Below are 223,332 nucleotides of genomic sequence, written 5' to 3' on the forward strand. Positions count from 1 at the left end.
CATCGTAGGTATCAAAAGGCGGCGTCGCGACGGTGACGGATGCATAATTCGTGCTCGTATGCGGATAGGTCCCTGTCGCGTCTGCGTCAGGCGCGCGGGGTTCCTCAGGAATGTCGAACGCCTCGGTCACAGGGTTAATGCCTGGGTTGGCCGGCTCACGTGCCTCCAGGCTTTTCTCTCCGGTTGTATCTCATTTGTAAAGATTCCGGGACAAAGGAGCCCAGCCGGAATCGTCTTTATGGATCTGAGGCCGCGCTTGACCCGTGCTAGCCCCCCCGAGCTCCTGGACAGACAGAAGCGCGAGTCTGTCAAGTGGCGCGATTCTAATCTGACAGGGACGTATCGGCCGGTGGGGGCCCACCACCGTGGGTCCCGTGGCAATCGGGAATACGCTTCGAGACCGAAGCATTACGATGCACCGAGCGTCGGGCATTTCCATGTGTTTCCGTGCGACGAATTGCATTAACGCCGTCGATCGACAGCCGCCCGATCTTTCGTCAGATTTTCTACGTCCCCTTTTGCTGTTACGTCGCCCCCTTCTTTTACATTCGGTGGGATCCCAGACGTGATTTTTAACCCTCCGCAGGAAACGGATCCGTGCGAGGGAAATCTCCACAGTTTTGTAACGCCAACGATTCACGAATAGGGAAATCGAAACTACGAAAAGGGAGATGGGTTTCTAGATTCGATTCGAGGACATCTAGGGTAAAGTACGTTATCTACTTTTATCGCAAACACGCGTGGTTGAATTTAATCGAATCGCCCGGATCGAGAATGATAAATCGGAGATCCAGTTTCTTTCGAGCATCGGATCGATTTCGTGTTTCGAATCGTATTTAAAGTACCATTATTACTCGTCAATTTTTGTTTCTCCTCGAGTGGATTGCGACCGTTCGGATTCCTTTGGTAAATTTATATTTTATACCCGCGAATGAATAATCGTCGATTGGCTCATCGAAACGGAGCCCCGCTAATGAACTTCAAAAGTAACAAATTTCGATCGTCGAGCGAGTCGCGAAAACGAAAAAAAAAAAAAGAAAGAAGAGAAGAGGGGACCGCGCGCATTACGAGAAAGTTCGGATTAATTCGAAGCCGAAATCGCTTCCGAACGAAACAAGCTGTTTCGTTAATCAACTTGGAATATCTCGCGCTCGGATCGCTGGTATACCTGATTCGCGCGACTTCTTTCTTTTGTTTCAACAAGTACCGTGAAATATCGTGGGACCGTTTCAGGTATCGACGAACACGGCGGACTTCCGTCCCGTCCCTCGACAGAAGTTCGTGTAACAAATAATTGTCGTTGATTATTCACCGCGACGGTTCCATCCCTACGGCGTCGCTTGTACGCTAATGTCGCCTATTACTTACCGGGTGAGTTCCAACGATGGCGACTGAGGACCCTCGGAAATCCTGGACGATCTCTGGACCAACGACCGTCTTCGAAAAAGAAAAGTCAAGGGTGGGCGGGGTGAACACGGCGAAACCGATGAAATTATTTATCACTCGGGCGTCGACGAACTTTATCTCCGATCTTTTCGTTCCCGATCGCGTAGCGACTCTTACGACGCGGTTTCGCTTTGAAACGCGCGATTCCCTCCTGGTCAAAATTTTGAACACTCGTGGAACACCCGGAGACCAGTGGAAATGAATTTTAAAAGGATGTATTTCTGAAATTATTTTACAAATTCTACCGAGGAAATCTACCTTCGAACCCCTTTCAGTACTTACGATTAATAGAGAAACAATAATCGACAAAGAAGGGATAAATCTCGAGTATTCGATTTACAAATTTATCGCGAACACCGGGACCAAGATTCGCGGATCTTTTCATCGAGAAGTTATAATTATCTACTCTTGGATCCTCTGTGGTACTCGCGATCGAAATAATGGTGAAAAAAGTTACAAATTTTCAAGTCCGTTACCGACGCGAGAGATTCCAAGCTTCCATCGGGGCACGGTGGTGGTTTATCGCGAGTTCGACGAAACTTGGGACCGATTCTTAACGAAAGAGTTGTCCGAACGAACGCTGAACGGAGGTCGAACGAGGTACGAAACGCGTTAACCGACACCGCTCACCGTGCAAGTACACGCACCGGGTTTACGGTATAACGTAGGCGTGGCTGGTTTGATATCAACGATGGCCACCTTTCGACTGTAAATCAATCGATATCGCGGCAGCGGGAGGGGCTTTTCATGGGGTTTGCACGAGCCTGAAATACGGCGTTGGGGGTGGAAGCATGCGCCAAATGCTGAATGCGAATCGACCCGCCCCGTACCTTTTATCCCGACACCGATCGTCTCGCTCGTCTTTCTCTCTCTCTCTCTCTCTCTCTTTTGGTTTCCTCGCGCTGGGCAACTCTCCTCGCGTCGCCGATGCGTTTCGATAAACATCTGGCTCGATTGATTTCGTCGGGCCGCGTTAATTACCGCGCGTCTAGCACCGCTTTCACGGCGCCGATTGGTCGACCGCGTTCGACGACTCGATTGCTTCGTTTTACCTCTTCGGAGCGGGATTCGCGTACGAACGGGAGCCAGAGTTACGCGCCGTGTGGAAACGGGCCTGAATATTTTTAACAGTAACGCGATAACACGATTACGGGGGTAATCGAACGCGCGACTATCGGGGTGACCCCGTTTCCGTCAACGTATCTCGTCCGTGATCGCGCGACGACTGATCTTTGCTAAGAACAGTTCGTTTTCATTCGAAAATTCGACACTCGGTTCTTCGATCAGGTTCGTTTCTTCAATTTTGATAAAAATTAACCCCTTTTTCGACATTCTGAATTTCATTCGGAGAATATTGAGGAAAATTCTCGGTGATTTTATCCCGGGGATCCTCTTTCGTGAACGTTCGCGAAATACACCGAATCACGAATCGGTCTTGCGGTGAAACGATCGGATAACCACGATCGGGCATCGAATCGCGCGAATCCTCGCGAAAAGGGAAAAATCGTGGCTGGTTAGTCGGCGGTGAACAGGACCGGCGTTAATTACCGGGATAATTATTTAATCGGGTTTTTATCTGTCGACGGTGTCGTCGTCGGTGCGTTTGCGTCGGTTGGTACGAAAAAGTACGAACCGAGTCGATGAACCGAGCCGGTGGACGATTCGTACGGACCGTGGGGGACGGGGAAGATTGGTTTGAAGAGAAAACAAGTCTTGTGATACGTGGCTCGCGATAGTGGGAATATTTAATTCGTTTTTTTTAAATAATCCTTACAAGGTATAAGTACTCGATATCGTATCGAGGGTTTCGCAATAGCATAGGTAAATAAATAACTAAGTTACTTTTAAACAGTCTATCGAGACGACGTTCTCGCTAAGTTGCGCTTTATTTACACGACGATTTTATCAATTTCGTATGTACCTATACATAGGCTCGTTCGCTATTATTTCTCTCCATTTGTGTATATATATATATATATATTTATATGTATATGTATACATATAATATATATATATATAAGTTCTATTGCACATCGCAATTGTACGATATCTTACATTTTTACAATAAATTAACGGAATAAAATTAGCTTCTCATCCTCCCCTTACACGTTCTTCGTAAAATTCTCTTTTCTAAATACTGGATCGTTCCAGAGAAATGACGATGACTGTTTCCGCGACCTGACGTCCTCGCGATAACTGTACAAATGGCACTGTACAAACCATTCCGCGCTCGTCGAAATGGTACCTTTTTCTTCTTTTTTTTTTTCTTTTTCTACTACCTTCGTCCTCCGTTTTAAATATCGAATTATGAATTGCTAGGAACGTGCGTGCTAAGTCTTTTCTCGCGAACGACCGACGCGTGGAACGATAATCATCGTCGTCGGTAACGATGATCATCGTTCGCGCGTATCTTGACTCACGGTAACTCACCAAGCTTACCACATGCTGTTCGTCGACGCGTACGAGTTCTCATCGGTCGGTTGGTATCAAACAGGAAGCCCTGACACAACGAATCGTCCGGAATTCGTTCTGCGGTCGTACAGGCGTTCTGCGATCGTGGGCAAAATCAATTGGCCGCTCGAGGCTACCGAAGACACGTCCCCACCTTGTCGTTCGCGATCCCCCGACCAATTGACTCGCGCCTGCGCGCTCCGTTCCTCGATCGGAGCAGACGCGCGACGAAGCGTCGCGTCTCGCGCAATTACTGGTGGGGAGGGAAATGGCTCCGAGCGGTCAGGTGACTTCGATCCGACCGTAGTCAGTGGCACTAGTATCCTTACGTAATAAATACCCCAGTCTACCGTACGAGGACGAAACAACGGACTACGTAGTTTCGTTCGGAGCTTTCTCGAAATCATTTGGCGCGATCCGACGATCGATTCATCGGAGCTTGTGTGTATGTGTGTGTGTATGCGTGTGTGTGTCTATTTTGACGATGAAACGACGGAAAACGTTTGATCTTTGGATTGTGTATCGCCGTGACTTTTTTCCGTGGAATGTGAAGGAGGAACGTTGCAACAACGGGTACAATGAATCGGATATTCGCGAGCCGAACAGGACTCTCGTTTCCGCTTCGCGATTATCGTCGAACGTCTCGATTAACGTTCCTTCGGGACTACCGATCGGTCACGTTCCTCCTCCTTTCTCTACCGATCGAGACTCAAAACGACAAATGTTCCACGTTCGAACTCTCGCGGATCGTTGACGGATCCAAGACTGAAACGGTTGGGCCGATCTTATCGTCATCATTTCGCTTGAAGTTCCGCGGCCTGCTCCTCTTCCTCCTTGGTCAGGGGTACCGTCGAGTGGTTGTAGAGTCCCTGGGCCATCAGCTGCAGAGCCAGGGGGTTCTTCTGGCCGCTGGCCTTCTTGATCTTCGCCCTCTTGTTCTGGAACCAAATCTTGATCTGCGCCTCGTTCAAGCCCAGGTCCCTCGAGAGCTGCTGCCTCCTTCGTTCCGTGAGGTATCGGTTCTCCGCGAACTCCCGCTTCAACCTTGCCAATTGCTCCCCGCTGAACGCCGTTCTGGGTCGCTTCTCTTCGGGGGTGCCGGTTGTACCGCGACTGTCCGATCTTTTCACCCTTCTCGTGCGTGGACCTGAAACACGTGATGATCCTAACGTTAGCTGCTATCTGCCGATATGTTTGACGAAACGCGAGGACCGTTTCGTTCTCCGCCGGATGAATCGTGTAGATTCATCCAGGGAAAATAGGGACGATAACAACGAACGGGAAGTCCTGCAAAATATTATCCAACCGCAACGATGTTTACATATTCGTACAAGGAAGAAACTTTGGTCCGTATACTCGTTCAGCAGAGGCCACGAATAATATTTACACTCTGTAGTCCTACCATGGGGATTTGACTCGAAACGATAAACATCGTGTTAGAACCGTACAGAACGGGTGTAAAGGCCTTCGGACACTTCAGCGGTTACTAGTATGTTTACTCTTGGATGATTTCTGTTGCTGCGATATAATTTCATCGAAAATTAGCGAGTGTTCCTATTGTATACGTTATCTTCCCCCATTTCTTACACATTTTTCGGAAATGAATCTTACATATTTTTCACGAAAAGTAAAACGGTCCACGGTTCCCCCAATTGAAAACATCTCTAGAAACGAGCAAGAAGATCGCGTTTTCGTTACCCAAGTCCTCGATAGCGTGCACTGTCGATGAATTTCGCGGACAACCCTAATTAACTCGTATTAGACGATCGGGCATCTTCGACGACGGAAACGAACACACGCATCTCCTGTTTCAGAACCGATCGATCGATCTCCCCGACGCGACGGTGCCCTCGTGCATCCCTGAAATCGTCTATTCTCGGATCAGAGTCCGATGTGCGAACCGAGCGCGAGATTAGCCTTACATAACGACGCATAATGCTCTTCCGTGGCCCCGGGACATTGATTCAACGAGTTTACGCGCCGATAAATCTGTGAAATTAACGAACCGCCGCGCCCGCTCGCGCGCGCCAACAGTGACAAGCTTTACGACAACTTTTATTGTCTAGCCGGCCTTAAGCGTTTTCCTCCAGGACCGTTCCAGCACGCTGTGTACCCCACCACGTAACAAGGGAGCCTAGGTTGGAAGGAGTCGAACGGCCCAGGGAACTTCCAACGGGACGAAATAAACGTCTCCCTAGGACGAGGGATGATCCCGGGAGTCCTTCATCCTTGCGTTTATCGTTCCGCGAAGCTGCCAGTAGTCCCTCGGACTTGGCAGCGACAACTTAATCGTAAATCAAACGCGTTATTGCTACAGGTTCCAGCACCGCGAACGTTGGAAATCATCTTTGTCTTTCGTACGTCGAGGAAACTCGCAGAAAAGCGAACACTATGGAAGATTATCAATTGTCTCTACCTTTGGGTTCGAGTATCGGTTGGAACACAGGAGTTTGTATTTGGGGAGAGGGAAAAATCGGTTAAGGGGAACAAGGTGAGTAATTTTTGACAAGTTTCACCGAGGCCGACTTGTTCTGCCTCGTGATTTTTTACGAGAAAAATGTAAAATTTCTTTTTATTCCCGTGGTACAATTCCCAGAGCGTAGCTTCGATCGCCCACCGAGCGGGGCACTGTGAATCGTTCGTACGTTCCCTGTCTTGCGACGTTAATAACAATTATTCTCGAAGGTTCGATCAGACGGTTCTCGAAAAGCTTCGTGCGGTCTCGTGGCGAAAGACGTGGTATTATGTGTACACGGATTGAAAAACGAAGTATCGAGGAAAGATTTGCGATCGGGCACGATTTACGCGATACAAATTGCTACAGTTTATCGATCTATCCGAAGGCGGTGATTCTCGGTCTTTTAATTCCAGCGTAGAAACCAACAAACGGACGCTGATTATTACTTTCTTCGCTCCTGGCTAGTACTACGATATTCGAGATAAACCGTGGAACGATTCGAGATAACAGATTTAAGAGGACGCGACGAGAGAGCCTGTCCCGAGGTATCGCCCGGGTTCCCCGTATCGATCTTCTTTAATTCCTGACTTCGTTTTCGCACTTTGGTCCGCGACTCGATCGACTCGAGCCATCGAGGTACCACGACGAAGCTGCTAAAATAATTTCCATACACGGTGTGTGTAATTTTAATCCGGTTCCACACCGAATATACAGAGACGTTGTTCTCGCGCGTACGATCGCGACAAAGGAAAACTTCTTTCGCGGATCGTTCTTGTTTCCCGTACGAACGGTTGCGAACCGGCTCCAGAGAGTTTGTCGGCTATCTCGAACGTTTTCAGGAACGAAAGGAACCCCAATGATCCCGGATTCCCTCACGCTTGGACCTGGACTCGAGGCACGTCGACGTCAATAATTCACCGCGTAAACGCGATGCACCGTACCGCGCCGCCGCGAGGGTCACTTCGTAAACGGCGAACGCGGCCGTAATTGCAAATAAATCAAATCGTAACGATCAACAACGGTGTTATCGGCCACGATGATCTGGCGGGGTTGGACATTACGCGGAAATCCCGCGTCCGGCCGTTTAACACCGTCCTCCATCATACGCGGCGGATCCACCATCCGCGAGGTTTCTATCCGCGCGAATCGTTGGTCCGGACACCGCGAAATATGCCTGGTATTAATGTTGCTGGTGAGTAGAGTACGATATACGGGTAACGTGTCTCCGCGAAGCGATTATCCGCCGGCTTTGCGTCTTCCACGCTCCGCGACAAAACGATAGGACACCTGCGCTCGTATCCAGCCTCTCGCAAAGCGTACCCGCGAAGCAACGATTTCCTTAGAAAGTTTGCGAAGAAAATTGCGAAAATTGTCTCGCGGGAATCGATCGGGAAATAGATGAACAAAATTGAGAAAAATTTCGAGACACGACCGTAGGTTAGAATAATATAATTCTCTCTATGCGAGATAAATGTAGTTTTCGAGGAATCGGTACGAGAGTCGTAAAGAATGTATCAAATGTTTCCATCGGTAACAGCGCGATGAACGTTCTCTGTTATGTTACAACGATAAAGATACTCGGAGTGTATTGTAAAAAGGACACACGGGGAATAAGAAGCGCGTTAATAGCGAATTAATAACGAATGGGCTCTGGAATTATTTTACGCGTTTGAGGTACTTCCATTAATGAGATCCCCGCGCGGAGAATATTTTCTCGACTAATCAGGTCGATTTATCGCCGTTGAAGCGAGACAATTATCGAGGATCCTGTTGCCTGGAACCTGGAACCTGTCGAAGGAAGTATAAATTAAGCTTGCAGAAAATCCGCGCGGATCGTAAATTAGCGCGCCGCGTAGATCGCCGCGAAAGTCATTTTGCCCGGACGCGATCATTCGGAGAGCGAGGATCGTCGAACGGGGGAAGGATGGTGGCTTTTAAATAATATTATCGGAAAAGCAGTTTGTTCCGCACGATCGAGCGTCGACGGGGAGCCCAGGTCCCGAAGTAGTTAGTTTCTCGCCTCTGATTGGCTGCTTTAAAGGCGTTAACATCGATTCTCGGACGCTTAGGCGGGGAAACGTTCGAAAAGGATGCGCCTAACGTCTAATCCTGGAAACTGTTGCGGACTATTTCACGGGATTATGAAGCTGCACACGTCGCTCGAAAGCGACGATTTATTAAGGAAACTGTAAACGAACCATAGTCGTCGATAGATCGACGATCGTAAATCTCATCCGAACTCGGTTCTCGGAAGCGTTACCGTACGACGATTTGCCACTCTGTAGTTCCAATTTCCTTTCGGTGGGTATCGCAAAAAATTTAGATCTATTTTCCAAGTTTGTATACACTTTTGGCGAGTTTATCGACAGAACGAAACCTATCGCGAACAAAAGAGAATAATTCGAATAAATCTTCTAAAGAGTTGTCCTTTGCGATTAAATTGCAATTAACGATCACGATGCACTTCGGTGCATCGAAGTGTTCGCTCGCCAACGAGAAACTAGGATTCTGATCGTCGATTCGAAATAAAAATTGGTCCAGTTCCAACGCGACGCGAGAAAAAAAAATATTCCGAATGGATATTCGGTGCATCGACGAGTAAAGCAGCTGCTCGGTCAGTTTCTCGTTCTCTTCAGAAATGACTGAGGTAACGAACGGTCGGCAGTCTAATTACTTAAGCGAAGTAGTCTCGTTGTCGGTGGTAGGAAAGAGGCATTCGGAAACTCGGTTCTCGCTCTCTCGAGATCTCCGGCTTGTTCCACGGTTTCCATTTAAGGAGCAACCCCTCCCACGGGGAGTCTCGAGGGTAAAACCAATAACGCTAAGACGCCCTCTCGCCTCGAGAGAGACTACATCCCCGAAAGTACCTCGCATACCGAGGATGCGCGGCCGCCGTGGAACACTAATTTCCTCTCAACCTATCCTTGAGTTAGACGTCAGCCACACCGGCTGGCTAACGTTTGTTCCGTCGTTTCTCTTTAACGCGCCGCCCTTGATTAACGCAGCGAGTGACTGTCAGTTACCGCGACCAGTCCCCCTCTGGATCCTCGTCTCGGCCGCGTCCTTGGCAGGAATCCTCTCGACGAGTTTTGCATTTTTATTCGCGAGCGACTCGAAACGCGTTCAAACGGGGGACAACGTCAGCGTCTTGCCAGGGGGATGTTGGTTCCGAGAGCGAGCCATGTCACCGGGAAGCTTCCGTCCGTGGATCACCAACGGCGTCGTACATTTAACACAACTCCGCGAGGATGACTACCTTCGTAATTTATCCGTTCCGTATCGGGCGAAGAACTTTTACAAAGCTTCTATACACTGGACGGAAGGAATTACGGGACTCGATACTCTTTACAACCATCTGTCCGTACAGCTACCGGACGATTTAAACGGTGGTTCCGTTTCGAAGCATCTCATCTGGCTATCGATCCACGACCGCTGACAAACGGTAACGTCGAGTCTTGCCAGGGGGATGTTGGTCCCTCGTCGTAAATTGACGCGGATGAGTTCTTGGATACAGCTAACTTCGTAATTGATACACTCCAGATTGGACGAAGTAATTTTGAAAAGTTTCCGTGCCCGACGATAGGAATCGCGTTGTTCATCCGTCGCGTATAAAAAGCTCAAGATTCGAAAGGTTCTCTTACGAGACCCGCCATTACCATTCCGAAGCGATGAAAACGGATGTACACCGGCGAGAGAGACGATAAACGAGTCTAGTTGGAAAAAGTAGAGACAATTCGCGCAGATGTTTCAACAGAGGGCAAAACAGAGCGAGGGGCGTTTTTCGTCTCGTTTTGCGGAAAGACGTTCCGAACGGTCGCTAATTATTTCTTGCGGCGGATTTGATCGATGTAATTCAATTGACGGAAAAACTGGTCGTATCGGGAACAATTAAACTGCTTCATCATTGTCCTGTCATCTCGGCGACAATCCAGAGTGCATTTTGTCGCCGAAGGACGCGTCGCGTCGTTTCGTACGAGCGGCGACGACGACGACGACGACGGCGGCGTCTTCTCGTTCTATCCTTGAGCGGGACGGTGCGGTGGCCGCGTACACACAGCTCATCCCCCTCGCCCCCCCCCCCCGTTCCCAACGTTTATCCCCCTTAACGCCGTGGCGAGCCTTTGCGTAACGAATCGTAGAAACGTTGTCTCGGTTCGCTCGTACAGTTTTGCTGCTTGGATCGCTCGTCACGTTGCTTTTAATTGCACTGGTATCGGCGGGGACGGAAGGGAGACCACTTCCACGGCTGGAATTGGTTAGAAACGATCGCTGGATCGTCGCGAGATTCCGGCGATTGGCGGAAAAAGAGAGAGCGAATCGGTCTCGGCCGCGCAACGAGTCGCGAGCGATCTAGCGAAATCATCTTCCCTTTGGGAAAAAAAACCTTTCCAATTCGCTCGACAGGCCTTTGGCTCTCTATCGCGATCGAAATTTATCGCGAACGGTTTCTTTTGCGACGGTTCACCGTCTATTAACTCCCGTAGAACAAAAAGAAGTCCTCGCGGACAGATGTTTCGAAATGTGCACCGCGCTGCACCGCGCTGCACCGCGCTGCACCGCCGTGAGTTTCGGTTGGCATTCACGTATTCGCGTGACACAATCGGAAATACTGGGAAAATTACTGAACGTCTTCGACAGTCCCTGGGACGTCGAGGCTCAACCTGCCAAGGAAGGAGATCATTTCCAATAGATTCCTTGAAGCCCGAGTAAGAGGAACGCATCGACTCCGGTATCGGAGTCCTCATAAATTTGCCAGGCGTTCTTGCAAAACGCCGCGCGGAGTCACTCGGACTCGGGAGGACAGAGTTTCTGTACTTTGTCTTTTTTTTTCTTTCTTTTTTTTTTTGTTTATCTCCTTCTCCTTCGGCCCGAAGGTAAACCGAATCGCGATACCAAAGACGATCGATCGTTTCGCGTGCACGATGAACCGCGTTCAGAAACATCGTATCGTCACCGATAGAAATCTAATTCTTCCCTAAAGTACGGAGACAATTAGAGGAAAACGAGTCGGGAAACTTCTTGCTCTAACTTCTCTTTCGAAGATCTATTCGATCTCCAAGAGAAGAGAGTCGAGGATTCTCGAAGAAAAATACGCGTCTAAATTGTTCTACATCCCTTAAAAAAAGTTCTCGTAAGAACGTGGACAATCGATGGAAGAAAAGTATCGATTTTTCAAATCACTCTACCACTCCTAACAAATGGGGGTCAAGTATCGAAAACCCCGATTCCTCGGATAATGCAACCGGAAGAAGTGCGCGTAAAAATTTGTCCGCGTCTCTGGAAAAGAAAAACACGTCGGTAAGAAGTCCTCGTTAAATTGTGCAACGCTCGTAAAGGGGGTCCAGCCCGTATACATGAAATTCTAAGGACGTTACATGCCAGCGAAGACCTAATACGATCCCGCATCGAATTACACGAGCGTCGTAAGTACGATCGCCGTAGATGCGAGATCGACGTCTCGGTACCCTGGCCGAATACGCGGACACGAATCGATCCCTCGATCTCGATGGTGCTCGGTGCTCGCGCGAAGTAAGTCGTACGACTATGAATTGCGTCGTGGCGCGTACGTGCAACGATCTGGCCTGTTCTTAAAGCGCCACTAAACTTGCGCGTCACGTTCCTTTTAATTACGTCTGCCAGCATCGCGTCGACGACTACGAAACGGCGGAATAGCCGACCGTCGGAGGGGTGGGGTCGGGGGAGACGTTAAGAATTCATTAACGATACTCCGCGAGCAACTGGAACTGCCCGAACTGGGACAGGTGCTGGATCATACTCGAGAAGACGGAGAGGAAAATTGTCGAAGACCACGACCCGATAGAGAGACCCACGTATTATCGCGAACGCGCAGGTGTACGTGGAGTTGGAATGTTCGTTCGCCGCTGTTGTAACGCACCGAGTCCGATTCTACGCGCCGATTCTCGCCTGGAAACACCGCGTTCCTCCACCGTGAACACCGTGTTCCAGTCTCCTAATTCAGTCCGTTACCGCGGGATCGTCCTCCGATTGGGCGGCAATTAGCTCGCGCAGGTCGTAACACGTGTCGTTGCCTGGTCTTTTCACGGTGGGACGAGTTCGTTCGCGCCGAATACCGACCGTCGTCAATTTCGAAATATGTTCCACGATTTGGACGAGAAATCGACGAACGATAAGCGTTCTCGAAGTGCGAGCGAAAAGTTTCTTCCGTGATCGATTCTCTTTTTTGGAATACAATCGGGACGAAGAATCGAGACAGTACGTGTTGCGATTCTATCGACAACCGATCTTTCTTTCTACGATACGTACTCCAATTCCTGAAGGGACGAATTTAGGGAACGTTCCAGAGCATTTAACGCGCTGTACTCCCGAACTGTTGTTTCGAATCCTCGACGAGATTGGTAAGATCTTCGAAGTACTCCAGCGTCGAGTACGGGCCTATGAGCTTAGACGGTGACATCCGACACTGCTTAGAAGAAGATTACGGGTGGATGACAAGGACCGATGTCGAGTCCAGGGATCTTATCCGACTCGTCGAGCCACACTCGGTGGACCGGTGTTTCCGCGCGAACCTTTCGAACTCCACGGGGATATAAATTTTGTTAAAAGTCTGTCTCGAGTGTAATACCGTTGTCGTTGCCGGGGGATTAGTAACGAACGTATACGTAGATCGATCGAGCTACGCTCGTTCGACCAGTGTCTCCGCGCGAACCTTTGGAACTCCACGGGGATATAAATTTTGTTAAAAGTCTATCTCGAGTATAATATCAGCGGCTGTCGTTGCTCGGAGGTTAGGAGCGAAGTCGGGCGCGCACGTAGATCAATTGAGCTATCCAGAACGCGAAATAATATTCGAAACGCCAAACGCCCACGGTGTTCGGGACTGCTTTTAACCCTCTTCTCGCAGGAATCGATTAAGACGCGGGAAAAATTGATCACGGGTACGGACAACGTTCCGTAGCAACAGTTTCTCAATTCCGTCGAGTGGAAGGCTTTACACAGTCCGTGCCCCGTGTCGCGAGCGTCGATCGCAATTATCGATTCTAATTAATGGCCATCGGGTACCCGGTGCCGCGGGTTTCATTATTGTTTTCAATTACCGGTCGTACGAGCCGTTTCTCTAAATCACGGTTAATGAAATTATACGTCGCGCGGCGACGCGAGAAAATCGATCCCGTGTATCGAGGGAGCTCTCGTATTTATTTTCCAACGATTCGTAATCGCGAGAAGTCAGAAACTCACCCTTCCGGAGGGAAGGAGGAGGAGTCCCGAGGAACTAATTACAAAGTATCTACTGTGTTATTTTCCAACGCGCACCAAGTAAGTTCAACGAATCGATTAAACAATAGATACTTTGTGATCGTTGTCGCGACGATTCGGTCGAATTTCGACGAAACTCGCGTTGCTCGAGGAACAGACCCGAGGAACGCGACAAAGTAAATTCCCTTCGGTTCGACGAACGAACGATGTTCTATCTTCGTAATGGCAAAGGGTAATCGGAAACTTTGCAATGGAAACACCACCGCGAACGAGTCCGCGAACACGCGAAACCTCGCAGGGAGGGAAAGATTGAAACGTCAGCGTAAAAAAGGATAAAAAACGAAAGGAAAAAAATAACAACACCGAGATACGGACAAAGAGAACGGTGCTCCCTCCGTCATACGATCCAACCGTTTCATCGGTGGAGTGGACCGATCGAAAAAGCGCGTTCTCATCGGAGCTTGCCGGTAGAACGATCGAAAACCGATATCGAGTCTCGTCCGTCCGGTCGTCGGTGCGCGTCGATCGTACGGTGAGATCGAAACGCGCGTCGTCGTCGTCGTTTCCGTGAATCCGATCTATCCGGTACGGTCGGGGCCGCGGTCGTGTAAGCGTCGCGTACAGCAAGCAGAAATGACTCCCGAGTCGCGGTTGAGTTATGACTGCGGCCATTACGCGGGACAAACGAGGCTAAGCGTGTCGACACGGCCGACCGAGCGACCGAGCGGCCTTCCACGACGTCTCACCGAGTCATTCTCGTTTCCACGAGGAATTACGAGGAGCTCTCCGCGATAGGTTGCCTTCGAGCGAGTTCGATACCGCGCGATTGACAGTTTTAAGGCTGCGCCGGACGCGTCGTCGTCGTCGTCGTCGTCGTCGTCGTCGTCGTCCGCTCGGCCCTCGTTATCCGGGACGAGGGAATATCGTCGATGGTATCCTCGCGACCATGAGTTTCCACGGTTGATGTACAACCGACTCACGGATCCCCCGTGACCCACATTTTAACGCGATTCGCGAGCGGGAGAACGCGCGAGCGAGCGCGCGCGCCAACCGGCCCGTTCCTCGTTCGTTCCTCTCTCGTTGTTTTTCGCGCGGTCGATCTGGTTCCGACGCGCGATGCTTTCGCGGAAACGAACGGGAAACGCGACCGGCTAACGAGTGAAATTTCATTCGGGGAATTTATTCATTGTACCTCCTCCGATACCTGAACGGGAGGAGACACCGTAGGAAGCGAACAATGTGCTTCAATTGCCCAACGAACTTCGTTCGACTTTTTCGTTCGCTTTTGACGACGACTGCACGGTTCTTTCTCTCGCGTAGAATTCTATTTGGGATCTCTGGGAAATATTTAAAAAAAAGTATATCGGTAAAACGATTTTATCGGAAGTGACTATCGTTGCTCGCGGTTCGATTTTCACTCCTCGACGTCTGCAACGAAATTCCCCTTTTTTCGTAACTCGAGAGGCAACGGACGAGCGCGGAGACACACGGAGGAACGATTACGGTCGATTGGAAAAGAATAGATGAAAAAAAAGTCAGTCACGATTTGCAGGTGCACATCGAACGGCCCCCGCGATTATCATTGTTCTTTGCGTTGGTTTTTTGCCACGATTGGAAACACCGTGGGAAAAAGCGGCTCCGTATTTAAGAATTTGCGAGTCGATCGGGTGATTCCTGTCCCGATGTGAACGCGGCGTGTCGCGTTCGTTAGCGTTCGAAGCTAATGGGTGAAATCCACCGCGCGTTGCAGCCTCGAATACCTGCGAGTGGAAGGACCGATGGTGAAGTATGGCACTAATGGGGAGCTAGGTACGCGCGAAGCAGGTGTCGTTCGCGCGATCGGATCGACGAAAGCCTCCGTTGGTGAACTGGTTCGCGTCGAGGTACTCGCGGTTCAGAAATTTCACTTCGCGTATCGGTACGCGTTTTCGTAATGGTGGTCGCGGGTCGATCGATGATCGTCGAGAAAGAAAATTACAACGTCTCCCGTTCGAGACTCTGTAACTCGCAAAAGTTTCTCGATGAGAAATACCTGCACGGAAGGAACGGTGCAGGAATTACGAAAACTCCTTAAGATCTTTAAGGTCTTTGCGTTTGCATCCTGGCGCGGGGCTCTTCGTCGAGCATCGCTAAGAGAGGTAAACAACTGGTGGCAATGTACTGAAATAAAATCGTTAACGAATCCGCAACACGGATAAGTAGTAATGGCCTCGGAAAAGCTCACGTTCTCTGATGCCATTTCGTCATTAGTCTCGCCTAGCTCTCTTTCTCTTTCTCTCTCTTTCTCTCTTTCTCTCTCGATTGTACGGCCTGTAACTGTCGTGGGTCGTTACTTACTTCGTCCTGAGAACAAAAAAGAAAAAACACACCGGTTAAAAAGCATGATTGTTGACAAGGATTTCATTAATAATAATCAATTATCCCGTTCTCGCGTGCGTCGTTCGCCTCGCGACAAAACGCCGGAAAAAAGAGCGACTTATCGCGCCTTTCCCATCGGCCCTAACGTCAATTAATGTAACGACGATAATGATTTACGATTCGCGGTGCGTTCGACTGGTCGCGTTTTCCGCGTCGTTTCTGCGTCTAAATGAAAACGGACACCGCGCTTCCTATTTTCGAGAAGCGGCAGCGGGTGTAACGCGACGCTCGTGTGCTCGAGATCGATCGAACGATCGAAAGAAATTCGAATAAAAAATTTCTCGAACACCGTTACTCGACGGTTCGGTAGCTCGAGTTTTTGTTTCGCGTTACAATTGACTCTCCTGTCACTGGCTCGCTCGCTCGCTCGCTCGTTTGTACATCTCGTCGCAATTATCGCCCTGTAAATCGAGGTTTACGAATATTCCCCCGAGACACCGGTGCAAGAGTCTTGGAAACGGTTCGAGAACTAATTACGTAATTACGTGTCGAACGACCGAGAGAAATTGCCACTTCCGTATCGAAAAGGGCCGATCGTAATGTCCTAAAAAGGACACAGGACGGTACGAACCGACGGTCGATCGCTTTTAGATAGTCGGATGCCTTTCTCCGGGCAGCGAAACATCCGGGCGACTTCTGGATCCATCGAAATTCCAGGACAAAAAGCGCGAGCAGCGCGTTCCTCGCGACAATAACGCGCTCGAGCGGATCGAGCCACCGTGTGACCGTGGGACAACCGTCGTGGCACCCGCGAGAGACACGCTGGCTACGAGTTGTCAGTGCGAGCGAGAGAAACGTGCGAGCGAGCGAGCCAGCGAGCGGATCGGCACCGCGCGAGTTCGGTACGCTTTTGCGCGCTCGCTGATTACGAGCGCCGCTCACATTTTTCCAGGCCACTCGTTAAGGTGTTTCTCGGGGGTCTACAGAATCGTACGAAAAGTAGCCATGGCCTGTAGCCATACCCATAACCATAAATAATGACCATTGATTGGTCACTCGTCGATCGTTACCCGCGAGTACGTGACTGCGTTTACGTTTCCACGGGTCGTTAGCTCGTTTCCATTAAGGCGCGGTTCTTGCCCGTATCTCTATCTCTGTCGCTCCCTTTGCCCCGCCGATCGTTTCTCTCGTTTCATCTCTCTCCTCGCGTTTTATCCGGACCACCGGTCAACGGTGGGGACAGATTCGATGTAACGCGGCCGTTTCGACAGAAACGGGAGAGTTTTGAAGCCGAGACGCCGCGATCAACGACCACGTTTTCGACGCCTCTGGGTGTCTCGAACGTTGCCTCGCTCGATACGGTTTCTCGAACTTCTCGGAAGAAAGTTTCGAACGGAACGTCGCTGAACACCGAGATCTCGAATCGTTCGGTTGAGTATCGCGCGGTCGTAAACCGAATCTTTAAGATACTCGGTGGATCCGTTCCCCTTTAATTCGAGCAAGTTTGAATGCGTTCGAACAAGTTTTTAAGAGCAAACGAATCGAGAAACGACGCATCGATGAGCAATCTTATCGTACGTTCGCGATTCGGGCAAGTTTGAACGAGTTTGAAGAAGTTTGCGGGAGTTGCAACAAGTGTGCACTTTGCGAGTAGCACTTCTTTCTACTTTTCTTTCTTCCTCTTCAACGAGTGGAAAAAGATCCTTTGTCCTCGCATTTCGAACACTTTGTTTTCTCGTGTACGCTACTTTGGTACTGAAAACGATTATTTTACAACGTTCCGCGATTTTATCGGATTTTCAATGAGAGATTCCGTTTCGAACCCGCGGTACAACCGGTCCAATCGTCAGGACGCGGTAATTTTCGGTTAGATCCGAGGAAATTATGATCGACTTTTCGCCCGATTCGAACGGTTCGATCGTTGTTGCACACGCGAGGCTACAAATTCGCGTCGCGGTTCGAAACGCGTCGTAATTATATCCTCGTACACCGAGGTTGCCAATTTCACCGCGAAGGCAATAACGCTCGCGGAACGATCCGTTCTGTAAAAGACGATTTCAATCGCACCAAGCTGGAAACGATTCCGCTCTTAAACGTGGGCAGGTTGCCTCGCGACGCGCGGCGCATTAAGAATAATGAGAAATGGAAATTCGCAAATAATATATTGCTCGAAAAGACGATTAATGACTTCATTCCCGTTTCTGCTCCCACCACGGAGCACCACCGGTTCTTCCGGTGTGCCTCCTCGCCACCGACGTTGCCCTTCTCCTCGGTCCTCCGTGTTTACGACTTTTTCTGCTCGTCTAAACCGCGAGCGGAGCGATTAAACGCGTATTCAACGGGAGCAGAATTTCGCGTCACGTGCGTGCTTCGTTGACACGAACTGGACGCGCGAGGATTTTCGTATGGGAGGGGGAATTGTCGTTTGCAAATCGTGGGAAAGTGTTCCGCTTTGCGAGAATGCTGTCGCGTTCGAAGTACCGATTCTGAAGTAAGTAAAATATAATAGTGAAAAATAAACGGTACAAAGACGTCTTCTCTTTTCTGTGCGGAGCAAAATTAATCAAAAGCGTGAAATAGTCTGATTTTTCTACCACAGAACTAGCATCGAGAATTTTTTAACGCAATTTTTTAATTCAATTCGAAAGTACAAGAATTCGTTAAAATTGTTTTCTCCTAAATCTCACCCTTTCCACGTCACGATCGGTGATCGTTTCAAACGAGTAGTTTCCAAAGTTAACGGTTGATTATGTTCCTTTCTTCGATTTATAAATTTTCATCCCCCGTAAATGGGTAACGATACAGCTCCGATCGGCCAGCTGCTTATTAACGATAGTCGGGACTCGAGTCCGTGTTCGATCCACAAAAAAAGAAAAATAAGTCACGGTGGAAAAGGACTCTGAATTGTCGTTACAGATGGCCAGTTCAGGGGATCACGGGGTTAATAAACAAGCGAGAACGGTCGCCCTTATCGTCGTTTGCTACAACGCTGTTTAATCGTGCACGTTGTTACAGAACGGTCGCGTTAAAAATAGACGGTATCATTGGAATCGATTGGCCCGCGGTCGTGCAATTCAGACCGTTGATCTTTCGTCGCCGGTTTGCGATATTCATCGCTCCCGTGGCGAGATAACAAAGATACCAGATAAGCGGAACAACCGTGGTATCTGGTGCCCGTAGCGAGCGTAATTCACGGTGTAACGCGTTCGATGTTGTACACGGTTTCGGCTGCACCGAACTGGCCTCCGCAGTCATTGTTGTTATTAATTATTACATTAACCCGCGATGGTATCGGTACCGATCGTCGATCGATACCGATATCGACGTCGTCGTTCCCCTATCTCCCGCGTCGGATCTTCCAACGAAGATGCCAGACACAAACCAAACTCGCGTTTCCAACATCGAGATCGCGTCTCAATAAAGCGTCGAACCACGTTCGTTCGAGAGCTACCGGTACTTATTCTAATTACAATCTGGTCGGTAACAACCGAGATTACTTTCGATTTATCGGTACACTTTTAATACGAATGCAATATGGCTGCACTCGCGCTCGTCAGGACGCACGTCCACCGTCGTGTTTCTTGCGTGAGTTTTACGTGGGATAAATCGCAAGGTCGTTAACGACGGGGTTATCTAGATATACTGTATTTTCGAGAACGTGTTCATTTCCTCGAGATTCTTCATCGTATTTCTTACAGTTTCGTATCTCGCGAGGGTATCAAAAATGTATAAATAATCCTACCACTCTTTCCATTTCCAACAGCATTCGTTATAACGTTTTTCCGATACCATCGATCGTTCCTCGGATAAAACACCCTTTACGGTTTCGAATCGTTACGCCTGGATGTGTTCGTTCACGTGATTCGTTCGGTGCATCGTAACGCGTAGTTGTAAAATGGATTCAATGCTGGAAATCGGGGTCAAATTTCGTCCAAGTTCGATCGAAGTATCGTGGGGAAAAAAAAAAGAAAAACTCGAATCGCATCGACCCGGTTTTCCAGCAAAGAAACCTTTAAGGTAGCGAAACCTTCCCCTTTTCTGCGCAGAGTGGCGGTTGCTCGATGTTGCATTGTTCCGCGAACGAGGCAGCGTTCAATTATCGAAATTTTCTTATTGTTTTACGCGATCGGGCCGATCTTAAATGGTACTCGAGTCCCATGGTGCGGCCCGATCTCTCTCTAAATCATAATGCGTATCGTGCGGATATCGTCGATCACGTAGTTGGAGTTACCCAGGCCAGATATTAATAACCATCATTGATAGCGATTACGGCTCTCCATGAACGATGAATAACTGTCCGGTCCACCTCGGCTGATAGTTGTTCCCACGATGGCGTAAGCGTTGTTTTCAGCGAACTCGAGGGTTGCAGGCTTCGACACAAGAAAGTGCTCCGATTCGGGTGAACGTACCTAGACGTTTGAAATTTAAACGCGGCGGATTAAAAATAAATCCGCCCGACGTGAACGCACGCGGATGACAACTGGATCGATGTTCGTTCGAAAGTTATGTTTCAAATCCGGAGGATAGATCCGATCGGAGTTCTACCTTCTTTGGACGTGCTCCTTAGATCCTCTAGAGGTAGTCCGAGACCCGTGGTCTACCTTCTTCGGGCATATACTTCGTAGTCTCGAGACACATCTGTCCAATTTGGGTTCGATTCTTCGGATCTTTCGTACCCGTTTCGATAAGTATCGTCGTATTGTTCAATTCGTGAACGAAACTCTCGACGATTTTCATTCCTGTTGAATTTCATTGGTCCCCACCGTGCGCGGTAACACGTTCAGACACCTAGACGGAGATCCCGATCGCAATTCGCGCGGCACAAAGCGAGCGACTTAAGGATTCGCCGAGACGGCACAAAAGCCTGCACTTTTTTTTGCGGATAATTGTTGCACGGTAATTGCGGCCTTTTAAAGACAAAACTAGCCTTAATAAGCGCTGCTAATGATTAATTCATTTGCGCGCGTCGGCGCGGGGATTTAGAGTGGTTACCCGGCCAGGAGGTAATCTGCAAGCTGTTATTATGATAATTGACACGGATGAAATTGCGCGCTGTCCATCGTAATGAGAACAGGCACGAAGATGTCCACTTTTTCGCTCGACAAATGCGATTCCGCCGTACGGCGTTAATTACAGATCGATCAATCGGACGCGTCGAACGCGATGCGAGCCCGGTCCCGTGCGTTTGTTCGCGACGTTTACACGTGTCGTACGGATCGTTTACAATCGCGGGGCCTCGATCGTTTCCGCGCGTTTACAATTACAAATCCGTGAGCGGACGCGAGCTTCGAGTCCTCCTCGTCGTTGTCGTCGTCGCCAAGTTTCCGCGAATCTGCGTTTACTCGCGCACGTGCGAGCCGACCCGTTATGCGATATGGGACAACGATGAAATATACGAGCGTAGGGGCAGCGATATTCGGTAACCTTTTCTCGCTCGGTATAAATCAACGTCGACCAGCAACAATGTCCGCGCTGTGCTCGCGCGTTAAACAGCCGCACGATTGAAAGCGGTTGCTCGACTCCAACGGCGGATCTTTGACCCAGAAAACGAATCGGTAAAGCAATGGCCACCGAGAGCCTCGATTTTAACGAAATTTGCAACTCCGTGGGTTTCGCACCGTGGCTTTTTTTCAATAACGTTGAAACAGTACAGGAAGAGATAAAAATTTCCAAAGGAAATCGCCATTAATCGAGAACGATACGTGGACGACGAAACAGACTTTTCGAAGTTGGAATTTGATTCACTGAGAGTATATTCTGGATTATTTCTCGTGGATCGCGTTCGGTTTGTTTTACGAGATTGTGTATGTGTATTTGTTAGAAGTGGATCGTGGGAAATAACGGAATCGAAATATTGGGGACGATCGTACGAGCCAATTAAGTAGAATTGAAATTTGTTGTTCATCGAACATCCGGATACGATTGTCGACTTCTGGAATCGATCGTTCGGTCTTCGATTGAAATATAAAAAACCATTTGTCAAACCCGCGAGACAGTTCGTAGCCACGCCCGATTGCAAGGTGCAATCAGTAGAATCGCACCGGGAACTCGCCACTAGTCAGACACGTTCCACTCGCGAATAGTATCGGTCATCTCGCGGTTGATACCTATTTCCAGATATCCTCGAAAAAAGGAACACAATTGTTAACCAGAGGATACTCGTCGACTTTCTCTAAGTAGGATGTAACCAACGTTCACAATGACGCAAGAAAGAGGTTCCACGGAAGATGTATCGGTACACGCACCGGAGACGTGAAAAATTTCACCTCGTTCGAATGGACAAAACTTTTATTTATCCATTACGGTGTATTTCATTCGGCGATTCAAACTCTAATTTTCTACATCGGACAAATGCGTTTAGAAAGTTACATCCGCGTAAAACTTGCGCCCCACTACGACACGTGCCGTTTAAAGGTGACAGCGAGTGAAACGTGAATTACTTTTCAGGGCACTGGTAATTACCGATGTGAATTATTTCGTACGTTTCCCAGATCCTCGATCGTGCAATTGGCCGTGCATCGATGTACAATGGACAAGTTCAACTACGTATCTTTCTGGATAAAATTCATTCCCCTTGGAACCTTACGTGATACCAAATTTGACTAGGTTTTCAAAGTTGCGTTTCAAGAGTTCGGTGCATCCGTTCGTTAAACGCCTCGACTTTTTTAGAAGAACTTCCCAATTCCTATCTTGAGTATTTTGTTTCCTTTTCTATTTTTTCTTTCACACGTATCGTCCTCGTAATATTCAAAGTGTCTTACCAACCCGCGAACAAAGGAACGATAACGATAATAAATCGGTGCAAATCCCGTGTAACGCGCGTCGCGTGTTCACGGTGCATCCTCGTTCGAGTACGTAACGTCGAACGTTCAAAGCGCCGGCTACGTGGCAGGCCTTATTGGGAGCACGAGGTAACGAGTGCTCGGACGAGATGTATACGCGATTCACGCTTTCCACGCCAGCTGGATCGTATTTAACGTCGAGATTTCGAAAATCGACGCGATCGTCTTTCACGTCGGTTTCGCGGCGCGAGGAAAATCATCCGCCGGTGTTTTCGCGCACGCGCCTCTTTCCTCCCCTATCGGCCAGAAGACGTCGGCGTTATCTGTCTGTAATTACGCGGCCATCCCGATGAGTGGAACGACGAACGAGTCGAGATGGTTTCGCGCGATTCTTTCGAACGTTTTCATTAAAACGTCTGCGCGGTGCCGTGGCAGCGGCCTCGCGTGAAACGAACGCGATTTATCGCGCTGCACGCGAATCGGCGCTCCTATTAGTGGTACCGGTTAATTAGCAAGGCTGGGAAATTAGGAATTCCTTTATCTGGTAGGGAAAAAACCGTTTAATTCCGTAGGCGGTTCTTTCGTTCGCTCTGTTGCCGCTTCGACCATCGAGTACACCGAATTCACTTACGGGGACACTGTTTGGGGTATCTGTACAGATCGAAGATGTTTCTTAATTTTGTTCTGTAAATCGTATCGAAGAGAATCTCAAATTTGAAAATTTTCAATGGGTAACACGAAGTGTCTCGCGCGACGAGGCAATGGTAAAATGTACGTTTCTCTGGGAAAAAATTGTCTTCTTATTTTCGGAAACGTTCAATGTGTACGATAAACGAGAAGTGGTCGAGACACTCTGTACGAATCCGATACAATTGTACAAGTACGACGTCGATACTTTCCAATCGGGAATTCGGAGGGTCTTTCGTCGGTTTCTCTCGAAGCGATATTTTCGAATCGATTTTAGACAGCTCGCGAAGGTACAATGTCTCTCCGGGAGAATCGATCGCGTACTTTCGCAATTTGTACAGACGCGCGCCCGCGCGCGCATAAATAACGCAACCGCGAGCGAATAACGATTATACAAGAGAAAATGATCGACTTTAAAATATCATGTACCGTCATATGTCACCGTCAGGTTCGAAAAGGTTTAATGCGGTACCGAATTAACGTCGACGTTAATTTTCCGATAGCCAGCATCGCCCGCGGAATTAAACCGCTCTTTGTATTCGTGTCCGCGTCCGAAGTAATTACATTCTAGACGTTTCGCTCCGCGGACGTCGATCTGTCGGCGACGCTCGATCCATAGATCTTTCAGTCATTGCTACGGTCATTCCACGGCACGGTCGTGCAAGCGTTTTCGTCGAATCTCGCGGAATATATCGCGCTGGGTTTCACTTTCCCTCGGCCAGAGGCTGGGCTTATCTGATCCTCCGTCCGGGTCAATACTATGGGAATGCGGTGCAATTAGTATCTCATTAGACAGTGCGACTGTTCTAATTCCTCAGTTTCGCATTAGAAACGTCATCCTGTCTTGGAACGTAACGCGACATTCCCCTTTCGACTTCTCCGCTTCTCCCTGTTCGTTTGCCCCTCACGTTCCCTAGCTCGCGTCTCACGAAATTTTCGCAAGCCTCGAACCGAGGAGAGCTCCGCGAGCGACCGAATTGCGCTTTCCAGAGGATGATGTTGGAACGAATGCAACAACGATCTTAAGGGTGCCAAATGTCGATGTCGGTTTTAAGTACTGTCTCCGTATCGGCGCGGAAGGGTCGTCCGCCACGCGGTCAACGGTTTGGCCGCTTTTCCTTTTGGTTTTTCTTTTTAGTCGAGTTCCAAGTCCAGAGTCAGAAAGACCACACGACACTGTCGTCGTTCGCATCAAGACACTGTATACGCATTTGTTCGAACTTTATATTCTTATATATACAATAATTGTACTACCAGATACGCGAGATCCCTGCATATTATGATAAACTAGATATTATAATCTTTACAACAGATTACATTCCGACCGGGCGTTGAAGAAACCCTTTCGTCGTGGACCGACGAGGGAAGAAAATTTTTCAAATTTTCGGATGGAGAGCTGGCAAATTTTTTTATTTCGACGAACGCGATGTAAGAGCACGTAGACCGTATGTAAAAAAATTGATACTTGACGAAAGTATTCATTCCTGAATCTTCGAAACGATTATTGATCGGTCTTCGATGTTCCACGCGCTCGGCGACGTTTACTCGATCGAACCGTATTCGCGATCCCGACCTTAAGTTCGTCCAAATCGCGCGACTCGTACGAACGCAGAACGGTGCACGACACCGTAAAAAGTAGTCCAATGGGGTCGTATAATGGGAACAAGGTGGCGATGCGATTGATTCGATCTAACGATCCGCTTGTTTGGAAGTCGCGTCGAGGCTCGCGCGACGGGACGGAATAACTTCTTATCGGTTCACTACGGTGGGTAGAAGAAACGACGAGAGATTACAAAGTTCGTAGCTTCGGGGAGAAATAATTTTCGAGGTACCAGCTCTCTCGATTTCTCAGCCGCGAGGCGAAAATTTTCACTCGCTGCGTACTCGAGAGCGATCTCAAAAATACCAACGTCGGCTCTCCGTGGTCTTCCGCTGGCATAACATCGGGCCGGGAACCGCGAGAAAGAGACACTCGCGTGTTTCTCGAAGCGTGTGGCGAGGAAGTCGGTCCACGCGGCAAAGTAAACCACTCCTGGTTGTGTACAGAAGCCCGACGCGGCCGAGACGAATTAGCGGAGCGTTGGTACGCTGAAAACTCGCGAGCCGGATAGACGGAGGCGAACGAGCGCGCGGAAAAAGAGCCCAGAAAACCGGAATGAGACGTGACGGGGCGAATACGGGAATGGAAACAAATACGGGGGCTTTCGTTTTACCGATGGATAAATATAGAAGTTTCGTTGGAACAACAAACGATCCACGAGCGTCGCGTCGCGTCGCGGCAAGAAGAGACACCTGGAAAGGGGGACGCTCGCGAAAACGCTTCTTACACCCCTCGCCCCTCGGGGCGGTGAACAATTTGCGGTTTCTTGCACGCGGAGCGTTTCCCGCGAAACGTCGAGTTAGACAAGTGAGAAAACGCATGAACAAATTGGCATAAAAGACGCGCCGGTTTTTGCGCTCGTTAAGTCCTTCATTCAAACGACTCCCTTTAAGAACGGGGCTGGGGGAAAAGAACGCTCGGGGAACGAACGGAAGGGAAGGAGGCTTTGGAACTGGAGCCGAACGATGCTCGAACCTGAATCTCGTTTCTCGCAGCACACCTCGCTGCTCGTCTCGTAAGCGTTTCCGTGTTCCGTAATCGCGTGGACAGGGAATATTAATCGTACACGGAACGGCCATCTTCTTGCGCGATTTCTTTCCCGTAGGTATTTTATCGATGCTCGTGCATCGCAAAAGTGGATACCCGGTTCGTTGGAGGAAAGATACGGAGCGTTGGACGAGATCGAAAGAGATCATCGAGTATCGTTCGATTTCCGTGTACGTGCAGGTGCAGGTGACGCGTGAACGCTTTCTTTCGCGATGAGTTGCAAAGGTGCGCGCAATCAGTGACTGTTTTCGTTGCGTCAACGACGTTGCGATTTCACGGCGCGTACGAAACGAAAGGAACAATATTTCGAGGCGTCGTTCTTCCCACCGTGACGATCCGATGTCACCGCGTCACGGATCAACGATGTTACGCAACGATATCGCGTCGACGTCGTATCATCGTGGAAAGACAAAAACGCGTGCGCGAACGCGAGCACCGGATCGCGTGTGTGCGCGCGCGGAAGAACGAGAGCGGGCAGCGAACGAGCGAGCGAGCGAGCAACGCGGAGAGCGAACGTAGGAACGAGGAGGATACTCGCGCGAGCAAAGACGAAAAGAGAGGCGAGACGACCAGGGGGAGAAGGAGAGGGCAGAGCGAACGACGGGTGCAGGAGAGAAGGAGATAACCGCGGGGTCGGACCGGGTGGTTGAAATTAATGTTGCCCGCTTAATTGGAGCCACCGAGGAGTGTGCGTGTGGTCAAAGCGGTTCTCAACCGTTCGTTTTTCGTGCCGCGCCGATGGAAACACGTTTTCGACCAAGTTTCGAATCTCTCGCAAGCCGAAACTTCGCGACGGTGCACGATCTACGAGCGGTGCCAGTTGGAAGCCTCGGTTCGAGCGAACTCGGGGCCAAATTGTCGAGCAAACGGTCGAAGCCAACGGATGATTCCCGGGAGGATCAACTGCGGGCAGGTGCATTAGCCGGCTGCATCGAGTAGACGCGACGAGTACGCTTCAAACCACGACACGATAATTCCTGGACCTGGATTGCCTACCGATCGCGAGCGTTCACTCGCGCGAAAACCGAGCAACGAATCTCGCCGGGAGCGTGTCCGAGACCACGGGCAGTGGATTCACGATTAAAACCGAATTTACAATCGGTCGTAGGAATACTTCTCGCCTCGATACCGAGGCCCGTACTCGCTCAATTAACAGAGCGATCTCGAGTATCGTTTCCACCCGCTTCGTTCGAACGATTCTCGAAACGGAATCCGTGAGACATCGCGGAGAGCTTTTCACGCGGATAACACGGGGAAAGGATACACGTTCCGCGCGAAAATTCGAATTTTATCGAATGTTACACCGATTTGTTGCGCGGATCTTGGAACACTCGTCTGAAATCGAAACCAGAGTGTTCGATCGCGTAACGGAACGAGAAGCCTCGTGGAAATACGGGAGCACCTGTTGTAATGGCTGCCGTTGTAAAAAAATCAAAGAACGTGTATTAATTTGTTTACACGCGTGGTCGGTACAGTAACCGATACAATTAACGTCGCGCAGAAACGAACGGAACGCAAATCTCGAGAACACGGAGCGGTTACGCGGAGCAGGTGGCTGGTAATAGTTGGAGTACTTAGGAAAAGAATTTAAGCGACCGAACGAGAAGCGGTAATGGCACCCCCCGGTGTGCAGAATTTACAGCCGTTCAATTCGACTGAAAAATTCCAACCGTGGCACTCGTAAGACGGTCATTCCTCGCGGTAACGCCAGGTGGAGCACCCTGTACATTAGTCCATACCGAACAATTCCACCTTATCCCGCATCGGGCCTACCACTTGCGCTGGAACGACGGTCTACGGTACATGCGTCATCATTTGTTCGTGCCAGAACTGAAAACGACGTACCGCGCCGGCTCGTGAATAATTCAATTTGCATGCGTTCGAGTATAATGCGAGTGCAATTTCTCCGAGGACGAATTAACCGGGTAACTCGAGAGGGTTCCGAGGTTTCGATCCCCCGGGTACCGTGTCGGAGTCACTTTTGACTCGTTGAGAATCGCACTGTACCGAGTCTGTATCGTCGACGACGATAATTCTACCTGGACAGTCTACGAACGTTTCAACTTCAACTTATCGATGTAATGTGCGCGAGGAGCTCGAGTCTCGAACGTGTGTGTTCGTATCGGTGAAATGTCGGTGCGAGTCGGAAATGACTCCAGCACAGGACTACGAGTCGTCACAGTACGAGAGTGTCTACAAACGAATCGCAATTAAGCATTGCGTCGATGGAAGAAATGTCCCTCGCGTTTCGTAACGCAATTACCAACTAACAGGAATACACAGGGATATAGTACTCCGTTCAGCGGAACGTTCGATCAGTGGTTGCATCGGTGCAATCGTTGCACCGAAGAGGTTGTTCTTAAGTGAGCGATTTGCACCGGGGCGTTAACTTCCATTGAAATTTCGTCGAGTCGTATATTTTCCGCGAGCTCTCGAGAATCGATCGTCTCTCCGGGCTCGATATTCCTCATCTCGAAAGGAAAAGTGGCCGGTTGCGTGGCACGACGCGTGTCGTTCGTACGGAGGAACGAGGAACGGAAAGCAAGTGCGTACACCGTTCCAACCCTCCCTCGAGACTGGCCACCCCCTCTCTCCTCTCCGATCCTCATCTCGCGATCGTCGAGAGGGGGCCACGGCCCTTACTTATTGTTACTTACGGCTTACGGGGTTTTGGCACGCGAGCGAACCTAATGTGTTAATATAACGTATGGGGGACTGCCGGGCACGTATCCGCGCCTACGTATCCCGGTGTACACGCATCGTGTATTGGTCGACGGCTGAAAATCGACCCACCCGATCGCCACCATTCCCGTGCACGAATTCGACCCCCGTATTCGCGGGGGTTAATCGTTCCCCGCCCGTTTCGAAAGCGTGTCTCGTAGCGAGCAACCGAACGTACGCAACTCTCGCGAACTGAGAGACACTGGACTCGCGTACGAGCCGAACGGTAAAATTGTCGGGGAAAGAAATTTAATTATTTCCCCGCGAGAAATTATTCCTCGTCGGTGGATACTTCTCGATTCGTTCGTTTTCCTAGAATGATCTATCCTCGCGCGGAGAAAGTCCCGAATATAATTTCGAAGCTGCCGAAATACTACGCAGCTGTCCGGGAACGTGAACGCGAGAAGTGTTAAAGCGGAAAGTTTAATTACCGTATATTTTCGTGCGGTGCGGTCTTGGGTGTCCCAAAGCGTAAATAATTAAGCGGCGATGGCAATTACGTTTCGCGGAATACGCGGTCTAATTAAACAATCAGAAGGAAACTCGGGCCCCGGTTGGACCGAGGCGGCACGTTTACTTCCAGTTCGCTTCTGCGTCGCTTTTAAATTCGCCGTGTTATTTATGGTTTCTTTGTGGCCGGGCGAGCGACGAGGACACCGCGTCACGCGACGATTGGTCACGGAGCACGGAGATAAAAAATGAGAATAAAAGCGGCGATCGAGGGCTCGCGGCGTCTCGGGGCCGTGACGTAGGACGGGGCCCCTCTAAATTCGTCCGCTCTTAAATCCGTCACGAAGCATCACGCTGATCGCCCTATTAATCGCGATCCTCCGCCGCGTGACACGCGTACGCTACGTGCAAAAATCACGGCGCGAATTGGACGATGACACGTGCACTTCTCGCTCCGGGACGGCGAGAGGTTTCCGGTTGTTAGACCAAGAGACTCCGGGGCTGTCCCGCGCGTTTATTTTTAAGCGAGAAACCGCTCGCGTCCCAGAGCGTTACAATTTCGGTGAAAATTCACACCGAGCCGCGATCTTGGTACAGGGAAAAAATAAACGGGGAATTTTCCGGGGAGAATTCTTCCCTTGCGAGTTCGAATTTTCAAACGGTGAGAATCGTTCTCCGCGAGAAATAAAAAAAAACTCTCCGTTAAAATTTCTTTCTCGCGCAATCGTGATCACAAACGGGATTTAAATATTCCAACGAGTACCGTGTAATTCAATTCTTCGCGTTATCGATTTATGAAAATTCTCTCGACGAATGGTAATTTAACCGCGGCACGGGTTTGTACAGTGGGGGCGAGAAATTAATGGAGAACGGTTTGGGAAGCGAAAATCACAGAACACCGACGCGCTCGTCCCGAGCACGGGGGACGACGTTTTAAAGAGTTTGCCGAACAATCGAATAGGCCAGGAATGGGTGTGTTCGGGCCTCGGACGGGTGGGCCCGAACGCGGAGGCGGAAAGCCGCGTAGGCGTCGCGACGGATGCAAATTACCCGCACCAGATTTCGACGATACATCTTAATTCCGCGCGCTGCCAAAAGCGCCGCCTCGTGTCGCGTAGATTCGCGGCTGAATTCTCGGCCAACGAGCCGATTAGATAGTTCTCCATGGGCCCGATAATATCGCCCGTGGGAAACGATTCTTCCTCCCGTTAATCGACTTTCTAATTCGAGGGAAACGTCTATATCTCGAGCGTTTCTCGTTTCGACTTTATTACGTCCACGGAACCAGTATTTTTCGGCCGACTTAATCGACCCAGTCCCGTATACATCGAATTAATTACCGAATCTGCCATCAAGACAAATATCTTGCTCTGGAAGTGATTTCGAGTCGGAAGATTTCGGCGAGACGAATCGAACAAAAAATTTCGTCGACCAACCGGCAGGTAGAGAAACCCCTTTTTGGAAACACGCGTATCCCTCTCCTCCCCTCGGGGGAGGAGGGGGCGGTGAAGTCTATAAAGTGGACAGTTGCCGAGCTCTAAACGCACGTCGCCGGCGGTCGCGTGAGAAATGACTTCCTGATAGCTCGAAATTAAGCTATTAATTATCCTTGCCAGCCTCGGGCTACCGTCGCGCTTTTCCCTCATGAATCCTAGTCGCGGGAATTACGCACGCCGTTCGGATGATTCTTCTTTCGTTACGTTTTCGGTTCGGTTTCGCTTTCACCGCGTAATACGCTCCGAACACGCCTTGAACATTGTCGCGTTTCGTTGCGACCAAGTGTACACGGGGTCTCGAAATCAATTTCAAACCGCAATGTTTAGAATCTTCTGGAAGATACTTTTTCCAACCGGCGAAAACGAAACGAACCTCTGTCAAAATCTATAATGACACGTTTCTCTCGCACGAAGATCGTCCAACCGGGAAAATAAAAAGGGTAATCGGTGTTTCTCGATAGATGGTGATCTGTTGTTCCACGTTATCCCGAAACGTGGTCCCCCGAATATTTCGGAGCAGCTTCGAGCGCTTGCGAAGAAAAGAAAAAGAAGAAAAAAAAAATCCTACAAAGGAGGTCTCTCGCGCAAAAATTGTACTTGTCGGCGAGCAAACGCGAGCATCCTCGACACGTGTCATCGGTATGTTTCTCGTTTCCGCGTGTAAGGCGCCTGGTGACGAGCGAATCCCACGATTCGCGTATACGGGAGCGGCTTCCATGGGAGCGGCTCCGGGAACACGGTTTCCTAGAACGGACTCTTCCCCTGAGCGGCTGCATAAGTGGCCCCCCGAGTTTCTGGGGGCCCGGGGTCTTCTAAAAGCGACCACCAATTACGAAACGTTTTGCCATCGGGCCGACGATATCGTCGTGGAGAAGCAAACGCCATCGAACACGGCTCCGGAACAGATGTACATCTGCGAATGCTCCTCGTGTCCCGACACGGCAATCGCCGTTCCACGATGGTGTCCTTCTCGGTAATTTCAACCGAGTTAATTAGCGACGCAACCGTCTCACCGGTATTTGGTAAACTGGGTCGTTACGTGTTCGCGCGAACGCCGTGGATCGCCGCGTCGATTAGTCATCGTAATATTGCGCAATTGGAACCGGCCACGGTTGGCAAATTGCGTCGAGCCGATTATCGCGCCTCTGGATTCGTTCGATCGAGCCCTGTAAACGCGGAATTGTCCAACCACGGTGTAACGTGCGACTCGGAACCGAATCTATCGGCCGTTCAAGGTCATCCCCACCACCGCGAGTACCGCGCAGCTTTCGTCGATTCGATCCGTTCCGTACACACCGAGTACACTTCGGAGATCGTTTATCGACCGATAAAGCTCACACCCCCGTGAACAACGCTCCGTTTGTTCGTGTATCTCGGAACTTTCGTTAATTCACTCCGTATACACGGAGTATATTTTAGAGACGATTTATCGACCGATAAAGATCACTCCCCTCCACCGTGAATCACGCCACGCTCCGTTTGTTAATCTTACACCGTATTTCCGTACACATCGAGTACACCTCGGAGGAGGAGGAGTGATCGTCGTAAAGTTTGCAACGTCGAAGGTAAATCTATCGATCGCTCAAGGCCGTTCCCCCTCCACTACGAGTTACGTCGAGCAACGTCGGTTAATTTCGTGACCAATTTCGTACACGTGTACCCAAGGAGGAGGTTCCTTCGAGATCTTCACCCATCGGGGAAGACCGTGTCGCAGAGTTTCTGGTGTCGGTACGCGGGAGGGGTCCCGTTTCCCTTAACGTCCACGTCGATACGTCTTAGGCAAATGGCCCCGACCGCGGTGGTCGGTGAGATTAAGTTTAATTGGCCGGTGGACCCGGGCTGAATTGAGATTTATGAAGTAAATTCATTGTTTCGTTTGCAGCGACGGTGGACCACCGGCACAGATACGACCGTACGCGCGGCTCCGCTATCAAATAATGTCCCCCGCGAGGAGGGGGCGCGGGAACATCCGACAGTCGGGCTACTGTCGGCCCCTTCGAATAAAAAGGAAAGCACTAACGGGTTGCCTCTATATCATCTTTATTCCTGTTACACGGCACACTTGCGCCGGGGAGACTTTTTTGTACATCCCCCTCGGAGCCCTCCCTCGGGCCAGGTTCTCGATCGAGCATCTTCATTTCGAGCGGGGCTTACCGAGCGGGGACCAACCCCTCGAATCGAGCCGAACAACGAAATATATTGCGGGCCGTAATGTTCGAACGGTATATACGATACCCCGAATCTACTATACGCGCGGTTTCGCGAACGATACGCGCGAGAATTAATCGCGTCGATTAGGAGGCTCGATTCGGGGAACGTGTTCGAAAATTAAAAGATTATACCCGCGGTGGCAGCGCCCGGGCCACGGTTATCGCCTCGTCGGTTCGATTATTGTTTTATGCAATTTTACGGGGGACCGACACGCGTATATCCGAAAGAAGAATAAATTTCTACGGAATCGTTTCTTAAGGTATATATTCGTGCCGGTGCGCGACGATATTAACTTTTACGAGCCCGGGTAATTGGGGAGACACTCCGTATACGTTTTCTATAAATTTCTATGGGACGCGTGGTATGCGAAACCGTAGAAATAAAGTGGTCGAACCGAACGTTCACCGTAAAGAATATTCCATTTCTTCGGTGGGGAATAAATCGCGAAAAATTACAGAAGCTCTCGACCCGTTTGTACACCGATGCGAGAGATCGTAATTAATAGCTATTGTAAATAATTAGCTGGCCGTTGTACGGCTTTAAAATCGCAACGGTGTATATCGGCAAAAAATATAATTGAACTTGGAAAATATCGATACGAGAATATTCGGGGTCGCGCGGGGTTATTATAGAATAATGTAATATTATGTCCAATGTTTCTCTTCGCCCGAAACGATTCCAAATGAGGTTGAGTACTTTTCGATTCTATTTCGGGTTCTCCCCAAGGGGAGATTTCAATGATTTTCCTCGAGAAAGAAAATCGTATTCCCGGAGAACGATCCTCGATGGTTTTTTCCTCGCAACGTCGTAGACATCGTAGATCGTTTCGATTTCCAGAGTTACCCGGTAGTCGAAGAAGAAGAATAGGAAGATCCTCGACGCGTCGCGTCTACTCGTTCCGCTTTTCCTCTCGGAATCGGGCCGAGGACGAAGAGACGGAAATGTTGCACGCTGTCGCGCCGAATTAATTCGGAATTAATAATCCCGGCGGTGCTCGCTTAATTGAAGCGCGTTGCGCGCGAGCACCGGGGCCCTGGGCCACGCGAAGTCGCTTAATTTCGTGGCTCATATGAGGCCACGGTGAATTTAATATACGCGGAGATCCGCGGAGCTGGCTCGACGATTGCCGGCTCGTCGGCTCGCAGAAGCGGGAAACCCGGTGTCTCGAGGAACAGAAACGGTCCGAGTGGAACGCGTACGAGGCAACGCATACGAAGACGAGACGCCACCTTGCAAGATTTATCGCCAACGTTCGCGAAGTTATCGTCGTGTATTTTGAAACGCCGCGGCGACTTATCGTCGAGCGTTTCGAAACGTTCGCGAACACGTGACCATTTAGAGAAAAGATATTCCATTAGATGGAAAGCGGTGCGCGCGGTTCATCCGACGCGAGGCCCTTTGTTGCGAAGATGGCGGCACGATCGGGAAAAGAAACGAAAAATTTCATTCCGCGTTTAACGTTTCAATCCCCCTGCCTCGTAGAACCTGTTTTCTATCCGAGATAGAATACGCAACCGATTTAATGCTCCTATTCAGGGTCAGTCATTTTATCGCCGTAGCCGCTCCACCTGTCTTTAAAGAAGGTGCTATTAATAATTGTTCGTACGCACCGAGTCTGATAAGCTGGAACGGATCGAAATGATTCATTGGCCATTGTGAAAGATACAACTGTAAATATCCGAGTGGAATTACGTTATACGAGTGTCTACTTTTTCACGAAAGGACGCGACGCTAAAATCATTTCGCGCGCGATATTTAAATATTTGTCCAGACGGTAAACTCGACCGGCGAGAAGACTCCGTGGAATCTTGATTTCCGAGAATACTTTCAACGATTCGAAAAACAAACCGGTGCATTTACGTAGTGCAAACAATATTTATCGCTTTTCATTGCGATGCGCGCTCGCGCGGAGTAGGTGCTTCCTGTATTCCGTGAACATTGCAAATACGCTTCGAACCTTTATCGTACATTCCTCGGTATTTACTATCGTCGCCGAGTGGAAGACTGAAAGCGCGACTCCGCGACGATCGTTCGCAAACACCGAACCAGAGGACGTTTCGGGACCCACGAAGTTGAAAGCAACGATGAAAATTCGAGAAAGTCGCACGGTGCTCGCGACAACGGCACGCGAAAAGAAAATCGCGCGCCGCGTTGACTTCGCATGCCGGATAACATTATATCGCGTGTCGACGGAAGCGCAGTGTGTGTGCGGCGCGGGCCTCAAATTGGAGCAGCCTCGGTTACGAGCAGAGACACGCATGAACGCACAAACGCACGGCGCCACACGCCGCTTGGTACCACACGCACGCCGCCACGCAAATGCGTTTCCACCGGCACGGCGCGGCGCGTTCTCTTTTTTTCCTCGTTCCGCGATTAGGACGCAGGATGCACCGCAACCGAGTGCAACTTGCAACGCGTTTACCCTATTCCGGGCAATTTCCATCGTACACCATTACGTCGATCGTAAACATCACCCATCGACCAATTACGCGCCGTTCCCGCAAGAGTATCTCTTTCGATCGTATTCGAATTTCCTCGAAATAATTTTTCGAAATAATTCGCACACGTGCGAAGACGATCGTCCAGCTTCTCCTCGAAGAAAAGAAAAAACAGTGTCTATCCGCGCGTTACTTCAACGCGAATATTTTCCAAAGTGGCACGGAGAGTTTCGGAGTTCTCGCGATACAAATTCCACGTGAACTTTTTCGCGTTTTCGTCGAGTACAATTTGAAAAAACTATCGAAGAAAAAAAGAATTCGTAACGCGAGAACTTTTATCGCGTACAATTTCGACCTACGGGAAGCTTCCATAATCGTTTCGATCCCTGTTATTTGGTTCGATAACCCCGGCTACTTAATTCGTGCACACGTCCCGGCATCTCTTCGCTCGTCGCGTCTACTTAACGTTGATCTCCCAACGGGCGTTGTATCTTCTTCGGGAATATTTCTAATTCCTCGGAGCATTAAGGAGAGAAAAGAAAAGAGGACCGTAGATGGGCCCAGCGTGTAACCAAAGAAGCTCCGATCGGACTGGTTACACTTTCTTACGGGACCTCTACCCCGCCCTCGGCGTGGAACGCGTCCAAGAACGAACGAGTCCCGACGATAATTCCAGATCGCACGGAGCAAAAATATTGTGCCCGATCGTGTGACGCGGCTACCAATTCAAAGGCAGCGTCTAATCTTCTTTCGTCGATCGTACACCGACGCTGCCGGATTAGCCGAGTATTAGGTGACCGGTCGCGCCTGGAATTCCCATGGAATTTCGGGGGTTCCTGCGGCCACGGGACGCCTCGAAGAATTTGCTACAGCAAGGCTCACCGAGGAACTTTTATGGCTGCGTCCAGAATTCATCGATTCGTTCGATCGGATCTACGTCGAGAAGTCGTAGACGTGGAGACGAATCGAGCATCGTAGATTCGTGGAACTTTGTAAAAGACTCGTATGAAAGTCACGTGATGGGCCATCCAAGACATTGTCTACAATTGCACTTGTCAAAGAGATGAAATAACGTATAAGTATAGTCGAGTAAGAACAGATGTTTGAATTGAACTTGCAAGAGACGGAGCTTGAAGTTCCAAAGCAGAGAGCTTCCGGAGTAAAGAATTCGTGCGTTTAAAGGACAGAGGAGGTGGTAGTTTACGGCTTGGAAAATTCGATACGGGTGTAACACGGTAAATAGAAGGGTGGAAGTTATTTCTACGCGTTACAGGTAGCTACGTGACTCCGAAAGAGCACCGGGACGATACACCCAACGGTGGAATGCGCGACGCGATTTAGAATCCCCCGGTCGATGGAAAACAGGCATCTCGAAAGTTCTTCCAAACCGCTCGGACAAATCGTCGCGTTTGATGCGGTTCACGGTGAACACGTTTCTCGTCTTAGTAGCTGCGAGTTCCGTCGAGTGCAAGGCAAATTCTTGCGACAGTAGCCCGCGAACGGTAGCCTCTTAACTCATCCGCGCGAGCAAACAAAGGGACGTCGCGAACGACGTGTCGAAGTTAAGACGTCCCCGGGTCGTCGGTTGACAGGGCTGCACCGACCTCGACGAAATAAATTCTTTTCTCGCTGAGAGCGCAAGAGGGGGAGAAGAGTTCCTCGCTGACCCGAGACTCGGCGGGGTCGTCGAGTGGCTCGTAGATCCTCGAAACGCGCGCCCGAGGATCTCGGGCTACGGATACGCAAAGTGGCTCGTAACGCGCGGTGAAACGAGCTCGGGAAACGACGTAACCCCCCCGTCACCGAAAAGAGCTGTCGTCGCAACGGGGGAGGAGAACACCGCTTACACCGACACCGGGCCCGAATAACTCTTCTCGCCCCCGTTCGACTCCTCTTTCGAACTCGACTGGTAACGACCGCGAACAACGAACAGGACCGCGTTCTCGGAGGTCATCCTCGCGATAATATCTTCCACGACTCCGTTCGAACGCAATCTCCATAAAGCTGCTTCCGCGAGAGTCCGCATGCGATATTTGAGTTAGGTCCACCCGTGCACCCCGTCTCTCCGGATACCCCTTTATCTTGCGTTTTACGCTCGCCCTCTGCGCTTTGGAAAAATCTTCGCGTCCGACGAACCCTCGCCAGTGGATCCCTCGGTGGAAAATTGACCGAGTCAACCCCGCTCCGGAGGAATCGATTTCGTGGATTTCGAAGTTATTGGCTTCGCGAGCAGGCGCGAGAGACCGCGTCACGCTTCGGGAATCTTAGGATTCACGAACCAGGAGTTTGACGAACGTCGAAATCCCGGAGTTCCACCGAACCGTTTCCTTCCTTTTCTCACTTTTTTTTTCCACCACTGTTCCTCGAACCTCTTTTGTCCCGAGTCCCCTTTACGAGTCTCGGCGCTGGCCCACGCTAACGAACAAAGCACCGAAGTACTTCGAGGGCCCAGGGTTCGATCGCGCGACATCAATAAAACGCGCGTCCTTTAAACGGCCAGCCTTTGTGCATCTCGAGGACCACCTAACCATCGGACCTCGCCAAGTGGAGCGTTTTATTCGTGGTCCCCCGGGTCTCGATTTTCGCGGTTTCGACACCTTCGCGACTATCCTTTGTTCCCCGAGGTCGCATCAAAGAGCGGGGAACCAACGTGGAATTGTAAGAGATCGAGAGTCGTCGACCGGTTGGAATTGTGCGTTAAACTGGCGAAAATTGCTCGGAGGGTATCCTCGCTACCAGAGTCGAGGATCCGCCCTTTTCTCAACGATTACGATGCAAGAGGATTTCGACAGCGTTGAACACCAGAAGATGGATACGATGGTTTGCGATCTCGGATCAATGGAATCGTACGCGAGAGCATCGGTACCAAAGTTTCATCCCAGGGCCCTATTTGGTCGTCAAATGTTCGACGCGTAGCACTCGCGAGTATCCAGGCGTCTTTAACTCCGATCGTCCAGTGATCGTCCAATCGGAGTCGAGAACGTCTAGGAGAGAGGTCAGAGTTTGGTCTCGGGCGATTGCGAGAACTTTTGGTAAATTTTTGCCGTAGCGTCTCGCCGTGGCAATCCCACTCGAAGCGAATGCTTCTCGATCGCGTCGAGAACGGAGGAACCATTGGGAATCCAGGGATAAGTCACGATCGTACGATTATTCCGTCGTAAATCACGGGTCTGGTAACGAGAGGTAGCCTCCGCAGCGAATTAAGCCTCGTCATTCGTTAATTCTACGAATCAATCTGAATCTGTTTACCCTCGAGCAACATTGTACGCGTCCGGACCACGGACGTCCAAAGGATCCGTCTTATCGTGGCACGCGAAAGATCGACGCTCACCTCTAATTATCAACGTTCCCATGATTGCCGATAATTAGCGCGGTATTAGCATCGGGGGTTGTTGGCGGTAGCGATGCGAGCCGGCGCGCATACAATAAAACGCTCGATTCATAATAGATCCCATAAATCATCGGCGTACGAGTTCACCCACCGACGTAACCTTTACGATCCGCGGAGCATTACCATTTAATTGCAGCCCCGTACGAGTGTAGGTGCATTACTTAGGAGCATTCCTCGACGATCCCCGTGCGAGCGCGCTTGTACTACCAGCAATTACCTCGGTCGAGTCTCAATGGGCGAGCGTATTAATACGTTTAACGTATCAATTATCCGGGTGATTCCTGGTCGGAAGAGTCGGAGCGCGCAAAACACCGAGACTCGGACGAGGAGAGAGGGGAGAGAGAGAGAGAGAGAAAGAGAGAGGAAAGAAAAATCCAAGCGCGCGTTAAGAGATCATTAGCGTCCTCGTGGTTGCGAATCGGCCCCCGGTGCTCGCGGATAAACAGTTTCCTCGATCGCCGGACGATCTCGTTAAGGGGCCGCGGAGGCAGACGAGCATTTATCCGGGGTACCGTGGTGGATGGGCCTTCTGGCATCGATTAACGGATGCACGCCCCGTCTTGGGTCTTTCCCGTACGAAAGAAACGAGTCGACGATCTCCCGCGAAATTGCGATTTCAGCCCGAAAAAAGACGGAACCCTGCTCCGCGGGATGTGCCATTACCGGCGTGCTATGGAATTATTCGCGAGCTGCTCCGATTAGCGCGACCCGAAGCTACTCCGAAAAGCGAATAGGAAGAGAGCGAATACGATACGGGTTGTGTTCCACCGGATGGATCGAGGAGAACTTTCGAACGAAAGAGATTCGAAAGTATCCTGTGGATACACACCTTCTGGATATCCGTGATAATTGGAAGGAAACATATCGCGGGAAACTGAATACAAATATCGCGTTAGAGAACGAAACGTCGGCCATCGTCGAGCCGTGATTCGCTTTCGTGCGATCTCTGTGCACCGTCCACGGAGTTCGTCCATCTATCGATTTTACGCGATAGAAAAACTCAATTTTTCTCCGTGGATCGGTGCAACACTTCGTACGATCCGAAGAGAAAAATTGAAATGGTTCGAAGCGGCGCAAAAAGGTACGCGGGGCGTACGAGCGTGCAAATCACGTTTACCTCCGTAGGTGGGGGAGCCGATTTGTCCCTGTCGCGTATTCCGGAGGATGCATCGGCGCAAGGTCGTTGCACCGCGGACCCGTTCGCTCGGTCGTTAACTTCCGACGTCGAAGTTAAAGCCGAAAATCCTCCTATTACGGAATTAGCGAGATGATAGACCCGTCAATAACGGAGCCGGTCGGCTTAGCCCCTTCGTCCTTCGGGGAACGCGAGAGATCCACGGAGGAGGAAAGAAGCGGCGAAACGACGTGCGTGCGCGAGTATGTGGGTATGTGCGTGTGTGGGTGTGTGCGTGCACAAGAGAGAGAGAGAGAGAGAGAGAGAGAGAGAGAGAGAGAGAGAGAGAGAGGGGTACGGGTGCCGGATCTCGTGCGGGGACCAACCAGCGCGAGAGAGACGCACGGGGGACCCGAGAGCCGAAAAAAAGACGAGACCAAGGCTGACCCATAAAAACGTCAAACTTCCCCTAACCTAGAGAAACGTCTTCATTACGAGGCACGGCTTCCATCGTGTAGGTCCGTGGGTTATACGAACGATGAATAGCGACTATGTATAGTCGTGAAAAAGGAGCAACGCGAGAGGCCGGACGAACTTGTTCTCCACGAAAGGTTTCTAGTGGGACCTTTACCATCGAGTGCCCTCCACGATGTTTTCTCCGCTCGGCAAACAGACCGAGTGGAATCGTCCGTTTTCGAGCGAGTACGTTCACCGTGATCGGTGAATCCCGAAAAGCTCTACGGTAACGGTTTTCGATTCTTCCCGATCGTACACGCGATCGTTCATCCAATCCGAGTGTCTCGCGACCGATTCCTGGAAAGCAGAACGTAATTTCTCCCTTCGCAGACAAATTTCGAACAACCGGGGAAAAAAGATACAGCGTTCCAAAGTTCTAGCGTTGCCTCGTCGAACGGAAAGAAAATGTTTCTTGTTAGATCAAAAGCGTATTCTACGTAAAAAATTGTACTAGTCGACTTTCTCTTCGGGTATCGAAACCAAGACTCTTTCTTCTAGGAATTTTCACCGTGGTCTCGAAAACACCCATCGCAACGGTTGAAAAATCGTTCGCTCGGCCGTGTTCGCGAATTTCTCGAAAAAAGAAAAAAAAAATCGCCCGCATCCCCGCGATCTCGCGTCGCGACGACGACGACGCTTATCAAGATGAGCGCGAGGAAATTTTTGCGGGTCCTGGTTCCCCCTTATCTCTCGCTAAAAATCGCGTTTACCACTTGGGTACGACGTTCGTAAAAAAAAAGAGAAAAAAAGAAAATGAAGCCACGCGGGCGACGTATCTCGATCTAAAAAAATTAGAACGTCTCGACGGAGGTCCGTGAGCGTCATTTTCGGGGAAGATAGCGCGATAACGCGCCGAGCGTGTCTTTCTTCGTTCGCGCGTGCACGGAAGAAAAGAAGGAAGAAGGGACGCGTCCGAGGTTCCGTTAATAAAGAAGTCGACGTTTTAATACCGTGGCACGACAGGGCCTCGGTGAATGCTTCTCTCTCTCTTTCTCTCGTTCGTTCTCTCTTTCCCTATAATCTCTCTTTCTCTCTATCTTCTCCCATACACACTCTCCAAGTCTCTCTCGTACGGTCTCTCTTTTTCCAGCGTCTCTCGCACATTCTACGGTCTTTCTTTCTCTATCGTTTTTCGCACACACTATAGTCTCCCTCTCTGTATCGACTGTCGCACACACGATCGTCTCCCGCTCGCTCTCTCCGCGTCGTACGAAGCGGTTCGAGTCGGCCCGAGGAGACCGAGGGAGACGGTTATAATTAAATCGTGCAATCAACTGGCTAATTTGTCCTCAAGCGTATTAATAAAACCCAGCCCAGTTATCTCCGTCCCCGTCGTTCCCCGTTTCCCTCTCTATCCGTCCCGAACGAGCCGCTCGCTCGTCTCGTTTCTTTCGTGCCGCGACCTACGCCCGCGAAAACTATTCTTACCGTTTCGCACTTGGTCGTTTCTGCCCACCCGTCGCTAATTTTTCTTACCACGGCGCACGCGACGCTATTTCTGGATTTTCCATTAACGGGAGGTAGAGGGGGAGAGCCCCGGTATCCGTGATCCATCGAACCGTTTCTTTTCGTGCAACGATGGGTGGAACGATCGCTCGGCGCGGAGCGACGTGCCTCGAGCGTTCGGTTTCGCGAAGCTCGGACGAAATCGGGGAACGTCGTGCACGGGACGATTTGCCGTCGACGTCGGCCCAAAAAGAACTCGAACCTTGCGTAATTCACAGCGTCGCGACGAACGAAGAACACGGAGACGAAGAGGGTTACGTCGAAGAGGGTTACGTCGAAGAGTTGCCGACCGAGGGATATTGGCACCGATAACCAAAATAAAAACGAGCCGAACGTTGTGTAATTCGACGAGACCAAGTAACCGGGAAACTCGTAGACGTACGAGTACGATTCGATGTACGAAAGAGTCGTGTGTCATCGGCGAAGAGGAGATAATTCCGATCGTCGACGATATTTGCACCGATGTTGAAATTCAAAGAAATCGAGCGTCCTGCGATTCCCCGAGACTCGAGAAACGATCGAGGAGGACGCAATTAATCGAATGTTCCGTCGTGAGAACACCAGGAGGGAGGAAAAATCCAACCGGTCGGTTTCTCGGTGAAAATACGAGGGAATCGAGTAATATCGAGCTCGAAAGGGCCAACAAATTAGTCAAAGCAGCAGCCGCGGCAACAGCGTGACACTCGGCTGTCGTCCTGCCGGACCGAAACTCGGGGACCGGTTTGAGACCGTTCGCTCAATTGAGCGATACACCGCCGACCACACGTGCGCCTCCACCTCCATCTTCAGCAACCCTTCCAGTGCTTCTTTCTCTCCCCGAGTGGCCGATACGAAGAGTATACGGTAGGCGAGTGAGTATGTTGCACACCGCCGGTAAGTAGAGGGCCGTGTAAGACTCTCCTAAGCTTTAGCGCGCGTTTAATCTGCGCTCGCGCTCGCGCACACGCGCATGGAAAGCTACGCGCCAGAGACCCACGAAGCGAGTAAACGCGTAACCACGGATCTCTACGGGGTAATGTATGTTTCTCTGCCCGGTATATCGGCTTCGTGGATTATCTTCGCTTCTTTCGATACGAACGTGCGATTTCTCCGCGGAAAACGCAACACCGACGAATCGTGGAGACCATTTCGCGCGAAGCGATACACCGAAACGGTGGAGAGAAATTTTCCCGTTTTTGGGCACTTTTGAAAAGGGTTTCGGAGCACGATCGAGCGGGAACTTGCGCAACGTGTCCGATTGCTCGTTAGATCTACACGCGGTGGTAAACACGGCACGGTGTTACGCGTTTCGAGCGGTTCGAACCAGTTGGAGCAGATATCGAGCACCGAGACAAGTAGAAATAATGAGTAATGAACGGACGCGTCGAGCGGTATTTCGTGAATATTCAAAATCGATTTTCTCGCGGTGGTAGAGGAAAGAAAAAAAGTAAGAGAAAAGAAACGAAACAGACGCGAAGAAACTCTCGCAGTTACCGTAACGGAAAATTTCGCGTTCCTCGATCGATCTTTTCACCGATAGAACGAGCTACGTGCAACTCGCGCGTTCTCGGCAATTATATTTCCATCTCCCCATGGGTTCTCTCTGTGCTCGAACGTCTGAAGAAAAATGTATACTTTCCACGCTACGAACGAATTCTCGTCCGTTCTCGCGATTCGTTCGCTACCGTCGTTTAAATTCCTCTTCTGTTCTCGCGTTGAACACAGAACGCAGAAATAGCCGTATTCATACCCAAAACGACGGTTCTACCGAACGTTCACGCTTCACGGATATCGGCAGAGAATGCGGAGACCGGGGTCGTTGATACGCGGACCGCGTACGAATATCCAGACGAATCGGAAAACGTCTCGAAACCCGGCTGCACGGTGTCTCTCGGGCCAGATACACGAACGGTCTAAGCGTTGGTTAACGATCGAAAACAAATACCGAGATAACGAGGGCGGGGCCAGCGGAGAGGGAACGTGAATGCATCGCGCGCACAATGCGTACGCGTGGAAACGACGTTTCCGCGTACGGGTTGCGGTTATTCCGTAATATGGAAAGCACTCTCACGTCTGTGTTTATTCGCCAACGATCGACGCGCGTGTCGCGGTGTGCACGTGCCGTGAATATGGGCGATACGCGGCCCATCGGAGTCGTTGGACCAATGGCGTAACAACGGATTCGCGTCGAAGCCAGACCTCGTCGCGAAGAGGAACTCTGAAAATTATCGACCTCTACGACGATCGAGAAAAAAAAACGAGGGAAAGTAATCTAAAATTATCGTTTCTAACTCCAAATTTCCAAATTTTCGAATCCCATTAACGTATCTTTACCGAAGATTTTGTATAATCGAAGCTGTGTTAAATATACAAGTTCCCTATGTTGGAAATATTTTTAATCGTCCAAAGAACTCGAGTGTACAAGGAAAAGAAAATTCTCGTCTTAAATATCGATAAATCCGCACAAGTCCGGAAAATGGTAGTCGGAGGCAAACGAACGTGTAAAGAGATCGCAGAGAACTCGGCTCGTTGGAAAATTAGTCGAAATTGGAAAAGCGACGGGCGCGATGACGAATAGAGGGAAAGGGAACGGGCGAGGGACAACGAGCGCGAGAGAGAAAGGGTATATAGTGCACATAGCAGTGCCCGTAGCATAGGGGAGTGCCTTGGCAAGAGAACGTGGACCACCCACACGGTGCCGCGAGACCACCGTGCTAGCCCACTGGCATACATTAGGCTCCACGGCTCCCCGAAAACTATACCGTGGCCCTTCTCTACCGATCGGCCTGCAGTCCTCGACGCTGGCCCCAGCCGTTAGGTATTTTGATACAGTCGACACCCGTTTAATTAGCATTCGATACGGACACCGCGAGAGGAACTGCCGGGCACGCCACGACTATTCGCCTCGTTTTCTTCTTTGGCCCTGACACGCTCCGCGCTCGATTTTCGTCTTCCTGGCGCGTCTCTGCAATCGTTCCTGTTGGAATTTTCGTCGCGAGAACGCTTCGTTCGGCTCCGTTGAACATCGGAAGGCGATCCGCGTGCCAATGCATCGAAAAGATAAATTCTTCGTCGAGAAGCGCGGATTCGCGCAACGCGTTGCGAAAAATTCACCGATGGTGTTCTCGCACCGCTTTTCTTCCAACGTGTAAATAATCACCGGTGGTGTTCTCGCACCGTACTTTTTCCAACGTGTAAATATTCATCGGTACTGTTCTTACACGGTACTTTTTCCAACGTGTAAATATTCACCGATGGATATCCGAACGAACCCAGCGACGCGATGGAAACGATTTGAAAGCTGCGGGCGGAAGGCGCGGCGAATTTCGTGAGAAATTTCTCTCGACGTCGATTTATCGGAGAACGCGGTACTGTTCGCCTATCGAACGAACGGCGATCGTAGATCACCGGGAGCGCCTATCGATTCGATACACGAGGCGCGTCAAAACACCGCCAGGCCCCTGTACCGCGAGATTATCGTTCTGGACGGGAGAAAAGAAATTACGAGCGGACGCGCGGGCGCGAGCGCGAACGCGAACGCGAGCTCTCGTGCAACCGTGGAGTAGTCAGTTTCGGCCCTCGGGACCGTGAGTCACGATCCACACGGCGATGCCTTTACGAATAGATCGAAAATGGGGCCCCTCGCGCGGACACCGGCTGACGTCATCCGCGTTTGAGGTCAGTAGAACGAGATGAATTGACTCGTCAGCGTCGGTGCCACTTTTTTTCCTTCGTTTTTTCTTCTTTCTTTCTTTCTTTCCATCTTCTCCTCCTCCTCCTCCTTCTTCTTCTTCTTCGTCGTCTTCTTCTTCTTCTTCTTCTCCTCGCGTCGATGAAATCACGAGGGTGCCGCGATCCTTCTACGCGGTGGCCCCCCCTCTCCCCCCCTTGTCTCTACACACCACACCGGCGACCAGCATGCGCGATCGAGGATCGCTCTCGACGTCCATATTTTTCCCGACTCTGGCGTCCGGTGAGTATCTTTTTAGAGGACCGATCGACGCGGCGACGAATAAATTTCGAATTCTCGTTTTTCGGCTCGCTCGGGAGAGGCTTGATTCGCGATCGAACGTTTTTCTCCAGCCCCCTCCCTTCACCCGCCGGAAGTCCTCCACCCGTATTTCATCCTAATCGCGAGCCTGGAAGGTTCTTGCCTCGACTTTCGTTATTAAATGGATGGATCCACCGAGAGCGAAGGATCTCTCTAGGACGATTTTTTGAATCTTTGGTCAACCGAACGGCCACGGTAATATCCACGTACGATGGTGAATCAATCCAGTCTGGCCACGGAACGGAAGAACGAATATCGTTTTCATCGTGGATGATATTTCACGGGTAAGTTTTCAAGATCTTCGATCATTTCGCGCACTAACGCTATTAACGTCATCCAATTGTAAGTAAAAGGACGCACGGAGTATCAAAGGTTATCGAACGGAAGAAAAATTGAGTTTCTTTCGATATATGGAAATAAAATTACGCGTTAACGTCCTTTGAACACCCCTCGACGTTGTATCGCGATAAAGGAAAGTTTCGATTCGTCCAGCAGCCGCGTGAAAAATGTCGGTGGTCCATCCTGTACAGCAATTACTACCTCACGGTATAAATTTCAATTCTCGGCGAAGATTCTCCTGTGTAACTGGCCCGCGAGGAACGACGCCCGTGCAGAGATTCGCAGAAAAAGCTGGAAGGGTGATATTTCGCAATCATGGCCGGAATTAAGCGGCGTATTCGACGAGTTCGCGTATTTACGCGGGGCCCTAATGCGTCGCGTACTGGTTGCGATCGTTACTCAGGATCCTCGGGGTGGCCCGTAGGAGCTCCAGGTTTCCGCCTTAATGATGATTAACCTGACCATCGGTCGCGGTTCGCCCTTTCAACCTTTCGCAAGGACACACTAAATCTCGCTAACGTTTCTCCCCGCCCCGAGAATTATTCCCGAACCTTTGAACCGGCTACCCAAACCTTAATAAGATACGACGAGTTTATTTCGGTCGCGTTACCGTCCAAACAAGATTTCAAACGCTCCGAGGAACGGAATTAATAATTCCCTGAAAGCATATCGCGAGAAAAAATAGAAACCAAAGCGAAGAAAAATTTAAGTGAATAGTTCCAACGAACGAACCTTTAACGAACGGTGCGATACTGTACGTTCGATTGGAAAAATTACGAAGGAATTCGGTGAACGTATTTACGATAAATTGTGCGGTACGAATTGCAACGCCCATTGATGCACAGAAACAGGTGCACTTCTTACGACAATTTCGTTTTCCCCTTTAAATACAACGAAGTCGATTTCCCTCTCGATGCATTGTTCTCGGCAAGTGGAGCGTGGGGGTTCTTTTATTTAACGACTACCGATATCGCAGCCGCGTAAGTTCGCAAAGACGCCGGCATAATTAACCAGCGGGTAATTAAGAACGTACACGACCGCGTCTTCGCGCCGTGCACGATACCGAATGCAATTGGTTTAACGACGTGCAACATTGTTATGGCCGGAACGCACGGTTACCCGTTTATGGTCCACTGAACAATTTAACTCGTCGACGGGAAACACCAAATCGCTCCGGAGAACACGAAAGGCTCTGGCCGCGGCAGTCCTTCATTTTTGCGCGAATTCCAGCAACTTTCTAAACCTATTTACTCGGCAAACTAAAATAACTTGTCCTTTAACGAGTATTCAATTACGTACTCTCTCGACTCTGCGATAATATCGGGCTCGCGATAATAATTGGAGCAAACGGCAACTATAACCGTAACAGAGACAATGTAAAAGTATTTATCGAAATTCGAAACAATTTTTCGTAACGAATTTTCGAAATGCGAGAATACGGGATGGTGGTCCGAAATGCTTTTCAAACGGTCTCGAAGGAATAAGTTTCCTTTTCTAAACACGAAATCGAGAAATAAATTTCTCTCGACTCACTCGTACGAGTGAGTATATTTATTATCGGTATTTAAATAAAATCCTGCCTCTCCAACGATCGTGTATCTCGCGGTTGTTCCGACTAAGTAAGACCTTTCGTGAAAAAAAATTATGGTTACCGCGATGGCGGTAACGTGCACCGATTCCGAGTCGACCGATCCGAACCACCGTTGCTTCCATTAGGGGCCACAAACCGGAAGTTGCCCTGTTTTCAGCGGCAACCACGATTAATTACGCGGACGTTGACTTGGTATTAATAGGCACGTTAAATTTAGGCCGCGTTATCGCGATCGTACGACTGTACACGGTATTGTGCAATGTTTTTTTCGTTATCACGTTGTTATTACAAATCGCTCGCGACCGTTGCCGCGACGCGGGAACGGAATAACGAAAGTTTGCAAAATTCTCGGGCAACTCGAGCTCCGTTACCACTTATTATTCGGTAGCGATGGAAATTGAAAAAAAAAAACAGGGTTTCCACTCGACGAGCTTTTACGCGGATAAAATTTAAGATAAACGCCTGTGGGATACGGTACATATACTTTTATTACGCATAATACACGAGACATTACCGTGTAACAACTTGTCGGCGAAAAACACCCTGACGGAGTTGCACGTTACCCTGGAGAGTATTTATCAAATAATAATGCTTGTCGGTTAAGTGACTTTTCGTAGAAACAATATCGTTTCACCCCTTATATAGTACTCAACTGCCTGGAAACTTAATCGCGTAACATAGTTGCGGTACGACCTCTTGCGTGTCTCGTTAGTGGAATTTTCTATTCACGAACGGACAGTGAAGTCATCGTTCGATGCATATTATACGTTCCACGGTGCGAAAAGTCACCGAAAAGTGTCCATACTCCGTTGGAAAGTAAAATCAATTCTACGAAGCTTGTGGATGCTAGAAAAATTTCTCTTAAATTTCTCCAAATTCTTCGATTAATATCTCAGATCGTTTATATATTTTTTCGTGAGTATCGCGATACTCTTACGCTCTTACGATACTCTTCTTTCCGAAGAGAGTCGCGATAAAGTGTATCCAACTTGCGATAATTTATATATCAATCGTCGTTTCTCCCAAAATTTTCACCAGCTCTGTTTCCAAAAACCCGTCTCTTCTCGATCACGGACACGTTTCGCCTCCTCCGGTCCCATAAGCGAGAAAAAAGAACTCCCCTGATAACTCACTCGACACTGGCAGTGTTCCTCGCGCGTTTAATCCCCCCGTTGAAACTCGAATTTATTTAGTATCGAGTATAATGTACAAAGAGCACTCGCGGCGGCGGCGTAACGTATTTTATAATTATCCCCGCGAAATTGCCGTCTCGGTGTAGGGAGAGGGTGCGCATGCACATGCACCGCGCGGCACGCATGATGCACGCGGCGCATTAACGTGGAAGACGTACGGCGGCCGTAGAGGCGAAGTTATGCGAGTCGCCGACTATGTCGGACCATAAGTGAAGAGAGGCAATTGCCTTTTACACATCTCCTCGTTCCCATTTTCCCCCCCGCGCGCGCCACGCAGCTAGAGAGAAAGAGAGGGAGTAAGAGAGAAAGAGAGAGAGAGAGAGAGAGAGAGAGAAAAAGAGAGAAAGAGAAAGAGAGTAAGAGAGAGATAAAGAGGGGTGGAGAGGAGAACGGGTGCCATTACGTCTCCTAAGAATCGCTTCTCGCTTTTCTGTCCACGGTTGTGTTCGTGAGGCCGATTGTTAGCGTACGTACTTACATACGTGCCGCGTCCCAGCTCGCGGATATCGATCGACAGTGCAATACCGCTTCTTCAGGAATGCCGGGCACACTCAAGGAGAGCCGACGTAAAAACGGCTAACTGTTAATCGCGATGCGCTACCGAGTGACAATATAATTCAATTCCGAGAACCGTGGACGAGTCGAATTTGCGGGAATCGTAGTCGTAGCCGAGGCGTGCTCGTCGCCTTCGAGACTTTTCTCGCGTTCGACGCGATCCGTTCCTCGAGTACCATTTTCGTTATCGCGATACCAGCCACGATTCCACGTCCTTTCCTCGAGCATCGATTTATCCAGCTTTCGCGCAAAGATGGACACGAACGGTAGCGCGATCCTTCGCGCGTGTTTTTCGAACCGTTATCCACGCGTTGTATATTTTTTTTCTTCTTTTTTTTCCCAAAGAGCGAACCCATTACGACAAATGCGATCGCTTCGGCACCGTTGCGTCGTATCATTTTTCTGTAATCGAAGTCGTTACAACGGATCGACCGATACGACCTTGTTCGTCTCGATACGTTTCACAGTTGGAAACCCGAGTTCCGTACATTCGGGACATTTTTGCCCCGGAGACTTCGCGCGTACAGTCGAACGGAAGAATGCTGCACGATTAATCGAGCGAATAATTCTGTATTCGAGCACCGTCGTCCATGTGAAGGAAAATTGTATAAAATGGTAACTCGGGTACTTTTTGCTACGGGTGTGTACAATGATGCAGAGTCAAGGTGTAAATTCTTCGATCCGTGAACGCGGTAATTGTATTCATTTATTACGACGCTCGAGGGCAGAAATCGACATTGTAGGACAATTGTCGAGAAAGCGAATAAACGAAACACGCGTTCCCGTATCTTTCTTTCCCAAGCTTTGAAAATACATTTCGATGTATTCCGTCGCGTTCGAAGGTTCTCGATCGATTTATTAATAAATCGTGAAACCTCCACGTTCGTTGTGTACCGTTTGCAACGTCAGCGGTGCACACTCGACGTCCAATTGCAGCGCTGCGTTTCTCGCAATGCGACATCTGGAGTGATCGCGAGGGAAAGCGATACCGCGGCTATGGACCGACGCCGCTTATTAAACTCGATACCTCGAATTTCCTTTTGAACGCGGCTAGGCAGTTATTTATGAAGCCAGATGTAACCTTTGAAACGGGATATCGGTCATTAATAAAAGACACGCGCGTACGAGGAAGTTGAATTTCACTTAACGCGTTAAACGCCAAGACCATTCTGTTTACCTTTTTGTTTACGCCGCGCGGTACCGTAGACTCGAGCAAGCTTGAACGTTGCGTCACGGACGTTGCAAAATAAAAAGAAAAAAAAAAAGAAAAAGAAAATGTAGACCGATATCGAAAGTTGGAAAATTTCGTAGAACTACATTTCGTAGGCTACATTCTTCTCCTCTCGCGATCATAGAACTTTGATTTCATTTCACCGTCCGTTGCTCCGATATTGCGTACAGAAATTTTCAAAGGAATCGACCCTTTGGTTATCTGAATTTTAACGATCTCTCGACCCCTTCGTCTCGTATTTAAACTCGTCATAGTAACCCGAGTATTCTACCATTCGAAAAGCGTCCTCGAACTGTATTTTAACTTTACACGTCCGATCGTGTCCACGATAGCTTTGATCGTAGAAAAATAATTGTTTGATCGAAAAACACCGATCGTGGTATGCACCAGAGTCGGGGCCCGGTAAGGTTTTAATTCCAGCTTGTTTCGTTCCGCAAAAACGATCGTTCATCGACGAATTATTATCGTTCGTCGGCAAGGCTTATGCTAATCCGTTGCCTCGTAACACGCGAATCGTTCCAACGGACGTTTCACCGGGAACGTGTCCCGCCGCCGATGAAGTTTCACGTTTCTTTGCTTCCTCGACGACTCGTTCCGAAAACGATCGCCGTCTACCCCGTAATGGTCAACCGATCGAGAGAAATTCCAGTCGTACCGGGAATCGAAGCCGGAGTCATTAACACTTCTACGTTTGATCGGAGTGTAACGAGAGAAAATGGGCGAGACGTGGAAGGAACCATAAGTAGGAACGTCGTGCTCGAGGAAGTGCGGTGACAGGAGGCGGGGTACGAAAGGGGGGCAACGAGTTTAATTAAACACACTTAATTAACTCTAATGTATGACAGCGAACACGTACCGACTCCTCTCTCTCTCTCTCTTTCTCTATTTCTCTCTCTCTCTCTCTCTCTCTCCGTTGGTCTCTCGTTTCCTCTCCGCGTGGCGCACGTAAGACACGCGTGTCTACAGCTGTACGTCGTGTAGAAACGGGCATAAATGGCTCGACGGTACACGTGCTGGGTTCATGAGAACCGGTCAAATAGGCGATCATCGATAGGCATGCGATACTCGTCGAATCGTTATTACACCGTAAGGGGAGGAAAAACCGTGCTCGGACGTTGGACGTGGTTTCCACGTAAATTCACCGCGCGTAACAGCCACGGGCTCTCTTAACGGATGCTTTGTAATTTTATTTCTTCCTCCCGTTCGATGGTTTCGCTCTTACTTTCAACTTTGACATACAACGCGAACGGTGGAATTCCTCAACGAAAGACCTACCGGGCCCCCCGGTTGGACGATATTTTATCCAGCCTTCCCTCTGTCTGTTTCGAAAAGACGGCTTTATTGTTCGAACAATTCGCGGGGTAGCGAGTAAGCGTTGCCACGGCGCTGTTCGTTTCGTGGGAGTGTCTCTCGAACGTAAGAATAATTGCAAAAGTTAGCGAGTACGCGTTCGCTCAATGAATCTCGAGGCTGGCATACGCGCTCGTGTAATAGTAAAACGTGGCGCACGGTTGCACGGGCGAGCCTCGTAGAAATCAAATAGCGATCGTAGGTTGTGTAAATCGGTCGCAAACGGGTCTGACCTACAGGTGCTTGATTCATGAGAGCCGTCCGTATCGGTAATCATCGATCCGACCGGTGCGGTGCAATTCTCCTTCGAGAAACGCTTCTCGGAAACGAAGGATATCTCGGAGTGGTTACCGACGCGCCGCGAACGGTGCACCGGGCAGACTTCGTTCGTGGAACTTTCCGCGAAACGAAGGGAGAAATTTTTAGTCACCGCGAAGAAGTAAAAAAAAAAAGGACCGTTGAACGGTGAGCCGGTCGAATAAAGCTGGAATTGCACGGCTCGAGGGGCAACGATTCCTCTCGTGGAAAACTTACGGGCAATTGCTCCCGAAAAGTAATTAAGAGAAAAACAACTATCGATTTCGATATTTTCCGGTAATGCGTGAAAAATGTGAAGGATAAACTTTATTTTTTATCCAGGACTCTACGAGTGTCGATAACGTGTCGATAATTACTCTCGCGATTAGTTTCACCTCGTTTATGGTTAAAAGATTCCTTCGAGGCGAGGGACAACACGATCTCCGAGGGAAAGCTGTTCACCGTGCTCCGCGAAGGGAGACGCAGTCTACTTGCGATCTGGCAAAATTCGAATTATCTGTCGACATTCTTAACAATAATAACCACGGATGTCTAGTTTCTTTTCATTCGTGGATTCGACCAAATTCAAACACTTGGTCGATATTTCTACAGAACACGAAACTTCTTTCATCTCCGTTGGAGGAAAGATATCGTCGCCTCCGATCCACCGAAGGTTGCGTTCGACGAAACAACGAACACCGGTAAGAGATTCTCAAGATCCCTCGATTTTCAATTCGAAATTACAACGATTTTCCACCGTCGAGTCCCTCTTTCGGACAGTTTCGTTCCATATTAACGACCGTCGATCGAACGAGGAAGTCGCGGGGAACATTATATCCGGTCGTTTGTTAAATGGGACGAGGCCTGCGAACAGTCAACATATGGAAACGCGTCTCGGTCCCGCCACGAGTTTCCACGGCTCTCCTTTTCCACTCGGGTCGGTCGACAGTTCGTTTCGTCGGAACGAGTCGGCCATTGACCGCCAGCCGCACTAATATCGGGAACCACTTAAGGACAATTGCTACCTAGTGGAGATAACTCGGGGAGCCAGAACCTTTTCCACGAAACAGGTGCTTCGACATTTTTCTCCAAACAAGACGTGTATTTATATACGTTCGGGCGGACGATAGACGCGAGTAATAAGGTCCGTTTAAGCGGGGAACGAGCCCCCCTCCCCAACGGGATCCCGTGGACGCCGGATGGAATGGTGGCGCACCGAGAATCAATTTTCCCTCGAATTGCACTCGCCCCAGGCACTATGATTTACCGCGTACGATGATTAGCCGTCATTTGTACGGTGAATCCATAAATTCATCGTTGCGCGTTCCGCGGCCGTGAAAGGATTCGCGGCGATGGTGCGCGAATCGGGTGTCTCACGGTTGAGGACCGTGGGAGTGGTCGCAGAACCATTGGAAATTTACGATACACGGTAGCGCGAAGCCACCATGGACGTGGATTTCGGTAAACGATTTCGCGCGACGAGGACGGTGTCTCGAGGACCTACGATTTCGTTCTCCATCGCAGCGATGGTGTGGTGCAGCTTTGGTTACGAACGAGGAAATTTATTTATGCGAACGAATCGCGACGAGGATAAAAAATATTGTAAAAGAAGAGCCGAGAGAACGGTTGGGATTACAGTTTCGCGCAATTGTATATTGTAAAGTCCCCGCTGTAGGGTAAAGTACGAGATCGCTCGGATCGGCGAATCCGTTCGACGACTCGAAAACATCCATCAGCCTCGCGTCCCGAGCGATCCGTAGCGGATTCGATCCAGCTCGCGGAGGAGATCGTAAATTCACCTTTAGAAATCAACCTGGCTTATTTCTTCGAACGATAAAAGAACCGTCGCGAGACGACCGGGGCCAAGGGGGACCGGAGAAAAGAAAAAGGGGGCGAAAGAAACGGGAAGGGAAGAAGCGGAGAGATTTAAAGGCGGCCGGCACCACGGTGTATCCGAAGTCAAGGTGCCACGACGGAAATAGGTGGCTGAAAATCGAGGAGCACGATGAGGCGCACTTCGAACTCGAACGTGGAACGGGGGAGGGGGATGGGGCCAAAGGAGCCAGGAAGAAGCGAGGGAAAAGAAGAGAAGGACGACTCAAAGAGCAGAAGAGTCGAAGGAGGACGGGTCTCGGTGTGGCTCGTCGTAACTCAAGTCTAGTTAAGGGAGCCATAATTCAGAGGATAGCACCAGGTCCTCAAACGGCCCATAAATTATGGGCTTTTAATTTCGCGATATTAACGGGACGATCGGGGCGAATGGCAAACCGAGCGCCCGAGTCTCTTTCGGGACCCCTTTTGCATCCCCTCCCCCCTTCTCGCGCTACAACTCCTCTTCCGGCGGTACTCGCGGATTTGCTCCGAAACTGTTTTATAAACGTCGTCCCTACCCGTGAATAAATTCTTCAGTGCGCGTGCAAAGTTACGGGGCATTAACTGACTCCTCGGTTAGCTCAGGCTAGGCGACAGCTTCTCGTCGCCTCCTTGCGCCAGGAGGGGGCCAACTTCCGCCTTCTTTTTCCGCCAACATCCACGGAAGTTTCATCGACGTGCCGATCCGAAACCGAGACGTCCGATTCGAGGATTTACGAGGGGATAAATCTCGAGATTTATCACGGAATCTCGCGAAGAATTATGGATTGTAAATATCGGTAGATTAACGACGATCATCCCGAACCGCGTCCAAGCTGGTTTGCCACCAGCGCGGACCGTCGAGGTTCTTCCTGGACGCGTTCGACGTTTCCTGAACTCACGGGGAAGAACCAACGAAGGTAATCGCGATACTTCGGGTCGCGTTGAAATCGAGACTCGATGCAAATTTATCGATTCGATCCTATTCTTCGATGACTGGGCCTTTGGTTTAAAAAATACGACTGCACGTTGGAACTCGTGTCTTTGATATTACGATGAAACCGTGGAAATGCAGAAGCATTCCTCGCGGTAGTTTCGATCATATGAATATCCGTAGATATCGACGCATCTTTAGCCGTGGTGCACAGATGGCGGCATCGACGCCAATCGTCTCTGTTCTCCAACCTATAGGAAGATTGTATATCCGTTGAAAAGTGAAACTTCCGAGGTTCGATCGTTCTTCGACACCCCGTTGCGCACCTAAACGGTAGCGCGTTCGACGTCGTCGGTGTCGCGGTTCCTTCGTTTCCGATCGCAACTGGGCCCCTCCGACGAATATTACCATTTTTTTTTTTCACCACGCGCGATAATCACGTAACGCTGCTCTCTCGAACGAGTTTATTACCCCGAACTTCTTGCCCCGCGATTACACACGGTTGCGCGATCCGCTCGGTGTTCGCGAGCGAAAATTGCGCAAAATTAGCCGCGATTGACATTTCGTTGGACGCTCTCGCCGGTAAATCAACGACTTGATAAAGAAATCCTGAAAGTGCGAGTGTGACCTCGGTTCCCCTGACGGCGTCCCTCGCCGTCGACCCCGTCGCCGCCACCGCCAGCCCCCTGCCCCCTTCGCGCGATGGAAACACGAAAACACGCGAGCCACGAATACTTTGTCATCGTCCCGCGGCAAACGCGTTTCTCATTCGTGGCGGGCTTTCAGTTTTTTAACAAGCAAACCGGATTTATACGGTCGCCGGGGGAACGCGCGCGTCAAGCAGATTCCCAGCTCTTAATTATTCATGCGGACGTATCCACGTGGAGGAGTGAAGGAGGCCCGAGGAAAATTCGGAGTGGCTCTAAACACCGTTGAAAGCCAACTTGTCGCTTGCCTCGTGGACTCCCACGACGCGCATTCTTCGTCGGTTACGAGCGACGCGAACTTTTCCAACCCGTCTACCGCTTCTATTTCTTTTCTTTTGCCACCGAGCGCCCCCCGTCCCCCGATGCTTCGACTCCTTTGAAAAGTTGTCCGGTGCGCGGGAGTCGTTGACACCGTCTGCCCGGCAGCCGTTGTAACGAGAAACTTTTTATCGCGTCGCCGTCAACTTTTCCCCGGGACGTGCACTTTTCCACGACGAGGAACGACGACGTGTTACTTCGCTCGCTAGGTGTAGTATAACGCGCGCGAGAGCTCTACGTGGCGTGTTTTATTCGGCTCGCGTGGTCGGTCACGTTTGGGGGCCGGGGGGCGCGGCTTTTTCCTTGCAGATGACGCTCACGGTTTCGTGCAACGAGCCACACCGGTTCGTCCCATTGGTCGTCGTCGGTATACCTCTTTTACGTGGAACTCCGCGCCGTTGAATTCCGCTCGGTGTGCTCGCAAATGCGTACGCGTAATTCAATCGCGGCGGTTATATTTTATTTAACGCCGTCATCCTTCGATTTTTTAAAGAAACTATAAAGACTCGATTCGATTTTGGTTCGCGATCGATTTCCCCTCGTCGGTGAAACGGGCGAGAACGAATCTCGAGTAACGACAGTGGCACGAATATCGAGATTCGTCGATACCGTGAACGTTTCCACAAATTGGCGAACGTTTCGCGTTCGTTTCGAAGCGGTAACGAACAAGCGCGCAGCGGTTGCGACGCGAGTGGCAAATATCAACGCGTAGGAATCTACAAACACGAACAATAAATTATTGCAATCCGTACGTCACTTACAATTTATACACCGTTCGCGTACGAATTAATGACGGCAATAACAATTAATAATACATGCCGGCAGTCGTAAAAGTGTCTGTTCCCTCGTCGGTAATTGATAACGTATGATAATCTCATCAAACCGCTGCCGAAGTCCAGCCTGCGCGCGAAACTACCGCTTTTATGAATGGCGTAAACCAAGCGCGTTGAAAAAAATTCGCTACGAGTCTATCGACGAACCGACAACGATCCGATCGTCGTACGAAATTTACGAATACCGAAAACACGTTCGATTTCTCGATATCACGAATATCGTTCGTGTGGCTTCGTTCGATTCGTCGATTTTTCCACGAATTAAAAAGTTACGGTTTCTTTTCACCTTTTCTTTCTTTTTTTTTCTTCTTCTTTTTGCGGGACAAAGTAGTCCGTGAAACGATCGCGAGTAGCATCGAAAAATCGAGTCGAGTCCGGATAACACGGATTCACGAATACGATCGTTAAGCGGAGTAACGTTCTTCGAGGTAAAATTAAGACCGGTTTTAATTGCCCCGGAGGCATTTTCGGGCAATCGAAAGTTCGTAATGAAGTGTTCGTCGCAGTCCGCTCGCGGCCGCTTTGTCGGTAGTTGGGCTTATCTTGCCGACCGCGAGATAATAAAACCGTTCCCCGCTACGACAATCATTTAATGGCTCATTATCGCGAGGACGTTCTCGCCTCGTCCCCGCCCTGAGCATCGTCGGGAGCGGTTTCGCGAGTCCGATCCACCGACGAAATTCACATAATTAACTCGAGCACGAGAATTCGTTAAACCGACGCAGCGGAGACCCACTCGAGATTGCGTTAACTCGATACTCTTTGTCGGCGTAATCAACGATTATCGAATGCCGAATGTCGCGGGATAATAAGACCGGCTAACAAGTCACTCTATGCATAAACGAGCCACGGTGCTCCCCGCGAACGAATTATGACATCGAAGATTTCATTCGAGTGAACGATTACGTCACGGGAATACCTCGAACGAAAGCAATTCTCCATTCGGTATTGTAACCGTGTCGTAGGGGCCACCGTACGATACGTAAACAGAGACACGCTTACCTCTACACCTCTGGCTGTGTGACGGTCACGAGAACAGTACGCATTCGACAACGGGCCGGTGAACGCGTCGGACGGGTAACGTTACGAATTGTTTCGTTATTTTTGCCTCGCGTTAAATCGTTCGAACGGTCGATATTCACCGATTTCACGCGTCTCGTCGCTAAGTCTCGAACACCGAATCGACGCAGCCTCTCGAACACACCGATTCGACGCAGCCCCGGCCACGATGTTGGCGAAATAGAAAGCAACGCTCGACTAACCTATCTCGTGGAGAAAACTCGTTTCGATTCGCGCGTCGGGATCGGGTCAAAGTACAAGAAAATGATTCGTAAGCGATCCACGTCCAGGGATCCGAGCAACGCGAAAACCTGTTGCTCGCCGTAATGCTTTGTAATCTTCGAACAACACTGTCCCCGTAAATCATCGCACGGTATAGAGGATACACGGTCTCGGTTCATCGGGACTGCATCGAGCGTTGCGTTCCAGCGTTGGCGGCGATGCGTTGGTTGACGTAAAAATGACCATTTTTTCTTTCTCGCGTAAATCAACGTCGATGTCTCGTTGTCGAGCGCACGGTCGACGATCGTCGTTGCGTTCACTTGTGCGATGTTATTCGAAAGTTTCGAGCGCGAACGATCTCGTCGTGGCGGAGAGGAGAGCGCGAGAGGACCGAAGCAGAGGACGAAAACGGAGAACGAAAGGAAATGGAATCGGAAGCGGACAGTATGGTAAGTGAAATTTTCTCGTAGCGCGAATACTCGTACTCGATTTGTATCTGACGCATTCGTGGAGATTGAGAACAATTCAGTTCTCGGAGGGATGAAGTTACATATATATCGATTTTTCGTATTGAAGTACCAGCCGTTCGCAATTGCTTCGCTTTCGAAACCTCGCGAAAAGTTTAATCAAGATGTTCGCAATCTCCGTGGATACAGTTCTGTATCGTTCGTTCGTAATTGCTACGCTTTCGAAAACGAAACAGTCGAAAAGTTCGATGAAAACGTTTGGAATCTCGATCGATATCGATCGAAGATCCAAAAGCATGGAAATTCACTTTCGCCTGGTTGCTCGAACGATCGTTGCGCAAACTCACGGTTTCAATATCGTACGTGCTATATCGTTGGCTATCCAATTACACTGGTTTAAAGGATGCTGCTCCCCGTCGAACTCAGACACGGAAATTATCTCGCGCCTTTGGGATAATCTAATCAATTTACACCGGTCAATCACAGTGCCGACGATAAAGTATTCCTGTTTAAACTTCCTTTTACCGTGGTTTCACGGCCTTCCCGCTCGCGTTACTCGTTTTAACCGCGGCCATGGCACAAGATGAAGTCGTAAGGTGTGTACCAGGTGCAAAATTGCCGGTATCTACGCCCGATACTTATCACGTCTATTTCAAACCATCGCTGGGCTCTAATAAAATGCGCTCCGCTCGACCGATTATTATCTAAATATTGACAATTGACGCGAGACACGCGAGAGGTCTAATTCGCGCAAACGGAATTCGTGCCGGCTTCGCGTGTCAGGAACCTTTTCCTCGCAAGTTGTTTATTGCCCCACCGAGGAGAGAATAAAACATACGAGTCAGCGGAAGAAAATAAATAATTGTTCGGCAGCCAGGAACGAAAGGTTATACGCCATTACGCCATTAATGATTTCGATAGGTGGTGCTTTAACGAGATATACTCGATAAGATTATCGATCGCGTTAACGTTCCGTCGTTTCGAAAAAAATATTTTTCCACCGTTACTCGAATCGATCCGAATACTCCGTTTTCGAGATACAAGGTGTATCGCGAATACGAAAATAATTTACTCGATTTCTCTGCTCCGAGATACCTCGATCGATAGAACTAATCGTATCCAGCTGTTACCTACTCCTTGGGAGGGCAGTGTTCGTTCCGCTTGTAGGTGAACTCGAACAAAATATCGAACGCCGGATGTAAAATATAAATACGAACGTACGAAAAGAAACAACGATTTCGTACCCAACGAGCGTCTCTAACTCGCAGCCGTACTCGTTGGTTCGAAATACCGTGAAACGGTGCACAGCATCCGCGAACGAACGCGTATTTTCACCCAGGAATAGTAGTAACACGTGTCGCTGATTAAAATCGGTCGAACCAAGACGAAATTGCCGCCGGCGCTAATTGCAAAGATTTAACGTCCGGAAAAACCTTTCTGTGCGCGGGTTTTATTGCGAAACCGGCGTCCCGTGGGGAAAATTTATTAACGACGCGAAACAAACGCGACAACGAGCTCCGCGGCACGGAGATTAGAATATCCTCGAGTCGAGCGGTAGGAAAAATTGAACGCGTTACGAATAACGTACCCTCGTAAAACCTCGTATGGTCCTCGAGTTAATAACCGACGTCGGTCGATGCCAACCGTAGATAACGACGAAACGTCCGAACGGATCGTCGTCGAACAGATTAGAAATCGTCGACGTAAGTTGATTCGTAACGAGTTGTTCCTTCGTTCGTTCGTTCGTTGGTTGGTTGGTTCGTTGGTTCGGTTCATCTGTATTCATCCCCGCGCGAGCCTGAATACTTTGTCCCCGCGCGTCATTACCGTTAATAATCGAGTCGAGCCCGAGAGAGTCGAACGCTCGACTCTATTCCGTTTAATCGTCGAATCGCCTCAAGATGAAGCCATAAAGATTATAATAGGTGTACGACTACCAGCCGCGTATACCTATCTACTCTCGACCGCCTCCTCTTACCACAGCTCGAGTCCCGGTACTACCTACCGGCTTGTATGCAGTCCTCGCCGATGAACTTCGCGGTACACGTGCATCGGTTTGTCGTGCTCGGTCCGCCGCGCTGCTTTGGAATCGCCGCCACTCATTTTCATATTCATTAAGCCGGGGCCCCGAGATTAGCATGCTAATTGCAATAATGAGCGGCAGCTTTCCGTGTCCGGGGTTCCCTTGTTGGCCCCGTTCCCCGTCCGGTGCCACTTCGTCTCTCGCCTTTTCCCCCTTTGTTTATTCGGTGTAGATCACCTGCGTTCTTACGCGGTCCCGCTTTGTCAACGACAAACCCGCCGCGTACTCTTCGGCTCCCCGTGTTACCCACCGCGCGGATGCCCCCATCGTGAGCTAGCCGTTTCGAGTAGCGAACCGGCCTTTATCTTGTCGTTCGCGTACGACACAGAACACGAAGCAACCTGGGGACCAACTTCTACGAAATAATCGTTACACCTGTTCGGGGCGCGATACGAGCCTCGAATCGCCATTTTTGAAACCATGAGAAGGGGGAACGAAAGTGGGCGCGAACGCACTCGAAAGAAATGAACAGGCGGGAATCGTGAAATGAAAATTTGTCTTTTGGAAATCGAGCGGGACGTTTATCCCGTATTCGTCCGGATTATTTCACGATACTATGAAAAAGGTAGCAGTGTGTTGATATTCACGGTGGAATTTTAAATGAAATTCCACGCTCTGAGAAACGAAGCGGGGAATGCCGAAAAATTAGTAATAAGGTTGTTCGTTCTCGTGGACGGTGTTTCGAGGTTCGAACGAAAATTTCGCGCGGCACGCGACGCGCTATTATCGTCGGTTAATTTTTTGACACGCGTTCGGAGGAAGGTTCGCCGCCCCTGCCCTAGATCATACGGATTCATAACCCGATGATGATGTCACCGTCTACACCGAGGACAGTCGGGTCCCTAAATAGGAAATAAAGAACGCGTAGGAAAAAAGGAGTTAAAAACGTGGGAAGACCGGGGCGAGCGACCGGCCCATCGGGGCACCTAATCCCCGAAGATACGTCCGATGTGTCTGGAGCGCCGATAGGACGCACGATTAGTCGGAGCACCGGACTTCTGATTAGACGAAGTTGTCGCGGCCTCGAGAGCCATCTCGACACGACCGTGCGTCCTGGAAAGGATTCGTCGGGCCCCAGCGACGCCCGTGCACGACGTCGGCCCATCACCGACCTCCGGCGTCGAGGGTCAAGGGGTCACCTGTGTAAAACCCGTACGTTACTACCGGCAGGGTGCGCGGTGCCTCGAACGTTATAAAGTCGCGTAACACCTGTTAAGTCCGGTACTCTGCGAGACAGCACGAAATTTCCATTCGACCGCTAATGATTTACCGGCCGGTGGTCGTCGGTACGGTTCCGAGAAAGCGGTCGTTGGACTCTAGAAATGACTTTCCACCCGTAAACGTCCGCGTATTAAGACGCGAGAGAACCTCCAGGCGATTCCTCGACGTTCTACGTGTTCATTTCGTAGCTTCGAGTGTTCGCGGCGGAGACGATCGGTAGGCGTTCAGATTTTACGAAGGAAAAACCTCCGTTCGTCGATTACCGCGCGGACCAGATCGAAATATCGTGGCTAGAAGGTCTACTCGGTATCGTTTATCGGGATCGCTCGAGGCCGGAACATCCGAGCTCTACATACCACCGACACACGTACGGTGGATGCACTGGAATAGAACGTTTCGCTAGATCACTCTGAATCATTTAGACACCGGCTCGCTACCGTATACAGAGTGTCCCAGTAATTCGCGTCGCGATGGCGACCACGGGGTGGTTCGATCGTCCGGGACGAAGGTACGCATAAATCTGTAAACGTGGAATACGATTCGTGTTTACGAGCCTCGTTGTCGCGGACGAGAAGCGCGAGCTCGAGTAATTGCGAGTCTCGTGTTTCCCCTTCGATAAAATTAATTCTACAATTATTATTACCGAGCTTCTCGAACCCATCTAAGAACATTTAACGATCTTCGGGCTAATGGTGTTTCGACAAAAAATAGTATAGACTCTTGTCGTTGTTCTCCGGGTAATAGGCACGTGTTCGAAACGTCGGGATTCATTTCGCTTTGAATTCTTTCCAAACTGTGGCTGCTTTTTATTTTTATCGTATAATTTACGATTACACACTGGCTTCTTTCAATATTGGCGTCTCAATTCCGATTTGCAACTTTTCAGAGTGGAACAATACGAATTGTTCGACTTTGTCGTCCCGTTTCGTCGGTCGGTCGCCTTGTTCGTGAAAATGTCGGTACGAAAAAGACGGAAACGCGAAACACGGGTTGCGAGCGATAAATCGTCCGTACAATCCAACGACCGGACAAAGGAAAAAAATTTAATTACATTTAATTCCCGTTATTTCCAGTAATCCGACAAGCGCTCCGGTGGCACGCATGCGCACGCTGCCGCTTAAAAATTTCGTGCACTCTCCGATCTTTGAAACAAACGAACCTTTTTCACCGTTCGTGCGCAACCATTTCGTCGAAAATTTCGCCGGTAATCCGACAGCACCTCGACCACATTACGACACACACGGCCGCTCGAAAGATTCGAGTACTTTACACGTTTGAAAATAAATCAACCTTCGTTTCGTTTGCACGCAAACTGAAACTTTTCACCGAGAGTACTCCCGCGCGTAATTCGATACGAAAACTGCAATTGCGCTCGGATTTCAGCCATCTCCTCGAACATCGAACTCGGTCAAATCTGGTCAAACTTTGCCCATCTTCGATCCTACACCCTACTCATCGAACTATCAGATTACCGCTCTGTAAAGACAAACGCAAGATCCAAAACCGATGGTACAAAATTTAACTTAAACTCTTCTCGACTCGCTCGATAATTTCGAGCACCGTGCACCGGGTGAACGGTTCGCGATCGACTCGCATCCGTATCGAAGTAAATCGAACGGAAGACACCCGGCACCGTGGTATTCCAACGTTTTCGCGGGAACACGAGTCGGTGAGACGCGCGTTTCCTCGTAACACAAAGGGGCCCGATGTTCGTCGCACGGTGAACGACGGTGTACGATCGAAGGTATATATCGGTTCATTCATAAGTGGCAGCGAGTTGGTTTCCACGCGGAGAGAGTCGTCGAGTTCTCCGTAACGAAGGCTAGACGAGACGCGCGTGCACGTGAGCCGGGGCGCTCGTGCGTGCCGGTTCGGTGTGTAGGTGTAGCGCGGGCCCGTAGGTGACGGTGTAGGTGCGCGCACACGGGCCCGTGTCGTGTGTATGGTCGGCGTAAGCCGGTCTACTTGGGTGGTCCGTCGAAGAAGGGACCGCACGCAGAGGCCTATCCCCACCAGAAAAACCCTCTCTCTCTCGGTCTCTCTCTCGCCTCCTCTCGTTCCCTCGCGCTGACTATCGCTCCAGCAGCCGTCGCGCACACACGCGAGCGTTCACGTAGATACGCGCTGACCGCGGCGCCTGTGTGCGCGGATGGCCGGAATATCTCTCAATCTAGCCGGCTGAATTCCGCCCGGTACTTACCGACGGCCAGGACTACTCTCTAAACACGACTGAGTAGCGTTTTAACGTTATTTGTGTCCGCGTTAGAATAAATTTCGAGCGGCGGCCACTTCGCTGGAGGTCGATGCCGGTGGCATTTCGCGACGATGACCGACGACGACGTTACCCGGGACAAACCGCGCGATTCCGCCCGGCAACCGCGATATTATTTTATTTCCCCCCGCGCCGGTTCGTTCGCTCGCTCGCTCGCTCGCTCGTTCGCGCACGCGCGTGTACACCATTGGCTTCGGGCACCGCCGCTACCTGTCTCTCGATTCCCGCGCGGTGAATTATCTCCTAGTTTTATTAACGCGGTCGCTACCACCGTTCGGCTGGAAAACCGTCCGCCACCGGTCGCTCGTTCGTTTCGTTCGATGGCAGCGCGTGTTTCTGTCCGACGAATAAAACGTATCTGACCCGGCGAACCGAGTATCTCGAGCAACGCGCGCGTAGAGTGCGTACGAACAACGGTTAAGTATTTGCTTTTCGACCAAAGGGGATTCTTTTTCATTTTCTCTCTCCGAGCAACTCGACCGACAGCACCGCCGGATACGGGGGTCGCTCCGATGCGAGTCGATGATACGTTAAATAGGCAAATGGAATATCTCGAGTAGCGCGTGTAGCGGTGCGCGTTCGCATAACGGAAACAGTTTCTTTCCAACGAGGAGAGGAGATTTCATTTCGTACGTAAGGTTGATGCGCCGTTAATACGAATCGGTGGAGTACCGAGCGCAAATAAAATATATTAAACGGACAAGCTGAATACCCTCGAGTAGCGTGTTACGTGCACACGGTGGCTTTTCAATAGCGGAAATATTCTCTCGCCATTGAAAAGAGACCGTTCGCGTATTCTATGGCGCAAGGTAGATCTCGCCGTTAATACGAATCGGTGGAGAACTACGGCTAAACGAAATCTACTGTGGGCAAAATGTTGGGTAACGTGTCGCGCGTACAACGTGTCCCGATACCAGAATGGAAATATTTTCTTTTCCGATGAAAGGAGATTTTATTTCGTTCTCGGCGGCGCAAGTTGGACACGGTGCTAATGCAAACCGGTAGATATAGATCGTTTCGTTGATTCACTGCACTTGGAAATATCGCGCGCGGTTGTCCCCGTGGCGAGCCACGGTAGCGAACGCGTTAAGGAAATAATGATATATAAGGAAGACAGCGAGACGAAGATCGCGCGTACAGGGTGATTTATCACCAACGTGGAAAAACATCGACGATCGAAGCGAACCTACCGAGGATTTAACCGGCGTGTAAACGCGGCTTCGGTTATTTCGTATTCAGCGCGTTCGATCGAAGTTTTCGTCGTTGGACGACCGATTCGATTTACACGTTTTTCACGCGTGGTTCGCGTAGCGCTCGGATTTCCGAGCCGAAGCCACCGGGGACCACCCTCTAAGCCCGTGCGTCGGATATCATCGGCTCTTTGGCCTCATTAATCATGCGGTATCGCGTAATTCTTCGTGGCAGGGTATCACTTTTCCTCGCTCGCTCCAATTATCGTCCGTTTAATTGATTAGGAGCGGTTTCGATCGGTGCGCGCGTTCGACGTGCGGGCAGGTGTTGCAAGGATTGTGCGCGCGTGATGATGCAACGTCATTAGCGGGAAACATTATCCATTATAGCTAACAAGGCACGAGGAACGTTGGAAAATCCTCGGTTTCGAAGCGTTCGGAGCGATACTTTGATACCGTTCGCGCAGAGATTTGAAATATAGTTCGCGCGTTACACTCCGGGCTGGACCGCGTCGTACGAGCTGATTAAATACCGCGTCACGAGGGTACGCGCGAACGTGCACACGAGGCTGCGCGTTACCCGCGAGCGTGTGCGAGCGTGCACGAGCGTGTGCGTGGGACATGCCGCTTTATTACGCGGCGCGGAGTCTGGAATGCCAAGCTTCGTCGCGATCTAATGACGCTCGCTATTAGTCAGCCGAGAGTTTGGCGAATCTGCCTAATCGAGTTGACAGTGCACACGTGCGTGAGAGCACGCGCGAGCGCAACAGACTCGGCTACATCGGTGTGGTGTCGAGCCAGTTCTCTCGCGCGGAGGTGGAATTGATCGACCGATCGGTATGCCGAGCCTAAACGCGTACGCGTATGCGTGTCGCGGTGTAATTAAACGGAATGTTTGTTTCGTTGGGCCCCGATTTGCCAAGTAATCGAGCTTCGATTTTTTTGCACGAGGATCCTTGATAACGATGGTCTCTTTTCTCCCGTAGGGAGCTCACGTAGAGGGTGTTTTCCATCGTCGGGCCACTCTTCAGGAACGAATGGAAGCGAGAGGAACAATCAAACGGTAGGTATCGTAATTATCGATACTCGATTTTCCAATTTGCCGAGCGCTTATTTAATTTTCTTTCCACGATAGTCGTCGATGTAGACACTCTCCTTTTCTCCCGAGAGGACACTGACGTAGGTGTTCCATTGTTGGATCATCCTTTAATGAGGAATACACGATCGATGAATGATTGAACGCAGTTATCATCACCTCGATTCGCGAAAATGATGACATCAACGGCGCAGTAATTCGGAAAATGCGTAGAGCCACGTCTCTCAGAAAGATTAAATACGTATGTAAGTTAGATGTTTACACGTACTCTTTTAACAATGTTTAAATGTTACCGCTTCCTAAAGCGTGACCAGCGAGGAGAGAACCCGCGTATCGGCCTCGGGATCTAAATCGTTCGTGTAATTAAAAAAACTGCTCGCAGAAATGGGATAAACGAACCGTAGTAGCTAGTTCACGTGACTGCTAACAGTAGTAATCGCGTTTAATTGGATTAACGTTTTCATTACCCACATCGCACCGACTACTGGCTAAGATTCTTTTATGCAACGTGCAATCGCTTAAACGGTATCGCGATGCAAGCTTCGCAGACGGTTAACGGTTTCACAAACACAGTGTCGTTCTCGTTGGTCCGGGGAGCGTTACGAAAAATGGAAATTGGAGTCGGACTTCGAGCAGGCTTGTTTTTCGATTCGTTCTTTGCGATAAAAACATCTTCAACTACAATCCATGAACCGTTCCTACGTATCGTTCAAACTATTATTCGTTCCACGATACTAAAATTCTCCTCGTCGAAATTCTCCTTAATTTTCTCCCTCGAAGTACCAGATCGTCCAATAACTTTGTCGTTTCTTCCATTGTAAAAAAAATACCGCGACATTTTGAACCCTTGAACAAACATAAATCTTCACGAAATCTACACGAAACAGTGGTAGAAATTCATCGAACAGTGGTAAAATTTTTAGAAAAATAAAACAACGAACCCGGTATCTTCGTTTCTTATCGACCCACAAAACTTATCGTAGCAACCTATCATTCTGTACCTTTTCGACCAATTTTCGATCGATAGATCGGCGAACGGAACGCGTCGCGATAATTCGTAGAAATTCCTCTCTGATCGGTGAATCCTTCTCGTACATTACGCGAGCCGGCAAAGCGTCGAGACGATCTCTAATGAAATCTTAGATCGCGTCGAAAGTCACCCTGTGTCAAAGTGCACACGCAACGGGTCGTAGATTTAACCTTCTCGGGCGAGACCGACCACCGTCGTTGGAATGTCGCCGGGTGTAAACGTATTAAACGCGCCGATAAGAACGGCTTAACGTTTAGTTTCACTTGACGCGTTTTATAGAACGCCCGGCTCGCGCCCGCGCCCGCGCCGGCGCTCACGCTCGCGAAACAGCGTACCTGTATGCAAATCCACGGCCGCGCGGACTACGGGGCCGTATTTTCGCTCTTATTGCTTACAATTGACTCGTCTGTCATATTAGTACGAGAGGATTTACTCCGGCTCGTTGTTTCTCCTACGACGTCGGGAGTACTCTCCGCGAGCGGGCACCGCGGAACCTGTTTCCACCGCTAGCAATAATTTATGCGAGCTACAATGACATTAAACCAGTTATTTTGTGTATAAATCCGCGCTGTTTATGCGAGCTATTAATAGCACGGGGCCGGACGATAATGACACGAGTTGAGGATCCGAGGAAAAGTTCCCTCGGTTGTAGAAAATTTATCGCCTCTCTCTCTCTCTCGCCCTGTAACGCTCGTCTCGCGACCAAACGGTGCACCTTCTTTTCCACGTGAGTTCGATCGCGGTAAACCGGTCAGGGGATCATTCATAAATCCATATCGGCGTTATCGATATCGTAGACCATGGCGTTTGGGAATTTTTCTTTTTTTTTTCTTTTTTTCATTCTTTTCTCTCCACCTCCTCCCTTCCTCCGTCGGATGACGGAGATTGTTTCCCTCCGCCTTAACGGTCGCTTTCTCTTTCTCCGATGGGAACCGGTTTTTGTTTAAATTACGCCTTCGATCGTCGGGTCAAAGTGTTTTCAATGGCTTTGCATAGGCAATTAATGGGTACTCGGTAGCGTTAAATTTGACCAGAAACACGGCCCCGGAGCTCCGTCGCTTTAAAACCGAACCACGCGAGATTAATATCGTCGAAGACTGTACGGGGGAAATTAAGCATAACCGAACGTTATTAGAACGGTCTAGAAAATATTGCGCAATCCTGGTCCACTTCCTGGTACGTATTTCGAAACCCTCCATCGAAATTTAGTATACCCGCGCGTGGACCCTAACACGTTCCTCGCTCGTTCTTACCTGTAATTTTGTCCCCAATTAAAACTACGGATCCGATTCGAATTGCCCCGTGTTCCGTCGCGAGATTGAAAACACCGGTTCGAGTAATCGAAAGAACGCCTCGAGATTGATCGATTTCTCGCCCCTTTGAACGAAACTACGACTGGTTCGAGTCTCGTCGTCTATCGCCCGTTCGGGACAATGGCGCATTTTTCGTGGCAAGACGTCGTTTCGTGGATGACGTCAAACGCGGACGAGCCGAGTTTTTTGCATACAAAGAACTCGTGCCCGCGCGGAGGAATTGGTTTCGAAACGACGCGATGGGGCCCGAGCCATGGATCATCGTGCTCGAAATTATTTCGCGGTTACGACCGAATAAATTCTCGAGCCTCGAAACCCGTTGGTATTCGACCGGACACCCGTGTACCTCACGGTGGTATCCATCGCGTAGAAAACACTCGTTCCGGTAATTCACCGGCGTGCACCGCGGAGCGTACGAGTATTAATGAAGAAGCTCGAGGCTCGTTTAAAGAGAATGGGATTATTTACCGGGTAATCGTCCTCGTTTCACTGTTTTCCTCCCGACGATCGAACACGAATCCACCGTGTTCGTTCCCCGAGGAGTGACTACGAAGAAGACCCCCGGGGGTGATACTTGGCTTAATCGCCAGCTCGCGGTCCTTTATTGCCGACGGTTACTTTGGTTAAGCACCAGGGTCATTGAGAAAATTGTGGGTCTGTTTGCACTGTCAGCCAGTGGACTGGTTTCATTCGGTTAAGTCGACGGACAGCCTATACTTGAACCGAGCACCGGACAAAATCGCTCTATCAGCCCCGGCCGAGACACGCGGAATGTGGATTCAACGACGTCCCAGAAGGAATCTCAAAGTACCTTGGAATTACCTTCGGCTTGATTTTATTTCAATTAAATCCCCTCGTAAGCCCGTAGAACCCGACCATCGGTTTACTATTTCGCGCAATTCTAGTACTTCCGTACGGGAGGAATCCGCGCGCGTTTCCAGCCGCGGGTTTCTCCGATTCATGGATATCACGTTCGCGGGTTCTACCGTCCGCGAAACGATCCTCTCGAACACGATCTTTACCGGTCTCTACCGGACGCGACGAAAGGGAAAATTCGATGAATTTTCCAGGAGAAGAAGCGGAGACTTTTCTAGGTTCACATTCTTTCGTCGGTTTGGAATCCAAGAGCAGAGGTCTGGAAAAAATGACCTCGGATTCGAGAAACTTTTGTTATGGAACACGAAGCTGAAAGTGTTGAAAAACGACGACGACGAGAGGGAAAAATCTCGATATTCAGCGTAAACGAGCGCGAGGATCTTTCGAGACGTCTCACGGTCGTATTCAAGGACACTAGTATCCATTCTCCGCGGTCTACACCGCGGCTACGAGTATTTAGCGATCGAGAAGGTCGGCCAGGGTAGAGGGGATCGAAAGGTCTCGGTAAAAATGTCGTTTCTTCTCCGCGTAGCGATTTTTCGATGCACGGTGAACGACGAACGTCGCGTATTCTTTCCGCTCGATCCAACGGATTAGAAACGTACCCCGGTCGATCGCTGGTCGCGTCTCGATTTTCCTTGGTCGGACAGGAAACCCGTTCACCGTGACCGAACGGGGATCGAAGGCAAGAGTGACAGAGGGACAGTCTCTCGTTTCACGGGGATAAAAAGCGCCGTCGTAGGTTGGTACGCGTGCGTCGTGGTGGACCCTCACCTCGGACAACAGGTTATATAAGGTCGGGGTCCAAAGTAACCATTATCGAGCACGATATCTTCGTACCTGGTCGTTAGAGAGAGCAGCCCCCGACCACGAAGAGGAACACGAAGAGCGTACTTGAAGAATACTCGTTACGTTACAGAGTGGAAAGAGCAGCCTGGCCGTAAAGTGGCCTTTGTCATTGGAGACTTCCTTGAACCTGGTTGCGGATCTCTATGGCATCGGATGCGTTTTAACGACGAAAAATGGTGGGGAAGAGGCGGGCGGTACCCCTTCCTCGGTTTTCGACGGGCAGACTCGGCCGTCAGTTTCGCTCCGATAATTATTGCAACGGCCGGTGCTCGGCTATCGAGCGATCGCCCTGGAACGAGAGCTTTTTATCGCCGCGAAGAGGAGAGGAGAGGAGAGCCTTACGAGTTTCGTCTTAAAGGGCCACGTCGGTGAAAGCGAACGTCCACCGAGAACGGACTGACCGCGACGGATCGTTAAAAAAAGCGGCGAATCGCACGAGTAACAGACCGCTAACGACGTTCAATCGTGTAGCAAATACGTATCGAGACGCGGTATTTACCGTCCTGGGTACCGCGACATCCCGAGAGACGGGTGTACGACGTATCGGTGTTTTCTCCGCGACGATGTCGAGTCGTTGAACATCGGGGATGAAAAACGGTGAGAATCGGCCAGATCAACGACGGTATTAACGCCGTGACAACTTCGGGGACAAGTAGGGGAAAGACGGCAGTTTTCTCGTCGATCGTTTCGACTTTGCGCGCGTTCGAGTTCACGATTCTCGGGTTCGGGACCACTCGAGAGACTTCGTTCGAAATTCAACCATCATCGGTGAAAGGTTTCGAAATCGGTGCGCACTTTATTCCGCGAGAGTCCTTCGAGCGAGGAACCCTCGAGGGGGAGGCGAATAGAAATCGAGGTTCGGAGATTTGTCACGACGTCGAATTTATTTCGACGAGGCGACAGAGCGCGTAAGTCGTACAAACGGGTGGGTACACCCCGCGTGTTTCTCCCCGATGAAGAGTACGCGATCCGTGGACAGGATGATCGACCGATAATGGCGGCGAGAGAGGAGGAGAAATATTAAGGTTGGTTCACGTGTACATCGAAGGGGCGTTACTCCGTGCTTCACCTGTCTTCTCTGGCCGCTAATTGTGGAACGTGAACGACGTTTCATTGTTCGGCTAGGTTCGCGGGTCGCTGGCAGACGTCGAAGTTAACCTCTCGCGATTCGTCGCGGTTCGTCGCGATTCGTCGTACAGGGATGTGTCAAAATCGATGCCCACGGAGAATTCATTAGTAACGAGAAAAGATGTTCGCGAACGAATTCGTTTCTCTCGGTCTCGAATCGCGGATATTTTCCTAGCTCGATAACGATCGTTGCAAACTGAGACGTTACCAACTCGTGCAAGATTCTAGGATCAACGGTGGTAGAATAATTGCCACTGATTTACAATCCCTGTAACGATTAATTCTATCTCCTATCTGTTAACTTCGTTTACACGGAATAGCAGCGTTATATTTCATAGCCACGGTCTTCGCGTTGGTTAAACACGCTCCCAAGTGGGAATCTTGTTTCTGTACACGTGATAAACAATACTTCCTTCTCTCTCTCTCTCTTTCTTTCTCTCGTTGGTTCTTTAATTTTCTAATATTTCAATTTTATTAACGTTGGCGAAGCGCGTTCAAAAAGTCGATAAATAAAGCTTCGCCGCGATCTCATCGTACGTTACGCGTTTCAATCTTCCCGGTCTACGCACGGCGAGCGATCATCGAGCATGAAAAGAAGTGCCGACAAATATAACCGGCGGTGCGCGAGGTTTCGAATTAATTCAGCAAACAATCAGCACACTCGGCGAGGGCCGTAAAAGGAATGACAGAAACCTAGCTGGAGGAAGAACGAGAAGGAAGGACGAGGATCGAGGGTGGGGGAACTCGGCTGATCATAGTCTATGATTATGTTCTTGACTTTCGCGGTCAAGCTCCTTCATCCATGCTTCCACGGTTCCCTCTATGGTGTTCCGTCCGTTGCGGCTTCGTGCCGCTATTTATAGAGGCTTATTACTTTATTGCAACCCGACTCTGAATGCAATTCCGCCCACGCGGTAGTCGAAGACGATACGCGAACAGTTTTTCGCCCCGAATACGCGTCGCGGGTCGTGATCGTCCGCGACGAAATTCATCGATCTCAATTAACGGAACCGCCGGTACCCGTGTCATCTGGAACCGTTCGGATCTCTCCGCGTAACTGGAGAACGCCCGTACCAAACTGGACATTCGAGAATGTTTTGAACGTAGATGGAAATTAATTCGTTCCGGAAGTCGTATATTTCCGCGCGTGGGTTAGACCGTAAAATAGAAAGTCACGAAAGTATCGGATTGTCCGACTCGGAACGTGAAAATGATCGGATCGTTTCGTAAGTCTTGGCGCGTTTATCGTGCCGGCTGCCGGTCTCTACGGTAAACATAGGAGGTTCATCGTTGTTTTGTACGCGGGGTCCATCGGAGATCGTTACGGGGGACGATATTTTTCGAACGAAAACGGACCCGCGACAAATATCTATTAGGTACGATATACGAGCTACGATCGTCCTCGAAGATGAGCTTCGTCTCGCTCCGAAATTTAATAACCGGTGTGGAAAAAAAAAGAAATCTACGGAAAGACACGAAACGACTACGCTTCGGGGACGAGGGCAGTCCGTCGAGTTCCCCGATGTACAAAAAGGACACGGATCCTTGGACGTTTCCGCCTATGAGAGACGATCGGTCGTCGTTTCTAGACGACAGGAGAATTTCGCGGTACGTCGATCGGGCGGTCGTCAATCGATTAACGGCATTCAGGGACGTATTCGGAGTTGGAGCCCAGGCCACCCTGCAGCCGACTTTCGCCACACACCTTGCCGGCATCTCGCCGTAGGCAAGAAGGCGGTCGGCGTCTCGGCTCATTAAAGCTAATAATGTGGATTTACTAATCTCTCTACTACGCCGAGCGGATATGTACGCCCTCCAACCTCCCTCTTCGTGCTTCTTCTTCCTCCCGGTTCGCTGTTCGATAACACGCCAATTCTGGCGTGTCCTCCGTACTTCAACGTCGGGTCGCGTTTCCGGTAGCCACGGAATGCTACCTCGCTTCTCGATACCGTGCGAAGTTACGCGAACGAACCAACCAACGAAAGAACGAACGAACGAACGAGCTAGCGAACGAGCGTAAGCGCGAGCGCGCGCGACACGGCCCAAGAGTCGAACGGATTCTTACGTTATGGGAAATCGATGTTACGATAAACGCGAAACAAGCTTCGAGCGGTTCGAGGGTTCCGCGTTTGTCTCGCAAAAACACGACACGACCCAACGGCCGTATACCATTCATTTCCCCGGCCATTTATCATCGTGGGTTTGTCGTAAAACGTGAGAAAATTGTTGTTCTTTGCCCGGGACAAATTAGCTCGGTTTCGCTCCAGTTATCCCCCACCGACGTGGAAGGGGGGAAAAAATGTAATAGACCCTGGCCGCATGAGCGGCGATAATGTTAGGGTTTCGAGTCTGACGTAATTAACTGCCATCGAGCCGCGGTTAACAGAGCTGTAAGGAACTTATTACGGATAATGCAGTTTCGCTGGAAAAACGTAATTGGAACCGGCGTTTACTTTATCATCCGATTGGCGGTTGCAACCGCGGAGGTGTCGATGCGAAAAATTAACTTACATTGAAAAATTAAACGCTCGGCGTCGACGTTTATTAATTCCCGCTGGTTTACCCGGCCGGTTGAAATTCGTCGCGCGTTCGAACCTGTTCTCGGTCGTCTACGATCTCGAGACAACGGCGAGTCCTCGATAAAGGTCCCGATTTCGGGGCCCTTTAACGAGTATGGTTAATTATACTCCGGGGATCCGATCTCGCCGAGCGGACGCGAACGACGACGAAAGGATGCCACCGAAACTTTTATCGAGGCGAAAGTTTGTACCTTTATCGAGGGCTTGTCCAATTTTGTCCGTACAAAGTCGCAAATTGAATCGTTCGAGCATCCCGAACGACGATCCACGCCTCCGGTGCGATTGTTTCGCCGAGATTCGTTTCCATCCAACGACCATGGTCGTACGATGACGCGGGGAATGACAGGAACGACACGAAGCGCCTGAATTTACGGTTCGAGTGGCGGCCTGTTACCGAACGCTCATAAATTTCGGCCTCTCCGGTAATCACGCGAACGTCTCTCTCGCCGTTGCGTAAAGACAACCGGATATTTATGCCCGCGAGCGGGTATCACGATAGAAGTATTCCCCACCGTGGTTGGTCGAAAGGTCGACCATCGACCTGCGCTTTATTCCAGGGCGCCTAACCGGGTTATAGCGGCTGATCAATTTTTTATTCTCCACGACGCCCGTACATTTCGTCACTTCGGGGTGGTTCGCGTTCCGCTCGACGTTGCTTCGTCGCGCGACGGATCGTTCCGCGATCGCGTTGATTCGTCACTCTTCGAGGTGGAGGAGGAAGGGGAGAAGTAAATTTCTTTCGTCGCGAATCGACACGGTGACTCTGATGATCATCGATCGAACGTGACTCGAAAATTCCAACCGACGACACTCGAAACAACGCGCCTCGATAGAATTTCAAGCTCTCCGAACTTCTGACCTGTCAACCGTCCCCCTCTTCGCTCCACTGTGTTTTTCGGTTCCACCAGGGGCGGGGGGAGTTCCCCTTCGATCGTATAAATTCATTAAAACAACCCTTCGCCGGTGTCGCGCTGCACAATGTCAATCGAATTCCGAGCATACTCGGCCCCGAGGGGTGTTGCCTTTTTTCCGCGCTGCGCCGCTCGAATCGCTCGAGTTTGCACAGGGGTTGCGTGCCACGGGCCCCGCGATATTTGCATTCGGCTGTCTCATCTTTCAATCGTCTTAGGTCCCGTCAGCGCGGGAACGCGCTTACCGATGGATCGAGGTGGGCGCTCGCTGGGCGTTTCGGAATTATTCGATCGTAACGCGTGTCCGTGTGTTCAAACGCGCGGACTGAGTGCACCGATAACTGCACTCGATGCAATACGCGAACGTATTGGATCGAGCCTCGAGACGTTCATCGATACTTTGTATTCTTGTCTTTGATCGTCGAAGCGAGTTCTAGCCAGTCGGTCGGTGGTTTTTCGATCGAAAACGAACGTGAGAAAATTCTGGCCAGTATTCTCCCCGCTTCTGGTATAATATTAGAAGATGGAGAATTTTATGGCGCGCGCACGGCATCCATTCGTATTCCAGGCTTCCGGCGATCGTCGAAGCGAGTTCGAGCGTGGTGGTCAATATTTTTCGGTCGTTCGAACGTACGTAAGAAACCCTCTCCGCGTTCTTTCTGAGAATAATAATCGAGCAATGTTCGCAGCGTCCCACGGAAGATCGACACAATAAAACGGACATTGATGAATTAACGCGACGACAGGAGAAATCACACAAGAATGATTAATATTTCTTGCGCGGCGCAGTGCGCGATTTCCTCGAATACGATTTATCGGCGCAAAAATACGGCAAGATTTATGAAACGAGCGGACGACACTCGTTACCTCGCTCGTAATTCGTGAGAAAAAAGAATGGAGGGGGAAGGAAAAAAGAAAAACGAGCCAAACTGGTCAAGTTCGCGTCTACGAAACGCGCCCGTACTCCCAGGCGCATTCTTCCGCGTAGCACTTAATTAAAGAAATTCTCGAGGGTCGCGCGACAGTCCGCGACGATGCGCGTCCCATCGGGCATATTTCACGTACCGAAGTATCTTTATAATCTCCGATACTTTACGTTCTATCATCGACATCCCTCACGTGTCCGAGAGTCGTAAACGCGCCTTCTTCCATCGAAGAGGACTCCTCGAAGAGACGGTGTCCGCTCCGCGCGAGCGAGCGACACCGTGCACAGGACAGAGACATCGCGAAGAAATAGAATCCCGATTTTTCCCTTTAAAAGTCAATCTACCGAGTTATTTGATATCTCTTCGAGAAGCCCCCGAGGAGTAGGTAACCGATGATCTATCGAACGTTGGCAAAAGAATAATTCCCACGGGGTTCGAAGTCGGTAACTCTTTGGTCGGAAACGTTTCTCGAAAAGTTTACGCGACCGAAACGGTTCCAAGAGTGAAACAATTCGCTCGAGAACGAAACGAAACGAAACGAATTCCGCGCGAGGAGCGCCGCGAGACAAAGAGACGAACGAGAGAAAGGGTCCGCGGCAATTACGTAAGAGAATCAATTAAGCACGTGAATACCCGAAGAGCTATAACCCATCCACCTACCTACCGGGGGGTTATTAATGAACTCGTCAGATATCCGTTAAACGTTCCCAGCTCGAACTCGCGGCCACTCTGCTCGCCTCGCCTCGCCTCGCCTCGCCTCGCCTCGCTTCGCCGCGCCGGTTGGTGCCGCATCGAGCGATTAGTCGCTCGGAGCGCTGCCGCTTATTTTCGAGGGTAACGGGGACGAATTGGTAATTAATATCCGGGGCCGACGTCGAGGGGTGGGTCCGTGGGGTTTTAGCGAATAAACCGTCAGGGTGGATCCATCCGGACGCGCCCCCTTCTGGAAGATGTTAATAGGCGTTCGTTCCGGGTTGTTCGCTCTTTTTCACCTCGAGCTCGCTAAACGTGACCTCGTTTTAATTTCTTTCGTCGAGCGGAGATTCTCGGGAACGCTCGGAGATGCTCCAAAACGCACCCACCACCCACCATCCACCGGGGGTGGTTATCGTCGTCGTAGGAATCTCAACGTTTCGAAACTTTGCAACAGTACACCTCGATGGTAAGGAACAATTTCCGGAGACAGGTATTTGAAGTTACGTCGATCCTTGGGAGTTCGCGTTACGGGAATCGCCGTGGAATCGCAACGTTTAATCCATGGGAATTCGCAACAGTACTCTACACCGTGGAATTGTACGCCTCGTAGCTGAGAAAAGTTTTCAATCTTTTATTTTCGTGGCACAGGTATTTTGAGCCACGGTATTGCTACGTGGGTCGTCGATCTCTCGGTGTTCGTGTCGGGTGGATGGTTCCCGGGGAATCGCAACGTTTTATCCACGGGTATTTGCAACAGTATTCAACGCGGTAGAGTCCGCGCTTTCAAGCTGGGGAAAACGTCCGATCTTTTATCTCCGAGGTACAGGCATTTCGAGTCACGGTGTTGCATCGTGGGTCATCGATACCTTCGAGTTCGTAACGGATGGATCGTCGGTGGATTTTAATATCGTGTCGGTGGAAATTTGCGAGAGTGTTACGCGGCTCGTAACCGCGCGAAAATTTCGATCCATTATTCTCGAGATACGCGCGTACATTTCCAGTGATCGTTCTCGGTTCGTAAGTGTATCGCGTAGGTCGTTCGTTCGTATCTCTTCGTCCATCGGGTGGAAGAAGGAACGCGCGCGCGTAACTCCCGCTAATTAGAGGGAAATGACGTTCTAAACGTAGCTACGCGGAGGCCTACGACGTTTTCCGTATTTCACGCGTTTTATTCACCGGCGGCGAGCTCCGGGGGCCGATTAACCGCCGTAAAGTAAATTACGCGATCAAACGAGAGGGAACTTTCCCCTCGAAATTGCTTACGCTCGCGCGTACCTACGTACCTACGTACGTAGCTAGGTATATATAAACAACCGTGTCCGGATATTTACACGGCGCTGGGCGCATTATTTTATTATCCAACCGGCGAAACGCGACCTGGCGCGGTTATGGACTGGCGTAAAAATATAACGACCGTTCGGCGAACGTCTTACGAGCCGGTGAACGAGCGAAGTCCTCGCTATTTTGCGCGCCATGACGTGTCTAGCGTTTTGCATTTTTCGCGAATACCCTCTTATCGCCGCGTGTTCGCCTTAAACCTAACGAGCTTCACGGACGTTGAGCGCCGCACCGAGACGAACATGATAATTAATTTGACGATCGTGTAAGCCACGCATCGCGGGCATCGTTCCGCAGATAATTCGTATTAGATAATCGCGAAATAATCGCGCATTTATGCGTCGCGCTCGGTTCGTTCGACGGTGGCGGCGGCGGTGGCGGCGGCGGCGGCGGCGGCGGCGGTGGCGGTGGTGGCGGCGGTGGTGGCGGCGGCGGTGGAGTGCAATTAACTTTCCACGGTCTCTCGTGTGGCCACGTGATTAATCGAGACGTGTCTATGAATTTATGGATTTCATTTAATATCTCAATGCACGGTAGGCGAAGGCTACGTTAATTGAAACACGGCTTTGTCGATCGTGAGAGGCAACGCCTGGAATGACTCGCGGGCGCAATCCTACTTAAGAGTTTGATAAAGTAATTAACTATAAAGTACCTTTCGATCAGATAATACATTCTACCGATTACCGTCCGCCGCCCAGTCGCGGCCGCGTGAATTACGCCGCACCGCGATAATATTAATTGCACCGGGTGCGTTTCTTTTTTTTTTTTTTTTGTTCCAATGGGTTTATTCGGTAATGCGTTTAACGGCCGACCAATGCACCGCGATATCGTCTACGTTTCTCTCGCGAAGAAACGCGCTACACGGTTCCGCGTGAGCGTCGGATGCGTAAAATACGCTTCTGACCTCTTCCGGTGATCTTTACGCGGAGACGGTGACTCGCGAGAAATTAACCGCGGTCGAATCTCGACAACAGTTGCAAATACTCAAAGTTGTTGGTTCGATCGCCTCCAGTGGACGAACAGGGAGGAAAGTTAAAGTTTCGTTTTCGATGTTCAGGTTTTTCTCGTCGACAAAAATTGTCCCAGGTTGCCCACCGTGTCCCAGAAAACGTTCGACGAATCGAACGCGCGAATTCAATTAAGAATTTTGCGATCGTACGGGAAAAGTCGAAGGCTCGCCGAAGTCCTCTCGTGAAATCTTTACGCGACGCTTCGAAATTATCTCGCTATCTGGTTATCCATCTCTCGGTTACGGCGAGTTGTACTCGTTGTACCGTATGATTAATTTTTACTTTTTATCCACCGTGGATAGCACGGCGATAGAACCGGTAAGTACCGATGTACGCGGTAACGAGTCGAAGAATTGGATAAAAATAGAAATTAACAAAGTACGGGAAGAACTGTACACGGTGCAGGAATTTATGGTCGTACACCGCGGTAACCGTGTTCACGTCAAATGGTATACGACGATTAACAAAGAAACTCGGAAGGATGATCTCGAGCTAATCGCTCGAGACAGCGGAAGGGTCGATCACACGCACACGCATCCTTTTCCTTTGTGTCCCGCGCGTTATCTCTTCCTCGCTCTCGCTAACGACCAGTCAGTCATTTCAGGATAAATTATAGTCGTACGGAAGGAACATCGGCCGGTTTTTCGGCCCGGTTGGTGTGGGTGGTCCCATCGTGTCTTCTCGCGTGTATTACCCCCGGTAACGCGCCGGTGTACGTGTACGCGCGCGCGTTCGCCCGCGTTTACCTTATTCCCTATTAAGTAACTCATTTGCCGTACAATGCGGACGGTGCATCATCGTTTACGACGTTACCCGCGTAATTTTCTGATTCTAATTTTCTGATACGCGTGCAAAAGTTCACGCCAAATTAAGCGAGCGCGCGCGAACTTCCCTCGCTACCGTTCCACGGATACGGGTATACGCTCGGTACTGTACACGGAGTGCATCGGACGTAGACGAGATACGAAACCAACGAAAACTGTACGCGTTGCCTCCGCGTACTTCGAAACACCTATTTTTGGTCGACAATTTTTAATCCCACCCAAAAGTTACACTCTGTACCGTCCAGAGCGCAATACGTGTGCACTGTACACACTGCGTCGTATAGTATCGGTGGTAGAGGAACGATTTATCGCGAGACGACTCGCAACGAGAAAAAAAAATAAAAGTCAGCGTTCTCCTCGCGGTGTTTTTAAATTTTCGAGAACGCGGTAGGCGGAGCGTGATCGTAGGCGATTGCGCGATGTACGAAACGATCGGCGCGAAACGATGCGCAGTGAACGGGTCCGCGCGACGCGATATTGGGAGGCGGTTGCGCGCACGGAGTGGTCCGTTTGCGCGTTACGTACACCGCGCAACAAATTTCCACCTGACTACCGGCTAACGATCGCGCGTGATCACCGTGGCTCGGGTATTTTTGATCCTGGCTGCGGCTTTTTGTTTCGCCTTCCGCGAACCCGCCGGACCGGTTGCGACTTTCCTCTCGATTAAAGTATTCCGTCCCTTTCGTTCGGTGCGCCGTACGTCATCCGTCATTGGCGGCGATCTCGTTGCGCTCGCCGACGACACGTCGCGGCGCGGGCCTCATTTTTACCCCTCCGGTCATCTGGAAGTCGGCTTTCAATTTGCTTCGACGACTCGTTGAAAGCTGTCTACCCCGAGCGCGAGAGATCAAAGCGTCGGCTCTGAGATTTCCAATTGTCCCGCGAGCTGGCGCTCCGCACGATATTCGATACATTCGTGTCTCGTTATCGGGCCCAGAATCTCGATAGTTGGAGGAAAAAGGGTGGGTGGATGGGTGGAACTGGAGGGGGGGCTGAAAGTTACGAGTATCGAGACGGAGCGCGCGAGTATGGAGGTAACCGAGTCGATGACAGCTCCGAAAGGACAACGATCCGATGTAATTGTTTCGCGAACGTGGGACACGGTGGTTGAAAAGTGCGCGTATCGAGACTAGTGCAATTACGGGGGTGACCGATTCGATGTAGTCGTTTTGCGAACGATTGGAACGAGTCGAGAAGATTGGAAATTGCAAGTATCGGGACTGGCGCGTTTACGGGGGCAACCGATCGAATCCGAACCCGGTGTAATTGTTTTCCGAATATAGCGAACGTACTTGGAGATTCTTCGAAGCGCTTCGTTCGAGGCTCTACTCGTTTTCCTTGAACGGTTCTACCTTCGTGGAATTATATATTCTCTTTTTCGTTATTTTATTAGATTTTATTGTTAGGTACACGGTCGCGTGCAACGAGGTACGGCCGCGTCTTTTCTGGCTGTTTTTCCCATAACGATTTCCTCAATCTCGTCGACAATACCGCACGCAACACGTCGGTGTGCATCACGTAATGGAACGACGGATCCTCCGCAACGGCTACCCTGGCATTTTTGACTCCGCTCGTCTGCCGCGAGAGTCGCCAGACCGGTTGCTCTCTTCGTTCGATAAATATTCCGATCTTCCCCGTTACGGTGTCGTTCGTTATCGATGACTGACTTCTTTATTATATTGTCAATAATAATATAGACGTCCGTGGGCCTGCGCGCGGCGATTAGCAACTCGCCGGTCAAGGAGCATTAAGCGGAATATAAATATCCTGGTTAGAAGCGGCCGGCCGAGACAACGACGCGATGGAAAAACCATGCGAACCGTGTGCTACGCGTTGCTTCGATCGAATACAGAAGAATTCGAACGGTGTTCGAACCATCGAATGTTCGAGTCGAGCTTTCGAACGGTACTCGAATTGTACTCGCCGTATATTCGAATCATATTCTCCTGGTATTCGAATTACATTCTCCTGGTATTCGAATCACATTCTCCTGGTATTCGGATCACATCCTCCTGGTATTCGAATCACATTCTCCTGGTATTCGAATCACATTCTCCTGGTATTCGAATCACATTCCCCAGATATTCGAAACACCGAAGAATTCGATACACATTCTCCCGATATTCGAACCGTTCAAGTATCCAAACAACGTTCTCCCGTTGTTCCGATTCCATTCGCCAAAGTACTCGAATTACATTCTCCCATTTTTCGAATCGTCAAAGTATTCGATCACTCGACCAGAGACTTTTCTACAAACACTTCCATCCGCTCGATTCCACTGTTCGTCGTCCAAGCGGTTAACAATTCCCGGGCGAACCTTCGACGACGAAACCCTCTCCGATATCTCCCCGAACGTAGAGACGAGATTTCCACGAAGTCCAGTCGAGCGGAGAGAAACGCCCGGTAATTTTGCTCGCGAGTGCGTCGAGACTCGACCAAAGTGTATGGAACCACGAAGCCGAGGCGGTGTCCCGAGTCCCGATAATACAGACGTCCGGCGAAAAATGGAGGCGACCGGACAGAAAATCTCGTTAATAATTTACCGAATCTCTGAACGGTGCCACGTGTCTGCACGCTTTAAGGGAATACCCTCGTGCCAGAAGAATCCGAGACACGAGGCGGCCCACCCACGTAACATGCTTGTAAGATCCTCCGCGCCCCCTCTCGTCCCCTGTCTCCCTCTTTTCAACGGGGATCATATAATACACCTACACCCGTCACCGAGGCGAACGCGCGTACGCTCGAACCAGACGAGAAGAGGCGTCCGTCGTGTCGTTCGCGTCGACGACAGGTCCACTTCCGGCCCGCATTCGTCGCTTAAACGCTTCCTCGTGCCGTGATTTATTCGTTCGAACGACCGCGCGGGGGACGCGACCGATTTCGACGCGTACGATTTTCCCTGGTTTCACGTCGATCGGGATCGAGAAGATCCGCGCGAGATCCTCGCGTGGGCGACGATACGGTTGCGCGACCAAAATCTAGGATCCAAAAATACGGAAACGAAACGATGGTAACTCGAGAGAAGCGGAAACGTTCTTCCTCGACGAGTCGTCGAACTCGAGTCTACCATTCGTCGGAATCGAGTTCATGGAATTCGCGAATAATACAGCCGGCGAAACGTAACCAACGCGCGGAATTCAACAATTGAGAAACGTCTTCGGAGACGTCGATCGATCTCGAAAAATCCACGCTGGAAACGCACTCCTCGAACGATTTCCTGAGTTGCAGGATGGATCTCGTTCGAGGAACGCGTTTCCACTCGCGGTCTTCGGTTCTCCTCTTCCTTGGGAACTTTCAGTCCCCCGTCTCCTTTTTAAATGTCGAGCGGACGAGTAAAGTCGAGAACGTTTCATCGCGAGCGCGCGTGCGTGCGTGCGCGATAGTTAATCAACCTCCCCGTGCTCTGGGTCATTCGTACGGATGACCCTGAAGAGATTGATGTACCCGACCCCGGCGCGTAATCGTATGCTCGTAAAGACGGATGACGATCAACTTCCTTCCGGGGGCCACCTACGCGTCTCGATTTGTAGCCGGCGTTGAAACATCATTAGCCCGCGAACGACCGGCGAACTTTCTCGGAAAATAATTATCATAAATTCCGTTTCTGCGAACTCAATCAGCCGCATGATGAATGTGCCCGTGGACGAATCTCGGGTAGGTGCCTCTCGACGCGTCATCGGGCCCCGGTTACCGTTTCATTGTCGCGAATCAACGTTCTCGCGGTTTCCGTGGCCCCGAGGCGATTACGCTCGCGTCGTGCATCCACTCCGCGCGAGACGACGAAAGTAAATTACACGTCGCGGTGTCGTAACGCGGATAATCGTCGACAACTCGCGCGATTGGTAATGATCGAAGAGGCATCGACCGTGTCTACGCTAGCGTGCACGAAGTTACGCGCTCACGGGTCCAGGGACTTTCGCCTATCGCCTTATCGATCGGTGAATCGCGAAGAAAAATATCTACCCCCTAGCAGCCACCTCTACGGGAGGTCTATCTACCGGAGTGTTCGACTAGGAATAATTGGACCTTTCGAATCGTCGAGATCCGTATTCGAAGCTTCCTCGCGATCACCGGTCTCTGGAGTCTACAGATCTCCTCCGGTATCCTCCTTTACTACGAAGAATACTAGAGACTCTGGTATCTAGTCCCTGGCAATCGTAAGAAAGATATCTAAAATCTTTTATCAAGGAGGATGCCGAAGATCTTGGACTCTGGTGTCTAACAATTCCGAAAGAATTCTGTTCTAAGTCATCGTTGCTACCGAAGTTTAACACAACTCCTCAGGGTCGGTCATCGGTGAAAGATCCCTGCAAATAGCGCTCATGGGTTACCTAGACTAGTAATCGCTCTCTTGAGAGGTTTCCTTCGAATCGTCCAAGTGTACCCCAGACTCTACTGTTCGGCAATCGCAAAGAATTCGGTTCACTCTTGTTGGGCATTGAAGAAAGTAACCCTCGCGAGTACCTGAATTAACATACCTTCCAACCTTACCGAAATCTCTCGTTCGGTAGCCATCTGTACTTCAATTCGGTGCAACCGGACCTTTCGTCTCGTTCGAATCATCGAATCTACCGTTTACCCTAGATTCAACTTTCTACCGATCGCTAGGAAGTTTCCATGATGGATAAGACCCGAAGCGTGCGCGTACGAACGAAAGCTTCGCTTCGCCGAAAGAAAACGGTAGCTCGTTAAAGGGCCAGTTAATTGATTTAATGGTAGAAAATCACTGCCGGATAATCGTCGTTCGTATTATTTCCACGCGAGAGAGGTATCCTCGTCGGTGAGCATTCCCCGCAGTTTCAACGATGCGCGTTTCTTCGTGGCTGAATCGCGAGTCTCGGCCACGGCTACCGAGAGCTACGACTTCCTTTCGCTAATGGGGTCTCGTTGCGATTAACGACGAACAAACGGATTCGATTTCGCGGCGATGGCGATCGAACAGGTGTGTTCGACGTTGTGTCTACAAACTGTCGGTACACCGATCCGTTGGGATTTCTCATTAGAAGAGGGGGGTGTACGGGGGACTACGGGATGTACGCGCTTATTAACCGCGGAAAAGCACGAGTTGGGACGGCGACTCGCGCACAATTAATTTCAAAGTTAAATGCTTCGGAACCCCCCCCTCTGTCCCTCCCCTTTCGCGAAAGACCGAGGAAGGGGGAGGAGACGCGCGGCGTTATTAATTACGCGATATTACGCTCGTATCTTTCACGCTGTTACGTTCGAATTATCGTGAAAGAAAGCAGGAACCTGATTCATCAAAGTCGTCTCTCGCGCACCGTACCGAGCGCGAAAGCTCGTCTCAAGGGCACCAACTCGGGGCACCATCGGGGTACGGGGTACTGTATCGAGCGCTCGCGCGAATGGAATCGAAATATTGGTTCGACTACACAGGGGGAGCACCAGGAGGATCCATCGATCCTTTCTCCGTCTTACCGAGAATCCACGGAGCCGTGCCGTGCCGTGCCGTGGAATCCGTTAATTACACGGAGAGAGATTTTCCCCCCGGGTGGAAAAATAGAATTTTACTCGCGGAGGAATAAAATTTTCCCCCCCGGGTTGTAAATAAATCATCGCCGGGGACTGTGCGGCGATTACAAGCGTTCGACCGATGTAACGCGCGATCGAAGTGCGCGTAATAAAGTGTAGGAAGTTATCGGTCGGTGTGCACGGGCAACTGTATTTTTCCGATAGTCCTCGATACGAGGACCACGTACGTGTACACGCTCCTTGAGAAACGTCGGACGCGACGCTGTGGAGAATTTCAAATACGAGGAATCATCGGTAAGGTGTACCGATCTCGTGGAATTATCACCAGCTTCGTTACTCTGGAATATTTCGCGTGAAAAAACGGGGGTCTTGGATGATTTCCGTTTTTCCACGGTCTGTACAAATTCGTTCGCTCGCTACGTCCATAATCGCACCTTCGAACGGAAACTCGATCCCCGTGACTATCGTCGATCGCTCGAATCCGACTTCGATGGATCAGCAGCAGAAAATAGGTGTCGGGTGTTCACCGTCTTGGACGGATCGTCGCGACTGACCTCGCAGACGTGGAAGAAACTTTACCACAAGAAATCGACCAACAATAGGACACGTGTCTCGTGGTCGATGGTGGGGCGGATCGCTCGAATCGGAAAAAAAGGTGTATCGAAAATAAAGGTGTCAGGTGTTCACCGGTCTGGACGATCGTCGCGACCTTGCGAACGACTTAGAAACGATTCTTCCGCGCAGAGCTCGCTCGACGACGTAACAAACACGTGTCTCGTCGTCGAAGCTGGTCGGCCATCGTCGCGTCTTCGAGCTGACCCTAGCCCGTCCAGGTTTCCGCCAGGACATCTGCGCCAGGAAGAGGCACGAGCGAGCATCGAGCCGAACTAAGCGCGGCCCCACAAAATTTCATTTCCTTTGGAGGCTTTGAACGCGGCTGGTTGGCCGGCGAACGTCAAATGTAATCGAGTCGAATGGCAGATAATCTCGGGCCGTCTTCTCCGCGAGGAGGTAGACAGGAAGAGAAGCAAGGGAATGGCGTTGGCGGTGCTTATCGGTGCAGTGACCGTGTAAAAGTTTGCTCCGTGGCGCGTTACGCCCATAAGTCAGGGGATATTTGAAAGGCGAAGCAACATTCTGGGGCCGGCAAATGGATCCCCCGCGGTGCCATCCGCCGGCTTGTTAATCGCCCAATGGACGTGCCGTTTCGCGTCGGTTTCTGCCTCGGAAACGTTCACCGTTTTCTTCCTCGGACGTCCAACCGTCGAGGAAAACCGTCTCCGTGTTTCCGATATGTCCCTCGCGTGCCGTAGATTCCGATCGAAGCAACGAGACTTTAACGACCGATCGATTACTCGACCTCGTGCACGCCGTTAATCGATCGACGCGTAACGAGCTCGAATATTTCGGAAACGACCGGGTACTTTTCCGAGCGACGAGTTTTACAGGAATTGCGCTCGCCCCGTATTCGAGATAGGTGAAACGCGCGAGCCTCGAGAGAGAAACGTACACGAGGATCGAGATTACTCCCCTTAATGTCACGTAAGAATCGTGACTCGTCCCGTATACGAGATTGGTGAAACGAAAGTACGCAAATCGCGAGGAAACTGTCGCGCATCGAACGATACCACCGATTTCCACCCGAATTGCTCTCACCCCGTATCCGAGCCAATCTCAAACCGCGCGATCAACGAGAAAAGTAACACGCTCCGCTTCCGAGCGGATCGAGTTTGACTTCCCCGGGTAACAAGAATGTTAGCCTTGTTTTCCCCCATTAGAATTACGCTCACGGTGCACTTAAGTCAAATTAGAACTACTTTTAGTAACAGCTACTTTTCCCCGGCGCGGATCAAGCTTGCTTCTTTGGTAACAGTTCGCGGCTCGTTTTCCGCATAAGAATTACAGGCTGGCGCGGGTTCGGTCGTTCCCTCGGTTTCCAGTTAAATTTAAATTACAGGAATCCGCGGGTGATTTGGAAAATTAGTACGTTTCCGCGAGCCGGTTCGCGACGCGAGCGCTAACGGACGTCCGGTATCTCGTCGCGGATCTCGTATCGCGTCGAATCGAAACTCGAATCGCGGGACGTCGTTCTCGCGTGTCGCGCAACGAAGATGCAAAAAATCAAATCGAATCAAATCGGTATCTTACGCTCGGATCGTGTTCGTGTATATCTTTTTTTTTTTTTTAATCGCGCGTGGATTTTACGCGCCGGGAGTGGCAATTTCATTACGGACACGCGTCGCGAGCCGCGACGTAATTACGCGAGCGATAGAGTTGTCGACGTAATTCCGCGGCGCGAAGTCGCGCGGAGCCGCGCCTCCTTAATTATTCGCGCGCGGACATTTGTCGCGTCATTACGCTTCCGTTCGTCGCCGACAGCGTAATTTCTCTCGCGTTGGTAGGACGCCGGACCGCGCTAAACGACGCCTCGAACACTCTCTCTCTCTCTCTTTTTATCTCTGTCTCTCCTCTCTCTGTCTCTGTTCGCTGCGCGAAGCGTTTCGTCGTTCGCCGCGAACGCTCGCGTATCGAATCGCCGGTAGAATCGCTCGCGAGACGGGCCACGCGCGTCCGATTTTCCACGCTCGGGGCCCCAACGAGGCCCACCGCGCTGAAAAGGGAGGAACGGTGGGAAGTTCGTGGCTCGAGGCGGTACTCGTGGCTCGGGGCACGCGCGATGATACCAACGGTAGCGGAACCTCGCGATCGGACAAGAACCATAATTACCGGAGTCGTTAATGCGTCGTTAGAAGTGATTTCATTTTAACGATCGTCTCGGTGACGCGAACGGGAGCAACAACGGCGACGGAAACGCGTCGCGTACGTCGTCGCGTCGGACATCGATCGGAATTTCTGGCAGTTGGATAATTGGCGTCATTAACATCGGTACGGCCATTGTGAGCCGAGTAACATTGTGCACCGTTGAAAGAGCCAACGTCTTCGCCAACGTGTCCTCGGCTACGCGTACAAATTGGTACAATTATCGTTACGAACGCGAAATACAATATACGTTGAACTCGTACGCGTTTAGATGTCGCGTGGATATCGGGTTTAGACCAATGGCGATTTTTTTAACGTTACCATAAACGAAACAACGTGCCCGTTTGGGTCCCCGTGTGTACCGATCGGAGAATCGAAGAATCTATGGAAAGACGGAGCGTGTCGAGATCGATCGAGGCTGCACGAACGAGAAGAAAATTCAATTCAATTTTTCCTCGGGAATAATTTCGAAATAATCGCGACATCTTCCCGACAATTGTTCCCCTTTGGATTTCCGCGTCCCGATGTTTCTGTGGCGGAGTGTACACGGTTTAATTAAAACCGTTCGCCGGATCGAGTAGAATTAACGCGAATGGGAACCGCGACGATCGGTTTTGCAGCTGAACGAACGCTCGTATCCGCCGAGAAGAACGTTATCGCGGAATAATTCGTAACGTTGTTAATCGACGCGCAATTATCGTACAACGGTGTGTACCACACCTGTAATCTTGTTCGACGCGAAAATAATATATTTTGTAATTGCGTTCTGAAAACGAGACGAACCGTTTAAGCAACAAACTGCCAAGTTCGGAGTTGCATAAAGATGCCAGAAGCTGAGCGTGGCGCAATTATCGTACTCGCGAGGGTCGCACCTGTAATCTCGTCGTTCGGCACGAAAATAATGTATTTCGTAATTAAATTCGGAAAAACGAGACGAACGGTTTAAGCAACAAACTGCCAAGTTCGGAGTTGCGTAAAGATGCCGCCCGTAACGATCGCGAGGCGAACATAATTCTTGCGTAATTAAAGGAACGGGACACGGGACGATGGTCGATCGAAGTAACAAGAAGATTATTAAGCGAACCGATCCGCTAGATCGAGGTGCTCGCCAATAGAAATCGACCGAACGGAAATCTATAATGGCACAATTTTACGATCGCGACGACCGATCGTTCGAAGAAACAAGTCCGCCATTAACGGTCGTCCCGTTACACCTCGGAGCACGGTCCCCGTCTCACGAATGGAATCGATAAATCTCGAGGGTATTTATCGCGGAGATTTCTCATCGCGTGTCAGCCACGAGTTTCGCTGGTCTTAACAAATCTGCGTCCATGCCGGTAACACAATACCGCCATTTGTAGAGGCGACGCGGGACGAAAACGATCGTTTCCGCGCCGCCACCGCGCCGCAACCGGGCGATCCCCGCGCGTGTATCTGAAAATACACTTTACGATATCTGGAACGAACGGAAGCCATTCATAGGTTTCTGCAGCCCGCCTCTAGGCCACAGGGACCTCTAGCCGGCGTTCTACACGGATGGTGCCCGTCTCGAGCAGCCCCGGTTAGGTTTGTTATCGTGCTCGGCACCGGAGAACGGGAGGCACCTTCGATTTAACCTTAATAAGATCGATGGATCCCACGAGGCTCCCCGATATGGAGCAACCTCTCGCTTCCACGCACGCAGCCCGTCGTTCTACGGGGTGATTCGTAAATAGACGAGTCGAACGTGAAAAATCTTATCTACGGAGAATGTACGATACGCGACGAGAGATGGAAGCCAATACACGATCGTATCGTGGAAACACTCGCGCGATAGTTCTCGCGGAGCACGCTTTTCGCAACGGTATCCTCCGTAAGTACGATTCATTTTCCGATTAAAATATTCCATTACGCGATTGGTGAAATCCGACGGATGTTTCTTCCATTCGCGGGATTCGTTGCACGCGATTGATTCGAGCGCATCGAACGCGCTACGAGGTGGATGTTTTTACCAAGACGATGCATATTTTATCCACCGTCGCGCGTACGTTGTCTTTCGGGGAGCGTTTCGGAGGGTTCCTGTTACGACATCGTATAAACACAGGGCGCTCGTGCAAGGGGTCAACGATTACGCGAATTAATCCAACGCGATCCTCCGAGAAAGTGGCGCTAAATATAGAACCTCTTGTTCGTCTCGCTCCGGACGAGAAGGTTTATCGATTCGTGCAACGCGTAAATTTTTCCACGGTACGTACACATGTTCGAGTTCGTCGCTCTCTTAGACACCCTGTATAGAGTATCGGTTGTCCCGTTCGATCGGTCGGTGGACAGAAAGAGAGAGAGAGAGAGAGAGAGAGAGAGAGAGAGAGAGAGAGAGGGGGAGAGAGAGAGGTCTGGAAGGGGAGAGCAAGCACGAGAACCAGGCCTGCAAATTAATGTCTCTTTATTTCGTTGCGAACATTTCGTTAAAGCTTGATTTATCGCCATATAGCGCCGCGAGGCCTTTTTATCGGCCGATCGCCCGCGGCCTCGATCGCTCCTTTAATTATGCAATGCCGTACGGATCCTATTCGCGGCCGAGAGTTAATAATAACGATCGCGCTGGATCTCGTTTCCTTTCTTTACACGGGATTCCGTGGTACTCGCTGTCGAAAGTGTCAGAGGGTGGAGCCTTCCACGTCGATGGCGCACCAAGGACGGGATGTAATACCGGGGAGATTACATGCAAAATATCTACTTACGAATGCGCGAAACGATGCAGCCGTAATGCAACGCTGGGAACAACCGCACGGCCCTTACCAAGGAATAGTTTCTCTTTAATTTCGCAGCTTCTTTTTCTCTCGATCGTTCGGTATCGATCGCCCGAAGCGGTACTAGCTCTCGGATAGTGTTCGATACGTTTCGACAATCTTACAAGCTGTAACATCGGTGCGTGAATAAATTTTCGGATGGCGTCGTAATTCCGTTTTCGTTGTCAAGAGCGAGCAACCGATGAAACAATTGGAAAAATTCTACATTTCTCCGCGAGGGTATCAAATTATCGCGCGACAAGAATCAACCGTGATCTTTACGCGCAGAGATGTAGAATATTCGAAAGAAAACTTTAGGAAAGACCCTTGAGAATTTGCATAATTTCTTTCGCGACGTTCCGAGCGATCTCTCGTGGAAAAGGGATCGACTTTCGGAAAGATCCATCGGACGAATCGTATCGGTGCTCTCGTAAACCGTATACTCGCCCGGTGATTCGAAAAAAGAGAATAGTCGACGAATTCGTTCCTCGCGAGGTTGGATGGCCATAGTAAATCAATCCACGACGACGACAACGACGACGTAGCGTGCAATTTTCCGTTCCAGAAACGCGAGCGACACACTTCCCACCGCTCTTCGAATATTCCACGTACCTAAGTGGAGGTTATCGGAGACTATGTATTTACACCGGTTCTGTCTATTTTCCCGGGAATTACACGCCTCCTAATTCCACGACCTCTTTATTAAACCCACCCCCCACGGTTTGCAGCACGTTAGACCTTTTCAACGATAAAGTCACTCGAGCGAACGATTCTCGAGCGTTTCAACGACGCGTTTCAACTCCCACCGTCACCGATCTGGCACGAACCCTTCCAACCCGCGCTCCCCCCGGTTCACCTTAAATTCTCCGCGGCTGGAAAATACTCGGCGCGTTGCAAATTTTTGCAACCGCGGGTCCAATTAAAATCGCTACGCATTAACGGTCGGTTCCAGCGATCGAAACGGTCCGGTAGCAGAACCCTTTCTCCTCGTTAAGCGATCGCATTAGCGGTCGACGAGTTGCCCGTTTGTCGCGTTTTGCCACAAAGATCGGTCATTTATCGCGAGAACCCGCGTCCGTTACGGCCGCGAATCCGTCGCGATTCTTTTTTTTTTCTTCTTTTTCTTTACCAACGGCGTAACAACGTTTCGAGACGCGACGCGCGTTCCCCGTTAATGGAAATATCTTTCGCGCGTTACGTTACATACACGGCCCAGAAAACTAATTAACCATAACTCGCCGTAAACGGATTTAACGCGCGATACCCCGCGTTTTATTGCACCGTGCACCCGGGAGGCGGTAATTAATACATTTCTCGGGACAAGACGCGGGCTCTTTTCAACGGGAGAATTTCCTCTCTCGGTTCTGTACCCGAATCGAGGATTTTTTGGCACGTTAATGGTACGGAGTTTCGAGCGGAAACGCGAGTTTCCGGGGAAACGTTCGATGCGCGGTTCGTCTCTGGTGGTGGGGCACCGGACCGATGCGACTGAATTGTGTAGTTTCAATTACGATTTCTATCATTCGTATCTGATCTATTATGGTTAACTCGAGGTGAGATTTTGTACAATTTCTAATATTATTTCGAGCGTTGCGAATATTCGATAATGGAGTACAGTGTGGATAGTGTCGACAAAAAATTCTTTCGATACGTGTACAATTCCTCACGCAATAGAGAGTGTTGCATTACGCACAATTTTCTTCTTAACTTTGGAAACTATCTATTCAACAGTTACCCTATAATTTTTTCAACTCATCGTACAATTCCTACCGTGGTACTTCGATCTCGATCTCGAAAACAAAGTGCAACGCTCGTCGTTTCGAGTATACCGCCGGTCGGAGAGTGTTTCGCGACAAAGGGAAACCGCTGATCCATAGCCCGTAGCAACGAGTCCCCGATACGATCGCCTTTATCAATTTTATCGACACGGAAGCTCCGAGATGGTCAACTTGAAGCACCACCTACTCAAGCGGGCCGACCTACTCGAAAACCCGACGCAACGTGAGAGACCCCGACCATCGTCGCACGCGAGCTAACCGGTAAACGGTTATCGTTCGATACCCGAGCGATCGTAGCGGTTTCTCTAACGAGCAAACACGCGAAACAATTTGCACGGCCACGCGAGAGAGTTGCGCAACGTTCTCGCGTACGGTAGCGCGTCGCTTAGAAAAGGTATTAATCGCGATGGAAAAATTGAAATCTTCTCGAGACTGGTCTCTCCTCCTCCGCCAGCACCGGTCACCTCCTCTCGTTGCTTTTAGAGATTTATCGGGGTACCGTGTAACCGCCGACTCGACACGGTTAATAACAAATTTATTCCCCAGCGATAACGCGGTCTCTGACGCGCTGCGCATCCTCGCCTGTAGGTACCAGCCGCGCGATAAAGTACCGTCAACGCGGATTTTTCCACGTAGACCCTCTCTCTCTCTCTCTCTCTCTCTCTTTCTCTCGAGGAGGTGGTAAATTATAAAGTCACCGCCGGAGAACCTGATCAGGCGCCGATATAATTCTCCGGTCGTCGCGACGGTTAGTTTTTCCTCGAGAGGACTTGGCTGGTCTCGCTCGGATCGCGCAAAAAAAATTCGTCGTCCGTTTTCCCGGACGTTTTCCGTGCAAAATCGATCCCTGCGCGCCGGATACGTATTCTCGAGAGTAAAAAAAAAAAAAATAAAAAATAAAACATTAGCGACCCGTAACGGAGCTCGAGCGTCGTCGCGCGAGTATCGAGCCGCGGGACCGGTGCAATAACAGTGATTAAGCTTTATCGTTGACCGTTTCAACGGACTATTTATCTGTCGGGCGCGAAATTACGCGCTGTAAAGACATAATAGGGAACCCGGTACCAATAGTGTCGTTTGTCCGTGGCGAAACTCGTCACCTGGAACCGGACCCCCGCGGAAACTACCGGTTATTAATCGAGAATTTAGCACTTTTGCGTGTACCGTCGGCCCGCGTACGACTTCATTTGCGCACCTGGACGAAACAAGGAGCCGGGATCGTTCGGGGGGCGGTCCCCGACGCGATATCCGCCCGTGGATACGTTTTCCGATCGTTTCGAATCCACGTCGCACGATTATTCCGCGTTCTTCCCTGTTTGCCCGAGCGGAGGGAAATTACGAGCAATTTCAACGACGATAGGACGCGCGTTAGTCGGTTATCGTGCTTTAACGGGGAACTCGATAGAAGCCTTTGTCGTTAAAAGACGCTAAACCCGGTTCTACGCGGGTCTGGGGGCAACCGAGATTCTTTCGGTGAGCAACAACGTTTTCTTGTTTGGAAATGTTCGAAGGCGAACACGAGAATACGTTTAGAAATTTTTCTCGCCCGTTGTTCTGGGTGTAACCGCTTCCCTATCGAGTTTCTTTTAACGATCGTGGTTCTCTTATTTGCAAATATTCGAAGCCGTACACGAGAATATACTTAGAAATTTTTCCCGTACCTCCTCCGGGGTGTAAACTCCGTCTAGGTAGTTTTTAATAGATGTTTGCTCGTTTGGAAATATTTCGAGGTGGATACGGGGGATGCATTCGAGGTCTTTTCCCGTAGATTGCCTCCTGGTGTAACTAATTTTCAGTGGGCAACGTTTTCTCGTTTCACTGTGCAAATGTTTGAAACCGTCTACGGGAATACATTCGAAAAGTTTTCGGCGTTTATTGCACCAGGTGTAACCGCTTCTCTGCCCGATGTTCTTTCGGTTAGCAACGTTTTCTTATTTGCGAATATTTAAAGGCAAATGCAAGACTTTACATGGAAATTCCGTGTAGTTTCGTAAGTAACTTTGTCCTTCCGTCGAGGTATTTTTCGGTAATCAACGTTTTCTCGTTTCGTCGTGTAAATGTTTAAAGACTCTTTCGGTAAACATTTTCCTGTTTGTAGATATTTAAAGGCAAACACGGGTGTACATGTAGAAATCTCGGTCGTATATTCTTCCTTTTACTTTGGTCGCTTGTTTCGTTGTTCGTTTGCGCGTTAGATACCGTTCGGTTGTCCATCTTCGTGTACACGAATTACAATAATTTTGTACGCGTTATTACTCGAGCGTTTTTGTCGCGCAAATACGTCAAGTGTCCGTACGATATATTATGTACAATAATCTTGCATAACGGTGCGGTACAGGCTGCTTTTATGCCCAACCTCGAAGGCATTGTGCAAACGATCGAACACAACGGTCGTACAAAGTAACGGTGGATAAAAGAATGCGCGCGTTAATTACACTAGAAACAGGTAGTCCCGAACGAGCGGCTTGAAAAATTGAAAAAGGTCCAACGAACGCCATTAATTGCTCGAGTAATCGCCGAGCCATTCCAAACTATCGCTTTATGACAACTTTCCCATCGCGCGACGATTAAATAACCATTGTTTCCTGATTCCTTGGGAAGTACGGATATGCATGTTGCGTAAAAATTTCTCTTTCCCAACGATCACCAAAAACGGTCATTTTCGAGCTTCGTCCTTTTAACACCTTAAGCGCGGAGTTCTCGGTTACTTTTTGCTTTGTTTACCTCGCGCGATAACGTCAACTCGCGCGACTCGAACGTTGCGTCACCGATTGTGGAAAAGAGAAGCTGGAAGAGTACCGGGGACAATTTTCTAAAAAAAAAATGTTACGAGAACGATGAAAAACCAGAAGTTACGAAAGTCGCGATAACAAAATTAAAACGTTCGATGTATCGTTTCCACAAGAATTTCCACAAGAATTCCCCATTTTCTGTGTTACGTTTATCAATATCGACGAGAAAAGAATTTCATCCTCGATGCACTGCTTTCGCAATTCGAAAGATTGTAATTTCGATATGGAAATATCGTTTCTCACGATTTCGTACCGTGGCCCGTTACCGTCACGAATCGAAGTCTCGTCGTCGGTCACCGGTGACCGGCGGTCGAGCATACCTCTCGAGATTCGGCGAGCATCGATGACCGAGCAGCCACCGAGTTCTCTAATAATTTTCCAACGACATCGAACAGAAAACGGTCGCACGCGCTGCTCGTCGAGCGTGCAAAACGAAAAACGGCCCTGTGAGACGTTCGTGCCATTATCCGTTTCCCGGCTCGGGCGCGAAACTATTAAAATACAATGGGGTTGGAGCGGACGACGGCGGACCAGTTACGTTATCCGAGATTCTTTTCTAACACAATACGAAACGGCGGACGGCAATAATTTTCAGCGAACACGCATCCGCGGGTGCACCGGGTGCAAAAGGCACCGATGGGGGACACAAGGGGAGACGTTCGCCGCTCGCGCGCGGAGAAACAGAAAACCGATCTAATAGGGTGCAATTATTTACCGACGGTTTGCATAAGAACACGACAACTGAATGACCTATAGGAAATTGTTGTCCGCGATACAAAGCCGTGGAAATAGTTAGTTGCATATCCAACGGGTTGATTTATGGGGCGGAGAGCGGGCTTATTTCTCCGGGTGCTTAACAATTGTTTCCTGACAATGAGCGTATATCAGATATGAGTGACACGAAGAAACGTTTTCTACCATTCATCAAGCCGGCACTCCGGGCCCGGCGTGGTGGAGTAATTACACGTTTTCCTGTGTCGTTTCAAAAGGATCATCCATCTACGCGAAACCAGGGGAAACGATTCCGATGGGACGACTCTTCGCGACGAAATAAATCTTTAATCAGGCGTCTCGCGGAGAAAACGGGGAACGGGGGTTAACGGGAGGGGGGACCGAATCTCGGTAAGCACCGAGATATCGGCCACGAGCGTTCTCGGATGCGGATTTTCGTAATCCGTGCGAGTCAGCGGAACGAAAGTGGGGGGAACGTTGAATATTCAGGAACGACGATCGATCGAACGATCGAATTTTAGAATCGAACGTTCCATAACTTTCGAGCGTCATCCTCCCCGGTAGCTCCACGATGCAATTAAATCCTCGTACGGACAACGTGTTACGTCTCAATCGCTCGTACGACGAGATGAAAAAAAAAAGAAAGAAGAAGAAGAAGAAACGAAAAAAAGCCGAAGAAACGTCGTAAAATCGTGGCCGGTTGAAAACGCGTTTTCTCCCCGTCGAATCTTACTTCTCCACGATGGCGGTGAATTTTTTTAATATCTCAATTAAAATCGACTTCGAGTCGGTTCGTCAGTCCGTCCGTACGTACGTACGTTCGTCCTCTCTATCTGAGACGTGGATCGTGGACAGCCGCGCAACGCTACGGGGGCCAGTTTTATTTATGCCCGCAATATCGTCACGAGGGGGCACACTTTTGCAACGACCGCGGGGATAATTAACTCGGGGCACCGTTGTTCCGCGAAAGAATACAAGCGGTCGATAATTTAAATAAAATTGTCGGGATCGTGACGGGGAGAGAGAACGGTTGCCAAACAACGCGGGCGTCCAACTTGCGCGATAAACGAGAAACCGTTTCTCTCACAGGGGCGTGAAACGATTCTTTCCACGCCGGATGAAATTTATACGTCGATGCAACTCCGCAGCGAACGAGAGACAGAGAGACACAGATACAGAGAGAGAAAAAGAGAGAAAGAGAGAAACTGCCCCCTCCCTTCTCCATTGTACAGACCGAGTCACTAATGAGAAACTCCGTTGTTATTAAGCAATTGCCCCCGCCTGACAATGAACGCGTGTTTTATCCACCGTGGTCGTTATTCGCCGGTTTATGCTGCGCGCGCCTCCGCGAAAATCGGCCGACGAACGTTTTATAGCGGTTAAGTATACGTAGAGTTTGCAAACTTTCACGGGAATAAATTTAACGGGAATCACGAGCGAGCGCTGGAAACGCAATTGATTGCGTTAAGTGACCTTTTGCGGCGCGCGGTAATTACTTCTCGTTCGGTGGAAATTTACTTCTGAACTTGCGAACCGATCGCCATAGTTCTTTTACACGGACTCGCCGCTAGACTCCGTAATTATGCAACGAGTAATCGTGGGATTAGACCGGGCGAGTCGTTGCAGGTAGGGGCTACTTAGCGAAACTTGCCACAACGAGGGTTATACCCTGGAAACAGAGAGAGAGAGAGAGAGAGAGAGAGAGAGAGAATGCCAGTGGAATCCAGAGTTATCGCGTATCATTTCTCTGGAAAGTTTATCTCGGGTGTTCGCGGCAGCGCAAGATGCTTCGTTAATCGCTCGCGGCTCCTTGGAATAATTTCGGAGCGGCAAGTTTCGATGGACGGTCGACGAGCGACAGAGCTCGCTCTCGTGGTATGAAACTCACCGGAAGAAGGTCGGTCCGAGTATCTGGTGCAGTAGACCCAAGCGGGCCAGGGTAACTGCTTCCCGGGATCGCTGGCAGGTGGTCCCGTAGCGTTGGAAGCGGGATTCCCGGTGTTGGCACCACCGGGGGAAGTGTTGGTCGTGGAGCTCGTTTCCGAGCTGCTCTTCTCGGAGGTTTCGGACGACGACTCGAGAAAGTCCTTGGTTAGGTCGATGGGCCTCGAGGCGACCTTCTTCGGCCGGGACTTTTTCAGAGAAATGGGATCGGTGATCCGTCTACCGAAATCGGCCTTCAGTATGTTGTCTATACTGAACTTCAAGCCCGCCTGGTGCTGTAGATTGTTGTTGTTATTGTTGTTGTTGTTGTTGTGATTGTTGCGATGGTTGGCGTTGTTGATGCCGTTGTTCTGCACACCGTTGGCACCCGGCATCGTTCTACCGTTCTCCTCCCTGGCCCCGGGCGAGGCCGGACTGGCCGAGTCTCTCTGGAGGATCTTGCTGACGGAGAGTCGATGCTGGTGGACCGAATTGGCCGGTACGTGTTGCACCTGGGACGTCTGATGAAGGTGGACGTGGCTGTTGGCGTGATGCAAGTGTTGAGCGGGATGGGGCATCAACGAGGCGGTCTCACGGGGGTCTCTGCACGCGGTGGGATGCAGAACGGGGGTCGTTGCTTGAAGACCGGTGACCGTCATGGCAGACGGCGGCGACAACGAGAGCCTGGTGACCAACGGTACGCTGATCGGTGTACGGTGAAGCCTCTCCACCGTGGGGTAGACGATCTCGTGGGTCAGGCTGTGTTGGACGCGCGTCGGATAATCGGGGATCTCGGTGTCCCTCGAGGAGTATCGGGGCAGCAAGTGTTGATGATGGCTGGACTGGTACCTGGGCACTATGACGTCCTGTATCGCTTCGGGGCGACCCGGTGAGGAGGCGGTGGCCGAGGACGATGCCGGTGACCTCACCGAGGAGGCCGTGGGCGACGACGGCGGTTGGCTGTAACCCGGCGGACTCGGGGCCGGGACGTGATTAGTCGTTCGTTGATAAAACGCGTCGTTGCAGCTCGTCGAGCTGGAAGGCGATGGTGTCGCCGATGTCCTCGTGTTCTCCTCGTCGCGAAAGTCACCGCCGCGGCTGCTCGCCGATTCCTGGTCGTACCTGACCGAACCGCAGCCACGTATACCGACGACGCTGGTGGGCGTCGGTTCGCTACCGACGCTCAACACCTCGCTGGTGTCGCTCTCGCAATCGCTGTCGGGATTGTTGCCGTCACTGACGCGTATCTGCTCCCGTTTCTCGGAGTCCGAGGACTCCAGCCTGGTGTGAGGATGATTCTGTCCGATCTCGTGGAGATCGTTGGACGAGTCCAAACCGATGGACGACTCCGGTGGTGTGTTCGACATGTTTCCTTTCGTTTCTCACCGGTTTCCCTCGTTCTCTTGTCGCCGTAACTGGGCCCCGAAACGTTTACCGAGTGGATCGTGCGCGAACGAGCCTAGGCCTGATTCGGCGTTATCGTTCCAGCCATGACGACGACCGAGGATCCGTCCCGGTGCTCTTCCTCCTCGATGGAAGTGTCCTCGCGCGTCTCGTGTAAAGATCTCTTACCTATCCCGACGGATTCCGTCCGCTCAGAGTCGCCCGGACGGGATCATCGTTCTCGAACCGGACACCTGTCGTCGATGATTCGTTAACGACGTATCCCCGGCATCTTGTTTCCATAGTATCGCGAACAATAGCCTTCCTCGTACGATGCACTGTTCTCGGGTCGGTAAGAATCTCGCGATCCGTCGCAGAGGCCTGTCCCGCGTATAGCACTAAGTACTGTTCCCCCGGTTCCTTGCCGACGGACACTGTTCAGCCCTGCTCATGACCGAGCGCCGCAACCTTTCCCGTGCTCGTTCCTCATGTCGTCCACCGTTGAAACAGTTCTTTCGGACGCGACGCACTAAGAGAACCGGTGCCCCCCCGTGTCCTCGGCAGGGTCTCATTCGTCCAGCTGACGGTCCAGCTGGCAACGAACACCACCGTGCTCACCGTGGTCGCGGGCCATCACCGATCGGTCGCGCGGCTTCGGTGTCTTCCTCTTCACGACGCATCCATAATCCATCGCACTCTCACTTTCCCGTGGTCCGTCCTCTCGGTCGCGGCTCGGCGATGCTTCGCAGAGATGCGACAAAAAACAAAGAAACAAAAAAAAAAAAAAACCAAAAAACAAAAAAGTGAAGAACAACGAAAAAAATAACCAGGAACCGGGTCGTAGGACTTCGGGGTAGACCCAGACCGGTGTGGGTCCCGAATGCCGATCGGCGACGCGCACTGAACTCGGCCAACGGCCAGGAAACCGAGGCTAAGATACGGGCCAAGGGGTCAGCCGTCGCAGAGACCGGTGGTATGGAACGACGAGGACACGGCGGTCCGTGGGTGACGGATCGGTGGAAACGTGGAGGTCCTGCACGGCGCTGGTAGACGCGGGTTTCAACGGAACCGTTGTGCGACGCTGTGGATCCAGGCCGGGCTGGTTGTCCAGTTGGTTGCCGCGAAGCGTCTGCGGCGAGGAAGCGGCGGGAGGGCCGACGATGGGCGTTCCTGGGCGTCGATTCCGCGTCCGCTACGCCCCTCGCGCTGACCTTTTCCAGGGGTGAGGACCCCGTATAGGGGCGCGACCACTCGACATCTGCCGGCTGTCGCGGGAAACTCGCGCGAACCCGTAACCGCCCAGCGTTCCACCACTCCGTGGCACCGACTGCCTGATAGGCAATCCCGGGAACCCGGCTTTCCCCTACCTCGGTGCGCCCCGTTTCTCCCTCTTACTTTCGCTCCGCCACCCTTGCCGGCTGTCCTTCTTCCGCCTTGGCGCCTCCGCTCTTTGTACTCTCCCCTCCGCTACGAGCGTGGGCACTCGGTCGCGCGCAGGCCTCCAGTCTCTCCGTGTTTATCTCTGCCCTCTCTCGCTTCGGCCCCCGAGAGAGAACCACCTCTCCGTTCCACCTGGACGAAACCGTTCTCCGTTTTACTCTTCTGGCTCCTCTATCCGCTCGCCGGTGATCCAGTGCGCTGCCCCTGGCCCGGCTCCTCCGTATAACCGTCCTTCTCCAACCGATACCGCCACGGTGTTTCCATCGTTCTCCTTTCCGCTCCCGCGGTCGATTTATCCCCACCAACCGGTCCGCGCGGTGTTATCGCGTTGGGTTTCCAGATTGTCTTTGTCTCTCTCTCCTCTCGCGCCCCGGTTCTCCGTCTCTCGAGCGCGTTCCGCCTGTTCTTTCTGATTCCTCTATCTGCTCCTCGGGTGATCCGGCTCTTAGCTCCTGCCACGTTTAGCTTCTCTCCTTCTGTCTTTCTCTCTCTGTCTCTCTTTTTCTCTCGTTCTCTCTCTCTCTTTCTCTCGTTCTCTCTCTCTCGTTTCGGAGCGGGGGCTTCGTTTATTTTCCCTCGTTCGGGGCTCGCTGCTGCTTTCCTCGCCGCGCGACTAGTTGTCCCTAGCCAATTCGATCGGTTCGCTCGCCTCGTCCCTACCCGTTCTTCTTTTTCGCTATTACTATGTTCCATCGGGGGCCCCGCGTTCCGCTGTCCTCGCCCACCGTGCGCCCAAACCGCTTCTTGTTCCGCACACACACACCACCCCACCACCGCCGCTCCGCGATCCGTTCCCCCCCAGTGGTCGCGATCGTTTCCCGGCCACTGGATAAATCAATCGCGGAGAGACGCCCGCGGTATGATCGCTCCGCTATTACGGTAATACGGCGTTGTAACAATGCTCGTTCGGGACATTGTACGCGGGGCCCTATCTCTCCAATTTTATCTTTAATACCGAGTTACGGGACGGGGGCGAACTTGGGGAAAAACGATTCGCGTGCGTTCGTTCTTAGCGGGGAAAGATCGCTGTCGTTTCCTCGCCAATTTTTCATCGCTCTCCTACATATTTATGGCGAACTCGAGTGCGTAATGACTCTCATTTTTCCAAAGGAACGCTCCCTTTCGTGTACCGAAGTCGTTGTCGAACACTCAACGCTGCACCTTGCTCGACTCGATATTTTTCGCGCGAGTTTTCCACCAAGTATCGATAAAAGAGTGTAGAGACACTCTCGTCACGACTCTCGTTACTTTCCGCTCTCGCGCATGCTCGGAAATCCCAAGGTACCGACGATTCTTCGAAACGAGAGAGAACAGTCGCGTCGATACTTTTCAAAGATTTTCTTTCGTCGTTTCACGTATCGTCGCTGTTACTGCGTGCAAAGAAGGGATCGCGTTTCTTTGCACGAGTTCTCATTTATCGAGGGATTCCTCGGTAAGAGTTCGCAAATATCGAGTCCTTCTTTGCGAGTTCTATCGTATTAAAATGTTCCTTCGTGGCGAGGGAACACTCTGAGGTGTTCCCCTATAAAAGTACCAATACGTTCAGAGATTCCTCTGTAAGAGTTTTCGTATATCGTGAGGTATATCCGTGCATCGTGGAATCCTGCATTGAGACGTTCTTTCGTTACGTTCTCGTGCATCGAGAGGGTACAACGACGCGTAAAAATAACGCGAAAGATTCCAGGTTCGCGCGCGTCGCTGCGATCGTAATTTCTTCCATCCTACCGAGACCCAAGAACGGAGAAAAAGGGCTGGTTTCTTTTCACCGCGCGGAAAGATCGTCGATGTCGATGATTCGCGACGAGATAACGAGACACCGCGGAGATGCGAAGTTTCGGGGATACGTTAGCTCCCGGTGTATCGATTCGCCGGTTTTTCACCCTCGAAAAGGTGGCGTGCATGCGCGCCGTGAATCACGTATTCATTTTTCGTCGGGTTCGTGAGGAGCTCGGGCGCGCGTCAACGTGCTCTCGAGGCGATCGTTAAGCCTCATTATGGGGCCGATCTTCGAGCGGATAGGACGTACGGGAGGAAAGAAAAAAAATGTCAGCTCGTAAATCGTCGGTCAGGTGAACTTAAAGTGCGTCAACATCGATCGCTCGAGCGCGCGCGCGCGACACGTAGGTACCAGCGTTTCGACTTCCTCTCGTACGAAAACGATTTCATCTTCTTCGAACTTCTGTTACGCCCGACCGAGAAAAAAACTGATCATCGGATCGACGATGATCGATAGGGATCTAAGTGCGGAGCCTCTCGCGCGCCGTAACTTTCGCTCGAACGCGCTTATCGGTTAATAACGTTGATAATTATGCACGGGGCGTTGAATTATTAATTCTCCGACGCGTCTGGTGTAACCGGGTTCCTTCGGTGTCGACGGTCGTTAAAAAGTTTGTTAAAAAGAGTCGGTGCTCCGTATTTACATTAACCGAACCGTTATCGAAGACACTTTTTACCGGTTGGTGTTCCACGGCGAGAAGAGATTAATTATCGCGGCGACGCCGCGGTATCGGTACCCCGCGTGGTTTTTCCGCGGTATGGAAATTTATTACCGAGTAATTCCGGATTCACCGCGCGCCTCTTCCACCCGGGGAACGCGGAAACCTATGCTAATCCGATCGAATCCTACCGGGATAGTATCTGGCCAGCGTGCTCGCGAAGGCGCGCGCAGAACCTTTTACGGCTACCTTCGATGGGAATTGTCATTTATGGGAATTAGACGGTGGGAGTGACTTCGATTGGCAGCTGCATGCCCGGGAAAATCTTCTTACGGAGCTTGCGGAAACGCTTGCGCGCGTTTCTTCCACGAGCGCGACCGAAACTTCGCAAAACCGTGAATCGTCTTAAGATTTATTTCGAAGCAACCTTCACCGTTAATGGCAACGCGACTTCACCGATTTATACTTCCGGTGAACGGTTAAATATTTCCAACAGGTCGGACAATTTGTTCTTCGAAAAGATACGGAAACTCTTTCGTTTCGTTTCGCGTCAAGGTTCTTCCGTGCAACGTTTCGCGGTTCGATTTAGAAACGCGTCGTCTCCTCGCCACGTTCTATCTTCGCGAAAAAAACGAAGGAACAAGGTTTATCTTGTAATTGCACGCGCAATAATTTTTCGCGAATTATCGAAGCCGCGGGTTATTTACACGTCCATGAATCAATTAACGCTCCCGTAGTCGTTGAAAATCCATAAAATTTCCTCGTCCTCTCGCCGATCGATCGGATTATGCAATAGACGGTTAACGCGGATTATCTCGTTCCCCGGTCTCTCGATCGCTTCTTTTATCGATAATAAATTAGATACTTTAGGTTTCCGTGTCGCGTCGCGTCTCGTCGCGTCTGGTCGCGTCTCGTCGCGTCGGGTTGTTTGCACGCGAGTCGAGAATCATAACGGGGATATTAAAAATAATTTCGTCGCGCGAAACGATGGATTCGAGGCGTCCTTCGACGGCTTTCGGCAAATATTCGCGTGCAGCTGTTGAATAAACGACGTATTGTCGAGCGTGTTGATCCATCGCGGAGTCAACTTTAAATGGGTGTCCCGTGTTCGAGCCATCCTTCCGTCGAACGTTTAACAAGCAACTCTTCATCTCACGACTCCGGTCCCCCTTCTCCCGTGACTTCTGTTACGAAGTCTCCTCCTTTCACCAGGTAATTCGAATTAAGTGGCAATCGCACGAAACGTCGAGAATGCCTCTTTCTTCGTCCCACCTTCGTGCGACTAACCGTCGGTTCATTTTTCTCCTCGTTTGAACAACGTTTCGAGCGTTCAACGGCGAACGTCCCGTGTCATTCGTCATGGACGATTCTTGTTTGCGATCTCCTCGTTAATGCGTGTACGCGTCACGAAAGGTTTCCATCCTTCCACGAAAATATCGGCGAAATTACCACCGATTACGATTTCGTATCTGCGTCGTTTTGACAAGATTTCGGTGTACCGAATGCGCTCTCTCTTATACTCCCCGCGCGATTGTGACGCGTCACCGTTTCCAACTCGAGAAAAATAAATGTCCCGACGAAAATACAATTGCGCTTCCATTTCGGAATTTCGCTCCGTTTGGAGCGTCCCCTCCGCTCTCGTATTCGCGACGAGTCTTCGGGGAAAAATAAATTTTGCGGCAAAATTTGGTTCCAGAATCTTTAAAATTGCAACCGATAGTCTCTTTTCATTTTACTCGCTCCTTTCACAAATCTCTACCTCGTCGCTTTCGTTCTTTGGAAAAAATAAATTTCGCGCGTAAACTTTCCGCGTTGACTCCTAGATCGTCGTTCCCTTTCATCCCTAAAAACACCGTGCATCGTCTCTTTGGAGAAAAATCAATTTCCTGGTCAGAAGTAGATCCTCCGAAGGCGATCGGCCGGGCAGTGTTCGGGTCTCCCAACCCTTAGGACCGTGTCCCTCCTACCGAATAGATTCGGTACCACGGTCGAAAGCTCGTTTCTTTGTTCCAAGACGGATCGCCCATCCTCTTCGCTAGCTCTCCCCACGAAACGAATTCGAGAGATCGCGGGATTAAGAGTCTCCCCTGGTCCCTGGTTGGCGAAACGTGGCCAAGGAGCCACGGACTCGTTACCGCCAGCCGGCTTCGTAAATTTCGTTAACGCCAACTACCTTGCATTCTCGCCTTAACGAGCGTCCACGCGCTCGTTAGTATCCTCGGGGGCTCTGCTTAGAGGTGCACCCTGCGAGTTTTAAAACTCGCCGATTCGCCGAGCGGGCCGCTCTCATTCGTCGAGCCGACGCGGCGAGCCACTCCTCGCCTCGACGAGCTGTATCGGGAGCGGATTAACTAGCCCGCGGATTTTAATTGCGCCCTGTGTCCAGGTGAGAAAGGAAGAGCCCGGTTGTCCCTAACTGGAGAGAAGGACACGAGCGTGAGCACGTTCGGAGGAGCGTTCGTTTTCGTGCCTAATTTGCGGTAATGGTTACGCGCTGAAATCGGTTGGATGACGCAACGAGCGACGGGAGTCTAACCGATAGTTTACCGGGAGAGACGAATATTCTCGTGTAGCGAACCTTCGATATTAAATCTTTCTCGATTCGAGCTCAAGTATCTTCGATAGAGAACATTTCTCTCGGAGACATTCTTCCACGGTCGATGACAAAAGAGGAAAAGTAAATTGTGAAGAGACTCGGTTGTTGTACTCTCGTCGGGTAAAAGAAAGTCGAGAACGTCTATCGCTCAATTTTGCAACGATTTTCAAGTCTCGAACGAAGAAATTACTATTTTACGGTAGCCGCGTTTGGTGTACCGGGGGAGTGGCGGAATCTTTCGGTTGTAATTTACGCGCGATGGTCTCTCGTTTGGCGCACGTGACCGTTTTTGGTAACGCGAAATAATTCCAACGGTCGCGGCCCCGATTCCCCCTCCGAAAGGAATATCAACGACACATGTTGCGCCTTTAACGTCTCGCGGCGCTATCATTTTCGCGATCACGCCGCTGATTTTTTTCTCATTAAGATGCTATCGTTTTAAGAATAATTGGCCGAACCGATAACGGAGAGACCGGCCCCCGTAGCCGTGTACTTACATATCGATTTCTCGGGGTATCGAGGTGGCCAGCACCATTAGCATGGAAAAGAAGGTGCCAATTTGGCTTTGATAAGCGGGCCCCTTCGACGGAGGTACCACGAGAAACGAGCTGCTCTATTGGTTCTTCTCCGTTCTCCTATCCGATCGTTCAACCCCTTTGTTCTCTTTCTCGTCCGTAACGGTCTCACTCCTATCGACCGCGATTCGGAAATTTCGTAAAATAATCGACGCCACGGTAGCGACGTAACCACGGAACCATACCGAAGATGCGACCGAGGCATCGTTTTTTAAAATCCAAACATTCGAAGATCAACGATTAAAGGTACGCCGCGCGCCTTTTAATTTATTCGAGATTCGAGTAACGGACCGGACGATTACAGGCCTCGTTACGGACGAAACGGACGATAATTTCCTCGAATAATGCAAATTTTCATTCTCGATGACCCCGAAATTAAGGCGGATCTGCATTCTACCCCTCTACGATTAATTGTCCCTTATTAAATTTATCTTAACCTCGGAGAGAATATCCCGATGGTTCTCGAATACTAAACATTTCTTCGCCTCGTATTGCAAAAGAACGATAGTTCTATTTTGTGTAAACGAACCGATTCATGTCCTCCGCAGTGTTACCCTCTACCAAGAATTTTCACAGGGTACCCTTCTCTCGCCTCTCTTCGTTTCATTCCCTCCAATCGTATTACCTTCTTTCGTTTCACCTCTTCTTACTTTTCACGCGTTACTCCCCTCCTCGCGTACCTTCTTTCATTTTACTTCTCCACTCGTTTCCTTTTCTTTCGTTTCCTCGCTCGGTACCTTCGCTCTTGTCGTCTCCGCGTCTCGTCTAGCCTCTCTCGTCCTCTCCGTCGCTCCTTGCGCGCTTCATCTTCCACCGTTCCGAATTCGTTTCGTCGGTAACCGTGCTCGCGAATCACTTCGGGACGTATTTTTCTCCAGGACGGTCTCATTATCGCTCGCCGGCGATCACGCGAAATCACGCGAGAGGCCTTGAGTTATACTCGCAGATAGGTCACGGAGGAAATCGCCGAGGAGCATCTATCAGGCTTTATCTGACGGTCGGAGGGGGGCAGCCCTCCTCTACTCCTGGCTGAACGCAATCTCGTTCGCGGATCGCGCCGGAAACCAGTCAGCCGTGCTCAATGAAATGATTTAATCAAAGGTAAACGCTCCGAACGAGCGCAAAAATTCCGCGTCTGGTCGACGATAATCGTTGTTTTCGGGGGATCGAGCGACGAAGAAGTTCGGTATCTGCGTCAGCGCGGCTGTTTGCTTTATTAAATCTACACACCGGTTGCGTTCGAGCCGAACATCAGACGGTATAACGACGCGAGCGTCCCTGAGCAAACGAAGAAGCTTCTCCGTTTTCGGCCGGGACGAAAATGTATACATTCTTCGCGTATTTGCATTATTTTTACAACGATGGGACTCCTCCGTCGAGAATTCCTAGCTCCGAGGAGAGAAAGATCTTTCGTCGATCGTTCCAAAAAGTTGGTTCCGACCAGATCGGTAAGGTTCGATTTCTCGAGTGGAAAGAAATATCAGCGGAAAGAACTCGTTCCTTCTTTTCTTTATTATTTTTCAATCGAATTGTCATCACCTTTGAAGTTACCGTGCGGAAATATCTCGTGGAAAGAAGCTCCAATTCGCGGCCGAATTTCCACGCGAAAGAGTATCGATCGTTCGTACAGAGTTGTCACGGGGCTATGAAAAATGATTATCGTTTCGGATCGCACGTGGTTAGGTAAGCGGGAAACAGCGCGCGTCGCCGAATTATGTGCGGCATTCAACCGGCAATAATTCAACAAACGTTGGCCGCACAGAGACCTAACAGCGATTCCGGTCGGACATAACTTCCGCGAGCCGCTATCGCGGAACTCCACACCTCTACTTTATTAAGTGCATACACAGGACGTGCTTTACCGCGTGGATACTGGATATACGACGCTACTCGGCTGGGTTCGAGTACACGTAGAGAGATGTTCGTGAAATAACGCATACTCGAACCGGGAGGAGCTTGTTGTTCAACTGTGGAATCGGGATCGAATGAGCGATTTAAGGAATCGGTTCGATCGTTCGATGAATTGTTCGCTGTGTGGTGAATTGAGACGCGATCGAGAAACGGATACTCCTCGTTATGGCAGGAGGAAGTATCGTTCGATATCTCGCGTCGAGAATTTCCGAATGGCGTTCTTTAACGTGGAATTCTTTCACCGTGTGTGGAAGAACTATTATCGAGGGAGATTTCGTACGCTTTGGAGAAACGATCGAGACAACTTACCGTAATTTCCTACGAGAAATTTTCGTTCGGTACTCGACACGGAGAACTTTTTAAATGTAATTTTTTTCCAACGTACGGAGAAGATACTTTCGAGGGAGATTTCGCAGTCACCCCGTATAGTTTCATAGATCCCCAACGAACCCGGTTCCACGGCGCGCATCGCGCGATAACTCGATTAGCCGCGATAACCGAGTATTTATTAGCCCGCGAGATTTCATTTTGATATCCACCGGCCACCCTCCGCCTCCTCTGCCGCTGGCTCGTGCAACGATGCGTTTCTCTGACCGGAAGTTGCACGTCCAGGAGTACACCGCTTGAATTCGCCGACAGATAGCGTACAGAATTAAAATTATTCAGTTCTCGGGGATATTTACTGGTGAAAAACGCACGATTTCGACGAATTAGATATTTCGAATAGGTTATCTCTCGATATAATATCGTTTGTGTTCCTTGAAAATTTAATATCCATATTTTCCCTACGTTCTATTCTACTATTATCTTCGTATTCGTTAACAGATATCTATTAATAAATAGTAGAAAATTTCGTCTCAATTTAAAGAAATTCTTACGGTGAAAATCTCTCTGGATAGTTCGAGTTGCGTTCGGTTACTCGTGGCCGGGTAAAAAAAAGTTTCTAAAAGTTGACGCGTACGTAGTCCGGGTTAAAGTTCTCCGACACGAAAAAGGTTGTTCCGTGGATAACGGAAGTCCGATTAAGGGAGACGGTGCGGCTTCCGCGGCTTCTTTTCCGGTAAGGGTCGTTCGGCTTCGCCTCGCGCGGCAAAAGGGCGATCCTTGGCGGTAACGGACTGTCTCTCGGCGGCGAGCGCGCGGCGATTAATCAACCGGCAATAAATTAATTGCCGCCCGGGCAGGAATTAATTGCCACCCCGGCAATAATTATGGCTAACGCAGAAATAATTATCGTGCGCCACGGCAACGCGTCGATCCTCGCCCGGCGATAATCCGCCGGTAATTCGATACGTGCGTTGCTTGTATCTCGATCGATCCATGGGTCCCCCTCGATGGACCGACCGACCGACCATGGCCACCGAGCGGAGCGGGGGAACGTTTAATTTCAATAAAAGTAGCGGAACGACGATAAATAAATCCCACGACGGATTAACGCGCCCGTGTGGGAGAGAGACGGCAACGAAATATCGCGCGACCGTACCGTGCCCGATTTTATTGTCGCGCTGACGCGAGTATCGCTTATTAATTGGAGCGCTAATTGCGTCGAGTGCAACGCGGCGAACGATGCACCGCACAGAAGCGGTTTCACCGCGTTTCGTGCTCGCTCGTCGCGAGATACCATCGGGAGGAATTTTTCGGTTTCTTTTTTTTCTTCTTTTCTTTTCTTTTTTTTTCTCGTTCGCTCGTATTTCACGGTGATACTCGAAACGAAAAACAAGCGAAAGTTTCGCGCGTAATTTCCGCGCTCGCTCCTCTCCGAGAAAAATATCGAAGGAGAAACTCGAATGAATTTTTCGATATTGGAATTTTTGGTACACTATTGTTCGTTTTCTCGTCGATAGCGCTCGGTTCTCGAAACTCGGTTGTAAGAGTCGTTGGTAACGTATTAAGGGTAAAGTGACTGTCCAATAAGCGTCCAGTTTCGGATCGAATCGATTCCAAAGACGAGTACAGCGGTGTTTTAATGCACTCGAATCAAGTGCGGTATCTATCGTACTAGCGAACGTTTCGCGAAACATGCTTTTTCTTAACGACACAGTTGCGATCGAACTTGTACACACCTTTGGATCGATTTTAATATCGGGTCATTTAACAAGTTCTCGCGATGACGTCAATTGCTGCTTCTTGTTCGGTCCACCGGCGATCGTTAAAGTTAATGTTGTTCTGGTAAAAACGGACGCGAGGAGAATGCAAAAGAAGCGTACTCCGTTTCTCGAGTACGATCGAGGAGAACACACGCCGCGGAGAGCGTTGTGACAAAATTAACGGTGATCGTTTACTCGAGACAACCGAGAGCCGAAATCTTCATCGGGTTCAGATTTCTACGCTGATATCGAAACGGACCGATTCACTCGCCTCTGGATTATCTCGGTCTGTTAATTTTCCGTGACCGGCGTTCTCGAACGAGAATTTGTCAATTTCCACGTTGGATGTTGCTATCGCTCGAAACGGTGACGAAGAAAAATCGTAACGTTCCGCTCGTGTTTCGTCGAGCACCTTTCGTTGAAAACGCTTTTCCCTGTCCGACGAAAGCCGAGCATCGATAATACGCGGCCCAACGGCGAACCGACCGAACTACCGTATTTTTCTTTCGTTATCGTCGCGAGGATCGAACGACAAATGGCGGTCCCTCGTTTGCGGATGAGATATTGCGTGGATTTTCACTTTCCGTCGTGGACCGGGCCATTTGCGGCGATCTCTCGGAACGCCCGTAAGAGCGATCCTCGTACCAACGAGGGACACGCTGTTTGGGAAACACGATTCGTTCCGCGCCGGCGGCCATTGTGCTCCGTTCGACGTCGAATTTTTCAAAATCGGCCAGGTAGAGGTCCCCTTTTCGTCACGCTGGTTTTTCACTCGCCCCTTGAATAACCGCCGGTGTAGATGCAAGGGATGAATAAAATTGTCAAGATTCATTCTTCTCGAAACGATCCTATTGTGACTCACGAATCCTCGAGCCGCGACTCGGACGCGAGGAAAAATGCCTCCTCGAACGTTTCCTCTTTGCGAGTATTCCAGAACCGGAGTCGAAAATTTACGTTCATCGAAATTAACGGCGCGAAAGTCGCTCCTATTTAGAGAAGGTAGCAATCGACAGGAGCGTAGTGTACATTCGAGAATGTTTTCTCCTTTAGAATGTCCGAAATAGAAAAGGAAGAGATTTTTATCGCGCGTTACGCATCTGGTAATTTATACATTTAAAGTCAAAGTTCTCCTCGCACCGTTCTCTCTCATCATCGATCTTATCAAACATGGTGTCCGAACGATTAAATGTATCATTATTTTTCGACGATACATCGACTATTGTCATTCAATTTATAGTCAACGTCGTTATCGTTACTGAACATCGATCTCACTCGTACGTGGAAGTGCACGCATAAATACACGCAAGGGGACAACTTATAATTTGCACACACGGAGTGTCTATTTCATCTCGAGGCGATAAAATATTTCGAAAACCGATCTTGCGAAAAAAAAAATGTTCTTACGTACGTTGCTCGCTATGGAGAAGGGTGGAACAATTATTCGAATAATTTTTTAAAACGGACACCCTGCACGTAACGACCAATTTATCGGTGCCAGGGTGTGAAAAATGAGTCGCTTTCTCCTTCTACTGTTTATTGGAAACCTTGATACACTCGAGCTTGGTCATAAATATTATGCATCGTACGGTACTATATTTACAAGTAATTCGATCGAGCAGGATGGATCCTGTGTTGCTGATTGTCGGATGGAAGAAATGGAGTCTGTGAACTGTGTCTACGGCGTTCGATCTTGACGAGAACGTTTAAACGGGCCCGGGAACGACCAGGAGGGGAAATTAATATTTCACAGGGTTGGCGAAATGTCGCGCGAGCGGGATCGGCGAAATCTTGGAATAAATATAAAGACGAGAGCTTGAGCTACCGTTTCTTTGGCTCCCCCGTTGCGCGCGGGGTGGTCTCGCAAAATATTATTTAATCCTCGCTGGCCGTTCGCGCTCGTGGCAATTCTGCGATGCTCCTGCTTCTCGAGGAATACGAAAAACGGATAAAGAAAGAAAAAAAAAATAAAAAAAAAAAAAACACAACGGAGAAAATGAAGGAAATCAAGACGACACACTTGGACGCTGTATATACCATATGCATATGAGATAGTGTAAACCTAGATATTGTGGCTGTTTATTATAATAGCGATATGTATACCATACGTTTAAGGCATTATCCGCGAACATTCAGGAACCTCGGTTACAAAACGCGTCAGTCGGTTCGAGTTTCACTTGTCGCTCGACGATGCAGCTTCTCACAGGGACGATTCAACCCTCTCGCCGTAATGTGCCGTTTATGGCACGTACTAGCTTACTTTCTTTTTTTTTCATTCGCAATCCTCCACCGTTTCGAAAATATTTACCACGGATCGATCGTAGCGCGCGAAAAATATACGTACGTACAATTTTTTTACGATTTGAAGAATAATGCGGCAGAGAGGTTAAGTGACACGTATAAAAACGAAGGAATGATTTCTCGTAGCGATTCACTCGTAAGTTAGCGAATCGTGTACTATTTTTTTTTTCTTTTACTTTGCCGTGTAGTTGGCGTCGATCCGCGAGCAGAATTCGATCGATCCAAGTTGTTTGTTCAGCTGCAGCTCGAGGTGCCGTTAATTTCATCGTTCCTGAATATGGCGAGTAATGTTATTGGACATACTTAATCTACTGAATCTCATCGGCGGCATTAAGTGCCCGTACCTATCTATTTATTTTGATCTCTTATAACGTCGTTCGCGCGAGCGAAAAAGCACACGGGTAAATCATCGCGAACGGGTTTACAGTTTACCGTCGTTCGATGTTGCTTTACCATTCGAAGTTAAACTTTCTGCGTTTGCGCGCCCGACACGGAGACCGTGGCAAAATCCTCGACTTCTAAATTCGCACGTTCGTCGTTATTATCGACGGGCGGCAACTCGCTCGTGCGCGCGAATAAACGAAAGCGTTTATCCTCGATCGGAGAAGAGAAAGACAGTAAATAGGGGGAAAGCGTCGTCGGGAGAAAGAGGCGCGAGCTCGATCGGTAACGGTATCCCTAACTGAACCACGGGGTTCCACTTTATCGACGGCGAAACATATATATCGAAAAAAAAAAAAAATACAAACGTACACCTGATCGCACATTTATCACAATGCTTGGCAATTGTTCGATTTTCTCGCTTCGACTACGCGACTATTCGTCCGAGTGATCCTCACTTTAGATACACAAATTTTCCGTACGCTTACTTGCGTTTCGCTCGGAACTTTTCATCGTTCTTATCGACCGTCGATTACATAGTTTTCGTTTCATCGACCGAGTCGACGCCCTACCTTTACCGACTCGCGTCGTTCTTTACCGGCGCAGCAACGGTCCTCGCGTTATCGACAGAGAGTTTCTTCGGTGGTGTCGACGGATACGCACGTACCGACGGGAGATACCACCGAGAAAAAGGAAATAGATAGACTCGCTTGCGCATTCGAGAAGGCCGCGTTTAGTTGATTCTACCCTTGTGGGTCATGTAACTTATGCTGTCGGAGAGCAGCTTCTCCCTGGCCTGTCGTCGCATTCGCGAGCACATGGCCAGTATCGTGCCTGCCATTATGCACAGGAAACCGCAACCGATACCTATCATGGAGCTAAGAACGGTCGATCTCAGACAGACTCTGTCGTTCGTCAGCTCGCTGGGTCCTATATGGGAAAAAGTATCGTAAATAAATATCGTTCCGGTCCTCCCATCGAAAATACGAACGAATCGGTGAGCTTACCGCTTCGTGAAGCCGTGGTCGAGTTCTGGAAGAATTCCGTGTCCGCCTCGCCCTCCTGGAGCACGCGCAACGACTGGAAAAGGTTCACGTTCTCGGACAAACTGCTCGCCGGGGTCGACGACCCGCCGATTTCTGGCAACGAACGTTTCGCCACGTTTTTGGCGTTCCTCCAGTGGCACGGTTGGCTCTGTGCAATTAAACATCGCAACAGGTGACGAGTCACGAACAACTGGCACACCCCGTACAATGGGAAGTATTTAAAGAACAATCGTTCCTACTCACCGGGCATCGCCCGTGGCACATCCTGACGTCGCACTCGATGTACAAGGCTGGAGAACCGGTGAACCTGAACGTCTTCATATAGGCAAACACTTGAGTCTCAAAGAGACCGCTCTCCGACCAGGATCCACGGAATCTGCTGATCAATTTATCATCCACCGGGCAGCCGTACTGATCGATCAGCTGGATCCGCTTGTTCCCGCCATTGTGCGCGTAGCAATCGTTCACGACGATGTCGAAACCATCTGTCGGGGCGTGGAAGCATTTGTTTCACTTGGACGTAATTAGGATGATTCGAAGACATCGTTCATCGTCAAACCTCCCGGTACCGTACCGGGAAAATTCTATTCGAATTTTTCCAAGCGTTCAAAGGACGTCATCGAGATATCAATATCGCTAACATCGAGTACACCGAGTCGCGACAACCCCTCGCGAAAACGTACACCGGTTAGGTTCGCTCGAGACATTTCAAAAGGTCGCAAAATTCAATAGAAAAAGGTTTTTGAAAAATATTTCATCGCGCGAATCAAAAATCGTCGGAGCACTGTCGTGTTTGGACTCGTTTCTGACGGGACGATCTCACCGATGCATCTACAACTATCTCGCGATAGCATACGCGATAGAATCCACGAGGAGCGAAACACGTTCGGTGCGTTTTATCGAGGGACGAACCTGACGTTTTAACGAGGAGTCTCGCGATCGTTTCGCGGTGTCTCAACTCTTGGAATTATTTCACTAGTGAAGTTAAAGGGGAGGCGAGAATCGGTTGTGAAAGAATGTCAACGAAGACGGAAACCTCCCCGTTCGGCCCTGTTATCGATCTCCTCGATGTAAAAACGTCCGTCGTCTAATTTTAGCCTCCACGAAGGGAAAATCCGCGCGGAAGCGCGGCTGGTCTCGTCCCGTTATCCAGGCGAGTAACACCCGGCAGATGTTACGTAGCGCCACGCGATTAGGCCTTGCTCGGAGCGGCGAGGACGAGGACGGGAGCGTAAAGCGAAAACGCGTGCAGTTATGCGCGCGCGTACCGTATTTGCTGCGCATGTAGATAATGAGAGTCAGAGGATCGCCGACGCGAACTGGTCCAGCCACTCTAGTTCCAGTGGTCCCGTAACCGTATCTGATTTCCATGTAGCACTCCGGCGGCTGCAGGGTGAACACTACGGGATTTCCCGTCGCCACTCTGGAAGAAGATACTCGCGTTAGGATCGCCATGGGAGAACCGGGTACCCGTTACGCGCCAGTAGGACAAACGTACGTTCGTGCATCCGAAATGTCACGTGGACGTATCGAGATCGGTGGTCCCGTAGATTTTTTTCGAAACGGGGACAAAACGTGTTTCGCGAATTGGAACGTTTCTGTGCCGGGGTGCGTCGAACGATCGGAACGGGGGCGTGTCCATCGGATCGTTCGAAGAGTCCGATTGGACAACAAGATCCATCTTTTCGCGACCTCGTTCTTTTTATCGTCGTTTTTTATCCAAGTAGCGGGCTAGTACCCAATATCGGGTCGTTTCGCGAGTACGAGTATAGGTAAACGCGGTTCAAACGATACGGTCACCGGCTTGCAATTCGATCTTCTATCGGACGTTACAGTGTGATGTTTTTCATTTTTTTTTTTTTCTCAAAGTGCTCGGATATCGATCTTTCGAAAATCGAAGCGTTCGAATCGAATACACTCGGCCGTTCTACCGAGTTGATTTTTTTTTCTCTCCGCACGTGCAACGACCCATCTGGATAGGGGAGTTGCATTGATTTGTAACACGGAATCACGCGTTTCTTCGCGGACGCATCTATTCTTCCCGTCATTCCTTGGGTAACAGTTGTACGAAAGGATGCTCGAGAAACGAATACATCGCGAGACGATTCAAATTTCTTGGGTAGCGTGTGCGCCGTTCGAGGTGTACAAACCTTTGACCATCAGTTAAGCAGACATTTTCTGAACAGTTTCTTCGCGCGGTTCGTTACTTTTATTTGTTTTACTTAACGACTTTATTCACCATAACGAAACAAAATGCAAGTTCACGAAGACATAATATATTGTCGAGGGAGCAAGGTGAAAGGCACTTCACAACCTGACACTAACATTACGGGTATCTCGACGAGTATTTATTTCTCGGACACCTTCCTGTATTACTTTTGCACGCGGAACTATTGCCACTTCGTAGACGCACCGTAGCACACTATCGCAAATTTTCTCTGGCCGTTCGACGTAAGGAGAACAACCTCGAAAACGTACGAGTATCCGTAATTTAACTACCGCCCCGTGAAATGATCACCAATAACCGTTTCAAACGAGTCACATCGTTCAGAGTGGAAACCATCGTTCGGTAGGCGCACACATTTTCCGACAATCCGTGCAACACGAACCGGGGACACGGTACACCCGTTTCTGGTACAAGTTGAAAAACTGCATCGATGCACCCGGATGCGGAATATTCCGTTCGGAGGAAGAAATGGAATTTTTCAAGCTATGCAAATGCGGTGGCCGTGCAAAGTACGTAAAAGTAACATCGGAAGTGTACGAGCGTCCATAATTCAATTTCGCCCCATGAAATTATCTTCCGTGACCGTTTCGAAGGTACGAGTCACCTCGTTCGCGCGAGGCACTCGACACGCTCGGTTCGTCGCTCGGCGCGCGTGCGGTTTCGCGTCACCCTGTACGTTGCGACACATCGTCGTTACAATATTCGCGACGATGTTTCGGCGAGTCCGCACAGATTGTCCTATACGTCCGCGGAAGTGCTTCGCGATTTCTTTACTCACTCGACGTCCAGGAACGGAAAGGTGACGGTCTTCCAGAAGTCGTATCCGTATTCGCAAGTCACCTTGAAGTGCTCGTCGAACTCCTCTTCTATCAGCGGATTGTACTGGACCGTGATGGTGTTCCACATCAGGTTTTTCTGAAACGAGCAGGACAGGACGACCGTCGTAAATCGTGCGAATAAAATGAGCGAACAAAAGCGGCGCTGTTAAAATACCTCGACTCGGAGCGGAGCGGACAGCTACCGGCGAACGTCCACCGTGCTCGTCGATGGATTTCGATTAATCGTCGCGGAGACGAACGGACGACGTACGCTCCGTTTCGGAGCGCGTATAAATCACTCGAGCGTTTAACGAAGCGTACGCGACCGGCGCGTAACAGAATTATTAAGCGTCGAGCGCACCTTTCGCGATTTCAGGCCGTATTAACGCGGATGAGGGGGTGACACGAGGGGGTGGAATCGTTGAAAGGCTCGTCACAGGGTGGACGATCACTCGAGACAAGAGCCGAACGCAGGGGTGAATTTTTCTTTTTTTTCTTTTTCGCGCGCGTTGATCGTTATTACTCGCTGTCAAACGACTCGCGGCGTTCCAGCTGCGAGCTTAACGTTTTACGTACCGTGGGATTCTTTCTGCTGTCCTGATGATGAGTGTTCTCGCCGAGGGTGCCGCACCGATTCAGCTGGATGTAGAACTCGTAGTAATCGCGGCCCGTCCCGTTCACGTACATGCAGTCCGGGTCGTAGGAGTAGCCTGCGATTAAAATCGATCGTCCTTAAAGGAACGGGTACCTTTGTTGGCCGGTGAACGGAATGGCATACGAGAATTCGCCCGAGAGGAACACTGACTCGATTTACTTTGTTCTTCTCTCACCGGTACGTTGTGGGTTGTTTTAAAAAATCGTTTCTAGTTACGACCGAGAAATTACCTCCTTCGAACGCAATGTTTGCAGAGCTATCGCGTAAGAATGGTTGGAATTTTTGTAAATTTTATCCCATGGATCGTGACCTCTCAGAGTCGTTTAAGAAATTTTGGAAATAGATTCTCGAGAGATTACACAGTGAGAAAGAAAATAATAACCTCTGCAAGAAGAGACAGCAGGGGAAAGAGTCGAGAGTAGTTCCGTATCATCTGACAGGACCGTCGAAATTATTTATCCGTCGCTACGAAATGAATTGGCCGCTCAAGGTCGCCGAGAGGCTACCCCCACCGCTCTACATCTCCTCACTGCCAGCAATGGAGACTAACCGACGTGGAAGTAGAAGTACGGTTAATACTTCCCGGAAGGACGCTCCGACCACTCGTCGGAGTTTGTATTATTTTTTACCGTGCTCTTCGCGGAGAATATCGGGAAGAATTTCTCGCGATCCATTCGCAACGGACGACGCACCGGTAGGCGAAAGGCTCCGCGAGCCATTTTCACGGACAACGAACCAGCCACGCGTGCGTAAATGTAGCGACTCGCTTCGGTTCTTATTGCTCGCGCCAAGTCCCTCGAAGCCGAGAGGGCTTTTGCTTTTACACTGGTCGCGTAATCCGATTGTTCGGTGTTCGAGCGCAGCATGCGCGTGACCACCGCGAATGGGTTAACTCATGGTACACGAGAGGTCCATTTTTGCGGGTTCCGTGCCTCGACAGACGGGAGAGTGGCGTTCCGCTCGGTGACCTTGACCGGACAATTGATTATGCGGCGACTGTAGGTAAGAGTGGCGTCCGCGGGGAAACGGCGCGTTCGGTGACCAGAGAACGAGAACGACGGAAAATTGATAAAATCGTATTCCCGGCAATCTTTTTACGCTCGTCCTCGGAATTTGCTGCATTAACGTTGAATTGTACCGCGCTTGAATTTTTTGCAATCCTCCGTAACACACTTACATCTGTCCCTCCGTTCCTCGGTTTTATTCTACATTGAAACACGCTGGTCCGAGACGACCGCGAGATGAATCTACACCGTGTTGAGAATTTTCTGTGCCTGACGCTTACGCTACTCTACGTATTCTCGAACAAATCTTATCAACGTTGTCAAACAATATCGCTCGTTGTTCCGTAAAGTTACAATTTTACTCGTGCTCGATAAACCGCTCCACGATATTCTCGAAGAAAAGTATCTCCCGATGTTACATCGTTCCGTTTCGGTTCAACTGTAATGCAAATAACACTCTCGGTCCGTAGTTCCTCCCGAGAGGAACGTTTCTCGCGTATTCAAATTTAGGCTCTTTTCAGGCGATCCCTTCGTGTGTGGATAACTCGTTTCGAACGAGTGGCGAGTACCAACGAGAACGATCGTTCGTTCGACATACGCACGGAACAGAATAGTCCGGAGTCACGAGGCTGGTCAACAAGGACGCGTTATTTCCAGGCGCATCGCGTGCACTCGCGCGGCCGGGGAGGCGACGCGTTACACTCGTTTCGAAATAACGGAAGCGCGGCGTTCCCGAGCGTGGTCGGGCTCCGCGGGCTCCGCGGGGGGAAAAAGGAAAATTCTCTCGGCCCGTGATCCGCGCGAACGATAACAGAAACGATAATTTCTGCCATTAACTCGTCAGCGCGCAGCGGGCTCGATCGTTCTGTCCACGGAGATAATTGCGAGCGCCGCGCGGGTACGCGATACTCGTTCGATTGACTTTAAAGCGACTACCCCGCGAGCGAGCAACGCGCCCGTCGATCCCCGCCGCGATGTTAATTTCACGATGCCCCGTGGGGACCTCTTCTTACCCGCTGAGTACAGCAGCCCGGAGAAGGAACCGTTGAAGCCGATCCTGATCTTCATGTAGTCGTCCTGGCACTCCGCTTCGATGTCTGTAACGAGGAATCTGGGTTAGCGAGGTCGTCGGTTTCGCTCGATGTTCGATTATTCGCGAAATTCCCTTGCACGTGTCCGTTCTAGCGCACAAGTATCGTTAGGGGAAATACGGTCTACGGTTTCGTTAAGCGAGAAGACACTCGTGAAGCAGTGCCTCGCTTAATGTTCGAAAATCGGGACCAATGGTGGCGGTTAAGCGTGGAATGTATCGATAAGCGAGGTATTGATTATCTTTTTACCCTTTCACCGCAGTATCGACTATATTTTCTGCTTCTATATTGCAATTGTACAAGCGTTAAGCAAGGAACGGGTAGAGAATTTCTACGAGGAGATTCGGAGTAGAGGATTGTATCAATAAGCGAGGTATCGATTATCTTTTCACCCTATTACCTCAGTATCGACCATATTTTCTGCTTCGATGTTGCGATTGTAGAAACTACATCGAATCGTTCGTCTGTAAGGGATTGTGGTGAAACTTTTAACAGTTTCGAAACCTTGAATCGAGATATGCGATACGTACGATATTTAGAGATACTTGTTGTTTCTCGTATAGTAATCGTCACCGTGTTTGGAAACCTTTGCACGCGATTTCCACCCTGTAGGTTCCCATCGCGTAACAAATTTCATCGTGGTTTCCACGTGGTTCCCGATGGAGAGGATCGAGAAATGGGCCCGCGAGACCGCGATTCTTCAGGGGGGGTCCACCGTGTCGAAATCGCCCGGAAAATCGGGTATCCGGTGGTTGGAAAGCGGCGGGAAAACCCGGTCGCCGATGACGAGTGAAAGTGAACCACCTCGAGCCCTCTTGTACGCGATCTTCGTGGTAAGGGGCCGTTTCCAGCGTAAACGACGTAATCCAGCGTGAGTGTGGAAGATGGACGACGGTAGATGGAGGCTGGCGATAGTCACACCTCGTGTAACCCTCGATGATACAACTTTTCTCCCGTCCTCGTCGTTCACGCCGCGCGTGCACGCGTTTTTCGTGGAGGGCCCCGGTGGTATGCACGCACGCTGATCAGAATTGCGGATATCGTGCTTTGTGTTCATCGGCCGGCAAAACGTCCGCGAACAATGGACCCCGGTTGCGCAATCTCGAGACCCGCTCGAGTACGCGCCGGGAGGAGCGTTTCGGCCCCGACGAAAACATTTTTCACTCGCGATTTCGCCCGTGACTTTACCGACCTCCTCCTTCCACTCGCGCGGGTCCGAACGCTGAGATCGTAACAGGAATATCTCCGAGGTGTTCGGATTATGGTTTTTTCACCGTGGGGGAAAAAAAGTCCAACGAGGGACGAGGTTGTCCACATTGGTCCCCTCTCGAAATTCGAATTACGATACTTGGAAAATATTTTCCAGATTTACTTTTTCTAGAATAAATTTCGACAGTTTGAGAAATGCTCCCCGATCGCCGATCGAGTCCTTTTCTTCCTAGAAAAGAAATAATGGAAGAAGAAATTCTATATTTTAGAAGATTTTTCAACGTAGAATTTTCTTCGCAGTGTCTTAATTTTTACTCGAAAAAAGTAAAGACGAAACTTAAGGGGGTTTTTCACGGAGCAATCGAGAAACTCGGTGTCCCGCGTGTAGAGAATTACATCTCTTCGACGACCGCAACTTTTCGACGAAGAAAAACATTCGACAAACAAACCGCACGAAATATTGCATCTGCGCTAAAGAAAAGCTCACGACACTGTACGAAGAATCCAAACGAGCCGGAGCAGTCCCGAGCCTCCCATTTAAATCTCATTACTCCCTGCCAGTCGCTAGATTGCAACGCACCAAATGGAACGGAGAAATAAAAACTGACGCAGGGTAGTTGAGAACCAATTATGGAAATACCGGCCGCGTATCTTTCTCGATCGTCTTTTTTCCTCGATCGTTCCGCGGAGATGACAGCTCACGGTCGAGAAATGGTGTCGCTAATCGCTCTCGTTCTCTCTCTCTCTCTTTCTCTCTCTATTTCTCGTTGTACCTCGCGATCTCGCGATTCCATTTAAGACACGTGACTTCTTGACCCAAGAAACGTAAATATCCCGAGGTGGTGGAACCACGGATGAAAAACGACAACGAGGGAAGCGATGGAAGAAGAAACGAAACGAAGTCTCGAAAGAATCGAGCGCTCGGAGGAAGATACATTAAACCTAATGGGCCTTCTTTCGCGTAATTGACGATACCGCGGGTGGCCTTGCGTTTCCCGCGGCGAAGGGTTTTACGACTTCATTGAGCCCGCGAAGGATGCACGAGCGGGATCCATCATCGATAAGCATGGACGTGGACGAATGTTTTCGGGGAATCCTACCGCTCCGTGGCCGACAATGACCAATTGACTCGGTTTTACAACGATTTTTAGCCCTTGTTTACCACGCGATTAAACAACATAATTGTTCGGGCAGAACGAGTCCCCTCGGGCGAAACGTGCACGCGTTACGTATAGAATAATCGTGGTAATTTTCTACGAAGACACGAGGAAACAAGGTTGCTACGATCCTAGACAAATTGCACGTTTTACAAAAACAAAACGTTTCCGTATTTCGAGAAACATCGATATAGATTGCAAACAAATCTTAACAAAAATTTCCTCTTCCATCGCGATCGAATCGTATCCCTAAAGAATCTTCTAATTGCACTTGGGTCGATCTTTCCAGGATTCTTCTTCTGGCCCTGATTTTCCACAAACCTCCTTCGGTAACGATCCGATGGCTATCTACGAGCACCGACACGACTAGAATCTCAATTTCGACCTCTTGAACCGTTCTCCTCGGGACGTCATGGAACGACGCAACCATCGAAACAAATTCCATCGGCGACCTAGAAACCCAGCTTTCTCGCGCACTTATTAAATAATTATCGAAATTGTTATCCGGTTAATCTTCTCCTCGAGTTGGTCCGGCTCAGCTTGGGTAAGTTTGAGAAACACTGTTGAGTTTCGTTTGCGAAAAAAATGTACGAGTAATTTGGAAAATTGCAGCCACCGCGGGTCACCGATTCCTCGGGACGAGGATCCAGAGGCGACTTTGATCCAGGTACGGGATAATGGGCGATCGAACGATCGAACGAGTGGCGTCGACGCCCTGTGTAGAGGGACGCCGGTCGTCGAAGGCGTACTCTCGATGTCGGGAGTGCCGTACGACTTTCCGACACCGTTTTAATTGCGTCCACTCTAACGGTAGCCATTCGCCATCGCGTTCTGGATCCCGGAGTGTCGGGACGTCGTCGTCCAGTCGACGTTCGGGCCGATTCCACCCGGATTGATCGATCGCCGGGCCTCGATCGTTTCCTGGCTCGAGGCGAGTCCTACGCTCGATCTCCCGCGAGCCACAGAAACAGCAATAATTACGGGTGTGTGGCGTAACGGTGTACGAGGGTGAAAGCAGCTGCTCTCTTGTTGGAATGCAAGACTCACCGGCCGAGAATCGTGCATCGGATGTTCCCTCGTACCGTCCAAATGGTTAATAAGAGGATTCGAACCCGATCGAGTTCCTCGGTAAAGAGAAACGTAGGAAAGATTCCACGTAGATGCATCGAAACGTCGACCGGTTCATTTCGAGATACTTTCTAGGTTTCTTTGCTGGATACACTTTCGACTACGTATCCGTAGGTTCGAACGTGTCGCCGAAAATTTACATGAAAGCCATGCTTGGTCTTTGGTGTCGTACTTAGAAAAGTAACCAGTAACGTTTCTATGACTCACGATTCTTTCGGTAAATTGGAATTGAAACGAGAACTAGTTGGTTTACTCTGGGTTATTCGATAGTTATCGCTGTGTAGTAATTTTAGATTGAAAAATGTCGCCAAAGTTTCTCGCCACGCGTAATTATTGATTTATCGAGACTACTGGAAAAATCGATAATCTCCAGATAATCTCCAGACAATCTCGTGATAATCCCGGAATAATCCTCCGTGAAATAAAATTTTCGTTAACCTTATATACCCACCTCAAGTGACATGCCGTTCCTTCGATCGTCTCTGTCCGATCTAACCAATATTTTAAGAAATTGATGGCTTTTCAAACCATTATTTATACTAGGACATTGTTAATAATTGTTTAAACTATGTACCTACGAGGGTTGTTAATAATTATGATAAATAAACTTCTGGAAATTGCGAAATCTGCAAAGGGGAATGCTCTCAGTGAATTTCTGTACATCGACGCGATTGTTATTAACATTTACGCATGTTCCGAACATATGTGATGTAGAATGAATCTTATTTATGCCTTGTAAATCATTGATTTGCCTATAGAAATTAAATTTGATCGTAAATTAAAGAAAAAAGGTGGTATTCATATGTTCCTCGATTTTCGATCAACATTAATAGTTATAAAGTAATTAATGATTTATAATGCACCAACAAGGTGCACATTGTCATGATAATATTCGGAACATGCATAAATGTTAATAACAATCGCGGAATTGAACAAAAATTCACTGAAACCTTTCTCCCCTTGCAGATTTCGCAATATTTTACTGTTTATTCATAATAATAATTAACAAGCGTCGTGGAACCATAGTTTAAACAATTAATAACAACGTCCTAGTATAAATAATAGCTTAAAAGCCATCAATTTCTTGAAATATCCGCTTAAATCGTACAAATAAAATCGAAGTAACGGTAAGTCACCTTCTTCTCGAGGGTATAAATAGAACCCCCGGCTGCCGAAAATTTCATTCGCCCCGGAGCCTCCGCGGCGGACGGAGCTCCTCCTCTGGGGGAACTCGACCCTCAGGGGCAGGGTGGCCCGCCGCGGAGAGGGGGGGAAACGCCGCGGACCCGCGGCGGACCGAGCCCCTCCTCTGAGGGACCTCGACCCTCAGGGCAAGGGTGGCCCGACGCGGAGAAGGGCGGAAACCCCGCGGGCCTGCGGCGGTATCGCGGAGGACCCGTGGCGGACGGAGTTCCTCCGCGTTGGGCCGCCCTTGCCCTGAGGGACGGCGTTCCTTAGAGGAGGGGCTCGGTCCGCGCCGTTTTCGCGAACCTACGCGTCGGGCCACACTGCCCTGAGGGTGCTTTTGCTAAAATTTTTCCAAAAATTCTCAGAAATGACGTCATTTTCGCGAAATTCCGAAAATTCTCAGAAATGACGTCATTTCCAAGAAGTGGCACGATAGGAATACCTCCTGGCACTTCATGTTCTCCTGATACCAAAGTCTCGAAACTCGTTTAAAATTCGCGCCTAGAGGAAATTCTTGGAAATGACGTCATTTCCAAGAAGTGGCACGATTGGAATACCTCCTCGCACATCATGTTCTCCTGATACCAAAGTCACGAAATTGACGAAAATTTTAGCCAAAGATCAGAAATTTTCAAAAATTTTTGTCCGAAATTCAGACTTTGGTATCAGGAGAACATGATGTGCGAGGAGGTATTCCAATCGTGCCACTTCTTGGAAATGACGTCATTTCCAAGAATTTCCTCTAGGCGCGAATTTTAAACGAATTTCTGTACTTTAACTGGAATTTTTCACGGTTTTCGAGACTTTGGTATCAGGAGAACATGATGTGCGAGGAGGTATTCCAATCGTGCCACTTCTTGGAAATGACGTCATTTCCAAGAATTTCCTCTAGGCGCGAATTTTAAACGAATTTCTGTACTTTAACTGGAATTTTTCACGGTTTTCGAGACTTTGGTATCAGGAGAACATGATGTGCGAGGAGGTATTCCAATCGTGCCACTTCTTGGAAATGACGTCATTTCCAAGAATTTCCTCTAGGCGCGAATTTTAAACGAATTTCTGTACTTTAACTGGAATTTTTCACGGTTTTCGAGACTTTGGTATCAGGAGAACATGATGTGCGAGGAGGTATTCCAATCGTGCCACTTCTTGGAAATGACGTCATTTCCAAGAATTTCCTCTGGGCGCGAATTTTAAACGAAATTCTGTACTTTAACTGGAATTTTTCACGGTTTTCGAGACTTTGGTATCAGGAGAACATGATGTGCGAGGAGGTATTCCTATCGTGCCACTTCTTGGAAATGACGTCATTTCCAAGAATTTCCTTGAGGCGCGAATTTTAAACGAGTTTCGAGACTTTGGTATCAGGAGAACATGAAGTGCGAGGAGGTATTCCTATCGTGCCACTTCTTGGAAATGACGTCATTTCTGAGAATTTTCGGAATTTCTCGGAAATGACGTCATTTCTCAGAATTTTCGGAATTTCGCGAAAATGACGTCTTTTCTGAGAATTTTTGGAAAAATTTTAGCAAAAGCACCCTCAGGAGCAGGGTGGCCCGACGGGTAGGGGCGCGAAAACGGCGCGGACCGAGTCCCTCCTCTGAGGAACGCCGTCCCTCAGGGCAAGGGCGGCCCAACGCGGAGGAACTCCGTCCGCCACGGGTCCTCCGCGATACCGCCGCAGGCCCGCGGGGTTTCCGCCCTTCTCCGCGTCGGGCCACCCTTGCCCTGAGGGTCGAGGTCCCTCAGAGGAGGGGCTCGGTCCGCCGCGGGTCCGCGGCGTTTCCCCCCCTCTCCGCGGCGGGCCACCCTGCCCCTGAGGGTCGAGTTCCCCCAGAGGAGGAGCTCCGTCCGCCGCGGAGGCTCCGGGGCGAATGAAATTTTCGGCAGCCGGGGGTTCTATTTATACCCTCGAGAAGAAGGTGACTTACCGTTACTTCGATTTTATTTGTACGATTTAAGCGGATATTTCAAGAAATTGATGGCTTTTAAGCTATTATTTATACTAGGACGTTGTTATTAATTGTTTAAACTATGGTTCCACGACGCTTGTTAATTATTATTATGAATAAACAGTAAAATATTGCGAAATCTGCAAGGGGAGAAAGGTTTCAGTGAATTTTTGTTCAATTCCGCGATTGTTATTAACATTTATGCATGTTCCGAATATTATCATGACAATGTGCACCTTGTTGGTGCATTATAAATCATTAATTACTTTATAACTATTAATGTTGATCGAATATCGAGGAACATATGAATACCACCTTTTTTCTTTAATTTACGATCTAATTTAATTTCTATAGGCAAATCAATGATTTACATGGCATAAATAAGATTCATTCTACATCACATATGTTCGGAACATGCGTAAATGTTAATAACAATCGCGTCGATGTACAAAAATTCACTGAAAGCATTCCCCTTTGCAGATTTCGCAATATCCAGAAGTTTATTTATCATAATTATTAACAACCCTCGTAGGAACATAGTTTAAACTTTTATTAACAACTTTCTAGTATGAATAATGGCTTAAAATATCATTTCGTTGAAGTATTCGTTCGCGAATAAATTGTTGTCATTGAGATTCAACCGATATTGTCAAGGATACACATATCGATTATCGATTCATTACGCAAATTTTTCTATCTAAAAAAACAATTAATTGAATACCGAAACTATCGGTAATTCGGAAGGTGAAATTAGAAGCAGTTTGTTAGTAATATTATACATTGCACCGGTTTGTAAATCTAATATTTACGACGAGTTTCACGCTCATTATTATCGGTCTACTCACGTTGTACTCGCGTAGTATTGGGCCTGTATCTCCGGTGCTCGCGGTCCCAGGTCTCTGGATGCCTCTTCCAGTCGTCATCACCGACCACGCCAGTCCCACCGCTACCAGGAACACCCTGCAGACCCTGCAGCGTCTGGAGGGCTTGGAGATTCGGACTCAGAGGTCGTCCCTTCAGCGACGGAACCGGGACGTACGCTGCACCCTCGCCAACGTACACCACCTTCGCGCGAGACAGAGGCTAATTAGGGAAAACTACAATAGACAAGTTTGCACTTCTCCTGAAAATGTCCGATGAAAATGTCCGATGAAAATGTCCGATGAAAATGTCCGATAAAAATGTCCAATGAAAATGTCGGAGAAATGTTTCTCCGTATTAAAGTATTATTTCCTTCGATGTCGTCTCGATCGTGAATATTTTTTCACAGTTTCAGCGGTTACTTCCGTCTTACCATATTTGAAATAATTGAAAAAACCAAACGTCTCCAGTACCTCTGGAAAGATCAAGGGGAACGAGGTAGCACGAGCAAGACGTACACGGACCGAGTAATTTGTCTTCGGTCTTAATCTACTGCGTGCTTCGCGAAGGCTGACTACAATGTCTGACCCGGCACGGTTCGCAGTTCCTTCCAGATCTCGATTTTTTCATCTTTCCGGCTTTGAAAGTATTCATTCGTTTCAAGTATTTTCTTTCGAAAACGGACTCGTTACTCCGAATATTCGATCGGCTTTTCTAATACACTTTACGCCTGTACAGCTAACAGTGTCCTCGAAAATTAGTAACTTGTTCTCTCGAGCGTTCAAATAGCCCGACCCGTTCTACGTTGCTCTATACGCGAAGTAAAATTACCAAATTCGCGACTTTCTCTCCGGAATGTTCAATCGATCGATTTAATCGGTTCCTCCTCTCGTTCGATCGCTCTTTCTCTCTCTCTCTCTCTCTCTCGCGTTCTAACGCGCACACGGTTAAAGACACGCGCGAAATTCCCAGAAACACCAGCAGCGTACGGTTCTCCGAGGTTTGTAGCGAACGTGTCGCGAAGAATTAGCGAGCCCTGACAATTAGCGGGTAATCGGTCGGCGACTTCGATGCGAAAGCGAACGGCGGACGAGAACAGCGGAGAATTTCCTCGGTGTTCTTGCGACATTCTCCCACTGCGGGACGACAGGTAGCTTGGTCAGGTGAATCGCGTGGAAGGAGGCGCGTGGTCGGTGGTAAACGCCGGGTAAAAAGTCGCGAACAACCTCCACATGCCGGCACCGATAGAAACAATCGTGTTGTTACACGCTCCTTTTTCTCTCGTCTTTTTCCTCCGCGTTTCTTCTTCGCTGTCCGCGTCCCGCCGCGTCCTCTCGCATTATTCTTCGTCTCCGCGAAGTGGTTCTCGAGCGTTACGCGACGCTCACCGACGCCCTGGCGTCTCTTTTCCCGCGTGGTTCCGTTCGCTCAGGCCCCCTGCGTGCCCATCCCGGAAACTATTATCTTTCACGGACTCCACTTTTCAAGAATCTCTGAAACTACGCGACCCCCCGAAGAACGACCAACCGTTTACGGGCCACTGGAGGATCGTTTCTCCAACGTATATCCCGTGGAGACGGGTTTACGGGAAGTACCGATGATCTTTAGAGACGTTGTTTCGAGGAACGATTCTAAAACGAAATGACCCCCGGAAGAGGAACGCGCGACGAACGTGGGGAATACTTCTCGCGTGTATTTCGAGGTATCGTCGAAGTATCGAGGGATTGGAAAATTGATTCAACGCAACGATCGGAAAATTTTCACGGATGGAAATTGTTGATTCGTTTTCAAGGATCGTGTTCTGGAAAGAAACTCTCGGCGAAAATTGAAGGAGAATTCGTAACTCTTCGGTACAATCCTATTAATATTCCGTTATCTCGTTTCGATATCAATTTGAACGTTAACTCTTACAAAGCTGAAACCGCCACGCGTCACGGTAAACGCGATACGACGTACGCGGACGGTGTATTCCGTCTAAGACCATAATTCTCTTCCGTGGCCTGTTGCCTTTGGTCTCTCGAGTCTCGGCGTGACACGCGCGCTCATGCGATGATTAACGGTCGCGCGGTTAGGGTGTCGAAAGTCATTAGTCCCTCGACGATCGCCGCGACAGCCTGGGTGAATGCACCTATCGCCTCTCCACGCCGGTCTCTTACATTTGTCCCTGACCTACACCTGTTTCCACGCTCGAATCACGATTATTTTCGTGTACGATGTACGGCGGATTCTAACGCGCGAGGAAAAAGGAAAAATAACGCTGCGATTGCCCTTGGTCGTGCAGCGAGGAGAAATCGCGATCGGGAAACTACATTTCCTCGTGTTCGCGAGATACTTCATTGGTATCTAATATTATGCTTTTCAGTATCGCGGGAATTTTAATAGTGGAGGACAATGGTGAAGAAAGAAATTCGCGAAGCTGTAATTATGCAGGGTAACATTGGTTTCAGATTTGTACAAAAATAAATTCTCCACGGAATATAGCATTCGAATGTGAGTGCATCCTAGACAATGTATGCATCTTGGATAATGTGTGCATCTTGAATAATGTGTGCATTCTGAATAGTGTGTGCATCCTGGATAATGTGTGCATTTTGGATAATGTGTGCATCCGGAATAGTGTTTGCATTCTGGATGGTAGTCGCGGGAAATTACACCGTGAGAAAAACAGGACCACGTCGGAGTTGCATTACCCGAACCAGTTGGTCGACCATCGATGGAGGATATTAGCGACAACCCAATGGAAAGCAATTTGTCGTTGATCGATCGAGTGCAGCCGGTGAGTACCGATATTACGTTATTGTTTTCCGTACAAGTGTCTCCGTTAAAGCGTAAAACTGGTAAGAAAGGAACAATGGAAGAAATAGATCGCGGCCTAATTTCATCGCGAACATCGAGGTTCTGTATTTTTTAAACAAATTAAAAAATTATCGCTCGACGAACGATCGATCTGACGCGAAGTAACCTGAGATTCCAAATGATCAATTTTTACCTCACATTTGATACTTTATCGAGATAAAGTACTTTCGATTATACGTAACACTATAAATTCCCATGGAAGAAATCAAACGGAATTCTTCTACAGGAGGATCTACGTTCTTTCGTCGTAACTATATTAAACGAACTATTATTCTCTTCGAACTCTCGAAGGATACTGACGCGTGTCTGTATTTTTAAATAATTTAAATACCGAAACGAGGAAGTAACGTTCGAATATCACCGATTGGTATCCGTTTGAACCTCTCCCGTCCAATTCGAACGGATTCACCATCGACGACGTATCTCGTCCATCTTGTGTTTTTTCATCGGACGAGAAGCAGGGGAATAATTATCAGGATCTCCCCGCGCAACCGTTCCGCGATTTAACCATCGTCGAACGATCTCCGGATGCGTCTCGAGCCCTTTCGATCGATTCCTTTGGTCTTTCGCTTTTCTCCGTCACGCGAGGTAATCGATGATGCGCGAGGGGTTGAGGACAAGCGAAACGCTTGCTAGGAAATTTGTATTTTTTCACGCGGGAGGATCTTTCAACTTTGTCGAAGGATAGCTGACAGGAGTTTTAACGGTGGACGAGGCTCGTTCGTAACGGGTGTTTCTAGAAATTCAAGTCTCACGACGCCCGGGGGCAGGTCGTTAAACTCGAAACGAACTTGCAGCGAAAGCTTTCTCGGGGCTTCGGTCCCTCGTTCTCGCGCACGCGTGTCACGAGATTCGACGTGTCGTGAAATCGTGTTTGACTTTCGTAACGATACTCACGGCATCGTGATCGCTGGCCTCGTGCGTCAACGCTTCTCTGGTTTCGTTGCGAAGCGAGTCGTCCTCCTCGGGACCGGAGCCGCTTCCGGTCCAGTAATCCTCGGTGGTCTCGTCCAGCACGGAATCCTCCACGTTTACGTCGCCCTCGGTGTTTTCGTGATTCGTTCCCTTTACGAACGAACAATTATGCAATTTCGACTATCGAAAGAATCGAACGGTAAATTTTCTTAGAGTTTACCTGGCATCGCAGCGACGCGATCGACAGCAACCACACGATCGCGTATCTGTAACAGAAAGAGGACCATTGTTAAGGTTCATAGGCCAGGAACAGAGACGATCGAAATATTTGAAGAATTCTTATTTTAGAAAATTACCAAAGCACAATCCTGTACCGTCGATTTAAATCAGAACTAAAGAATAGAGAGGATATCGAACGTCCCAAGAATTCTTATGTTAGAAAACTATCGGAGATAGTCGAGAAGCGTAACGTTGATTTCGATTAAAGTAGAACAAGGAGAAGATACGTAAGTAATTCTTCCGAAAAGAATTCATATTTCGATAGAAAAAGATTCGATGGGAAAATGAATGGCTCGTTCGACGCGAAACGGCGGGATATCTCGCGCGATCATCACTCTCGGTTTCCAAGGATGAACGATCGTGGTCAGTTTGGCGAGCCAGATTCATCTTTCGGATCTCTCGAGGCAAATGAATTTAAAGGAGCTTTACGAGGACGATGGAATCGCGGGCGCTCGCGCGGAATCCGCGATGAAGCTTCAATTCTCTCTCTCTCAACGGTAACAGTATACTCGGTGCGAGCATTATCTCAAGGACAAAGACCTCGAACTTTCCACCGGTTTTTGCATGCACGTAGCCCATTCCGTGTACGTGCCGGTTTCCCAAACAGCACCGTTCCTTCGAGTCGCGTCGTTTCCCAACGAGAGGAACGGCCTGAGAAGATCGCGCGGCCTCAGCGTCGTTCGAGCGCGCGCACGTCCGCTCGCGCGGCAACGGAGCGACGCGGACTCGCGATAATGGCGAAGGACAACCAGCCGATAGAATCGCGGGAGACCGTAATCGGATCATTGCCACGCGTGACTTGGCCTAATCGCGGCCAGGGATCGAGGGAATCCTCGTCGATGCGTCGACGAGCGCGCGCGTCCCTCGCATACGAAACCGCGAGCGGTCCGAGGCAGATTCGCGAGGCTGGAACGCGAAACTCTCACGGGAACTTCTCGTAGAATCGACTCGCGATGAAACTCGAAAAGGAGACGGGAATGAATGCGTGACATCGATGCGCGAGTATTCTAATGGGAGAATTATACCGAGAGAATTATTATTGTATTCGTATATTTCTCCGCTGGGATGCACAAGTGCATCGATTGTGCAGCGAGAGAGATTTACATTGGACGATTTGTCTTGTGAAATTACGAAACGCTGTCTTGTGAACATTTCTTTACCGATGTTTAGAATCATCGAGGGAATAATACGTAACGATTTTGCGGTCTGAGAAAGCTTCCAGGGTTGGAAAATTCTACGGTAGAAGTATTCTATTGGAATTAAATTTTTTTGAGAAACGTAAAAGTAGTTTTTAGCGCGTTGTAAATTTAACAGGCCCGTACATCTCGAACTCGACCAAGGAAGCAATTCACTCTATCGGCGAAGTGACAAGGACTGTAAAGTGACGCAAATATTCTTGTAAATTAAATACAAATTGTCGAGGATGAGTCATGTGCCGAGACCCCGTGGGAAGACCGCGAAGCGACGAACGAGATGAGCAGCGAGATGAACGCCCGGTCTCGTTGCAACAACCAGCTGGACGTAACGCGTTGCGATCCGTGTCGGTTCGGTTCTCATAGAGCGATGAATTTGTTCTTCCCGTATCTCGACGACTTCCTTCTCCGGGCTTTTCACCGCGAATGCACCTCCCAGCCTCTCCTTCTACTCGTGTTCCGTCCGTTGCACTTCATCGACTTCCTTTCTACACCGCGACGGGTTTTCTTCTTTGACATCGATCCCGCCGATTTTAAACCCGGTGGTCCGAGGAGTGATCCGCTTCGATGCCAAACCGGAAGCGCGGGACAATATCTTAAATATCATCGCTGTGGACGTCGCTTCGAATGCGTCCTCGTTTGTCCGTATTCTACCAAGTCGCGTTACTTTTTCTCGTGGAAAAGTACACAGCGGTTCGAATCGCGAACTCGATAATTATTCGATAGAAATGATCCTCAGAAACGTTACCATCTCTCGTTTGACACATCCTCTCGCGTCTTTCTATAAGCACGCGTTCGCTGTAATCACTATGATGCTGCCGGATAATGCAACGCTCCGGAGTTCGCGTAATTTCTGTTATTCGGATAAACGCGCGTGGCCATTATCTCTTCCTAATAGCGGGAACGGGCACTCCTTCTCGCCTGTTAACTACGTACTGTAACATTTCACGGAAACGCGTAGCGTCTCTTGAATGGAAGCGTTCGAAAGAAAGTCTGGAACGTGAATGGAAATTTTGAACCGTTTCTACACGGTGTGCCCAAAATGGAGAACACTCTCCCGATCGACTCGTTACGATCTTTCACATACGTTTCTTTTCCAAGTTGGGAAATTAATTTTCAAGTCGAGCTCGTTCTAGGTAATTTTCCAAGGTAAACTCTGAGTAATCTTCTAAGGTAAACTCCCTCCGAGTAATTTTCTAACGTAGTATTTTCTACGTTGATCTTCTCCGAGTAGATTCAAGCCGTATAAAATAAATAAAAAAAAAAAATACGTACACTCGCATTAACGAAGGCCGAATGAAATAAAAAGAACGTATACTAGGGTTAACGAAGCCCGAAGAAAGTAAAAAAAAAACGAGAAATGTACTCTCTCGTCCGTCGATGACCGATGTCGGTTAGTTAGGTGTACCGAGGAGCTAAATTATCGCGCGTAAGCGTTTAACGCGGACGTCCGCCCACGCGGCGACGAAAGGACGAGCCGCGGTACCAGCTCGTTCCGCGTGTACCTTGCACGACCCCGCGTGATTAACGGCCGTCCCGGTCTTCCGTGAAACGAGCCGCGAGTGCGTCCCACGGCTAACACCTTCCGCTCCATTTACCCCGCGCTGCCTACGAGCAAATAATAATTACGCCGAGCGGGGCAGGCCGATCCGTTCGCGACGACGCGCGCAAGAAAACCGTACGAAACCATCTAGACGAGAACGAGCCGCTTCTTGTCGTCCCTCTGAAGATTTCGTCGGGAAGATTATCGTCGTCAGCTCTTTCGAATTTATCGTTGGACTATCGTACAGCTCTACGAGCTCTTTCGAACTTATCGTCAGAGTATAATAACAGCAATACGTACAACAAAAGAAATTGTCTATTCTGTACGCACACCGATCGTAAGCATCGTTCGAAGAACAACTTTCGGAAAGCTTAGGTTAAAAGTTAACACGAATAGGATTGACGTTTCTCCCGGAAATGTTCCTCGAAGTAAAAGGAACCCTATGCAACGCGATACGTTGCATCCCCTGCGCTCGAAGATGCACTTTCCATCTCGAGATTCTCCTCCAAAATGAAGCTGTTACCAGAAAGAGAGTTTCTTGGAAAATTACTCGATTTAGGAAACGATGATCTCGGAGAATTACTCGAGAGAAGCTTCGCTCAGAAAATGATACATTTATTTAGAAAATCACCGTAAAATGATTACTTGTTTCTACGTGTAATCTTACGAGACACTCGATACGTTGCATCTCCCGTTCTCGAAAATCCTCCATCGACTCCCCTTTCGATTCGGTCTTTTTCTTCATCTCGAGATTCTTTTTACTCGAAACGGTGCAATTACGGAGCAAAATGAGTTCCAACGGTCAACGAAAGTGCCTCGAAGGTGGATCGAGGGCCGATCGCGCTTCGATTACCGTTAGGTGACGTCAGGTAGCGGGTGCCGCGGAACGCTTTCGTTCGCCGCGGGGCGAGGCGGAAAAGCCGCGCGAGGTCGCGGATCCGCGTCTACGCTCGAGAGAGGCTTAATTGCGCCAATCGGGGCGTCGCCGACTCCTACCCAGTGGGCATCACGACGATCTAACGCGCTCGAATGATTCCTTTTATCGTACCATTCACTGTGCACCGACGAGTTCGCGCGTTACTTATTTCAATATCCTTATCGCACGGTTTGCGAGCACCAGATACAAACGATGAAAATTATGAAAAACTGAATTACAGTTACCCGCGAGCGAGCGAACGAGCGATTGGAAAGTACGAATTCAACCGCGGCGAGGAATCCAAGCGCGAAACGCGTAAATACGTAGCTTGGAAAATTAACGCTCCCTGTTTTACTCTTACGATAGAAAGATTGGTAAAAAAAAAAATTCTCCACTGAGATTAGAATATTCTCAAATCCACTTTTTTCCTAAAGATTCGACAAACTTTGCCGAGTTGGATTCGCTCTCGTTCCGCGTAATCTCCGGCGACAAGTATACCGCGAAACTTGGACGAGTGCAGCAATTGCAACAACTCCCGGTGCATTTCGAACCGACAGTGTCTACCCGGCGTGGCGTCGTTGTACGCGTGCAATCTACCCGAGATTCACGATCCCGTACCGAACCACTTACGGCTAATGAAGATCTCCGAGCGAGCGTATCCTATCTCCGACGCAAAAACGGATCGAAACTGACGCAACGCGGGATAAACTGAGAGGCCCCTCCCTCCCCTCCGTACAATCTGAAATTCCGTGGTCGGCGTAATTATCGGCAAAGAAACCGTGGTATCGTCTCTCTCGCTGTCAAAAACGCGAACCACCGCGCCGAAGGGGGGTTTCCTTCGCGCGCAATTACGTGTACCACGGTTAAAAGTGTACATCCTACCGGTGCAGTAGATCCGATAATTAGAAACACGAGTCGTCGGTGGACGGTACACGCGTTGGTCTTAATCGGGCTTTTAACGTAGCACGGGATCCACGGTGGCCGTAATCCAGTTCGCTCGAGCATGGAAAACCGAGAGCTTTCGCTGACCCTCGTAACTTTCGAAGATTTGTCGGCGATTCGGTGTCAAGGTTTATGCGACGCGTGAAACGCTCGCGGAACGACTACCAAGCTCGGCCTGGAACTGCCCGAGAAACCGAGCGGAGAAAGACGAGCGGCTCGTGTTCTCGCGATTAACCCCTCGCGAGTTCAACCCTTGACAAACGAGAACGACCTACACCGAGTCGAGCGGAATTCGATATCGCTGGAGCCTCGACAGGGTTTTAAATAGTTGAAACAACGAATATAGATATACGACATTTTGTTCGTCGCGTGTGGGCTCGAGCGCGCGCGTAACGGGAGAAAGCGCAATCTTTTCCGCGTAGTTGGATGCATGATCGAATCTTGAGAACTTACCGAAGGGGATAAATTTGGGGGTATGTAAATAGAGGTAGGTAGTTAGGTGTATTGTATCAGGTAGGAGTATTTTTCAGTTGCGTGTTTATAGTAGTTGCACAAATGCGTTCGTTCTCGCTGCAAAAGTATTTCTAGCTACTCGAGAACGTTTTCTATTCGTAAAAATCCACGATGGGTAGAAATATTTCTGTGAATTCTCTTAATGGAGAACGACATTACGAGCTTCCCGAAGGGAGATCCGTCGATCCTCGGGCGGATGTAAAAATTTCTTGCCCAGCCAATAGCGTCGGTTGTAAAAGAAAAGAAAAAACGAAAGACGCTAATTGCCTCGGTGCACGGGAAGTTCGTCTCGCGACGTCATTCGCGGTTAATGGTTCTTTTACCGTTCTTAATCAATTCCAGGTCTCCGGGTGTCCGTGCTTCACGGTTTCCACTGATTGCGGGGTTAAACTCGCTCGATTTCCAACGGGGTCCCCCCACATTGTTCGGTGATTCTGTGAGAACCGAGCCGGAGGGCCCAAGGAGCCGAAGAGGGGGTCGAAGAAGGACCGTTCGAGCGAGACACGCGAATTTCGTCTCGCGAAGACCGACGACCGAGGAGCTTTGCCCTCGACATCGTGGTTGCAACGAGAGGGGGGCCAGATGGCATATCCCCTCCCCCCACGGGGGCAGCCGTGCACGTCGACTTGCACGTCCCCGCGACGTGTTTCTCCCTTTGTCGCGGGCGCGGAGAAATCGTTTCTGCGGCTCCGAAGCGAGAGAAAATAACGATTCGGGATATTGGGTTCGCGAGAACCATCCACGGCACTTGGTCCCGACCTTTCGCGTCGTCGATGAAAGGGAAATCCGCCAGGAAATGGAACCGTTGCGCTTTGCGTCGGATTTAGCGGCGGCGTGACCGTGGTTTCATCCCTCGAAGTGTCTCTCCATTTCGAAGATTGCGTTTCTCCGCGAAAGAAGGCCTCGAGCACGCTCGTGGAGTTTCTGGAGTAATTCTTCTTTGTTCGTGCTGACCGAGAAACACACTGGGAACGTTTTCGGTGTAACGTTAACTGTAATTGGAAATTCTTTAGTTAACCTCCTTTTTGGGGTTGGACAACTTCCAGAATACACGTGCGAATAACCGTGGAGGAAAGCATACTTATTTTACGGATCGTCGATGTTTTCTCAAAATGATTTCGAGGGAAATGGTTGCAAAGTTTCCGAATCGTTAAAGTTAAACATCGCGAATTTTCGTAATACGTCTGAATAATTTTCACGCGTTCTTTCACCGTGTACTTTTTCACGATTAATTTCCCATCTGTCTAGATGCTATATGTCAAGTTTCGGATCGATCGGTTCGACGTTTTAAAAATAGCGCGAAATTGAAATCGACCGGCGATGATCGGGACACTGTTCAGCGCCACGAAATACTCGACAACGGGGGAAGCAAAGGGATTCGTAGCTTCGATCTTCGCAAATCTCTTCGTAAATCACGAGCTGTCTGACACAGTATCGGCCCGATCCGCGTGGAAAGCCGAGGATTACATAAATTTCTTGCCGGAGCGTTGAGCGAAAAAACGGACCGCTTCGATCGACGACATAAATTCATATTTCTCAACGTTTATGCACGATAATGCCTACCTATCGGCTACGTGCTCTCCAGCCAACAATCCGTGATTTGCGGTTAACCGTCTTGTGCCCGTGGATCCTCGGGATTGCCCCTTCAGGAGTTTAAAAATCGAACAAATTTTTCCGTAGCCCGAACAGCTGAGAACGTAACTCGATATTTCTGTTTTCGTTAAAAATACGCTCCGAACGTTAAGGCAAAATTAATTACATATTTCTTCGATCGTCTGTGATATAATTACAGGAAATGTTCATCTATCAGAGAATTGAAATAAAAGAATATTTCTCTAATCCTCTTTGGATCGATCGAGTCCGCAGTACGGGTCAATTAACAGATTTCGTAATACGTTTTAAAATAATCACACGGGCACAAGTTTCCCAACGCGTTGTTCGGTGAGCTCCGATTGTTACGAATCTTTTCTCCAAAAATTGGAAAATCTCCAAATTCGTGAATTCTCGCGGTAAACTCGGACACTTTCGTACTCTTCCACGGTACTTCCGAATGGAACGTACGAGTCTAAGTTTAGAATAATTCTCCCCATTCACGGAGTTCCATCCTTTCTCGGAACCCGGCACTAGTCTCGTCTCGAAGTCGCGTTGCATTTTATTCTAATCGATTTCCAATCGGTGGCTACAGGATCTCGGATTATCGACAAGACGTAACACGAGATAAATTCCTACGGTAGCCTCGATCCGCGACAACGGTGTTAAACAGTGTTCAGCCACTCGAGATCGCGTGAGTCGTCGTCGTCGTCGTCGTCGTCGTCGTCTTCGTCGGCTCGCGTGTAACGGGTTCCGTATCGACGCGTTAATTCTCGATAACGCAATAAAACAGCATCGGGCACCGAGAATCGCGCGACTTTAATACGCCGTAATGCATGCGATTTATAGAATTATTCAGTACGCGAGTCGAATTTAATGCCTCGTACGTTCGTCCCGCGAGTGGATAATTAAATCGAACAGATTACGGTGCTGTTCGAGTCGGTGTAATCGTCGTGTCGCGACCAGGTATCCGTTCCCCGTGTCCCGCGAGTTTCATTGGTTAACGGAATTTCGCGTTCGCGGTGGCGAACCGTCGTTCAACGTACGGCTGGTACCGATCTCCGGACCGCGATTTTATCACCTCGATGCTTGTAGTTTTATTCCGTTTAATCCGATCCGTGTCCGCTCGTTAAGTGCAACGTACGCGACCAACGCCTGGAATAAAGCTTACTTCGCGACTCGAGGGGGCTCGAATTATCCGGGATTCGATTTTACTTATTCTTCCACGATCGTGCATCTGATTTTTCAAGCAAATTTATCGCCAACGGACTCTTGGACGGGATCGATGGATTTTTTTTTGTAACGAAACGCGGGAAAAGCACGCGAGATATTCGCGGAATATTTATCTCCGCTCTGTGCAAGAATAAAAAGGACGAGAAACGTGAAATGGATTACAGGGAAGGTTTTTCAATCCGAAAGAAAAGTATGCGAGATATTTGTGAAATATTTATTACCGTTCTGTACGAGAATAACAAGAAAAGAAGAATGAAAGGAGTTGTAGAAATTCAACGATCGTGAGTTCCGGATAGTAAAATACGCATTGAGTAGGAATCATGGTAGAAACAAATACCGGGGAACCGTAAGAATCGTTAGACGTTGGTCCCTGAAAAAAATGATCGAACGCGGCGAGGTCCGTCGTCGACTTCGTTCTTCCATTCGCGCGCGGAAGATTAACGATCCGTTGCACGAGCTCGCTTAACACCGCAAACACAATTACGCCGGGTTCGAGCCGCGCGATTATTCTTCCCGATGACCTTCAACTTCTCGCGAAGACTCGAGAAGACCACGGGTTCGAACGTGGACAGCGTTCCTCGACGACGGGCCCGCGGGATAGATTTCGTTTCGGAGCGATCTCGAGCGATCTCGTTTGGAAGTCTCGGTCGGCTCGACGGTTTCGATATTCGAGGTCGTGTCCCCTGTTCCTCCACCACCTGTCGATTAAGGTCACCGAGCGTTGGTCGCGAACGGTAGCCTCGAGCCGGTGCATTAATCCACGATCGTAATTCGATGTCCGCGGCTACGGGCCCCATGCGTCATCGTTCGCTATTAGCCATCGTAATGATGTAACTACCGGTGTGGCGAGATCCGAGTAAACGCTTCGAAATAGCGGCACCGCTCGCGCCTCCAGCGAGCAGCGACGTACCGAGCGTGTAAATACCGCGCCGAGACGATCGATCGGGGCGGGGATCGATGACCTTGAGCGATCGAACATGAAATCGCGATGGATCGAGCCCACGGATAATACCCCGATGCCCTTGGAATTTACGTTACCGATAAATCCACCATCGATGCTTTTACGCGCCATCGTAACCACGAGGGAATTTAATTGTTCGGTCGCGGGGGCGTTAATTTACGAGATCCACGATGATTTGCATCGAGTTCGTGTCCAATTTAATACGCGACGTCTTTACGACGCGCTTGTCCGTCGATGCTCGATCGATAAATTATTATTCGGTGGCTCGAGCGAATAAGAAAATTCAATGTACTTGGCGGCGAATAGGTACGGTCAACGTTGAGTAATTAATTGAGTCGTCTTGAAAACGATCAACGGTGCAGCTTTCTCCTCGGTAAGTAAAATATGTTCGGTTAGGCGCACGTTGGAAAATGTTGCAAAAACCCGCTCGATGTTCTCTCTCGGTTTATGGTGCACCGCCGATGCAACTCGGTCGCATCTCGGACCCTCGTGCCCCGCGCGGTACGAATTTTTCCACACCGGGGCTCGCCTCGTACGCGCGTTTAGAAATAATACGGGGATCACGATGCCGAGCAGACTTATGAATTACTGTTCGAGGCCACGTGAGTCTTCCCGGCTCTCTTACTTAATTTGCTCCGGCTATAATACGATTTGAGTAATGCCCGCAGTTAATAGACCCTCCGGGCCGATTTACCATCCGCCGCTAACGTTAATGAAAATTAATGCGGATCCGTCGCGTTTAACGTCACGTTTCTCGTTAATTTTACATTGAAACTGTTTCCTGTTTCTCGATCGCCACGAAAATTCCAGCCGTATTCAAGCAGTTCGCGCCAACGCGAGCGATTCGCGTGAACGAAACGAGCCCGTCTTTTCGGGTCGTTTCTGCGAAACGAATGCAAAAAATAAAACGAAAAAGAAAGAAAGCATCTCGCTGCGATTTACGTTTCTAGACGGGCAGTAAATGGCGATAAAAATGAACGGTATCAAAGGCCCCGACTAACGCTCCTTATCGTCGTTTACGCTCGTTACTCGCGAAACGTTCCAGCCCCTCGATGTCATCTATATCTCGATCGTAAAACTCTGCGCTACTCTGTGTCGCTTCTGGCTAGCAATTACCAACATTGCAACCTGGAACGACGATCGTAGCAATGAACGTGTCGCGTAATTTCTTAAATTAGCGACTCGCGCGCTTTTCAGCCTCCTATTCGCGTCACTTCCGTGTTTCTCGTGCGAACGCGCGAAATACGAGTGTCCGGGATAACCTACTCGATTCCTACTCGATCGAGTGGAAACCTGATCTCCCTTGGAACGATTTCCAGAATACTCGGGACGAGAAAAATAATCGGAGCGATGTTTGCTTCGTTAAAAAAGCTTCTTAGGACCTTCCCTCGCGTCGAGTTCAAAAGCAGAAACCCGTTTCAATCTCTCACCCACCGTTTGTCCCGTCCCGCGCGCATCTTCGAGAGACTCCGATAATTCGACACGATCGATCGAAAACGTCGATCCCTCCTTCGTAGGATTGTTCCGGCGCTCGAGATAAGAATTTTTCTCGCGAACTGGCTAATACGAGATACGGCAATCAATCGACGTCCATTAGAGAAATTTATCGCGAACAAATAGGAATCGTGTTTCCACGTCGGAGGAAACATCGATCTAATGTTTATTTTCCCGGCGTGCTGTCCGAAGCCCGGCAGTTCGTGTCAGCCGACGACTAATTAAATTATCAATAACGTCCCGACCCTCCATTTATCCGACCGCGGCGAGGTGTCTATTATACGTACATTTCCCTCGACGCGTCTACATCGGCCGTAATCCTTCTAACGACTCGCTAAATCGTCAATAACGCCACGAACGTGGCCGTCGACGGGTTCGATTTATCGCGCGATACCTATCTACGGGTTGCGTCGAGGCTTGCCCCTGCCAATATCCCCGTCCGGGGTAACATCCGCGGACGATGAATCACCTCGCCTAACCGGCAACTCCACACCGGTCACCGTTTCCATTACAGCGTAATGGAAGGAGGATGCTCGAAAACCGCGAAAAAGTCCGATTACACGAGCCGCGTCTTCCGTCTAATTAATATGCGTCGCGGGATCGCGGCGGTGTCTTCATTAAGCAGTCCCGGCACGCATGAATCACGATAATCGCGCGCGACCGGCTGCGCCCTGCACCATATTCCTACGAACGGTTCTCTGCTCTTCTCCTATCTTCGTATTCAACGCGCCGCGTCTACTCGACGCGTTTCTTCTCTCCGCGATCGTTGCAATGATTTGCATCCAACCGCAATTAAGCCACGGCCGCCTCGGGATACGCGACGAGGAAACACCGTGACGCGAGAAGAGATTCTCTCGCGAAACGAGGGAATTCGGTGGGACGCTAATTACCGTAATTTCTATTGCGCCGATAGCGAGTTTCAATGACTGGCTGCTGGTACTTGGCCGAGATCGTCCGTGTCCTCCCTGTCTTTCAATCTTTGGATTTTCTACTCTCCGTGAACCTCGCGCGCTCGGTGATCGCGTATCTCGGTTTAGGATCTCTTTGGTGCAAAGTTTCCAAATTCTGTACCGTTCTCAGTACAGAGAGGAACAGTGGGAGGTTTTGCATCTTCGTTTTGCTATTTGGGATCGCCTTGGCGACGTCCTTCAAATTATCTCTATTCTCAAATCTTATCGGACAGAGTCTCTACCAGAGAGTTCGTTTCGGAGTAATTAAACCCCCGTCATTTTCACAGAAGATTCTAGTAGAATCTGGAGTATCTGGGACACGATCCTAGCTTGTCGTGTAAAGGAGATTCCGTGTCGAATCTCTGAAGTGGAAACACGAGTCGTACTTGTTCGCGATAAATTTGTCTAATGGACATCGATTGATTGCCGTATCTCGTATTAGCCAGTTCGCGAGAAAAATTCGACATTTTCATTCAGTCGTATCGAATTGTCAGAATCTGGAGCGATACTGATTCTCCGGAAACTTTAATCCAATGTCTCTGTGATTCTAGTAACCAACTGCATCAGGAGGTCCAGCTGAGAATAATTAGACATCGTATCGAAATCATCGGGAACGACTACGATGGACCCTGAACTTCCCTGTAGTTGCAAGGTTCGATCTCGATTGTGTTTCATCTTGGCGAGTTCATCATCGAAGACGATCGACGCCACCGAAACAGGTGCCCCATTTTCTTTTGCATCCAATCGCGAACCACCCAAGCGTGAACAGATTTCGCGACATCTGACGACAGAGGATGTCTCTCTGAATCCACGACTTCCACGGACAGCTGCGTGGACCTCTGCGACCGATTCGTCTTCGCCCTATCCGCCAACTGTCACTTGCTTTTTACGAGCAACGATGTACGCGGTAAGGAACGTACCAACGAGAAAAGTACCGACTATACTCGTTCGTTAAAAAAGTGGGATACACTGGTTTCTTTCCTCGATCGACCCAATCCGCTGCGTCCGCGCTCAATTTTTCTTCGTGTCCTCCGACGAAGTAATTGCTCCGCGGAATCGTACCAAAGAGGGAACTTCGATCCTTTCTGTCACGAATTGGAAAAATAACGCGTCCACGGAAAGATCGATGGAACCTCGATTATACGTCTCGGGCCTATTGCTCGCCAGCAAGCTATTCGCGGGTAATTACACGCCAGAAACCAGAGACGAGTAGAATTTTATTCGAACAAAGTTCTCCGTGTAGCGATTTATTCGCGAGGTTTATTCGATCGAACAGTTACTCGGCTCTTATTCGTTGATCGCTCGTATCGATCCATTAATAACTCGTTCTGTCGGTATTTTCTTCGAGCTGTCCACTCAAAAGGCACCTCGTTTTCTAACCCATTAATACTCGGCCATTCTGTATCCGCGCGTAATTTGCAACGACCGCTGTACATCGTGCATTATACGCGTAAAGGGCTGATTCGTTCGTGTTTATAAATAAATCGAAGAAACAGCGGGGGTGGGAGGGTGGGAGGGGTTAGACGAGATACGGAATTCCAGGTTGCTTCCACTCGTGGAACGGGCGATACGCGCGTAAATCGATATTCGCTAACAAGGTCGGGATCGAAGCGATATCGCGGTCGGTCACCAATGGTATTCGCGACAGAGAGCATTTAGACGTTCGTGAAATTATTCTGACCTCGTTTATGGGAGACGAGTTAAGATGGCCATCGAAGCGTGGATAAATGATACGCGAACGGAGTTCATATTTCTTACGGAGACCGTAACGAGAATAATTTCGCGCGGATAATTTTCAGTCGTGATTTTATCGGCCATAACCGATAAACCGAACCGATCCCGGTGGAATTCAATTTTACTCTTGTCGGTGTATACGTCCATTAAATCGCCGCGATTTTTTCGGCCGTGTTATCGTCGGTTCTTGCGACACCGGAATGAAATAAAACGCGAACGAGCGCGCGACGCGACGCGACAGGCGGAAAAATCGCGATCGCGCGAAAAGACGAACGAACGATCCACGAGACTGGTATACCGTTGCTCGCAACCCGGCTAGCCGAAGCCAAGGTTAGGCTAATACGCTGTTCGCGATAATTATTACGTTGGTAGGTAGCCAGGAGAAAAAGTCGAATTTAATACACCGTCTTCCTTCCCGACAAATGCTCGCTCACGGTTTGCGTTCGCGTCCGACTGTATTATCGAGCTACCGCCGGAAAAGAAGTCAAACTCGAGCAAAAAACGATACAAATTGCCCCCCGGGACGGAGCACTAATCTCGATCGTGGAAAAAGTACGCTCTAACGATAGGATCGCGGCAGTTGTAAATCCAAAGGCGAAGATTAAGATTTTAATACAATGTTTGCGGACAACGCATCCTTCCTAGGTTTTCAATATCGAGTAAAGTATCTAAACGACCGTGCGAAAAACTACTCGTCCGGTTGAGTAATAACCAGCTTAACGTTTCACGTTGCGAATCTCGGATGTATTTACGCGCGGAATTTCCCTTTATAAAATTTGCAAAGTGATCGGTTACGGTGATAATGTTCGATGTAACCGTGGCTCCCGCGATAAATTAACACCGTAAAAATTAATTCGAGGGGAATCCGATACGGTCGGCACGAAAGTTGATTAACAAGTTCCACGTACGTGTTTACGGGGAATGAGTCGCGCGTGTGCAAGGACGTTATGGATGACGATGCCGCGACTTCGTACGTGGCGATTGAATGTAGCTTTGATCGATGGTTGTTAGCGTTTCCGATAATATTTCAGCGTGTTCTCGTCGGGCATCTTGCGGTTCCCGCGAATCTACGTAGTGTCGTTTACAACGGGGTCTACGCTTGGGAGGAAAAATTCAACGATTTTTCCATGGTAAAATTGTCCGGGATGTTTCGAAAACCAGTCCGCAGGTCGTTGAAAATTGGACGAGCGAGACGCGTGCACCAAGACGGTGCAAGGAGCTTGAGACGTACCGGGTCAGACGTTGCACTCGGGCCACGCGTGGCTCGCGGTGGAATGTCTGATCAAAGGTTACTCCACTTCCCCTTAAAGTTGCCTTTCCAATTTTCTCGCGCGTATTCGGAAACCTTAGTTTACAATGTGCAATCGGAAGAAATTGTTCGTATAATTAATTTACACAGAATTTTTCAAAGAGACCAATTTTCCCTCATTTTTGTTACAGAATTAATTCAGACGTTGCAGTCGGGCCACGCGTGGCTCGCGGTGAAATGTCTGATCAAAGGTTACTCCACTTCCACTTAACGTTCACTCTCCACTTTTCTTACGCGTCTTCGACGCAATTGTGGAAAGATTGTTCTTACAATTAATTTACGCAGAATTTTCCACAGAAGCCGATTCTCCGTCAATTCAGTTACAAAATTAATTCTCCGGCACTGGGTACCCCTAAAAAAGAATTATTCTCTCGTTTAACTAATTCACGCGAGGAGAGTTTCCCCCGAAATTAATTCCTCAGCATAGAGTACCCCCAACGAAAAATTGTTCTACCCTCGTTCGACCGATTTACGCGAGATACTTTTTCGAGGAGTTTCCCCCGATCCTCTTCCAAAATTAGTTCCTCGGCTTACGGTCTAAAAAAAAAGTCCGTTGTCCATTCTGGTTGATTTACAGGCGAAACTTTTTCGAGGGAAAAATTTCCGCCCGATTCAGCTCCGAAATTAATTCCTCGAGCCAGACTACCCTAAATAATTCTCCATCGATTTCTAAACGGTATCGACTCTTCTACTTGGAATGGTCGCGAATCGATTCGTTCCAGTTCCCAAGCGGAAAATTTATCCAGAAACCGCCATTGTCGTCGTGTTGTCCGAGTTCCATCGAACTCGGTCTCGGTCGTGTTCGAATACTCTCCAGGGCCTGGATCCTGGGAAACGGATCTCCTCGTAGGCGGGTACCGTCGTCGCGACGATTTCGCTCGCGCGAGCGTTTCGCGGTTGTTGACTCCGCGGGATCGGTCGCTTATCCGTTTATCCGTGAAATCAAAGGCCTCGGGACGCGGCCCTCGGGGACGTATCGCGTCCGGAAATCGTCCGTCGCTACCCGCGAGCATTATCGGTCGTTTCTGGAAACCATGATAGAGGTATGGGGGGACAGGGGGACCCGAGAAAACGGATAACAGATACGAGTGGTCTCTTCGTCCCATCGCTGATAGCGCGTCGCGCGTTTATATACTCGCCGGATGCTTCCAGGCTTACCGTGTCACTCGATTTCTACTCATTTTCCAAACGAAGGACAAATCAACGTCTTCCTGCGGGCACACGCGCGCGAAGAAGGATGCACTCGCCTTTTTCTCCATTGTCGACTCTCGTCGAGCTCGATCCTTTCTCGATCGTTCCAAGAAGCCACAGTGTGCCCTGGACGCTTCACGATGAATCTATGAAAGATTCCAAAGCGTTTATGGGAGGAGGGTATTTTTCAGAGTGTTAAAAAATTGCATATACCGACTTACGGAGTCGGAATTTTCCAAGGGGACTTGGAACCGAGAGGTAAGTGATTTTAGTAATTTCGAAAAATGAAACAAAGGTTCGCGGAATGGGGTGGTGAAATTTGCGCCTAATAACGAAACCAGTCGTAATTCGATAAAAGATCGTTAAAAATTCAGCGTCTCGCGTTATCTCGGCTCGCAAAGTTGGAAGATAAAAGAGAATCGACACCGACCGGTTCACCAACGCGTGTCGCGAGAACGGTCCCCGACTCGGACCTCGTAGATTCCCTTATCGTGGCCCGAACCACCGATAGAGAAGCCCGCTCCAGGTTCACGGAAGAAAAGTACGGTCCGCGCCGACACTGGTCAACGTGTGCACGCCCGTAAAAGGCAAAAGGACGAAACACGAAACTGGAGCACCCGTGGCGACTATTTAACTGTTCCGAAACGTTACTCCGATAACGAACAGCGTAATAACAACCCGTACGTGCCTAAGATTCGTTCGTTCTCTCTCTCTCTCTGTCTCTGGCGCGCGCGAACGCGAGACAGGAGCGGAAGAATACAGCGAATCGCGTCAGAATTCCGCGCGCCCGTAGTTCTTTCCCCCACGGTGTAAGCTTGGAACTACCGTTCCAAAAAAGGACAATTTGCTCTGGTAAAGGGTTAACGGTTAGCTCAACGGAGGAACGCGTCTCGTTCGGTCCGGGGATCTCTCGTTCATCGCGGACAAAGATGCCGAGCGTTCGGCGCGGATATCGAGCGAGTCCAGAAATAGACCGTGGTCGATTCGGACGATAATTGCGAGGCATCGATCGGTAGACCGTTCGGGCCAGGCCCCGATATCCGTGGAATCCCGCGGCTAACGACGCCACCACCGTCGGCGAATTCCGGGCCAAAGATAAATCCAGCCGGAGCTGGAGACGAGCGCGGAAGAGAATGTTTGGTCACGCGTGGTTGCGGGCCTTTAGAACGGCCGTGCTCCGCGGAGAAGAAAACGGTTGCCTCGGCTGAATCGGCATCGGGTCCCTCGATTTACATGTTACATAAATTACGCGGGATTAGAACGCGTTCCGCGAGGGAAACAGTTATCCGCGAGGATCGACGACGTTTCGGTCTCGTTACACCGGGCGGTAGCCACGTAATCTATACTATTAACGCGAGATATCGCGGACGAGAGCGGAACAGATGGCGCGAGAATTCGAATCCACGACGAAGACATTTCCCTGGGTAAATTGTTTCACGCGTCGTTTTTCTTTCGCGATCGAGACCCGTGAAAATTGTGCAACGAGTGCATTCGACTTTTTTAGAGCGATTTTCGAGGAGGTAGAAATTCTGGGTAAATTGTACGCGTGATTTTTCTTTCGCGATCGAGACCCATGAAAATTGTGCAGCTGATGCATCTGGTGTTTTCTTTAGAGCGATCTTGGAGGAAGAAGAAAGCCAGGATAGATTGTGCGGATGATTTTTTTTTTCATCGAGACCTATGAAAATTGTGCAGCAGTTGCATCCGGTACTTTCTAGAGCGATCTTCGAGGAAGATGAAATTCTGGGTAAATTGTACGCGTGATTTTTCTTTCGCGATCGAGACGCATGAAAATTGTGCAACAGGTGCATCCGGTGGTTTTCAGAGCAATTTTCCAAGTTGAAGGAAACGAGGTTACGGTTATTTTCTTCATTCCGGTTGTATTCTAATTTTCTCTACATTCCATATTTAATGTCCACAACGAGAGAGAATATTAGACGAATGTTTTCTTCGGTGTATCGAAGAACGAAGGATCGATCGTGTGAGGAATTTGAGACGTACCGGGACGAACATTGCGGTCAGCCTTTGCCAAGGCCTGAAGTAAATCGAGACCGATCGGAGATCGCTCGACAATGTCCACATTCCCCTTAACTCCGATCGTTGGATGCATTAAAGATTTTAGGAATAATTCTTACCAATTGCAACGATTGTAATTTCGAGAATAATTCTCCAGAGCGTCCAAGACGCGTCTCGGTTTATCGTATCGCGGTTAATTGGTCGGAAGGGTCTACGATAGAAACAAAATCGAGCGAACGTTCAAGGCCACCGAGAGATTACCCCCACCCCGCTTTCTCTCGATGCACAACCGTGCACTCTCTATCTCTCGAACAGTCGAGTCGGGCGCAGAAATAAAACTAGGAACCTTATCTGCCATGATTCACGCTCACGGAAGTGGCCTTGTGCGTTTAATCCGGTTCGATCGTACTATAAAATTCGCTATCGATAAATTTCGTATCCCATTTAGGAGTTTTCCGCGTCGTCGAGCACCGCACGCGCTTCCTCTGTCTCGGCGAGCGCGAGTGAATATATCGCGGAACTTTTACACACCGACGATTCTATTAATTCGCTCGTATTCTACATTTCCATTCTGGAGTTTCAACATTCTAACAAGGATCCGAACGTCTAAAGACACACTCACGGGGAAGCTACAAATATATAAAATAATTTCTATTTTCCTGGTCGTACGTGAATAATTCTTCGGGACTCGTGGAACGTCTACTTGAAAATTTTGGACGTTGAAAATATTCCAGAATTTCGCAACGTTATCACCGCGATCTTTCGAAAGTAATTCCGATCACGAACGAATCGTATCGCGCGAACGAAGTTTCCAGATAATTTATCGGACGAGTCGGGACCAAACGAGAAAAAAAAGAAAAGGAACGCAAAAATAAAGCATCGAGTACATTTCCCTGGAAATTCATTTGATAAAAGCAACAGCCGCGAGGTAATCGCTGCGCACGTCGCGCGATGATTATCGGGTTCATTAATTTCTTCTCGCTTCGACGTGATTAGTCCCCAGCCATCGCGGCGCGAGGAAATGTAAACTTTTTGCTCGGCGCGCGGTTCGCGGGCGGTTTTAGGTGGATTTCTTGTCAATTCGCGCGATAATGGCTTCTCCAGAAATCGTAAAGGACGTTTCCCGGTGCCGGAGCGGGCGCTCGTTCGTTCTTTCGCTGTCCCGTTCGTGTTCCCTTTTTTCGAATAGCATCGGTATTCCAGTCGTGCGAGTCGTCAACTCGATTGAAAAGTCGAAACGACGCCTCGACGTCGACGTTTAACGCTTTAATCTTCGATGCGTATCGCGACCAGCGGCACGGAATTCGATACATTTATTTACAAATGATCGAGAGTACGAAACGCTCGATTACTTCGGGAAGAGTTGGAACACGGATACGACATTCCGTTTCGCGATCGTAAAATTCGAATTTTTCGATGTTCAGATATTATTTGCATTTTGTATCGTAATCGGCGATCGACACGGCCGCGAACGAACGATTTATCGTCGGTCACCAGTGACCGACGCGATACTCGACGCGTTAACAGTTGGCTGATGTTTTAACGATTCCGCGCGATGACACTTAACGGGAGATTCTCCTAATTCAGGTTGCCGTCCGGAATGCGCGTAAAACGAGTCCGATAAGCCGGGGCTGGTCGAGCAGGTGTTAACCGGTGACAAATATTTATCAATTGAAATAAAATTTCTCTTATCGGAAATCGAGTTGCCGATTGGCCACGGACCTTCTGTTATTGTCGACGCCGTGTAACACGATCGTCGTACAGGTTGAAATTTTATTTGCGCTCTTTAATTATCCACGATCGAATCGCACGTTTCGTACACCTTTTCCCGATACGTTTACCCGTAAAGTGTATTCTCGAACGGTCGATCGTAAAACCGTCTGGTCTCGAAACATTTCATTCGTAAACCCTCGGAGAAGAATCTCTTTGTTCGAGTCTCCCCCGTACGGTTATCCACGTGTCCCCGGTAACGTCCCTGGTACCCTAACGCGTCTCGTGTCACCGCAGAATTTGTTTTTTTTTCCACCCTCGACTTCATCGTTAACAAACACGACTGTTGAACGAATCGATCCACGGCACAAATCGAAACCACAAATCGGTTGCCGCAAGAAAACGGGAGAACGTCACGTCGAGGTTCCGTGGACGATCGCTCGGACGGTTCCCATGGCGCGGGGTCGCTTCGTCGTAAATCTGGCGCGAGTCATCCGCGAGGGAAGAGGGGGCCCGGTGTCGCGTAATTACGGCCACGGAGAAGAGTCCCATTATCGATTCGCGATCCGCTTGTCACGCCCGCGTACCGGTGTTCAACGCGAGATCGTCTCGTCGTTGGAATATTCGCTCCCCATTGAATTCCTCGAGAGATAAAGGGGACCCTTGAATCTTTCGGGTCCCCGACGTCGGCTGGGAAATGGGTCGGGGCCACGTTACTTTGCTCGCTTATCTCGTTCATCTCTCTCTCACTCGTTCGTCTCTCTCTTTTACTCGCTCACCGATCTATTCACTCGCTTACACGTACACTCTCCCTCTCTTCCCCCGTCTAGCAGTCCGTTCATCTCTCCTCCACTCGTCTGTTTCTTTCTCCCTCCGGAGTACGGTGCGCGCGCTAGCTTTCCATCGTCGTCGTTTTCCGCGGGCCACGGGGATCGGGATATTATAACTGTTTATTTTAATCTACATCATCGGCATCTACGCAACGATAAATCTCGCCGGACGCCCGGGTACCATCGCTCTTCTTCCATCGTTTCTTCGTCTTGGTTCGTTCCTCTCCTTTTTCCACCTCTTCCGCCGCCACTCTCCCAGACCTCGTTCGCGTTGCTCTCCGCGGACCGTAATTTGCCGTACTTTCGTTCGTGCCTTGTTACGCAGCGAACCTGTCCGAACAATGCACGAGCCGTATCTTCTCCGCGATCGAGCGATGCGACGATCCGGCTCGCGAAATGATCGTTAACCCCGCGGTACCCCGGTTGGGGGTCCGACGGACCTCTACTCGACGAATATTGCTTTATAACTGGCCAGGTGAATGCGTAGCGCCGGATGCAACGAGCTTTCGCGTACCTTTCACCGCTGCATCTTCTTCGAGATGCATCGCTGGGTATCGCGATTCCGTGATTCGAATTCGAAGTTTCGTTCGACGCCCGTGAGCGGGAACAACGCGACCATTGTCCGTTGGGAAAAATTTGCACGCGAGTAAAAATGTTCCCCCCTTGTACAAATTTACCGAGAGTTCCCTTTCGATTTTAGCGCGTTTTTAAAGGACGGGTCCGCGTCGCAACGTGCAAACGTTTTTAAGCGCGGACACACGATGATCCCAAGGATACGTGTAATTATAGTTGTCTCGCATCCTGCATAAATTTAATCCCTCGTATCTTTACAATTATCGAGTATCTGCATTTAAAATTTTACACGTTGCAATTTATTTTCCATCTCCAGCGCAGGAGCGCGTTAATAACCGAGACGTACGAATAGGATCCTTGCCTTGTTAATTCTATAATCGGAACTAAAAATCAGAAATCCCGTATTTATCGTGAGATTCCCCTGTCCTCGTGGTTGTAGATTCTTCGCCGGTAATAAACACGGGTGTAAAAAATCTCGCTCCCATCGGCGCGGATCGTTGTTCCGCCTTTTCATCGCGAGTATCAATTTTCCACCAAATAGTCTCAGCATCCGCTGCATCGTTTCGTTCCGAACGGACGAACTGTATCCTGCCCCCGCGAACCGATGAGGCGTCTCCATACCGTTAGAAGCGTACCTTTTCCTTCACGGACGTGCACCTGCGTCGATCGTTAAACGCAAAATCGCATCTATAACAGTTGGATCCCGATTTGAGATCGGCTCGGTGTTCCGGGCGCTTGGAAACCTCTCTGGAAGGCCCCTCTTAAACGTCCGTTTCCCGTTGCGGCCGGAAATCTATTATACCCGATGGAAACCAGCCTCTGAATTTGCACCAAAGTATTGTACAATCGTGGCCGTACATCGTTGATCGAATTCGAGAGGAAACTCGAACGTTAGAAATTTCCAAGTACGATATCGTTATCCCGGAAGATTGAATAGATCCGCGAAAAAGATCGAATGGATACGAATTTCTACACGAAGGTTAAATAAGTCATTTCTCGCGATAGAAGAACGTTGAAGATCTCCGAGTCGATGTTGTTGTTGTTATTATTATTATTATCACCATCGCAACATCCTTATTTCGCGTATTAGGAAGCGATGGATACCAGCCGATAAAAGATCCTACGAACAGATCGAACGGTTACCGTGCGCCCGTAGTAAGAGAATCCTCGTAACGCGGGGAGGGGGATACGCAGGAAGTGGAAGTCTGAAATTTAACTGTACGATGGCTAAAGAGTGGAATGAGACGATTGTGAACAGATGGAACGGGCATTAGCGGTGTGAAACATTGCCGAGTCGAGTAATCTTCTGTCATTGACCTACAGTCGTTTTTAATACCGCGTCTCGCAGTTGTTGAACGCGAATGAATTTCCCCCGCCCCCGTACCGGTTCACGGTAACAATACATCGTTCTCCGATCATTCCTAGAAACGTGGAATCTCGGGAGTTCATCTTGACGAGCAACGCACAGGAGAGATATCGCGGAACAAGAACACATTGTAGAGTATAATAACACACCGCGTCCCGCGAAGATTTACGTTCGTGGGTCGCGCGGTCCGCGTACCCTCCCGGCTACCACTCGCGTAGCATTGTATGCTAAAGTAAAACAGAGCTACAATAAATAATTACAAGTACGGAGGCCCCGATCGAACCACCGCAGCCACCTTGCCCGCCGCGTAACGTTATGCTAATAAAACAATTAATGCGTATAAATCACCGCTACGTCCCGGCGAGCGATAACCGAACGGATAAACCGAGCGAAAGGAAAAACCATAATGCGGATAATGAAGGGAAAGAGTAATGTTACTCGACCCACAGCGTCCGTTGAAATCATCGGAATCGTAAACAAGCTTCCATCGGGACGAGCGATGCTAAATGGCCGGCCAGAAACACGGTTCTGGGATTATCCGCTGGGAAATGTCTAAAACATTTTTTAGCCATTCCTCGCGGGGTGATAAATTATTCCCGTGGCACGTGGCCGGTTCTCGGATACTCCTCGTTACTGTTTCAACCGCATACGGTAAACGCTCATTAGTCTGAAAGTAACGCGTGCGCCAGCATCGGCCAGTATTTCCCTCTAACGACCGAAGGAGCGGTTCTTTGTAGTTCTCGCGGCCGACCGGAAACGGTATAACGCGAAAACGAAGCTTCCGAGATGGACAAAGTAACCTCGTTATACGCGATTCCAGACCGGCGAGATACGCGTCGAGATTTTCGAGTTTACTCGGAAACTCCGCGAGTAATTTCACGATCGAACATTTTGGAAAATTTGAAAATTAATGAACATACGGTACAGGTCACGGTCGAATTTAAAACGAAACGAAGAAAACCGTATTCTACGGAAGAAAGAAAGGAATCTTCCGTGTTGGATCGAACGTTACAGTCTCCTTCCCGAAGTGACTCTGCCTAGAGTTCACTTACTCGTGGCATCGCTTTACTCACCGACCGCTTTTTCTTCCTCTCTTCGATATGAAAAACTCAGCACGAGAACCGTTAGATAAACCCTCCGTTAAATTACTCGTAAATGTTCCGTGCCCACGGATCAAATCTTCCCACGGCAATGGTCAAGGGCGCAAAACACTCAACGGCCGTAAGGGATCGAGCAAGAAACTGCACCGATGGTTAATTAATCAGCAAATTGATTAATAGGCAACGCGTCGAGAGAGCAGCGTGAGAAAAAAGAAATCGAGGGAGGGAAGGGGAGGGTTCCGAACCCAACGAAAACAACAAAACCCGGAATTACGGAAAAATCGAAGCCCGTTTAATCACTTAGCGGGTTGATTAATAGGCACCTGTCGGTGGTACGTCGCCCTACGAAAACCTCGCCGAGAATCGAGCTCCACGAGCCGCGATATCATCTTTCACCGGTAATGCGTGTTATTACCGGCTGTAAAAGAATCCGTAAGCTTGTTTCTCACTTACGAAACGTTAAATAAACGAACCCCCTCGCGTACGGCGCCATCGCGCGTCTCTCCTTCGAGGGTAAATAACACAGGTAAAGAACGCGAACGTTGAAGCGTCTTGTTGCTGTACGCCGCGCGATAAGTCAACGTAACGATTTCATTAATATCGCGAGCAACGATCGAAGTTGATGCTGCGCGAAGTGAACACGATGTCGTTATACACGGGAAATTGTAACGTATTTAGGTTCTATCGGCGTGCATAAACTGTTGCAGGTGCGCGAGCAGTGCAACAGTTCCTCGCGAGGAAACTGGTCGGGTAGAGGTCTCTGATGAAAAGAGGCGTTTAAAATTTTTGTTAATTTTTCCTATCGGTTGTTTTAATTATTCTTTCTACCGTCTGATATTTTCCCCCTTCGTGTACGAGAATCTCTATTAATTGTACGATCGTAAACAATAGACTCGTGGGCGCGATTCTGAAAGAAAAATACCCAATCTTCTCTACACGAGATGTCTAGAACGATAAATCGATTTCCATGGTGGGGTGAATCGCTGGCCGCGACTCGATCGATGGATCGATCGTTCGGCAAATTGCTCGAGAAGTATCGTGCGATTCGGAGCGAAATCCGGCAGAAAATCTGGAGCAATGGGGTACCTCGGGGCTCGAATCCCGATCGAAAGAAGAAGAAGTTGGCTCGAAAAGAAACACGGCTAATCAATTGGCAAATTGTTGCCCGTTACTCGAAGCGACCCCGTCCGATCGATTTTCTCGCTGGCCTGGCAGCTTTCGTTCTCTGCCAACGACTTCTCTCGTTCTTACCCCGGAGGTAAATCCACGGCGATTAATCGAAACGAGGCATCGTACGACACTCGATTCCACGGAACGACGCGGCGTTTTCCAACAGCCAGGCCACGACGCTGCTGGCGATCGAGATCGATCGTAGACGGCCAATTATTGGATTCCCAAGGATAGAGTCGTCCGAGGATCGTGCACGAGGAAACCTGGCCCGATCCGAGGATCCGAGACCGCCGCAGGAGCTGACCTAAAGTCGACTTTGTCCAGGTGATACTTTGGGTAGTGTGGGGTCGATCCAGAAACCGACGAAGAGCTTCCGAGGTTAGATATCGAGGGCTCGTCTCGATCTTTCACGATAGAGAATATAAATTGAATTTGACGAGGTCCGAATTGGTTCCAATTCGATTGAAATATTTTGATTTGGTTGGAATTGGTTCGATGGTTAGACTCCTCCAAGTTTGGAATCATTCACTCCTTAAACTTCGTACTTCGACGAAGTTTGAATTTGTTCGATCGTTGAACTCCTTACTTGCACGAGGGTCGAGTTTCGTTGGTAACCGTACTCTTCGCTTGAACGAAGTTTAAGTTTCATCGATCGTTGAAACTTCTCGTTTCGACGAAGTTTGTACGATCGACTTCCCGCTTGCCAGAGACGCGCACGGTATTTCGCGACGACCTAGTTACTCCGTGCTCCGTTGAACGTTGTACGTTTTAGCGAAACAAATTCACCGCGGAAATTCGAGACGAGTAATTGTCCCGGTTTGACAAACACGGTCGTGCAAACGGGGCTCCACCGGTTCGATAAAACGTTCTCGGAGACGAGGCTTCGCTCGACAACTGGAACGAGGGTAAACAGAAGCGCAACGATACGGTCGACGCGTATTCGCCACGGAATAATTCGACGATGGCACGATTCGGATTCCCCGAATCGCCGTGATTCGCATTGTTTACCGCCAGGACGGGATTCTTCGTTCTGTTCGGTGTATCGTGACGTGTGTCCGCGACGGTCTATAAAGCCCACGGATCCCGATACCCACGCTTGTCCTTTGCATTTAGAACGCGAGACGGACGAACAGCGCGCGACGCGAAATTCCATCGCTCGCGATTACGTACTCGCGCGTACGTCGAAATTAATTAGCGAACGTCCATTGGAATAACTTACGGTAAATCTAAAATGCGAAGACAGGTCAATTAAGATGACGGAGCGGATAAGAATCATTACTGAATTCTAATTACCGGCAATCGACCAGCAGCGATTGATCGATAAGCGACGAGATTTATGAGATTCCAGCGAGAACAATCCGAAGGATTCCTCGCGAAGGAGTATCGAATCGAGGTAAATAGACGACTGCGTTGGATTTTAGAAACCTTGAATACAAGTGGGTAAATTGAGGGAGAAAAGTAACAAATCTCTGGACGAAGGTGTTCAAAATGTACGTATGTGTTTTCGAGTAAAATTTGGATATCGTAATTAATTTTAATAGTCGATTGTAATAGTAATTTTAATAGTTAATTATAAAGACAAAGTTAATCGAAATCTTTATCGCGACGTAGGATAGTATAATCTTCTTCGAATAGAAGACTCTGTTGGTACGATTTTCAATCGTGCTAGCGTTGTACTTGCAGGTGTACGAGGTCTGACAAAGTAACCTTTACCACTTCGTAAAATTACAATTAACTTAAATTCTCAATTTTATACATCCTTAAGTATAATCGAGAAATAGTTAATCCTCGCAAAGTAGTATAATCCTCTCCGGGTATAATCCATAAAATATTGCGACACGATTTTAAATCGTAATTACGTTGTAATCGCGGCTGGCGAGAAGACGCGCAGAATAGCCTTTACTGCTTCGTAAAATTCAACTCGACTTAAATTCTGAAATTTATAAACGGCTGATATTACAGCCGCTCGAATATTAACACTTTCCTGTTAGCGGCACGGGATACGATCACTTTGAACACGGCCGACGAACATCGTTGTTTTGAATTCCATGAGAATTTATACATTCGTATCGTCGGAAACCGAAAGGACATAATGAGACGTGTTCTCCTGTAACGCGCGATGCGCAACATCCGTCGAAAGTTTGCAAAATGAGCGATACATCCATTCGCAGATGAAAAAGATCCGGTACGTATATACGCAGCTCGTACGATGCAAATTTCGCGTCACTTTGACTCGGATATGATCGAATAAATTTCCCGCCTTCGATGGAACGTCGCGATAGTATCAATCAACGTGTGTAAAATAGTGCCGCGTTGTAAAATACACGCGTAATATAAATAGACACGTGTTGCCGATAGACGGTGATATTATTAGCACCAGAAGGCATCCACCTGTCGATGATATTTTTGGAGCGCGTGGTTGACGCGATGCCGGATACACGGACAAAGTCGACATTCTGAATCGCGAATTAAACTGTCTAATTGCTTGTTGACGATTCGTTTTATTGGCCGATTATACCGCTACGTCGGGAAACCTGCTCGGTAGCTGAAACACCGTGGCTGGAAATTACACGTCCTTGCGGACGCGCGTATCGGTGCGTTATCGTAGGAAGCAGCGAACTTGACGAGCGACGTATTAATCTATCGCCCGTAATTGCCGATAAATCGACATTCCGCGAAAGAATCGGGAATAATTTCGCGATAAAGCGACGCTTTCGTCTTCGAGAAGTTCCTGGTGAACGTCACCGTGGGAGCTTGGAAAAATGGTATTAAAAATTCCTATCGATTTATACGCTTCGAAGGTTTCGCGATCGCGAGCGAAGGGAAAATTGTTCGGTGAAAGGTTCTCAAATCTCCGAAATCGATGCCTGGAAATTCAACAGATCTTCATCTTCGTTCCGAGGGTCCTTAGAAAATATACGTATCGACGACCATAACCTTCTAATGGTCTCCACGGACTCTACAAGTTTGAAAAATATCCTCAAAAGGTTTCCAAATCTCTAGAAATTCCAGGCGCGTGAAACGAACGGAACAAACGACCCCGTGATTCGTTCTTGCTCCGTAGAAGGCAGAACCAGTCGATGACTGAGTCACGGGGCCTCCCCCCCTGACTGCCGAGTATCAATGAATTTTTTCCGAAGAATCATCGCGGTCGATATTTTTGATCCGTCGATACACGGCATCGGGAGCAGCAGGATGTCTGAGGAGACTGGTCGTAACGCGATCCTCGTAACCGCGGGGCCTAGGATAACTAGGTAACGGGTAGCAGAAGCACTAAACGCGCTCGTCGTCCACCTATGGCGGTATCCTGGAACCTTCACCGAGTGTTCCAGGATGGCCACGTAACGCGTCACCTACCTACCGGCTGTTATAGCGGAACGATCACCGGGGCGGCTCCTGCCACGAATTCCGCGCGAGTACACGATCGAGCTGGTACCAGGTGGGGGAGAAAAGGATACACTCCGCTCGACTATTTTCGTTAATTAATTCGATTAACAGTATCCGCGGTTAGCGGCCGTGGCTCTCGTTTCCATTTACTTTTGTTTCGCGCGCGAGCTCATCAGGTTCGACGGCTTCTGGAAACGCAACAGCGGGGCCGGTTTCTTCCCCCCTCGAGCTGACGACGATGCTATTTAAACGCGTCCTGATCGAGATCATAAATAACATCGCATCCTGCAATAGGTTTCGTTCGTACGATTTCGAGCCAGGACGCGTTTAAGCGCCTCCTCCGAGGCCTTTCAGTTCCCTCCGCGGCCCGTTTTTCGGCCCGATTGCGCGAAACGGGTAATTATCGTTCGCAAAATAAACGTACAGCCGGCAGGGGACTGTCATCGACGGTCTTTCGATTTTGAAATTTACGCTCTTTTCGTTACGCTTCGCGTGACATCGTCTCCGAGAGCAATTTGCGCTAAGTCGGATATCACACCGGTAAAATATTCACGAAAGTTTTAAGTCGTAATCGAGTACGCTCCAAAAGGCGTGCAATTACTAGGGGATTTAGATTTAGATCGCGGGACATTATTCCATTCGTATTTTTGTCCCCGTGTCTCGTTTTCGAGCCGATCTCTCGTAACGGTACTATTTTCGTATAAAATTGTCCGACACGACGGAAGCTGATCCTTCGATTTTGAAATTTATGTACGGTTTTGCCTCTACACACCGAACGGGCTGCTTTTTGCTCGGTTTCTTCCCGCTCGTAATTTACATTTCAGGTCAAATATTATTAATAATGCAAAATTGGTGTTTCTTTTGCTCGTGGAAGATATACGAGTCTTGGAAATTGTTTCCGCGGTGCGACGTGATTTAACGAGGAACAAATTGAGCACACTTTACGCGCCGAGTAACGAGAGAGGTTGCTCCGTATTGGAAGATTTTGTTTTCTTGTACCATTTGGCCGGACAAAACGCGCATAAAATTACAACCCTGTTGCTCGCCAGGCTTTATTAAATCGATCTTGCTCAGCGAAGCGATCGAGAGATTTTTCTCCGGTCGCGCGGACAACGGGAATCGATCAACGATTTTCCACGAATACGTTTTCGTCGATTTTCCACGATTTATCGCTCGAGGTAACGTGATTGCTCTTCCCTCGTTCAAAAATCGGGCGACATCGACCGCGTCACTTCGAGTTCTCGACTTTCCTCTCCGATTCCGGTTACAAGCGCGTCGGCACGTTTCGTCCCCGCGACGAAGCGAATTCCACGACGCGAGCCGCGAAAATTAATCTCGGCCCACTCAGCGGCGTCGGGACGCGTACACCCTGCTCGGTGTGAGACTCGTTCCTGCTCGTTAGAGCAACGAGTTCATTTCTGGCCATCGTCGGTCGTATAAGAAGACATTTTTCAGCCCGATAAGGCTCGACACCTGCCGCGCCTCGCAGGTGGTCCGGGATTATTGTGCGTGTCGTGGCGCGAACGTGGAAAACAAAACGACACGGCACGGAACCCTGGCCACGCGAGAGGCGGAAGAGGCCAACGGGAGACGAAGAGGTGGAACGCTCGGGACGACGAGGAAGAGAACTCGGGACGAAGAGGAACTGCCGGGTAGAGGTCGTACACGCGGACCTGGTGTTTCTCTGTCCCTGGGGTTAAGCGGATGGTCCGTGGACGGGACGACAGAAATCGCGACGCGTTAACACGTACCTACTTAACGGACCGTTATCACAGCGATGGGATCAACCACCTCGCAAGTAGGTTCGAATCTTGAGCGGTTGGGTTCCGCGAGTGTATTTCGAGAAACGAAGGCGATGCTTTCGAGTGGACTGCTGGTCGAACGGGAATAAAAGCGATACTTTCGAGCAGAATACGAAGAGTCGATGTAGAATAGACTCGAATACAACGGAGAAGGGTCGCTACCGAGTAGACTCGAATCTAAAGGAGAAGAATCGCTACCGAGTAGATTCGAGCCCGTGTGAAAAGAAGAATACTTTCGAGTAGAGCAGAATCTAAACGAAAAGAAAAGCAGTACCTCGTTCGATAGTTTCTCAAAGAAGTAAGACTTTGGACGAGCACATCGAGTGAAACATTACCTCTCGCGAGTAAAGTTCGCACCTTTAGAGTGCACGAGCACGGATCGTCGCATTCCCGGTTATCACGAGTCGCATCCTCCCGGCTAAACGCATCCACGGCTCTTATTCTAAGCGTATCGACGCGGCGAGCTGTCGACGACAGGCCGTAAATCGCCTCTTGAATTCGTGTCGAAAGAATCGGGTTCCCTTATCGTCACGATCGACGAATCGATTCTTACCCGCGGGAGAGTCATCGACGCGAAGACACGGTGTTACGATAATGGCCGACCGGTGGTCTTTGACGGAGACGGTTAACACGTGGGAGAAACGTCTTGGGAGAATATTTTCGTCCCATTTCCCGGGATATCGCATCCTCTCGGGTGTTACAGTACCCCCGAGCGACGATAAACGAGGATAACGCGAGAGGAGAGATCGATCGGTCATTGGTCAAGGTCTGCGATTGTGCTCCCTGGATTCCAACTTTCTGCTCTCGAGATGATCATTCAATTCTAATTGGAAGGCCTCTGACTCGACTCTTCCTTTTCCACCTTCGCTTAACCCGCGCAAGTATTATTCAACTCTCCGTGATCCAGATTTCAACATGGTATTCTCATCGAAGCTGAGCCCCGAGAGATGGAAAGCGGATTTACGCGAAGAGGAAGACTATTTATCCCTCCAGTTTGCTACCGAGAAAGCCACTCACCAGATGTCTCCAATTAGGAGGCCTCCGACGTAGCTCTTTTCATCTTCCTCTACTTAACTCCGGTCGTTTAACCTACGTCCAGCTCCCGATGTACTCGTCGAAGTTTCGACCGCACGAGCCGTCTTCGAACATTCTACCCGAGAAACAGAAACCAGTGGCAACTGTCGCAAATAACGCAAAGATCGGTGATCGTTCGAACGGAACGCAGCGTTCTCGCGCGTTGCACCGATTTACTTTCGACGCCAGATGTCTCCAATTAGGAGGCTCCCGAGTTCTTCTTTTTCCTCTACTTGACTCCTCGCTTAACCTACGTCGAGCTCCGAACGAACTCTCGTCCGAGTCTACAAGCCGTGCTACAACTTTTACACGATACTCGGAGTAGCCACCTTCCGCGTACATCCTCGAATTCTGATACGATTACGCGTCGAGCGACGTAACACGCGAAGCTACTCTCGATACGAGTAATCGAGGATCGCGGTGTGCAGGTTGCTCGAACACCGTGCTCGGGATTCGAAGAAGGAATGCCGATCGCGAGCGGACGGAACCAACTCTCGCGGCGGCGGTGTTCGTACGCGCGTGGTCACGAGCGTCTCGCTAATAAAGTTGTCTCGCCGAACGAGGAGGAGAGAGATCACGATTCGCGCAAGAACCGTGGCTCGCCATTACGTTGCAGCCGTGTCGCGCGCGACAAATGACGCGGAACGACGGCTCCCCGTGTAAATCCAGCTTTACGCGAATCAAATTAAGAAGCGGACTCCGGACGGACGAAAGTGGAGCAACGTGGACGTAGAGAGATCGTCGACGTTCGTTTCCACAAAGTATCGATTACACAACGGGACGGGAACGTGTCCACCGAGTGGAATCGGAAGAAAAGGAAGAAGGGAAACGCGTAGAACTAGGAACTGTAAATCAAATCGATCCGCGTAAACGCGTTCTACTCCGATAAAGCGAGCAACCGTTTCGCAGAGGGAACTCGACGTTCACGGAAGAGGAATTTTACTCGTCGTCGTCGAACCGTTTCGTATTCAAATCGCCGGTTCGATAGACGACCGTGAAAAGTATCCTAACGAACGCGATATGGAAACAGAGAGGGGGAATTGCGTTAACGGACAGATTCGAAATTGCATTCGCCTCGGTAAGCACCGTAGGAGAGAGAGAAAGAGAGAGAGCATCCTGAACGATGCTCGGTGCCGTGTAGTTGCCAATCCTTGGTGGAAAAATTCCGAAAACCACTTAAAGCGCTTCCAGTCGTCGATCTCGGTTCTACGTTGCCTCCATCCGCTTCTGGGAACGGAGACGCCTTCCACGGAAGTGTGGAACAACTTTGAATTGAAATTACGCGCGAGGAGGTTTCGACTAGGTGTTTCCGCTTAAAATCGTGCGAGACTTTTTTTTTTTTTTTTCTTTTTGGTAGGAGCTCGTAGAGTTCGCTTGTCCGAAAAATTGCACTTTACGTTTCGAGGACGGTTTATATTTGAAAGATTTTTTCCTTTTTTATTGCAACTAAAAATTTGTAGTAAAATTTTCGAAAAGTTCCAATTTTACTTTCGATATTTTTGACACGCGCGCGTGTAAAATTTATATCGAACGTCCCGTTCGCGAATTTATCGGGGCTCCCACGAGTTAAAAATAAATCTCCTCTCGATGTGGACACGGCCGTCCCTGGCGCTCGCGGGCAATTTTTCGCGATATTGATTGCACAGTTTAGATTTCACCGCGAGCGGAGCGACTTGCGTTTCGTTTCAAGGAAACCGTCTACGCGAAACCGTTACTAATTCTACCTAATTGCGATCAAACGTCGAGAAGCTCCCTATAAATTGAAATTTAATCACGCGACCCCGAATTCAATCGTTCCATCGAGCAATTCCCGAGAACCGGGAAACGAGGTACACAGGTTGCGTAAAAATGCGCGATTCGCGCGATAAAATAATTTCTCGAGTGGAACATCGGTACACGTGTGTACAGGTACACGTGTATATCTATACGTAGAATATACTTTGTTGCTTCTGCTTTCGTCACCTCTTTTAGCATTTCTGCTCTTCATTGCGAGTCCCGTTCCGTTTGCCAGAATACCGCTCGATCGGACCGCGTGGAAAAACGCGGAAACGTAGCGTGTCGAGCGAGACGCGAGCAAATAGTCGTCGCGTTGAACGCATACTTTATCAGGCTCGTTTAACCGACCTTAAAATTTCTACGCGGCCAGTTTCATCGCAGCATTCTCGTTCGGTAGCCTCCGAGCGCCGATTAGAGATACAAGCGGATGACGAGGATTCGAGAGGATGGAAAGAGAGAGAGAAAGAAAGAGAAAGAGTAACGACATCGAGGAAAGGACGGGGAGGGTTAAAACGAAGAAGAAGAGAAGGAAGAACGGGACAGAAGAAGAAATGCATATTTACTTGGTCGCATGACCGCCCAAGAAATTTAATCCCGAGCGATCGACCGCAACGACGAGGAAACGAGGCGACGCGGAAGAACAATGGCCTCGTCTTCGAACGCGTCGTCGTTGTCGTTGTCGTCGTCGTCGTTGTCGTCGTTCTGGAATTCCATGGAGGAAACGTCGATTGGCTTCCCTCGCGAGCTGGAAAAGCATCGACGAGGAAAGCAATCGATGTTACACGCGTGACGTAACGGACACGTGCTCTCCTCCGCGTTGGCTCTCGTCTCGCGTAACCGAGCCGACGTTTTCAGGGTTTAAAAATACGAGGAAGGGCTCCTTGAATATTTCTGCGCCCGTACATCACCGTTAACGCGTATCGAACCTGCTTCGAAAACGGAGTAACGATTTTCGGACGAGAGCTCGTCGATAATCGTTCTCCAGTTTGCGCGTGCTCGGAAATTAATCGAACTTACGTATAACTTTCCGCCCCAATATTTTACACATTTGTACGTAAAATATAGCGATTGCTCCTCTACGCTCGACAGTCTCCGAGATGTCCATTTTCCTTGGAAAAGTGGTCGAGGAATGGCGAAACGTTCGTTCAATTGCTCGTAGAAACGGTAAAATTTTCTGTAATTTCCTAGGACGTCGCGTTAAAAAAGTGCACTCGAAATCTTACTCGGAACGATAGTCGGTAGTTAGCTGTCTGAACCGTAGTTTAGCGTTACTGTTACCCGAAATATACTACCGATACAACCTAGATTCCTCTCGCCTGGATTCCAGAGCCATCTCTAACTAGGTCCGACGAAAATCAACTTCAGCCTCCAGACGTCAAATTGCTCGCTGCGCTCTGCGTCGTCTCTCCGTCTCTCCGGAGCTTCGGTAATAAAACGTCGACCGATGCAGAAGAAGCGTGCAGCCAATATTGTTTCCGCGAACATCTGCGACTCCTCCGTCTCGCGGTTAAATCGTACGGTCGATGAAAAAACGAGGGGAGCGAGGGGGGCTAGCTCTCCAACCGTCCTCGTCCAATCTAACCTCTTACAATGTCATCAACGCGCGAAACTATTTCAAATCCACGCTGACGGGGACGACATTTTTTTTTCTCCCTCTCTCTCTCTTTGCGCTTCGGTAACGACCGTAGTCATCAAATTGTCCAAGGTCTTCGAAGCTCGCAACTGTAGCACACACCCGCCTCGAATTCGCGCCATTCGGTTCTCCGTTCTTCGAAAATCCTTCGAATCGTTCTCTGGTCTACCTCGAACCGTGGAACGTGCTCGTATCGTTTCCGGATGAAAATAAATTCCAATGAAAATCGATCTCCGGACGGGTCGCTTTCCAGTCGCGTCGGTCCGCGGACCGAATTCGTTCCAAAGCGAGGCGAGCGTTTCGTTCGAGATTCTCGGGGACTTTTCAATCGGAGAAAGTAACTCTCTCGGTAGAATTCGGAGCGGTTCTCCTTCTAAAGTTCGATACGAGAGTACGATTACCCCTCGATGGATACTTTCTTCGTCTTTTGCGCATCGAATCGATAAAAGCGTTGAAGCTCGACGTGGCCAAGAATCGGCCAAAGTGTCGGGTGTTGGTTGGACGGACTCGTTGGGAGACGAAGCATCGGGGTCGGGGTCTACGAACGGCAATTTTGAGCCAATAAAATCGTCGGCGATAAACGATCGCGTCTCGGTAATCCGCTCGAGTCTCGTTTGGCTCGGGCCGCAGCTGGCGCGACGGCGGCAGCGGAGGAAAGAAACGTCCGCGCGGGAGCAGCATTTCAGAACAAAGGAATCCTGCGAGGGTGCGGCAAGAAAGCCCTCGCATAACGAATAGACCATAACAGATTTTTAGCGAACCCGAACGCCGCGCCGCCCCCAGCCCCTTTCGCGGCGTGTTTCTCGTACCAGGAGTCCGCCGCGCTTTCACGCAGCGCTCGTTATTTATTACTTCGTTATTATTATTTATTTATTTACTCCGCGCGGGGCCTAATGGGACGTAATGACGACGGGTGCCCGGGACCTATCTCTTTCCCGTCGGGAGTAGTCCGCGATGCGCGCACCGTGTGTCCGTAAATCAACCCCTAGCGCCAGCGAACCGCGAGATCGTAAAACCGGCTCGGTACCCCAGTTAGCGGGGTAAAATGCTACCAGGAGAGTCGGGGGCCCTGTCGTTCGATCGTTACCGCGTCCATTTAGCCCGCTGAAAGCCGGAATTGATGACGGTTAATCGATAGACGTTATCTCGGACGCAATGAATCGACCCGCGTCGCGACTTATTAGATCCCTCCTCTGCATTCGGTCGGTAAGATCTAGCCGAGCGTGAAACACACCGTGTCGTGTACTCGACGATGGCCTCTTACGAAAGCGGTGGACGCACACGGTTCGACGTTTCAATGTTGCAGAGAGATTACTTGGTCGAAACGTTCGGTCACGAGTTCAGTCTCGACGTAACGCGCCGCCTGGTGATTTCCACGCTCCGCGAGTACTCGCTACCGTGATTCTTTCTTCAGAATCGTACCTCGCCGATAGATTGTCACGGACCTACGAGGCTCGATCACAGTATTGAAAATTGTAACCTAGAAATTTCCATATCTCGAAAAGCTTGATCGCGAATCTCCTACGTAATCGTCGATAAAAATTACAGTACGTCTAACTAAACCAAGCGCGAAACGCAATTACTTTCTTAGAAAATTGTCGAGTTGGGTGTTCTTCGTTACGATGCAACGAGCGACCTGGAAATTTCCGTGGCTCGAAAAGCTCGTACGTACAGTCGTTAAAAGGCTACCGGTAAGAGTCCCGGTACCGATAGGTTGTCACGGACCGGAGACTCGGAAGCGACAACTCGACAGGGAGACGGGAGTAGTTGGAGGCAACGAGGAGTTCGATGTTCGTTTTCGCCGCGAGTTCGCGAATAATCGCAGTCGGATGGCTGGCGGATCGACGGAACCTACAGCCACTGGGTATAATGAGAGAATAAACCGAGGACATTTACTCGGGGCGCCACATGGAACGGACCGTTATCCTCGGTTCGCGGCCCACCGTCACTCTCCTTCTTCTTTCTCCTTTTTCCCGTGGTTGACGGCCGGGACAAGAGTAAATTCAGATTTTCCACCGGTTTTCCCGTGTTACGGACATCTCTTACGACCAGCGAAACATCCACGAGACGCGTACACGGTTCCATCCTTCTTCGAGTCGTCGCGCGGTTATCCACGCCACTTTCTGCAATTGCTTTTTCTCGTTCGCGCTCCTAGTTTTCTCGATTCTCGCACTTGTCCCAGATGTGTAGAAAGACGACCGAGCCGGGGACAAACAGCGCGAGCGACCGATAAAGAACTCGAATCGCGGAAGGTGTTCTTCCGTGGTACGTTGGCTGATCGAATTCGCGAATGTTGCGAAAATAATGTTCGTCGATATCGTGCTGTAACTTATTCGTGGTATTGCGGACGAGAGAGGAACAAGGAATTAACCGGTGGTTCGATGGTAGATCGAGTGGTCAGGTAGATCCTGATCGAGTCTTTGCTCGAGATAAAATTCTATCGTTAGAACTATAGAACCGAATACAGTAAATCGTTGTTAAAGCCTAGAGTGTCGCAGATCCCAACTCGCGACTTCTTTAAGAATGCATACACTGTGAATGTATCCCAGCGCTCCCACGCGGAGCATCGATGGTCAAAGAATTACCATATCGAGTAACAAAAATACAGATCGTCGAAACTGTAAGATCTACAAACTTTTCAAAGCATACAGTACCCAATGTGCACCTTCTTCTTTAAAAGCACCTACACTCTGTACCCATTCTAACGCTCCCAAGCGTCGGTCGCGTTGCTCCGTTTCTTACAAACGCATCGTAGGCAATGCCAATGCTGAGACACCCGTTTCAAACAGACGCAACCGTGGTCAACCTCTGGAGACTCTACGCACCGAAATGTATACAATGTTGACCGTTCTCCGAACATCGAAGCACACGTCACCGATCCTCGAGTCTCAATGTCGACCGAGACAAAGTCATCGAGATCCGCGCTCGCTCTTACGCGAATCAACAACCGTATTCGTTCGCGTCTAAACTCGCGGCACTCCAACAACACGGTAACCAACGTTTCGTACGTGCATCCTGGAACCCATTAATCCTTGGAATTACCAGACGAGGAGAGGTAATATTCACGGTCACCCTCGATACGCTCCCGAGTATCACGGTGTTCATTGTTTACCGTGAATCGTGACGCGCGGCGAATCACGACGCCCAGAAATCGGAATCGCTGCCCCCGATAATTTCTAAATTACGCTTCTCGTCGTCACGCGTACCTCCCGGCTTGTCGCGCGCGCGCACACGACGCCGTGACACAGAACGCCAATTACCAAGTTCGTGGAAGTGCCGCGTGCGTTCCCCGAACACGGTACCGAGGAATCGTCGCAACACCCGAGAACCGAGCGCGCGTTTCTTTTGTTCCGCGAACGCCTCGATCGCGTGGACATGTCGCCGAGTCTCCGCGATTGATACTTATCAGATCGCTTGATACGCGGCGACATTTGGGTCGACGTTGACGGTCGTCCACAGCTCGACGACAGGTGAAAACGACGATGTTGCAGGAACCGTGAAACGGGGACAAATTGACGCGCGTAGGTAACACGGTTTTCGAGGTATCGGTGTTCGATCTGAAAGAAGGTACCGAAATGGAAATTTCGTAAAATAAACGCACGTACGTGTATTAAAAATACGTGTATTGTACGCAGACTTGTATATCAAAGATACAAATATCGGGTCGCGCGTTCTCGTTCGTTCGCGTTCCCACGGTACCGGAGACCGTGATCGTGATTGTTAAAAAAATGAACACCGTCTCGAGGTCGTCCTCTCGTTGTCGAACGCTCGAGAATCGATGACGTAGCACTCGAGGAAGGCGGTGCGCGGAAAGACAATCGCGGTGATCCTCGCGACGTCGATTTAATCATCGTTGGTAAAAAGTTGGCGCAAGAAAGATCGGTTTCCTGCGATTGGTGGCGGGGAGGATCGACGAGAGCATCCTTCCTCTCCCCCTGTTCGCGTTTCGTTCGAAAAATAATCGCTCGCTCGCTCGCTCGAGCTTTTACGAGACGTCCCGAGCGGACGGTTCTTGCGGCAGGCGGCGCGGCCGGTACACCTCTTTCTTGTTCGCTCGCGCGACCGTACACTCGCGCGTACCGACAGCTTCGACGTCGAATAATTTGTACTACACGCTTCGCGGCCGGTTCCCCCGGGAAATAGTCGAAGAAGCGCATTAAGACGCTTCGAAACGCTTTCCAAGAGGAACGAAGCGAGTTGAGCCGGTAGCGTGTCGACCGCCCCGATCGCTCGGCGCCTTCGACGTTCTCGCTCCTCTTCGCCAAGCGGTCTACGCAAAATGCAGAAACAAAAATGAAAAAAAAAGAAGAATAAAAACGAAGAAAAACTATACGCAATTAACTCGAGAAACCGAGCCACTATCGCGTGGGACCCGCGTTACCAGATACACCATGCGCCGGAGGATTAACGAGCTTTCGTGTAATTGCCCCTTGCCCGCGCTGGAGACAATTAAAACACTCGCGACGACACTTTGGGGGATCGAGTTTCCGGCCAATTGGGGACCTTGCAACTCGACTTGACTCTTCTCACTGGAGAACGATGTTATTATCGTCTTTGTTAACTATACCGGGACGCAATATACGCGCGCAATTGCGCAAAGATTGCTTCCGAATCTAACTTCGTACATCCAGAACGAACATTTGTTCCTAACCTCAGGTACACAAATCCCACGAAACGAGTCCGAGATAACGATGCACTAAATGCACCGAACACTTACGACGAAAGATACGTAGCTCTCGAACGAGGTCAGCTCGTCCCGATGAAACAACGCGTTCGGACACCGAAAATTTTCTCAGCGTTCGTTTCGTGTTTGCGTTTACACGATTGCGCAACATCTTCGACGTCGTAGAATAGATTTTTATACAATTTCGAAGGTTGGACGAGATTCGAGAACGTCGCCTTGTTTGCTCCGTTTCCATCATCGGCGAACTCGGAGCGCAGTTTCTCTACCGGTACGAAACTTGGAACAGTTTCAACGACGAAGCGACAAAGTTTTTGAAAAGTTGTCGAACTTGGCTCGTTAATAATCCATCGTTGAAGTGACTGTTCCGATTCGAGAGCAATCCGAACAAGAAGTCGCGCGATTCGTAGCGAGGTTCCGGACCGAACGATCGCCCAGATTGAATTTCATCGAGTCGAGCGATCGATGATTTTCTACGCGGAGTGCAACGCACGAAGGACTCTGTGTCCTCGGTGCATTCGACGCGAGTCCTCGCTAACACGCCGGGACGAATTATCGCTATACCGCGGACTCGAGACGCGATTATCCGATTACAACTCCGAGGTCGCAGATGTTCCAAACGGTCCCTGACACGAGTGCGTCGTTCGTGTCGCCGTAATGACACATTACGGCACTTTTCCCCTCGTCACACCTGGTACGATAACGCGATTGTCGCGCCACCTCTTAAAAGCCGTCTTATTTCACGACCACTTATCCAAAGGAATATTACGGTAACCGATACGTGCAACGCGACAACGGAAGTCGTCGATTTACACCGGTTTCTCGCCTACGAGGGAAAAATTACAATTTTGCCACGAAATATCATTGGACGTTGAGGGGAACGTCGAAACGCCTCCCGTTTATCTACGTTGATCGTGAATCGCGAGAACACGGAGCTTCGACGACGCCTCGTTGAAATTCAAGTTCTTATCTACGGTGTCGAGGCTTCGATTCTCCCTCCTCGATCGAGCATCCGTCGTTGTTCTCGCAACAACGCGGCCGGGCGATTCAGAGCAGAAAACAGAAACGCGTTCGTCGTTCTCATGGTCGATGACATTCAACGTCGAGCAACGGCGAAACGAGCCACGAGACAATACGTGGTTCTCACGCGTCGAGCGAGCGAGCGAACGATTCTTCGCTGTTCGGGATCGCGGAGCGTGCAACTTTCATCGAATTCGTTATGTTTCTTTCTCGAACTTGTAACTCGGAGTCGTGTATTTTTCACACCCGTCGATCGTTCCATCGTGGATGAAATTAATCGACGTGTGGTGTCGGACGACACCCTCGCGTTGGGTAAGTGCTTCGGGACGTAGTTTCTCTAGGCGTGGATGTATCCTTTCGAAATTTGGCGGGAATATCGTTCAAAGTATCCACTTTCCATCACGCGTCTAGGAAAGATTTGTATCGTGTGTTCTAAACTTTTTCTCCGTCTGGAATGACACCGAGACGACTAACGCGGACGATTCTTCCCTGTGACGAGGTCGAGGCAAAGTGTCACGAAGCCACGAGGTTTCCAGCGGAATTCGGTGTCGAATCACGGGACCAGGACGGCCCGATTTGTCTCACCGAGAGAACATTCCCCTCCGCTTGACAATTAACTCGCCGGTCGACGGCGGTTCGCGCTGGAAATTGCCGGTTGCGGCCGCGGCGAGCGTTCGAGCGAGCGAGCGAGCGGCGAACACAGCCCGGTTTCTGGGTCTCCCTGTTGCGCGCCACGAGGAGCAAAATAGAACATAGAAAGAGAAAGATGTTATTAAAAGGACATTTGGCAAGAATTCGAATAAAATACTGTAGACGAACGAGTTTACGAGGCGGACGCGATTTCTTCGCCGGTCTCGAGATTAACGAGGGGAGGACCCATCCTGTCCCCTTTCGTTTGGGACTTGTTTTTGCAGGGGGATAGAAAAACAGATGCGCGTCGCGATATATAGAACGCGGAGCGTAGACGCTGGATAGTCGTGAAGATACGAGCGATCGAAGTTGTACGCGATGTAAGGCCCAATCTGTCCCCCTTCGATTCGAGCCTACTCTCGCTGGAAGATGAACAGATCTACGTTGCAATGTGCAAATCATTGAGCGTAGACACTCGTTACTCTCGAAGATTCAAATAATTGAAATTATCCACGCGTGTAAGTTGCATTTGTACGGCGAATATCGGTCAGTTTCGTCACGCTCGTCACGAGGTTGTAAAAGCTCGTATCGTCGTTCTCTTTCATTGTGTGCAAATGTAATCATTTTCCGCTCGCAAACGAAGAGTACGATTCACGATACTCGACGATCACAGACTCGTGTATCGCGCGGACTCGAGAACGCGCGTTTATCGTAGAGGTGTACGAACCGAGACTTCGTTAACGCGCAGAATAAACGTTTCAACGAGGTGTTGAGAATCCGTGAACGGTTCACGCACGAGCGTGTCTTTCGTCGATATCGTTCGATGTAATCGCGTGTCAACTCTCTCTCGAGGAGAGAGAGAGAGAAAAAGAGAGGTCGAGATCGATGATCTCTACAGTTCCCCGCGCAAGGATTCGCTGCGTCACGGAGGAAGAGATCTCGTTAACATGCGCGGTTGTCGTTAATCACGCTTAATAATTGCATCGCGACAGGCCGCTTCGACCCCTGGTTCTTGGTCATTGTTCCAACCGACGCCGACGATTCGTCGCGGTTCGCGTTTCCTGTTCGCGTTCTGTTCGATTACGGGCGACGGGTCACGGACTGAGTAATGCCCCTAATGAGACGAGAATAGATTCAGGAGTACCGGACCGATTTAACAAAGAGTCAATTTACGTCAGGTGCCGGCACGTAGATACGATTGTTCTTCCGGGGATGGAAAATAATCTAGAGGCGCGCGTGGTTCTCGATTGCGGTATCCTTTTTGAAAGATCGCCGTTCGAAGATTACCGCGAGATCATCGAAAGTGATCTCGAGAACCGGTACAAAGTACGAATAACGCCTAAAGTGAATCTCGGAACGAAGTAGATATTTGAAAACGATCCGGATGCAGTTTTCGATCGTTGAATTTTTCAAACGTCTGTATTTTAAAGGCGTTGTTACTATTATTATTTATTTATAAATAATTGTTCTTAAGAACGTCTAAACTATCCTCGAGGAGCGGTCGAAACGTTTTGATCATTCTTTGCAAAAGTTCGAAAGACAAGTTCCTCGCTGTCGAAATCACGATGCACCCGTGTCTCGAACCGAACCCGAAATACACCCTCGGTTCCGAATTCCGAGAGAACCGCGTTGCGTTGTATATTTCTGACAAAAACCGACCCCATACGAGCCATAAAACATCGCAGAAAAGATCCTCCGGGAAGCACTTTTCTTCGATGTGCACTTCGTCGACGTCTGCGTCCCTTTCAGCGCCGACAGAGAGCCGAAAACCAACGTCGCGAACGGAGTCACTGTGTCGTTTCCGGGAAGCTCGCGAGCGCGTCGAAACGGGGGAAAATGTCAGTTACCCGGATCGTTGTAACACCGAAGGGGAGGAGTGGAGCTGGCTGAACGACGAAGAAAACGAAGCACGAGGAGGAGGACCGGGACTCGAATCGTCGGGGTGTAGAAAGAAAGAGAGAGAGAGAGAGAGGAAGAGAGAGGTGTAGTACAAGTAGAAGAAGCAAAATAAGGAGACCCGTTAGAACGACTGACACGTTGTTACCGTGGCGTCTGCCGTCTCTCTGTTATTGGCCCGTAAACCGTGCTAATGAATGCATCGCCCGCGGCCTACCTACCCACGGTTTCGCTAAAACAATTTCACCGTGCGCGTATACGCGGCGAGACGCTCCCTTGCTCGCGCGATTTGTTTCGCCCGTGTGTTTTTCCCAACCGCTCGAGGGTCGCTCCTATCGAGTCGCGAAGCGGCTCGTGAAATTAACTGCGATTCTCGATAACGATAGACCGCGGCGATGCGATATCGCGAGCCACTGGATACTGTTACCGGCGCATTAGCAGCCGCTCGTTTCGCCCAGACCTAACCAGCGACGCTCGCGTTAACGACGAGGCGTGCTTTCTGCTCTTGGAGTCACGACCGACCTTGCATCGCACCGCTAACGGATCGACCTTGCCTAGCGCGCATTGTTCTCCGGGTATCGCGCCGAGATACAACGCCGCCACGGTAAACCGGTAACGAAGCTAGCGCGTGTCCGTTGATGGGAGATCCTTGTTTTTCGGAGAATGCGCGCTTACCGCGACGATCAATTCGAGAATGGTATTCGATCGCGAAATTTCTCAGCTCGGTAGCTCGCGGCTCGAATTCCTTTCTACAACGAACAATCGTTTCGACGATGTTCCTAGGCGAGAGACGAGACTTTGGAGCGAATCGGTGTTTCGCGATTACATCGAGAGATCTCTGCACGGATGTAACGTTCGAGGGACAAACGAAAGCTTTGTTTCCGAGATTTGGTGACTTCTGGAGAAGCAGCGCTTCTTTGTTTCAAAATCGAAACGAATTATCGGGATACCGAGTTGGACCTTTCGATACCCTGGAGTAAATTGGTAACGCAAATCGTATTTGATAATTGTTTGGGGATCGTGATTTTCGGATCGGATGTTTGTCGTTCGAAGATCGAAACGGACGGAGAGATCGTTCGTTCGGTAAAAATTTGAAAATACGTCGGAATCGTACAGATACCGAATCGTGGTCCTTCGAGGAAGGAAACGACCTCGATGAGATCACGTCGACGACCTCGTCCACCGAACCGTCCGGCTATTTCCATCGGGGACGAACTGCTCGTTTACGCGGGACTACTTCGGAACGACAAAGTCCCCTCCCAAGTCGATTCAAGCTCGAGCGACTCCGTCGTCGTTCATTACGAGGAGGCATTTTGCGAAATTAATGGTATCGCGGTGTTATCGCGACGGTAATTCAGTTTTGTTTTGCAATTTCATCGCGGCCAGTGGGGGCGCCCCTTAACGGAACTCCTCGGATCCGACAGCACCGTTCCGTTTCTACGAGCCGCGTCGAGCTCCTGAATAGATCGAGAGGCTAATAAAAACACACCACCGCGCCACGCAAAACAGCGATCGATCATAGATTCTTCGATGCAATCGCCGAGAAGCGTACAACGACGTCGAACACACGCGAACGTCGTTCGCTAGGAGCGACTGCGATAGAACGAAGAAACGTAACTTCGATCGCGGTGGTTTCGATCTCTTCGCGAAACGAAAGCTGTCCAAATACCGACGACGTTCGAAACTTCCGAAAACGATCGTTCACGCGGACGAAAGCCGAATGAAATATCGAGCAGGGCTCCAAATTTAGTCAAAATGGATTCTTACGCGATAGTACCAACTTAACAAACTTCGTCTCGTAGACTGATACAATTTTTGCATCGATATCGTATTACCTTTCTAGAGAAGGAACGTAAGGCCAACTTGGCAAATCTTGTCTCGGATGTAATTTTTGTATAATATTCCTTCTCTGGAGGAGAAGAAAACGGAACGTAAAACCAATTATGGCGAATCTTGTCTCGTACATCGATGCAATTTTTCCATCGGTGTAATGTTCCTTCTCCGGAGAAGGAGGACGGAACGTGGTATCGACTCGGGAAATCTGGTCTCGGACATCGGTAGAATTTTTGCATATAATTCCCTCGGTGTACGTACGTCGATGCAACGAGTACTCGGTAAAACGTTCGACACAAACGATACCGGAGAGTTCCGAGCGGCAGATTACCCGTGTCGAACGCAATTTCGATAATAATCCAGCCACGCGATTCAACGGATTCCAGCTGGCTTCTCGGTGCTAAGTAGGTCCGCCTTATCCGACGAACAGCTCGGCCGGCTGGCAGCGTGATTCGTGAAATTAACCGCGGTAAACTGTCAAGTGGTATTACGCGGATACTGTTACCAGCGACGGAGACGGCTGGCGTTCGTTCCGCGTCGAGATAAACGCGCGCCGGCTCGATCGTGTATCCTCATCCCCCGAGGTATCTGGGACGAGGACGTGGCCGACCTCGAAATCCCTCGAGGTAACGGGGCGACCTTGCGCCTCTCGTCGACCGATGCAGCAGCTGGCTACCCGATGACGGCCACCGGATCGAAGTGAACGGCCGATGTCGTCGTCGTCGTCGTCTACCCGACACGGACCTAGCCTCGCAAACCGTCATGCCAACCTTGACATTACGGCCGGAGATATCCAACGGGGGAATACTTCGCCACTTTGCTCCCAGCCTCGTAGATGGTATTTTTGGATAACGTGCGACGCATCGAGGACCTTAACCTTTCGACTATCCGAGTGTACTAGATATCGAAAGAACACTCGGTACGGAGACTCGATTTCTTTCGCGAACAATTCTATAGAACGTTTCTTTCTCCACTTTAATTCAGCGGCGATGAAGTTGACGTTGGAAACGTATCCTCGTTTGCGAGTGACATTTTCTCGCGCTGTCTTCTGTAGCTTTTCATTGTCGTAGACTCTCGAGACATGGTTAACTCCAAGGTAATTTCTTTTACTTTGTCATCTGGATCGTAGAACGACGGTAGTCTAAATTCTATATTTTTGGAAAACAACCCGCCGCAATTCCAAACGCGATCTCCTCGCGTACTGAGCGTTCCACCAACACCGCTAGCTTCGATACCTGTTTCGTATCACGGGGTAAGAGATACGCAATTTCCTCGCAACAAAGTAGCGATCGATCTCGCACCCGTCGAACCATCTTGGAGATTGGATCGATTTCGATCCCTCGGGGAGGAAGGGAACTTCCAACAACTGTGGAAAGGTTTGCGAACCGGCGTGCATCGAGCTTCACAGGGAAACCGATCGACGCCGGTTCGCGTGTCCCTTCGCGGAACAACAACCGAAAATGGCCCGCGAGCGGTGTCGGTAATTCCCGTTAAATGCACACCACGGGCGCATTATTCAAATTTCCCTCGCGAGAACCCTTTGGACAACGGGGGCCTGGGTGAATTACAATATCGGCAGGGACGCGATTCGTCTTTGCCGCGACGTGACGCGGAAATCGTTATCCGGCGTTCGACGATTATTCGCGGAACGATCACGAGCTCGCCTGGCTACGGCGCGATGGATCGTGCCAGCCAGGCCGCGAGAAGAAAAAGAAGAAAAAAAGAAAAGAAAAAAACGATCGCTCGGCATGCAAATACGAAAGTGAGAGGGCCACGGACTGCATAAAGCCGGGCGAGAGTGTTTCCTGTTCGCTGGCATCGCGTCGAGGGAAACGGTGGGCGGCGAGGCCTGTCCCGAACCGTTAAGGTCAACGTACAAACACAAACAACGACCCACGATGCGAACTTAGGCTACGCGCGGCGTTCGAGTACGTCGTGGTCTCGCGGACGGTGTTTGAATCGTTCGAGTCGTTGCGATCGCGACTATTTTTCAACGATAAGTTAATTTAGAAGGTGATCGGATAGTCTTGGTCGAGACGAAGCTGCGATCCTACGAACGATAACCTACGATGCGAACTCACGCTACGCGGGACGCTTCGGGAAGCGTTTGAATCGCCATCGCGGACTATCGATTATTTTTCGAATATTAAATTAATCTCTGAAACAATCGTCCAAAGTTTGGACCGTCGAGAAAAAAAGCGTTTGAATGACTATCGTGAACTGTCGACCATTTTTCGAATATTAAATTAATCTCTAAAACAGCTACAATAGACTTCGGACTTGGCGAGTGGACGAAGACTCTCCGAACCATTACGCACCGCCTCCGGGTTTTCCCCGACATCGTCGCACGAATTAGCGCCCTCCATTGGCCCTAATCCCCTGTCGAGGGACGTTTCACAGACGCAACAATCGTTTCATCCCCTGCGGCGTACAAAGCTCTTAATTGCGCTCACGGCGGCCTCACTGGAAGATTGATAATATCGACGATCGTATTCGCACCGAGCGACTGATAATTGATACGAGAGATAGGCGTAATGGTGTATCGACTGCAATTTATCGTGGCGCGTCGAGCGAGGAGTCTCAGGGACAAAGATCTTAATTATTTGCGAAGGGGCGCGATGAAGAGGCAACGCTCCGACATCGCGAATGAATGTCGATGGAAATGAAGGATAAGGAGGATGGTTCGCGGGGTGCCAATGAAGGGATCGCGCGTGCAAGGGTAAAGCGACGATTACCGATCGTCGAAGGGTTTTTTTCTTTCAGGACAGTTCGAAAGGGAAACATCTGCCAACTTTCCAAATATGCAACCATATCCTGGTGTATCGTATTGTGTAATTCGTCTATTTTTCATCGTCACGCGCGACATTCTTTCTTCTTTATCGCGATTAATCGCGATCGATTCTCCCAGAGAGTCGCAAGTGAATTTATCACAGCGACGCGGGGAGCAATATTCACTCGCCCGGAGTGATAACCGAGTGAGCTCGATACTCGTTGATTATTCTCTCCGAGTGACTACTTTGCGAAAATGGACCACAGAGAATGCAATTCGAGACCGTTCCACGCAGTGCAGTTTTTCCCCCGGTGCAACTGCTCGACACACGTGGCGGGAATCTCCGCCCGTAAACCGAGACACGCTTGTTCGTCGCTTAACGCGCAAACGGTTATTGCGTATGTTAATATCGGAGCGTAGTTTTTCACGAATACCGATCGATTTCGCCCCGAGTTCCCATCGAAGCGTGTTTCCACGCGTGTTCGCGTTTCCCTAGCGCGGGTTGCACGCAACACGGTGATCCCGGTGAACCGTCGAGATCTATGGTTAAGCGAGAAAAACCTACGATTGGAACGTCCCGCGGCGCGATGCTCGCGGAATTCTGCGATGATGCGAGCGTGGTCGCGACGAATCGATCAACGGCGTGTTTAATCTATCGGAACGCGTTAAATTTCAGCCCAGGACTGCTCCGGCATGGCGAAAAATGCACGCGACGCATCCACGTGCCCTGCTTTCGTTTCGAAAATCTCTACGCTCGATGAAAAAGTACCAGACCGTTCCTGTGGATCTACGATACAACTTGCAGGAGTTATTTACACATTGAAAATGAATTTTCCTCTTCCTTCGACTACGGTGAACACGACTCAATTATCGGAGATTGAAATTTTTCTCTTACCACCGACGATGGAATTTCATTTACCGTGGAAAGAAGATACTTGTTTCTTAAGCTCGTAGGATTCCTCTGGATATCTGCTAGTCTTTAAAAATTTCTACGGTCTACGATGAAGAATATTTATTTCTCCGGAAGAGTAGAATTTTTAACACGAGTCTTCCACCGTTGAACCTTAAACCAATATTCGCATCGCGGTTCGTCGAGTAGCTTCCTTCTGTTCGCAATACGGTCGATTCCTCCTCCTCCTCCGGCATCGATACACTTTTATCTCTCTTAATTTCTCGCGCGGAGTTCTACGGCAAATAACAGTTGATTTGCAACGAACATATGCACTTTATATCGCGGTCTGCCCGGTCCGTAACGAACGGATACTTTCCAGGAAGTTCTTAAAACAGTCGTTGCTCGCGTACGCAATTATCGTATTAAACGAAACACCGTATCGATCGCGGGATTAGCATTACAATGTATCATTACAAGTCGTGCATTATTTCGCGCGCGAATAAATTTCATCTCGGAGCGGTTAACGTTACTTTGCCCTAACCGGTGCGCCGGTCGAGCCGCAGAAATTTCCTGGAATTATTCCCGATCTCACGGTAATCGTTAAGGTTTAACGAGCATCGATACCCGACCGAACGTTTTCGGAGAGGAGAATGTCTCTATTAAAATTCCACCATTGTTCTTTACGAGCCGGGCAGACCCGATGCCGCGGTGCGTGAACCACGTTCAACGTTCGCCATACTTATTTTCTTCCTTACCATAGGGCGCGTAATAGTACGTAATACTATAATATATAACGATTATTGTCGGCCCGCGTGTTCATCTCTCTTCCTACTATTACGCGCGTGCACCATCCTTCGACCTAGCTACGATGGAGAATTCCAGATATCCAGCGATTTTCAGACCGGAGAACGTGGGAGTGAAGACCACGATCGCGTAAACTGTGGATAAACACTTCCGATCGAATTTTTATTTTCCAGTCGTTCCACGATCGAGTCAGTGTCTGAGTCATGGATTTGTATAATTTAGAGTTCGGTGGACTTTGTCGAAGAGTCTCGACGAACTTGTTCGTTAAATTCCGAACGTATTCTTTGCGCTACTAATTGTAAGATCGGGTTCTCCGGATCGTTTATAAATAACCAAGACTCTCTGTTGTATACCTTGACTCAACCGACGCGTAAATTTCGTGAAATCTTATTTCTAAACGTGTCACTCAATGGTTGCGTGGGCGATACGGCGAGGACAGGTGCGATCTATTCGTGGAATTTATCACCGGCGAGTTTAGAAATCCTTGACTGGTCTGGGATACACTCGTAGTGTTATTCCTGGCGAGACTATGAGATAATCGTGTTCCAATTTTTATTTCTCGTTGCGACGTACTTTGTTCTATCGATAGAAACGGTACGAAGTGGTCGCGATCCAACTTGGACAATGACTCGTCCAAGTTGATAGAAATACTATGAGATAATCGTGTTTCAACTTCTCTGATAACTCGTTCGAGCTGTGCTTCAACATTCTGGAAAAATTAGGTTCCAATTTGTACAACGACCCGGTATAATTTTCGAAAGACACGCTCCGTTTGAACACGTTCTCTGCACCGTGAAATAATCGTGTTCTATCTTCTACGGAACGACTCGCGCGGACAGACTTTATCCCACCGATATAATTTTCACCGTGATTGGATATATCGTCCGCGCTATGAGATAATCGTGTACGAACTTTCGCGTCTCGTTGAAATTCCCTCTCGGTTGCTCACAATCTTCTGCGAAGTTGTACAGGAAAGTTCGCTTCCACATTTTCTCCGAATCGGCGTAACTCATTCACGACGTAGCTCCGCTAGATTAAGTCGCGGCAGAGGCAGGTACATTCGTGTCATCGCAGCCGAGCGACTCGTTCCTAAGCTCGAACTCTCTCCGGGAAAATTCACTCCCACGTTTCACTATCGTTTTGTAGTCTTCGAAACGTTCCCGTGGCGCGTGCATTGCTAATAATCGATCTCGAAACGAGAAGATCCCATAACCGAACCTCCGTCGTATCCCCCTTTCGTTTTACTCTCGAGCACGTCGATTTCCATTCGTCGACAATTCAAAAATCGACAGGGTAGATAATGCCCCAATTGTTGCTAAATAGTTCTAAATCGAAGCACAAGGTCGCTCTACAAAGTCTCTTTCGTTCGTGAAAATTCTTTCAGATGTTTTTGTACTCAAACGGCGCGCTGGTAATATTTACATTCGAGTATCGATTGCGAAAGAGGTGTGCAAATAAATTTTAAATCAAATACCTCTCTATCGCTCCGATATCGAAGAAAATAATTTAAATAGTATTCGAACCAGAACCACGAGAGTTATTGGGACGTCCGATCTATAGATCGTGACGTGGAAAAAAAGAATCGTTTGAAATTCATACGGTGGCTCCCGTTACACTTTACCGTCCCGTTTCTTATTTTATTGTCAAAGCGGTACACGCATTCCGTAACGTACACATCCGACCGATACCGAACCACCCGGTACACAGATGTCTCGATGGCGGCACACCGCGCGTAATTTCATAAATTAAACATTTCTCTCAGCCGGCGAATGAATAAAGAATCAATGGCTCGTTAGGGAGCAGCGTGCGAGTGCGTGGTTGTTGCCGGATCCCCCGGTAACGGGAACCCCCTGTGTTTCGGTTTTCGAAAAATTCGCAGATCCTTATCAGCCCGGCGCGTGTAAGTAGTCGCCGGCGAGAATGGAAACACGAGTCACGGAACGAAACGAGATTCCCAAGGTGCTTCCAGCGCGTCTGCCGCCTCGAGATAATTACGAATCGTTGCTTTTCGCGCGGCTTTTGTGCGAATCCAATGGCAACGAAACGAACCCGAGAGAACAATCGGGGTGAGTTGAAAATACGGTCGAAGTTACGCTCGATGCTCGTCAATGGGAAGACCGACGAATTAAGTACGAAACTAATGGGTGTACGTTATTATTTATCTATTACCCACGCGTTTACTTTGGGTTCGAGTTTCCTTCGGTTGGGAATTGTAAATCGAAGGAAGAGCAGTGAAGAAAATTGAACGAATCTGAAATGGTTTATTGCAAACAAGTGATATGTTTTTTACATTTCAAAGTAACGTCGAGGGAGTTGGAACTTGAAAAGATGGGGATGCGAAATCATGGGTAATTATAAGTTTAAAATGAACGATGCTATTGAACACGTAGTAACGGACTCCTGGCGAGTATTTTCCCGCTTAATTTGAAAACGAAGTCGAAGCAGTCGCAACTACGGAGAGAAAGATGGAGGTTGCAACGATGTGAAATCGCGAGGCGTGTAATTGAAACGGAGAATTCCACGGAAAGCAAGATTCTAAGCGGACGGGACGTATTCTCGGGGGTGCGATTATCTTTACGAGGGTGCTCCCGCGAATAACCGACTTTGGTTTTCACGGTGGCGTCTCCATCGACGCAAAAGGGACACCGACAATCAAAGGATCGTCTCTCGCCGGTTGTGTCGTAATCGTGACGCGATCCGAAACCGCAATTACGGAAATTGGTTTGGACGAACTGTACCTTTCTATCGCTGCGACTTTCTCAGAGTGTAGAAACCACATTTTGTTGATTCCTAAGCAGCACAAGTGACGGTGCGGCTACGAGACTCGTGCTTTCTTCGCGGTTCGAGTCTACTGTCCAAAGACTCGTCGAGAAACCGCTGAAAAATCGCCGTTGCACAAAGCATACCTACGCAAACGTTCGAAGAGGATCGCTGAAAAAATTCACGCCTCTCCTTGAAACGTACGTTAACAAATTAGCAAAATTTCGATGCAACGAATCGTGTACTTTCCTCCGAAAAAAAATCCTAAATACCCAATGTTGCGATCTTCGTTGAAGCAAAGAAATCTCGAACGGTTGAAGTATACACACTCTCTACCACTCGTTGGAATCACCGAACGCGTGGCGCGATTCCTCGCGATCGAAATAAGAAACAAAATGGCCGGCGGTCGAAAGATACTCGTAAGCGGGTAAAACGGTGTTCGATGTTTCCGCGGCGCTCGTACGGTCGTCGATTCTTTTTCAAAGTGGTTGTGCAGTTGGTCTCGCGAGCGCTCGTTAAATAAAAGACGGGGCTTCGACTTTTACGAGGGCCGGTTCTTCGAGACCGGAAGACTCCTCTTCGCGGGCCGAGGGCATCCCTCTCTCGCGTTCCTCGCCGCTTTCTTCGGGCCCTTTCGTTCGTTCGCCGACAGACGGGCCCGTTTTACGAGGGCTCGACCCTTGCTTCTTCCTCTTCTTCTGGTCTACTGAAGATGTTCGGTGTTTCCCGTTCGATGGAAAACCGATCGTTAAAGGCCACGAACGATCGGCCATCGTTTCACGCCATTATTTTCCGTCGAGCGATCCGCGTCGCGCCGCCTCCTCGGTCCTCGCGAATAAACCGTTTCATTCGCCACCCCCGTAGCTCGATATCCATCGACTTTACGACTGGTCTTTCATTTAACCCTTGTATTGTTTTGCTACCCGCGAGCGGGTTCACTCGACTTCCTGATTGCATCGTTCCCCGACGAATGCAGCACCGAGACGAGGAAACCGATGAAAAAAGAGGAAGAACGCGGTCGACGGCGATCTGGTATTTTACTAGGGGAGAAAACAGAGGCACTGTTAAAACGCTAAGAGGCTCGAACCTAATTTTGTTCAGGTTCCTCGGGGAGGATTTTCTTTCGAAGGAAGATTCGAAGCTGTTCCATATCATGAGACGATCTTGCGACCAGGTAGAACGGAGTACGATCGTATACGATAGTACGAGGGGATAATCGAAAGAAAAAGTCGGAGGATTCGATGGAGCAATGTTTTTCAAAAATGTTCAAACTACGGTTATTAAAACCGTGCGTTATTTATCATTCTTCCTCCAATCGTACAATTTTATACAGAATCTTCCCTTTTGGAGAACACCCTACCTTGGTGAACTCGTACACTTTCCGTGTCTCTTCGAAGGTGTTCTTACTTTCTACGTTGCACTTTCCGCCTCGATTCGCTTCCCATCTCCAAGGCGGCGAATAAATATTGTCAGAACAAAACGGTTTGCGGTAATTTCGTTGAAGATAGTTCGGATTCGCTCCGCGTCGTTTCACGATGCAGAGACCACTATCGTATAGCTGGATCGGGATACGTCGAGGACGATATCCAGACGGCCACGAAGATCCAAGGCAAACACGCGCGAGGATACGAGGCGTGTCTCGACAAAAAGCGGAAGCTTCTGCGCGTTTACGCTTGTTTTACGATCCTCGAAGCTTCCGGTCCGCGGTGGCCAATAGCGAGCGCCAAAGTTGCCGCGTAACGATTAACATGCGTTATCGGGCGTTATCGATCCATCGAGAGGCAAAAAAGAAAAGAAAAATGAACCGGACGAGAGAACGCGGAACGATTTTAATTGCTCGCTTCTAGACGAAGATCGAAAGCGAGTAAAAAGGAATCGAACGAGGCCGTCGACTCTCCTTTGGATCTCGTTGCAAAAAGTACGTTTCCTACGGCGCCGGAATTTTCGCGAGACGAAAGTGGATTCTGCGATCCGGATGCACGGAACATTGGCCAGTGGAAACACGAGACGATAAATCGATCGAGCCGCGGCTCGAATATTTCGAATTTTTTCGCGTGGAAGAAGCTACTCTAACGGAGCCGCTCGTGTACAATGTTACGAAATCGGGGCGATTATCGATAAGCGAGGCACGAGCAGAGAATTATGTATCGGCTCGAACTCGAACAAAGAAGAATAGGATCCGCCCGAAGAAACAATAAAGACGATCGTGAATACGAGTAACACGTTTTATCGATACGCGAGACAGTGAGTGCATCGTTCCGCGAAGTGAAAAATTTAGAAATTGGACGTTCGAACCTAGCGTAACATTTTTTTTATCATCGATAACAATAGCATCCGGATTTGTTTCGCAAGCGATCCAGGAAGACCTCCCTCTTCGATTCTCATAATCGATATCTCACGGATAAACTCTTCCAAGATGAAGATTTCCTGTTCGAATATTCCCCGCGAAGAACGCGGTGCATTTCCGCCTGTCTCGCGGTGCATCGAAAACCACTTTCTACGAAGACGGAGAATATCAAGCAACCCCTTGGCCGATAGCGATCCGAATAAAAAGGACATATTTCCATAGAATTCAGGATCGATTCCGTCTAATCTGCTCGACCGATCTTCGACATGGACAGCCAACAGCGGTGGAATCATCCGAGCGATCTTCGGGTTACGGGATGGCGCGAGGTGAACATGGAAAATCACGGTACGGTAGCCGGGGCATCGCAGGAAGCGGAAGTTCGATGCCGGCGCGGTTGTAGCTGGATCGGTTGTAATCGTGTAGGAGGAACTTTATGCCGCGTTGGTTTTATGTGTCGGCATGCGGCACGGAGAAGGACGGAGAAAAAAACCGAAGAGAAGACGGGGAGAGAGAGAAAGGGTCGAGGGCCGTTTTCCTATTATCCAACCACCAGGTTCCAGGTACTCCAGAGTACCGAGAATCGGTCCAGGAGCCAGCCCTTGGTAACGCTACGTTCCTCCTCTTGGCTTCCGTATACCTCGCTCCCTCTTCACCGTTCCTCGCCGTGCACTCTGTTTCTTCGTCCTGTTGCGTACCCCGTCTCGGCCATTTTGAAATTGCAACAACTGTGAGCCGTGATCACGGTAATCGGTATTTCCCAGGGACACGTAGAATTAGAGATTGGAATAGGTTCGAGACAAATTTCTATTTATCCAATGGGTGTAAATTCCTTGGACATCCTCTTCGGTGACAATCCACGAAACGCACAGATTGGGGTTCGTTGAGGAATTGGTAAACTCGCTCGAGACTTTCCCAGAGGGTCGTATAACAAGGTAGAAATGTTACATTTAAGCTCTATCGCTACTGATCTTTTTTAATCTGTGGAGCAGCCTACCTAAGGATTCTCGGACTCGGAGACTCGGCTAGAGGGTCTGTTCTTAAACTCTGTTCTTCGAATAGTTGAACCGAATCGAGACTCTCCCAATGGTAATGCAAAATTGATTCGATATTGTAAAAAGTGAATTTCGTTTCGGGTCACCCTGTCGACTGGAGATACCCGCACAATCGTCATCGAATTCTGTCTGCGAGCAACAAGTTCTCGTAGCTCCCGAGAAACGGGTATCGCCGCCGAGAGATATGAATACACGGATGATCAAGCTGTCGCGTGTCACGTGACGTTACGGCCAAGCGGATACAGTTACATTGTTACCCACGCAACAAGTGCTACCTACGCAACGCATTCCGCGCGGAATCGCGGCGTCGCGGTCGTTGCAAAAAACGTCCAATCGAAGCGAGACAACCGTTACTCCCGGTCGATGCAGATAACCCCGTTTCGATCCGATCCTGATCAGCTATTCGTGCCGTCATCGTTGAAGGTCAGGACTACTCCGAAGGTCAGGCTGCGTCCGGCCCACGGATATATCGGCAACGATCGGGCCGGCCGACGTCGATACGGCTCCTTCTAATAGTCACGCACGGGTTCACCGATCCAAAGTGCTCGAATCGAGGGAAAAAAGACCGATGACTGGCCGCTCGAACCAAGACCAGATCGTAATTGCGACCGTGCCGAGTCATGCTCACGACGACACTCGATGCCGTTGTCCTTCTCGGCTACATGCACCCTGCCTCTCGATCTGTACTTTCACGACGCCGCGGAAGGACACGAGCTCCGAATCCTTTCGTCGCAACCTCCACAGGCGTGTCCGACTCTACCTCGACGTCTGTCGATTTATTCGCACCGGGAGCATTTTTACGCTACGATTGGATCGTTACACGGTACTCGGATGCAAACTCGAGACTTTCTTAGGTGAGGAGCTCGGTGATAACTCGAGAAATTTAGAGTTTAGAATTCGGAGAAGGAAATTTTTGAGGGTCGAATTATGACTGAGAAATTCAGAGTTTAGGGTTCGGAGAAGGAGACTTTCATAGATAGTGAAATAACTTGAGAATTTAGAATTTAGAGTTCGGAGAAGGAAACTTTGGAGGTTCGAGTGATAACTGAGAAATTTAGAGTTTAAGGTTTGGAGAAGGATTCCTTTTAAACTTGAGAATTTAGAATTTAGAATTTGGAGAAGGAAACTTTGCTAGATAGGGAAATAATTTGAGAATTTATAATTTAGAGTTTAGAGAAGGAAACTTTGGAGTGTCTAATAATAACAGAAATTTGGAATTTGGAGAATATTCTATTAGAGGGTCGAATGGTAACAGAAATTTACAATTTAGTGTCGGGGGAATCCAAATCCTTTCGATGGGTCGTCTACAGGCGTGTCCAGCTCTCCCTCGACGTCTTTTGTTTTATTCGTACCTTTGGGTACTGGATCATTTTTTGTTGTAATTGGGTTGTTATACGGTACAGTTCTAATAGCCCGCGTACACTATAAATTCCAAATTGGAAAATAATATTGTAGTTACCGTACGTTCATCATCAACCGAAGTAGGTAATGTAACGGTTTAATTTGCAGATGGTCGTTTATATTAATATCAAGATTCAGAGACTTTCACGACGCGGCGGAAGGACAAGAGTCCGAATCCTTTCGTGGGGGGGCACGCACAGGCGTATCCACTCGTTCCTTAATGGCTCTTGATTTGTTTATGGCTTCAGATACTGGATCATTTTTTGCTCCAATTGAGTCGATACGAAGTCGATGGTAATTACCCGCGGACACTCTATAAATTCCAAATTGGTAGAAAAACTGTAACGATACTTAATAGACTCGTCGACGAGGAATCGTGGAAAAATAAGAGAACACGCGGTGCAAATGCATGCATAAAGTGTCTGGAGTGCGTTAAATCGTAAAAAGATTGTCGCGGGTTGATACTTTAACGGCTCCGGTATCTTTTCATCCAAGTGTTTGCGATTTAGATCGACTTCTTTCATCCGAGCAAATATTTCAGAAACGATTATCGAACGTCGTATACGAGCACCGATGACGATAATCAATTCCTCGCTTAAAGATATCATAAAATTGATTTACGATTGACCACTGACCGGCAATCAATTTCGTGGGACGTTTATGGTTACCGTAAAGCTGTCGTAGCAACGCAACCAACAGCTACGTGTCGCTCGTAACGAGAGACGTGCAACGAATGTGTCGTTAACCGCGTGAATTCCCCGGGTGTCAATCGCCCGATCAAACGTCCCAGGAAAAATATGTCTCACTTGGAAAAACACGGCTACGAAATTGCCCAATTACGCCGGATAGTTTACGCGCAATGATAAACCAATAACGATAACGTTTCCCGTTGCGCGAGGCTACACTCGTCCCGTCGCGTTTAATATTTCGCGCCCCAGACGCGTGTAAACGGCCGGAAGCGTTCACAACAGGATACATAAAGGGACCATCGGTGCCGGGCGATAATTATAAAATGTCGTCGAAATTACAGTGATTACGAAACACCGCAATTTACCGCGAAGTTTGTTCTACCGGCACGCCTGATTGCGAACATCCCGCCTCGATACTACCAACGCGACCATACATTCCCGTTTTTCGAAGTTCCGTGACCGATCTGGAAGGGGGGCGGAGACACGCGAGTCATCGAAACGCGGTAGTCCCCGCTTTCGAGGAAGAGAGTCGAGATTCGCTCGAAAGCGGAGTAGGTAGCGATTTTCTTTCCTTTCTTCTTAACGCTACCATTATCGTATATTTCTTTTCTCTTATTCTCTACTTTTGTCTTCTCTTTACCTCGATCTACCCTCTAGACATTTTTCTTTATATTTTACGCGTACACCTATTCCAATTTGTTCTCTTCCGTTAATTTCCTCGTTCCCGTATTATATTATTGCATCCGTATGAAATGGTTGCGGAGGTTGGCTAAACAACAGCGCGCCGCGTCCCGTTTGCGCCGAACGTATACTTATTTTTTTACTCGTGTACATTAATTTTCTTGTCTCGTTTCATTCTTTCCGTTCCTTTTTCCCTCCTCCCTCCCCCCGAATGCCGCATTCCTTACTGTATTTCAATCTCGGTACAATAAAGACGGCGCTATTATTACCATTATTATTTTTGTCTCGAAAACGGGAATTTCGTGTGGAAAGCGGGAATTACCGTATCTCGAGGACCAGATTCTCTCACGTCACTCGGTCTCCTCGAGGCGACGCGATTACGGAACGAGGAAGGAAATAAACGATGAGGTTCATTACGGTTCGCAGCGATGTCTGCTTAAGCGTAAAGAAAAAGCCGACGAGCGTGCGCGTATATTATTTCTGTGTGTAAGCGCGTGTGTACGCGTGTGCGCGCCATTCAGAGTGCAAGATGGGAAGAAAATTGCTACCGGAGAGAAATGAAAAGAATAAAAAAGAAAAGAAAAGAAAAGAAACACGCGAACGTCGTCGTGCGTTAAAAATTGTCGCAATTAATCGTGAAAAGTCTGTCCATTCGCGGCGCTGTACCGTGCACCGTGTTGCGGGTTTAACGCGAACGTAGCGAACAGGTACGTGGCGTTTTAATCGAGCTCGGCTCGAGGAAGACGGGAAAAATTGAAAGGAAAACGGAGTGGGGGTGGGAGACGTTACTCATCATGGCGGTAGGGAGAAAATAGCGATGAGAAGACTTGTTCGCGTAATTAAACGCTTATCAGATTAGCGGGAATGCTCGTCATTATCGTCGTGTACACGGTACACGTGGCGAGGCTACGTCGCCAGAAGCGGCAGCGCGGTAATTATGAAGTTTCGTTCGTTTACGTCGAACTCGTCCATTACGTCGCCGTGACATAATATCTCTGCACTTTTGTCGCGACAGCTCGTGCAAGTCGTTCGCTAAGCTGTCTTAACAAGTCCCAGTTCGATGTTCCGGTCGAGGAACTCTCGTTTCCTCCGATTACATTCTTCGTTCATCATTCCGATACGAACGATGTCTCGACCGACCTCCCGTGAATCGAGATTTTCGTCCAATGGAACAATTGCAATTACAACCACCAGCTGTCAATTTCTCCGTAGAAAATAACTCGGTACACGTCGGAGATACTCGCGCGGAGAATTTGAAACAGGTGCGATATTTGGATGTATCTCTTCCAAATATTTCGTACACTCGAAGAGTAACGAGGACGTCGCACTTCGACTCCGTTTTCGCGAGCGTAAAATCTGTGTCGTTGCACGAGATTTAAGTATATTCCAAGAATTGGCACGACGTCTCGCGCATGTGCCTCTTCGTTGGTCCGGATGCATCGAAAGGATCGATCGAGACGGAAAACTCTCGGATTCGCTTCGTTGTTTTCGCAAAACGCTATGACCGATTTTCGATCGATTTAGAATTCGGAAAACCGGAGCACTCGTCGAGAAATAATTTGTCTCGTATCATACGACTCGTGATGCGCGTCGTTCGTTAACTCGGCGCGATCCCGGACCGAAAATTCGGTGTCCGCTCGGCGTAACGTGTCAATGGCTCTTATCTAATCGCGATCGCAGAGGCCATCGCTAGTTTCGTCGCCCTGTTACGATTTAACGGCACACCGGAGTCTCAGCTACTTGAGCACCGTAATGGAGCCGCGTGAAATTTCGTGTCTCTGGACGAAACTCGGCGACGACGAGCCTTACGGTATTTTTTCACTCTCGGACCATGGATGACGGACAATGGAACGCGTCATCCGTCTGCCGCGTCTCGTTCGAGTGTACTCTCTTCGAACGATCCTGATTCATCGGATCCCTGGACAACGGAGCGTCGAGTTACCACAGATCGAATAAAGTAAATCGCAACCGAGTCCTAAATTGGACGAAAATCGTGCACACTGATTTCCACGATACGAAGATAGCTCTTTTTCTTGTGCAGTCTTATATTAGGTTGGCAAAGTGTTTGAATAACGAGGTGCCAAGTTACGATAAGGATACTTGACCGAAATCACTTGGAAATTGTACACTTGGATTTCCGCGACACGGAGACAGCCCCGATGCTTCTCTTATTGCGTAAAGTGTTTTATTAGGTGATTGATCAAATATTTAAATAACGAAGCGTCGAGTTACGATAAATCAGACACTCGTTCGAACTCTAAATTACTCAAAGATCGTGCGCTCCGATTTCTACGATACAATGACAGCTCCTGTCTCGTTCCGTGTAGCCTCTCTTTGGGCGATACCGATCGATCGGATACTCGGATGATGCCAAACAGCGATAAATCGGATACAGTTAATATCTCGAGCTCTAAATTATTTCGATAATCGAAATCTCCGATTTCTACGATAGGAGGATATCTTCTATCGTTCTCTTGTCCCAAGTACCCTCTCTTTGGGTGCTTCTATTCGATCGGATATTCGGATAACCGGGTGCCAAGTTACCATAAACTGGCACTTGTCTTTCCCCGATTCCCGTAATCTCTCTTTGGGTGGATCCGATGTATCGAATGTTCAGATAACAAAGTGGCAAATTACGACGAACCAGATACTGTTTACGTGTACAGTTAATCTTTGGAGCTCTGCATTACCCAGAAATCGTACACTCTGATTTCTACGATATCAAAGATAGCTCCGATCTTGCCTCGAGTATCGTTTCTTTGGATGATTCAACCGCTACTTCTACCGCGTTACCATAATCCACCTTTTCCGTTTGCCTCTCTCTTCGAACGATCCTGTTCGTTCGAACCTTCGCTCATCGAAGCGTCGAATCGTCGTACGTCGAAGATCGATTTCTAAATCGTTTAAAAAATACACTTCGATCTTCGTAAACTCGTCTCCGATCCTTCTCGCGTCTCCGTACTCGCTACTCTCGCGGCGATAATTCCAATTCTCCCGTGAGGATCGGCTCGACGACGATTCGTTACGCGTGTATCGAGCGCTGCTCCGCGCGAATCAACGACACACCGTGTATTACCGGAAACGTTCGTCTCTCGAGGCGGATCGCGTACGTGGACCGCTCCAGGACACGCCGAGTCCGCTGGAGAGGACGGTTCTGCCCTCTCCTCGTGATTCGTACACGCGGATACACGCGTGTGCGATCGAGAGACAAGCCGTGGCTCGTGCGTGACAATAAGAAAGGCTGTTCCCGGGGAGTTTTGCGTTCTCGTCGATGACTTCCTCGTCTGGGATCGTTTACCGAATAACCGCCGGTCGTTCGTTCGTTCGGTCGATTAATGGTCCGCTCGATCATCCAGGGAACAGTTACAATGGCGTACCGCTAGTTCTGCGTAGGAACCTACACGCGGGAAATTGTTGAAAACCGAGCGGGAAACGGGACGAGGAAATCGAGCGAGAAGAGTCGGTGGTCGCGAGCTCGTCGATTTCGACGGGACGATTCATCGCGACGATTGCCCGGTCGCGTCCGGTTGGATGGAATAATTATTCCCCGTTCCAATGGACGGCTAGGTAAAGCAGCTGGACGACAGTGGAGATCGACGACACAAGCGTCTAACGGTGGTCGAATCGTTGGTTCGCGAACGCCGCGGCAACAGTTTGTGTAATGCCTCGTTCGAGCCGGTATCTTATTTTGTCAATGATACGCGTTCTCGTGCATTCCTCGCGCATCGTTGGGCAGGCGTAATGAAAAAAATTAGGTCGTTCGGTAGAGGATGGCCACGACGAGCCGCTCGTCTTTTTCCAAAGCCGTTCCGCGGCGTCCATCAACAGTTGGCGCTCCTCACCGCGCGAGGATGCAAAAAATTGATGGAGGAGAAACGTTGCATGCGGTAACGAGGACCGTATTTTCACGACACCGTTTTTACGTTTTCGAGCTGCAACGATGCGTGCGTGCGCGTTTCCTTTTTTTTTTCTTCCCCATTCCTTTTTTCAATCGAGTGCATCGATTTTCTTCGTTAGCGAGGACTAACAGCGGACCATTGAACGCTCGTCTTTTTGTACCATTCACGGAAGAAGAGGATCGAGAAACGACGATACGTCTTCGTAACGTTACGCGATGCCTCCACGGATCGCTTCTGTGCATTTCCGCGAGCGAACCTTGCCAAGAAGCTACGATACAAGTTTGCGACGCGTGGCCAGTATCCGTTGCAATGGTGCCCTCGTGTCCAAAATTGTAACATCTCTACGAGAAAGTGAATAGAACAATTCCAACGCTGTTGCTTCGTATCTCCTGCTCCTGAGCAACCATACCTTTCGAAGTTACGCGAGTTACCCTCGCTAACGTTCGGCTACAAAATCGCGAGACTTCGACAGGAGGGGACAAATGAAACAATTTCGTCCCTTTGTATCCGTTCGGTGCGTCGGAGGGAACGGTGCCAAGATGCACCGATGCAACGTTGTAACGCGAGGCATCCTTGTCATTACGCGAGACCGTGCGCGCTGCATTCCGCGATGCACCTGCTGCCGCAACACTCTCGCGGAACCGAAAGTCGTTCCAGCCCCTGGACTTTTTCTTTCTTTCTTCTTTCTTTTTTTTTTCGTTTTTCTTTCCCCTCCCCGCTCTCTTGGGAGGAAACGGAAAGGAGACGCGATGAATCACGACGCCTCGCGGTTGTAGGCCCCCGATAAATTAGTCCTCGGGCGTGCCAGCGGGGAATCATGATCTCGACGCCAGTTTTCTACGGGATCGCGGTTCCCGCGGGGGTCGCGGGGTCGCGCTCGTAACGCGCGGTTGCACGGTCACGTTCAGCAATCATTCCTCCGTTATGCATATCAATTTACGTCCACCTGTGCGCCAAGATCCATTGCGCTCGATTTATTATAAACTCGGCCCCGGTGATACGGGGGCAGGAGCGGTCCGCTGCGAAGGAGTGGCCGGCTGCGTTTTCAGCGTGGGCCGGGATGCATTTGTCCTGCCGTTAAAACCCTCGTGTCCCGATATTCGATATTACCGGAAGCACGACCCGTCGGATCGTTTCTCATTGCGCGAGGGCCGAGCGAGATCCGTGTATCGCGAGACGCGAGACCTTACGCGCGATTCTCACCAGCGATCGGTCGCCGAATTCGAAAACGTGAACGTCTCCGTGGCGCGAAATACGAATAGTTAACATGTAGAAACACGCGGGAACGCACGCGTCGCTTTCCAGAGAGAGCACGAGATTCGAGTCCCAGGTGTGATTTCATTTTTCACGTTTCTTTCGTTTCTCGTCGCGTAAATCGTAAATCGAAGCGTATGTTTTTTACGTGTGCGAATTTAGTAGGAAATTTGTTCTCTTTCAACCATCGAAATACCATCGGGGATCGCTATATGTACCGTAATTGGGTAAAAGAATATTCGATCGTGGTAATTCCTTCCATTGTAGATCGTGGGGTTAAAAATGACGAAAGTGAAGCAGGAGAATTGTCGGGAGAACCTATTCCACAAATTGATACGCTGTAAACGTAAATTCTTATCGAATAGTACTCGGGACCGGGCGGAGAACGTTGTACGACGATGGATAATAAAGAGCACGGTTCGTGTTCGAGAACTCGATGCTACGATGTGTACAATGTTACGATATTTCCCCTGGAGCGCCGATGGGAATCGAGCTTTATGGATCGAGTGCCCGTACGACGAGGTTGGAATCGGCCTGGACGGTTCCGGCTGTCGCGATTCTTACGAATTTCACTGCGCTCGTAAATCTCGCTGTGCACGCTCGCGCCGATAAACGCGATCGGGTTGCCCCGATGTCAAACTAATGACGTTAGATTAGTTCCACGTACGAACGAACGGCGACGCGTTGGTTGACAATCGATATTATGTAACAAATAACGGAACGCAACGAACTGCGCGGCATATACTCGCGAGCGTGCAACGTTCAACGTGTACGCGTGTACGGCTCGGTCGAAGATCGCCGACACTCTTTCCCGATTGATGGACGATCGTACGACACGTAGGCTGACAAACAATATAATTCACCGAGTAATGGAATGCAATGAATTGCACGGTACGTATACGACTACGTAGGATGTGTACGCATACGTGTGTAGGCATCGATCGAGGATCGTTGGATTCGTTCGATGAATGACACGTAGGTCGACGTACAATTTAATTGACGAATAGCCGAATACCAACGAACTCCGCTATACGTAAACGTGTGTGTACGCGTGTGTACGTAAGCGTCGGTTGTAAATTGCCGAATTCTTCGATCGAACGGCACGTAGATTGAAAAACGATTTAACAAATGACAAAGTACATCGTCGCATCGTGTGCATCGAGGGTCGCCGAATCCTTTCGGCCGCTAAAATTGAATAAAAATATCTAGCGACGCTCGCGCGAAAATTATCGAAGAATCCGGATCGTTGGAATGCAGCAGCGATCGAGGAACGAGCCGATCCGGTGGCATTGTTTTCCAGAAAATATTCGAGTGTTTTCTACGAGCTCGATGGTAGAGAAAGGGTGCGAGCTGTGCCGTGTTTGCACGGATTCTGCACCGATGGAAATGTGCGAGCGGTGATCGGTCAGGATTTGCACATTTTCCTGGCAGAACCGCGGGGCGAAATCGACCTATAAATACACGTTTCAGCTGCCACTTAACATTCCGCTCCGCTGTTTCTCGTACTTAACCGGGAACGGGTCGGGAGAGAGAAACAGGAAGCGCGAGGAAACTGTTCTCCCGGTGAACAATAGCCGCCGCGGTCGACGTAAAAGCCACCCAATGAGGGAATCGAACGAAGTTAGCCTCGGAGATTAATGATAATCCCACCGGTAATTAAACGCAACTTCGATAATTTACTCGAACGAAGGGAGAAGAAAAAGAAGGGAAAAAGAAAGAAAGAAAGAAAGAAAAAAGAGAAAAAAAAAAACGCTTTTTTCCCCCGTCGAAAACGCTCGTAATTGCGCGTACGCGGTACTTTGTTCCTCTTTGTTTCGCTCGAGGATGCCTAATCCGTGCAACCAGTTTAATCGTCCGCTTGGGTAGTCGGTCCTAATCGTACCAGAAATCTCACGAGTGTCGTAATCGTAAATTAATCCCGTCTCGTCGGTGGGACGAAACGCCGCTGGAACAGATTTTCATATTTTATTTCACCGCGGCGACTCGCGTTTCTCCCGGTTGTAAACGTGAGAATCGCGGGCTTAATTGACGATTAAGGTTCTTGCCGGCGCAGTGGCTTCTACCCGTGGAAAACGTACCACGGGGAGAAATCGTGCAAATAAGAGCGTACTTTGCGATCGGATCGGTCGAAAGGGGGGCTCGAATTAATTCCGCGAAAGAAAGACGAGCAGGTTGCGGTGGGAGCCGATCGAGACGGGAAGACCAATCGAAATCTCGTTCTTTTGGCTTCGTTCGACGACGGTTGCTTTTTTTCACCGCCAGTCGGCTTCGACAGACACCGTGTCCAGCGACGATCTAATCGTCCGGAACGCGAGAACCGAAAGGAATCGGGGGAACAATAGCGGGGGACAACGATCCGAGCGATAGGTCCACCGAAATCGTTTTATCGAGGGATCGTGGATTTATACGCGTGAATTTTTTCTCTCGATACTCGTTCATCGAGGACATTTCTCGCTGCGTGTAGATGGCGAGATGGTATCTTCGCTCGAGTATCTAATAACGAAGATTCTAGGGGAATGGAAATTTCTAGGGGTAGAAAAATTTCTACCGTGAGAAATGGAGGAAATTACACCGTACAAAAATTCCATCGTGAAGATTCCGTAAAGAAGATTCTACCGTGAAAAATTTCCACAGTAAAGAAAATTCTACCGTGAAAATTTCCATCGTAGAGAAGATTCTACGGTAAAGAAATATCTATTGTAAAAATTTAACCGTAATAAATTCAACCTTCAAGAAATCTACTATGAAGAATCAGAACAACATTGTGGCTCCATCGTGAAAAAGTTAACACGATGCAGTTCGATTCCCGGGGTTCGGTGTTTCGAGTCGGGAGCTAAGTAGGGAACAATTAGGGGCCCGGTCGACCGGAAGAACGGGCCCCGCGATTGTAATTTCTGATCGGTCGGGGGCCCGAGTCCCCTGAGCGCACTTCCGGGATTACGATCCCGCGCCAGTTGACAGGGACGTCATAGACAAGATACGACGCTCGAGATACGAGGAGGATACGAGCTGTAGAACTAGCTGTAAATTAACCACACACCACGGGCCCGGTGTGTGTTCGTCGGTTCGTGTTCCCGCTTCTGTGTGGACGTTGCGTTATACAATGTCGCGTATGGCTCGCGTATCGGGGCCCTTGCGCGTACACGGGACCGACTCCTCGAGTGCGTCACGATTTCAGATACCGCGCACGCATCCACGCTTGTGAAGCTTTCTACGAGATGCACAACGTCCCGACGACCGGGGTTTACGCGCTCGGCACCACTCGCGACGCACCTACTCGAGGTACTTTCACCCAGATACATTATTTCCCGATTTATTTACAGTTATCGATGATCGTGCGACACTCTGGCCGAGAAACAATTCAACGAGTAGAATCTCGTCGATAGAAAGTACAATTTCAAATAGAAAGTAAAATTTAAAATCGAAAATCGGGCTACCATTGAGAGCGCAATTTTATATCGAATCCTCGGAATTGGAAACGCGTCTAAAGAATCGATAAAATACGATGTAAAGTTTCGAAGCCCGATATTCGTATATTTCCGTCTACAAAATCTCCGCCTCGGTTCACTTGTGTTCCCATTCGTTTAATTCGATTTCTCGTGTTCGTATCGGTGTATGAAAAAAAAAAAGAAAAAAAACAAATCGAATCTAGAACGAAACGAAGCATTACGACCAAACGGTGAAATTCTTTTTCATTGCCGCGAATGGCCTGCTTTGGGAGAAAAGAAACAAAAAGTAAAAATACGAGTGGCGTACGCGTTGAAAATGTGTGGCAATGATTTCGTTTCATTCAACCTTGCGTGCAGCGACGCTGAAAGAAGCGTGACGGTAAAATGTTAATGATTTCATTTCCCAACGCGTACTACACTTTTGTGTACACAAGCGCGCTCGCTCTTTCTCTCTCGCTCGCTCTCTCTCGCTCGCTCGCGCGAGTTCGTTTTAATTAGGCCGAGTTTTTCGGTGCACGCTCGCTCGCTATCCCTCGATACTAGATATAATTTACGCGTGCACACGCACCACGGATCGGCTAGATCTGGCTCGATCGCTTCCTATCGCAGTGCATGCAAACCAGCGCACGATCCACCGGAGCGCTGTGGTTAATGTCCCGTTTGATTGGTCGACGCTCCGATCGACGACGATCGATCAAGAGATCAAGGCCAACGCTACGATCGCCGATCGATCGTTTTTCGTTCCCTCGGATAACGATCGTTTCCGCGATCCACTTATTACACCACCTTTCGTGCGCGTCGAGCGCCAATAATTACCTAATTATTATCCAATCGCGATACCCTTTTTGCCCCCTCGTTCGAGATTTACGTGCGTTATTTCAACGCGCCGCGCTTCTTCAAATATTTGTTCACTGGATAGAGATCAACGCGGCGTACACCGTACGCAGGAAAGTGGACAGGAAATTACGTGTAAACAGTTGAAATGATCCGAGGCTCGACGAGTCTCGATCACTCGAGTGGCGCAATTCGTGGAAAAGTTTTGGAAAAATTCGAAATTTGAGTCACCGGTTCGACGTGCGCGGAATTATCGCGGATCGGTGTACGATATTCATTTAAAATGCAAAGGGACATCGTGTGTATCGTTTCCAGGAAGAAATCGAAACGCGAGAGAAAATGCGTGGAAAATTTGGGGAATTGTTCTTCGTTGATTACATCGATCCACGATTCATTTTATCCGGATTGATTCGATGCTCCGTCTCCGAAGTACTTCTCCCCGAGTGAGAAAATGTAACTTCGATGTTATCACGAGCCACGAGCGTGGAATATTTTTAAAGTATCGAAATAGGGTCTGGTTCAGAATTTCGTTAGCCTTGTTCGGTGCAACGCCGGTTACATTTCGGTCTGTTTAATTTTCAGAGAACAAGCGCGCGTGTAAGTTATGCGCGGGAGAGAGTGCATTTAGAGGAAAGTGCAATTTCGACGAGGCACGAGTGAATTTTAAAGAAATTCGTCTCGCGTATCGTTGTTGTAACCTTTCCGGAGTGAGATGTACTTTTGTCTCTTGCGATTCAAATTGAAAGAGCTGCGACAATTTTCTAAATCGTTCCACGATATTCTCCAAACGAAGACTATACTTCGGCGCCTTTCTCCTCGAAATGATTCTCTTCGAAGAATCGATCGTACGATGTTTACCCCGTCTTTTATTACACAATTGCATTACGCGTACCGTTCAAAATGATCGATACACCCGCGGTTTAATTAATTCCTACTAGTTTTACGACATCCCATCGGCAAAAGTAAATACTAGGATACACACGTGTGTAATTGCTGTTTGTATAATCGGTCTACCCGTTTATTGCATTTCGTTCGGACACTGTGCATCTACATCGGTGCAGATAGTACGTGTAAACGCTCGAAGACCCGAACGATTTCATTCGGACCTCTGTTTGTATCAATTATAGAACGAAATAGTATCTGGTAACGATAGAAAAATTACGTTAATAAAAAAAAATCTGGTAGATAACTATACGAGAAAATTCAATCGAGATCACCGAACGGATAATCTCCTTTTAAGTAACTCTAACGATTTTTCAAATCTATCGTACTCTCCATCTACGAACACTTTCGGGAGTATTTTCCAGGTCGTTGATATTTCTACTATTTTCTTATCAAATATACAAATCTATCGTACTTTCCATGTACGAACGCTTTTGGTAGTATTTTCCAGGTCGTTATCATTTCTACTATTTTCTTATCAAATATACAAATCTATCCTACTTTCTATCTACGAACGCTTTTGGAAGTATTTTCCAGGTGATCGTTATTTCTATTATTCTCTTATAAATACATTCGTACCCTTTCGAGGACGGATCGCGCTCGAGTGTAAATATACCGTTTAAACGTTCGTTTCTAAGGGCAAAAAGGATATACGAAATTGGCTCGAGTGAGATCGGTGTTATCAGTTTCGAAGAAAGTAACGCGCGACCGCGCCAGGTGAGACGCGTTCGCCGCGACGACGAGCTTTCCCGGCCGTAGAGGCGTCGCGAACGCGAACGCGAGCGCGAGCGCGCGCGCGCGCGCGGAAACAGTAACTCCGATTTAGCCTGGTAACGGGAAGATCGTATCTCAGCCGCGTTCCATCCAAAAGAAAAGCGGCAATTATTATTTACTCCGTTCGCGGACGATGTTGCGCGGTTTCTCGGAAGATCGAGCGCCGAGCGAGACGGATAATAGATTAACGAGATACGCGGCGTTTCACGGTCGATGATTCCGGCTCTAATCGATTATGTATTTTTGACCGTACTCCCTCGTGATGGAAGCTTTCCATATCGGCTGGGAAGATCGACCGGGGCGGTGGCTCGGTCCGACGAAACCGCGGGACGAACGATATATTCCTGATTTCCCGTAAACGAACCGGCGATCAGCCTCTTAATGCGATGCCGAAGAACATAATCTGTCGGCGCGATCGATTCGCGTTTTCCGCTTTCGTCCATCGTTCCCTGCGCGGTGCGTATCGATCCACTGTTGAGTTCCTTTCGTTTCTTTTCCACGTCCCGTTGATAGATCCTCCAGCTCGTGACTTTTGGGGAATTGGTAGCTTTCGAAGAGGTATTATCTCCCTTCGTAGGTACCGGGAGGCAAATGTAACGTCCAAGGGACGAAGAAAACAAACTCTGGAAACTTCTTGGTTTTGTAATCGTCGAAACGAGGTGAAACTTCGAGTAGAGTCTCGACGATCGGTTACAATTTGCGACAAAAGTCCCGTGCAAATGCCTTCAGACTTGTAGCAGACAATTCGTCAAAGGTGTCACGAACTTGTCATACGACTTACGTAGAATCCGAGAACTCGTTCTTTGAATCGAGCCACGGTTCCCACGCGAATCACGGGTACGTTCTCGTCCCGAAAACGCGGGAAACTGGCTCCTGATTGGAAAAAGAGGGTTCTCCCGTGGAGGAGCAGTCCCCTCTCTCGTGGTCACGAACGAGGAAAATAACGAGAAAAAAGGCCCCGATGCGCGAAGGTTTCGCGGTGCACCGTTGATCGCGCTCCGCGAGCGTCCCCTTAAGCAACCAGAGCGGAGTAATGAAAAAGAGAAAAAGAAAAGAAAAAAGGAAATAATCACTTACAATCTAATCTTCCAGTCCATCCTCGTCGCGGCCATGGCGCGGCGTCTCGGTGGCCCCCGGACCTGCGACGACCTTCGTGTTCGCCCCTCGTAGGAACCAGTCCCTGGAAACTCACTGGTGGCGGGTCTCTCACGTATCACAGTTGCACTGTTGTGTGTTCCTCTCGTCGAAAACGAAAGCGACCGTACGGAATTACCGGTCCCCGGTGCCACGAATATATTACGCCGCGTTTGTCCCGTTTCACCACCGGTTACTAGGGCCGTGCCACGGACGGTCCGTTTCCACTGGAAATAACGCGAGAATACGAGACACCGGTGGAGATCCGTTTCCACGCGGCGATCAGGGTGGACACGCACCTCGAGGATATACCCCGTTTGTTTCCCCGTTCGGTTTACAATCGTTGAATATTTTTCAACGATCGCGTACAATCTCCTGGCTCGACGAGATCACAGATATCGAGCTGATCGGCTCGGTGGATCGATCGTTTCTCTTTCTTTCTCTTTCTATGTCTCTCTCTCTCTCTGTGTTTCGTTTTTTCTGTTTACCGGGGAAAATCGAACGTCGCGCGACAGAACAGAGAATACAGACGACACGGGGAATTGTTCCTGGTTTGCGTGGAACGGCAACGAAAATGGAGCAACGGTGCGTTCTGTGCCACTGTTCTCCGTTCTCCGTAACACTCTGCCAGGATATCCGCGCGTGGCTGCTCGTCTTCCACGGCCGCGAAAGGTGGGAAGATGAGGAGGAGGAGGACGAAGTAGTAGAAATAGAAGAGGTTACCGAGGTGGAGGCGGTGGTGGTGGTGGTGGAGGTAGGTGCTGTGGTGGAAGTGGTGACGACGGTGGTGGAAATTGTGACGGTGGTGGTGGTGATGGTGGTGGGTACTCGTAGAGAGGATCCTCGCCGTGTGGAGTACTAAGCCATAATGACATGGTCTAGGAGATGCCAGTCAGTTTTGTAATAACGCCGGTAAAAAGTGAATTTCCGAGCGAAGGTGGGGTAAACGCGCCTAGGGCCAATCCGAGGGCCCTCCGGATCGACAACCGGCCAATCGGGAGCGCGGACATTCCGGAGCGCGGATTCCTCTTCGTTTTTCGAGTTTCTTTTTCTTTTCTTTTTTTCTTTTTATTATTTGTTCGCTCTCGCGTGTACGTGTACGCGCGTGTTCGCGCGCGTGGATTTTTTCGACGTTCCTCTCTACGAGTTGTCGAGCGCCGCGTCTTTTCGAGATTGTAGCGACGGGACGATCCGAGATAAACGCTCTCGCGATGTTGATAACTCCGAACGACTCTCGGTGATTCGGATACCTCTGCAACGGTTATGGCATACGCTCCACGGAGCGGGGGAGAGGGGACACTTGGAGAGTATTCGGAATTTTGTCCGCCGATCGTTCCAGTTCTCGCTTCGTCCGCGCGATTGCCGAGATTATCGCCAATGATCGTCCTTTGTTATCGCTTTCAACGTTCCGTTCCACGGTATTCGAAAAATGCATCGCGACGAAACGATCGGTACTTCGATAGAATCTTTTCAAATATATTTTTTAAGAAACGTATTTTTTAAGAGTACTATCACGAGTCGTGCACAGTTTTCGGCGCGAAAAATAGAAAATTCCGGCTCCCTCTTCTTATACAATCTTTGTTTTCGTAGCAAGGTAACCATCTTCTAAGGTAACTTTGATGTTAGGTTCAATAGCATCCTTTGTCTGTTACATCGTCTTTACGCAATACACGCTCTCTGTTGCAACGTGTACTTTATTACGAGTTAGCGTAATAAAGACGTTTAAAATAACAATTATCACTCCTCGCAATTATCGTGCGTAATGTAATTTCAGATTTCCCGCGATTTCAGATATCTACCGAGCTGGACGAAGTAAAAGGTATCGATAGAATGTATGCACGTTTGGAACCTACGAAGGAAATGTATCCTGCGTTTCGTAACGCTATTTTTTTTTGGAGAATTATCCAAATATAAGAAAGACAATCTTGTTTCACAAATCACGATGCTTCTCGACGGTTTGAAAATTAAAAAAAAAACAAAAAAAAAAATAAAAGAAGAACGAGACTCGACGAAAGGCGAAATCGTTCGCTTCGATACGCAATCGACCAGGGTGTGCTGTTACCACGGTGCGTTATTCATGGCCGAGCAGTCACCAGGTACGTTTAACGGTTAACAATATCTCGAATGATATGTCAATAACGCAAACAGCGCGGTATCACCTTCGTACGGATAATTGCAGCAGGCGTGCAGCGATCAATGGTGACGGGAAACGTTGTAATTTACGTCATCGTGTATGTTACGCGGATCAATGGCTGGCAACGATAACTTCTTCTTTATTGCATAACAGTAACTTAGTTCTTTCGGTCACGGTGAATGCCGGCGCAGCACGAGCGAGCGAGCGAGCGAGCGAGCTTCTCTTTAGTCCTTGTTACTTCATTTATCACCGGCGAGTCGCCGGCGCGAGTTTCGCGGCTCACTCTTTCCGCGTTAAATCTCCGGAATTCTGGTACTCGCATGATCGATGACCGACACACCCTTATTTCTAATCCCCGACATTTTTCGTACGCGTCCGAGTGAAACCTCGTAAGTGTCGAAATAATCTCTGAACTCTTTTCGCGTTCACGTTTCTGTTTACGTTACGAGTCGCGGGTCGTCGCGAATCGCGAGTCTCTCTTATTGCGCGATTCTTTCCTCCGATTGGCCACCGTGTCCAACGAAATAACACGCGACGGTGAAATAAGAGCAAGTGTGTTTTATTGTTTATATAAAAAATACGCAAAGTATCGTTCGATCATAATATTTTATCGAAAGCTATTACAATCTAGAAAATAGAATCCTTAAGATAGTATTATTTCACAGGGAGTAACGTAAAATATAACCGAGGTAACAAATTGTATTCCTTTCGAAAAAATAATCGACAATTTTCCAAGTAATTTTTCCGTGTAATTTTCCAACGTTGGAACTTCCATTGGAGGTTCTCTGTAAACCAATTCGAGAGCTTCGTAACGAAGCGGCGACCGTTCGAAATTCAAGCAGCGCCTTCGGCGAGGAGCGCGCGAAACGCTTCGCCTCGCGCTTGTTTCCAGGAGCGATAAAAAGGGCCATTGTTCCAAAGGAACTACTGTCGCTTCGAGGAGCGTTTCCGCGAAGATTCCGTTTCGCACTCGCCTAACGGCATCGCGCGCATCCACTGCAGGGAAATCGTCCAAGTTGGCGAGAGCACCGGAATGAATTCTTGCGATAGGCAGTTTCATCGGCGCTGAACGTTCGTCGCGGACGCGTGCACGCTGGAAACGATCATTTTTCCACTCGGTTTCTCGTGCCGCGCGTCGTTAATTGCCACGGTTATCCAAGGGGGGACCAACGCGTCATTAGCTTCGCTCGTTTGCAAAAAACCCGGGAGCGCTCGTCGCAAAAGAAGCGCGCAGAAGCGGTCCGACGACGATAAGACGCTCCACGCGCGCGCGTATTTCCTCCTCTTCGATTCGTTACCGTGCCGGAGATAAGTCGCGCATTAATATTCCGAATAACTCGTTCGAAATGACAGGTTCGCCTAAGGAATCGTTGCCAACGTTTGCTCGACTCGCCTGGAAACTTCCTTTTCTTCCTGCTCGAGATTGTCCCCTTTCGGGCGTGTGTGGCCGGTTGCTTCGAGCGTCGAAAGGTTAATGGAAGATTGTGTACCGGCTCGGAAAAAAGGATTAACGCGTACCGGTGGAAATGGAGGAACTACCGTTTACCGGGGAGAACGTTTCCACGAGTCCGCTTTCGCGTAACGGGACACGCGTATTGTGAAAATTGACAAAATTGTGTCTCGTGGGAAGACCCTTATCTACGATGAAATTGTATGAAACTCCAACAGTGGGAATGACCGGAACATTATTCGAATGCTGGGTACCGGAATCGAGGATACTCTGTGCCTCGAGTACGACGAGAAGGTTATCCTCGGTCCAAAATCTCCGATACCAGCACTACGGAGTAGGTAAAGAACTATAGAGATACCTCTACAGTTTGTGATCTCTGATCGATAGGGTTAGAGGAGAAAGTATATCCATAGAGTCGTTCTTTCCAGATAAATTAATGCCTAAAAGAAAGTTCATCCATCGAGAATATGTAAACAGAAACGAAGAGCACTCGTAGATACCTGAATCAGTGGTTCTTGACACGTTTAAGAGCGAACTGTCTTATTCGTTAGCAATGGACCTCTGTCGGAAAGTCCAGCTCGGAATAACCTCTCGTAGTATAGACGTCATCGAGGATGACTACGGACCCCGAACTCCGGTCACCAGCAGTTGCAAGAACGTTTAATCTCGAGTCGGTCGTCCCTGTTTTCTCTTGGCGAGTCCAATCGAAAAGTAGGCGATCAACGCCACCGAAACAGGTGCCCCATTTCCATGTACATCCCGTCGCGTTCCACGGAAGCCTGGACACGATTTGTAACATCCGACTACAGAGGGGGTCGTCCTGAATCCTCGTGTTCCGCGGAGACAGGTGCTGCTCTGCACCCTTTTCTCGACGTTCTTTCCCTTCGATCAGACCCACCAACTGTCGCTCGTCTTTCACAACTGGGACAAAAAAAAAGCTATTTACTCGATAAAGAAACAGGGACACCTGTTTCGGTGATGTCTTCCTCTTCGATCGAGCGGCGTCGAGGCAGTACTTCCTCGTGCGAAATGGTTTCGCGATTCGAAGGAAATCCTAGACGCGTCGAGTGCTCCGATCAATTTTATCGCCGCGGAGTTATTCCACTACTTAGGAAGTTGTAAACGTTTTGTAAGAAAGTTGTACATTTTCACCGCGAGCTCCGCGAGATCGCGCCAGTTCCAAGCGGAGGCGTCATCCTCCCGCTTTAAGTGGAATTACGAGTTCTCGATCCCGATACCGCATATCGAGATTACATAGTCTTTAAGCGGCTTCGTTTATATCGACGATATTAACACAGGATGCACGTAAAACCACCTTTTTCCCTCTCGATACGAGTTCTCGGTTAGACGTAAAAAGGTACGAGAAGGATATTTTTCAACGCGAATGAAAAATTATATAATTGTACCGCTGAGGGATTAAACGCAGAGAATCTCATCGATTTTCGTGGCAGTAAACATCGCGATATAGCTACGAGACGCAGTTTTAGAGAGGCTTCCAGTTTTTACCGACGACGTGGACGAGTGGATTACGAACGTATCAGTACAGACCTAGATTCGACTTCGAGAAACGTTATCGGTGTATATAATTACGTCGCTATCTCACCGTCCTCGGTGATAAGAGAGGGTCCGTATTCTTCGCGAGAGTTCTGGCAACGTGCACTGCAAGTGCATACTTGGGACAAATATTTTTGCCAAAGTCCATCGAACAAGTATCTTATCCCACAATTCAACGCCAAACAAATATTTTCCTAAAATATTTTTCTACGATTTCTAATTTTATCTTTGCGCGATAAAATTGGAAGAAATCCCAAAGTATGGGAATGCAGCTGGCAAAAAAAAAAAAAAGGAATGTTTAAGGAAAGTATTCGTGGCGCCGCGCGAGGAGGAATGCGACCGGGATCCCGTCTCTCGCGTAACGGAAAACGCATCCAGCGTGATGGACGGAATTGTCGATAGGGATAACTCCGTGGGGCAGTTTCGCGGCCGTAGTAAGATGATGCCACGAGCAGAAGGCACGATGGAAAAAGAAACGGCCGGGGGTTCCGGGTTCGATTCCCAGGACCGAGTCGAGTAAACGCCGCTTCCTCCGACCGAGCGATCTAGATTGAGAGAACGAAGGCGCCTACCGGCCAGAAACACGAGCTAGTAGCAATAAATTATTATAGTACGGATGATTTCACGGGCAAGGGTCAAACGAGCCGAACGGAACGGCCGCTACGCGAGCACCGGCCGGTATTATCAAGACGTTGTCTCGGATCGGAAGTTCATCGAGCCCTTTTCAAGGGAGTCTGAATCGCGTCTGGCACCGAGCTGGCTGAGAATATTTCGCGATGAAAAGATCGCTGCACGCCCGAAAGCTGTGCAATGTTTATTAGAAGCATTGCGAGATGTCGAGGGACGATGCGTTGAAATGGAAGTTTAATATTTCGGAGTATCACACGGGGAACCAGAGCGAGATCCAGAGCTTCGATGGGAACAAGTAACGTTGGTACGTTTTATTTTCTGCTGTGCACACTCTGATGAGTGAAAGATTGCATCTGGTATACATCGATACCTTTTTACTTCGCACTGTGTACACTCTGCGAGTCGAAAGATTGCATCTGGTATGAATCGGTACGTTTTACTTTGCGCTACGTATACTCTGCACTTCGAAAGAATGCATCTGAGTGTACTCGTCTATACACTCTATCGTTGCATAATATTTGGGGTAGCGTATTATTGACCAAACCGATCGCGATCAACGTCTTGATAATCATCAAATATTAAAGCAGAGGAACCCTTTTTGCCCCACTACCACCCCACTTGTCTCCTTTCGAGCTTCGAACAGTACCTACGGTGCGTTGACTCGAAAAGTACGCGAAAGCTCGTGCATCGGGTGTTCCATACGCTCGCTATTGTAGTTATCGTACAAAGCAACGTTTATCGAGGTCAGAGCCCGGCGGATCAAGGGTTAAAGACTCGAGAAATAACCCCTGCACCATTACCCAAAGAGTCTCTACCCCCGTGCAATAATAACGAATGTATCGAGAAGATCGTGCAAACGCTCGACAATATAATGCAGAGCCATTTTTCCGGCGCACCGGGCAGTCTCACGACGCGCACAATATCGCGTCGGCCCAGGTGTTGAGATTGCAATACATATTGCATGAAGTTACCCGCCAAGTAGCGGGCGGCCATTTTTCCGGCCCGATTCTGCGCCACGTAGCACCACGGTAAATGATTTACAAAAAGTTTCGGTCGAACGATGTACCGATATTCTCGTTGGAACGGTTTAAAGTTAAGCGGTACAGTTGTAGCAGATTTTTAGATCCTTGAAACGAAACAGTCGAACTCGTGTTTTTAAGTCATTGTACAACAAGAGGACTCTGGAAAACCATCGCATCTATTCCAATAAGTCCGATCGGATCGATGTATCGAACATTGGTACAGAACTACGCGTCGGATCGAGAACGGTGCAAGAAGTACCCTATACCCGTGTAGAATACTGTTAGATTATTTTCAGGGTACTGTGCGTTGGCTTACATAATCTTAGGGAGCCTCTCGAGATCGATACTCGCGAAACTCGGTTTTTTCAAACATCTGAAAACGTAGTTCTCGATTTCTATTCGTTCTCGATTTTTCGTTCGTTCGATTCGATCGTAGGAGAGAGGAAAATGCGTTGGGTCGAGAAAGACCCAAGGAACGCACCACGGTCGAGTGTCTGAAACCACGAGGATCGCGACCGAACCTCTTGGAGATGGAGGGAGGGCACCTTCGTGAGAATCTCGCGAACGTTGGAAAAAAGGAACGCGGCGCAACAGTACGGTCGAACTGTTCTTTCGCTTTGCCAGCGCTCGAACCTTTTGTCCGCGCCAAATTATCCGCAACGATGGCGTCGTCGGATAAAATCCTGACCTCTCTCTTTCTTTCTTCGCGCGCGCGTACGCCCACGGGACCATTCGTAATTTGCCGCGAGCGGGGCGAGAGGGGGGCCCCTAGTTGGTTCCGTTCTTGTCTCTGTTATTATCAGCGTCCATTGAGTCCTAAACGGGACGGGGCTCGAGCTGTGGCCTCTAACATCCAGTCGGAGAGGTCGATCGGAACCCACGATAGCCTCGTTGACGCTGCATCTTCGCGCGCATAATGCAACAGTTACCGCGCTTCGACTCCCGCTTCTGCCCCCCGTATCACCCCCCTGGCCCCTCCTCTGCTCTCGAGGGGACCATTGTTCCCGTCTGTGCGAACTTTCGGGGCCGTGGAGAGGCGTAAACGAACGCTGCCGAGCGCTGCCGAGCGCGATTACGGAAGCCGGTCCCTTCGAGGTCCTATCGATGCCAACCACCGAGGGAAGGGGTTTCCGGGTGCAGGACACTCGGAAATTGATTTCGGAGATCCGTCAGCGTCGTGGTCGATCCTTTATCGCGATCCACGGTGGGTGGACGAGGTATCGTGGTCGAGCCTAGTCGAGTCCCGAGAACCGAGGAATCTCGCGCGTAACTTCCACTCGCTTGCCAGTCGAGAGATCAATTCGATATGGTAATATCGTTTCGATCGGCGCGATGTTCTCCACGAATCTTGCGCGTAACTTCCAGTCGCTCGCCGCTCGAGAGATCAATTCGATACGGTAATATTGTTTCGATGGACGCGATGTTCTACGCGAATCTTGCGCGTAACTTCTGGTCTCTCGCGAGTAAAGACCTTGAGATTAATTGGATATGGTAAGGTTGCCTCTATCGGCGCAGTGGCTTTCTTTTCTTCAATGTGGAAAGAGCGAGGTGACAAGTCGAGAAGACCAAGGGAAAGGAGAAGGGATCAACGAAAACGAAAGAACCTGTCCTTGAATCTTTGTCTCGTCGCAGCCAGGAGACGATAGACGTTTAAATCGGTTCTCAACGACCGGTTAAAATCCCCCCTCGTGTTCCGGCTCGGAGAATCTTAAATCGTAGCCGACATTGAACGCAGCTCACTTTGCGTTGGACATCGGATAAGACGGGATTTGATGGAGATTGTAGGTATTCGTGGCCGAGAAGGGGGGACTTGTAATGAAATTACAGAGCTAGCTGCTCTCTATTGGAGTTTATCCACCTACCACATTGTCGAACAACCAGACTGTGTGAATTTGCTACGAATTTTCTTCTCTATCCGCGTTCGTTTGCTCGTTTCGACGCTCGATTCGTTCCTCGTGCGGCATCCGCGTTCGATAATTGGCGGGAGTCACGACCCGCGATGCGTAATCACGTGCTGCCTTCGCTTAAAACGGCCGCTAATCTAGTCCAATACGTCCAAAGAAACCGAACTATTTATTCCGAACCATCGTTAGCGGGGCAGCATCCGATCATCAGCGATCGAGAGAATTAACTCGGCCCGGGAAAGCCGAGCAGACGAGCGTCCGCGCGAATTAAAGTCGCGGTAACGGTTCCACGACTTTCATCGAGCGTGCACGCGCGCGTACGCAATTCCCAAAGCTTCGAGATTACGTGCACGCAAGGACGACATCAAGCGCGCCGCGAACGTCACGACGCGGAAACCGCGTACGTCTACCCGCGTACGCGAACAATTACGCTCCGCGACGAGCCGACATTTAGTCGTTTCTGCTTCGCGGTAGCTCGTATCGCGATTGTCGCGACGCCAATGGGACAATTCCCGCGAAGAAGCACGCGGGTACCCTCCGAGATGCCCGAGTTGCGCACAAGTCTTCGTTTCCATTTCTTTGTTTCGGACGGTAATATCCGATGTCTCCGGACAGAAATCGTTACACTTTGGTCGCTCCAGAGCTGAAATTACGGTTCGTGGTACATTTTCGTACAGTGAAACGCGCGTAGAGTATACATTTTGTAAATTAATATCGCATTAACGACTAACAAAGGAAAGGTTCCGGCGAGTATTGATAATTAAAGCGCGCTAATGATCTTGGAACCGGTACAGCAGTAATCTCTGGTATAATATTCCTCTTCCGCGTGAACAGTGGCGTCTCCCTCATCGCGAACGAATAAATTAATGTTCTCCAAGTTGGGACCAAAAATCCACTGGTAAGTGTAATCTCACCGACGTGGCAGTCAGGAAGGATCTCGAACAACGTGCGGTTACGACGTCCTGGCGGACGAGGATAATGGACGGGAGCAACTCGAAGGTTAGCATCGAAACTCGAGGCAATCGACGTGTACGTCGAGCCGCGCGTTCGCCGCCGTTGTTACCGATCCTTCCTGGAGCAAGTAGCCCCTTAAAACTCCGATCCACTTGCCGCGGATGCTGCCTCTTCTGACCGTCCGTCTCTTAACAGCTCATTAACCGTCCCACCCCCCGGTTGACCCCGGTTTTGCATAAACCGTACCCGTCTTTACCGCGCTTATAGCTCCCCGACCTTTGAAGAGCCGTCGGTCGCTAATTCTCAAAGGGAAAGTTGTTGCTCGAGACCTTTCGCACGCATACCGCTCGTACCTCGACGAAATCGTTGACATCGCTGTGTCTCGGCTGTTGTAATATTTTCCGCGAACGGTACTCTGGACGTTGAGAATTAAAAACGGTAGCGAAATTACGAGCAAAGGAAACGGTAGAATATCGTAGAAATTGCGTCGCGTTGGATCGTTGAGAAAAATTGGGAATATTTCGAGAGGTTCGTAGAATCACTCGATCGTTTGCAAATTACGTCGCTCGATATTCTCATCGCAGAGTTTCAGCGACTCGGATCACGCCGGAGTGGCGAGATACAATCGCGAACGAGCAAATTAGCAACAAATTGTCGAGATTGCATCCAATCCACGACGCTTCGGAATTTTGAGTAGGTGAACGCGTGTCTGTTCGACCGCGGTCTTATCGCGAGCAGTATTTCAGTAATTTCGAAGAACAGTTAGAATCGGATAGGAGCGAACGACGGGGACGTGCTGAATTAAAATCGGCCGTGCGGCGTGTGTTCGCAGAAATTCGGTCGCGCTTTAATGTCGCGATGAATCACGAGGCGTCGCGTAGGATTGCTATGAAAAAGAACCATCCGGCCGGCCGTTGATACCGTTAAATCATTTTGAGCGTGCGCGCGCTCGCAACAATGCGAGTGAGAAACGGGGCGCCGTCTACTTTCCTCGATAAGCGAATCAGATAAAAGTCCGCGGGAGATGAATCTCGCGCAAAAGGCTCGTTAAATTTATCAAAGGGGATAATTAAGATACATATTACGTTCGCACGGGTCTGAGAGGTTCACCGTTACGTCGTTTACGTTACAAAATGCGTAATAGGCAAAGCACGCCGCGACAGAGGAGCCGATCCACCGATAAAGCTAAAAGTTACGAATCGAGGAGACGCGCCGTACACAGTATGACCCCGAGTTTACTCCACCGATACTCGGGGGAGTGAATCCACGTTACGGGACGAGAAGAAGGAACATTCTATGAACGAAATCTCCGCGTGCTCTTTATTTTCCGAGATACGAGGAGTCGTAAGATTAATACGGTAGCGCACGCGCGGCGTCCATTTGTCTTCGACTCTTCTCGACTCGGAAACTGGGCCCCGAACACCCGATGTTCCTACGTTTTCTATTCGTTCTTTTATCGCGAATCTCTCTCTCTACGCGAGTAAATCGGTCCAGCGGGGAAAATACGTCCAAAAGAGACACGAGATATAGATTTGTAAAATGACGATATAAACGAAAGTGGGACGAAAACTGTGCAGACTCGTAATTTCCACTGGAAGTGTTACGAATAAAATAACAATGAATCGATGAACATTCGAAAGACGTGTTTAAGTATCTGGAAGGCCATAGATTCTCCCCACCCGAAGAAGAGGAATCGATAAAAAATTTCGAAGCAACGACTCCGCAGTTTCGAACTTCCTTCTGCTGGTTCACCGACGACGATAATCGATGCATTGGCGTCGCCACGGCTGAAAGAACGAATTCGTTGTTCGTAGAGTGTCGATCGTAGGATCGCTGGCAAGATCGAAAACGGCGAATAAAATACATATTTCTTTGGCGGTCGATCGGGGATTCACCGTTAAGTCGTTTACCTCGCGCCACAGAGGGATCAAGGGAGGAACGACGCAATAGCTGTTCGATTGGATAAGGACCAAAGTAATGGACGGGGGAGGGTACGGTCACGCGATCCTCGCCACGTCGAGAAATCGATCCTCCTCGCGGATCGGCGATCGTGTTTTCCCACCGCGCGTCTCCCCACCCAGTGCTCCTCTGAATTACATTTTCGTGTTTCCGTCACGATCCGCGCGCCGTGTCCTCGCTCGTAAGGCGTCATCCGGTCATCGTGTCACCCTGATCATTGTCTCGGTGACGAACCAGAGACTCGTACGATTCGCACGCCATTCTTTCTTTTCGGGGCGAATTCGCGGTGAATCGAGGATAGAAATCTGGAGAGATGGAAATCTACGAGAGAGAGAAAGACACGGAATGTCCGTAATACGAGGAAAAATATAAAGGTCACATTGGCGTCGAGGCCACAAAAACGCGAGGTTCCCCACGGTAAAGAAGATAAAGAGCTGCGCGATAGACACGGAGACACGGAACCGTACGACGGACAAGGAACACACGGAACTCTGTAATGTGAGGAAAAATATGAAGGTCACCTTGGCCTCGAGATCGCAAAAAGGAGAGGCTTTCTAGGGTAAAAGAGACACGGAGCTGTACCATAGGCAGGAAGACACGAACCTCTGGATTACGAGGAAATATAACAGGGTCACCTCGACGTCGAGATCGCGAAAAGGTATGCCTTCTCGCTTAAAAACTTTCGCAAAATTCAAATACACCTGTCTCGTATCGGTGAATATCTTGTAAAAGTAATCGTCGTCGATTTCTATTTTATCGAAACGTTGTATAAAATGCAAAGCGAGATTATTCGGTTTTTTCGCGAATCGCGATGGCGGTACTCGACCACTCAAGAAACCGGTAACGGTGATCGCAACAATGAAGTCGTTCGACTCGGCGGCACGCTCGTCGGATCGCTGCTTCGACGAAGATCGAGGCGGCCCGGTACAACGATCGGCGCCGATCACTTTCGTGGGAGAGTCGGACCCGATTTCATGGTCGCTCGGTGTCACGGTTCGGTCGTCCCCTCATCTCCCGTCGGCTTTTGTTACCGCGTCGGTCCGCGTGTTAATTGCATTAGTGTTGAACGAGGCTCCGGGATGCATCGATCGGTTGCAAAAGTTTCCGCGAAACTGGGAGAGATTCATCGCTCGCGGGTCTGTTGCAACGCGGCGGCCAGATGCGTCGAAAGCACACCGGGTCTATGTACGTACGTGGTTGCGGCGGTGTTATGAAACGGATCGGGACTGGCATTTCCGTTCGACCCTTACACCGTTCCACTGCTCTTTCTTTTCATCGTTCGAGCAGCAAGAATTCCACGAGATAGATCCGAAACTCGTGCCCGATGCCGCAACACTGTGTTTTACAATGGAGCGACGTTGACCCGACGAGACACCGCGTAACGATATTTCGACGATAAAACACGCGTGAGTACGTTGAAATATATATATATATATATGTATTACAGCGCGCGTAACAAGTAGAATTTATTGAATCTTGCGCGAACTATGATTTTTCGAATAACCCCTCGGTTGAGTTCAAATACCTCGGGAAGGTAACAGCGCGCGTACAGACTTCGAAAAATCGTAGAAAATTAAACAGGCATCGTTTCGCGTTGATATTTCCCACGTGTAATCTCGAAAGTGGGAACTCGCGGTCGGTGTGGAACGAAGAGGATATTTTGCACGGTACAGAGGAATTTTGAGGCCTCCAAATAACCCGACTAATTTCAAGTAATTTGCTAAAGACCTCCATAGAGAGAGGCACATTTGCCAGATTTTATCTCGTTGATTAACCGATATTATAATTCACGATCGATCGTATGCACGGTAGCGGCTCGATTAACCGCGGTTTCGATCGGGTGAGCTCCGAGGATGGAAGTGCAGGAAATAAAAATAATTTACTAAATGCACTGTGCTCGTTTGGACCGTATACGGAATAATATTCGCCAAGTTAATAAAACTCGGGGAAGTTCCAGCAACATTATGCAATACCGATTAATAGAGATTCTTCGATTTTAATTGCGCTAATTTACAACGATTCGGTCCATTAAAATGTTAAAGGAAACCGAATCGCGGATCGCTCGATCTTGTAAGCGCGCGGAATCACTTCCCATATTAGCGATCGCCTAGATTCGCGTTACGGCCAGAATCGATGAATACAAAAGATAAGCTCATTGATAATTACGCTCCTCCGCGAATTAATACCGGGGCTCGTTAAAGTATCGGGATCTCAAGGGTGGGGTGAAAAAAAATAATCGGTAATCGCCGTTATGAATTTACTTCCCGTTGCCCCTGAAGGATCTGGAAAAGATGAAAATGTAATTATTGCATCGGGCCGGTAATGGCGCGCATTGATAGCCGAAAGACATCCCGATAGATCATCATTATCTCCGCGATCCATCATACGTCCCGATAATTCCACGAAACAATCTTATTTGTATTCAATTTTCTAACCAAGACCGAATCAGATACGCGTAATAATTGATCGTGAAGTCGTCTACCGAGCGTGTACGAGTTTCCGCGTCCCGTGATATTATTCACGGACGGTGTGTGCGTGCGTGTGTTTTTCTGTGTTATCGACGGGAAGAATCTCGGCAGAAATTGGAATTAAATCGTGCACCGGCGATTAAAACGATCCAGGTGCATCGATCGGCTTGCATACGCAAAACCAACGAGTGAAACTCGTTGCAGGACCTTCGACCCCCTCGAACCGCCCCCTGCTCCTCGTTTCTACGTAAACGGGGGGGTTGGGAGCGTGGATATCGATTACCGGTACTCGATGAACAATTCGTATCGCCTAATTCGCGATAAATCTCTAATTATACCTACGGTTTAACGAACTCGATCCAGAGCCAACGCAAAGAGAGAGAGGAACATCCGCGCGGTATCGCGATGGAATTTATTGTATTTAATTGGCGCAGCGAACGACGCTCGCCGACTCGACGCTTAACAAGGATTACGTAAACGCGGCGAAGACCGCGCGTTTGGCTGCGACTTGATCAGCTGGTAATCCGAGACGCGTGTGCATACAAACGATTTTTCGTTTTTCTTTCTTACGCCGGTTCACGCATCCTCTCTCCTCGCGTTCGTCCGATTAAATTATAAACGAATTCCCGGAATCGAGCTCGGCTTATCGCGCGCGAGTTCCCGACCAACCCGGTTAATTAATTAGATATTTATTTATTCGTCTGCTTGTATATCGAACGACCACGAGCCACCTCTTATTACCCGTGACTTGCACCGCGCTCTGGACAAATTATTTTGTAAAATGCATCGTACGTACACAGATATTATCCGCAAGAAAGTTACGGACCGCCTCCACTGGGAAAACTGGTGCATTTAAATTTTCATTCTCACAATCGAGGACATTTGTTCCTTTTCTTTCGATGTTCACTTTTCCATTTTACGTAAAGAAAAATATTGTCGTTTCTCGACTCGTGGATTGGTCTCGATAGACAACGGGGTAAAACGAATTGTAGGGTAACCCGCGACAAATACGATGACCTTGTAAACTTGCGTAAAAGAATAAGATCCTTCGAAGTCTCGAGGATCGCGATCGAAAAGAAGAATCGATTCGTCCGGCCTGTGTAATTGTAACCGAAACACTACGCTCGGGTAGCAAGATTTCACGGCGTAGGGAATCGTTGCACTTGAACCTGTTACCGGTTTCCGATTTCGCAATGGGACTCGTTGATCCGAAAAATCACCGGTCATTGCGGTTCGAATTTAAAACTCCATTGAACCACGGTCCCGTCGACGATCACCGTTGTTGCTTCTCCCATCCGTATTGTTTTTCTCGGCACCGTTTACCGGCTACTGTCATCTCACGCTCCCACACTTCGCGGTTGGTCGACTGTCACGATCATCACCGAGACATCGCAAATTTGTCTACGGCTACCGGTGGCACGGTTCCGCTTAACGACTCGTTTCTTCTTCCGCGCTCGGGAGCAATTACATTGATTCTTTTTCCAGTGAGCAGATGCAACTGCGCGTACCGCAGGGGTGGTCCCTTTGAGTCGTTGCTTTCGCCGTTGGTACGCGTTTAACATTCCTAAACCAGCGAACCAATTACCTTAACGTTCGCGTATCGGTAGCGGTGAATGGGCGCGCCGAGATAATAAATTATCGATCTACCGACATCGAGCCGTAGTATCGGGATGGGCTCGGCGAGTACTGGTAATATCGATGCGTCAGGGTATCGACGTATTGGACTCTCTGTATCGGTCGGTTAAAGTATTCAAATATTGGTGTACGGGTGTGACGAAGTATCGAAGTATCGGTGTACCAAGGTACCGAAATTCTATAGTATCTGCAATACTGGTGTATTAAAATACTCGAATACCGAAATATTGCTGCATCGAATGTATCTAGTACCAGAGTATCGGAGTATCGAACTTTCAAATGATTGGTGTACCGAAATACTCGAATACCGAAATATTGCTGCATCGAATCTATCGAGTACCAAAGTATCGGAGTATCGAACTTTCAAATGATTGGTGTACCGAAATACTCCGTACTAGGTCACTAAAGTACGTAACTAGCCAAGTATCGGGGCACTCGTGTATCGAGGTACTTGTGTATCGAAGTGTATTTCAGCATCGAGGTGTTACAGTGTCGTAGCACCGAATTACTCCGAGATACGTCACACGCCGTGGTACTCGGAGATCGCGAAAATGTAGAAACTCTTTGTCGTGTCACGTGTCGCGGTCGAGTAGAAGTTCTCTACTTCGCGGAGAAAAATCACCGCGCGCTCCATTCTCGAGGAAAATAATCGTTTATTTTCACAATGCGCTTCCTAGCGTCCTCCACATTGTTTGGCCTTTGTTGTACCGAGGTAAACTTCTTTCCCGTTTATGTCATCCGAAAGCATCGTACAAAGTGGTAGTGCCCCGTAAAGGAATTATGATGTCATCCGACGGGTCATCGGGTCTAAGGTCCTCGCGTGACGCATACACGCGCGCACACGCGCGCACACGCGCGCTCACGCGGACAACGATCGTCGTCGTATCGCGCCAGGACCAAGTTTCGCGTCACCGTGATTATTAATACCATTTTACGCGATAAGAATTACTTTTCGACCAGCCTCGTAACCGTTTCGACGAAGGTGAGCTCGCGGCCGGATTCGAAACACATGTTAAATTAACCCAGACCTAACGACCAATTAACGTTGCGATTTAATGCCTCCTTTATGGCGCACGCGGTTACAGTAATCTTCATTTATGCCGACCCGGGAATTCACTGGACGATGGTTTAAAACGTTCTCAGGAAGCTGCAAGCGAACTTTAACGCGTCACACTCTTCCTGTTGTTGTTCTTGCGATTACTAACTCCCCGTGAAAAATTTGCTAACCGGGAGATACGCTTTTTTAAAACCGGACGACAATAGACTTGGGATGCTTCATCGGTTGGAAAGAAGGGAGCATTCGCGGATCTTCTCCTCTTTCTGTGTCAAAACATTGTCACGACTCTCGTACGTATACGAGATGTTTCGTAAGGTTAGGTGGAAGTAATAGGCTGCTCGATAAGTTTCGTCGTACTGTAAAAAATAAAATTATTAGGTTCGTTGTTTTATTTTTCTAAAGACAGTACTACTGTTTGACGAACACGTCTGAAGTTTCATGTACATCTGTCGATTCGTTCGTACATTTATAATTCTTCGAAGTTGAAGTGTCATAGTATTTTTCTACAATGGAGAAAACGACAAAATTTATCGAACAACCTTGTACAGCTGAGAAGTTCGAAGTGTACAGACACTTTTTGGTGTCTTGCGTAATTAGTAGTGTCTTGCTTAATTATCGATGAACTGGAGTACGAAGGGACTTTTTTTCAACGAGCGATCTTGTCATCCACAGGGTCAGAGGGTCGAAGGTGTTCATCGTACGTGCTCTTCAATTAACCCTCCGCGGCGTATCGATAGATCCGATCGGATCCGTGCGGATACCTCGAACAATCGTGCTTGTACTTTCGCCGTGCTCGCAACGTAGGATGATTCGATATTTTAAAGCGCCTCTATTCGTGTATCGTCAGCGGATCGTAGTCTTTGCTCGTCAGTCATCCGTGCCCCAAAGCCGCCGACATTTTTCTCGATCGCCTCGCCACCCACCTGCTCGTCGACGATTGCGCAACAGGTAACATTTACAACGTGCATCCAGCCAATGAATGCGTGCATTCTTCGTTGCATTTGCTTCTATTGCGCCGGGATCGAGAACAAGAACTATTTAGAAATTTTCTTTTAACAGAATTCGATTCGAATTGTGGAGAACGCAGCCTGTAAAATTCTAAGAACAATATTAAGGATCTGAATGGAAGTACAGAAGGTGTCCCAATTGTCGCCGGTCGATTTTCTTTTCGAATAAAACTCGAAGGGTTTAAGTAATCTTGATATCGGTTGTTTCGTTTCAAAGTACAAACTTGGGAGTTAACAATGAAACAAGATATCTTCTTTTTGCGAACCACCGATCTTTTTAAAAAATTTTCTTTACGTTTCCGCGCAACGATACTACCCCTGTTTCAAGTGCCACCCGTACAGGATGTAATCGTAATCGGTAGAATCGACAGGATAGACCGAAACACGACGGAACGACGCGGGTCTCCGTGGCCCAAATTTCGTAACAGGAATTCGAATCACCGTGGCACAGAAGATAGCGTGTCACACGTTTCTCAAGGAAGCCGACAACACGGATAAAAGAGTTCCTTTCAGAGCGGATTAAGAGCAAGCAAAAACTTCTTTCACGGGGCCGGCTCCGGTGTACATTAAATCTCCCTGAATGAAGACGTTAAAACGTTGCACGGCAATTAGTATCACGAATGACCACGAAAGAGAAACGGGGTCTCGATCGGCTCGACGTACGAAGCGTTCCCCAGGGGCAACGGTACCCGATAACCTTGAACCAATTATGCACGCGAATTATTTCGCGAGTTGCTCGTTTTACATCGAGAGGTTGCCACATAGGGGGTATCGTTCGTCGATCGTGACTGCACTCCATGCGAGCTTCCACGATTAATTCTCCGTCTGGTGTCGTTTAAGGAAATAGACTCGATACATGGACAACGAGAAGCGGTTCTGGCTAATTGCCACGCTTGTATAAATTATTTTTCGTATCCCGATATTCTCGTATCGCGGATCGAATCGACTGTCGGGGAGGTTACGTATCACCGTGGCAGAGATAGAAAAGGAAAAAACGAACAAAACAACAAAAAAAAAAAAGCAAAAGAAATGGAAACCTGTTCAAAGCACCGGAGAGAACCAACCGCTGGAATACAGTTGAAACGAGACCGACGAGCGACCAGAAATTAAATATGGGGTTCCATGAAACGGCCGGGAGAGTCTCTCCGTAGGTGAGGTAAATATTAAGCGGTCGCTAAACTCGGTAGACGGTCGACAATTAACCCGCACGGTTGCTGGATACTATCTAAATCTAACGAGCTCGACAAAAGTCCTCTCGAAACAGGTATAACGTTTCTTTCTTCTCACGGTTGTATTCCGCACAATCGGCACCTCGTCTAACTGAACCAGAGGGACAAGGTAGAACAACGAGGAACAGAGGAAGCGAAACTCTCTCGAATCCACCGTCTCTCGTCGATTCGTGAAGGTAGACACGGGTCATCGTTCCTATCCGCAAAGTTGCAGTCCCGGTAGAATAATTCAAATCCATCGAAACCGATCGTAACCGGTCGATAATCCGAGTGTAGGGCAAATTAGTCTAACGAGCGAACCAATCGGTTGCTCGATCATTGAGATGTGCAAGATCAAAGTAACCCAACCCGTCTCAACCATGTTGCCCGCGTTCGTGTACATTATCGCTCGGTATTTCCCTATCCGTTGTACCACGAAACGATCGGAGATTTTAATAAAGTAGAAGTTGCCGGAGCAAGTCGCGTCAGCGCAGATAAAACGTCCACGATACCAAGTTGAAAGAAAACGTGCTGCTCGGCATGATTTCCTGATTCTGAAATCGACGTCGGGTGTCCGGTCGCCTGCTCCGGGAAAGTAATATTTATGAACGCGATAGCGCCGATGATTTTCAAAGTCTCGAGTTATACGGTACACGATTAACGGATCCGAGTTTAATTAACTTTGGAAATAGAATCCGTGTCCCGGATTGCAAAGTGAAATATAATCGATGATTAACCGTCTTCCGCGCCAAGCCCTTTCACGATGTGTGGTCCGAAGAAACACTCGATGGTGATCACCGATGGTACTAGGATACGAGAACACTGAATTTTTCATTTCGTCTGCTCGTACACGGTCTAAAACCCCCGGACAAAGGAATACAAGCAGTACAATATAACTCGAACTCGCGAATTCTTCCCGAGAACCGATGCGACTGGAAAGCGACTCGACTCGACTCTGAACAGTGCAGAGACAGTCTGTGCTTCTTCGACATTGAAGCTCTTCAGCATCAAAGAACGGAATACAACATTGAACTTCTCGAGAAAATTTCTCTCGCGAACCGACGCGACTGAAAAGCGACGAGACTCGGGTTTCGACATCCACCGTACCTCCACCGCTCCCCTTGAATCGCAGATCGGAGCGGAACGCGCTTTATCCTCTCTCGCGACTTGACGTCAGCCTGTTAAATACACAACATCGGTGGCGATATTTGGTTAACTGTACAGAATCGCATCTCGCGATCCCTTAATTGTTTCGAGCGTGGCTCGAGCGTGGATCGCGTATTGTCGCTTTTTTTCCACGCCGAGCGTGCAGAGACGGGGCGACGAGCCGAGACGCACGCGAATCGGACAACGTGGATTCGTTTAATTACGGCGAACACCGTTAACGTCCGAGTACCGCTCGTCAACTTTCAATGTCGACCGGTGTGTCCAGCCTCGTGTTGCCAACCCCCGCGAAATTTACGAGGCGCGTTTAGAATTTCCGCGCGCGTTCCCTCTCCGCCACGGCCGCGAACGTGGGTCGTTTCAGCTGGGAACTTGTACAGTTATACGGAGTCTCGGTGCGTCTACAGTGTCCACACTGTCTCCAGTGTCTCCGGTTGGAAAGAAGTCCCCCTCCGACCAAGAGGGGGAGAGGAACGTTGGATAAAGGATTTCGAGCGAGCTTTGTGCTCCGTGCGGATTCTTGGCACAACGCATCGACGCGGCACGGGGCATAGATATGCTAATCGTGGAACACTTTTTAACACGATGTTGCGATACGGTACAGGAGTTTCGCGTGTTTGTTGCAGCAGAGATAGCCGATGAGATACGGATAGGATAAAAGGTTTTAATAGCCGTGATACACAGGTGAGGCGAACGATTACTCTGTATCGATCGGTCTACGCGACTGGAACCAGTTCGATAACTGTCTACAGATTGGTCTGTGTAACTGGTACACCAGTTTGATAACCGTCTATTGGCCCAAGCGACTCGAACCAGTCTGATAACTGTCTGTTGGCACACGCAACGCGGAACCGCTTCGATAAAGACTGTCTTTTATCGCTCCTTCTTTTTTTCTTTTTTCTTCAGTTTTTTACGATCGCAAGGTCATCTTCGGTTTCTCGAACGGGGATCGATTCGCGGCGAAGTCGTGGGCGATTGTACGATGTTCGAGGTCAGGGGAGGTGTTCGACTATTGCTCGACTTTGCGTCGATCGCGCGGTTATTCCAACAGAACGCGTGCAATTCTTTCCGATTTACGTTGGCGCAACGTTGCGACAACACCAGTCGTAAAAATTCTTCGGAGTTCCTTTTTCTATTTCCAGTTCGTTCGGTGAGTCGCGCGCCGTAACAGCCACGGTTAACTAACCTATTCGGATGTTTGCGCGCGTAGGAAAAAAAGGAACGACGATACGAGCGCCGCGGGATTTCAAAGACGAGATAAATTTCGTCCGGGTCAGATTGCAATCTCGGGCGTGTAAAGTCTAGGAAACAAGTTGGACGTTATTTAAATATACAAAGTTACGTTTCCCGCGTAGTTTCGCGCCCGAGACCCACCGAACAGGTGGCCGAACGAGCTAATACCCGACCACCGACCAGTTTTATCAGCGAGCGGTCGGTACTCGCCGCGAAAAGTTTCTCGACCCCCCTGTAAATCCA

The 223,332-nt window shown here is 49.4% G+C and overlaps 2 protein-coding genes across 2 annotated transcripts; both read right to left on the reverse strand.

Annotated features, from left to right (window-relative positions):
- Nucleotides 1–4,559: 4,559 nt before the first annotated feature.
- Nucleotides 4,560–100,940, reverse strand: LOC143151887 (uncharacterized). Its single transcript, XM_076321372.1, has 2 exons — nucleotides 98,436–100,940; nucleotides 4,560–5,044 (listed from the first exon to the last, which is right to left on the reverse strand). The coding sequence occupies exons 1-2, from the start codon at nucleotides 99,835–99,837 to the stop codon at nucleotides 4,692–4,694; spliced, it is 1,755 nt and encodes a 584-aa protein (XP_076177487.1). The 5' UTR covers nucleotides 99,838–100,940; the 3' UTR covers nucleotides 4,560–4,691.
- Nucleotides 100,941–112,465: 11,525 nt separating this feature from the next.
- LOC143152247 (uncharacterized) lies at nucleotides 112,466–202,353 on the reverse strand. Its single transcript, XM_076322154.1, has 11 exons — nucleotides 201,654–202,353; nucleotides 131,904–131,949; nucleotides 131,666–131,833; nucleotides 127,897–128,116; nucleotides 120,340–120,423; nucleotides 118,244–118,377; nucleotides 117,628–117,764; nucleotides 115,891–116,045; nucleotides 114,866–115,107; nucleotides 114,584–114,770; nucleotides 112,466–114,506 (listed from the first exon to the last, which is right to left on the reverse strand). Exons 1-11 carry the CDS (start codon nucleotides 201,686–201,688, stop codon nucleotides 114,310–114,312), a joined length of 1,605 nt encoding a protein of 534 aa, XP_076178269.1. The 5' UTR covers nucleotides 201,689–202,353; the 3' UTR covers nucleotides 112,466–114,309.
- Nucleotides 202,354–223,332: the final 20,979 nt, after the last annotated feature.

This window comes from Ptiloglossa arizonensis, chromosome 10 (assembly GCF_051014685.1).
Source record: "Ptiloglossa arizonensis isolate GNS036 chromosome 10, iyPtiAriz1_principal, whole genome shotgun sequence".
NCBI lineage: Eukaryota > Metazoa > Arthropoda > Insecta > Hymenoptera > Colletidae > Ptiloglossa > Ptiloglossa arizonensis.

Excerpts from the sequence above, each read along its gene's own strand:
- LOC143151887 (XM_076321372.1), bottom strand. The coding sequence starts at position 99,837 with ATGTCGAACACACCACCGGAGTCGTCCATCGGTTTGGACTCGTCCAAC. Across the intron at positions 5,045-98,435 it reads CTCGGACCGACCTTCTTCCG|GTCCACGCACGAGAAGGGTG; the intron begins GTGAGTTTCATA and ends CACGTGTTTCAG.
- LOC143152247 (XM_076322154.1), bottom strand. The coding sequence starts at position 201,688 with ATGGCCGCGACGAGGATGGACTGGAAGATTAGATT. Across the intron at positions 120,424-127,896 it reads CAATACTACGCGAGTACAAC|ACATCGAAGCGGAGTGCCAG; the intron begins GTGAGTAGACCG and ends TCCTCGTTACAG. Across the intron at positions 114,507-114,583 it reads GACCACGGCTTCACGAAGCG|GACCCAGCGAGCTGACGAAC; the intron begins GTAAGCTCACCG and ends TTTCCCATATAG.